Source organism: Amblyraja radiata, chromosome 6, assembly GCF_010909765.2.
Source record: "Amblyraja radiata isolate CabotCenter1 chromosome 6, sAmbRad1.1.pri, whole genome shotgun sequence".
Lineage (NCBI taxonomy): Eukaryota > Metazoa > Chordata > Chondrichthyes > Rajiformes > Rajidae > Amblyraja > Amblyraja radiata.
Genome location: NC_045961.1, coordinates 29395231 through 29644228, shown reverse-complemented (window position 1 = coordinate 29644228; position 248998 = coordinate 29395231). Strand labels below are relative to the sequence as shown.

Genomic DNA, 248998 nt, shown 5'->3' with positions numbered 1-248998 from the left:
GAGCTGTATGCAGAAGAATAAACACATCTAGAGCACACACTTGTGTCCGACTAAGCTTATGCTTGTTTTGGGGGCTAGTCCCCTTCAGTTTTCTCTTCAGCATATAAAAGGCATGCTCAATTGGGTTCAGATCGGGTGATTGACTTGGCCACTCAAGAATTGACCATTTTTTAGCTTTAAAAAACTCCTTTGTAGCTTTAGCCATATGTTTGAGAACATTGTCTTGCTGTAGAACCAATGAGTTTTGAGGCATTTGTTTGAACTTAAGTAGATAGGATGTGTCTATGCACTTCAGAATTCATTATGCTACTACCATCAACAGTTGTATCATCAATGAAGATAAGTGAGCCAGTACCTTCAGCAGCCAAACATGCCCAGGCCATAACACCCCCACCACCGTTTCATAGATGAGGTGGTATGCTTTGGATCTTGGGCAGTTCCTTCTCTCCTCCATACTTTGCTCTTGCCATAATTCTGATATGTTAATCTTTGTCTCATCTGTTCACACAACCTTTTTTCCAGAACTGTGGTTGCTCTTTTAAATACTTCTTGGCAAACTGTAACCTGGCCATTCTATTTTTGTGGCTAACTAGTGGTTTGTATCTTGCAGTGTAGCCTTTATATTTCTGTTCATGAAGTATTCTGCGGACAGTGGTCATTGACAAATCCACACCTGACTCCTGAAGAGTGTTTCTGATCTGTTGGACAGGTGTTTGGGGATTTTTCTTTATTATAGAAAGAATTCTTCTGTCTACAGCTGTGGAGGTCTTCCTTGGCCTGCCAGTCCCTTTGCGATTAGTAAGCTCATCAGTGCTCTCCTTTTTACTGATGTTCCAAACAGTTGATTTTGGTCAGCCTAAGGTTTGGCTGATGTCTCTAACAGTTTTATTATTGTTTCTCTGTCTCATAATGGCTTATTTGACTTTCATTGGCACAACTTTGGTCCTCATGTTGATAAACAGCAATAAAAGTATCCAAAGTTGATGGAAAGACTGGAGGAAAGACTAGGTGCTGAGAGCTCTCTTATACCTGCATTAAGGAGGCAATGAAACACACCTGAGCAATTACAAACACCTGTGAAGCCATGTATTCCAAACATTACGTTGTACTGAAACGGGGGGACTATGTATAAACACATCTGTAATTTCTACATGGTGAAACCAAAATGTATAAAAATGGCCTTTAATAAAATCTGATAATGTGCACTTTAACCACATGAGATTTTTTCTATTACAAATCTCAAATTGTGGAGTATGTCGTGGTTTAGAGACTTAAAGTTGGATAAGATGACACAGACACGGAGAATTCTTCAAGAAGACGAAAGCCTTTATTTGCAAACATCAGCTGGAACATTCAGAGATGACAGATCACCTGTCTGTTCTCTAATTGCTCTCCGATTCACAGAAACAAGTAGCTTTTATTTCACTCTTTCAGCCTTATCTCTGCTACACCATCTTTCATGCTGTACTCCTTTGCATCAATCTGTCTTTGATTCTAATTTCACTGTCTCGCCACTATTACGTCCGACCTTGGTTCAGTCTTATTAAACTTTACATTTCCCGTCCATATCCCGTCCCTCACTCGCCACCCTTAAATTAACTTCTAATGTCCCAGCTTGTCCTGCCACCATTACGTTTCAGTTAAAGCCAAGGCTACCCACACCATTTTACATTGTTACATATTGGTTTATATGTTTACACACAAAGATACAAATGTATTTATTAAGAATACAGATACACTACACAAAAGTAAAAATAAGTAAAACTTGTTTAGTACCTTGATTACTAGATAAATGTTAAGTGCTGCAAAACTAACAATCACGTGAGTCTGAGTACAATAAGCTGATTACGTAAAATAGCTGACATCTGCTGTGTATGATAGATGTCTTAATTAAGTCTTCTATAACTTCCATAAGTACAGAGGCAAATAAATAAACGATGGGTCTTTGTCCCAAACGTTGTGGAGGGCACTACATAAAAAGGTGTTTATAACAACATTGATGTATGATTTTATTTCACTGAGTTTTATTTCACCAGTCTTACTCTGCTTTTCTGCTTGACTATTTATCTTTATTGAGCCACTAATTTTAAATTAAGCTTCATGTAGATTGTAAAATATGTTATTTTTGTGTTTCTATTTAATAATTCAGCTGTATTAGAGTAAATGGCTTTACCCATCTCATTATGCAGCACGATATAATATGTATTGAAGGTCAAGTTACTGGAATTAAGCTGAGCTACTGCATTGCATAAAATGAAGTTTCCACTCCAAAAAAGTACCAAGATTTTGCTTGTGTACAAATTTGCAGGAGATGCACAGGTAAACCTTGGGAAATGGTAAGCAAAAAACAGTGCTAGGGGAACTCAGCGGGTCAGGCAGCATCCGTGAAGGGAATAGACAGATAAGATTTCGGGTCAGGATCCTTCAGACTTTTTGCACAAAGATTCCAACATCTGCAGGTTCTGTGTGTCTCCATCTGGAAAATTGTGAAGTTGCTTCAATCCCCAATCGTTGAATTCTTCAAGCCAACCTTTCAATGTTCTCTTCAATCTTTGCTATTTAGAGCATATTGCAACAAGGGTACCAAAGGTAAATCTTCCAAGTAGTGGTTTCAGTTACTGGTCTAACAGCTGAAGGTTTGTACCATTGATCGAGAGTATAAGAGTTTGAATTCCATCTTGGCAGCTGGGTAATTTAAGTTCATAATTAAGTTAAATAGTTATGGAGAGCAGGTAAGTGAGAAATGGCGGGGCAGGGGAAAATAAAATGAACAAATGGTATGTTATCTAAAATTAGATTTCAGTGTCCATATTGCAAAGTGGAAAGGGATGGAGACCTGAAGGTGTGATTCATGATGGTATCGTGTTGCATATACTTAGTCTTGCTGTTGTAAAGGAGGCTTATGCTTGGTTTCACCTGTCATCCAGATATGCTGCATGACTTACTGAGTTACTCCAGCCCTTTGTGTTCCACACAAATTTCCAGCATCTGCAGTTCATTGTCTCCAGTTTGACAATCATAATTAGAGATATAAAAGAAAAAATCTGAGGTAAATGGCAGAACAACAAGAAGAAAAAAAAATCTGCTTTTTGCAGACACTGGTTTTGAAGGCATTCATCTCACATGCCAGCCCATTGTCGAGGTGTGCAGTTTACACAACATTTCTAATGCTTTTGATGTATGATGTAACGCAACATTGTAGTTCTTAAAACAAGGGCATTGAGGGTAAGTATGACTGGTTCATGACAAGTAGAGAAAGTGATAATAGGATATAAGTTGTCATGCATGCTGGTAATATTTCTGTCTTGGATAAAAGGGCATATATTATGTGCATAAGCCACACAAGTGCCTGAGAGTAATGCATTTGGTGAAGCTTTAGATACTAAATTAAATCAAGACTTCGTCAGCCTTTTTGGATTATAGCAAAGATAACATGTCACTACTTGCGGAAAAATAAACCTGTGTCTTGGCCGATATTTATCCTCATTTAACATATCAAACCAGAGTATCCGATCATTTATGTCATTGTTGTTTGTGAGACTTTGCTGCTACATTTTGGAAATTGTGTATTTCGAGCTGTTATGATCTTATAAAGATGAAAAAAAGTTTTTGCCTCTGACCAGTGACAAGCTAAATTCAATACAAACAATTTATGTGGTGTGGAGAACATAGTGATAATACATTTAATGCAATTCTATTTTTGCACGCATATTGTAATATTGCATGTGGGTAATCTTCATGGATACATATTTCTATTCAGCAATTGGTTGAATTTAGTTTTCTAGTGTCTGTTGAAGGCAGGCAATGCTTCTATTGGAGCACTACTGGAATGCTGACTGTTCTGACTTCTTTGGCACAAGGAAGGCAAGCTGATGCAGGGATGATTAACGAGGGGTCAAAAATTATGGAAGGGTAAATTATGTGGGAAACTTAGATGATAAAAGGGCTCCTTTGCGGTAATTAAGATATTAAACATCATAGAGAAGGTGAAAACATTTAATAATTTTTCAGATTTCCTAGTAAATCAGTCAAGGCTACACATCCCTAATCCTACCTTGACAATGGAACACGACTGAATACTTTTTGAACCACAGATAGACACAAAAAGCTGGAGTAACTCAGCGGGTCAGAAACATTTCTGGAGAAAATTAATAGGTGATGTTTTGGGTCGAGACCCTTCTTTGGGTCTCAACCAGAAACGTTATCTATTCATTTTCTCCTGAGATGCTGTCTGACCCGCTGAGTTACTCCAGCTTTTTGTGTCTATCTTTGGTTTAAACCAGCATCTGCAGTTCATTCCTGCACCCTTCTTGCACCACCATGGACTTCGATTTTCTTTCTAATTGTTTTTTAAACTAATGAGGTTTTTTTTCACAGTCCTGTTTTTTCGTTTTAACGACTTGAAGAATTTAATGTACAATTTGTTTTCATGTTGGCTTGAGTCTTTAATCCTGTGATACTGCTGCAAGCATGATTTTCATCAGGGGTGGTACAGTGGTGCAATGGTAGAGTTGCTGCCTTTCAGAGCCTGAGACCTGGGTTTGATTCTGTCTATGGGTGCTGTCTGCATGGTTTCTACGTTCTCGCTGTGACTGCATGGGTTTTCTCTGGGTGCTCTGATTTCCTCCCACACTCCAAAGACCTGCAGGTTTGTAGGTTAATTCGCTTCTGAAAATTGTCCCTTGTGTGTCGGATAGAACTAGTGTACGGATGATCGCTGGTTGGTACGGTTTCGGAGGGCCAAAGTTGCCACATTGTATCTCTAAAAGTAAAACTAAATCATACTTGTGCATTAGACAATAAACATGACGTGAAGGTGATTAATAATTGAAACGGAATACCCGAAAGGTATCTGTTTCCTTGGTTCTACAAATTGGTATTAAGAGTTGAAGAAATCAGTAGCAATCTTGAAATGTGGTCTTATTTAATTAGCTTCTTGAGTATCTTCTCGGCGAGCATGTGTTCGTTAGAATTATGAATGGTCGTGGCCATTGCAGTAGATGAATAACTTGATTAATGAACAATAAGTTTTCATCTGCTTATTTTAACAGGAAAGGAAGTTGTATCTTATTTAATAGAAACGTATAATTCAGCACAGATTAGGTATCGAACTCTACTACAGGGAACATTGCAATCTTGTTGATTACGGCTATCCATTGATAATAGGCTTTAGGAGAGCTCCCCCTCCCCTCCCCCCACTTACCATCGACAACACCACAGTCACATCTGTGGAGTCTTTTAAGTTCTTTGGAACCATCATCTCCAAGGACCTGAAATGGGGGGCTACCATCGACTCCACAGTCAAAAAGGCACAACAGAGGATGTTCTTCCTACGGCAACTGAGGAAGCACAATCTGCCACAGGCAATGATGGTCCAATTCTACACTGCCATCGTAGAGTCTGTCCTCACCTTCTCCGTCATGGTCTGGTTTGGCTCAGCCACCAAGCACGACATCTGGAGGCTGCAACGAATCGTCCGATCAGCTGAGAAGGTTGTTGGCTGCAACCTTCGCTCCCATTGACGAACTGTACACTGCAAGGGCCAGGAAGCGAGCAGGTAAGATCATCTCTGACCCCTCACACCCTGGCTACAAACTCTTTGAAGCACTTCCCTCTGGAAGCCACCACAGCCAGATATAAAAACAGCTTTTTTTCCACGTGTAGTAGCTCTGCTCAATAACCAAATATCTGTAGCCTCATTTTGCTCTGGTATTTTATTTAATTCACATGTTTAAACTATAATGTTTTATTACTAATGTTTAATGTTTTTATGTGTCATTCTTAAGTGTTACTGTATGATGTGTTTTTACTTGCGAACAGAGCACCAAGGCATATCCCTTGTATGTGTACGGCGTGGCGGCGGAAGTGGCGGCGCTGGGAACGGCTGCGGCTCGCCTGCAGTCCGTTTGTCTTTACTTTTTTGTGTTGTTTTTTTTCGTTTTGTCTAGTTACGTTTTTGGTTTTTAGGTTGTGTTTATGTGGGTGGGGGGTTGAAACGGGGCTTGCTGTCTCTCCCTTCGGGGGAATGCGACTTTTTTGTCGTATCCCCCTTCTCTGCCTCCATCTGCGCTGAGGCCTAATGGCGGAGCTGGCGACCTCGAGACTCCGGAAGCAGCCTGACAGGACTCGCCCTAGGCTCGCTTCCGTGAGGGCGGCCCAGCTCGGGGCTGGAACTGCGCTCCCGTGAGGCCGGCCTAGCGAGGGGCTGAGACTCTCCCGTGAGGGACTGTGGCACTCCCGTCGGAGCGGCCCAGCCCGAGGTGGAACGGCACTCCCGTCGGAGCGGCCCAGCTCGAGGGTGGAACGGCACTCCCGTCGGAGTGGCCCAGCTCGAGGTGGAACGGCACTCCCGTCAGAGTGGCCCAGCCCGAGGTGGAACGGCACTCCCGTCGGAGTGGCCCAGTTCGAGGTGGAATGGCACTCCCGTCGGAGTAGCCCAGCTCGAGGTGGAACGGCACTCCCGTCGGAGTGGCCCAGCCCGAGGGAGGAACGGCACTCACGTGAGGGCGATCCGGCTCGGGGCTGGACCGGTGCTCCAGGGGCTGGGACAGCGTTCTGGCGGCAGTGACCTGAGTCCTGGGTTCAGCCGCGGGCCAGCGGCTGCGTGTGCTGGACTGGAGGGCGGCAGCTTCGACCACCCCGGGCCGCGGTGTTTGAACCGGCCCGTTTGTGGGGTTCGGTGAGCGGCGGGACTGTTGTGCCATCGCCCGGTGGGGAATCGCCTCAGCGCAGAGGGAGAAGAGGAGGGAAGAGACAGTAACCCTAAGATTTTTGCCTCCACCACAGTGAGGAGGTGTTTGGAGGATACACTGTGGTGGATGTTAATTTGTGTTTATTGTTGTTTATTCTTGTATGATTGTATGTATGACTGCAGGCACGAAATTTCGTTCAGACCGTAAAGTCTGAATGACAATAAAGGTATTCAATTCAATTCAATTCAATTCAATTCAATAAACTTATTCATTCATTCATTGAAATTGAGTTCACTGACATTGTTGTTCACTTTTATTACTCCAGGTGATTTGAGTCATAGCAAATTGACAGTAATATGCTTAATTCTAAAATTGAAGCTACTTTTTAATTCAAAGTACAAATTTATATATTTTACAGATTCATTACATTATCATGCATATCAAATATCTAATTTGTAGGTTTTACTTCCCTCTCAGCCAATAGTTTTGACACTATTGTGGCTCGGGACGACAGATGGCACAATGGGCTAAGTGTTCGGCTGGCAACCGGAAGGTAGCCGGTTCGAATCCCGCTTGGAGTGCATACTGTCGTTGTGTCCTTGGGCAAGACACTTCACCCACCTTTGCCTGTGTGTGAATGTGTGTGAGTGATTGGTGGTGGTCGGAGGGGCCGTAGCCGCAGATTGGCAGCCACGCTTCCGTCAGTCTGCCCCAGCTACAGAAGTAGCTTACCACCACCGAGTGTGACTGAGGAGTGAATGAATAATGCGATGTAAAGCGCCTTGAGTATCAGAAAGGCGCTATATAAATCCCATCCATTATTATTATTACTGGGAGGCATGCAAAGTTTGTAGTTTTTCTTAAATTTATTTTGTTTATCTAATCATTAAAAGATTGGCATTTTAAAGAATCCTGTGATCTACTTTTACACAGTTGACAACAAATATTCAATAGAATCTACTTATTTGAAGTTGAATTAATTTGTGCTCAAAGCATGTGTTTGATATTCTACTTGTGAACACAATGAAAACAGTGAGTAACAAATGCCGTATTCACAGTACACTTATATAAAAACTATTGTTAATACAAATATCACAATAGCTGAAACCATTTACATTATTATTATTATTATTAACTTATTATTGTATGGTGATCAGCTCAATTTTGTATGAAAGTGCACAGTAAATATGTAATATGTATATCTTAAGATGTTTCTTAGTGAGAGAATTTTTCTTTAGTTTGAACTTATTTCTGTTTTAATCCAACATATAAATTGGAATTAATTTTATAATGATGTTTCTTCCATTTCTGTAGAACCTTCCCAAAGGAGAAAAAAACAAAGAAAATATCAGGAAAAAATCATGCTCTTGTCAACAGCGGGAAATTGATAGTTTAGAATAAACATCGAGGTAGAAAATCTAAATGCCAGTTTTTTTATCCCACATGAATATGAATCATGATTGCATATTAATTATTCCAGTGGGTTTCTATATATAGCATGTAGTATTGATTTTAAGTGAGACATACGAATCCTCACTTTTAAGCATTATTCGTCATCTTTTACTGAGAGATAACATGTTAAACTAAAGTAGTACATAATCTGAAATATTGTAAATGTGTATGCTTACAAGTTTGTATTAGTCAGTATTCATGTCCATTACTTGACCCACAACGTTGATTAAGGCAATCAGATAACGTATAGTTTACAATTAACCATTTCTCCTCTTTCACCCCCTCCACCCCACCTAAATTTAAAACCATTTGACTAGCTGTATGTGTTTTCAGTGTTATTCAACAAAACATTGTTATTAAGAGGGAGATGCTGAAATCTGCAGCAAAATAAGAAGTGCTGGAGGAACTTAGCGAGTCAGGCAGCATCTGTGGAGGTAATGGGAAACATTTTGGGTCAGGACCCTTCTTCAGATAGATTGTATGTGGGAGAAAACGGGAATAGGGGAAGGACAAAACCGGGCAAGTGACAGGTGACGGGGCGGGGTTGGTGGTGATTGGCAGATGGGCAGAGTAAGTAGGTTTAAAGGAGTGTCTTAAAGGAAGTGAAAGGATAGAGGCAGATATTTGTGGGAATTCGCCAGGGATAAACAGTTGAAATTCGAGCTGCTCGGTGGTTGTTAAAATAAGGTACGTGCAAGAGGCCAGAAAAATGCAGAGACCATGAAGGGCTTGGAGGCATTGGAAAGCATGAATGACAATTTTAAAATTGATACTTTCCAGAGAGTTGCTCCCAGATAGCTAGTACACGATAAATGGGTGCAACTGTGAATTAGAATGTGTACAGAAGGATTTTGGATGAGTTTAAATTAGAATTTCGGCGGCTGTCAAAAGATCAATGGATTAGGCATGAATAAGGATCTTGGCAGCAGATGGAGCATGTGGAGAAATAAGATAAGGAGAGGAAACAGTAGGTTTTATAGCATTAATATGCATCACACAAAAGACTAATCTCCATGCTTTACCACAAGGGATTCTTCTATCAAATTACACTTAGATTACCATTTGCATTCCGTGCTCTCCTCTTTATTTTGCAGACTTTCACACTTTGATTGCAGATCCACAGGAAGAACATTAGAACAGTAGATAACGTTACAAGTACAGCAACAAAGAGAGCCACAAAAAGCAAATCCTCATGAACTGGTTCTGCAGAAAAACAAATGTTAAAAGGCTATGGAATCTATGCCTGGAATTTTGACCAGTTTGATTTCTTATTAGTGCAATGCTTATTTTCCAAATAGTTCCCTCTGAAATACAGAATAAAAGCTGACCTGGGAGAAAGTCACTCAATGTAGCTCTTGTGAGTTATTCCGGAGGAATAAGAGGTTTGTCAGGAGACTTTAATTTCTTTCACTTTGGGAGTGGTAACCCATTATGCAACTTCTCAGAAGCAATGTTATTATTCCTCCACAAAGGATGAAGTTTAGGCAGTAATCTAACTATACAGCAACCTTGACGAGCAGGATAGGAAAGGATGGACTGGCCCAATGCTGATTGTTTCCAAGCTCCAGGCTTTTACTGGCACTCAAAGTGCTGTCATTGGCCTCAGAAACCACAGTTGCTGGCCTAAGGCGCTAGGTGATATAATGCTTTGGGAGACTTTTCCAAGGAAAGTTTGCAGAAATCAATGAATTATTGCAACACTGGTAGCATTACATTCAGTGCACACAAGGATCAATACCATGTTAGGAAAGGGTTGTCAAAGAAGCTGATGTTGAAAATAGGCTCTTGCTTTATATTTAATTATTGAAACACTGAGTAGGTCCGGCGGAATAAATTATGCTTGTTCCTTATCCTCAGTATTTATTTTAGAAATTTAACGTTTCATTTGTTTTTTACATCTCAACTGAGTCTATGTGTGTTGCCACATTTATGGAACTATGGAACCCCTTGGACTCTGTTCTGCAATACTCCCTAAGGCCCTACCATTTACTGTGCAAGTTTTGTCCTGGTTTCACTTGCCAAAATGCAATATCTCATACTTGTCTCTGCTAAATTCCATCAGTTTTCTGTACCGCCCACTCCCCTGACATCAGTCTGAAAAAGGGTTTCGACCCGAAACGTCACCCATTCCTTCTCTCCAGAGATGTCGCCTGTCCTGCTGAGTTACTCCAGCATTTTGTATCTTCGATTTAAACCAGCATCTGCAGTTCTTTCCTACACCTCTATTACCAGCCTTTGATTCCTACCTACAAGCTAATTTTGTATCTAATGATGGACACCTCACTCTGGACCTTGTGAACTACTGTTCTGGACCAGCATACTATGTGGGACCTTGTCAAAGGCCTTGCTAAAGTCCATATTGACAACGTCTACTGCCCTGCCTCTCAATCTTGGTCACTTTTGTTTAGAGATACAGCGCAGAAACAGGCCCTTCGGTCCATCGAGCCCACATCGCCCAGTGATCCCCGCACATTAACATTATCCTCCACTGGGGACAATTTTTGTTACATTTATACCAAGCCGATTAACCTACAAGCCTGTACGTCTTTGGAGTGTGGGAGAAAACAGAAGATCTCGGATAAAATCCATGCAGGTCATGGGGAGAATGTACATACTCCGTACAGACAGCACCCATAGCCATGATCGAACCCGGGTCTCTGGCGCTGTAAGGCAGCAACTCTACCGCTGTGCCACTGTGCCGCACTTCTTCAAAAAAAAAGCTCTAATCAAATGTGAGCTATAATTTCCCACATACAGTACAAAGCCATACTAACTAACCCTAATCAGTTATTGTTTTTCCAAATGCTGGTCGATCCTGTCTCTCAGAATCCCCTCCAGTAACTTTCACACCACTGACATCAGGTTAACCAGCCTCTAGCTCCCTGGCTTATTCTTGTAGCAAAATGTTAGCCAGCTTCCCACAAGTCTGAGGATAAACTTAGTCAGGCCCCAAGGGTTTATCCACCTTTATATACGATAAGAACTCCAGTACCACCTCCTCTGTAATGTGTATGTGTTGAAAACATCACTTTTTCCTTCCTTAGATTCCATAGCTTTTGTACCATTCTCCATGCTAAATCAGGTTGAGAAATATTCATTTAACACCTCACTGTCACCTGTGCTCCAGGTATCCAAGGTGACCTTGTTGATCTTGGTCTCTCTCAAGTTACCCATTCACTTTAAATATACTTATGGAATCTCTCTGGATTCTCCTTTCCATTATCTGCCAAAAGTTATTGCTTGCCCTCTTTTTGTTTGGGTGCACAAGTGTACTTCTTGATAGTACCTTGCTTGGTGTGCCAGCTGCATTCCCAGGAAAGATGCTCTTATAGAGTCAGCAGTAAATGAAGGGGGAGATGCATTACTGACAGCAGTGTTGTGCCAGGAACTTAGCACTTAACTTCTCTTTTATTCTATTCCACAAACATAGATTTAAATTTATTAGAACTGAAATTTAGGAGGCAACAGGGTGGTAGCTCTGTGGCCCCCTTCATTGAACCTGTGGCCCCCAAAATCCCAACATTTTTCTGTGGCCCCCCTGAAATTTGCCATGTATGGCCCTAGGTTGGGAATCACTGCTGTAGAGGAATCTCTAGTCTGGGAGGCTCCGGGCTATTTGTCAACACACGGATCAGTGGCTGCCAGTCCCTGCAATCACGATGCAACCTACTTCTCAGCTCCTGACCGCCCCGGCCCACTCATTACCAGCCCTTACAGACGGCCTCTCCTCACTGAGCTGTGTGGCCATTCATTGTGTGGAGAACCAGGTTCCCAGCCGAGCTGCTGTCAACCTAAGCAGATGTATCTTTTAAAGTACGGGTCTATTTGTAGGAAGGAACTGCAGGTGTTGGTTTAAACAAAAGATAGACACAAAAGGCTGGAGTAACTCAGCGAGTCAGACAGCGTTTCTGGAGAAAAGGAATAGGTGACGTTTTGGGTCGAGACTGCACGTCTATTTGTACTTGTGAGTGTTCAGACTGTAGGACCAAGAGTGAGATAGTGAATCGGTGATCTGAGGAGTAATGCCTGCAGAGTACAAGTATAACTAAAGATGAGACCATGTTTTCTGCCTTCAGGCAAAATCAAAGCATGCTCACTGTACCTTACCATTTATATTCAATATAATAACACCATCCTTGCTGCATCCTTCAGCATCTGCTACAGTCACAGCATAACAACCAGCATCATAGAATTGAACAGTTGAAAGCTGGATGGATCCATTCCTGAACACCAGAATCCGGTTTTCATAACCCTTTGAAATGTTTTGATAAGTGCCTGGTTTCCAGACGATGATGTCCTTCATTCCCCATGGTGATAGGTGCTTCCATTTGATAGAAAGTGTTCCATTGCATTGATAGTCCATTGAAAGAGTGGCATTCTCATTCGCTGTGGCATTGATAATAGAGTGAGGTATTGATATTCCAATTCCATTAACTGAAAAATGACAGAAACAGATGAATTTGTTATCTTTACAAATATGCTTCTACAATTTGCGCTCCTTCAAACCTTATGAGCATCATAAGTACCTAACGTGGCAGGAAATTTAAGAACAGTTGTGAAATTGCTCATCGATACCCCACATAAAACACAAAAGAGTCTAACTCACAATGGCGGTCAGGCACCAAGCAGAGATGGGGCAGTTTCTTCAGATATTGGGCTGGCCTGTCTACCTAGGATGTCAACCTACTGTGATTATAAAACATTTCTGAGATAGTTGCCGCTTCAGCCATGGTTTAGTGACTTTTTGTAAATGGCACGTTGTGATCTGTGCAAAAAGACCTGTGCAAAAATCCGTGCATGTGTGATCTGTGCAAAAAGAATTTCACTGTGCAGTGCACACATGACAATAAAGCACCACTGACCATTAGTTTATAGTTCAGTGGTTCAGCTGCAATTTGGAACTGAGAATGTGGCTCATGTGCTAGCATCAAGTTGTGTTGACCTATTTTACGCTGACCTAGTTTAGAGTACAAAGATAGACATAAAATGCTGGAGTAACTCAGTGGGACCTGCAGCATTTCTGGAGAGAAGGAATAGGTGACGTTTCAGGTCGAGACCCTTCTTCAGACTGATGTCAGGGGAGTGGATAAGGAAGTGTACAGTTTAGTATATATATATACTAGCATACTAGAGAACAGTTGGGTAAAATGTTCCTGAATCTGTTATTGTCCAATATTAATTATCAATATTATCAATATTGTCAAGATTAATTAGAGTCAATGCACACAAATTGTTACCAATGCTCTACCATACTGTTATATCTACAGCTCCAAAAATAGCCTGTGACTATGGACCACTGATGATCTTGATGGCGAAAGTCAGTGCTGCCTGGTTGTTCTGGTTTGAGTGAAATAATGGCCATGGCAAGAACTGGATGCCAATATAATATTTTCTGCCTGGAATTGGGTGTGACATGATAAAGGGGCCATTTTGCAAAATAGGGGCTCTTCTTGTGAAAATAAATTCTATTTGCTTGTCTCAAGATAAAGAAGTGTATTTAAGGTACATTTGTCCAATAATGTTTTATTCAGAAAATAAATATTTGTGGGCGATATTGGTGCAACGATCCATGGTGTATACTTTATTCTAGATAGGCAATGTAAATAGGTTCTATTATTTAAGCACAGAATGACCAAGTACAGTAAATAAAAAGGTAAGACAATAGATTTGGCTAAGATCTTGTATTAAATATTGAGGAAATGTGAAAGAAATTGTTGTTGAGCAATGTGTAAGGATAAATAAATCAGCAAAACTTGATTAACATGCAAGTCAACACTTTTTACTAATATTTACATAAATAATTCACCAAATACAGCTGTTGAATGAATGTTGAAATTAAAATTATTGCATTACCTACAGTATATTAAGTGTAAGAAGGAACTGCAAATGCTGGTTTAAACCGAAGATAGACACAAAAAGCTGGAGTAACTCAGTGGGACAAGCAGCATCCCTGGAGCGAAGGAATGGATGACGTTCTTCAGAAGTATCTTGATTAACATGTTTTTAAAAATCATGCTTTCCTCTTATTACACCTGTACCAAGCAGTTTAATTTTTACAATGAAAAGTCAGATTAGGATGAATAATAATTATTTTTCCACATTTATGTCATCTGATGGTAATGGTCGTCTCTGACAAGTAAAGATGGAGATCAGTGTAATCCATCTTGATGGCATTAAATGGCTGTGTAATGTGAGTAGAATTGATCACACAAGTCTTGAAATGATCAGTTCTGCTTAATTCACAGTTTTTGCAAAACCAGAGCATTCAAAGAATTTGATTCTAACCAGTGAAAGTTATTTATTTACCATTTTCACATGACTGAGCTCCAGTCGTATATCTAGATGTAATTTTAGAATGTGTGGCTGAACGAAGTAGGGGAAAATATAATTTTGTTTTGGCTTTTATAGTTAACATTTGAGCAAGAAATGTTGTTAATAACCATCTATAAACAATATCCACATGTGGATATTTAAGGGTATTAGCACAAGTGCACAGACCAGATTCAATGTTTGGGACTATGCACTGTTTTTAGAAATCTAGATCATTTGTCACATGAATGTCAGTTCTGATATCATTGTAAACTATTTATTGAAAAATCAAGATTGGATATTTATTCACCCTAATCCGTCCAGTGTATTTACATTTTTAAAGATGTATCAGATTTGACAAATGTGATTTCCTAAGTAATAAAAAGGAACTGCAAATGCTGGCTTATACCAAAGAGAGGCACAAAATGCTGGAGTAACTCAGTGGGTCAGGCAGCTTCTCTAGAGCAAATGAATAGGTGACGTGAAGAAGGTTCTCCGCCCGAAACATCACCTATCCATTTTCTCCAGAGATACTGCCTGACCAGCTGAGTTACTCCAGCATTTTGTGTCTATCTGTGATTTCCAAGATGTCTCATTGTCCTGTCCCTATTTATGGATTGCATTTTCCTTAGTATTAATTTGTGACAACTGACATTTAGTTCCCTTTATTCAATCTAACTATTTTCGTACTGTATTTGCCACCTTCCAGTCTCCTATCATTGGGCTTGTTGTGGTTTTTTTTTTAAATATCTGGTTAGTTACTTGTCCATGGAGGATGTTTGTTCAATTGCATGTTTTTTTGGTGAGAATTCAAAATATGAAGTAGAGACTTCCAAAATAAATATTGTATTTGTAAGACAATAATTAAATTCAGATGTCCCAAATCTACCGCCTGTTCACCCCTCAAGCCTACCTAAAGGACTTTAAATTTGACAATCTAATTTGTGACTGAATTGTATCCCTTGAAGTTAGTGTTATATTCTCTCGCATTGCGATCACGTTTTCATTAACGATCCTTTCAATCGTTCGCCTAATTAACTATGCCTCACTATTCCAAGGACGGTACATAATCTGTTTTACTCCTTTATAACAGTAGGAATTAAATTGGGAGTTAAACGCTTAATACCGGGTTTAATCAGTAGTGGTGGCGAGGCAGCCGCTGCAGGAAAGGGTCGTTTAACTGGATGGATGACATTAAGTTGCACAAGATATTGTACCAGACCTCCTCATCTACCCTACCCCCATTCCACTCATTTACAGGAAGAAAAAAAACATGTGAAACTTATGGATTTCTTTATCATCCACGGAAACAGCTTCTGTTCACACGCAGACTCGGGACTGTAGATTTTGAGCAATCTAGAGCAAAAAAACAAACTGCCGGGGGAACTCAGCGGGTCAGACAGCATGTGTGAAGTTAGATGGTGTTCTGCTGCAGCGACTCGACCCGAAATGTCTATCATCCTCCTGCCCCCACAGACGTTGCCTGACCCGCTGAGTTTCTCCAGCACTCTGCTGCTACTTGCGCTAACTTTCTTTTTTCCGCCAAACTAACTATCTCCCATCGTCCACATCCCAATTCAACGGCTACTGATCAGCTTCGTTTCTTACCTCCCTTGTTGGCTGACGTTTCACAGTCAACATGAAAGTTTGGAGGGGAGTCTGCCCTTATTTCAAAGAAGAAGCAACATTTCTTTATAACCAAAAATATGAAAATGATTACTTACTGTGTAACCCCAAACCGAATAAACATACGATTAAGAGAAGACTGTTGTGATTCCAGCTGTTTGCCTTCATTAGAAACACTTAACCATCCATTAGGGAGAGGATCGTTAGTGCAGCACAAGCATTACCTACTGTGTCTGCCTCTGCCAAATGCTTTTAATTGTACTTCGGACGAAATGTTTAGTGGACAAACCGGTTTCTCTTTCATCTGTACATCAGCTGGCACACCATCTGTCACAAGGAAGGTGTGGACACGAGAGACTACGGGTTTGAGCAAAGATAGTCACAAAATGCTGGAGTAACTCAGCAGGACAGACAGCATCTCTGGAGACAATGAATGAGCGGCGTTTCGGGTCCCGACTCCAAACATCACCCATCCTTTTTCTCCAGAGATGCTGCCTGTCCCGCGGAGTTTCTCCAGCATTCCGTGTCTATCTTTGGTATAAACCAGCATCTGCAGTTCCTTCATACACAGATGTTTGAGCAGGTCTGGCTAGGCTCTGTCCCAGTGAATGCATGATGAGAAATGCAATGCCTGGTTCCCAGTTTATCCACACTAGTTGTATGGTTCTGCAGCTTAAAACTGCCACCATGTTTCATTTCCTCCTTGACCCTTAAACACAGAAGCACCCATTATTTAAAGACGCTTTAGATATGGAATTGAGTCTGGTGACTCATGAAAGCACGATGGGTGCTATGAACAAAGACGTTACTGTGACTGAATACAATATTGCAACACATCTTATTGATTTGACGTTGTACAATTTAAATACTGTTAAAGGAAACAGATATCAGATATTTTAGACAGACACAAAGTGCTGGAGAAACTCAACAGGGCAGGCAGCATCTCAGGCGATAAAGGATGGGTGACGTTTCAGGTCCCAACCCAAAAATATCACCCATCCTTTTTCTCCAGAGATGCTTCCTGGCCCACTGAATTACTCCAGCACTGTGTGCCTATCTTTGGTATAAACCAGTATCAGCAGTTCTTTCTTTCTACATCAGATATTTAAAGAGTCAACAGTGTTTTATTGTCATATGTTCCAGGTAGAACAATGCAATTCTTACGTTTAGGCTATTTACATCCCTGGATTTGTGTTTTAACAGCAGAATGAGTTGTCTTGGTATTTTCCTTTATTTTCCAATTTATTAGTCAATTATTAGACAATTCATTTATTTTTCTTCTGTACTCTCAGCTGTGCTAAGATTAATTATTTTTTTAAAACACCTTTGCTTAATCAACAAGCTTCATGAAGCCATGTTTACACATTCCCTCACCCTAAACTAACAGGTGTGTTAACAGTTGCCACAAAGGTGTGCTGTATTTAGTCGGCTTATCTTTCTCAGGTATCACTACTGTCTTTACATTACGAAACATACATGCATTATTCGACAACCATCTCACTCACTCACTTGAATTTAGATATGATCAACAGCAGGTAAAAATGACTGCTTGTCCCATATACTTCCTGTTGCCTTTGCCTGCAATCCAACATCCTGATGGCCAGAGCGCCAGCCTTCAACAAATGGTTAGCTCATGAAAGTAAGGGTGAGGTACCATATTCTGCTCTCACCACCTGCAATTATCAGCTACTGCTGTATATTACTCACCAACTAACAGCAATATAAGAGGCGAGCATTCTGATTAGAAAGGCATTTCTTTCCACTGCTATGCAGATGATACACAGCTCTATCTCCCCCTGAAACCCAACAACCAGTCTAACTTAAACAGCCTCATGCACTGCCTTGATGATTTAAAATGCTGGATGGCTCAGAACTTCCTCCAACTTAACGAGAGCAAGTCTAAGGTCATTCTACTCGGCCCCTCCGACCCCATTAAAACGATAACAAGCAGCTTGGAAGCCGAACCTCCTTAGTCAAACCGCACGTCAAAAACCTTGCCGTAATATTTGACTCCGCATTAAAGTTTGACAAGCAAGTCAACTCTGTGGTAAAAGCTGGTTTCTTCCAGCTTCATATAATAGCTAAAATCAAATAATTCCTCAAATTTGATCTTGAAAAAATCATCCACGCATTCATCTTTTCCCGCCTTGACTACTGCAACTCTCTATACACTGGCATCAGCCAATCGTCCCTGTCCCGTCTGCAATTGGTCCAAAACACTGCAGCAAGACTTCTGACGGGTACCCGTAAAAGGGACCACATCACCCTGATCCTGGCCTCTCTCCACTGGCTCCCAGTATGGTATAGAATCAACTTCAAGCTCCTCTTATTCGTTTACATAGCCCTTAACGGGTATAAGGATTTGTTACACTTCCTGTCGTTGCAGGGGAAAGTATCAGGGAGACGGGGGTGGCGGGAGGTATGAGTGGCCCATGGATTCACACAGAGTCATCCCTGCAGATGGTGGAGATGGGATTCAGTTGCAGCTGGCAGAAATGTCGGAGGATGATGTGTTGAACGTGGAGACGAAAGGGGTGACAGGACTTGAGGAACTCTATCTCTGATCTGTCTGATGGGAGGTGGGGTGAGAGCAGCAGTTTGAGGAAATGAAAGAGAGAGCTCCAATAACAACAGTAGAAGGGAAGCTGTGTTTCCCGAAGGAGGACATTTCAGATGTCCTGGAAGCCTCAACTTGTGAGCAAATATGGTGGAGACAGTGTAACTGGGAGAAAGGGATGACATCCTTGCAAGAGAAGGGGTGGGAAGAACTGTGGTAAGTTGGAAGATTGGGACTAAATTGGCTTATGGGAGGATGATTCAGTATCCGAGAACAGCAGGGAAGAAGCTGTTCCTGAGTGGTGGTATGTGCTTTCAAACTTTTGTATCTTCTGCCCATTGGAAGAGAAGAGGGAGTGACTGGGGTGAAAATGGTCCTTGATAATGTTAGTTGTTTCCCCAAGGCAGAGGAGAGTGTCGATGGAGTTGATGGTGAGGAGGCTGGCCTGTGTGATGGACTGGGCTACATCTACAACTCTCTGCAATTTCTTGCGGCCTTGGGCTGTGCTGTTGCCTAACGAAGCGGTGATGCATCCCGACAGGATTGGACAGGAAGAAGGCTCACCAGCGTCTCTTCTTCCTGAGGAGACTGAAGAAGGTCCATCTGTCTCCTCAGATCCTGGTGAACTTCTACCGCTGCACCATCGAGAGCATCCTTACCAACTGCATCACAGTATGGTATGGCAACTGCTCTGTCTCCGACCGGAAGGCATTGCAGAGGGTGGTGAAAATTGCCCAACGCATCACCGGTTCCTCGCTCCCCTCCATTGAGTCTGTCCAAAGCAAGCGTTATCTGCGGAGGGCGCTCAGCATCGCCAAGGACTGCTCTCACCCCAACCATGGACTGTTTACCCTCCTACCATCCGGGAGGCGCTACAGGTCTCTCCGTTGCCGAACCAGCAGGTCCAGGAACAGCTTCTTCCCGGCGGCTGTCACTCTACTCAACAACGTACCTCGGTGACTGCCAATCACCCCCCCACCCCCCTGACACTTATTATCACTTATTATTATTTATTTAAATCATTTGCTATGTCGCTCTTCCAGGGAGATGCTAAATGCATTTCGTTGTCTCTGTACTGTACACTGACAATGACAATTAAAATTGAATCTGAATCTGAATCTGACAGGATGCTTTCTATAGTGCATTTGTAGATAGTTGTTGGAAACATACCAAATTTTCTTGGCCTTCTGAAGAAGTAAAGGCATTTGTGGGCTTTCTTGTCTGTAGCTTCAGTGCGGTTGTTTCTGGACAGACTGTTGGTGTTGGAACTTGAAGCTCCCAATCATCTCCACTTCAGCACCATTGATGCTGATCGGGACATGTAACACCATCTCACTTCTTAAAGTCAATAACTAGCTTCTTCATCTCGTTGACTGTGACTGTGTTATTTCCTCTCAGCTCTCTAATGCCTAATATTTCAAAATGTATCTACTTCTTTGAATACTCCCGATAATCTAGCAAACCCCCACCACCACCACTCCCCCCCCCCCCTCCCCCAATCATCTGGGGTAAAGAATTTTAGAGATTAGTCACCCTTTGCAAGAAATGCTTCTTAATCATTTCAGTATTATATGGTCTTCCTCCATTCTTGTAACCTTGTTAAGATTCTCCAGTAGTGGAAATATCCCAATATTTTGGTAAATAACTGAGGAAGAAGAACTAATCCTTGGAACTCTCCAATTGTTACATCCTTCCAGCCTAAAAATGACTTACAAGAAAGCAAACAGCAAGAGGTTCTGGTATGACAAGGAAGAGAGTTTCTAAGATAAATGTGGAATCCTTGCAGAGTGAGAATGGAGAATAAGGGTAAACAAGGAAATGGCAGAGAATGCTGTAGTTTTTGATTTAACATTTGCCTTGGCTTCTTCTGTTGGTTCACCTATCTCATTTGAATCCTTCTAGGTGATTGTGACAAATTTCTGCTGAGAATTATGAAATAGCGCACAGTAGAGTTGCAGCCTTACAGCGCCAGAGACCTGGGTTCAGTCCTGACTAGCCGCGGGCGTGGCATGGACTTACCATCCGGACGGAGCCTGGGATCCTTCCACTTCCTTACCGGAGACCGCGGCTTCAGGATGTTATAGGCCACAGGCCGACGATCCCCGGCAAGGAAGTGGCCGATTTGGGAACTCCAAGCCGAGGGTGTGTTCGATCTGTCCCGACGTTGGAGTTTCGATCATCCCGACGAGAGGGCTTGTACACTGGGCCGTCCGGTGCAACGACTACGGAGGGTCAAGGCCCCCAACCACGGGTGAACAAAGGAGGAAGACTGACTGAACTGTATTGCCTTCCATCACAGTGAAGAATGCTGAGGTGGATATTTATGTTAAATTCTATCGTGTATTGTGTTCTTTTTAATTGTATGGCTGCATGGTAATTAATTGGTGCATGTGACAAAGAAATTTGAACCTTGAACCTTGACTATGGGTGCTGTCTCTACGGAGTTTGTACGTTCTCCCCGTGACCTGCGTAGGTTTTCTCCGGGTGCATTGGTTTCCCCCACACTCCAACGACATGCAATTGGTGACGGGTTAATTGGCCTGGTATAATTGTAATTTGTCCCTCGTGTGTGTAGGGTAGTGTTAATATGCGTGGATCACTGGTTGGTTGCGGGCTGAAGGGCCTGTTTCCGTGCTGGAAACTAAACTAACCTAAACCAAGCAGGTTAATTATCAGCTACTGCTCATCTACTGACACTTCCGATTCGCTACTCTCCCAGTACACTCTCAGCAACTCTTCCTTTTACACCTTTACGACTGTTCTTATATAAGTTAAATACATTTATTTTGCCATAGGTGTTTGCCCTTGAACTGATGTTGGTGATATACCATGTTGTGATCACTATTCCCTAAAGGATTTTTAACCACAAGATGTTTTATTACTCCTAGCTTTTACACGTGACCACATATAGAATTATTTATCCTCAGTAGATTCTGTAATGCATTGCTATAATAAAAATTCCTCAAGCATTCACAAATTTTCTGATATGATAATCTTGCAGTTTGATTAGACCAATCAAAATACAGATTAATATTGTTTATCATAATAATATTCCCTTTCTTGCCCACGGTTGATTTTTGCCCATTCTCATTGGTCAACTATAAAGCAACTCTTTGTAACCTTCAGACCATTCCCACCTGTCTCTATCTCTGGCAACGGCCCCCAAGTGCCTGAAGACAGCCACCATAATGCCGGTGCCGAAAAAGTCAAAAGTCACCAACCTGAATGACTACCGTCCGGTTGCCCTAACTCCAAAACCCATGAAGTGCTTTGAAAAGCTGGTCCTCTCTCACATGATGTTGAATAGACAACTCAAGGCAACGATTAATGAAAAAAATCCCTTTTTTAACTTAAAATTTCCTATGAATTACATGCGCAACTGGAGGCCCAGATTGTATAAGATTTCACAAATTGAAACAGATGAAGATTACCAGTAAACACCTGACAATGCCGTGATACACTCTAATCCCCGGCAATTGCATAAAACTGCTTTTCTATCTGAAAGAACAAATCATGCCCGACAGTCCAATTAATGCCTTTCATTGACTCTGCCAAGTGTTCTGGCAGAGATGGATTGTCAAAGTTTAAAAAAAAGTGCTGCTGCAACAATAAAAGAAGCCTGAAGAAATTCAGATACTTCAGTAGCATCCATGGACAAAAAAGTGTAAATTGATGTTTCAGGGTGAAACCCTGCATGAGGAATGAGAAGGAAAGGGAAAGCTAGCCAGCACGTAGTAATATTGAAGAAGCTGATGGGTGGAACATTATCCACTCCCCTCTGACTCTACGTGTCACCTTCCAGCCTCTCATGGTCCTTCATCACTGTTTGGTTGCATCATGGCCTGGCATAGCAATTCCAATGTACAGGAATGAAAGAGGCTGTAAAGAGTGGTGGACTCAGCCCAGTATATCGTGGGCACAGCTCTTCACACCTTCGAAGGTATCTACATGAAGTGCTGCCTCATGAATGTAGCATCCAGAACCAGGGGCCACAGTTTAAGAATAAGGAGTAAGCCATTTAGAACGGAGACGAGGAAACAATTTTTCACACAGAGAGTGGTGAGTCTGTGGAATTCTCTGCCTCAGAGGGCAGTGGAGGCGGGTTCTCTGGATGCTTTCAAGAGAGAGCTAGATAGGGCTCTTAAAAATAGCAGTCAGGGGATATGGGGAGAAGGCAGGAACGGGGTACTGATTAGGGATGATCAGCCATGATCACATTGAATGGCGGTGCTGGCTCGAAGGGCCGAATGACCTACTCCTGCACCTATTGTCTATTGTCTATTGTCATATATTATTACAATCCCCAACATTTGCTACAAGTTCTCTTCTAGATAGACACAAAATGCTGGAGTAACTCAGCGGGACAGGCAGCATCTCTGGATAGAAGGAACGGGTGATGTTTTGGGTGGAGAGCCTTCTTCAAACTCAAGCCCTCTTCTCACTGCTACCATTGGCAAAAAGGTACAGAGGTCTGAAGTCACACAACATCAGGTTCAGGAACAACTACTTTCCGACAACCATCAGGATTTTGAACCGACCTCTACGACCCTAATCATCCCTTCGTAATGGAACGCTATGAACCACCTCCTGCACCATCAAGAATTAAAAACTATATATATTTTGCACTAATGCCTTTTTAATTTTACTATCTTGCAGAATTTATCTAATTTGTGTAAAATGTATGTGTAATTGATGTTATAATTTAATGTTTGTGTGTTGTCTGAGTCCATGTGCCTGAGGTACTGCTGCAAGCAAGATTTTCATTGTACCTGTACTTCACCGTACATGTGGAATGAACAGGTGACAAACACAACTTGACTTGATTCCAGCAACTGCAGTCTCTTTTGGCTACATATTGATGTAAATGCTTTAATTCACTTTTTAAATGTAAACAATTCACTTTTTGCTGCTTCTGTAAGTACATTTTTAAGCAATCTATCCCTTAAATCTCAAACAGGTCAAAGCAAAAAGTTGGAATGGAATGGCTGATAATTTTGTGATTCCCAGTGCACGGATTTGATGTGGTATTCAATCTTCCTTTCTATACATGCAGCTTATGGGACATGCTATCTTGAGCCTACCTCTAATGTGCAGTTCCATTGTATCTTATCCCAATTGAATCCTGTGGCGTTCAGGCAGACCATTGTGTTCTGAACTTGGGTGTGTTTGCTCAGAACTAAGAACAGCCATGTTTTCCCATCCACCTAGGCCACATATTTAGGGCAATGTTGTAGTCTGCTAAGTGTTCTCCCTGGTGCACTGCCATGTTCTCTACATACAGCAAGGATTCAGGGCAATGAATGCAGGTTGGATGGTGTAAGGTGGTGACATATCTCGCCCATTGAAGTTATTCTGTACTCATCACTGTCTCTTGTATGACATCGGACCCAATATACATATATTATTTTTCTCATGGATAGAAACAAAATGCTGGTCAGGCAGCATTTCTGGAGAAAGGAAATAGGTGACGTTTCGGGTCTGAACCCTTCTCCACCGAGTCTACACCGACCAGCGATTGCCGCATTCTAACACTATCCTAAGAACAATTTATATTTATACCAAACCTGTACGTCTTTGTAGTGTGGGAGGAAACCGAAGACCTCGGTGACCCACACAGGTCATGGGGAGAACATACAAACTCCGTACAGACAATAGACAATAGGTGCAAAAGTAGGCCATTCAGCCCTTCATGCCAGCACCGCCATTCAATGTGATCATGGATGATCATCCCCAATCAGTACCCTGTTCCTGCCTTCTCCCCATATCCCCTGACTCCACTATCTTTAAGAGCCCTATCTAACTCTCTCTTGAAAGTATCCAGGAACCGCCCTCCACCGCCCTCTGAGGTAGAGAATTCCACTGACTAATAACTCTCTGTGTGAAAATGTGTTTCCTCATCTCCATTCTAAATGGCTTACCCCTTAATCTTAAACTGTGGCCCCTGGTTCTGGACTCACCCAACATTGGGAATATGTTTCCTGCCTCTAGCGTGTCCAAACCCTTAATAATCTTATGTGTTTCAATGAGATTCCCTCTCATCCTTCTAAACTCCAGAGTATACAAGCCAAGCCGATCCATTCTCTCAGCATATCATAGTCCAGCCATCCTGGGAATTAACCTTGTGAACCTTGCTGCACTCCCTCAATAGCAAGAATGTCCTTCCTCAAATTAGGGGACCAAAACTGCACACAATACTCCAGGTGTGGTCTCACTAGGGCCCTATACAACTGCAGAAGGACCTCTTTGCTCCTATACTCAAGTCTACTTGTTATGAAGCACCCAGGGTCAGGGTCAGGATCAACCCTGGGTCTCTGACGCTGTAAGGCAGTAACTCTACCGCTGCACCACTGTGCAACCCATGGAAACCTTTAGCTCTAAATTACTCATTTCATGTGGCACCTAGACATTTTTCTGGCCTCCATTGTAAATATTTATCTTCATGAGGTAAATCAAGGTGGTCAACAGTGGCGGTCGCAGTGTTAAACACAGTCTCGCTATCATTTATTGTCCCTCGCTTCTTCGCTCCGCATCTTTAATGAAAGGTTTAATACCTGTACCATTATCAAACACTTATCGCCCTCTACTGCCCCCTCATGTTATAGCATCTAGCTCTCGTTCCTGCCTATTCCCAAAATCCTCTAACTACCACATAATTACCACATAATTCCCTGGTAAAGCTGTGCCATTTCAGGTTTACATCAGCCCAGCAATCACACCTGTTAAATTCACTATTACTAGAATTCCTTTCTTGTCCCCACCCACACAGGGATAACTGTTTGTCCCTTTAGTCCTGGGGTCATTTTGGAGCAGCCAACTGCAGTTTCTTGTTACCTTTCAAAGATTTTATTTACCAATGTAGATTTTACAGGGAAAGGCTTAGGACAAACATTCAATTGTTTGGCAAAATGCAAAGTGTTGGAGGAACCCAGTGGGTCAGGCAGCATCTGTGGTAAGGTAATGTAATGAACAGGTAACGTGTCAGGTCAGGACTCTTCTTGTGGGAGAGCAGGACTGCCGTAGCAGACCCGTTATTATTGCTTCCTCCTACCCCACCGAACCCATCTCTAAATACCTATATTCGACCTTGTTTCCCCGCTTGTTCAAGCACTTCCTACATACATCTGAGACACCACAATGGTCTTCACCACTTCAACAACTTCCAATTACGCAGCCCCCATTGATGTATCTTTAACACGGATGTCCAGTCCCTTTACATCCCCATTCCCCATCTGAAAGGCCTCAGAACCCTCTGGTTCTTCCTTGAAAAGAAACCCAATCGATTTCCCTCAACTAACAATCTCCTCTGCCTGGCAAAAACTGTCCTCACCCTCAACAAACTTTCTTTTGGCACTTCTCCTCCGTCAATCTGAAGAAGGGCCCAGACCCGTGACATAATCAAACCATTCCCTCCACAGATGCGACCTGATTCATTGAGTTCCTGCAGCACTTTAATTTTGATGTTGATAGTCCAATTGGAGGAGGGTCTACACTGGACCTTGTACTGGGAAACAAGGCTGCCAGCTGAAAGACGTTATAGTGGGAGAACAGTTTAGGGACCAGTGATCGCAACTTCTTAAGTATTAAGGTAGTTATGCATAAGAATAAGCCTGAACCTTGGGGTAAGAACTAAATTGGAGGAGGGCAAATTACACCATTATTGGGCAGGAGCTAAGGAGTATAAATTGGGAGCAGATGTTATTTGGTCAGTCTACATCTAGACGATCGTGGTGGAGGTGATGGCTGCAACAGGCCTTTATGGCCAGCTGCGGCTGGGACTTTTACATGGTGCCACAACCTGGAGACACTTACATTTGTACTCAGAGGGGCGTTGCTGCGCATTCTGTACCTAATTGGGGATTGTTCTTATAATGGCAATAATCTTACTGAACTGCATGCAGAGAAAGGATTTCACTGCACCTTGGTACATGTGATTATAAAGAACCATTGAACCATTGTCATGTATGAGTCCTTTAAAGCCCAGCTGATCAGTGCTCAGGACTCGCATGTTCTAGTAAGGAGGAGGGAAGAGGATGACAAGTTAAGAGAATTTCGATGAGGAGAGAAGTTGTCAATTTGATTAAAAAGGAGACTGAAGCTTTTGTAAGGTTCAAGAAAATGAAAGCAGACCGGGGCTTTGGGAAATTTAAAGAAAATTAAAGATCTCAAGCAGTGAAATAGGAGGTCCAGAAGGTGCCATGAAATGTCAATGGCAAATCAGATTAAAGAGTATCCTGAGAGTTTTAATGCATTTAATAAAAGCTGGGATAATGGAGGACAGGATCACTCAAGTCTAAAGGAGGGAATTGATATTTAGGGTCAGAGGATGCAACTACTAAATTATTATTTTACAACTGTATTCACCAAGGATATTGATAGTGAGATAATTGTTGGGAATACTAATGTGCCAGGGCATTTTGAGATGAAGAACGAGATGGTGTTGGGTATCTTGAAGAACATTAAGGTGGATATGTCCCCAGCATCTAATGGTATCTATCCCAGGTTCTTGAAATGAATGAATGAATGAATGAATGAATGAATGAATAAGATATTGGCCAAGTATTCACATACAAGGAATTTGCCTTGGTGCTCCGCCCGCAAGTGACAACAACATACAGTGACAGTTAGGAATTACACATAAAACATTAAAGATTAATAATAAAACATTATTGATTAAACATGTGAATTAAATAAAATACCAGAGCAAAAGGATTCAGGACTTTTGGATTCAAACCTGGCACACTCATAGAAGACAGAGGGGAGCGGCAGAAAGGTGTTATTCTGGCTGGAGGTGTATTTCCTGTGATGTTCTGCAGGCATCAGTGCTGCTCCGCTATAATTTGTGATATATATAAATGACCAGTATAAAATATGGAAGGTAGACAAAAATGCAGGAGAAACACAGTGGGTGAGGCAGCATCTTGGAGCGAAGGAGTAGGCGCGTAGACCCTTCTTCTCGACCCGAAACGTCGCCTATTCCTTCGCTCCATTGATGCTGCCTCGCCCGCTGAGTTTCTCCAGCATTTTTGATTTTTCCACCATCTGCAGTTCTTTCTTAAACAAAGTATAAAATATGGATGTAATTTTGTAAATGACGCAAAAATTGGTGGAGATGTGGATAGTGAGGAATGGGACACAAAGTGGTGGAGTAACTCAGCTGGTCAGACATCATCTCTGGTGTTCTGGAAAACATGGATAGGTGACGTTTCAGGCTGAGGCCCTTCTTCAGTCTCAAGACTTCAGGCAGGGTAGAATACTGTCAAATAAAACAACATGACATTTATAGATATGGGTGGAGAAATGGCAGGTGGAGTTTATCCTGGGCAATGGTGAAGTGCTGTACATTTGGAAGTTTGAATGTAGGGGGAATATACATTGAATGGTGGAACCCTTAACAGTATTGATGTGCAGAAGGATTTTGTGGTCCAAGTCCAAATCCACATCCATTTCTCCCTGAATGTAGCTGTGTAAAGAGTGGTATGGAAGGGGTATGTAACCTGTAGCCCCACCCACCACCCAGGTCTCCACCCACCATGGGCCCCACCCACCCTGGGCCCCACTCACCACCCAGGGCCCCACCCACCCTGGCCCCACCCACCACCCTGGGCTCCACCCACCTGGGCCCCACCCACCACCCTGGGCCACACCCACCACCATGGGCTCCACCCACCCTGATCCCCACTCACCACACAGGGCTCCACCCACCCTGGGCCCCACCCACCACCCTGGGCTCCACCCACCCTGGGCCCCACCCATTACGCTAGGCTCCACCCACCCTGATCCCCACTCACCACCCTGGGCTCCACCCACCCTGGGCCCCACCCATTACGCTAGGCTCCACCCACCCTGATCCCCACTCACCACACAGGGCTCCACCCACCCTGGGCCCCACCCACCACCCTGGGCTCCACCCACCCTGGGCCCCACCCATTACGCTAGGCTCCACCCACCCTGGGCCCCACCCACCACCCTGGGCTCCACCCACCCTGGGCCCCACCCACCCTGGGTCCCATCCACCTGAGCCCCACCCACCACCCAGTTCTCCACCCAGCAGGGCCCCAACACCATGGCACCACCCACCCGGGGCCACAACCAGTCAGGATCATCCACCTGGGGCCCCAAACAACACCCAGGACTTCACCCACTAAGCTGCACCCACCCAGGGATCATCTAACTGGGGCTCCACTGACAGGAGCCATACACACCCATCAGTACTCCACCCAGTCCACCTGTGACCCCACACACCTTTTCCTATTCTTTCATCTTTGGGATATATGTTACTGTAAGTCTTTCACTGTGGAAGTTCATTCCAAGTTGTTTTGGTTCATTGTGAAGACTCTGGAAGAAGGATAATGCAAGCTCAGATTTTATTTTTCATATCTGACTTTTAAGCATGTTTTTTTTCCTTTTGTAATTGATACAGTAGAGAGAGAAAGTGTCAGATTCCACACTGGTTTCGAGGCGTCCTAGATGTCAATGCGTCAGGTATGTACGTGTCTATTTCTGGATTCAAGATTCATGTAATATAGTAAGATATTGGCATTTTGAGAAATTGTTGATTGGCGAATTTTTAAACTGGGATTTGAAATTGGTGTTTAGGGAGATAGTTTGAAAAAACTGGGGATAATCTTCATTATTACTTGTTTTCAACGTGAATGTTTTTTAAAAAGGTTGCTCTTGACTTCTTGAGGTTTTTACTTGATTTTTTGGGGTTATAGCATTCTGTGGAAAGATTGTTTATGGCATATTCACAGAGCTGTCTGTTGAAAAGCAAACGAACAGCTACATTGCAGGAAATATTCACAGTGTTTTGTTTCATAAAAAAACAAATGAACAGCTACATTGCAGGAACTATGTAAGTAGGCTGAGATTTATTTCCACAAAGCCGAGGAGGCTGCAAGGTAACATGAAAGATATGCTAAATTATGAGTGGCATAGACAGAGTAGATAGCCAGGGTCTATAATATCCACAAGAACTATTGCAACCAACATTAGAAGTAGCAAAATGTCACGATCATGCCAAGCTGTTAATAACAAAATCCAGGCCTACAAATTTACTTCTTTTCAACAAAAGTGATATTCTACTCTTATCTAACATTCAATTACAAGGCAAAAAGTAAAGTTAAATACCTCTGTTCACACTCAGTAACAGCATTATTAATTCCAGCTTTTTAATTATTCACCCTATTTTGCTTGTTTAGTTGCATTGATGAAAGAATATTAATCATCCATTCTAGTGAATGCTTTAATACAGGTGCTTATATATGATACATGCTTTTAACCATGCAAAATATGACACTTTTTAAATTTGTGCACTAGTAAAATGATTTGAATTTACAATACTTAAACAGCTGTACAAAAGGCTATTTTAAAAGCAAAAATACTAATTTCTAAAATACATTGAGCAAGGTAAATGATATGTGTTTCCATTTTACTGATCCTAAAGCTACTGTTTAGTTTGGATGTTTTCATTGCGAAATTGATGTTCAATATGAATATCAGTGATGTAAATAGATTAAATTGCTCCGATTACAAAGGAGTCTGTAACTCATTGGATTGTTACAGCTGTAAAACCATAGGGGTTTATTTAAATGTCAGTCATTAAAGAAAAAAAAAAATTTTTTAGTTTGGAATGGGACTCTCGCAGCAGAATCCTTTCAGGAACATCATTTGTACAGGTATATAAAGTAAAATCAATAAGAGCTGACACCACACTATACCTCCGGCGATACATTTTGACTGATTACATCTTGTATTTTACCTACAAAATGGAAATGTTTACTATTTTCTCTTAGATTTTGCTTCCAGCTTTCTTCCCTCTCTTGAAAACATTCCTCAAGATGGCGTGGTGCTCCAATATTGACTTTCCTTTGAAATGCACCTTAATTTTTTTAATCAATCTATATATTATCCATATAATCAGAATGTTACTAACCAGCACTTTCTTGGCTGGGATTTTTGTTAATTATCCATAGATGAAAGATTGCACATGGATTTTCTAAAGTAATCTGGGATGAAGAGAGATTTAGCTCGGAGTCACAGGACTCTGATGACTCTCCATTTCCTGTAGCCCAATGATTATGTTCCATTCAACACATAACGAACATATACTGATATGCAATAGCATTTAAAGAACAATTCGCTATTGAAAGTGACAAACATGTTCATCTGAACATTGACCTTTGGGGTATAATATTCAGGAGTCAAGAGTGTTTAATGTCATATGTACCGAAACGGAACAATGACATTTGTACATGCAGTAGCATAACACATCATAACACATCGGTGAATACAATACTCAATAGATAACATGATAAAAAGAAACAAGAAAAAGAAGATCAATATAAAACAAAACAAAATTAGCACAAAACAAAAGCCCAAAGTCACTAATGCAACCACGACAGTTCGTAGTTTGGAGTTTGGTTGGTATTTGCGCTCAATAGCCTGATGGTTGTTGGGAAGCAGCTGTTCTTGAACCTGGAGATCATGGTTTTCAGCGTGCAGTACCTTCTTCATGATTGCAAGAGTTAGATGAGAGTTTGGCCAGGATGGTGTGGGTCCTCAATGATGCTGGATGGCTTTTAGAGGCAGCGTATCCTATAGATCCCTTCGATGGTGGGGCGGTCAGTGCACATGTTCGCCCGGGCAGTGTTCACCATTTCTCATAATCTCCTTCATTCCTGGGCATATGAATTGCTGAACCATGAAGCTCTCTACCATACACCTGTAGAAGTTCAACACAGTATCCGTTGACATACCAAATGTTCTTAATCTTCTGAACATGTAGAGATGTTGATGGGCTTTCTTTACGATTGCATCAATGTGCTGGATATGCAGGATAGAGAATTTGAAGTTGCTGACTATCTCCCTCATTGAACCATCCATGAAGACAGGTTCTTGGATTCCTGGCCTTTCTCATTTAAAGTCAACTATCAGCTCCTTGGTCTTACTGATGTTGAGTGCAAGGTTGTTGTTCTGGCACCAGCCAACCAGATGATCTATCTCCCTTCTATACCATATACTCATCATTACCCATAATTCGTCCAACAACTGAGATGTTGTCAGCAAATTTCATGATGGAGTTAGAACGGTGTCCAGCTACACAGTCCGTGAGGAGAGTAGGGGGGGGGCGGGGGGGAGGTGGGTGAACACACAACCTTGAGGTGTCCCCATGCTAATTGTTATCGAGGTGGAAATGTTGTGGACAATTTGTACCAACTGTTGATGAGGAAGAAGAGGATCCCATTGCTAAGGAATGTGCCCTGTTCCCTGAGCTTTGTAACGTATGGAGGAAATAATGGTGTTGAACGCCGAGCTACACTCGATGAACAACAGCCTGACGTATGTGTTTTTATTGTCCAAGTGGTCCAGTGCAGAGTGGAGAGCCAGTGAGGTTGCATCCTCTGTTGATCTATAGTGGCGGTAGGCAAATTGTGGTGGGTCCATGTCACCTTACTTTTCTGTAGAAGGGTCTTGATCCGAAACATCATCTATTCCTTTTCTCCAGAGATACTGCCTGAACCGCTGAGTTGCTCCAGCTTTTAGTGTCTATCTTCAGTATTACTGAAACCCTCGTAAAGCAATTGTCCACAAAAACTCCAGCCAGTTAGTCCGTGCGGGTTTTGAGAACGCAACTAGGTACACCATCACGTCTGGTCACTTTCCAAGGGTTCAGCCATAGGGTCTTCCAGTGGGGCACTGCGGCCACGGCACCTCCGGAAGGCCTCTGCCATGTGGCACCTCGGGCTGCCCTCTGGCACTGGTCCTTGTTCCTGATGAGGAAGAAGTTCCTATTAAAGCAATAGCTGAAAATACATGACACAACCTGCATATTTAAAGGTATTCAAATATACCACCTGCAATTTTAAATTATAATATAATTCCTATTCCCATTTTACCACTCTGCAGCTAGATGGAGAAAGTTTAAATGGCCCTCTTCGGTTATTGTTTTGGCAACGCAATCTTAATATCCATAATTTCTTCCTGTCATTATGGATAAATGAATTAATTTGAATGCTCTGCGTATGTTGCTGGCGTTACTGTGTGAAGCATGGAAATGATTCCTATCTGTTCGACTGCACTTTGCAATTTCTAACAATTATTAATATAACTGTTTAAAGTTATCAGATAAAATAAAATATCTCAGTTCATCAACTAACGTTGTACATTGTATTCATGATTGTTTTCATAAGTTGCAAATACATTCCCTTTCATTATACATGCTGGAGTAGTGTACTAATTAGTGCTGGATTAGCACTAATTAGCACCAGTAGACTGCACCTTTTGGGTAGATAACATTAGGTACAATGGTAATAAATGTTGGTGGGCAGATCTTTATCTAAGTTTACAGCTGTTGCTGACATACTCATTGTAAACATTGGACACATACCACCAGCATTGCCGCAATTTGGTCACAGACAGTAATCGATGAGATATTCCTGACCACTGGAACAATTAATGGTTGTCTATGAATAACTGCGGAGCTAGATAATCTTCAGAGTTTATGGGAAAGTTAACCATAATATAGCTTCCGTCTGTCAAAGACACTCCTGGAACTCCGTTCTGAAGAAAGGTCTCGACCCGAAACATCACTGATTCCTTCTCTCCAGTGATGCTGCCTGTCCCGCTGAGTTACTCCTGCATTTTGTGTCTTTCACCATTCTCAAAGGCAGGTGAAGAGGAATGTTGAGAATGATTCATAAATTAATAAGTTACAGGAGCAGAATGAGACCAAGCTGATGTTCCTCTAGTACTGTCCTTATCTCTCTTCACGGGGTTAAGTGAAGCAAAACTTGTTTTAAGAGAAATTCTAGTCGGATAAGAAATTTGTGAAATCCGTGCAATTATTCAAAATGTTGTTGTGTAACATTGCGAGCAAAGCAATTAACAACTCAAATCTCTCATTCCTCCAATGTTGGTCAGCTTATCTACTCAGATGGTGAAATTAAACTCGAATGATTATCAAAGATTTTTTATAGAGTTAATCATTATTGTAGAAAAATTATATTTCATTTCATTCCATAATTAACTTTTGTTAATGTTTCTTCGTTTAACCTATAAGAGGCCAAATTGCAATTGGATTGCTCTATTTATTGCTGACATACTTGAGTTTTAAGCCAATCTCTTTTTTTAATTTACCATCTGTAGTTCTTCGCAAGATCATTTGTGTATGCTGGTGCCAACTCATGAGTATCAAGACTTTGTGGTTGTGGTGACTTGATAACAGTTTAGAAGTTTTAAAGAGTGATTTGGACAATATAGATAGGTGGACAAAACAATGCAGTCTTTGATATATATCTGTTGGAAAGTGTACACCGCTAATCACGGCAAGTAGCCAATGTGCAGATCCAATAAACATGCTGAAATAGCCGAGGTTAAGGTTGAAAGGAATTCCTCAGAAATTAAACATTAAATATGCCCAGACTAGAAATTTAGGTTGTTAACATGTGAGTAATCTGGAGAACAACTATCCAAAAAAAGGGCAGATGCTGGAAATCTGAAATAAAGACAGAAAATGCTGGATGGGATGGCAGAGGAGAGAGTCAACAGCTTCAGGTCCCAGGGCATACACATCTGATAGATCAGATTTCTATTAGGGTATAGTGGAGAGCATACTACCGGTTGCATCTTGGCCTGGTTCAGTAATTTGGAACAAAAGAGGTTGCAGAAAGTGGTGGACATTGCACCATCCATTACGGGTATTAACCTCGTGCCGTCAAAGGGATCTACAGGAAACGTTACTTCAAAAAAGCAGCTAATATCATCAAAGACCCACTCCGCCCTGACCATGTCCGCAACTCGCTGTTACCATCGGATAGAAGGTTCAGGTGAAGGAGAAACGTGACCTCTAGGTTCAAGAATAGCTTCTTCTCAGCGACTATCAGGATCTTGAATCACATTGTACATTCTTAACTGCAACACTACCTCAGCAACAATCTACCATAGACTCTGTTTTGGTTGTACAATGTACTTCGATTTCGCACTAAGGTTACCTCGAATTTACTGATTGTTAATTTACTGTATTAATGAACGTTGTGTATTTATTTGTTGTTATGCATTAATAGCCCAGTAAAGTTGCAGCAGGTATGAACAGCAGTTCCATTCTCAGAGCTAATGACAATTAAACACTTTTAACTCTCTTGACTTGACATTTACATTAATACTTCCCTTTCTAGCAATGTGAGCCTGAAACTGATAAACCACACTGAATGGGTTAAAATTTGACCTCAAGATGCTAAACTTTATTTGCCGCATCAACATGCTGTCCAATTTAGTCACATTCTTTGACTCTATGCCCAAAACAAGAAAATATAATTGCACAAATGAAACCTGATACATTAAAGTGCTTAAGGTTGAATTAAACCCCTTAATAGACAATAGACAATAGACAATAGGTGCAGGAGTAGGCCATGTGGCCCTTCGAGCCAGCACCGCCATTCAATGTGATCATGGCGGATCATCCCCAATCAGTACCCCGTTCCTGCCTTCTCACCATATCCCCTGACTCCGCTATTTTTAAGAGCCCTATCTAGCTCTCTCTTGAAAGCATCCAGAGAACCTGCCTCCACAGAGAATTCCACAGACTCACCACTCTCTGTGAGAAAAAGTGTTTCCTCATCTCCGTTCTAAATGACTTACTCCTTATTCTTAGACTGTGGCCCCTGGTTCAGGACTCCCCCAACATCGGGAACATGTTTCCTGCCTCTAGCATGTCCAAGCCCTTAACAATATTATATGTTTCAATTAGATATCCTCTCATCCTTCTAAACTCCAGAGTGTACAGCCTAATGATTCACATTCAGAATTGCTTACTGACTAGTAAATATTCAAGCAGTTCAAAAGATCTGATCAAAAAATCTCAGTGAGTTAGCTGAATACAAATATCAATTACATTTAGCCTCTGGAAACTTAGAAAAGAAAACTTTAGGTGGAGTCGTGTATAACACAACAGCCTATCATTGCTGTATACAGATTTCAACAAGTGTGTAGAAATTTATTTCTCAGGTGTGTGACCAGGTGTGTGAACATTTATATTAATATTAGTTGCTCCTCCTGTATAAACCTTTGTTTCACAGGTTGTGGGCAATGAGTATAACCAGTGCGGGATCCCTCAGCACACATTTAGTACTGGCACCCAAAGATGAATTTCTGCCCCGTACTAGGTGATAAGGTACAAATTAATATAGGTTGAGACATTCTATTGCCTCGGGGACAGAAATAAAATTATAGATTTAAGGGCAGCTCAGGAATCGAGAAAAGGGAGAGGGGAAAAAAACCCACCAAAAACACAGAAAGGTTTGTTTTTATGTAAATGACAAAAGAGATAAGGGTTCATGATAACAAGGGATAAAATTAGAAGCAGAGGAGTATAAATTGGAACACCAAATTCACTAGCAACAGTTCTGTGCACGACAATGGCAATGTCTATGATATGAAATAATTGAACTCAGTGGGTTGAAAGACTGGTGTGCAAAGTTCATGTGATAGGAGCAGAATTAGGCCATTCAGGATTAGGCTACTCCGCTATTCTATCATGGCTGATATATCTTTCCCTCTTAACCCTATTCTCCTGCCTTCTCCCCATAGCCCCTTCTTCTTCTTGCATATGGCGTGCACAGCCTAAAGTTGATCTTATTTGATTGTGCACACCAGATTGATTGCATTCGTCGAAACAGGGCGGACCATGTGAAGGTTGCAATCTCCCACCCCGCCTCCATAGCCCCTGACAGCTGTACTAATCAAGAATCTATCTATCTTGCCTTAAAAAATATCCATTGACTTCTTTGGCAAAGAATTCCACAAATTCACCACCCTCTGACTAAAGAAATTCCTCCTCATCTCCTTCCTAAAGGAACGTTCTTTTATTCTGAGGCGATTACCTCTGGTCCTAGACTCTCCCACTAATGGAAACATCCTCTCCACATCCACTCTATTCAGTCAAAAAAACGTAGGTGCTAGATGCAAGGAGCTGCAGGTGCTGGTTTATTTAAAAAAAGACTCAAAGTGTTGGAGTAACTCATCGAGTTAGAGGAGTGGAGTAACTCGAGAAGGGAGATGATAAGTGTGAAATCTGCTGAGGTTGTGTAGAAAGAAGCTTGACACCCATGTGTTTTTGCTGTATTTGAGTTCCACTTTCCCTGTATTCATTACATTTGTTCTGACAATGGTATCAACCACATCAGTGTTCCTGATATACACACTCTTTTCCTTGCTTGAGTAATCCGATCCACTGCAGTCGACAGCAATTGACATCATCGGTATTTAACGTTTGTACCATTCTTTTGTTGAAACTTTGCAAATTTCCCAGCATGGGTTCACTTGAACTATGCAAAATTGGCAGTGGTTGAACAAGTCCTGTAAATATCTTTGCGCTCTTGGTTCAAATGAGGCTGGGAATGCCATCCTGATGTCATTTGTCCAAGTGCTAACAAATTTGGTTAAACAAATTTCAGCCTAGACTACTCTTCAATTTGTTACAAACATCGTCCATAAAGGCACAGAGGTAATTACAATAGTCACTAGAGATATCTTAAGTAACAATGAAATAGGTGCATGTTGGAACTGCATAGACGTTACATAGGACACGAAACCATCAGGCAATGGATAACAAAAACATATTCAAATTTCATGTTTCTGCAAACCACAATTTTGTCAGAGAAAATTAATTCAATCCATTTAAAACTAAAATTAATGTTTGCCTGTTTCATTCTATGTATACATTAGAGTATACCTAAAAAGGTTTCAGATTGAACTCCAAGTTTTTAATCTTTTATTGTGGTGTCCTTCTGTATCCTTAGATTGTTTTTTGTTGCAAGCATTAAAATATTGTTCACCGAGAGGTTTTGCCAATGTTGTCTAATTACAACATTGCAAGTTATTTCCCGTTATTGTCATAGTGATGGCTGACAATGCTCCGGTAATTACTGGACTTTGAACACCACTCAGCCGTAGGCTTTGAAAGAGTGCCATTTATTACTAAACTTAATCCATACATCCTGCTGGTATGAACATTTCATCTTTCTTTGAAAATGAAATAATGAAAAATGGAATTACATTAATCACCCAAAACTTAGAATCCCAATGTTCTCATTAATGCTATGTATGTAGATTTAGACATGACTGGCATTAACATTCTTTGATTCTTAACGCAACAACTCGAGATACACCACTCCTTTTCAGAATTAACTCTTTAACTACCATGAGTTTCTCATTCCCTACAAACCCATAACTATTAAAATGCAAATGGATCCAGCACAAAATACTGGAGTCATTTGTCACAATTTATACTAATAATCCTCGAAAATAGTTTAGTTTAGTTTAGAGATACAGCGCGGAAGCAGGCCCTTCGACCCACCAGGTCCGCGCCGACCAAAGATCCCCGCATATTAACACTCTCCTACACACAACTAGGGACAATTTTTACATTTACCAAGCTAATTTACCTACATACCTGTACGTCTTTGGAGGAAACCGAAGATCTCCGAGAAAACCAACGCAGGTCATGGGGGGAATGCACAAACTCCGTAGTCGGGATCGAATCTGGGTCTCAGGTGCTGCAAGCGCTGCAAGGCAGCAACTCTACTGCTGCGCCACCGTGCCGCCCATTGTAATAGAAGTCACTATTTAATAGTTATAGCAGATCCTTGTTCATAGATCACAGCCGATTAATAACTCACCTCATACAATCACACAAAACCATGATCCAACCCACAGTCAGTAAAGTCTCAATTGGTCCAACAAAGTTGAGACCCAAATGCAGTGAGAACTGTGAATTTAACAAATCCTGCTACTACAGAGCCAAACTGAATTGCTTGCAGCCCTCACTGTGTATGTGAGGCCTGGATTCCTTTAGAATACAGCTTGTCCAAGGACCTGCACTAAACTGGTGCTGGTTCCAACTGCACAGCTGACTCAACGTGTGCCCCTGTGCCACAAAGAATCTTTGGTCAATGTGTAAAAGTAACACAGAAAAGATTAGGATAACAATATGCTTACAAATAATCATTAGATTGGAAATCAGCTTTCTCTTTGTCTTCCTTTGATATGCAGGTAGGAGGTAGAATGTTGATGACATTTGAGATATCTCATGCTGCCTTCTATCCAAGCTTAATAGTGGAGGGATATAGGCTGGTGGGTGGTCCATTAAGCTGCCTCCAAACCCAGTTTAATCATCTAAAGGTCATAGGTTAAACTATCTTACAGGCTCACTCCAGGTTAGACATTGTGATTCCGGCAGGTCAAGTTTGCTCGCACGTGTGTCAGACGACGCATAGCTCGCTGTTGGCTTCCAGCGTCGTCCAACATGTTGACAGAATTGATCGCCCGATGCGTCACTGAGTGCATTGTGTCGTCGTTTCTGGGGATCGCCACAAGGAGGCTTCTGTCATGATCCCCAGCAGGTCAAGTGAGGAGAGTTTACGCCCTGCCACTGCCTTTAGTATTGTTTGTGACCCAGGATGTGCAGAGTGGCTTCCTCCTTTCCCATATCAAAACCATGCTTTTGGTTCAGATTCCTCATCCTTTCGTTCTCTCATGCACAGATTTTGTGAATGATATCATTATCCATTTAATAGAGATAGAACACATCTTCAATGCAGCCACTGGCATCTGTGTCCTTCTTTCCCTTGGCTGTGATAAGCCCAAGATGACTTCCCAGTGGAGTGGATGCCAAGTTTGACACGCAGACAAAAGAAAAGCCACAAAGTACTGGAGTAAATCAGTCAGACAGCAACTCTGGACAACATAGATAGGCGATATTTAAGGCCAGGACTGATTCAAGCACGAACGGTCTGAACGTCCCGACCCAAAACATTCCCTCTCCATGTTCTCCAGGGATGCTGCCAGACCTTCTGTTTTACTCCAACACTTTGTCTGTATTACTAAAAGTCTGTTCTTGACCGGTTTTGGCCATCTGTCCTGCGATTTCCGAGAGAACGCCGCCACCTACGGCCGTCATTTTTAGCCACCTCGCTCAGAGCCCCCCTCCGCCGCATGTGTGCTGAGGATTTTTCCCGTCGATTAAAAATGACAGAGATATTAATGTTTTTACAAAATTCCCCATTCTCTCTGCTGGCGGCAGGGGGGAGGAACTATAAAACCAGGAAGTGGTGTGCCACACAGTCTCTTCAAGATGGAGGAAGGCAGAGGGTCACGTTTCTCTGAGCTGTGAATAACACTGAACACATATCTACTCAAATGTAAGTGCCCTTAGTGGTTCTAAAATGCTTGCAGAATGTGTCTATTGGTTCTAAAGCTTGCAAAAAGTGTCTTTATTGGTTCTAAAGCTTGCAAAAAATTTCTATTGGTTCTAAAGCTTGCAAAAAAATGTCTATTGGTTCTAAAGCTTGCAAAAAAATGTCTATTGGTTCTAAAGCTTGCAAAAAATGTCTATTGGTTCTAAAGCTTGCAAAAAAAAGTCTATTGGTTCTAAAGCTTGTAAAACATGTCTATTGGTTCTAAAGCTTGCAAAATGTGTCTATTGGTTCCAAAGCTTGCAAAAAATGTCTATTGGTTCTAAAGCTTGCAAAAAAAAGTCTATTGGTTCTGAGGCTAGCAAAAAGAGTCTCTATTGGTTCTAAAGCTTGCAAAAAGTGTCTCTATTGGTTCTAAAGCTTCAAAAAGTGTCTATTGGTTCTAAATCTTGCAAAAAAAATCTATTGGTTCTAAAGCTTGCAAAAAAAATATCTATTGGTTCTAAAGCTTGCAAAAAAAATGTCTATTGGTTCTCAAGCTTGCAAAAAAATGGCTATTGGTTCTAAAGCTTGCAAAAAATGTCTATTGGTTCTAAAGCTTGCAAAAGGTGTCTCTATTGGTTCTAAAGCTTGCAAAAAAGATGTCTATTGATTCTAAAATGGTTCATACTAGTGCTCCAGAAAGCGCCCCCCCCCCTCCCCTCCCCTCCCCTCCCCTGGTTGGCTTGGCTTGGCTTGGGTGTGTCTTGAAATTGAAAGGCACTACTTACTGCAAATGGTGGCATGAAGTTGAAAGGCACTACTTACTGCAAATGGTGGCTTGGGAGCTTTGGCTTGAAGTTGAAAGGCACTATTACTGCAAATGGTGGCTTGGTTGCTTTGGCTTGAAGTTGAAAGGCACTACTTACTGCAAATGGTGGCTTGGTTGCTTTGGCTTGAAGTTGAAAGGCACTACTTACTGCAAATGGTGGCTTGGGAGCTTTGACTTGAAGTTCTTCTTCTTCTGCTTCTTCTTCTTTGGAGTTTTACGGCAGCCGGCATCTGCAATGTTGCATTGCTGCCACCTTCTGGCTTCATTCCACAGTACTCATGTCTTTACATTATATCCTTTTTATAAGGCCAGAGGCCCTCAAGAAATCAAACAACAACTTTATTCCTTTTCCTTTCCCTCCACACTCTAGAATGTTCTTTACTGATATTTCTGTCAATCCAATTTTCCTCATTTCAATGATCATAAATCCTCTTTCTGTCTCATATCTCCTACATGCAATTAGGGCATGCTGAACTGTTTCTGGCTGATGGCATTCCTCACACAGCCCAGTAGGGTGTTTTCCCAATATTTTTAATGTGCTGTTCAGGTGAGTGTGTCCTATCCTCAATCTTGTTAATACTTCCTGTTCCCCCCTCTTCTTGCTGTAATGCCCACTCTGTTTTGTAGCGAATAGAGGTGTCTCCCCTTTGTCTCCTGTTTCCAGTATTGTAATGACTTGAAGCTGAAAGGCACTACTTACTGCAAATGATGGCTTGGGTGTGGCTTGAAGTTGAAAGGCACTACTTACTGCAAATGGTGGCTCGGGTGCTTTGGCTTGAAGTTGAAAGGCACTACTTCCTGCAAATGATGGCTTGGGTGTGGCTTGAAGTTGAAAGGCACTACTTACTGCAAATTGTGGCTTGAAGTTGAAAGGCACTACTTACTGCAAATGGTGGCTTGGGAGCTTTGAAGTTGAAAGGCACTACTTCCTGCAAATGATGGCTTGGGTGTGGCTTGAAGTTGAAAGACACCACTTACTGCAAATGGTGGCATGGAGTTGAAAGGCACTACTTACCGCAAATGGAGGCTTGGGAGCTTTGGCTTGAAGATGAAAGGCACTATTACTGCAAATGGAGGCTTGGGTGCTTTGGCTTGAAGTTGAAAGGCACTATTACTGCGAATGGTGGCTTGGGAGCTTTGACTTGAAGTTGAAAGGCACCTCTTGCTGCTAATTGTGGCTTGGGTGTGGTTTGAAGTTGAAAGGCACTACTTACTGCAAATGGTGGCTTGGATGCAATGGCTTCAAGTTAAAAGGCACTACTTACTGCAAATGGTGGCTTGGGTGCATTGGCTTAAAGTTGAAAGGCACCACTTACTGCAAATGGTGGCATGAAGTTGAAAGGCACTACTTACTGCAAATGGTGGCTTGGGTGCTTTGGCTTGAAGTTAAAAGGCACTACTGTAAATGCACTTACTTCCTGTTTGCACTGTATATTGATTTTAGATAAAACGCTACCACTTACGACTGTGATTTTTGGCCATCTTACTCAGTCCCCCTCCGCTGAGCAGGTGCAGAGAATTCTTCCCATCAATGAAAAATAAAAGTGTTATTAGTTTTTTTTTAAATGTTGAGAATCTCTCTCCTGTCAATCACTCCATGAATGCCACACCTTTTCCGGAAGGGGGTGTGGGGGGGGAGGGGTTATAAACCCCGGAAATGTGGGTGTGGCTCAGTCTCTGCAAGATGGAGGAGGGAGAGGTCACGACTCGCTGTCTTTAGTGGCCTTGCACCCTATTTCAAGTGGCAAGAAACTGCACTTGAATTTGGTGGCCTTATATCCTGCTTGAAATAGAATTTCAAGGATTAGCCGTGAGTCAACTACCAGCCCACCAGCCGTGAGTGAGTGAGTTGCCAGCACAACAGGCTTGATTGACTGAGACGCCAGCCAAAGAATCCATTTGGCGCACAATTTGCATACTAGCCCTCTGGAAACCAGTCCCTTCAGCCCACAACACCCATACTAGCGCTGCAGAAAGCCCCTCCCCCCCCCGCCCCCCCAACTGGCCACCAATATTAGAATTGGTGGAGAGGTGGAATATTGCGTTGGATGACCAGTGTGATGGGTCATCCTGTGTGATGCTGGGACCCAACGGGTCCCACTTAGTCTAGTATTTCATTGTAAACCAGTATCTGCAGTACCTTGTTTTTACATTGTCACGCAGACGGACTGTACGGTGTGTAAAGAAATATTCTAGGAATGGAGGTAATGCTCGGCACTTCTTAGGCTCCATACTGAGACTGCTTCTCCATATCCCATAACAAACCCATCTGACATGACTGGCTTTGATGCCTAAAGTGTACAATCAAAGTATTTGATCAAAGTGGTTTATGTTGGCATTTGTATTCTGCAGTTGCTTCCTTTCAATCAATATCTAACTATCAATCTATTGATCTATCCTTTCCCCTCTTGTTTCCTCTGTAGCCTTGCGATTTATGTTCCACATACTTATGGCTCTATTGGTACAGAGGTTTCTCCAAGCCTTTTTATTCATATCTATCTTTTCTTTATGACCTCTAATTTAGAATGTTATAAATCTTCTCTTTATTTACCCTCTATAATCCTCTCATAATCTTTAAAGATTTCTATTAAATTACCTTCAGCCTTGCCCTATCCACAGAAAATAATCCTTATCCTGTTCTCTTCCCTCATTAACATATCCTCTCAGTTTTGTGGTGTCATTTTCACGCCTTCTCAATTCTTCCCTATCCTTATATATGGATGTCAGATTCATGTTTGTACGTTCATTCTAACCAAGTTTCTAACAAAATGTGAGACCTGTAGAAATGAATCCCAATGCCTTCCAAGCAATGGTACTTTTACGAAATATAAGGGATGAGAAAGTTAGCTTCCTAAGCAAATGTTAACTAAAGCCCCTGTCCCACTGTACGAGGTAATTCAAGAGTTCTCCCGAGTTTTCCCCTGATCCGAACTCGGAGAATGTCCGTAGCGGGTCCGTAGGAGTTTGTGGATGTCTCGTAGCGGCTCGTAATGCTAACAGTAGGTACTCGGGACATCCGGTAAACTCGTGACGTTTTTTCATCCCTGCAAAAAATGTCCACGAGTAAAAAAATACTTGTGATGAAAAAAATGGTTACTTTTTACTCGTCCGAGCCGCTACGAGACATCCACAAACTCCTACGGGCCCGCTATGGACAGTCTCCAAGTTCAAATCAGGGGAAAACTCGGGAGAACTGTTGAATTACCTCATACAATGGGACAGGGGTTGGGTTATAAAAAGTTGATAGACAGCAAATGATGTGATAGCAGCAAGAGGCAGGAAACATGTTCCCAATGTTGATAAAATTAATTCAGAGGAACAGTTCGGTGGGCTTCTCATTTCCTTCCTTTTCTTTTCCTGATCCTTTTTGCATCAACAGTTTAGATGTGGGCTTCTCTTTAGGTATAGAAATGTTGCTATAAACTGCTGCATTCTGCAGATTCATGTTTGTACATTCATTCTAACCAAGTTTCTAACAAAATGTGAGATCTGTAGAAATGAATCCCAATGCCTTCCAAGCAATATTAAGTGCAGGGCAAGGAAGCTTTACCCAAGCATTGCTGGTCTCATTCATTTGCAGGAGAGATACAACTGAATGTCTTTTTGCAAGATGCAATCCTCGTATTACTTTATGCATTACTTTAGCAAAATTCTCTTAGCGTTGGAAATCTGAAATATTACTGAAGATGCTAGAAATAGCAGCTCAGGAGAGAGAAAGTTAATATTTCAGGTCAATGACATTACATTAAACTGGGTTGAGCTGAACCATAAACCTTCCTTTGTGCATGGGAGATTATATCTTATGAACCTGATTACTTTTGAGGGGGTGACAAAGATAATTGATGAGGGTAGGGTAATGGATGGTTGCCACATGGACTTTAGTATAGAATTCAACAAGGTCTATCACGGTAGGCACATGAAATCCATGGTAACTTGGTAGATTGGATTCCAAATTGGTGTGGGCATGGAAGACAGAGGGCAGACAATAGACAATAGGTGCAGGAGTAGGCCATTCGGCCCTTTGAGCCAGCACCACCATTTACTGTGATCATGGCTGATCATCCACAATCAGTACCCCGTTCCTGCCTTCTCCCCATATCCGCTATCTTTAAGAGTTCTATCTAACTCTTGAAAGCATCCAGAGAATTGGCCTCCACTGCCTTCTGAGGCAGTAAATTCCACAGATTCACAACTCTTTGGGTGAAAAAGTGTTTCCTAATCTCCATTCTAAATGGCCTACCCCATATTCTTAAACTGTGGCCCCTGGTTCTGGACTCCCCCAACATCGGGAACATGTTTTCTGCCTCCAGCGTGTCCAATTCCTTAATAATCTTATATGTTTCAATAAGATACCCTCTCATCCTTCCAAATTCCAGAGCATACAAGTCCAGCGGCTCCATTCTATCAACATATGACAGTCCCGCCATCCCAGGAATTAACATTGTGAACCTACGCTGCACTCCCTCAATAGCAAGAATGTCCTTCCTCAAATTTGGAGCACAAAACTGCACACAATACTCCAGGTATGGTCTCACTAGGGCCCTGTACAACTGCAGAAAGACCTCTTTGCTCCTATACTCAACTCCTCTTGTTATGAAGGCCAACATGCCATTAGCTTTCTTCACTACCTGCTGTACCTGCATGCTTCTTTCAGTGACTGATGAACAAGGACCCCCCAGATCTCTTTGTACTTCCCCTTTTCCCAAGTTGACACAATTTAGATAATAATCTGCCCCTGTTTTTGCCATCAATGTGGATAACCTCACATTTATCCACATTAAACAGCATCTGCCTTGCATCTGCCCATTCACCCAACATGTCCAAGTCACCCTGCATCCTCATAGCATCCTCCTCACAGTTCACACTGCCACCCAGCTTTGTGTCATTTGCAAGTTTGCTAATGTTACTTTGAATCCCTTCATTCAAATCATTGATGTATATTGTAAATAGCTGTAAATCCCAGCACCGAGCCTTGCGGTACCCCACTAGTCACGGCCTGCCATTCTGAAAGGGACCCTTAATCCCTACTCTTTGTTTCCTGTCTGCCAACCAATTTTCTATCCATGTCAGTATTCTACCCCCAATACGTGCTCTAATTTTTCCCACTAATCTCCTATGTGGGACCTTAACTAATGCTTTATGAAAGTCCAGATACACTACATCCACTGGCTCTTCCTTGTCCATTTTCCTAGTTACATCCTCAAAAAATTCCAGAAGATTAGTCAAGCATGATTTCCCTTCGTAAATCCATGCTGACTCAGACCAATCCTGTTACTGCTATCCAAATGTGCCGCTATTTCCTTTTATAATTGACTCCAGCAACTTCCCCACCACTGATATCAGGCTAACTAGTCTATAATTCCCTGCTTTTTCTCTCCCGCCTTTCTTAAAAAGTGGGATAACATTAGCTACCCTCCAATCCACAGGAACTGCTCCTGTATCTATAGAACATTGGAAAATGATCACTAATGCGTCCACAATTCTAGAGCCGCGTTCTTTAGTTTCTCTGGGTGAAATTGTGAGAGTTATAGATAGGGTAGATAGTCATTTTCCCAGGGTGGAAGTCTGCCAGATGCCAGAGAACATAACTTAAAGATGAGAGGGGATAAGTCTAAAGGAGATGGAAGAGTGATATGTGCCTGAAATGCACTGGCAGGGGAGGCTGTAGAGCAGGGGTATTGTTGAAGAGGTATTTAGACAGGCTCTTGAACAGAGAGTAAATGGAAGGATTTAGTCCATACACAGGTAGATGGGAGTTTAATTTAGCTTCATGGTTGGTATATACAAGGTGGCAGAAGGGCCTGTTCACATGCTGTACTGTTCTATGTTCTGCGCACTATGTTTTATGCTTTCCTTTCTTAATACGAACACTGTATTAAGTATTTCCACCATTTTCTCTGATATTTTTGCAGTACTTTAGACCATAATTATACCACCTGCATTTCTTCTCTGTCTCCTAAGGATGCACAGGATATGGGTGTCAGGGTTCATGGGGAGAAGGCAGGACAATGGGGTTAGGAGGGAGAGATAGATCAGCCATGATTGAATGGCGGAATAGACTAGATGGGCCAAATGGCCTAATTCTGCTCCTATCGCATGACCTTATGACATTGTCCCTTAAATACTGTATCTTGTTCTCAGTTGAGAAGACAGTTCCTTTGCACACAGGCATTTATTTGAGCTTTTTAACAACTGCTCCTGTTCTTGGCATTTCCATAATTCTATCTTTAAATTTCACACCAATTCTCCACAGCTGTTCACAAAATGTCTCCAAGTTGTTTAACTTCTTGTTTCAACCCACAGCTACTGAATCAATTTCTCAATTTTGTGAACAACTTCAAACAAAACTACAAACAAGACCACGATTACCTGACTATTCATCTGTTTGCAGTTCCAGCCTCTAAACACGGAATCCACACACCTGAAAAAAGACCTGTGTGCTTTTCTCTACCCTCAAATTGATCCCTTTGGAAGCTTAAACAATGGTCTCCAACTAACCCCAAAACTCCTGCAACAACCCAGTGTCGACAGCCAACTATACACTGTCTGTACTTTACAATTCAGCTCCTCAAACTTTAGTTGAACACCTAATGCACATATGCACCTCTGGAGACCTTTAAGCACCCGTCCCACTTGGGCGCCATTTACGCGTCACGCAGATGGCGCGCGAATATTTTGTACATCCCAAAATCCTGGGGCACCGTGCGCGACCGCGCGTCACTGCCTACGTCACCACGCACCATGCGCGCGTCGTGCTTCGTGACACGTAAATGATGACACGTAAATGATGCGCAAATGGCGCCCAAGTGGGACAGGCCCTTTAAATACTAATCCCCTCAATTTAATTAGCAAATAAGACTGTAGTAGATTAATTGAGCTGCAAGGCCTGTTTTCTTTCCACTGATCACTAGCAATTATGAAGACCATTAAAACTTTTGCAGCAACTAATCGGACATCCATTGGTACATGTTAGTTCTTGGTTGATTTTATAATTTAAGTATGAAACGACTGAATTCAACCTGAAGTTTTCATGCATCAGGACTTCCAGCTGTTGATGGAAGTCAACAGTTGGAAGTGATGGACCTGAACTTTCCAAGAAATATCTTGGTGATGCTCTTTTGGGTCAATGAAGTCTAGAGAATGGCAACACTGGTTAGTCCATTGTTCAGGATGGTGAACAGACTACTAGTTCAAAAGATGTCACTTCAGAAAGACACAATGGATTCTGTGCAAACGCAACACCATAATACTTTTAGAAATCCCAGGGAAAAGATGTTGAGAAACAAGTATAATCTAACTCATCATTAATGGAAAATGCTGGTTGATGGCAAAGAGTTCCTACAATGTGCAAATAGGCTAGGATTTGACCATGATGATGATGATGATGGAGATGATGATTATGATGCCTTGTTGTCACATAGCTAGGTACAATGAAATTCTTTCTTTTTGCATACAAAGTATATAAAAGAATCATGACAAAGTTACAAAAAGTACTCATCATTTTTTCTTGCCCCCAACAACCCCCCCCCCCGCACATCCCTGCCAGGTCCCCCTTAGATGCTGAAATGGTCTCCTGCCACATGCTGATGTTGCCAGAGATGCTGCCTGACCCGCTGAGTTAAGGGCCTGTCCCAATTGGGCAACATTTGGGTGAATGCGGAGCGTCAGTGACTGACGCCCGTAAAACTGTCAAGTTGCACGACACACACGCTGACGTATGCTGTCATGCGGGTGGCGCCCGGTTAGGGTTGAGGCTGTAAAATATTCTTCCTTCAATGCATGGATTTTAAACATTAATATGTTAAATTTAATACCATTGTGCAAATGAAAAGATGTCTGAGTCAGTCGTTCCGTTTTATTTATAGATGTATTGGTCCGTTTCCAGATCCGATCACCAGGGATGGATTCAGTGAGTGTAGACTGAACTCCCCTCTCCCCTCTTTCCCCCTCCCGCCCCCATCCCTCCTTTTCCACTCCCCCTACCCTTCTCTCCTCCCCCCCCCTTCTTCCCTTCCCCCCCTCTTCCTCCCTTCTCCCCGCTCCACTCTTCTCCCCCTTATCCACTACCCCCTCCCTTCACATCTCCTCCTCTCCCTATCTTCTCCCTTTCTCCACCCCCCCCCCTCACTTTCCCCGACGCCCCCCCATTTGTGGACCCAGCCTACGACCAGCGATCCCCCGCACACTATCCCACTATAGCGACAATTTATACAAACCTGTGCGTCTTTGGAGTGCGGGAGGAAACCCAAACCCTAACCCTAACCCTAGCCCTAACCCTAACTCTAACCTTAACCGTAACCCTAACTCTAGGTTGATAGGCTTGTTATAAGTATAAATTGTCCCTAGCGTGTGTGGGATAATATGCGGGGGATCGCTGGTCAGTGCGGACTTGGTGGGCCGAAGGGCACTGTATCTCTGAACTAAATGTGACACAGGGGCCCCAGGGGTTGAACTCGAACCTGCAATGTCCTGCCTGCTCCTCATGGAAACTGTTGTCCCAGAGGCAGATCTCTCTTCCAATGGTCTCTCCAAACCTCCAGAGGCAGCGGGCTTTTCAACTGGGTACAGGCAATGTTGTCAATGTACCAGTGCCACCCACCTGCTCCGGCCACTGTCTAAATACCCACCACCCATTATGAAGCAGGGTGAGGGGGCAAAGGGTGGGGGGTGTTGTTCCCAAAGTCTGCATTTAACCCATAGTCAATGTTACTAAAACAGATGATGCGGCCTTTGTGCAGTACTATTAGTGGGATCTAGCTGTCACAGGCTGGGTTCACAAATGGGGGGCGTCGGGGAAAGTTGGGGGGGGGGGGGGGTGTTGGAGGGAGGGAGAGGGGGAGAAGGGGATGTGAGGGGAGGGGGTAATGGATAAAGGGGAGAATAGTGGAGCGGGGAGAAGGGAGGAGAGGGGGACGCCCCCCATTTGTGGACCCAGCCTGTGACAGCTAGATCCCACTAACAACTCATGGCCAACAGTTTAGTTCCCATGAGGAGCAGGCAGAAGCTAGGGTTAGGGCTAGGGTTACGGTTTGGGTTTCCTCCCGCACGCCAAAGGCGCACAGGTTTGTATAAATTGTCCGTAGCGGGTGTGGGATAGTGTGCGGGAGATCGCTGGTCGCAGGCTGGGTCCACATGTGGTGGGGCGTCGGGGAAAGTGAGGGGGGGGGGGGGGGGTGGAGAATGGGAGAAGGGAGGGAGAGGGGAGCAGGCGATGTGAGGGGAAGGGGGGCAGTGGATAAGGGGGAGAAGAGTGCAGTGGGTAAAAGGGAGGAAGAGGGGGGAAGGGAAGAAGGGGGGTAGAGGGGAGGGGAGAAGGTAGGGGGGAGTGGAGAAAGAGGTATAGGGGTGGGAGGGGGGTTAGGGGAGGGGGGAGTTCAGTCTACACTCACTGAATCCATCCCTGTGAAAAGAGATAGTGATCGGTTCTGGAAGCGGACCAATACATTTATAAATAAAACTGAACGACTCAGACATCTTTTCATTTCCACAATTGATTTTATTGTATTAATTTTAATATATAAATGTTTAAAATCCATGCATTGAAGGAAGAATATTTTACAGCCCATCTGTGGTCCCTAACCAGGCATCACCCACAGGACAGCTGTGACAGGGTGCACGACATGATGAGACACCCAAATGTCGCCCCAGGATTTTGAACATTCCAAAACCCTGGGGCAACAGGGAAGCACCGCGCATTACCGCGCGTCACTGCATGCGTCACGTGCGCGTCACAACGCGGCAACCTAATTTTAGTCTGTCGCGTAAATGACGCGCAAATGGCGCTCAAGTGGGACAGGCCCTTTAGTCCAGCTCTTTGGTTATAGTGTGAAATGGGTGTGAAATGGGTGACTATGAGTCACCCTCCCAACTTTGATTTCCAGTGGAATCAGAATCTCTCCCACGCAGACCCTCCAACTCCTCTGGCAATGTGTTTTCACGGTGATAGATTTCACTCAGCCTTACTGCAAGACAATGCATTGGAGAATGTGCAGGTAATCTCCTCTCAGTATATTTTAGAATACATTTCCTGACTGTTTACTCTGATGCTGGAAATGTCTGTGGTGCACGATGTGTATGAACGGGGGTAGCTCCACCCACATTTCTGATATGAAAATAGAGTGTCCAGCATTTTGACGGCAGTTGATGGTTTATGGTGAAAGAGCTTGTCAGTCACTCTGTAATCAGGGTAAGAAGCATCAGATCTTGATCAATTTTGCTCGCTGTTATTATATATGTGTAAAAAGTAAATGGGCTGAATTTCCTGAGGCTTCTTGTGCTTTTATAGTGTGGAAGAGCATTTGTATTTTGACAGGCATTAGGGATTCCCATCACACAATTGATGCTCTTAAGGTTGTACTACTGGAATGAAATGAAACACAACACCACCACCCTGTTGCAAGCTATTAAAGACCAGAGCAGTAATTGTTATTATATTTTATTCTTGCCGGGCTCAAGTTTATGATTTCTCCATTCGTTTAAAATAATTTGCTCCTCTGCTGCCCCAGGCAACTCTTTTGCATTTTCAATGATTTTGAAAACGTCAAATCTTACCGGCAGGAGCTTTCGCGTAAATACAAATGATGCCAAATGCGAGAACATCACTGTGGAAAGTAAGGACACCAGCATTGTGAAGGTTTTAAACGGAAAAAGTTGTTGAAAGGCACCGTTGTCAAAGGAAATGCCCGGATATCGAATTATTGGTGGGATTTGAAGGAAAGGTTCACCAGCTAATATTCTCAAGGTTAATCCAATGAAATAGCCTGCAGCCGATCCATAGGTGTTGATATTTGGGATGAAGAGGACACAGACAAGCTGTGGAAACAGGATGGCGTACACTAATTCTGAACTCAGGAACCACAGGCCATAAATTGAGTTTGTTAGAATTGCCAGTGTGCTGGCTAAAGCTCCAAACAGAACCACTGCGATCCTCATAACCCATATCACTTCCTTCTCGGCAGCCTGCAGATAAAATAAACGTAACTGATTAATAAAGCAGACCAATATTTGCTATTCTTAAGCTTAAAATAATGAGTTATGTAACTTATTCCACACCTCATGGTTCAAATTACCATCTGGCAAATTCACACCCATCAACCACTGGAACAAGATGGCCAAGCTCCGAAATGTTTCCTTGTTGGGAACTTATCCCGCAGAGGCCAGCATTTTCTACAGTCATTCAGGTAGCTCAACTGCTGCCTTACAGAGCCTACACCTCCATAGATCCAGGTTCGATCCCGATTATGTGTGCTATCTGTACGGAGTTTGGTGATCGCGCGGGTTTTCTCCGAGATCTTCGGTTTCCTCTCACACTCCAAAGACGTACAGATTTGTAGGTTATTTGGCATGGTGAAAATGTAAAATTGTCCCTAGTGTGTGTAGGCTGGTATGAATGTGTGGGGATCGCTGGTCGGCGCAGACTCGGTGGGCTGGAGCGTCTGTTTCCGCACTGTATCTCTAAACTAAAGAGCATCGCAGTGGTAGAAATCCTCTTGGGAAATGGAGATGGGGGAGAAAATTATAGTTTGGTTGTTGGTCAGGCGAGGGGTGGAGTGTCAGTGAGTCAGGCATAGGCCGTTGGTAGTAGGCAACCCTGCATATTGTGCATTGGGTAAGTATCATTGACAGCTATTGCCCTCACACATATTTAACACTAGTGAACGACACAGTGTACACATTGTACACATATATTGAGGCAGGATAATATAATGATGAATATGATATAACTCTTCATCAATATTTTTTTCGTTTTTCATGAAGGTAGAGATATGCTTAAAGAAAATCCTTTACATAATCTGTTCTGGTTTAAATAGTTATCAAATGTTATAGACACAAGGCACTTACACCCGTGGTGAATCTGTGGAATTATTGACATAGACCGCTGTGGAGGCCAGGTCTTTGTGTATTTTTAAAGCAGAGATTGGCAGGTACTTGATTAATAAGGATGTCAAAGGTTACGGAGAGAAGGCAGGAGAATAGGACTGAGAAGAAAAGATATATCAACCATGATTGAATGGTGTAGGAGACTATGAGTCTCCTCCACCATTCAATCATAGATTCATAGAGTCATACAGCGTGGAAACAGGTCCTTTGGCTCAACTTGTCCACACTGACTAATATGTCCCATCTACACTAGTTCCACCTGCCTGTGTTTGTCCCATAATCCCTCGATAGGCTGAACAGCCTAATTCTGCTCCTATGACTTATGAATTTATGAACTCATGAACATCCTACAAAAAAAATATCTGAAACTACGAAGGCAGCAAACAACATGGCGATAAACAAATGAAGCGGACAAAGCTAACCTTTTGTTTTGCACTGTGTGATATTCTACTTCTTAATAAAACGCCATGCTTCATTGTAAAGCATAATTCACAATGGAGTTGGCATGTTTAATGTGGAGCTGCACTTACAGGGAAATTGTGGCTCTGTAGAAACTGACATTCTGATCATTATGTTGCTGAACTATTTCACAGATAAACTGATACCAATACCAAAACAAACACTGTGATGATTGATGTGCCCTGAGGGGGTGACGCCACAATAAGATATGTTATTGTCTATTCATTTCTTTGAACAATTCAAACAGATGCTCACCTTTTTCCTGATAATGGTCTTGTAGATATTGCGCGCAAACATTGAACTTGCCGATAAAAGTGATGAATCTGCAGATGACATAACTGCAGCTGAAATCGCACCAATTCCCAGCATAGCAACATAAACAGGACAAAGGTACTGGAGGACAATGGGCAATATCATGCTAGATTCATTTCTCTCATTTGGAGTGGGCAAACCGTAGCTTGTTTTATTCCAATCTGGAAGAAATACAATATTTTACATTTTAGAATTGTTTTGATTAATATCCTTTCATTAGGAGGTCATAATTCCCGAAAGTATGAAAATACTTTAAGTTGTAAAGAGTAGAAAATATATTCTCAGAAGAATTTCCCACGGTGAACTTCTTAATATTTGAACGCTGCTATTCATGAGCAAGGCTTGAACAACTCCCCTCAGCAACAGGGTATGTCTATTTAGTCTGAAGATAGATCCCGAACTAAAATGCCACGTCCATTCACTCCGCAGATGCTGCCTGACTGACTGACTGAGTTCCTCCAGCACTTCGTGTTTAGATCAAGTTTCTATCACCTCCATTTTTCTGGGTCTCAACAGGGTATGTCCTGCACCTCTGTTGCATACTGATAGAATTACAAATAACCTAACTCCCTTATATTTTGGACTGAATAATAAATTATTGATCATATAGCTAGTCTTGTGAGTGAAGTTTTGAGAATGATGCTTATAACACATTCACATTTTTAAAGCTCTGGCGGCAATGATGAGCACATTTTGTACCAGGTTTTGGCTCCGATTTAGAGCACAGAAACAAGCCATCCGGCCCAACTCGCCCACGCCAACCAAGATGTCCCAACTATTAGACCAGTGATTTCCACACTCAATGCTTTGTGAACAATATTATATGTGTTGTCCATTCTATAATACCGATGGAGTGTATGCCAGGGAAGAGTTAAAAGCATTTTTCTTTTTTTTTAGGTTTGGCCCATAATTCAAATTTTACTTCCGTTTATTATTGTTCAATCCAATTTTCCATCACTCATTTTCAACAATAGCATCTCTCTTACAAAGAAATGTATTCACAGGCTGCAGGTGCACAAAACACAGCCCCCTTCTCCTGCCTTCTGCTGTCTTCAGTTCATCATTAGAGACATGCTGGAGCTTACCACATGAAATCTGACAGTGTTAACTCATTATCAGTGCTCCATTGAGGTTGGAGCAGCTGTATTATAACTGCAATGTCAGCAACATGTATTTTTGATGGGGGTCCCTGGGTGGCAAGTTTGATTAAGATCATAAGGTCATAAGGAATAGGAATAGAATTAGAGCATTTGGCCCGTCAAGTCTACTCCGCCATTCAATCATGGTTGATCTATCTCTCTCTCTTAACCCAATTCTCCTGCCTTCTCCCCATAACATCTGACACCTGTACTAATCAAGAATTATCTCTCAGCCTTAAAAATATCTGGCCTCCACAGCCTTTTGAGGCAAATAATTCCACAGATTCATCACCCTCTGACTAAAGACATTTCTCCTCATCTCCTTCCTAGAAGAACGTCCTTTAATTGTGAAGCTATGACCTCTAGTCCTAGACTCTCCCACTAGTGGAAACATTCCAGCCCGGAATTTGGTAAGTTGGGAAGTGTTGGCAAATTGCAGAAAACTATAAATCCTGGGCTTTGAATTATCTACTAACAATACAATTGGAGCAACATTAGCTATTAACAACTTAAGAATGCCCAAATGACCCTATTCCGCCCACTTTATTAAACAAGATTAAATAAGAACATGAGGGGCAACTTTTTCACAGAAGAGTGTGATGGGTGTATGGAACAAGCTGCCAGAAGAGGTAGTTGAGGCCGGCATGATAATTACATTTAAAAGATATTTGGACAGGTACATGGACAGGAAAGGTTTAGAGGGATAGGGGCCAAAACAAGCGAACGATGTTACAAGCATAGATGGGGCAGCTTGGTCGTCATGGACAAGTTGGGCCAAAGGGCCTGTTTCCGTGCTGTATGACTCCATGACTATTATTAGGCTTCTGAACGGGCCTTCTATAAACTAATATACTGTCCAATTCATCTCTACTCCACAGCAGATATTGGATATAGTCTGTGAAACTGGTATGGTACAATGCTGAGAACTATATTCTGCACTCTATATCTTCCCCTTTGCTCTAGCTATTCTACTTGAGTTTCACTTGATTGTAGTTATGTATAGTATTATCTGACCTGATTAAATACAATGCAAAATGAAGCTTTTCGCTCTACCTCGGCACACATGACAATGATAAACTTATATCCTCTTCATACAATGAGGTAACATTTGATTGCGGAAACGTTGACATCAACCTTGCAATATCACTGTGCATTCATTCTCAAATCATTGGCACACTTGCTGCATTTTTAAAACATAACAATATTTTTAACAGACATAATTCAGTGTGATGCAATCAATTTTGAACACCTTACATTTGAGCAACTATAAATAATATCAAGAAAATTACTTACCATAAATTGGATGCCGACTTTCTTATAACCAACAAATGGCAGCTACCACTTTGGCCACAGTTTTATCTGTGAGGGTTTCCACAGAACAACAGACACAATTGAATATCCATTTACCACCATCAACCAGGTTTGCAAAACTTTGTCATTCCTCCTTTTCTATTGACTGGCCTCGCTCTTCCAGCCTACCACCTACTGCTTCTTGAATTAATGTCTGGCAGAATAATTTCATGGCAAGACCTTCTTCCCATTCGAAATCTTTATAGGTGCCATATAATGGCTCACTTCAAGAACGTTAATGGATATTTAAGATCAGTACAGTATAAGAAATTGAGCTGCTCAATGAAGTCTTAAAAACACTTAATCTCCTCTTGATTCAACTGAATACTTTGACAGCAGTTGCAAATGGCCATCATTTCACTTGAATAAGACATACTGGTAATGGTCTCATGGTCTCAATGCAGCCCATTTGATATGCCAGACTGTTTAACATTGTAGTTTTATAACCGCATTCCAATCGTAGTTCATCCTCAAAGACACAACACTGGAGCAGTGCAGCAATGTGTTTCAAACTGATGTATCTATTTGCTTCTTCAAACAAGAATCATTTTTCAATTATAGCCAGTTACCTAACAGAAAGACATGAGAATAGCATGACCTTCTGTTTCTTGACATCGGTCAATGTAATTGTTCGTTTGAAAAAGTCTTCATCTATTCAAAAAGCTTTCAACTCACTGGCCCTTGACCCTGCTATGACATTCCCCTCATCACAGCATCATCGCTCTGTACTGTTATAAGATTTCTAACATCTATTGCACTTCTCTATTGTAAGTCTTTGAATCATCCATTATTAGAGCTAACATAACAACATCATGCTGTAAGGGAAACTGCTGAAATCCCAGATCTGCTTTCAAGAAGGATGATCCCACGCTGTACAGGAGAGCCAAGTATGATCTCCATGAGGCTCAGAGATGCCAAGACAGGATTCCAAAACAAGCTGGGGCTTAATTCAAAGAAGAGTGTGAATATGATCACAGGCTACAAGCCAGAATCAGGTGCGAGCTCTGGCAATGACATCTCTACTCGATTAATTTAATGTCTTTTATGACTTTAATGACATCTGTACTCGATTAATTTAATGTCTTTTTTAAACAGGCAAACACATTTCCACCCAGGCATGTACCTCCCATCTCCTGTTGGCTCTGTCCCATGCATCTCAGAAGCAAAAATCAGATCTGCTTTCACAAAGGTAAACTCTCGCAAAGTGGTGAGCTGGATGGAGTCCCTGGAAGGTTTCAGAAATTGTACCCCAATCAACTAGCCGCAGTCTTTGCCGACATCTTCAACCTCTCACTTCAACAGTCTCAAAGAAACCTCCATCATTCCAGTCCGCAAGAAAAGTAATGCAACCTGTCTCAATGTGTTGCCCAGTAGCTATAACATCGGCCATAATGAAGTGCTTTGAAGGATTGGTGATGGACCACATCTCCATCAGTCTCCCAGACAATCTAGATCCCTTGCAATTTAAATACAGACAAATTAGGTCCATGGAGAGTGCCATCTCCTTTGCACTACATTCAGCTCTAGATCACTTTGATAATGAGAACACTTTTGTCAGCAGGCTACTCACTGACCACAGCTCTGCCTTCAATACCATAATACCAAATAAGTTTATGTGGGAGTAACTCAGTGGGTCAGGCAGCAACTTTGGAGAAAAGGAATAGGTGACATTTCGTGTCTGAAGAAGGGTCTTGACCTGAAACGTCACCCAATGCTTTTCTCCAGAGATGCTGCCAGACCCGTTGATTTACTCCCACATTTTGTGTCTATTCTCAGGTAAGCAGGCTTTTCCATTTTTCTTTGAAAGTCATATTCACCACTGAAAATTGGAAAGAGACTCATTCATTAACCAATTTTCTTTATTTAGGCATTATGAGGATTTGAAAGAAACATTCTGCAAAGAATGTAATTATCCTTGCTGCCAAAAACATCTTGCGTTGTTGATGAAAATGCTTCCAGCTCACTAGTATTAGTGATCCTGTGTATTCTGATGCATTCAGTTCATAGGGGTCCAGAGGCCTTGCTGCATTAAAACATCAGCCATGATCATATTGAAAGGCGGTGCAGGCTCGAAGGGCCGAATGGCCTACTCATGCACCTATTTTCTATGTTTCTATGTTTCTATCCTCTGAGTGGCATATAATCTTAAGTGTTTAGCCTTTGCATTATTTAAAACTGTTCCAATTACTGTTTAGTATCTACAAGGCCACACATAGAAAAGATACAATATCAAACAAGTGGTTGCTAGTTTGTGTCAAGGACCATGTTTAAGTATTATTATAAATGCCTCTTGTACATAATCTTAACAGTATATTGTATCGGTCAGTGTATCACTACTTAACCTGTAGATACAGCAACTGCTCCAATAATGATGGAAGGGAAGGACAATGTGAAGCAGAGCACCCCAGCTACATAAGATGTCTTCCTTGCTTGGGAAATTGAAGCTGCTGCAAGGACGCGCTGAAAATACACTTGCCAAGGAATCCCTCCCAAACTCTGCAAGGAGTAAATGGGAAGCCAACAATTAAGATCAAAAACTAATTTATACAGTCAATTATTTAACAATGATAATTTTAATCATGAAATAATTCTAATTGAATGGTTTCATCACAATATTGCTGTTCAAGCCAGACTCTAGGTATATTGAATTCCTTTGGACCTTCTGTGCTGGCACCTACGATTCAGACAGCTCCACGTTCGATGGCACATTTGGGCTGCTGAATGGAGGGTGCACTCTGGTCATACTGGAGCACAGAAAGGGCAGGGTCACCAGTCAAATTTGGGACTGAAAGACAGTTTACATTAGGTTAGAGCAGGGAAATAGACCCTTCCGCCCCCCGAGTCTGTGCCAACCAATGATCACCCGTATCCTATACACGAGGGACAATTTACAGAAGCTAACTAACCTACAAACCTCTAGGTCTTTGGAATGTGGGAGGAAACCGGCGCACCCGGACAAAGCACATGCGGTCACAGGGAGAACGTTCAAATTCTGTACAGACAGCATTCGTAGTCAGGATCGAACCTGAGTCTCTGACACTGTAAAGCAACAGTGGTATCTGGAATGCTCTGCCTGAGGGAGTGGTGACAGCATTTAAGAAGTGCATTGCCCATCACCTGAATTGACTAGGGGCCAAGTGCTGGAGGATGGGATTAATATGGATGGGTGCTCACTGTTGATGGTGGATGTGCTGTGCTGATTCACCTGTTTCCATGACTATGAACCTATGAGGAGCAAATTGAATAGTAATTCGAAATTGAGAAAGTGGGGAAGAAGTAGTGTTGAGAATCATTTTCTGACTGCTCATTAACCAAGTGTTTAATTTTGTAAGAAACACTAAAAGTTGGCCATTTGATACCTGGGCCTGTTGCAATCTTCAATACATGGTTTCCTCATCTTTTACCTCAGTGTCACTTTCCAGCACTAAGATCATATCTTTAATTTCTTCAAAATCTAGAAATTAATTGACTCAGTGTTAAATTGACTCAGTGACCGATTCAGAATCTCAAATATTCACTAGCCTCTGGGGGAGGTAATAGTGGCCAATTCCACATGCTATCGTTGCACTTTCAGTGCTTGCAATACTGATGGTCAAAGACTGCTGGTTTTACAGTAGAGGAGATGGCAGACAGTGGAACAGGGTGACCTTGAACAGCTCTGAATGTGGACAGGCTGCCTTCAGACTGCACCATCCTGCCTTGAATTTCAGTAGTAATTTCAAAGCAGTGCAGAGGTCCTCCTGAGAGAGGACAGTCAAATCATGCTCAATTAAGTTACCGTCACTTCAAGGCAGGTGTGGTGTCTCAGCAATCATTATAAGCATTGAAAAAGTTGCTGTAATTATCTTCCGTACTCCAGAATCCCCTGAGCCATGATGGTACAAGTCTGTGGTGGCCGGGCAGATGTCTGAGATTCCCCTGCAGTAACTAGACACCAGTGGCTTTTGCTTATTCTGCCATGAAAGCTGACATATCCATGAGCAGGTTAGTCATAAGTGATAGGAGTAGTATTAGGCCATTCGGCTCATCAAGTCTACTCTGCTGTTCAATCATGGCTGATCTATCTCTCCCTCCTAATCCCATTCTCCTGCCTTCTCCCCATAACCTCTGACACCCATACTAATCAATAATCTATCTATCTCTGCCTTAAAATTATCCACTGACTTGGCCTCCACAGCCTTCTGTGGCAAAGAATTCCACAGATTCACCACCCTCTGACTAAAGAAATGTATCCTCATCTTCCTAAAGGAACGTCCTTTAATTTCGAGCCTATGACCTCTTGTCCTAGACTTTCCCACTAGTGAAAACATCCTCTCCACATCCACTCTATCCAAGCTTGTCACTATTCTGTGTGTTTCAATGAGGACCCCCTTCATTCTTCTAAGCTCCGGCTCAGTGCTGACAAATGCTCATCCTAGGTTAACCTACTCATTCCTGGGATCATTCTTGTAAAAGGTTCTGCCTGATAATTATCCTCTACCTCCACTATGAATGCAAATGATGGAGCAAGTTGGAGCTGGACTCCCTTTGCCACCACTATGAATGCAAATGACGGGTGGCGAGTTGGAGCTGGACTCCCTTTGCTTCCTGTGCGTTTGCCCATGCACTAACCAGCATCTGCAGTTCCTTGATCTCCAGTGATGCTGCCTGAACCGCCAAGTCACTCCAGCACTTTGTGTCTTTTTTTGTTGTAAATCAGCATCTGCAGTTCCTTGTTTCTACAAGTATTTTATTGTGCAACCATATTGTGCAGTCTGCCCCGTCAATATTCTCAATTGAATAATTGGCAGCAGAACTGGGTGGCACAGCGGTGCAGTTGCTGACTTTTTAGCACGAGAGTCCTGGATTCGATCCTGACTATGGGTGCTGACTGTACAGAGTTTATATGTTATCCCTGTGAACACATGGGTTTCCTCCGGGTGCTCCAGTTTCCTCCTGCACTCCAAAGAAGTACAAAGTGTAGGCGATGCCGCCATTCGGTTAGGTGGCATTTCGACAGAGCGGCCATTCGGTAAGTTTGCTTTTAGGCGATGCAGCTTTTCGGTTCCTTGGGATTTAGGCATCCCACCCTTTCGGTTAGTTTGCATTTAGGCGTCCCATCCTTTCGGTTAGTAGGCGTTTCGTCTTCGGACTCTTTCCGTTTATTGGCGTTTCGGCCTAGTTTCCATTCCGTTCTTTGGCTTTGACTTCTTTGCTTCGACCTTTCGTCCGACGGCGCCACGTCCGGGTACCGTTAAAACAGGGTGAGCTATTTAGGTCGATGATGTGCAAAGTATTTTGACGATTTTCAGACAATCAATTTTTACAATAAATCTTGGCAAAAATATTTAGGAAGTTCAATTATGCAATAAGATAAATAATTTTAATACCAATAGTTGATATATGTGAGGAGTTCTAACCATATAAAGAAGATCATCAATCCATCGGAAGATCTGCTTCGTCTCGATTTTACCGATCCATGGGGTCTGATAAAGTTCATTTACCATGGTGTATCTGATGTCTGAAACGGCTGGGTTCATAATGGCAAAGGGCACACAGAGCCACTAATTAGGAAAAAAAACAGTGAGGTCATATAATCCTTTCCTGTTTCCATTGTCTACATTTTCAAAGAGTCATATTGAACATAGAACAGTTCAGCACAGGCACAGGCACAGGCACAGGCACAGGCACAGGCCCTTCAGCCCTCAATATCTATGCCAAACATGTAGGCTGTGGGCCGAGGAGCTTTCTCGTTCAGGTTCGTGACCCAACTCATGGAACTACCTGAATCTTTAACATATTGTGTACAAATATTATACAAATAATACCTGAAACTCGTCAAGAACAAAACCTGCGCATTTTGTTTAAATGTGACAAAAACTTCCAATTTTCCGAGTAGTAATTGTCCAATCAATGCACATTTGACATTGAGGTCGGACGCAAATTGACCAATCCCGCGTTTTGTTTTATGGTCGCTAGGCAGTGAGGTCTCTGGGATCATGGCTGCCTCCTCATGACATCAATAGCAATAACAAGGTTTCCAAGGATAAAGGTAATGCTAACCTTGCTGATCATTTTGTTTTCCAATTGATTTATCTTTATAAAGTTATCAGTATCAGTATCAGTATATCTTTATTGTCATTTTCCTGAGTACTCACATACCCAGAGGAAACAAAAAAACGTTGCTCAACCAGTGTCCATTCAGTGTGCAGTACAAATAACAACAAATAACTAGAAATAAAAAACATATATCATGAACAAATTAAATTAAACACTCTACTCTCTACTAAACATCAACAGGCGTTCCGATCGACAGCTGCTGCAGTGTGTCCAGGTTGATGGTTGGTGCGCGATACTTTGGCAGGGGGCTAAGTCCGTTTATCAGTCTTATAGCCTGCGGGAAGAAGCTGAGGAGCATCCTGCTGGTTTTGCAGCTAATGCTCCTGTACCTCTTCCCAGATGGCAGGATGGAGAATATGTGATGCGATGGGTGGTAGGGGTCTTTGATGATGGAGATGGCTCTGTTGATACATCTCTTCCTGTATATGTCCAGCAAGAAAGGAAGTGGAGCACCAATAATCCTGCTGGCGGTCTTCACAATCCTGTCAAGTTGGTGCCGTTCGTACGCCTTGCAGCTCCCGAACCAGGAAGTGATGCCGTTGGTTAATGTGCTCTCGATTGTCCCCCTATAAAAAGTTTGTAGATGTGTAGTGGGGAGACCTGCTTTACGTAGTCTTCGGAGAGGGTGTAGTCGCTGCTGGGCTCTCTTGACCAGTGCTGTGGTGTTGGTTGTGGACATCAGGTCATCTGACAGGTGGAGTCCTAGGAACTTCACGCTGCTGACCCTTTCCACATCAGCTCCATCGATGTGCAGAGGTGTATGGTGTTGTTTTCCCGCCCTCCTGAAGTCAACCACCATCTCCTTAGTTTTTCCCACGTTGAGAATGAGGTTGTGGGATTTGCACCATCCTGTGAGCAGCTCCACCTCCATCCTGTACGCCGACTCATCATTGTCACTGATGAGACCCACCACTGTTGTGTCATCAGCGAACTTGTTGATGAAGTTGTTATTGAGTCTAGCAGTACAGTCGTGTGTAAGCAGACTAAACAGCAGGGGGCTTAGGACACAGCCTTGGGGCGAGCCAGTGCTCACGGCTATGGTTTTTGATGTCCTACTGCCCACCCTGACTGTCTGCTGCCGTTGTGATAGAAAGTTCAGGACCCAGTTACATGTGCCAGCATCAACCCCCAATAGCTCCAACTTCTCCACCAGCTGCTGCGGAATAATTGTGTTAAACGCAGAGCTGAAGTCTATGAAGAGGATCCTGGCATAAGTATTTTTCCGATCAAGGTGTGACAGTACGAGGTTCAGTGTTGTTGAGACTGCGTCCTCTGTGGATCGGTTGGCTCTGTAGGCGAACTGCAGTGGGTCTAGGTCGGCAGGTAGACTCTTTTTGATGTGCTGCATAACCAGTCGCTCAAAACACTTCATTGCTATGGCTGTTAGAGCCACTGGTCGAAAGTCATTATGGCAGGCTGGGTTTGGTTTCTTCGGGACAGGGACGATGGTGGCACTCTTAAGACAGTTGGGCACTACTGCCTGGCTGAGTGAGATGTTAAAGATGTCTGTGAAGACATCTTTCAGTTGCTCGGCGCAGTCTCTTAAAACGCATCCAGGAATGTTGTCCGGCCCTGCAGCTTTGCGTGGATTGATGCTGGCAAAGGCCTTTTTAACTCCGGCTGTGGACAGCCTGAGCGACTGGTCACTGGGAGATGGCAGTAGTGCACGTGTCTGGGTGCTGTTTTTAACCTCAAACCGTGCGTAGAACTCGTTCAGTTCATCTGGTAGAGAGGGGTCGTTTTGGCATATCCGCAGCGGGGGGGGGGCTTGTAGTCAGTGATGGTATGAAATCCCTGCCACAAGCGACGTGTGTCTTTGTCATTTTCGAAGTGGCTATTAAGTTTTTACCCATACAGCCTCTTCGCCTCCCTGATCCCCCGGGATAGGTTACTCCTTGCCAGTTTGTATGCTGCGTTGTCCCCAGATTTGAATGCAGGATTCCGGATTCTCAGTAGGGAACACACTTCCCCAGTTAGCCAAGGTTTCTGATTGGCACGCCTCCTGACGGTTTTGACCACCGTTACATCATCAATGCATTTATTGATGTATCCGATGACGGATTCTGTATATTCTTGGAGGTTGATGCCACTGTCATCTGTTGCTGCCTCTCTGAAAATGGCCCACTGTGTGGTTTCGAAACAGTCTTGTAGTGTTGCTGTAGCTCCCTGTGGCCATGTTCTGACTTCTTTGACCGTTGGCCTGTCCTGTTTCACCCTGGGTCTGTATGCAGGTGTGAGCATAACCGCTAGGTGGTCAGAGTTGCCGATATGGGGGAGGGGGGCTGCTTTATATGCATCTTTAATGTTGATGTGAACTGTTAAATAAAAATGATAAATAACAAATGTACAGCTAAGGTTAGGATTAGGGTTAGGGTCAGTCGGTCGGTCGGGCATGTCGGTAGGCCGATGGATGTGTGGAGGATCGGTTGGGCTGTCGGTCCGCCAGTGGATGGTGAGACTGGTTGGAAGGCCGGTGAGTGATGCGAGGGATCAGTTGAGCTGTCGGAAGGCCAGTGGATGCTGCGAAGGGTCGGTTGGGCAGTTGGTAGGCTGGTGGATATTGTGAAGGGGTTGGTCGGGCTGTCGGTAGGCCGGTGAGTGCTGCGAGGGGTCGGTCGGGCAGTTGGTAGGCCTGTGAGTGCTGGTCTGGCAGTTGGTAGGCCGGTGAGTGCTGGTCGGGCAGTTGGTAGGCCTGTGAGTGCTGGTCGGGCAGTTGGTAGACCGGTGAGTGCTGGTCGGGCAGTTGGTAGACCGGTGAGTGCTGCGAAGGGTCGGTCGGGCAGTTGGTAGGCCTGTGAGTGCTGGTCGGGCAGTTGGTAGACCGGTGAGTGCTGCGAGGGGTCGGTCGGGCAGTTGGCAGACCGGTGAGTGCTGCGAAGGGTCGGTCGGGCAGTTGGTAGGCCTGTGAGTGCTGGTCGGGCAGTTGGTAGGCCGGTGAGTGCTGCGAAGGGTCGGTCGGGCTGTTGGCCCGCCAGTGTTGCAGCGAGCGAGCGGGCGGACTGACGGAGCCAGCACTATGGGGGTGCTGAAGGTGGCCCAGGTGGCGTGCAGGGCAGTGCTGCTCCCCACCATCATCACCATCCAGAAGGGCATGCTGGCCGAGGTGGACTCGCTGAGCGGCCACACGTATGGAGCCCACAGCCGGTCCCAAAGCGGCTCCAGCTCCAGCTGTGGGCATCTCTGGAAGGGGGCGAGTTAGGGTTGGTATAGGGTTAGGCATTTTCCTCTCAGTGGAAGATGCCTTAGCCTTCCCCCAGCCTGGCACTGCCCCAGTCCCACTATGGCCGTGACTCCCACTCTGCACACTGGCAGTCAGTGGGGTTCAGTAAACGGGGGAACCCAGAAGAACTGCCCTCACCCATTAATTAGGCTGGTTCAGGAGCCGGACCTCTGCGGCAGTCTCATTCAAAATACCCACTCACAATTATATTAATTATATTATTTTATATAATATAATTATATGTAATTACAGTCATATTCATTAAGATAACGATTCACACTGACTCGCAGGGGGGTTTATTTTAAGAGATTCTAGAGAATAAAGGGGGGAAATGAACTCAATGGTCTTGATGGGATTGCTCTGAGAGACGATATAGACTTGATGGGCCAAATGGCCTCTTTCTTTGTCATATGGGAATATGAGAAATAAGAAAATATTCAAAATAAGAAAAAATCACCAGCGCTTTAGTTCGCTTTGAGTGACAGCTAATAGACATTCTGAATCAGATAAGTGAAAGAAAATACTTACCAGACTGATAATAATAAAGACCATTTGCATCACATCTGTATATGCCACTGAATAGAGGCCACCAAGTAGTGTGTATATTGTCACCACACAAGCTGACAGGATAATGGACAAATAGGTTTCAATATTCAAAATGACAGTCATTGTAGCACCTGAAACAGATGCCATTGTCGTTAGCACATCAAAGTTACACCAATTTGTCGACATGTATTACAATTTGTTTCAATACCTGGCAACTTCTATAAACTTACCCAATGCTGCAAGAATGGCTGCTGACCAAAATATATCTCCCAGAACCGCTGGGATGAAGAGGAGGCCACCCATCACTTTCCCGAATTTTATCTGGAATGGATCCATCATCGTGACATACTGCTTGGATCGCATTGGCTCAGCAAAGAAAAGGCCACCTGGGTTAAAAATAAAAACAGAACATAGGCAGAAAGCCTGCGGTTGTAATTCTGATTATTGAGCTGGGATTTGTGCTGCTGAACGCCTCCAGTGCTAGTCTTGAAGAAGGGTCTCGACCCAAATCATCACCCATTCCTTTTCTCCAGAGATGATGCCTGACCTGCTGGTTACTCCAGCATTTTGTGTATATCCTCGGCGAGAACCAGCATCTGCAGTTCTTCCTACACCTTTTAAAACCTGATAATTTATAACTTGTTGTGGTTTCAGTAACATGCCACATTATTTTGATTGCCATATCCTTATATCCTTTTATTTTCATTCAATACCTGTTATTGATTTCAAATGATTCACCTATTTTTTGGTGCATGTTAGAAACTGCCAGGTGCTCAACCAGCAGATAGATACAAAAAGCTGGAGTAACTCAACGGGATATGCAGCATATCTCTGGAGAGAAGGAATTGGTGACATCTCGGGTCGAGACCCTTCTTCAACCAGCAAAGTTCTGCTAACAGTGATGTTTATGGGATGGTATTTATGAACTATCGAATGTGGCTCACTCTGCAATGTTTTTTCCATCTCTGTAAGATCTATATGATCTTCTCCGACTTGCTCATAACTATATAGTAGTAGTCAAAAATTTAGCAAAGCTTCATGAATGAAAACCCAGGTCATATTGGACAATAGACAATAGGTGCAGGAGTAGGCCATTCGGCCCTTCGAACCAGCACCGCCATTCAATGTGATCATGGCTGATCATCCCCAATCAGTACCCCGTTCCTGCCTTCTCCCCATATCCCCCGACTCCTCTATCTATAAGATCCCTATCTAGCTCCCTCTTGAAAGTATCCAGAGAACCGGCCTCCACCGCCCTGAGGCAGAGAATTCCGCAGATTCACAACTCTCTGTGTGAAAAAGTGTTTCCTCATCGCCGTTCTAAATGGCTTACCCCTTATTCTTAAACTGTGGCCCCGGTTCTAGACTCCCCCAACATCAGGAACATGTTTCCTGCCTCTAGCTTGTCCAAATCCTTAATAATCATATATGTTTCAATAAGATCTCCTCTCATCCTTCTAAATTCCAGAGTATACAAGACAAGTCACTCCATTCTCTCAGCATATGACTTCCGTCATCCCGGGAATTAACCTTATGAACCTACGCTGCACTCCCTCAATAGCAAGAATGTCCTTCCTCAAATTTGGAGACTAAAACTGCCACAATACTCCAGGTGTGGTCTCACCAGGGCCCTGTACAACTGCAGAAGGACTTCTTTGCTCCTATACTCAACTCCTCTTGTTATGAAGGCCAACATGCCATTCGCTTTCTTCACTGCCTGCTGTACCAGCATGCTTACTTTCATTACTGCATGTTTACTTTCATTGACTGATCCCCAGATCCTGTTCTACTTCCCCTTTTCCCACTTGACACCATTTAGATAATAATCTGCCTTCCTGTTTTTGCCACCAAAGTGGATAACCTCACATTTATCCACATTAAACTGCATCTGCCATGCATCTGCCCACTCACCCAACCTGTCCAAGTCACCCTGCATTCTCATATCATCCTCCTCACAGTTCGCACTGCCACCCAGCTTTGTGTCATCTGCAAATTTGATAATGTTATTTGAATCCCTTCATCTAAATCATTGATGTATGATGTATATTGTATATTGATCTGTGATCAAGTTAAGTTCATGTGTGTTGTATCTCTGTGCCAGTTTTTCTGAACTAACTTAAAACTTAACAATAATTTCATTCACTTCATTGTTGTTATTTGGCAGAGAATTAGCCATGTTCATGGATATATGCTTCTAGAAACATATAAAATTCTTAAGGCTAGATGCAGGAAAAATGTCGTTGGGAAGTCCAGGACCAGGTGTCAAAGTATAAGAATAAGGGGTAGGGCATTTGGGACTGAGATGACGAAAAACCTTTTCACCCAGAGAGTTGTGAGTCTGTGGAATTCTCTGCTGCAGAAGGCAGGGGCGGCCAATTCACTGGATGTTTTCAAGAGAGAGTTAGATATAGTTCTTAGGGGCTAACGGAATCAAGGGATATGGGGAGAAAGCAGGAATGGGGTACTGATTTTAGATGATCAGCCATGAACATATTGAATGGCGGTGCTGGCTCGAAGGGTGAAAAGTCCTACTCCTGCACCTATTTTCTATGTTCTATGTTCATTGATTGTGAGCAATCAAGCTGCACTAATCTTGTGTTCAAAAGGGAACTGCAGATGCTGGAATATCGAAGGTACACAAAATTGCTGGGGAAACTCAGCGGGTGCAGCAGCATCTATAGGTTTGTGTACCTGCACTAATCTTGTAATGCTTTTGTTTATTGGCACTTACCAAGGATAAGGCTGAGAGAATAAGTGAGGGGTGCATGAGCCCAACTTACTCCACGATGCGGTTGATAAGTTACCTCAGCAATCCCATTGATGAAGCCTCCTCCGACCCACGTGGCTGCAAAAGTATGACACTCAAAAGTAAGATGAATTATATTAGCCCTCAATTGTTATGTTGCAACCACACCCACATTTACTTGTTTCCCAAATTACTGCATAAAAACAGGCGGGTTAACATTGTATTCCCAACAATATAATAACATTGTATTTGGATGTTGTGTATCTAATATATTTATGTACTATTCCCATGTTCAATGAAGCTGTTAATCTATTTCAATTAATTGTAAAATTACTGGTCTAAGTCTCACCGACTGATAGCCAGGAGCTCTGAAGGGAAAAGTGGTTATCTACAGTCTGCATCCCCACACGTCTCATGCTTCTGTGCATGCATGATAATGGCTGGAAGTCTGAAATATCTGGGCAGTCAGACACTGCTGCATCTCACTGTCAGATCGATTCTTGTGATGCTTTTGTTTATTGGCACTTACCAAGAATAAGATTGAACTGATGCAAAAATTGAACTGCTTTACTAGTTTTACTTTTTACTTCATTTTACTGATTTTAATTATTTCTTAGTGCTTTGTTTTGTTTTAAATTAATTCTTACTCTTATTAGCTATTTTACTGTTTTAATTTTTTAAAATGTTTAAATTATTTGAGCAGTTTTATGAATATTCCCTACCACCTGTGACATGAAACTTAAAATACTCCTCACCACCAGCCAGCTGCTTAAGGCCATGGTTAGCAACCGAGTGATCAAGCAGGCTTTGGTGGACAGAGTGCAAATGCTCAGTGAATATGGTCCCCTTGTCTATGATTGTAAAGGTGGCCACATGGGGAGCACCAAAGGAAGGAGATGAGGTTTAGAGGTTCACATACACCTCTTCAAACCTCATCTACTTGGGGTCAAGGAAAGAGCGTTCACGTCGCGGCCATGTTTCCACCAATCTTTCCACCACCACGCACAGGAAACACAAGAAACGACAAGACAGACACCATTGTATGCAGATGCCGAGAGGTGTGTTCAGCGCTGGCTGGACAACTTCTAATCTTGTGTGTGGACTCGATAGGAAGAAGACCTCATCTACTTCATCTGGAAGGGATGTGGGGGGTTTTCTTCACTGATTTCTCCAATATTTGAAGGGGGGGGCATTACACATTTGCACGGTTTGATTGTGTAGAACTTGGCTATCTCTTGTTTTTCTCAGTGATTTTCAGATGCTCCAATCTCTGCTGCTCACATCAAGCCCAATTTGTTCCTCATCCCTGACTTTGCTGAACTGTTTTGGAATCTGGTCAATATATGTGCCAAACATAAAATGTAAGATTCTTGCTTAATCTTAAATGGGAGACAATACAGATAACAAGACAGATTGAAGTTGAACTTCCTTTCTCTTGCTGATTGAACCTGAAAAGTTAGTACTTCTGAAGATTGATGCGCGAGGAATGATTTTCTGAGGATAATTATCATAGATTTGATCTAATCCCATCATAGATTAATCATTTTGATGAATCACTCTACAAGTGTTTGGAGTTTATAATTCTCCATCCTTGACATTCTGGAGACAGAAGTTAATTTGGCAATTAAAGTCACATTTACCAACTTTATTTTTGCAGAGATCTTCATCTACCTGTCATAGTAAAAATCCCAACCAAGGTTCCAATGTTCCTGCCGCCGATCATGGCCACCTCACTTTTTGTTCCAGAACATTTTTTCTCCTCTTTCTTTGATTTTCGAGAAGCCCAAATGCCGGTTGCCAGAATCAGCAGGTAAAAAACAATAACAGCCACAAGTCCAGGGACATTAACAGCCATTTTACCGAAGAAATGTCTACAGTGGAAGACAATTTTGTTATCAGCCTTGTACACAAAACAACATCTCATCTGAGGACTGAAGAAGTCAGTCTGAAGAAGGGTCTCAAACTGTAACGTCACCCATTCCTTCTATCCCAAGATGCTGCCCATCCCGTTGAGTTTCTCCAGCATTTTGTGTCTAACATCTCATTAATTTTACATTTGCATTTTTGTGAGAAATTTACCTTGCTCTTTTTGAACACGGCTCAGATCAGATCAGATTGTGTTCCAGAATGCTACTTTTAAAAATTCTCACAAGTATAACTGGCTCTTTTGTAATGATATTTCCCTGAGATGTGTCCTAAAAAAAAATTATCTTGTTTTTATTGATGTATTAGACTTTTGACTTTAGAGATACAACGTGGAAACAGGCCCTTTGGCCCACCAAGTCCACACCAACCAGCAATTACCCCATACACTAGCATTATCCTACATACTAGGGACAATTTACAATTTGCAGAAGCCAATTAACCAACAAACCTGCCCGTCTTTGGAGTGTGGGTGGAAACCGGAGAATGCCCACGCAGTCACAGGGGGAACGTATAAACTCCGTACAGACAGCACCTGTAGTCATGATCAAACCCAGGTCTCTGGTGCCGTAAGACAGAAACTCTAATTTCCTGTAATTTATCTTGGTGGGATAATCCAATTGACATTTCCAGAAGTTCAAATCCCAATTAGTTTCAAACTTAGCTATTTCACAAAATCCCTGCATTAATGGACAACAATAATGTTTCCTGAAAAAACACAAGTGTTGGAATCACTCAGTGGGTCAGGCAGCATCTCCGAAGAACATAAATAGGTGACATTTCAGGTCTCATAGAAACATAGAAACATAGCAAATAGGTGCAGGAGTAGGATATTCGGCCCTTCGGGCCTGCACCGCCATTCAATATGATCATGGCTGATCATCCAACTCAGTATCCTGTACCTGCCTTCTCTCCATACCCCCTGATCCCCCTAGCCACAAGGGCCACATCTAACTCCCTCTTAAATATACCCAATGAACTGGCCTTAACTACCTTCTGTGGCAGAGAGTTTCAGAGATTCACCACTCTGTGCGTGAAAAATGTTTTTCTCATCTCGGTTCTAAAGGATTTCCCCTCTATCCTTAAGCTGTGACCCCTTGTCCTGGACTTCCCCAACATCGGGAACAATCTTCCTGCATCTAGCCTGCCCAATCCCTTAAGAATTTTGTAAGTTTCTATAAGATCCCCCCTCAATCTCCTAAATTCTAGCGAGTACAATCTGAGTCTATCCAGTCTTTCTTCATAAGAAAGTCCTGACATCCCAGGAATCAGTCTGGTGAACCTTCTCTGCACTCCCTCTATGGCAATAATGTCCTTCCTCAGACTTGGAGACCAAAACTGTACGCAATACTCCAGGTGTGGTCTCACCAAGACCCTGTACAACTGCAGCAGAACCTCCCTGCTCCTATACTCAAATCCATTTGCTATGAATGCCAACATACCATTCGCTTTCTTTACTGCCTGCTGCACCTGCATGCCTACTTTCAATGACTGGTGTACCATGACACCCAGGTCTCGTTGCATCTCCCCTTTTCCTAATCGGCCACCATTTAGATAATAGTCAGTTTTCCTGTTTTTGCCACCAAAGTGGATAACCTCACATTTATCCACATTATACTCCATCTGCCATGCATTTGCCCACTCACCCAGCCTATCCAAGTCACCTTGCAGCCTCCTAGCATCCTCCTCACAGCTAACACTGCCCCCCAGCTTCGTGTCATCCGCAAACTTGGAGATGTTGCATTCAATTCCCTCGTCCAAATCATTAATATATATTGTAAATAGCTGGGGTCCCAGCACTGAGCCTTGCGGTACCCCACTAGTCACTGCCTGCCATTCTGAAAAGGACCCGTTTACTCCTACTCTTTGCTTCCTGTTTGCCAGCCAGTTCTCTATCCATATCAATACTGAACCCCCAATACCGTGTGCTTTAAGTTTGTATACTAATCTCTTATGTGGGACCTTGTCGAAAGCCTTCTGAAAGTCCAGATATAACACATCCACTGGTTCTCCCCTATCTACTCTACTAGTTACATCCTCGAAACATTCTATAAGATTCGTCAGACATGATTTACCTTTCGTAAATCCATGCTGACTTTGTCCAATGATTTCACCACTTTCCAAATGTGCTGCTATCCCATCTTTAATAACTGACTCTAGCAATTTCCCCACTACCGGTGTTAGACTAACTGGTCTGTAATTCCCCGTTTTCTCTCTCCCTCCCTTTTTAAAAAGTGGAGTTACATTAGCTACCCTCCAATCCTCAGGAACTACTCCAGAATCTAAAGAGTTTTGAAAAATTATAACTAATGCATCCACTATTTCTGGAGCTACTTCCTTAAGTACTCTGGGATGCAGCCTATCTGGCCCTGGGGATTTATCGGCCTTTAATCCATTCAATTTACCTAACACCACTTCCCGGCTAACCTGGATTTCACTCAATTCCTCCATCTCATTTGACCCGCGGTCCCCTGCCATTTCCGGCAGATTATTTATATCTTCCTTGGTGAAGACGGAACTAAAGTAGTTATTCAATTGGTCCACCATGTCCTTGTTCCCCATGATCACTTCACCTGTTTCTGACTGCAAGGGACCTACATTTGTTTTTACTAATCTCTTTCTCTTCACATATCTATAAAAACTTTTGCAATCAGTTTTTATGTTCCCTGCCAGTTTTCTTTCATAATCTATTTTACCTTTCCTAATTAAGCCCTTTGTCCTCCTCTGCTGGTCTCTGAATTTCTCCCAGTCCTCTGGTAGGCTGCTTTTTCTGGCTAATTTGTACGCTTCATCTTTTGCTTTGATACTTGCCCTGATTTCCCTTGTTATCCACGGATGCACTACCTTCCCTGATTTATTCTTTTGCCAAACTGGGATGAACAATTGTTGTAGTTCATCCATGCTGTCTTTAATTGCCTTCCATTGCATATCCACCGTCAACCCTTTAAGAATTAATTGCCAGTCAATCTTGGCAATTCACGTCTCATACCCTCAAAGTTACCTTTCTTTAAGTTCAGAACCATTGTTTCTGAATTAACAATGTCACTCTCCATCCTAATGAAGAACTCAACCATATTATGGTCACTCTTGCCCAAGGGGCCACGCACAACAAGACTGCTAACTAACCTTTCCTCATTACTCAGTACCCAGTCTAGAATAGCCTGTTCTCTCATTGGTTCCTCTACATGTTGGTTTAGAAAACTATCCCGCATACATTCCAAGAAATCCTCTTCCTCAGCCTCCTAGCTAATGTCCTTCCCTGCCAATTTGATTCACCCAATCTATATGTAGATTGAGTCACCCATTATAACTGTTTTACCTTTGTTGCACGCATTTCTAATTTCCTGTTTGATGCCATCCCCAACTTCACTACTACTGTTAGGTGGGCTGTACACAACACCCAATAGCATTTTCTGCCCCTTATTGTTTCGCAGCTCTACCCATATCGATTCCACATCCTCCTAGCTAATGTCCTTCCTTTCCATTGCGTTAATCTCCTCTCTAACCAGCAATGCTACCCCACCTCCTTTTCCTTTCTGTCTATCCTTCCTGAATATTGAATATCCCTGGATGTTCAGCTCCCAGCCTTGGTCACCCTGGAGCCATGTCTCCGTGATCCCAACTATATCATAATCATTAATAGCTATCTGCACGTTCAACTCATCCACCTTATTACGAATGCTCCTTGCATTGAGACACAAAGCCTTCAGACTTGTTTTTACAACGCTCTTACCCCTTACACAATTATGTTGAAAAGAGGCCCTTTTTGATTTTTGCCCTGGATTTGTCTGCCTGCCACTTTTACTTTTCACCTTGCTACCTATTGCTTCTACCCTCATTATACACCCCTCTGCCTCTCTGCTCACACATTTAAGAACCCCACCACCTCTTATTCTCTGTTTATTATTGTTTTCTTCTTTCCCCCCTACATGTTGGGTCTGAGTGCTTCCATTCTCTGCCTCCTGCCTCACACACTGTCCACTAGTTTTCTCTATTTGAGTCCCTACCCCCAACCGTTCTAGTTTAAAGTCCCCGCAGTAGCCTTTGCAAATCTCCCCGCCAGGATATTGGTCCCCCTCGGGTTCAAGTGCAACCCATCCTTCTTGTACAGGTCGCACCTTCCACAAAAGAGGTCCCAATGATCCAGAAACTTGAATCCCTGTCCTCTGCACCAGTCCTTCAGCCACGCATTCCTACTCCCACTGTTGCGTGGCACAGGCAGTAATCCCGAGATTGTTACCCTTGCGGTCCTTCTCTTTGACTCTCCTCCTAACTCCCTAAATTCTCCTTTCAGGACCTCTTCTCTTTTTCTACCTATGTCATTGGTACCTATATGTACCACGACCTCGGGCTCCTCTCCCTCCCATTTCAGGATATCTTGGACACGTTCAGACACATCCCAGACCCTGGCACCAGGGAGGCAAACTACCATCCGGGTCTCCCGACTGCGTCCACAGAATCGCCTGTCTGACCCCCTAACTATAGAGTCCCCTATTACTAATGCCCTCCTCTTCTTTTCCTTACCCTTCTGAGCAACAGAACCGGTCTCTGTACCGGAGGCCCGGCCGCTGTTGCTACCCCCAGGTAGGCTGTCCCCCCCAACAGTACTCAAACAGGAGTACTTATTGTCAAGTTGTACAGCCACCGGGGTACTCTAGTCCTTGCCTGTGTCCCTTGCCCCTCCTAACCGTGACCCACTTGCCTGCCTCCTGTGGTCTTGGAGTGACCACCTCTCTGTAACTCCTCTCAATGACTTCCTCGCTCTCCTTGACCAGACGGAGTTCATCGAGCTGCTGCTCCAGGTTCCTAATACGGTCCCTTAGGAGCCCCATCTCGACGCACCTGGCGCAGATGTGGACGTCTAGAAGGCTATCAGATTCCTTGACCTCCCACATCTGACATCCAGAACAGTAAACTGCCCTGGCCGTCATTCTCCCCCTTACCTAGGATACAATACAAAGTACAATACAACACAATACAAAGTACAATACAATACAATACAATACAATACAATACAAACTGCTGGAAGAAATCAGCAGGGATTTGTCTCCCAATCAGCTGCTCCCCCTTGTCCGCTTCCACCAAGCAGCAGCTTCCTCAAGCCCACTTGTTTTGAAATGCAAACGGGACGTTGGAACGTTGCAGATTTTGGCTCCTCCCTCTGCGACCGCTCCAACGGCTCTCGGACCTCTGCAAAAAACAAGCGCCGCGCTCGAGTTTTAACTGCTACCTCTCGGGTGCAGCTCCTCCCTCTGCGACCGCTCCAACGGCTCTCGGGCCCCTGCAGGTCGGGTCTCAAGGGTCCCGACCTGAAACATTATGTACCATGCTCTCTAGAGAAGCTGCCTGATCTGCTGTGTTACTCAGGCAGTTTGAGTCTTTAAGTGTAAACTTGCATCTACAATTCCTTTTGTCTCCAGTAATGTTTTCTGAACTGTAACAACTCTCTTTGTTGGTTTGATGAAAGACTGGTGTGTGTTTATACTAATTGAGAATAGATAAACAATTGAAGAGAAGTCCAATGAATGATACATTGTGTTGAAGGTTGTTTAGCTAATTGTACTTACTGCATCTGTGTAAAATGTCACAAATTAGACTCCTTCCACTGCTATTTGTTAAAGAAAATCCTTTCACGGCTGAAAAATATCATCTCACATCAGCTTTCTTTGCCAATTATCCTAAATCATTTTTTGTTACTTAACAAACCTTCTTCACTGTACACTGCTTATCCTTAATTCCTCTACTTCAGTAATTCATAATTTTGAACAGTTCTTTAAATCTCTTTGCTTTTCCTTTGCTAGATGGAATGTCCCAGGTTACCCATAAATAAATTCTCAACTATGATATTCACTTTTCATTTGTTCTAAAAAACAGAAGTTCATTCAGGCCCTCGAGACAGAAACACGTGAGAAAAATTCTGTTGAAATCTCATTCTTTCACCTTCAAAGATCTCCAAATCTGAGCTCCTAAATTTTTGATGTGACAATTACGTTTCCAGCCATCTCCATCACTCCTGTATTCAAGAAGGTTTAAAAGTTTGATTATGATTTAAAGTTAACTTCCCAATCTCCACGATAGATGCAACTTTACCCCATTCTCACAGAAATGGCCTTGGCCCATTTCTCCCAGAAAAGGCAGCTGGCTGGAGGTTTAATTAACATACAAATGGCCGTCTCCCACAGTTCAAAGAAAGACACAAAATGCTGGAGTAACTCAATGGGAACTGGAGAGATGGAATGGGTAATGTTTCTTCCATTCCATCTCCCCAGAGATGCTGCCTGTCCCACTGAGTTACTCCAGCATTTTGTAACTATCTTCGGTTTAAACCAGCATCTGCAATTCCTTCCTCCCACAGTTAAATATAGTTAAATGGGAACACAACCTGCAGACTTGCCAAACTAGACAAACTTAATGCATTCAATCAGCTACTTGAGCATCATCCTCACTCCTGTGTGAAACATAAAACAGCAGAAAGCTGGAATTTGTCAAATGCATTAAAGCAAATCATGTAATTTACTGAGATTCCGATCTACCAGTTGTACATCTCTAACTAATACAATTTCCAATGAATTGGGCAATCATCTTCTTAATGAACTGTAGCACGACATAATCATAATGTGAATTACCCAGTCTCTCTGGTGGAAGACATTCATTTTCAAAAAAGGTTATCTCAAAAATTCATACCTGAATTTTATATAACCTCTCAAGGATAAGCCATTTTCATTCTGAAACACAAGCAACGTTGGTTTCACGTTAATGTTATAAAACCAGAGCACAGTTTGCCTTTATATCCTATGATGACACCTTATCTACTCAGTTAGGCATTTGCAATTCAGGAAACAAGATGAATCTCTTTTTATATGTAAGGATTTATGACCAGATGATAAAAGTTTGGTGATACAGAAGCATAAAGGGAGTAATATAAAGTATCTGTCAAAAATGTGTTAATAATTCACTTTCTGAATGGGTGACTTGCTTCTGCAGCCTGCAATGTTCAAAGACTTGATCCTGCTACTATGAAACAGTTTGAATGAATAGGCATCTACTGTAGACTAATGTATTACTGCAAGTTTAATGTTGTGGAATATAATGGAAACAGAGAATGCTTTAATACTTAGTATTCAGGCAGCAATTTTGTGAAGTAAGTAAGTTATCGGAATTTATTTAATGTTATATAACAGAGATCTATGAATCATCATTAGTCATGGGTGAGATGCTGGAAGACTGGAGTGTGGCTAAAGTCTATTTAAGAGGAGCTGCAAAGAAAAAACAGGAAAGTATAGATCAGTAAGTCTAATTATTGGAGTGTATTTTGAGGGATAAGATATGCATATACATTTAGAAAGGCAACGGTTGATTAGGGATAGTCAGCACATGGTTTTGTGTGTAGGACTTTCTTACCTACCTGAGTAACCTTTTGCTCTGTTGCTTACTTAGAACCTATCCACCTCATCTGCAAAAATATTTAAAGATGTTACTTGTCGGGAAAAGGGAAAAAGGCTTGCAATTGTCAGAGAGCAGAAAATAAGCATCATCTCTGTTTTAAATGGATGATCTCGTTTTTAAACAGTCGTGCCAAGTTCTAAGATTCTCCCAGAAGAAGAAATAGCTTCTACACATCCATCCTGCCAAGATCCCCAGGATGGATCTTATTAGTTTCAATTGTCCCTTCTCACTCTTCTACTCTCCAGCAAATATAAATCTAGCCAATTCTAGCACTTCCTACAAATAGAAACCACCTATTCAATCTGCCACTCTAAGATCAATTCTTTGTAATGACTGCACTGATCCCACTCATTAATTAAAGCATGATACCACGCCGTTTCCTTTCCTTCTTGCCTGTCTTTCCTAAATATCAAATCTACTATTTGAACATTCAGCTCACGGCCTTGATTATCCTGCAGCCAGGTTTCCATATTTAAATGCCTCTGTTCTCACTGTGAATTATTTTATGTCAGATTCAGATTAGTTGATTGTCATTGACATCGAGGTGTAATGTAACGCCTTATTCACATGAAGCTCACAGTGTAAACAGTGCGTACGTTAATGATAAATACAACAATAAGTATAAAGACAAATGTAAAACAGCAGAAAGGTGCAAAGATTGAAGTGCAATCTGCAAGGTAAGAAAAGTACTCAAGTTCAATGAGAGAATAACCAACTGGAACTAAATGTAAGAGTACATGCCAGCACCTCAGGTAAGGAGTGTCAAAGAAGTTATTGGCTCAGGAGTCAGATTACTGTGTGGAACAAGCTGTTCTTATGTGTAGGAAGAACTGCAGATGCTGGTTTACACCAAAGACAGACACAAAATGCTGGAGTAACTCAGCGGGTCGGGCAACATCTCTGGAGAAAAAGAGTAGGTGCCATTTCGGGTTGAGAGCCTTCTTCTTACAGTATGTGTGGACATCTGGGATTTCAAGCTCCTGTAACTTTTCCCCATAGGCAAAAATTAAAAAAAAGGAATGGCCTTGACGATACTTCCAGCCTTCCTGATGTAACGCACCGTGATGATGGGCTGGATGGAGGGATGTGACAAGCCTGTGACAGACTAGGCTGTGACGGAAATCACTATTAAAATATGGAGGGGACAGGGGGGACACAATTTCTTGGTGGCTCACACACACACGCGAGGCTTCGGAGACTTCTGTGGGTCCTGTGAATGGTAATTACAGCTCAATCCAGCCCTAAATGCAGCTCAACTCTGTCTGTCTCGCCAGGTTAACCTACAGCCCTGCCTGGACTGACGGAATACCAGTCCGGAGCCGTGGAGCTAGCGCTGCTTCTCTGTGCTGGCTGTGGGCCTGAAGGCACTGTGCCCGTCTGACTCCAGACATCTCTGGCCACCCCCGGGCATGGGGGGGGGGGCACTCAGGTGGGGACAGGGATGGTTCAGTGGAGGTTCGGCAGCGATTGCAGCACCGGAGAGCCGGCCGGGATCGATCCTGGCTGCAGATGGGGCGCAGGTCTGTGTCCAGGGCTGCCGTTGTGACCCTATGACCTGGGCACGTCTCCCTCCTCCAATCACCTCACTCTATTCTCAGTCCGACCTCCCTACTTTCGCCTCTGACCGACACCTCCCTCCTCTAATCTTCGCACTCAATCATCATGTCCCGCCCCCATTGACTGCTGACCGACGTCTCTCGTCTCTCTCATCCAATCAGCGCCCTCGATCAGTAGTCCCACCCCCAGTCTTGCAGGAAGCGGAGATTTCACCGGGTTTTAAAATTCGGATTACAAAATATTGGGGGGGGGGGGGGGGGGGGACGTGTCTCTCAAAACAGAGGGGGGACGTGTCCCCCCTGGCCCCTCCGGGATTTCCGCCACTGGCTGTGTTCATCACACTCTGCAGGTTCAAGTGGTCGAGAGCAGTTGCATTGCCAGACTGTATGCATCCCATCAGAATACTATCTAGAGCACATCATTATCAGTTCAAGACAATCCTCGTGGACATGCTGAATCATCTCAGTTGTCCAAGAAAGTAAATACACTGTGTGCCTTGAGCACCGCATCAATGTGAAGGGACCAGATTAGGTTGCTGGTGAGATGGATGTTGCAGAACCTAAAACTGTCGACCATCTTTACACAGATGAGGACAGTGTTGTGTTCATCATCTGCTTGCTTGGGTCAACTCTTTCATTTAGCTGACACTAAGGGTTAGATTGTTTTTCTGCTACCATGGTGCAGGGATCCTTATCTCTTTCCTATACTCCATCACACCATTGTTATTGATCCGGCCAACACTCATGGCACTGGACTTGGCCACCCAGTCATGGGTGTACAAGAAGTAGACGAGGGGACTGAGCACACAACCCTGAGGAGCACCAATATTGAGGATCAGGAAATGCTATGACCAATTCTAACCGACGGAGCTCTGCCAGTCAGGAAGTTAGAAACCAGTTGTGGGTGGAGGCCTAAAGGCTAATCCCCACTTTACAGATGAGTATATTCAGTATTATGGTGTTGAAGTTTGAACTGTACTCAATGAATTGCATCCTCACATAGGTTGGCACAAGGAACTTTGAATGCTGGAACCTTGTGTGGAACACAAAATGCCAGAACAACTCAACGGGTCAGGCAGCATCTCTGCCGGACAGGGATAAGTGACGTTTCAGGTCAGGACCCTTCTTGCAGACTCCTTATCTCTGTCTCCCCTGTAAATATACAAACCAACCTAGGTTAGAACCTGCAAATAACCCAATAGCATTTGAATGATTTGTGGCTCAGAGTCTTGTTGAAAAATTGCAACGTCGTCATTGACTCCTGGGATTTCCTGGCTGAACACTGCTCAAAGGGCGGCCCGGTGGTGCAGCGGTAGAGTTGCTGCCTTACAGCACCAGAGACCCCAGTTCCATCCTGACTACGGGTGCTTGTCTGTATGGAGTTTGTACGTTCTCCCCGAAAGAGTGTGGGTTTTCTCCGAGATCTTCGGTTACCTCCCACTCTCCAAAGACGTACAGTTTTGTAGGTTAATAGGCTTGGTATAAATGTAAATTGGACCTAGTGTGCGTAGGATAGTATTAATGTGCAGGGATCATTGGTCAGTGCGGACTCGGTGGACCAAAGGACCTGTTTCCGCGCTGTATCTCTAAAACTAAAAGTGGAGATTGACCATTCAGTAATGTGAACCTTGTGTCCAAGGAGAACATGCAGATTTCTGCATAGAGATGGAAGGTATGTATCATATCACAAACCCATCCAACCGCCCTATTAGGGACTTCTGGCCTCATCTGTGGAAGAATTCACAATTTTCACACGCTCTCATTAGCCACCTCAGAATTCACTAAAACAGAATGGAACAAATTCTTGACATCCGGGTCTGCTGAAGAATATTTGTAGCAAAGAGGTAGAATGATGCCACCTGGTGTCCAAGAACTCCAGTTGTATGCAGACTCAACGCTGTCACTGAGAGTCCCAGTGTAAGGTTCACTTTAGTTATTTATTACCTATCGATTCTCTCTGAAATCATGATGGATTCTTGTAATTTTTGTAACTATGCATGTTTTAATTTTATCAGTGACTCGGTGAACGTGGGATGCAGGATGTACAGTATGAGCAGGATTTCAGAGTATTGAATTTCATGGGATTTTCTCAGAATCCCAATATAATGTCAGGAAGAGCTTTAGAGTCTGGCTAATGTGCCCCTCAAGGTTCAATCGGTGGGGGAGAACTGGAAGCAAGGCTTTGAGTATTACTGGTTGGTGAGAGTCTGGTGACCCATGTAGCTGTGAGGTGGCTGGAGTGCTTTATCTTATAGTAAGGAGAATGAAGCTGGTGCTTTGCACTTAGGAAAGAATGAGGCAGGTGGTAGGTGAGAACAAGGAACTGCTGATATGTTGACAAATGTCGGAGAGGAGGAGAAGGTTTCACCGCATACAAGGATCTAGAAGCAATAAGTCACAATAGCAAGTGGTTGCACTTACGATCAACTGCTCCTATTTCTTCTGTGGGAAAAGGGTTCAAGCTCACCTGATCAATTACCAAAATCTCTCCATTCACATCAATTTTACTTAGAGTCATACAGCATGGAAATAGGCCTTTCAGCCCAACTTGCCCAATGCTGATCAAGATGCCCTATCTACAATAATCCCACCTACCTGCATTTGGCCCATATTCTTTTAAACCATTCCTATCCTTGTACCTGTCTAGGTATCTTTGTCCATGTACCAAAGTTCAAGACTTGTGCTAAATAGATAGCAAACCAAAGTCCAAATAAGTACATGGATGATGGTGAGATTTGGGAACATGATATTGATATTCTAGAGCATTTTAATATTAAGAGGAGGAGGTATTGGGTGTCTTGAAAAACATTGACATGGACAAGTCCTCTTTTAAAGGATTTAAGTGACCCTTCCCGTACATTGTGCTTTCACCGTTTTAATTACAGCGTTAACCTTCCTGTTCATCGTGGTGTTTGTCTGTATCACATTGGCTTTGCACCGTGTGAATTTCACCCCCCTCGCTTGCTCTGTCCCCCGCCTGCATAACTGGCTGGTGAAGGAAGCGATGTGTGTATGTGTGTGTGTGATCCACTCTGACAGTCGCCGTTCCAGTCGTTGGTTTCTCAGGTTTGACAATCGCCGGCAGTCGTCTGAAAAACTGCCTAAGTGGGATAGGCCCATTAGAAATAGAAAAACTAGATGTTTGAATTTCAGGAGATTCTTCCACTAGGTCTCCCCCATGTGTTTGCTGAATAAAGATATTTTACATCTATAGTCACTGAGTTGAGTAAGTTTAGTTTATTGTCACGTGTACCAAGGTATAGTGATAAACTTTTGTTGCATGCTAACCAGTCAGTAGAAAGACAATAAGTGATTACAATCGATCCATCCACAGTGTACAGATACATGATAAAGGGAATAAGGTGAATAATGTTTAGTGCAACATAAAGCCAGCAAAGTCCGATCAAAGATAGTCCGAGGGTCTCCAAGTTATTCAGTTATTCCGTGCCACAACAGTAGTAATGTCCGAATCTTGATCAGGGATGCTGCAAAGACAAACCAAGCCCCTCATTTACTGGTTAATAGAATGTAAAAATGCAATTTTAAGGCATGATGGAAACCTAGCAAAGTAAGTTAATGGTTAAAGAACTGCATAGCTAATATGTAAACTATATATGTTCTGATGTTAATCATTACAAATATCTTTGATTTTGTAATTGCCAGTGATGTTGCAGAGTCTGTTCTTTAGAACATTTTCAAACAAAGAAGAGCCAGACCAAACTTGTGTTGTTATTAGATTAATAGAAGCAAGGGGATTTGAACCATTGTTCTTCTAGATTGGAAGGTTTCAGGTAGAATGTGTTAGGAAGGGATGTGAATGATTTGTGTGAGGGAGGGAGATAACGGTAAACATTGACAGAACGATTGTGAATCAATGGCCCTGGTGGAGTCTTCAATGGCTATGGGAATTTTAACATAAAGAGCCAATAGAATCAAGTTGACACACTATTAAAGGGCTTATATGGACATTGATCTTTGTCTGAGAATCAAGAGATAAAGATAACCACGGTTGAAAGTTCACAAAACTAAAGGATTGACATGAAAAATCAGGAAAGAGGAGACCAGTGTGAATGTGGGTGGGGGGTGTGTGGGGGGGCTTGTCGGGGGGGGGGTTGTTGTGGGGTGTCCATTTGGCGACATTGGCGACATTTCCGACTCGAGGCTCGGCTGGGTCTCCGACGCTGGGCTGGGAATCCCACGCTGGCTGGGTCTCTGACGTTGGGTCTCCGACGCTGGGCTGCTTGTGTCTGGGCTGCTTGTGGCTGGGCTGCTTTGGGCTGAGCTGCTTCGGGTCCCTCCGAAAATTGTGTCCAGTTGGAAACATCCGCCGGCCATCCTCAGCTCCAGTAAAGATGCGATGGCGCAGGAAGGGGTGGAACACGGGGAAAGAGACTAATCCGCGCGGCGCTGAATGGCAGGAGAAGAGATCGGTCTGAGCACGCGCGGTTTTTAAGATTTTTTTAAACCTCGCTAACTTTTATGACATTCAACCAATCGGAACGAAACTTGGTGCAATCATGGCATCGGAGAACGGTGAGTGAACTGGCGAAGAATCGGGGTGCTATCGCAAACCGTTTTTGCGCAAATAGAAAGACTGCACAAACTGGAAGATAAAAAAATCAGTTTTAGTTATGTATAGATAGATATATGTAGATAGATATAAATATAGATATATAGATAGAAAGAATGGAAAGAATGGTATAGTGACAGATTATTATATTGTTCATGGAATCTTTCCTCTCGCCACTATGATTGAAGTCAGGGGTTAGGAGATTATCGAAACGCATTCACGAGCTCTCCATGAGACATACAATGCAGTCCAAAGTTAAATCTTCAAAACACAGCCTCTTAAGTAATAGTTTCTTTATTGATGTAGTAAAAACAGTAAGATATTTATTCAAACTTCTTCTTGTTTAAGTACAATTTGATCTTACTTGTAGTTAAACTCGTGCATGGTGGAACTCGTGCATGGTTGAAAGCTGTGACCTCTCCCCCATGCTTCTTCAAACTAAACTAGAAACTACAAGGGCGTCTGCACGAGAATCTCAGCTGCAAACACGCCTCCGACTACGTAATAAATCCCACCCACATAATTACAGGCAGATAAAATTTAAAGGTAACTGGTTATAGTTATAACATACTGAGTTAAGCTAAATGGCTACTACAAAGAAAATAGAATAGATAGATAGATAGGTAGGTAGGTGGATAGGTAGGTAGGTAGGTAGCTAGGTAGGTAAATAGATAGATATAGATGTCCCAGATAGGACAATGAAATTCTTACATGCTGCAGCACAACAGAATATGGAAACATAGTACACTGTATATAATATGATAAACGAGAGAGAATAAAAAGTTCAGTGTGTATATATGCACACGTACTCACATATGATTATATATAAATACTAGACTAAGTGAGACCCGTTGGGTCCCAGCATCACACAGGAGGGCTGGTCATCCAACGCAATATTCCACCTCTCCACCAATTCTAATATTGGTGGCCAGTTGGGGGGGGGGGGGGGCTTTCTGGAGCGCTAGTATGGGTGTTGTGGGCTGAAGGGACTGGTTTCCAGAGGGCTAGTATGCAAATTGTGCGCCAAATGGATTCTTGGGCTGGCGTCTCAGTCAATCAAGCCTGTTGTGCTGGCAACTCACTCACTCACGGCTGGTGGGCTGGTAGTTGACTCACGGCTAATCCTTGAAATTCTATTTCAAGCAGGGTATAAGGCCACCAAATTCAAGTGCAGTTTCTTACCACTTCTAGCAGGGTGCAAGGCCACCAAATTCAAGTGCAGTTTCATACCATTTGAAGTAGGGTGCAAAGCCACTAAAGACAGCGAGTCGTGACCTCTCCCTCCTCCATCTTGCAGAGACTGAGCCACACCCACATTTCCGGGTTTTATAACCCCTCCCCCTCCCCCCCACCGGAAAAGGTGTGGCTTTCATGGAGTGATTGACAGGAGAGAGATTCTCAACATTTTTTTAAAAACTAATAACACTTTTATTTTTCATTGATGGGAAGAATTCTCTGCATCTGCTCAGCGGAGGGGGACTGAGTAAGATGGCCAAAAATCACAGCCGTAAGTGGTAGCGTTTTATCTAAAATCAATATACAGTGCAAACAGGAAGTAAGTGCATTTACAGTAGTGCCTTTTAACTTCAAGCCAAAGCACCCAAGCCACCATTTGCAGTAAGTAGTGCCTTTCAACTTAATGCCACCATTTGCAGTAAGTGGTGTCTTTCAACGTCAAGCCACACCCAAGCTACCATTTGCAGTAAGTAGTGCCTTTCAACTTCAAGTCAAAGCTCCCAAGCCACCATTTGCAGTAAGTAGTGCCTTTCAACTTCATGCCATCATTTGCAGTAAGTGGTGTCTTTCAACTTCAAGCCACACCCAAGCCATCATTTGCAGTAAGTGGTGTCTTTCAACTTCATGCCACCATTTGCAGTAAGTAGTGCCTTTCAACATCAAGCCACAATTTGCAGTAAGTAGTGCCTTTCAACTTCAAGCCAAAGCTCCCAAGCCACCATTTGCAGTAATAGTGCCTTTCAACTTCAAGCCAAAGCTCCCAAGCCACCATTTTCAGTAAGTAGTGCCTTTCAACTTCATGCCACCATTTGCAATAAGTAGTGCCTTTCAACTTCAAGCCACACCCAAGCCATCATTTGCAGTAAGTAGTGCCTTTCAACTTCAAGCCACAATTTGCAGTAAGTAGTGCCTTTCAACTTCAGGCCAATGCACCTTCGCCCCCTATTTGCAGTAAGTAGTGCCTTTCAACTTCAAGCCACACCCAAGCCACCATTTGCAGTAAGTAGTGCCTTTCAACTTCAAGCCAAAGCAACCAAGCCACCATTTGCAGTAATAGTGCCTTTCAACTTCAAGCCAAAGCTCCCAAGCCACCATTTTCAGTAAGTAGTGCCTTTCAACTTCATGCCACCATTTGCAATAAGTAGTGCCTTTCAATTTCAAGACACACCCAAGCCAAGCCAACCGGGGGGGCTTTCTGGAGCGCTGGTATGAATCATTTTAGAACCAATAGTCTTTTTTTTGCAAGCTTTAGAACCAATAGTCATTTTTTGCAAGCTTTTTAGAACCAATAGACATTTTTTTGCAAGCATTTTAGAACCAATATACATTTTTTTGCAAGCATTTTTGAACCAATGGTCATTTTTTTTGCAAGCTTTAGAACCAATGGTCATTTTTTTTGCAAGCTTTAGAACCAATAGAGACACTTTTTGCAAGCTTTAGAACCAATAGAGACACCTTTTGCAAGCTTTAGAACCAATAGAGACACTTTTTTGCAAGCTTTAGAACCAATAGACATTTTTTGCAAGCTGTAGAACCAATAGACAATTTTTTTGCAAGCTTTAGAACCAATAGACTTTTTTTTGCAAGCTTTAGAACCAATAGACATTTTTTGCCTGCTTTAAAACCTATAGACATATTTTTGCCAGCTTTAGAACCTATAGACATATTTTTGCAAGTTTAGAACCAATAGAGACATATTTTTGCCAGCTTTAGAACCAATAGAGATATTTTTGCCAGCTTTAGAACCAATAGACATATTTTTGCAACTTAGAAACAATAGAGACATTTTTTTGCAAGCTTTAGAACCAATAGATATTTTTTGCAAGCTTTAGAACCAATAGAGACACTTTTTGCAAGCTTTAGAACCAATAGACACTTTTTGCTAGCTTTAGAACCAATAGACATTTTTTTGCAAGCGTTAGAACCAATAGACATTTTTTTGCAAGCTTTAGAACCAATAGACACTTTTTTGCAAGCTTTAGAACCAATAGAGACACATACTCGACACATACACACATACTCGAAAAAACAAACAATAACAGTGCAATAAAAATAATAATAAAAATAGGCTGAACTCTGCTATAATCTTTCTGAGCCAACAAGTGGTTAGGTACAGCACGCAGCTAAAAAAAGATGCTGCCTCACTGCTCCAGCGTTTTGGGTTTAATCCAGTACTGGCCATGTGGGGTTTTCACGTTCACCCTGTGACTGCGTGGGCTTTTTCTGGATGCTTCAAGTTTCCTTACAAATTGTAAAGTTGTGCAAGTCTGAAGGTTAATTGATGTCTGTAAATTGCTCCTAGTGTCTAGGTGAGCAGTAAATCTGAGGGACAGGGAAGTGTGTGTGTGTGTATATATTTGTCTGGGGGGAGGGTGGTGACAGTGCAGTTGATAGCAAGCAATACAATGTACTAGTGTATGATTAGTGTAAATGAATGCTTGATGATTGTCATGGGTTTAGTTTAAAGAGCTGAAAAACATGATGTATAACTCCATGACTCTTTGACTGTTTGCATCTTCTGCATTATGTTTAATTTCTTATACTTTACATTACAAATTGCACCTGCACCTATCTCCATAACAATGACTATCTCCACCTCTGTTTGGTTGTTCCTCTACTGAGAACATTACTTCCAGACTTCGCTAATCCATTCCTGGATGAAGTTGGTGAGCTTGGATAAAGTTACCCGAGACGTGGAAATGTGAAGCCAAGGAGTAATTTGAACACAACGATACAACATTTAAATATAGGGCATTGATGCCCAGGTGTCAATATAGGTCTGCAAGTATCAGGTTGATGGACAAATTAAATCCAGATTAGAATAACAGAGCATTTGTTTCACATAATCTAAAACTCTGAACTGGAATGCTTTGCCATTATAATCCGTTCATCAACATGATACCTGCAGACCTACATTGGAACCTGGATCTCAATGCCTCTTGTTTATATGTTGTATCGTTGTGTTCAAATTCTGACGTGGTCTCACTTTTCACATTTTGGGTAACTTCATCCAGCATTGCATCATCGCAAAAACGTTTGTTCCACTAATGCAGGAGGGTATGTCCTTTGTTCCACCTGTATCAGACATATGTACAAATGAATAATTCATCTCAGAGCTTCCTTCCACTCTCCATCTCTTTACTTACTTTAAGATCTTTAAAACACCTATTAAACTTAAGTAAACTTAAAACTAGCCATTTTCTCCTGTAACTCCGTTTTTGCTTCATCTTCTTACCACAAAGTGCTTGAGGTCATAAGGTCATAAGTGATAGTAGAATTAAGCAATTCAGCTCATCAAGTCTACTCCGCCATTCAATCATGGCTGATCTATCTCTCACTCCTAACCCCATTCTCCTGCCTTCTCCCCATAACCCCTGACCCCCGTACTAATCAAGAATCTATCTATCTCTAAAAATATCCACTGACGGCCTCCGCAGCATTCTGTGGCAACAAATTCCACAGATTTACCACCCTCTGACAAAAAAAAATTATCCTTATCTCCTTCCTAAAAGAACGTCCTTTAATTCTGAGGCTATGACCTCTAGTCCTGGACCCACTAGCGGAAACATCCTCTCCACAACCACTCTATCCAAGCCTTTTACTATTCTGTATGTTCTTTGAAATTTCGTCCTGTTTCAAAGGTGCAATGTAAATGTAGTTGTAGTTCCAGTGAACATTGCACCATCTCTAAACAATATTAATTACCTTTTGCTTGTTTCCTTTCATATCAGGAAGAAAAACTCTTTTTTTTGTGTTTTTTTTGTTTTGTTTTTTTTTTGTTTATTTTATTAGAAGTTAATACAGTACAAAACAATACAGTGGCACCTAATTTTAGGTGCCAACTATGTCATACCGTAATCCATTCTATGTACAACCTCTAGTTTTATGTTATGAGAAGGAAGTAAGCAAGACAAGAAAAAGAAAACAATAGAAAGGGGAAAAAGTAGAAAAATAGAAGGTAGAGAGTAGAAAAACGTGAAGTGTGTATATAAAAAAATAATAATTAAAAAAAAAAGAAGAAAAAAAAAGTGGAAAGTAGAAATAGAAGAGAAGGCCCCTTAAAAGAGAATTTTTCAAATCTATATTCGGAGATGTAAATCTAGCCACGTCATGAACTGAAATCAGCAATCCTTATGGTACCGCTGCATCACATGATTCCAAAAAACTCTTGCTAATCATCCATTCTCTTCAACTCGGGCACATTATATTATTTACCCAATAATTAGCTGTATTTGGCCACCTCTAATGACATCAGGGGCTTGATTAACTACTATCACTGGATGAATCTAACCATTTTTTGATAAGAGACTATTCAACAGTAATCGATTTACTTTTGTAAAATTGATTGTAATCAATCTGGTAATCATAAGAACTACTGTGGCGTTGTGCAGCCAGTTATCTAGAATTAAACTGAAAAAAATAAGACTCTTCTGGATGCATGCTCAATTTTACTTCGGAGTCACGTGAGTGACTACGTGAAGAACCCCGCCAGGACGCATGCATGTCATATCGCTACACGCATTGCAACGAGTCACAGCAGGGGGAACGACGTTCCCTTAGCGGCAGAATTTGAAAGCCGGGAACAGCAGGTAAGGAGACTCTGCGTTCCTTCCACTTACCTTACAGGTGGAGACATGGACCAGATCCACGAAGGCTGCGGAAAAGCTGGCGGGGGAGAACCGCGGAGTTGCGGGCAGCCGGCAACAGCAGCCAACGGCACGCCAATCTCCCGAAATGGGAACAGCTGTGCCCGACTTCGCTCCCGCACCGGCCACGGCCGGGCGGTAGTGCGAAGCAAAAAACTAACAGAGTCGTTGACTCCGATGAGTCCGACTCTGAATAGACGCGAGCGGCCAGTGCCCGTGAGCATTGGGGCCGGTTGGAGCGGCTTCAGGAGCAGCCGTGAGCGGCCAGCGCCCGTGCGCATTGGAGCTGGTTGGAGCGGCTGGGAGCGGGGAACAAGAGCAGCCGCGACGGCCAGTGCCCGTGAGCATTGGAGCCGGTTGGAGCGGCTGCAGGATCAGGAACAGCCGCGAGCGGCCAGTGCCCGTGAGCATTGGGGCCGGTTGGAGCGGCTGGGGGAACAGGAGCAGCCGCGAGCGGCCAGTGCCCGTGAGCATTGGAGCCGGTTGGAGCGGCTGCAGGATCAGCAGCAGCCGCGAGTGGCCTATGCCCGAGAGCATAAGAGCCAGTTGGAGCGGCTGCTGGAGGAAATACTCCAAAGTGGCAGGCTCCGGGAGATGGAGGCTAGCCACAGTGGGCAGTTAGTAAGTTTCTCCCACAGTGTTTCTCCGTCATCAGAGGGGAGCACGGAGGGTCAATTCTGGGCTGACCCTGAAGAGGGGAGTGATCAACATACCCCTAGTATGCATGGGGTGAAAGAAAACATGTTGGATATGGTGTCCCAGTTTATCCAACCCGACCAAACTGGCCTAAACCTGGAGCCGAAAATAGCGGCAAGCATTGACTACATGTCTTTTAACCAACTACAGGGACAGGCATTATCGGACACCACAGCACGACACTTACCACCAGGGAACTGCAAGTCGCTAAATGTTCCCAGTGTCAACCAGTGCATCTGGAAACATGTTCGGTGGGCGGCGCGGCTCTCGTCAGCAGCGGCCTCTGCAGTCGGTCTGCGTTTTTATTATTTTATGTCTATGTTTTTATGTAGTTTTTGTTATTTTTTGTTGGGGTATGTGTGTGGGGGGGTAACTTTTAAATCTCTCCCTGCACGGGAGACCCGACCTTTTCTTTGTCGGGTCTCCATTGTCGTTGGGGCTGCAACGAGGAGCGGCCTCCAACAGGAAGACCGGGGGCTCTGGTGCCGACTACTCACCTCACCGTCACGGAGCTGGCCGAGTCCAGAACGGGTGGAGCGGTGGTGGAGCGCTGCTGCGGCCCGACCTCCGGAGATTCGGAGGCTGCAACTGCGGGTCTGGCGGATGGCGGCACCGGGAGCCCGCGGGTCCCTGGGGGGAGACCGCTTTTCAGGGCTCCCGCAACGGCGACTTCTCCCGCCCGAGTTGCGGGGTTGAAGAGCTCCTGGAGCGGGGCCTTACATCATCGCCCCGCGTGGCTTGGAATGGCGGCGGGACTCTGCGAGCGCACGCCGGGGGCTCTAACATCAAGAACCCGGTGTGCGACCTTGCATCACCCGGCGTGGCTTTAATGGCCGCGGGACAATTCGCCATCGCCCGCCGGGGGCTTTGACTTTGACTCTGACATCGGGGGGGAGAGTGCAGTGGAGAGATAAGTTTTTTTGGCCTTCCATCACAGCAATGTGATGGATGTTTATGTAAATTATGTTGTGTCTTGGGTCTATTTGTTTGTAATGTATGACTGCAGAAACGTCATTTCGTTTGGACCTCAAGGGGTCCAAATGACAAATAAATTGTATCGTATCGTATCGTATCGTATGTCGGGGCATCAATTAGACCAAGGGACTTAAAAATACAGAAAGTCCTAAAAGTCCTAACAGCAGGAATTACGGCTTTTGCCCGCACATTGAATGAGCAAAACATGACCCAAGACCACCAAGATGCACTGGGTTTACTCTGCAACTCACAATACGAGTTAAACAATATTAGGAAAAGTGCTATCCAACCAGCTTTAGAACCCAAATTTGCACTACTACGGCCAAAAACATCACCCCTACGCACCCACCAGTCGGCCAAGACAAACTGGAGAAAGCGCAAAAACCAGGAACACCCAACATCGGTCTTTTTTAGGCCATGGCCCAGACCGACCTTCCTGGAAATGCGCAAGCCCTCAACACCAACCCAACTACAGACCCAGACAACGGCGCCTCAATGTCCACGGAGGATGCCGAAGAAGTAACACACCTACCACTGGTAACCATGGAGGTAGGTGGGTCTGGTTCCTTAAGAATTAAAGGGAGCATGGAAGTTGGTGGGAGATTACGATATTATTTGGATGCATGGAATAAGTTAACTATCGACACTTATATTCTAAGCATTATCCAGGGTTATACCATAGAATTTATACAAAAACATAACCCTCCAGTTCAGCATGTACCGAACCGAATGTTCGTGCTCACAGGCATAGAAAAATCTAAAGCACATGCTGAATTACAGCGGCTATATAAAAAAGGAGTAATTGAGAAAACCCAACACGAATCACAGGAATTCGTGTCCAACATCTTTATAAAAAACAAGAAAGATGGTGGTTGCCGCATCATCATCGATTTGACTACTTTGAATACCTTTGTACAATATATTCATTTCAAGATGAAAACCTTTGTTACTGCTAAGCAATTGATTTCCGAAGGCTACTACATGGCAAGCATCGATTTAAATGATGCTTACTATACAGTCCCCACAAGAGGTGACCACAGATGTTATTTAAAATTCAACTGGATGGGTCAGCATTGGCAATACAGGGCACTACCTGATGGTCTAACATCAGCCCCCAGGCTGTTCACAAAAATTTTGAAACCAGCCCTAGCATTACTGCGGAAACAAAAACACTTGGTAATGGCATATCTAGATGACATACTTATTGTTGGCAAAACTTTGGAATTGGCTAAACAAGCGGTAACAGCTACAAAACAATTGTTTGAAAAACTGGGGTTTATCATCCATCCAGTTAAGTCTAAATTAACGCCTTCAACAAAAATGGATTATGTGGGGTTCACCATTAACTCAGTTCTCATGTCAGTGACTTTGCCGAAAGAAAAGGTTACAGCCTTAATAGAGGCTTGTAGCGAAATCATTGACATCACCAAACCATCCATTAGACTGGTAGCTAGAATAATTGGGATGAGCAAAACATGACCCAAGACCACCAAGATGCACTGGGTTTACTCTGCAACTCACAATACGAGTTAAACAATATTAGGAAAAGTGCTATCCAACCAGCTTTAGAACCCAAATTTGCACTACTACGGCCAAAAATATCACCCCTACGCACCCACCAGTCGGCCAATTGTGTGGCATTTCCAGCCACACAATTCGGACCTTTACACTATCGAAATTTACAGAGAGCAAAAATAAGAGCACTCAAAATTAATGGTGGCCATTTTGACAGACCAATGAAGCAACCAACAGAGGCCATAATGGAACTAAAATGGTGGGAACATAACATCAGGTATTGTTCCAATCCAATAATTATCAGCAACCCGTCTATGGTACTACAAACTGATGCCAGTGCACTTGGTTGGGGTGCTACTAATTCCATCTCCAGCTGTGGAGGGAGATGGAATGCACAGGAGGCATCATTATTACAAACACTGGGCATAAACTACCTGGAAATGTTAAGTGCATTCCATGGCCTTAAGTCATATTGTTCTGGGTTAAATCACCAGCATGTTAGACTACAAATTGACAACACCACCGTGGTAGCATATATCAACCATATGGGTGGAAACAAATCGACATCATGTGACAATCTGGCCAACACAATTTGGCAATGGTGTATACAGAGAGATATTTGGATATCAGCTACCTACTTACCAGGTAACCTAAATTTAGTGGCAGACACCAGGTCATGCAAATTCAATGAAAACACTGAATGGATGTTGGATAAAAATGTATTTGCTGAAATTACAGCATGGTATGGAACACCAGATATCGATCTTTTCGCATCCAGGCTCAATCACCAGTTATCAAATTATGTTTCATGGGAACCAGACCTCGGGCAGCGGCAACAGATGCATTTTCGCTGCATTGGGGGAAATTGTTTATTTATGCATTCCCTCCTTTCTGCCTCATCAGTCGGGTATTAAGGAAAATACAGCAAGACTCTGCGTCTGGTATTTTGATAGTACCCGATTGGCCTACTCAACCATGGTTCCCGGTGATACTAGACATGGTATTAGGACCATGCATCACCATCCATCATAGACCTAATTTACTGGTCCATCTGGTAACAAAGGAAAGATCACCCACAGATCTATGAACATTCCGTCTGTTCTGGAATTCCTGGCAAGCCTCCATTACGATGATAGGCTCAGTCATAGTGCCATCAACTGCGCCAGAAGTGCTCTGTCAACATGCCTGTGGCAAGGAATAGAGCGGCATTCTGTTGGGACACACCCTGGTAACCAAACTCATGAGGGGCATTTTAATGTTAATCCCCCAAGAACCAGGTACTCCCAAATATGGGATGTGAGCATTGTACTGACCATGTTAAGAAACTGGTCTTCAGCTACAGCTCTGTCCCTGAAGAAACTGACTATGAAACAGTCATGCTGATGGCCTTGGTCACGGCACAAAGCGTCCAGTCACTACAGAACCTAAGGCTGGACAACATGACTATTTCATCTGGAAATTTCACTTTTCACATCAATGAATTAGTCAAACAGAACAGACAGGGGTCAGCAGGCCTAAAAACAGAATTCAGGGCATACCTGACAGATGATCGTCTCTGTATTGTAACACACTTACTATTATATATGGAGTATACTAAGATCATCAGAGGGAAAGAAATGTCACTTTTAATCAGCTACAAACAGCCACTCAAAACAGTGACAGTCCAGACCATCTCTAGATGGCTAAAACAGGTCCTAATAAGGCTGGAGTAGACACTAGCATTTTAAATCCACTCCACCAGGGCTGCCGCTACATCGGCAGCTATGAAGTTGGATGTTCCTATAAACCAAATCCTCAAGACAGCAGGATGGTCAACGGAGAAAACTTTCCAATGATTTTATAACAAACCAGTCGTTAAACCTGGAACATTTGCAGAAACAATTTTAAGTTCTGTAATATAATTTACCCCATAAATAGGGGCTATAATTTGGTGTTAATATATTTATCGTTGGGTTTTCAATATCGTATTGATGTCTAATGATGTTAACACTATTCTCCCCATAATCAAGGCAGATGTGATGCATGGACTCGTTTCCACGGCATGAAATCACAGAGCTTTAAAATCTTCACGTAGTCACTCACGTGACTCCGAAGTAAAATAGTAAGATTAAACGAGAACTTACCAGTTTGAAGTTTGATCGTTATTTTATGAGGAGTAATGTTGAGGGATTACGTGCCCTCCGCTCCCACCCTTGATCATATACTCAACTGGTATCTCTTCTCTAATCTTACTATGTTTAGTCATTACCGTTATCTGTGATTTCACACCGCTGCTTTGAAGAATGACACGCATGCGTCCTGGCGGGGTTCTTCACGTAATCCCTCAACGTTACTCCTCATAAAATAACGATCAAACTTCAAACTGGTAAGTTCTCGTTTAATCTTATTATTTCATCTACAGTGGCGGCAGCTTGTTATTTTTATAGCCGGGACATTTGATGCTTAGCATCCATTTTAAAGGGACACCTGTTTAGTGCCAAACTCTTTGCAACATCTGATGTATTTCACTTTTCGACTTCATGGAGTGTCTGGTCAGGTAAAACCATCGATTATTCTACAATCCTCCTTATACCCAATGATAGGTCTGCGCTTCTTTACTTCTTTGTTCAAACTCCTGCTCGACTAGTCATCCCACCATTCACCTGAAACATGCTATACAAATAGCTGATTCTTTATTAAAAGAATGGCACATTTTCAGGATATGTTCAACTTCTTGGGCTGAACACCAGAGATTGTTTTGTTTTATTATTATGGCAAAGGTCTGTTACTTATTAAAACAATAAGCATTGATTGACTTTTACTGGGGGTCTGTCATGTGATTGAAGACTATTTAATCTTTTACACTTATCTTCTCTCCTCATAATGCCGGAATGGTGGAACATCATCCTCTTCAGAAAAGGGTATGAATTCATCATAGCAGGGAGGGTTGTCAACCCACTAAGATTATTTAACACACCCAGAGAAACTAGAGCAATTTCGTTCAGACTTCGGTCTGAATGACAATAAAGGCTATCTAATCTAATCTAATCTAATCTAATCTAGAGCAACACTCCCAAAGATTGCTGAGAGCAACCTGGAAGATCTGCTGATTCAGACCATGAAATGGCCCAAAGATGCAATGCAGACATTGGTGGACACCTTGTCTATACAAGAGGTTCCAGTGTTGTGCTATTGTTGCATCTGTGGGGTGATAATATCCCCTTCTACCCATGAAAGGGAGAGCGAGGCAGTTGGATGATGGAAATTGATAGGTTAGCAAACACTAACCATGTCAAACAAACAACCATGTCTGAGTAGAATAATGTTTCAGTCATGTTCCATGGCACAAACTAATTTACAAAGGCACCCTACACACATATATAGAGTATACTGGAATCCCTTTAAAAAATCCATACAATCAACAAAACTATTTACACATTTAATACAGTATGTTATCAGTTTTAATGTGCATTTGTAAATTCAACCAATTCTGAATTCACTTGATCTCTTGGACTCCCCTTGAGATACATGTCTTCTCTACCATCTGCAGAGAGATCTCCGGTATTCATTTCAGGCACTAATAATTCCAGTGGACTTCCTCCCCAAGCAGGCCTCAAACTCATCTGGCTTCACATCCTATTTTACTTCGGAGTCACGTGAGTGACTACGTGAAGAACCCGCCAGGACGCATGCGTGTCATATCGCTTCACGCATTGCGAAACGACAGGCGGGGTGGAGCGTTCCCCCGCAGCGGTAATTTTGAAACCGACAGGTAAGTGAATTACTCTGCGGTCGTTTTTTGTTTCCCGTGCTGTTTTTTACAGGGGGAAACTATGGACAAAAATAGAGTCCACAAGGGCTGCGTCTAAGCTGACTGGGCAGGACCGCGGAGTTGCGGGCAGCCAGCAGCAGCTGAAGGCACCAGCATCACCGTGAGTGGGATCAGCTGTGCCCGACTTGGCACCCGCGCCGGCCAGATCAACACCACGGCTGGGCGGGAAGCCTATACAGAACAGAGCCGTTGACTCTGACAAGTCGAAACGGCAGGCGGAGGGAACGTTCCCCCGCAACAGCAAGTTTAAAATCGAGACCGACAGGTAAGGGAATTACTCTGCGGTCGTTTTTTGTTTCCCGTGCTGTTTTTCACAGGGGAAACTATGGACAAGAGTCCACAAGGGCTGCACTGGCTGGAAAGAACCGTGGAGTTGCGGGCAGCTAGCAGCGGCTGATGGCACCAGATCACCGTGAGTGGGATCAGCTGTGTCCGACTTGGCACCCGCGCCGGCCAGATCAACACCACGGCCGGGCGGGAAGGCTATACGGAACAGAGCCGTTGACTCTGACAAGTCGGACTGCAAGAAATGCCGCGGGGACCAGCGTTGCTGGGGCCAAATGGAGTGGCTTATGGAGCAGATGCTCCAACGTGACAGACTCCGGGAGATGGAGTCTAGTCACCATGGGTTATACAAAACACCCACAGCAGCACCTTACGTAGGGCTGCATGGTGCATCTCCCTCAACAGAGGGGAGTACTGGGGGTCAATTCTGGGCTGACCCTGAAGAGGGGTTTGCTGAACAAACAACAAGTGTGCAGGGGGTGCAGGAAGGAGAAAGAAGGAGCTCGATGAGGAGGCAAAAACCCTGGGGCTCATAAAGGCGACAACAGGAAGGACCTCCTACACTCAAAGACAGCACCCTTACGCACCCACCAGCGGAGCAAGACAATCAGAAGCTGGTGAAAGCTCAAAGGCCGGACATACAGGACAGCGGTCTTTTTTAGGCCATGGCCCAGACCGGCCTTCGTGGAAAATGCGCAAACCCCAAACCCAAACACCGGCGCCTCAACCTCCTCGAAGACTACACAGGAAGAAGTAAACTTTCCACTGGTAACCATGGAGGTAGGTGGGTCTGGTCCCTTACAAATTATAGGAAGTGTGGATAATACACATATCGGTGGGAGATTACACTTCTTTTGGGAGGCATGGAGTGGGACGACAGATGGCACAATGGGCTAAGTGTTCGGCTGGCAACCGGAAGGTAGCTGGTTCGAATCCCGCTTGGAGTGCATACTGTCGTTGTGTCCTTGGGCAAGACACTTCACCCACCTTTGCCTGTGTGTGTCCTTGGGCAAGACACTTCACCCACCTTTGCCTGTGTGTGTGGATGTAATTATGTGAAGCACTTTGGGGTCAATGCAAGTTGACTAAAAATGTGCTATATAAATAAAGAAATTTAATTTAATTTAATTAACAACAGACACTTATATCCTAAACAGTATCCAGGGATATACCATTGAATTTGTGCACAGAAATAGCCCCAGTTCAGCATGTACCGAACCGAACGTTCGTACTTTCACAAAAAGAAAAATTGGAAGCACATGCTGAACTGGTGAGACTCCACGCTAAGGGGGTTATTGAAAAAACCCAACATGATTCTCTGGAATTTGTGTCTAATATCTTTACCAAAAACAAAAAAGATGGTGGTTGTCGCATCATCATAGATTTCACCAAATTGAATACATTTGTGCAGTATATTCATTTCAAAATGGAAACCTTTGTTACTGCCAAACAATTGATTTCCACAGGCTACTTCATGGCTAGCATCGACCTAAAAGATGCTTACTATTCAGTGCCTTTACGGACTGATCACAGACGTTATTTAAAATTCAACTGGATGGGGCAGCACTGACAGTATAGACCTCTACCAAATGGATTAACATCAGCCCCCAGGCTGTTTACAAAAAAATTGAAACCAGCCCTAGCGTTTCTTCGGAAACAAAAACATATGATCATGGCCTATCTAGATGATATATTGATTGTGGGCTAAATTTTGGAATTAGCCAAACTAGCTGTATCAGCCACCAAACTGGGGTTTATCATTCATCCAGTTAAATCTAAACTAACGCCTTCCACCATAATGGATTATTTGGGGTTCACTATTGACTCAGTTCACATGTCGGTGACTTTACCAAAGGACAAGGCTACAGTCTTAACTGTGGCCTGCAACAACCTCATTGACATCAGTGAACCATCTATCAGATTTGGTAGCAAGGGTGATTGGCAAAAAAGTGGCTGCTTTTCCAGCCACACAATTTGGACCTTTGTATTATCAAAATTTACAAAGGGCAAAAATACATGCACTCAAAATTAATGCTGGTCATTTCGACAGACCAATGAAGCTACCAATCAAAGCAAATATGGAATTAAAATGGTGGAGGGATAACATTCAGCATTGTTCCAGCCTTATCATTATCAGCAACCCCTCAGTGGTGCTACAAACTGATGCCAGTGCACTTGGTTGGGGTGCTACCAATTCCATCTCCAGCTGTGGAGGTAGATGGAATGCACAGGAGGCATCATTACTACAGACACTTGGCATAAACCACCTGGAAATGTTGGGTGCGTTCTATGGCCTAAAGTCATACTGTTCTGGAATATATCACCAGCATGTTAGACTACAGATTGACAATACCACCGTGGTGGCATATATTAACCATATGGGTGGAATCAAATCGACATCATGTGACAATCCGGCTAATACAATTTGGCAATGGTGTATCCAGAGAAATATTTGGATATCAGCTACTTACCTACCAGGTAACCTAAATTCAGTGGCAGACACTAGGTCACGCAAATTCAATGAAAACATCGAATGGATGTTGGATATAAAAGTATTTGCTGATATTGTAGCACGGTATGGAACACCAGATATCGATCTATTTGCATCTAGACTCAATCACCAGTTACCAAACTATGTTTCTTGGGAACCAGACCCTAGGGCATCAGCGATAGATGCTTTTTCGCTGCATTGGGGGAAATTGTTTTTCTATGCATTCCCTCCTTTCTGCCTCATCAGTCGGGTATTACGCAAAATACAACAAGACTCGGCGTCTGGTATTTTGGTAGTGCCCGATTGGCCTACTCAACCATGGTTCCCTGTGATACTCGACATGGTCTTAGAACCATGTATCACCATCCTGAAACGACCAGAATTGTTGGTTCATCCCGTAACTGGGGATAGCCATCCATGTCATAATACGACAAACTTATTAATTTGTAGAGTCTAAAGAAACCTCTACTGGAACTGGGACTGACGGACCGAACATTGAACATTATCTCAGCGGCTCACAGGCAGTCCACCAAAAAACAATATCTGGTATACATCAGGAAATGGGAGATATATTGTCACAGAAACAACATCACTTACAGCTCGATTAACATAACGTCTGTTCTGGAATTCCTGGCAGGCCTCCATTATGATGAGGGGCTCAGTTACAGTGCCATAAACTGCGCCAGAAGTTCCCTTTCAGCATATCTATGGCGAGGATCAGAGCGTCATTCTGTTGGGACTCACCCCCTGGTAACCAAACTTATGAGGGGAATTTTTAATATCAATCCCCCAAGAACCAGGTACTCTCAAATATGGGATGTGAGTATTGTCCTAACATTGCTAAGGAACTAGTCTCGTAATAACGCATAAAACAGTCATGCTGATGGCTTTGGTCACAGCACAAAGGGTACAGTCTTTACATAAGTTAAGGCTGGACAATATGACTTCTTCAACAAGAAATATAACTTTTCATATTCACGAATTAGTCAAACAGAACAGACCGGGACCATCAGGCCTCAAAATAGAATTTAGGGCTTACCCTATAGATGATCGTCTCTGTATAATAAGACATTTATTGTTATATATGGAGAACACCAAAAACATCAGAGGCTATGAGATGGCACTACTAATCAGCCACAAGCAACCCCACAAAAAAGTGTCGGTTCAAACTATTTCCAGATGGCTGAAACAGGCTTTAACAACAGCTGGGGTGGATACTAACATATTCAAATCTCATTCCACCAGGGCTGCAGCTACATCAGCAGCTATGGAGTTGGACGTACCGATGGACCAAATCCTGGAGACAGCAGGATGGTCAAGGGAAAAGACGTTCCAACAATTCTACCATAAACCAGTGGTTAAACCTGGAACTTTTGCAGATTCAATTTTAAGTTCTGTAATATGATTTCACCCCATGAAATAGGGGCTATAATTTGTTGTTAATTAATTTATCATGGATTTCAATGTCGGATTCATGTTTAAACATGTTAACACAATTCCTCCCTTAGTCCATTAAGGCAGATGTGATGCATGGACTCGTTTCCACGGCATGAAATCACAGAGCTTTGAAAACTTCACGTAGTCACTCACGTGACTCCGAAGTACAATAGTAAGATTAAACGAGAACTTACCAGTTCGAAGTTTGATCGTTATTTTATGAGGAGTAACGTTGAGGGATTACGTGCCCTCCGCTCCCACCCTTGATCATAAAGTTCAACTGGTATCCTCTTCTCTAATCTTACTATGTTCAGTCATTACTGTTATCTGTGATTTCACACCACTGCTTTGAAGAATGACACGCATGCGTCCTGGCGGGTTCTTCACGTAATCCCTCAACGTTACTCCTCATAAAATAACGATCAAACTACGAACTGGTAAGTACTCGTTTAATCTTACTATTCTGCATCTGTGCTCTCCATAAAATTGTTTTCATGATTTTGGACATATCAAATTGCATGATCTTGATGCCACCTGCATGGATTGAACTGGCCAAATAAAGCTTAACACAGCGTCTAATAATATTTCCCAATGATGAGATCATTTACAATCCTTGTATTTAGTACATTACTGGAAACTGTGAGCACATTGCAACAATGTATCCTTTGGCTACTTCTTTAAATTCTTCATCTCTATGACCTGCATCCTGAACTCATGTTCCGAATCATTGCAGGCACCAGACATTTCCTCTTTTCATACTACCATCTTATGAATCCCAGTCATCTCCTCTAATTTTTCCATTAGGAATGGTCACCAAGGCTTTCAACTCAAACCTGGCTGTGCTGTATTGAATTGGTATTACTAAGTACATGCCTGCTGCTACATCCCTCAGAGGGTCTTCAGAGCTTTGCAACTGTCTCAACACTGTGACCAGTCTTCTTTCAAAGGATCCATCTCAATATGCACCTATTTCAGGCCATTCAGCAAATTCTGTAAGCATCACAAGACTTGCAGCTTTACACCATAACTCACCCAAAGTCTTTGCTAAATTATTGTCTTTGCTAAACCATATCATCCATATAATTTCACTGCTGCACCTGTTTCTTTTCAATCTGTCCATGGATTCTTGCAATAATACAGCTGTCCTGAAGGACCTGTCCCACTGTACGAGGTAATTCAAGAGCTCTCCCGAATTAAAAAAAAAAATCAAACTCGTGGTAAGCACGTATAATGTACGTTGCGGATACGTCGGAGCTCGGGACGTCTCTTAGTGAAAAACTTCTATAACAATCAAACAGGTTTGCTAGGTAAACAGACAACTCACAAACATTTGGTAGACCAGTTTAAAACTTTACTTATTATCGGCCGATGGAAGTGGTAAGGAACTCCAGTCAAGTGAGCAATACAGACACTTCACTGTCTTCATTTCACCTCCCCGAACAACAGAATTACATCGTATTATATAGTGTTTTTTTGTTGTCACCTTAGCACATTCCACAAACATTAGTCATGGTCAGAGGTACAGGAAATAAAGGTTTCTACAGAATGCGTCACATCAAAGGCATCTTGTCATATGGTACAAGTTATCTTACATATTAAAGACATCGGCCATTTGTCAATACCCCTTAGATCAATCTAGCTTCCTCTCTCGTCACTTCACCCCTCACAGGTATTGGACATTTGGTGCAAGGTATTTTACATATTAAAGGCATCAGCCATTTGTCAAGGTACACAAAAATGCTGGTGAAACTCAGCGGGTGCAGCCATTTGTCAATACCTCTTAGTGAGATCAATCTAGCTTCCTCTCTGGTCAAATGGTAGACAAATGTTATAGTTATTCATTATCTCAATACACAGCAACCTGAGGTAAGCCTAAACTTGCCTTTCTGTATTAATCTACTGGAGAAAAGCCTAATTTAAGACTAAATATAAGCTGTAAGCTAGCCCAGGAACCAATTTAATATCTTCTTATATTTTTTTATTTAATTCAGCCTTATCATTAGCAACTCGTAACGCTAACCGCAGGTACTCGGGAAACGCGGTAATCTCGTGAAGACTCGTGAAGATTTTTCAACATGTTGAAAAATGTCCACGAGAGCCCTGAGTACCTACAAGCAGCTATTACCGTAATTCTCCGAGTTCGAATCAGGGGAAACTCAGGAGAACTCTTGAATTGGCTCGTACAGTGGGACAGCCCCATAAGACTTGCATGGATTGACTTTCCTTGAAATGCCTGCTTTGATGGTTGGGGAATGGTTCATTTTGAAATTGCCATGTCGTGCTTCTGAAGTAATGCGTTTGACTTAGTGAATGGTCTTCCATTGACCAAGAACATGAAAAACCCTTTCAACAATAATGTCCAACCTCATCCAATCCTCTGACCAACTTAATACTTTGTTTACTGATCAGTTTCTTAGCTTTATCAGAATCAGAATCACACTTTATTCGCCAAGTATGTTTTGCAACAAACGAGGAATTTCAATGGCCAGGTCAGTCATACAATTAAAAGTAACAGATCACTTCAAAAACACATTTTAACATGAACATCCTCCACAGTGACTCCTACACATTCCTCACTGTGATGGAAGGCAAAATAAAGTTCAAGTCCCTTCGGTTGTGGGCCTCGAGCCCCCATTGACGGGATGATCTTAACTCCCGTAGCCGGAGGCGTTCAGGCTCTCTGCATCAAGGCGATCAAGCTCCCGCATCGGGGGGATGGCAGCTCCCCCACGCTGGACGATCGAACCTCGCGTCGGGGCTGGTCGAACCTTCCGCGACGTTGGAGCTCCCGACCCGGCCTCACCCGAGACTGCGAGCCTTGATGGTAAGTCCGCTGTGGGAGCGATCCCAGGCAAGGGATCAGCTCCGATGTTAAGTCCACACCCCGCGGTGCGGTTCACGATAGTCCGAGGAGGCTTCCAGCTCCATCGAAGGTGGGCCGCAGAGCCCGGAGAATGTGATCTGCAAATTAATCACATCTCCGGGAAGGTAAGAACCTGAAAAAAAGTTTCCCCCACATAAAACAAACCGAAGAACATCAAAACAAAACTTTTAACAAACTAAAAAAAAAAAAAAAATAGTGAAAAAAGAACAGACTGCCGGCAGGGCAGCCATCGCCCCAGCGCACCTGGTGGTATGTTGTCACCCTTTTGGGGTAATCATTGCCTTTCAGACTAGTGCAAAAAATAAGCAGCTGAGGGGACTCAGCGGGTGAGGCAATAAAGATGGAGGGAAAAGGACAGTCAAAGTCAGGTCACCTCGACTCCATCATTTGTCCTTTTTCCTCGACCTTTTGCTACCAGACCTGCTGTTCCTCCAACTATTCGCTTTTAGCTTCAGATTCCAGCATTTGTAGACTCTTGTGCCTTCATTTTATTAGGCCACTACAAAACCTCTTCATGGTATGCACACTTTGAAGAAACTCTCCTTTGGTCCATATGAAGGATTCTGCCCCAAAAGACTACCTCACCACCATCCACAGATGTTTTCTGACTCCTAATAGTGAATACTCTAATCTCCTGGGAACATCCTGATAACCTCTTCCGTGCTCTCTGGAAAGCCTCCACATCCTTCCTGTAATGGGGTGCCCTTCCTGCTTTCTCCAGAGCTCTGTCTCTTTGCGAGCTGGTATATGCAGCGCAGTAGCCTTGGAGACACAGTGCTGTGACAAGGTAAAGAAATAATTACTGAACTTCCAAACTATTGCTCAGTGTTGCATTTGAATTTTATACCGGTGTCATTAGTCTCAGGAACAACAGGTAAGAAGAAGGGTCCCTGGTCCTGGCCATTTATCCATGTTCTCCAGAGATGCTACCTGACCTGCTGAGTTATGCCCCGTCCCACTTAGGAAACCTGAACGGAAACCTCTGGAGACTTTGCGCCTACCCAAGGTTTCCGTGCGGTTCCCGGAGGTTGCAGGTGGTTGCCGGAGGTTGCAGGTAGTGGAAGCAGGTAGGGAGACTGACAAAAAACCTCCTGGAATCTCCTGGAACCGCAAGGAAACCTTGGGTGGGGCGCAAAGTCTCCAGAGGTTTCCGTTCAGGTTTCCTAAGTGGGACAGGGGCATAACTCCTGCACTTTGTGTCCTTTTTAAAATATTAAACCAGCTCCTCGTACCTTCAAGGGGTATTGGGTGTCTGTTCTCCAGATTTGAATTCCTGCCCTTACATGTTGGAATGATGGACATAACTATTTTATCGTTTGCATAATTTTTGAAGATTATACATTTTGAAAGGAAACACACTTGAAAATGTTTTTCATGAGATAATGACTAAAATCACATCCAATCCCACACGTGAACAACAAGCTTCAGGTCTTATTACACGCAACAACAAAAAACATCACATCATCATTTTCAGTAAATTGAAGCTGTTCCAGAATTGTCACGCAGGAAGCTGCCACCACACAGTCGCAAGCCTGTAAACACAAGGATTGGCTGACCCGTCCAAGCGCCAGGCGAGGGACTATCCACATGACTCGCTGACGCGGGGAGAGAGGGGGACACACGAACTACAGAGCTCCCAGCCAGTTATTTGCACGTCGCCTCTGGCGTCAGAGAAGCACAGAGTGTCTCTGGGGTGAAGTGCGATGGGTTCCGTCCGCATCCTTCTGTTCGTCAGCCTTTTCGAGCTGGCAAGTTCTCTCACCCGAACCTACTATCTCGCTGTCCAAGAAAAAGTTTGGGACTACGCGCCCAGCGGCACAAACGTGTTAACAGACCAGGACTTGGAACAGGATGAGTATGTAGAAGAGGGAATCTATGAAGACGCTGTTAAATGCCGCAGTTCACTTTTGTGTCTATCTTCGGTTTAAACCAGCATCCGCAGTTCCTTCCTACACAGTTCACTTTTCTAAATCTTTTGCATTTTATGTTATTAACGGGGGTATTCGAATTACGAAACTTGTTAAGTTTTTACAGATGGCTGGTCGAGGGCAGGTAATCAGTCTGCTACCCTCGCTGCTCCGGTCACTTTCCAGTTCCCAGTTTGTTTAAAATTTAGTTTTGTGACTTTCCTTTTTGGTTCAATGTAGCGCGTCTGATCTTTGGGAAGTTAAATCATCTGTTGTGTTTACTTAATGATGCGCTCTTTGAAAAGGAGCACTGTTATAAATGTTGCAATGGGTGAACACATGCTTGACTATTGATGTGCTGCGGCTGATCGTGTTGCTGCTGCCTCACAGCACCAGAGATCCTGGTTCGATCCCGATCGCGGGTACTGTGTGTGTGGAGTTTTCACGTCCTCCTTGTGACATCGTGGGCTTGCACCGGTTTCCTCCCACATCCCAAAGACGGGTCAGTTTGTGGGTTAATTGGACTCTACAAATTGCCCCGTGAGTGCAGCGGCATGAGAAATCGGGATAACCTAGAACTAGTGCGAAGGAGATAGGCGACGTTTCGGGTCGAACCCCTTCTTCAGACTGATATCCTTCGCTCCATAGATGCTGCCTCACCCGCTGAGTCTCTCCAGCATTTTTGTCTACCTTTGATTTTTCAGCATCTGCAGTTCCTTCTTAAACACTAGTGCGAAGGACCTGTTTCCATGCTTTATCTTCAGTTAACATCTGTCCATTTCTCCCGGACACATGCTTCGTATCTCAGCTGCTTTACATCGGTGAAACCAAGCGTAGACTTAGCGATCGCTTCGCTCAGTTCGCAATAACCAACCTGATCTCCCTGTGGCTCAACACTTCAACTCCCCCTCCCATTCCGAATCTGACCTTTCTGTCCTGGGCCTCCTCCATGGCCAGAGTGAGTCCCACCGTAAATTGGAGGAGCAGCAGCTCATATTTTGTTTGGGTTGTTTACACCCCAGCGGTATGAACATTGACTTCTCCAATTTCAGGTAGTCCTTGCTTTCTCCCTCTTTCCCCTTCCCTTCCCAGCTCTCCCACAGCCCACTGTCTCCACCTCTTCCCTTCTTCTTCCCACCCCCACATCAGTCTGAAGAAGGGTCTCCACCCGAAACGTCACCTATTCCTTCGCTCCATATGTGCTGCCTCAACTGCTGAGTTTCTCCAGCATTTTTATCTACCTTCTGCTTCGTATCTCAGATGCCAATGTCGGGACGTCTGAAGGGTCCCAACCTGAAACGCCGCCTGTCCGATTCCTCCACAGATGCTGCTTGACAGGCTGAGTTCCTCCAACACTTTGTGTGTTACCACAATTTAGGAACTCTGTTTTGTTAATAATGGCATCTGTTATTTTAAACGTTAATTAACACACAATTCCATAACAATTGTATAATAACCCAGCATTTCATTGCCAGATATAGAGACATAGAGTTTATACCTTAATGAAAATGGACCTTTTGTGCAACTCACTGATGCTGATCCAGACGTCTATCTCAGCTAGTTCCATTTGCCTGTGTTTGGCCCCAAAAACCCCCGACTTTTCATATCCACGTATCTGTTCAAATGCCCTTTAAACAATGTAATCATGTCTGTCTCTACAGCTTCCTCTGGCAACTTGTTCCATATGTCCACCACCCTGTTTAGAAAAGTTGACCCTCTGTTCCCTTTTAAATATTTCCCCTTCACCTTAAATCTGTGTCCTCTAGTTTTAGACTCTCTTACCCTGGGAAAAAAGATTGCGAACATTCAACAGATCTGTGCCCCTTATAAATGTATGTACATGTGCAAGTCTTGCTTTGATTTAAGTGTATTATTATCACGTTAACCGAGGTACAGTGAAAAGTTTTGTTTTGCATGCTATCCAAATAGATCATGAATATAATCAATTCAAACTCAAGTACAATAGATAGAGCAAAGGCAAAGAAACAGAATGCAGAATCTAGTTCTCAGCACTGTAGTCCATCATTTTCATAAACAAAGTTCACTGCCCATAATCAGGTGGAGGTAAATTGGACAGGAGCCAAGCTTTTGGCAGGACTATTCAGAAGCCTGATAACAGAGGGGAAGAAGCTGTTCCTCAGTTTAGTGGTATGTGATCGCAAGTTTTTTTACCTTCTATCAGATGGGAGCAGATTGAAGAAGGAATGACTGGCTGAGGACGTCAATGATTATGTTGGCTGCTTCTCCTAGGCAGCATGGTGTGGGTGGAGTCAATGGTGGGAGGTATGGTCTTTGTGATTGACTGGGATACATCTACAACTCTGCAATCTCCAGCAATCTTGGGCAGAGCTGCTCCCAAACCAAGCCTCGATGCAACCCAACAGTATGCTTTAGACGGTGCATCTGGAGAAATTTGACATAAAATGCAACTGCATTATTCAAATTAATTTCCATCTACTGTTCCTTGGTCCACTTCCCCAGATCATCTAGATCCTAGATCCTGTTGTAATCTTAGATAACCTTCTTCATTCCTCACCACATTGGTGTCTCCCGCAAACTTACTCACCATGTTAATGACACTGACATCTAAATGATCAATATAGATGACAAACAACAATGGACCCAGCACTTAACCTGTGCACAGCACGAATCACTGGCCTCCAATCCGAATAAGTCCCCCTCACCAACCACCCTCTGTCTCCTGTACAGGTGTCAGAGGTTATGGGAAGGCAGGAGAATGGGGTTAGGAGGGAGAGATAGATCAGCCATGATTGAATAGCAGAGTAGGCTTGATGGGCCGATTGGCCAAATTGTACTCCTTGACCTTATGACCTACCACCAAGCCAATTGGACTAGTCTGAAGAAGGGTCTTGATCTGAAACGTCACCCATTCCTTCTCTCCAGAGATGCTGCCTGTCCCGCTGAGTTACTCCAACATTTTGTGTCTACGATTTAAACTAGCATCTGCAGTTTCTTCCTACTCAATTTCTCGGTGGTTATCTCATCCTGTATCACATACAATCTAAACCTCCTGACAGCTTACGTGCCAAATCTTATCAAAGGCCTTGCTAAAGTCCATGTGGAGGGAATACGCCCTGTCTGCGTGCACCCTGAGGGAGTTCCGGGACCGCTGGGCTCCGCAGGGTGTTGAATGTTGAATGTATCCTCAATAAGGATTGTATCATAGTTGTATAGTAGTTTATTATGGATACATGTTTGTATTGTATTATGGTGGTGGGTTCTGGCTTGTTTTATTGTAGTGCAATTATTGTCCACTACCCTGCTCTCATCAATCGTCATTGTCATGTCTTCAAAAATACTCAAATCAAATTAGTGAGGATGGATTTCCTCCAATCAAAGCTGTTAACTACCCCTAATCAGTCCTTGCCTTTTCAAATATTAGTTAATCCTGTCCCTCAGAATAGCTTTTCTTCCATTGATGTTGGGCACATTGGCCTGTAGTTCCTTTACTTGTCTTTCAGCCCATCTTAAAAGCACATGAGACATCCTCCTGTTTTAGAGTCATAGAGAGTCATAGAGTAATACAGTGTGGAAACAGGCCCTTTGGCCCAACTTGCCCACACCTGCCAACATGTCCCAGCTACTCTAGTCCCACCTGCCAGGGTTTGGTCCATATCCCTCCAAACCTATCCTGTCCTATCCATGCACCTGTCTAACTGTTTATTAAACGTTGGGATAGGTCCAGCCTCAAATACCTCCTCTGGCAGCTTGTCCATACACCCACCACCCTTTGTGTGAAAAAGTTACCCCTCAGATTCCTATAAAAAAAATTCCCCTTCACATTGAACCAATGTTCTCTGGTCCTTGATTCCCCTACTATGGGCAAGAGATTCTGTGCATCTATCCGATCTATTCCTCTTATGGATTTTGTACACCTGTCTACCTCACCTGTGGCTAACAATGGTGCAAGTATCTCTACCAAGACCTCTTTATTTATTTATTTTCCTTAGCTTCCTGCAATTGCAAAGAGTGCACTTGATCAGGTCTCGGGGATTTATCCACCTGAATAAGTGTCAAGACTGATAGCTCTTCCTCTGTCTGTGAATATGTTCCAATACATCACTCTTCATTTCCCTTAATTCCTTCCTTACAGTACCTTCTCCATAGTAGACACAGATGAGAAATATCCATTCAACATCATCACTCATCTTCTGTGGCTTTGCACATAGAAGCCAACATTGATCCTTAAGAGGTTCTATTCTCTCTTTTGCTCTTAACATATATGTAGAATCATTTGAAGAATCTCCTCTACCTTCGCTACCTTTCCTCCTTGTACTCCTATGTCTCTTATAGTGCTTGTGAAATTTGCTTGATCCCAGATGAATTCCTGGTGTTGTTAGGATTTGTATAAGGCTGTTGCTTTGAACATAATGATGTCTGGAATGCCCTAACAAAGGATAATGCTGATCAGAAATTCACAATTGTCACCATTGCACCATGGATCCTAATATGTACACACCCCTTGGCACCTGGATCTCACAGCTCAGGGGGTTCTGATTCCACCATCCCTTTCTTCTCCAAACCTTCATAGCACAGGGCTTCAATGTTACATCACTACTCTTTGGCCACATCACACCTCCACTGTCAGTGTGAGGCCCAATGCACAGCACCTCATATTTCCCTTAGGCAGCTTACAACCCAGTGGCATGAATCTTGATTTCTCTAACTTCAAGTAACTTGCTTTCCCTCTCTCTCCATCCCCCCAGCATCACAGTTCACCAACTAGTGCTACTATCCGAAGATAGACACAAAATGTTGGAGTAACTCAGCGGGGCAGGCAGCATCTCTGGAGAGAAGGAATGAGTGACGTTTCAGGTCGAGACCCTTCTTCAGACTAGTTAGGGATGAGGGAAACGAGAGATATAGACGGTGATGTGGAGAGATAAAGAACAATGAATAAAAGACATGCAAAAAATTAACGATGATAAAAGAAAAGGCCATTGTAAGCTGTTTGTAGGGTGAAAATGAGAAGCGTGTGACTTGGGTGTGGGAGGGATAGAGAGCGAGATGGAATGCTGGGGCTACCTGAAGTGAGAGAAATCAATATACATACAGTGTCTGTAAGCTGCCCAAGTGAAATATGAGATGCCGTTCCTTAAATTTGCATTTAGCTTCACTCTGACAATGGAGGAGACCGAGGACAGAAAGGTTTAGTTTAGTTTGGAGATACAGCACGGAACAAGGCCCTTCGGCCCACCGGGTCCGCACCGACCTGCAATCCCCGCACATTAACACTATCCTACACCCACTAGAGACAATTTTTACATTTACCAAGCCAATTAACCTACAAACCTATACGTCTTTGTAATGTGGGAGGAACCGAAGATCTCGGAGAAAACTCACGCAGGTCACGGGGAGAACGTACAAACTCTGTACAGACAGCACCCATAATCGGGATTGAACCCAGGTCTCTGGCACTGCATTTGCTGTAAGGCAGCAGCTCTACCGCTGTGCCGGAATAGTGAGGAGAATTAAAATGTTCAGCAACCAGGAGATCAGGTTGGTTCACGCGGGCTGAGCAAAAATGTTCTGCGAAACGATCGCTCAGTCTGCGTTTAGTCTTGTCGATGTATAAAAGTCCACATCTTGAACAACGGATGCAGTCGATGAGGTTGGAGGAGGTTCTACTGTCCTCCTCATTGAATATTACTCATTGTACGCCTCATTGTCAACTTCCCCTCAACTACAATGAACCATTCAACATTTTCTTACTGTCATCTTTTTCACACCTTACCCTTCCATATCTCTAAAATCCCCTCTCCCCGACTCTCAGTCTGAAGAAGGCTCTCGACCTGAATAGTTACCCATTCCTTCTCTCCAGAGATGTTGCCTGTCCTGCTAAATTATTCCAGCATTTTGTGTCAAACTTCGGTGTAAACAAGCATCTACAGTTCCTTCCTACACATATCCCATTTGGAACTACATCAGTTAGTTACCCTGTCCCTTGAGACTGGTTTGGAATGGGCTACTCTTCCATGCAGCATGTTTTCCAGTTGCAGATAATCTGAAGTCTGCAGTTGGAGCCAACAACAGAAACATCATTGGTGCATTGCTGTACTAACAATTCAACCCACTTTTTGGTGCACAACAGTTTCTAGGTCAGCCCACTTAATGTTTAATGGTTACATTTATTTTGGAATAAAGTGCTTGTGTATGGAAACTATCTCCCTGTAAAAAAAAAAAATGTGACATTGAGTTTTGTTTCTGAAACTGGTTTGCAGTTTGGAATTTTTGAGATTACTCAATAGCTAAATGCAATAGGTTGTTCAAGTATTTCCTTGCAAAATACTCTGCCATATTTGCACAGTCTGCTGAATCTCATTCATTTAAAAAATTGATAGCTTTGCTTGTGTGTATATATACTTTAAAAAAAAAAAAATTCTAGTTATTTTTGTTGATAAATCACACTTCAATAATCAGTTCAATAATTAGATATGTAAGGACAAGGAAAACGTTATGAATTGGAGGCATATTGTTTTACAGCTGACAGAAAAGGTTGTGTAGTATGAAGTTGTTCACTAGCCATGATATTGCTGAGTAGGTAAGAAGAAACTGCAGATGCTGGTTTACACCGAATGTAGACACAGACTGCTGGAGTAACTCACTGGGTCAGGCAGCATCTCTGGAGAAATGAAATAGTTCGTGTTTCGGGTTGACATTTTTCTTCAGACGTCTGAAGAAAACTGAACTCCAGCATTCTGTGCCTACTATATTGCGGAGTGGAATGTTTTTTTTGGCAATAGACAGATCCCTTAATTAAAATATGGCCGGTGTTAATATAATGTTAAAGTTGGCTGTGTTTTTTTTAGTTTTTTGTTTAGAGATACAGCGCAGAAACAGGCCCTTCGGCCTACTGGGTCCGCGCCGACCAGCGATTCCCTGCAAATTAACACTGTCCTACACACACTAAGGACAATGTTCACATTTACCAAGCCAATTTGCCTTCATACCTGTACGTATTTGGATTGTGGGAGGAAACAGAAGATCTCAGAGAAAACCCACGCGGTCTTAGGGAGAACATACAAACTCTGTACAGACAGCACCTGTAGTCGGGATCAAACCCGAGTCTCCGGTGCTGCAAGCGTTGTAAGGCAGCAATTCTACCGCTGCGCCACCATGCCGCTCTTTAATTAACCTTTGTTTTTAGTGTGAGTGATTGTTTTCTTCTTGCAACCCTTTGCACATCAATCATAAACTGGTTTGGGCAGGTGCTCTGTGCTCAATATAATAAAAAATATATAATTGTACTTGAGACAATATATATAATCTGTTTGAGACAATGAGGGAGTTAGCCATTGAACAATGAGTGCCACAAGTTTACAATTGTTCTCTGAGAAACCCATAAATTGTCACCAGCAATTCATCAATTGCCAGTGAAATTCTATACTTGACTTTTACAGGACACTTCACCACAGTTAATCTTGATCAACCACCAGAGCCTTGGCGAGACAATACCTGGATTATTGTGTGCAGTTTTAGTCTCCTTCCCCAAGAAACAACACATTTGCCATTGAGGAAGTGCAACGAAGGGTGGTGAGATTGTTGTATGAGGAGAAATTGGGTTGATTAGACCGGCACGCACTAAAGTTATGATGAAGGAAATCTAATTGCAATTAAAATAATTTTGTCTAGCACAACAAACTGGATGCAGAGAAGATGTTTCCTTTGTTTGGGGGTTTAGAACTAAGAGTAACTCTCAGGATATGGGTAAAACAATTCGGACTGAGATGAGGGAATGATTCTTCACCCCGAATGTTAAACCTGCGGTGAAGATTGTGGGGGCCAAGTCACAAAATATATCTATGAAGGACAGATTTCTGGAGACAAAGGGCATCAAGGAATATGGGGAGAGTGCGGAAATATGTTATTGATATGAATGATCTGGTTTCATCAAAATGAATCTCAGGCAGTTCCGAAGGGCTGAAAGTGGGTTGTTATGATCTGGAATGCACTGGCTGATCTAGTATTGGAAACAGATACAGTTATAATTTTAAAAGATATTTGTCATGAAATTATAAAATAAAGATTTGGAGGGTAATGAGGAGAAGAGACAACTAGAATGGTATTTTCAAAGAGGCAACATGGGTACAATGGGTTGAATGGTCATATTTCAATAATACTGCAGTTTTTATTCTGATGTATGTATTTTAATTTGATATGAATATTGCTGTCGAGGTCTACAGTTGTTGTTCATCCCTAATTGCCCTGAATCAAGTGGCTTTGTAGATCATTTCAGAAGACGGTTAGGAATCAACTATAAAGATGTGTGTAGAATCACCTAAGATCAGAGATGAAGGACATTATTGAAGCAGGTGCTTTTATGACGATCCTATGGTTTCATAGTTTTTACTGGATGGTAGTTGAGAGAAATAGATGTGTACAGACAATCTCTGGTTTACAACAGGGTACCATTCCTGAGAACTGTTTGTAACCTGAACCTTTTGTAAGTTGGAAATGAATAAAACCAGCAAGCAGAAGAGGATCATTGAACAGCTATGCAGGAGAGTGAGCAGGCATGGGAAGAGCCAGCCTCAATGACTGTGACTGAGCGAGTGAGTCTGCTCAGCGCTCCCAACTCTGCTCCGTTCCACGCTGCCCCCAACTGTTGCAGCTCATTCATATGTCTGTGTTTCCATAAATCGGGTGTTTGTAACTCGGGGAGAGCCAGCACAGACTTAAACACATCTTGTTCCTAAAGTAAAGGTCATAAACATATTAATGCTTACATTTGCAAAAAATGCGAAAGTGCTAATTAATTCCACCTCGTGCCTTCAGTATTTTCAGTGGCGATTGACTGTTGTGCGAGTGGGAGGTCTTCAAAGCAGGATGTATTAATTTCTTGTACATTCCTTTGGGACCGTGTAACATCAATCTTCTTCTTGCATATGGCATGCACAGCCTAAAGTTGTAGGTCAACTTATTATTATACGTTATACAATTATACAATTGTCATTTGAACCTCAAATTAAGTTCAAAAGAAATTCGGTTTCTGCAGTCATACAAGAAAAGAACCAAGACACACACAAACATCCATCACAGTGAATCTCCTCCTCATTGTGATGGAAGGGAAAGTCTTATCTCTCCCCTGTGTTCCATTCTTCTCCAGATGTTAAAGCCTCCGGCGGGCGATGGCAAGTCCCACGGCCGTTAAGGCCGCGCCGGGCGATCTAAGGCCCCGCTGCGGGTCTTAATGCTGGAGCCCCCGGCGGGCGATGGCAAGTCTTGCGGCCATTAAGGCCGCGCCGGGCAATGTAGGGCCTTGTTTGTGCACGTCGGGTTGATTGCATTAGTCGAAACAGGGTGGACCACGTGAAAGTTGCAATCTTCCATCCCGTAACATCAATGATAAACCGACAATTCAAAGAATAAAAATTGTGAGGTTTGCTTCACTTCCAGGACGCAGTTTTTCAGAACAGGTGCTTGCGAATCAACTCTACAGGGATGCTTGTAATAATTGTTTTATCAGATTATCTGTCTTGGCTGTAAAAACTCATCCCATACACAGTTTATTTTGTGTCAAATCACAGTCGTGTTTGACTACACAAGCCTCCATAAATACTGAATCACCAGCTATAAAACGGTGTCCATAATGGATACCGCTAGTTCCATTGTCAACTCGAGATCTCTTGAAGGTTAAATATTTTGGATTTGAAGATGGTAAATAGAGTGTTTTGATTGCAATGAAGTCTGATGTGTTTTGTTTAATGCTTTACTAAGATTATTCTTTTTTGACCATGGGCTGTTCCATGGTTGTGACTTCAAATGGCTGCGTTGCAAATGAATTGCTGGCTTTCCTGGTGATTATCACTTTTCACAAGAATTGCATCTGCTAGCTGCAGTGGCGTAGATCTGACTTTCATGTTTCCCTGCATTTGCAGCTGCTTTTCTTGGCTTTGATTCACTTGCACGGCCGTTGCTAACCCCGCATGTGGGTTATTTCCTGAAGACATGTTTGCATGAGTGGTGCAACAATGAGTGCAGCATAATACTGCATTCCTAACAATCATAATACTGCATACGTAATACTCCGTTATTTTCATCATTTGGACTTTGATATTAACACGCATGACTTTCTTTAACATTTGCATAAATCACTGTACTTCATCATTGGTGCTTGCCCAGCTAAATGTGGTTTTGCAATGTGTGAGACGTAAATAGTTGGCACATTTCCTGAAGTCGTCATTGTTAAATTGGTAGGAAAGAACTGCAGATGCTGGTTTAAATTGAAGGTAGACACAAAATACTGGAGTAACTCAGCGGGACAGGCAGCATCTCTGGAGAGAAGGAATGGGTGACGTTTTGAGTCAAGACCCTTCTTCAGACTGATCTTCGGGTTGAGACCCTCAGACTGAAGAAGGGTCTCAACCTGAAATGTCACCCATTCCTTCTCTTCAGGGATGCTGCCTGTCCCATTGAGTTAAGAGCCTGTCCCACTTCGGCGTCATTTGCACGTCACGCAGGTGGCGCGTGAAGATTTTGTGAATCTCAAAATCGTGGGGTGCCACGCGTGACCCTGCCTACGTCACCACACACCATGCGCAAGTAATGCATGCCATGCGCGCGTAATGCATGCCATGCACGCGTTGTGCGTCGTGACGCGTAAATGATGTCGCATAAATGACTCGCAAATTACGCCCCAGTGGGACAGGCCTATAATTCCAGCATATTGTTAAATAGTTTTTTGCAGATATGTCATTTATTTAGCTGACACGTTTAAAAATTTGTTGATTGCATCCAACCAAACAATTACTTAAAAACATACCTTCTCCTTTAACAATGATTTTGTTTTGTAATGATTCCTCATCAACCTTTGAGAATATTTTCCATAACATGGTGACAGTGGAATGATAAAGTGATTATCACAGGCCACAAGATCTGCTGTAAGTGCGACCACGAGTTCACGGCGAACATTGTGCAAATCTTGTAACATATATGCAATATTCTCCGAGGGTGTTGGTTCCACTTCTGCAACTGAAGTGTCATTGTGATCAGATACAGAACAAATTGAGGCGGCAACAAAGCAAGATATTGCATTTGTGCACATCTGCTAATGCTGTGTAGAATATAATTAAATATTCAGCCCCTGTTGCAAACATGTTGCTTACCTCCAAAGTAATTGAACACTCGCAATCAACTTGTAATCACAATTATCAAGTTGCCATTATACAGATACAAAATAAGAATGTCCAAAATAACAGACTCTGAATGATATTGTTCCACAGGCATTAGCAATCTACTTTATGTAATAGCTGTACTGCTACTCTCTGTGTTCTACTTGAACACATCCAGGTGGGGAAAGTCAGTTAATGATCACAGAGTACCACATCTCAGCACTCTTTTTGAAGAATATAATAAAACCCAGCCAAGGTCAGTTTTTGATGCACATTGAGGTGCAATCTTGCTGATATCAGAGTGCAGTACTAGTAATTTATTAATTAATTTTAACCTCATCTAATGTATCATTGTTCCTGATGTGGCTTGCAATACATCGGCGAGACCAAGCATATATTATTTGTATATATTATATACAAATATCTATATTACTAAAAGTCTGATCTTGACCACTTCCTGTTGTTCTGTATATTGATTTTAGAAAAAACGCTGCCATTTACGGCTGTGATTTTTGGCCATCTTACTCACAGTCCCCCTCCGCTGCGCAGGATGAGGATTTTTCCCATCGATTAAAAATAAAAGAGTTATTAGTGTTTAAAAAATGTTGAGATTCTCTCTCCTGAAGGCCACACCCTTTCTGGAGGGACTATAAAACCCGGAAGTGGTGAGTGCCTCAGTCAGTCTCTGCAAGATGGGGGAAGCGAGAGGGTCATGTCTCTTAGTCTGAGCTGCGAATACATGTCTACTAAACTGTGAGTGCCCTTAATGTGGTTTGAAAATGCTTGCTAAAAGTGTGTTTTGGTTTGAGAATGCTAAAGTTGCCTTGCCTAATTGAAAAGTTGATTTGAGAATGCATTGCTTAATTGAAAAGTTGGTTTGAGAATGCTAAACTTGCCTTGCCCAATTAAAGTTGCCTTGCTCAATTAAAGTTGCCTTGCCCAATTAAAGTTGCCTTTCCCAATTAAAGTTGCCTTGCCCAATTAAAGTTGGCTTGGCCAATTACAGTTGCCTTGCCTTCTACATTATTAAAAGTCTAATCTTGACCACTTCCTCTTTGCGCTTTATATTGATTTTAGAAAAAACGCTACCACACGGCAGTGATTTTAGGCCACCTTACTCAGCCCCCCCCCCCCCCCCCCGCCCGCTCCTCAGGTGCTGACGATTTTTCCCATAGATGAAAAATAAGAGTTATTAGTGTTTAAAAAATGTTGAGATTCTCTCTCCTGTCAATCACGCCATGAAGGCCATGCCCCTTCTGTTGGGAGGGGGGCAGGGACTATAAAACCCAGAAGTGTGGGCATGGCTCAGTCTCTGCAAGTACTGAATCATTTTAACTCTTGTTCCCATTCCCACACTGACCCCTGTGTCTTGGGCCTCCTCTATTGCCAGAATGAAGCTTCGTGAAAACTGGAGGAACAGCACCTTATATTTCATTTTCGTAGCTTACAACCTAATGGTATGAACATTGAATTGTCCAATTCTAGGTAATGTCTTACACCACCTCTCCGTCCCCCACTCCTTTCTCCACCCCCGTGCCACACCTGAACATACACCTATTTCCTCCCTCGTGCTCTCCCTTCTCCACATTCCTTGCTCGTGTTTCACCATTTGCAATTCTTCAATCATGTCACACTTTCTTGTTTTTATCTCTGGCCTTTGTTCCAATGATCTAAAACATCAAAAACCCTTCTTGCCTGTGCCCACCTATCACCTTTGTCCTGCCTCTCCTCTCACCCAGCTTTCTTTCCCCCTCCCCCCCTACTATCAGTCTGACGAAGGGTCCCGACCCGAAACGTCACCTATCCAATTTCCCCAAATATGCTGCCTGACCCCCCTGAGTTGCTCCAGCACTTTATGTCCTTTTGTATAAACCATCATTTGCAGTTCCTTGTTTCTTTATTTATCAATTAATATTTGACTGGCTTTGTTGCACTTTGTAAGAAAGACAGTAAGATCAACAGGCTAATGTGTGTAAAAAGCTGTTTGGCTTTCTGTTGGCCTCAGTAAACATTTGTGCATTTAGCAGTTAAACACAAAGCAAGCTGAATATTTGTGAATTTAAACAACTTATTGTATTCATTCTTTGGTTAGATGGTGCAGGGAAGCCGGCAAAGTAGCAAAATCAGGTATATCCTGGATGCAGCAAGTGATGAGCACCAGCTGTGAACGTCCTGCACATCTGTAGAATTACAGCATTGGCAATAGCTTAATTTTCTTCGGAGCTATCAAGATATCATCACCAATTTGATACTCTGATGCAAAGCAGATATGCTTAAAGTGACATTTGGAGCTCACCTTCCGTGTGGCCATGTACCTGCTGTTATCAGTCAAATGCTTGGAGAAAAAAATGTAAGAAGAGCTGAAATGTTTCACCTGCTGAACTCATCTCCAAGTTGAACAAAGACCAATATGGGTAGAGCATACTGTTCAGTAGCTGGATTATTTGCTAGCTCAGTCTGATTATGCAACATTAGGACCCAGCTCAGCTTATTGTTTGGAAGTGTTGGCTTTTGCAATAATGTTGGTGTTACAAGGTAGTCATCTTTGGTCACTTGATTGGACATGTGCATCTCCAGATACAAATTGATTTTTAGGCACCTTGTTGACATTTGTAAGTGTCAGTTTGTGTAGAATTGGCTCATTTCCAACTAATTTGATGATGTCTAAAGCAAGCGGACTGTTAAGTTCTTTAGTGTGAATGTGAAAAAGAATCCTGCAATTGTCTAACTGTGGCTGTGCACTGACCACACTAAAATCACCTTGCATACTTCAGCTTTCAATTGCCAAAAAGCAACCTATGGGTCAGGTAGCGAGGCCATTGAATGTTGGACTGTAGATGTTATCTCCACATGGAATGAGCTAATAGTCAATTGGGTTTCATCATTACCTAAGCATCCATGGATTTTTTTCCAAGATACTCTTGATTGCCATTTGAAATGAAACTGTTCTGGTATCTGACATGGTTGTAATATTATTCCATGGAAGTATCTTGGTTATTCTTTACTGAGTTAGCGTAGCACATCAATGAAGACAGCTGAACATTTGTTCACTCAACATACTGACAGATGCACCAATGTGAAGATCTGGATTGCTTTGTGTTATATATATATATTCGCTTTTATTTGTGGCTGTGAACTTCTTATTTGTGTTATGAGTGGTAAATAATTTGCATGTCCAGGATCATCCAAAGTGGTTTTGATCTCCATCAGTTTCAGCACGTGCTGACATTTTGAGTACTGGTAGGCTGGCTTTACAGATCTAGAAACATTAACAAAATGTCCATTACAACAATAATACTGTTTTGAGATATGAGGGTATCAGCTATAAGGAGAGGTTGGACAATTTTGGATGGTTTCCGCTCAGGCGATAGAGGTTGAGGAGAGACCTGATAGATGTGTATAAAATTATGAGGCAATTCATCCCATCAGGTCCATGTCAGCATTGAGTAGGACAATCTCATCGGTTCCACTTCCATCACCGATCTCTCATGCTTTATTTCCATCATCCGGCAAAGTATTCCCTCCTCCCTCTTTGTTCCTTTGGACATACACCAAAGGGAGAATGCGTATTCTCCCCCCCCCCCCCCCCCCCCCCCCCCCCCCTTCGCTGGCATCCACTTTTTACCACGCATTGTCCTGCTTTTTCCCTCTTCTAGCTTTTCTCTCGCTCTCACACACACACACACACACACACACACACACACACACACACACACACACACACACACACACACACACACACACACACACACACACACACACACACACACACACACGTTCTCATAGCTATCCATGTTCTCCAGAGATGCTGCCAGACCTGCTGAGTTACTCCAGCGCTTTGTGTCCTTGCGAATAAACTTTCCACGGGCAGCCGCCAAGGACAAGATCAAACACACTGTAGAACTGTGAGGCAGTGTCACTAACTGTTGTGCCATTGTGTCACTCTTGGACTTATATCAAGGTCTCCTAATTGAGTTCCTTCATGCTTTTGGTGACACACCTACATTAGTGCACACGTTGGATGGATTGCACGTACTGTTGTCATGGGAGAGCAGTTTACTGCGGCCAAACCATTCCCGCCAGAGGAGTGTTCAGGTAGCACTGAGGCCTGTGAGTCATCCTCTCAGCCTGATCCTACCAAATCAGAGAAGAGAGTCAATTCCTATGTTATCTTTGGCCAGGAAGCTCGCTTTGCATCCTTGGTTTACGGCATAAATTATCATAACTACTGGGATTCATTTTGATATGATTATTAGAGGGCCCATCGGATTGCATCAGGAAAGGAGGCTGCCTGTGGAATTTCCATAGTCTTTTGGAAGCTAAGAGGACACAGTGATGGACAGCAACCTTGTAGAAGCATTGGTTTTCAACACATCCATGTGACAATTGATTTGTGCACCCTGTGTCATGGACCTTGCCTCTTACGATCAGCTTTCATCACTGCTGCCCATCCATCCTCTTAGCAACCCATGAGGCCTAACTCATTCAACTAGTTAAGATTCCTGGCATTTGTACCATCCCTCATCCTATTCTTCCATCAGAACAAAATAAATAACTGCAGTGCCTCGAGCAAGAGGAGCTAACTGAATGTATAGCTGTAAAGCAAGAAATAAGAGTATTGCAAATACCCTGAGTGAAGAGACCCGGACGGAAGTCATTACCTGCAGTGAGTAATATTATGAATATGTTTTCAATGTTTCTGACAGAGCAGTTCATCATGGTTCATGTGGACCTTGGAAACTGTACGACTTCTGCTATTTCATTGCAAAGTTGCCTCAGTCCTAAATGCATCGGCACCTCCTGCATGCATGTGCCGCTGAGGAATTTGTCAGTCACCCCTGCTAACTCTGGAACAGCATGATTAGAATGGTCGATGCGAGAATACTCAGGCAGGAATTGTATACCACAGCAATTTTACATGGTCAACCCTCCAACCTCCACCTCATTCTAGTTCCACCTCCGCCCCCAGGCCGGAGCCAGCCTTCCTGCTGAGTTTGTTAATCCTGTTGGCATCCGCGACCTTTGCCCTGCTGCCCCGGCACACGTCAGCGAAGAAGATGGCACTGGCTACCACCGATTGGTAGAACATCTGCAGCATCTTACTGCAGACGTTGAAGGAGCGTTCTAGTTGGTGACAGGATCCAGACAACAACCAGGCCTTGGGTAATGTAGTGCCCAGGTCTGTTTCTGAAATAACCTCTTTGTTTTTCTGAGACAGAAACTGGGGAGTTGAGTCTTCTCTGCTGTCAAGGCTATCACGAATTAAAAACTTTTATAACTCTCTGACATTCAAAAAGAATTAAAAAATATTAAAGTTGAAGTAAATAATTTTTAAAAGGTTGCATTGAAAACAAAGTTAATTAAAAACAAATAGTAGCACTTAGAAATAACGTTAAAAAATCTGAAGCATGATGATTGAAAACATAATAACGTTCCTCCCCTTTGGCTCCTGACCTACAAGCCCCATCCTAATAGCTGCTTAATGAACATTCTTGCTAATTCATCCCTACTTCCAGAATAGTTGTTAAGATCTACTCTTTGGTTGCTTCCCATTCTACTTGGGTCTGCTCCCGGAATGGGAAGTACCTCAAGACCTATTGCTTTTTATAAATGTGCTATTTAAATGAAATTAAGAAAATGCTTTACTTTGATTAAGTTTAATCTAAATCACTTGCCGTCGGTATTCTGCAGAGTCCTTTCAATGTTTGAAACATTTTGAAGAATGGTCCTGACCCGAAATGTCACCCAACCGTTTCTCCAGAGATTTGAAATATTTAATACTGACATTATGAATATTAACAATATAACATTATAATTATATAATTGTTATATAAATATAACATTATACATTTGTTGCAAAAACTAAGGAGATGGTGTTAAAGAAGTTCAACTATTTAAGAGGACAAAAAAATTCCAACCAGTTTCTCCACAAACTGCAATTTTGCATGAATCTCTGAGGATGTCCATTGTGTCCAATGTAAAATGCAGATTAATCTCTAATTGCATCGATCTTAAGTAATAGTTTTTACCTGAGTCTTGAATGGACCATAAATTGTGGTTTCTTAGCCTGACCATAGCCACCAGGGCCGGTGATGACAGAATGCAAGTTTCTACATCTTTTTAAGGCTTTGTAGTTCATAAGTACTGTCTGAGTTCCCATAGCATTCTGCGTAGTAAATATTGCACAGCTAGTGTCCAGTGCATGTTGCACAACACTGCATTAATAAGGTGTTGGGGGGAACAGCAGCAATATCAGGGATTCTCAGATGAGGGAAGGAGATTAATTTCGAGTACCTTTCAGCTAGAAAAGCCAGTGTGCTGGAGTAACTCATCAGGCCAGGCAGCATCTCTGGAGAACGTGGATAGGTGACATTTCACAAGTTCACAAGTTGTGGGAGTAGAATTGGGCCATTCGGCCCATTGAGTCTGCCATTAAAATCATAGCTGATCTCTGCCTCCTAATCCCATTTTCCTGCCTTCTCCCCATAACCCTTGACACCTGCTGTAATCAAGAATTTGGCTCTCTCTGCCTTAAAAATGTCCACTGACTTGACCTCTGTGGCAATGAATTCCACAGATTAACTACCCTCTGACTAAAGAAGTTCCTCCTCACCTCCTTTGTAGAAAAGCACTCTTTAATTTTGAGGCTATGACCTCTGGACCTAGACTCTCCGACCAGTGGAAACATCCTTTCCACATCCACTCTACGCTTTTCATTATTCTGCAGGTTTCAATTGAAGTCCACCCTCAATCTTCTAAACTCAATTCCGGGTTGGGACCCTTCTTCAGATCTTTCAGCTAGAGTTGTCAGAGATTTTCTTGTACTCTGTGCTTCTCCTGATCATCTCACAGTCCTGTCCTTGGGCCTGATGCAAAGACCTTTGCCATGGCATCCTTCCTTGTTCAAACAGGATCAAGCACTGCTCCAATACTACACTGACCTTCATTGTGTCAGTGTGATAAAGGCAATTAATTTATTTCAAAACATAAAATTGTCTGTCCATTCAGGTTTTCTTTTTTTACTTGACTATTCCCAGAAGTGATCTCAAAGTGTCCTTAGTAGAGCTGGACAATGGGCTCTGGCTGCTTGAGTCACTGCAGGCCTGGCTACTGAATGCAGTAATTAGCCTGGTGCAGCCTAACCGCCTGAGAGAGGACAGTATGTTCCTCTACCATGCGCCTTGACCATTCTTTTGATCCTGGGCTTATTTCATGCAATGTAGTCATAGAGTGTGAAAACAGGCCCTTCGGCCCGACTTGTCCATGCCGACCAATATGCCCCATCTAAAGTAGTCACACCTGCCTGCTTTTGGCCCATATTCCTCTGAACCCACCCTATCCAGATACTTGTCTCAATGTTTTTCAAACATTGTAATAGAACCAGCAATATGGGGGCATATAATATCACTGAATTCTTTTACACCCATTGTTTAGAACATGCAACAGTACAGCACAGACACAGGCCCTTCAGCCTACAGTGGCCTTCAGCATATTGTGCTGAACATGACACCAAATCAAACTAATCATTTCTGCCTGCATGTGATCTATGCCCCTCCATTCCTTACATGTGCCTGCTGAGCTGTTTTCTCTAATGTTGGGCTGCAATCTGTCGCCCAGCTAAGTGCAGTGCATTATAATTCTGTCGAGGATACGTTACTGCAGTCTAGAGTGGAGGATGGCATTGCTATTTCTGGTTGAGACAGAGAGCCCCCATTTGTTTCTATGGCATAGTTGTCTGGAAGCACAGCACAGATAGATGAAGTATTGTGGAAGAAAGAAGGGATGGTAGATAAAGTGAAATCTATGATCTGGTGTGACTCGGTGTTGGTTGAAATTGTGTATGTTGCAGTGGTGTGAGACTGGTGTGAGGTGCATAGCTGGATCAAGATTTCGTGGTGTGTTTAATTTGATAGTGAAGGAAGTGACTGTGGGAATAACAAGAGTGGTGTGAGTGTGGTATACTGTCATAGTGTTGAGAGGGAGATATAGTCTTACTGTCCACATGTGGTAATAACATCTTGTCATTGAACTTGAGCATTGCCCTGAGGGTGAATTGCTTCCCACCCTCTAGTAGGGCCTCTGACTGTACTTATGAAGGCAGGCAATGCCATCAATAGAATTATAAAATGTGCTGACATTTGGGCAGGCTCCCGCTTCTATAGGCAAGCCCATTCCTGAAATATTTATGAAGCCAGGGAACTAAAATAACCCAGCCCTGAGCTGTCCAAAAGCAGAGTCAATATGCCGCCTTCTGCTCGATCGCCAAGCGAGACACAGCCTGCCCCGCCCCACCCCACCTGTACACAAGTATCACTTGCCAGGCTTTGTCTCAGCCCCATGTCACTTTTGTCAGGCTATTGTCTCCGCAGATACTGCCTGACCTGCTCAGTTCCTCTTGCACCTTCTGTTTTGTTCAGGATTCCAGCATCTGCAGTTCCTCGTGTCTCGATAGGTCCCTGTCGATCCTTTTGCCAGAGTGTCTACCGCCGGTGCAGTGGACTTGCATTTTGAATCCAGTACAGTTCAAAAAAGGCCTCCTCTCCAAATATAACTGAGGTCATAATTGAAGACAATTTTGAAGTTTTCTTATTTGAAACACTTCTTGTCAACTTGATTCCTTTGTCCTTTTATGCTAAGTGAATGAATTTTGTGCAGAGAATTTAAGCAACCAATATGAGTATGAATGTTTTGACTGTGCATTTTATTAACATCATTTTTGTTTGTAAATTTTGCACTCATTCTGTGTTTCTACACAGACATGCATCAGTGTTTTTAAAAAACGGCGAACACAGGATTGGACAATTGTACAAGAAAGCAGTGTATAAGCAGTTTACGGATGAAACCTATTTGACTGAGATCCGTAAATCGAATTGGCTGGGATTTCTAGGCCCAGTGCTCAAGGCTGAAGTGGAAGATGTGATTATTATTCATTTCAAAAACTTTGCATTTCGTCCCTACTCTGTGCATCCACATGGAGTCTTCTATGATAAAGATTCTGAAGGTAACATTGCTTGATTACAAAAACTGACTTATTGAATGTATCACATGATCATGGCAAACTTTGCAGGAGAAAAATCCTTGTTATCTTGCAAATTACATCTCTGCAAATTTGTTCATAATAATTTGCACGAGCAATCAGATTTCCTCTGTTAACCAGGTTATTTAAATAGCAGTTTTAAAGCTAATCGGAGTGTGGTTCATAGCAGGGGCCTGACAAAAATAAATCTTTAATATTCCTGTTGATTCCACTTCTTTCCTGTACAAGAAGGATGTTGTAAATTTGGTTCTTGTTCATTTTACCACAAAATCAGGAAGCCTTCCTGTTAATAGCTTTTATTTCACAAACCAATGACATTGTACTTAAGTTTATCTGTTATGCCAAGAGCATTACCATTCTCACAGTATATTTTCACAAGATTGGTACATGGAAAATAAAACTGTACCTTGATGGAATGTACAAGTACTGTAGCAAAGGTCCAGTATGTTTATGGCATTCTTTGCACTATTCTGTACTTGCATAGCTCTTGTTGTATGTCACACCAAAACTAGGTTTAGAATACATTTTCCATCCACTTAATTCAGATGGTTATGGAAAAGTATAACTTCTTTAACCTTTCAGAGTATCTTGTGGTTTGAATATTTGTAAGAGAAAGATATTGTTTTAAGATTGTAAAATCAATAATTATTATCAGATCAGCATTATTTTTCATCCATCACCTGATTAAAATTTGTCGTTAGTATCTCTGGGTGAGGTTAAATCCCTACCCAAAGATTACTGTCAGTTCATGTCAGAGGATAGAAATACCTGTAAATTGATTATGGATTGATTGGACAATTTAAATTTCTAAAGGCTGCCTTTTTTTTGCTTCTTTGGATTAAAGAGAAAATTGCAGGATTACAGGAAAAAAAATGGTGTCAAATTTCCTCACGAAGTACAATGTTGCTTTTGTTATCAGCTGTCTGTGTCACAGTCTGCCCTCTCCACATTCTCATCCACTTCACCTCCCAGTACTTTTCCACCGGTCCCTCCTTCTCCTCACCTGCCTGCCTGCCACTCCCCTCTCATCAGCCCAACTCTCCTCACCTGTTGCACTCAGTTGCCTCTGATCACCTATTAACCCGGTATATAGACTCTCCTCACCGTTCACACAGTGCCAGATTGTTCTCAGCATTCATGCAAGACTCTCCAGCGATTTCCCAACTACCTACACGGATTCGAACCTTCCTGCCCCTGACCATTCCGTCCTGTCGTCTTCCCGGATATCACCTCAGCCTTCTGTCCCCGACCACGGCCTTCGTCCCGTACCTCCTGGTTTCTGTCTGCCTCTCTCCTGGGCTGTTTGGTGTATCCCTGCAACGGCTCCCCGACTTCCTGCCTGGCTTCGACTCTCCTTTCATCTGTCCCTCACTGGTTTGTTTGCATCGTGTGTTGGATCTCCTGGTTACCAGACCTTCCGCTACCCCGACTACGTCTCTTGCCTGCCCCTCTTCGGAACCCTCGCTCAATCCTGAGCCTCTGTGTGAGTACGGTGTACCCATTCCTGTGTTACTACTCTGTGTTACAGTATCGTAATAAAGTTCATTACCAACTATACCTGCCTGATTCTGTGCTGCTATTGGGTCCAAGCTATACCCGTTACAGTCTGATCCATAAACACATCTTTTATTTAAACCTTCCCACATTCACCCCCTTTCCTACTTGGCAAAGCTTTTGCTTTGTTCAGGGATTGAACTTTGTTGCCTCCTATAAATATCCCAATTTTCTTGTAGTTTCTGAGAGATTCTTTCTTGCAGGTGCCCTTTATCCCGATCGTACATCAGGCGAGCACAAGATGGATGATGCCGTTCCACCAGGTGGGAACCACACATACAGATGGGTAGTCAAGAAGGAGCACGCACCAACTGATGCTGATGCAAATTGCTTAACCTGGATTTACCATTCCCATATCGATGCTCCAAAGGACATTTCATCAGGTTTAATTGGAGTACTGTTAACATGCAAAAAAGGTACAGTCAAACTTTGCTTAAAAACTAACTTGCCGGCCTCTGATAAATACTCTAACTTGCATTAGCTAATTTTTCTAGTGTGGATCGGAAGAAAAGAATCTCTGGATGGAAAACATCTATACATAACTAAAGCTCTGATCTTGTTATCGACCGGTTTGCGTAGTCATTCTATTTGTGCAAAACGGTACGCGATAGCACAACGATTTTTCGCCAACTTACTTACCGTTCTCCTGTGCTGCGATTGCACCAAGTTTCGTTCCGATCGGTGATCTAATGTAAAAGGTACTGAGGTTTAAAAATCTTAATACCCGCGTGTACGCAGATCGAACTCCTCTCCTGCCATTCAGCGCCGTATGGATTGGTCTTTTCTCCTGTCACTGCGTAACGGTCTGCCCCTTCCTGCGCCATAGCATCTTTACTGGAGCTGATGGAGGCTCTGGATGGCCAGCGAAGGTTTCCATCGCATCTTCACTAGAGCTGAGGATGGCTGGCGGAGGTTTCCCCACACACGCCCCCTCCCCACACACCCTCCCCTCCCCCACACACACCCTCCCCTCCCCCACACACGCCCTCCCCTCCCCCACACACGCCCTCCCCTCCCCCACACACGCCCTCCCCTCCCCCACCCACGCCCTTCCCTCCCGCGCACACACCCCCTCCTCCGCACACGCACCCCCCCCTCCCCCACGCACCCCCCCCTCCCGCACGCACACACCCCCTCCCCCACGCACACACCCCCTCTCCCCCACGCACACACCCCCCCTCCCCCACGCACACCCACCCTCCTCCCCCCACTCGCCTCCCGTCCACACACCCCTCCCCTCCACCACCCCCCCACACACTCCCCCCGCCACCGACCCCCGGCAACCACCGCCTGAAGCCCCCCCCTCCCCCCCCCCCCCGCAGAATGCAACAAGAGATGCAACAAGAAAGAATGGACTGAATACATCTCATCTTTAACGTTTAAATTGTTGTTATTTTTTAAGAGTTATTCACATTTTAAGCTTTAATAAAACCCTTTTCCACTTGCCGTGCCTGTCAACAGCGCCTGCGCAGTAATACCTGTGTGTTCTACGTCTGAAGACTGAAGATTGCCACGACCAGGTTGAGGAATAGCTACTTCCCCACAGGCTATTAAACTTGGCTCGGACAAAACTCTGAACATTAATAGTCCATTATCTGTTATTTGCACTTTATCAGATTATTTATTCATGTGTGTATATATTTAATTAACGGTATATGGACACACTAATCTGCTGATCTGTTCTGTAGTCATGCCTACTATGTTCTGTTGTGCTGAAGCAAAGTAAGAATTTAATTGTCCTATCAGGGACACATGACAATAAACTCTCTTGAATCTTGAATCTTGAACAATGGGACCCAATGGGTGGGAATGGCTGTGCTGCCGGAGAGCCGGTAAGAGTGGTTGGGGGGGAATGGAGTGAGTGGGGGGGAAGGGCAAGGGCAGAGTGGGGGTGGTGAGGGGAGGAAGGGGGATCAGGGGAGTCACAACGGGAACCCGTCAGCTGCGCCTGCGCAGTTAGGGGCTATGGGTGAGTGGTGGAATATTGCATTGAGGGAACGGGTTGCGTTGGGGGAACGGGTGAGTGGTGGAATATTGCGTTGATGAATGTGTTGAGTTGGGGGACCAGGCTTCCCATGTGACTAGGACCCAACGAGTCCCACTTAGTCTAGTCTACACTAATTTCCTGCACTGCCAGCTCCCCAATCATATTGCTACATAAAGCCTTTCACACACAAATATGAACAATGCCCTCTACTCTGGCAGCTGAGCAGTGGGAGGGTTGGACATGGAGATGGGGTGCAGTGAATGAATGAATGAATGCTTTATTGTCACCTGTGACAAGTCACAGTGAAATTCTTTGGGTGCATACCTTGGGTAAGCAAATAGTCACCACATAAAGAGCACTTATAAAGTTACAAAGTATCCCATGCCTGGTCTACCTTTGTGCTCCCCCCCCCCCCCCCTCACGGCTGACCCCCCATGCTGGAAGGGAGTGGGACTGCGAACTCACCAAGGCATCAGAGGGATGAATAATATTTGTCACTCCATGGGAAGAAGTATGACCTGGGGCACTGGATGGGCATTCAGGGGGCAGGGTGGGTGTGCTGGGGGCCTGATGCAACCAGGTGGCACAAGGTTAATTCTTAAGATTCACAAGGCAAACCGTGCTTAAGGTGGGCAAAATAACTTGCAATTAACGTACAAGAAGGTGCTGTGAAGACCTGCTGCACCACTATTCCATTTGCAGCGCTAGGCATGTGCAAATCAATCAGTTGTAAGTGACTTAAAACTGTTTGATGGCCCCATGTGTTCACTTGGTGTTCACTTAGACCCTGGTTTGAGAAAGGCAATCATCTCAATTTCTCACTCTGATAAATGTAGCCGAATTTTAGCTTGGATTTGATTGTATAAAGCACAAAAATATGTTGCTGCATGATAACATTTCTAAGTGGACCTCCTTTTATTACACCACAGCACCATCAGCAGGAGGGAGCAGAACTGCAGAGCATTTTCATGTTTCTGTGAAATTGTGTGTGTTAAACTAATTATATTAGCATTTCCCCTGAACCAGGATCCTTCAACATTGTCCTGCCCCATTTAGGCTATATTTTAGGCGACTAGGCTGTCGCCACATGGCTGCCGGCGTGTCGCCTGTATGGTCGTGAGTAGTCTCCTCAGTCGCCCAAAGAGTCATAGCGTCTTTTTTGGACGTTGCTGGATTTTCAAACATGTTCAAACATTTTCGGCGACAGTGGGTTGACGTCAATGAGCGTAGCTTGACTTCTCCTGACGTAGGTGCTGTCGTAGCTTGTCGCCAGGTGACGTAGGTTGTTGCCGGTGCTGCAAATGGGCTGTGGTAGTGAGGCATTTGGGCATCCCAAGCGGCTGCCATTATGAAGGACCCCTGATCTACTCACTCAGTTCCCTTCCAGTAAGTTCCACTGCTTTTCTCACTGTACTTACTTCCTCTGGGTTCCATTCTTAGAAAGCATGGCATCTCTTTTCATTGTTATGCTGATGATAGCCAACTATATATGCCGCTGAGGAAGGAAGATGCTTTCTCTGTCAAATCACTTCTGTCATGTCTTGATGACATTAAATCCTGGATGGCCCTAAACTTTCTAGGTTTTAATGAAAAGAAGACAGAGGTGATAGTGTTTGGTCCCAATGGCTGCCGTGAACCTCCCCCTGTTAACTTGGGTCCCCTGGCACGGTATGTGAAGCCAACAGTTTTGAACTTGGGTTTTAAAATAGACAGTGATTTTAAATTAGATCATCAAATAGGCGCGGTGGTTAAGTCCAGCTTCTTTCATTTAAGGCAGCTGGCAAAGGTGAAGCCCATTCTTGAGCGGCAGCATTTTGAAACAGTAATCCATGCCTTCATTACATCTAGGCTGGATTACTGTAACGCACTCTATTTTGGAGTTACTCGATCTTCCCTGGCTCGTCTCCAGTTGGTTCAGAATGCTGCTGCTCGTCTCTTAACTGGAACTCGAAAGAGGGAGCACATAACGCCAATTCTGGCCTCTCTCCACTGGCTGCCGGTGTACTTTCGAGTTCATTTTAAGATTCTTCTATTCGTTTTTAAATCTTTAAATGGCCTCGCCCCGCCTTACCTCTCTGAGCTGCTTCATCCCTACGCTCCTGCCCGGTGCCTCAGGTCAGCTGATCAGCTGCTCCTGGAGGTACCGAGGTCTAAGCGGAAGCTCAGTGGGGATAGAGCCTTCTCTGTTGCTGCTCCGGCGTTATGGAACACTCTGCCGTTGCACATCAGACAGGCCCCCTCACTGTCCATCTTCAAAACCAGTCTGAAAACCCTTTTCTATTCCTTGGCTTTTGACCCTGCATGAGACTTTGCTCCTGTTTTAGTGTTTTTAATGTTTTTTATTGTTTTTACTCTCTCTTTTAATGTTTTTATTGTCTTGTAATAATTTTTTGTTCATGATTAGTCATGTACAGCACTTTGTTGCAACAGTGGTTGTTTTTAAAGTATAAATAAAGTTATTATTATATTATTATTAATGATTAAACAGGTTTACAAACCTTGTGAAGGCCTGTTTCCATGAAGGTTGCTGTGGTTTACAAGCATGTGCTGATGGCTCTTTCATTTATTTGCACATCACATGTTGGTAGAATCCAAAAGACCGTGGAACTCAACTTTTTTTTTCCTTTACCATTACTTTGAAGCATAATTGCACAGAACTCGTTAATATTGTGGTCCATATGTTTCAAGGCCAAGACATTTTGCACAGAAATATGGAGCCAAGTCATGTTAAATAATAGATTTCCAAATTCAAGCTTTGTGTAAAGCTTTATGGCATACACTTTATTTGTTTAGAAAAATTTCATCCCAGTACTTTAAAATAACTACACTTTCTTCCAATGCTTAGCATACGTTTTGCACTAAGGCTCCTGCCAATTGTCAGCTGTAGATATTTGGAGCTTTATATTGAATTGTTGTATTTTTTTGCAAGGAATTTGTCTGAACCTAAGCTAAAACGTGAATTTGTTATCTGTCCCAATTTTGTTGTTATATATCCTCCCCAGTCAGTTATTTTTGGAAAAATGCAAAATTAGTTTAGTTCGGAGATACAGCATGGAAACAAGCCCTTCAGCCCACCGAATCCACGGCAACCAACGATCCCCATGCACTAGCACACATCATACGCACTAGGGTCAATTTACAATCTTTATTGAAGCCAATTAACTTACAAACTTGCACGTCTTAGGAGTGTGGGAGGAAATTGGGAGCACCCGAGGAAAACCGGAGCAGTAACAGGGAGAACAGACAGAAACCATCGTCTGTAAGGCAGCAACTCTACCTCTGCACCACTGTGTTACCCATCTTTAAACATGAACCTAAGACAGTAAACAAGCAGGGGTGATTGTGAGTGTGTAAGGAATTTATGAATTTGCATCCATGTAAGGCAAGAAATCCCAAAAGGAAAATGGTCCAGCTGTGGAAAGCAAGAGAAGTTAAGGATAATATTTGATCTAAGGGAGTGGGTTATAGTGTTGTCAAAAACGCAGCAATTGGCCTGAGATTGGGAACATTTCAGAATCTGGCAAAGGAAGATTAATAAGGAAAGGGAAAGCAGAATATATGACTAGAATGTAGCTGCAACAGATATGTTAAAAGAAAAAGATTATCAGAAGTTAATTTGAATCTCTTACTAATTTCTTTATGGAAGAAGACACAGAGCCTTCCTGGAAATAATGAAAATTAGCAGGTGGGTGACACAGTGGCACAGCAGTAGAGTTGCTGCCTTACAACACCAAAGACCCAGGTTCTAACCTGACTACAGGTGCTGTCTGAACAGAGTTTGTACATTCCCCCTATGACTGTGTGGGTTTCCTCTGGGTGCCCCAGTTTCCTTCCACGTTCCAAAGACGTGCCGGTTTGTTGGTTAATTGGATTCTCTAAATTGTCCCTAGTGTGTAGTATAGAGCTAGTGTCTGTCTAGTCTAGACTAGGGTCTAAGACTAAGGTCCATGACTCTGGTCATTGCTGGTCTGCATGGACTTGGTGGTCCAAAGCCCCCCGTTTTCACGCTGCATCACTAAACTAAACTAAAGGTCTGCGATGAATGATGAGCTGAAAGAAATTAGCATTAATAAAAAAAGTAATAGTGGAGAAATTAACGGTAGAAAACACTGATAAACCTGATGAGCTGCATCCCACATTTTTGATAGAGGTGCTGTGGAGATCATGCATGCACGGTAGTCTGTTCTCTTTGACTTTTCGTACAAAATATATCCTGCAATGTTTGAGGTCCTCAGCACAAAGCACAAAGCTGATGGTATCCAGTTCAAAGTGATATTTTCAGAGTTTTGAGGTTTGATAAAAGGTTAAAATGTCTGCGCTTCAAGATACTGAAGTGTAATTCATGTTAAACTGAAGAAGGATCTGATACATGGTTGAACATCTTTGATGTATAATCTGTGTTACACTGAGATGAATACAAATATTCTGCAAGCAGAATGTGCCTTTGTCAGAATCTATAATCCTAAACATGAACATATACGGATAAATGTCTTCAAGTAACTCTGACATAATTGTCTGTTTATATATTTACAGGAACCTTGGATGAAGGGACTCTGAAACGTAAAGATGTTGACCAGGACTTTGTCTTAATGTTCAGTATTGTGGATGAAAATCTGAGTTGGTATCTAGATGATAACATTAATAATTATTGCACTATGCCATCTACGGTTGATAAAGATGATGAAGACTTCCAAGAAAGCAACAAAATGCATTGTGCGTATTTTTTATTTGGCTTTCTACCTACTATGTAGTTTGAGCATTGCTAGAATGCTATCTTACAACTGATGTTCACTGGAGCACACCAAGACCGTGTTTGTGGATGTTTATGGTAACTGGATTTAATGCTGACTAACTGCACCTTTGACATGATCTTGCAGTAGTTTTCCTTGAACATAATTTTTATTTATTTTGGTTACAAATACATTGATTTGAGTGTAAATAAGGTATATTGAACACACTAGGGGATCTTCCCAGCTAACCACTCAATCTACAAGACAGCTCGAAGAGGTAAGAGGGGCTGTTCTCCGCTCATTATTACCTCTTCCCCATAGCCTTTAATTATATTTAGTCCAACTTTGAATATACCTAATGTCAGGTTTCGTAAAACTCAAAGATTCAGAATGCTGTGAGGGAGGTAATTCTTAAATGCTTCGGCTCTTTATTCTCAGCCTTAATCTTCTGGTTCTAGACCTCCACAGCAGTCACTTTGTCAAGCCCCCTCAGATACGTAGCAGTCAATGAGATTTTGCATTCTTCTAGTCTTCGCAGTATTGATACATTCTGCCAATCTTTCCTCATAAGATAACCTTCCATGTTCTCACTGCTCCCCCTCTCTCAAATTTCCTATAGGCCTACAACTGTCTTCAATTTGTAACACTCCAAATCCTGGCCTTGTGTCTACTTGTTTGAGTCTTTAATTGGTGGATGTGTATTCTCCTTTATAGGCTCTGCAATTCTTTCTCCAAATTACTACTCTTCTCTCCTCAGGGCCTCCCTCCTTGAGTCAATTTTTGTCTGATTGCGCTCTTGTGAATTGTTAGGTATATTTCACTGTCCTAAAGAAAATAGGTAAATATACGTCATTGTTCATCCTCCTCTCTATCAATGTCTTGTGTTTGAAACTCCATTTGAATGGACTACAGCTACCTCAGTGCCTCTCTTGGCAATTACTACAGGCCCATTAAGTTAACCACTGTTAACCTTTCAGCCATCAGCCCAACTCTCCCTTGCATCTAATTCGCTAACCTATTTTTTTGCTAAATTGTCACAGGTTATTTTGGACACTGTACTAGAAGTATATATTATGCAATTTCTATATGATTATTAATGGAAAGGAAAAACCTTGAGATTGAAATTTGGCCTCGGTCACTTGTGTGAAGTCCAAAATTCATTGGCGACTGTGAGGTGCATGCCGCTTATAAAAATTGTAAGCAATAGATCACGTGCAGCTGCTCTATACTGTATGTTTACCACAAGCCACCAAGTATGAAATTCTCCTCTCGTGCAGTGTAAGGTTCTTTGTAGAATACTTCTGAAAAGATCCCCAATGCAACAAATCAACTACAAGTATTCTGTTGCTGCAGATAAATCTCAGTTCCTGTTGCCTTTTCCAGTCTAAGCAATTTGTGTTCTAATCTTTGGCTCTTCTGGTATAACTAATTGCACAATATCCTTCAGTCGTGGTACAATGACATTGGTTTATTATAGTCACATGTACCGACATACTGTGAAAACCCTTTTTGTTTTGCATGCTATCCAGTCACATTGTACCATATATGAATGCAATCAAGCCTTTCACAAGTACAACAGGTCGGGCAAAGAGGACAATAACCAGAGTACAGGGATTTAGTTTGAATCAATGAACAAGTTGCAGGAAAGAACATTTGCATGTTTAATATTTTTACTAATAATTAAATGTCTCCTTTTACATTTATGTTGGCTCCACAGCTATCAATGGTTATCTGTTTGGCAATTTACCTGGCCTAAATATGTGTGCCGGTCAGTCTATTTCCTGGCACTTGTTTTCAATTGGAAATGAAGTTGATGTACACTCTGCATATTTCCATGGCCAGACCTTCATCGACAGAGGTCATAAAGTGGATGTTGTCAGTCTTTTCCCGGCTACCTTTGTCACAGTAGAAATGGTTCCCAGAAATGTTGGAAAATGGTTACTAAGCTGTCAAGTCAATGACCATATTAAAGGTGAGAAACTGACTTTCTGAATTGCTTCAACTATCATTCACTTGGTTACTGAATAGAATGTAATTGTTGACTTGTTAAATTGTATTAATTCTGGATTATTGATTTTATTAGCACTCTGGCCAATCGAGAATTTTGTTGTGTGTAATGCTGAATCTTGCAGGCTTCTGTGGACGTGGTGCTTCAGAGATAAGGGTACCAAGCTTAGATGTATAAACAGCAGGAGAGATATCAGATGTTTATCTTTTCACTTGTCAAAAGGTGGAATAAAACCAGTTTCAAATAACTGCGAATAGATGCTAGGAGGCTGCAAGGTGACCTGGATAGGCTGGGTGAGTGGGCAAATGCATGGCAGATGCAGTATAATGTGGATAAATGTGAGGTTATCCACTTTGGTGGCAAAAACAGGAAAGTAGACTATTATCTGAATGGTGGCCGATTAGGAAAAGGAGAGATGCAACGCGACCTGGGTGTCATGGTACACCAGTCATTGAAAGTAGGCATGCAGGTGCAGCAGGCAGTGAAGAAAGCGAATGGTATGTTAGCATTCATAGCAAAAGGATTTGAGTATAGTAGGTATGTTGCAAAGCCTACCTGAAGCGTCGTTGAAAATCTGTCGCCGCAAGTGTGCGCGATTTTGGCGCCGTTTAGAGGGGGCGGGTTTAAAACGCGATTTTCTCTAAGCTGTTCCAATCGAAAATGTTCAGCCTAGTTAATTATTAACGAAAAATCGCTGGAAGACCCCGTCGCAAAAGCTATTATTAGGTTTAAAGGCCTTGAATAATAGTTATAGTAGTTTAAAAATCAATCTCTAAACCCGCGACCGCCAGCAACCGCAGGGTCTCATAAAGCAAATAGCAGAAGTTAGGTTGTATATTTTTACATTAAAAAGGGCTTCTAAAGATCCCTTTATACAAAGTTTAATATTGCGAGTAGCTCAATTTGGGCCCATTATATCCCGCAGTATTTTTCTCGGCATTTGGGGCACAAATCTACCGCAATGTGAACGTTCTAAACCAGCGCGTTCCACAGGGACCCACTGGAAAGCTGATTTAAATGGACATTTATTTACAACAATTAAACACTAAATTCCTTCCATTTGGCCTATAAATTAATGTAAATGAGATTTAAAAATCATGTTTTATTGTGAATTATTTGTGAATATTATTTGGACATTTAGGCTATTTAAAAATGTTAATCATTTATTAAGAAATGGATAGATGTTTAGATCTAGTAATTGAAGTCTGAAATTAGCTACAATTAGGTAACTAACTAATTATATGCTTTAATTTCAGGTCATCCAAGTAAGATTATTTTATATTTGTTTCAGAATGCTTCAATCTATGATAACTGAAAATTTCATTCAGTTCTCTTAATTTTTAAGAAAGTTATGGGCTTTTGACTGTTCACGATCACAGCTTTTTTGTTATGTCCATAGAAAATCAATAGGGAACAAGATGCTCATTTCCCAGTATGAAAATGGCCATAACTTTTTAAATACTTGCGATATGAAAGTGAATTAGGTGTCAAATTAAACTTATTTTTATGCTTTATCTGATGGGATAAATTACAGACTTGATTTTTAAAATCTCAAAATTTTGTAACATTGCTAAGTATAGGAGCAGGGAGGTTCTACTGCAGTTGTACAGGGTCTTGGTGAGACCACACCTGGAGTATTGCGTACAGTTTTGGTCTCCTAATCTGAGGAAAGACATTCTTGCCAGAGAGGAAGTACAGAGAAGGTTCACCAGACTGATTCCTGGGATGTCAGGACTTTCATATGAAGAAAGACTGGATAGACTTGGCTTGTACTCGCTAGAATTTAGAAGATTGAGGGGGGATCTTATAGAAACTTACAAAATTCTTAAGGGGTTGGACAGGCTAGATGCAGGAAGATTGTTCCCGATGTTGGGGAAGTCCAGAACAAGGGGTCACAGTTTAAGGATGAGGGGGAAATCTTTTAGGACCAAGATGAGAAAAATATTTTTCACACAGAGAGTGGTGAATCTCTGGAATTCTCTGCCACAGAAGGTAGTTGAGGCCAGTTCATTTGCTATATTTAAGAGGGAGTTAGATGTGGCCCTTGTGGCTAAAGTGATCAGGGGGTATGGAGAGAAAGCAGGTACAGGATACTGAGTTAGATGATCAGCCATGATCATATTGAATGGCGGTGCAGGCTCAAAGGGCCGAATGGCCTACTACTGCACCTATTTTCTATGTTTCTATCATGACTTGCAGTGCAATGTAATGATGATTGATAGTTGACTGCTCATTTTCCCATTTTTTGTCTAATGACGTTAATGTAACGTGCAGGAGGAATATAAAACAAGTTAACTTGCTATCATCCTCTTTACACATTCTCACAAAAGCAGAATCTGCGCCATTGACTTATTTTGAATGGTCTATAATTTCTATAATAAATAACCAATGATTTAAAAAAGTGCATAGATCATACAAAGAATATTTAAAATAATTTACAACTGGTTTTAGTCTCAAATGTAGGATTTCATGAAAATTATGAAACTATTACATTGGGCAAAAATATTCTTTTCAAGTTGCATTACAAAAGAATTATATATTTAATGCTATAGAGGGTATTAATCACTCCTATGTTGGGAGTATTATCAAAATATGCAGGTGCCACCCTATTTTGACTGGATTTTAAGAGGAGTTGCAAGTGACTCTTCACGCTGCTCCGAGAGACCTCTGTAAAATTATACTTTTACTTTTCAAGCTAGTGACCACGAACTTGCAGTCGTGTGCAATAGTCAGCAAGTCCTGGAGGGTTCCTTCTCCTGTATGAAAGATTCAGTCAGGGTGAAAGAGTGAGTCAATCCAATTAGTTCTGTGGAGGACATAGCACTGCTTTGTATGTACATGTTGGCTTGAGTGGAGATGGATTGCACTTACTGAGTCTAACTGTATGATTCCGAACATAAACAACCTAGGATTGAATTCTCTGGGGAGATTTATTTGTGGAGTTGGGGTCTTTTTAAGTTGGCTCTAGGTTTGAAGGCATCACTGTGGCACCTCACATCATTGAATTGTTTCTGAGACAATGGAAAACAACAGTATGGATGCAGGAGCCGTACATTAGTAAGAAGCAACTTATTTAGTTGGTACACATTTTTGTGTACCTTCGATTTTCCAGCATCTGCAGTTCCTTCTTGACCATTATTTAGTAGAATGGGACAAAACTGGACAAAATATACCTGGTTTAATTTCTTTTTTGAATTAGTGTCCTTTTAAAATTTGAGGTTCTTCTCCCCAGCTTTATTTTGTTTATTTTCCAGCTGGAATGCAAGCATTGTTCAATGTGAATGATTGTGGATTCCATCATTCAGAGATTACACTAACTGGTAAAGAGAGAAAATACTTCATTGCAGCTGAATTGGAGCAATGGAATTATGGTCCCACAAATAAGAACGTATTTAATGATCAACCACTAGATGCGGAAGGAAGGTAATCTTAAAATGATTTATGATCAATAATACCTGTTAATCATCTATCTTCTCATTCGTCAGAATTCACCATCTTGTATTCTTTACAGATTACCTTTAACTAATACAGATCTTGTCAGTAACTTTTGAAGTTGAATGTTTGTTGCATCTTTATTGTCAGAATAATTAGTATGCTTTTTTCTAAAGTGCTTAAGCAGCATAACAGAAAAAATATTTGTCTTGTAGTTTTCTGTTGTTGTCCAACTGAGTTCTCCCATATCATTGAGCTCAGCTGAATCAGGGGTGCTCCACTTCTTCCAACATCTGGACCTGGACTTGGACATTATAAATGGTGGCAAAATATGGCAACTGCATTTGTGGGTTGCGCAAAAGAATTTCACTGTGCTGTGCATACGTGACATTAAGAACCATTGAACCAAAGGCAAAGTATCTTATCTTGCTGACATTTCTATATTTAAAAGATACAAATGAATAAATCTAAATGGTGTTGGCTATTGGTGTATACAGCCCTCTGTTATCTACTTAATTTCTTGATAGAAGTTCTGTAAATTCTCTTTCTTCTTTCCTAATGAGTTTAGTTTAGAGATAAAGCATGGAAATAGGCCCTTTGGTCCATCAAGTCCATGCTGACCAGCGATCACCTGTACACTAATCTACACACTAGGGACAATTTACAGAAGCCAATTAACCCTCAGCCCTGTACGTCTTTGGAATGTGAGAGGAAACTGGAGCACCTGGAGAAAACCCATGCGATCACGAGAAGAATGTCCAAACACTTGTACAGGTGTACAGGCAGCACCCACGGTCAGGATCAAACCTGCTTTTCTGGCACTAAGACACTGTGCCAAATTGATCAAAATGTTAGTGTGTCTGTACAATATTACACACATAATAATTATCCTTTTTGGATTATTTTCTTGAGTATGATACGGTTCTTGGTTATCTGCTCAATGTTGAAAGAATAATAGGATTGGCCAGAGTCAGCATGGGTTTATGAAGAGAAAATGTTTGATTTCATAATCTATTGGCATCCTTTGAGAATGTGACTGTAGAGTAGATGGCAGGGAACCAATTGATATGTGGAAGGTTTCTGGTGAGATCCCACAAAGAAAGTCAGTTAAGCTGAGAGCACATGGAAATGGAGGCGTTACATTGACAAGGTTTGAAAATTAATTATAGGACCGAAATCAAAGTGAAAATTAACAGACCCTTCTCAAGTTGGCAGATTGTAACAAATGAGGCCCCGCAGGGATTAGTGCTTGGTCTCCAACTGTTCATAATCTATGTTAACTATTTGTCCGAGGGGACCACATTTCTTGTTTCCAGGTTTGCTGCTGATAATAAACTGTGGGATTGTGAGCATAAAGGAGAATGTACAACACTGCAAGGAGATGTGGACAAGCTAAGTGAATGGCGAGAACAGGTCAACCACTTTGATCAATAAAGTAAAAGAGCAAATAACCTTTAAAGTTGTGATAGATTGAATAGCGCTGATATTCAAGTCCTGTCCACATGTCACTGAAGACAACATGCAGGCCCCGCAGGTAATCTAGAGAGCAATATGTTGGAGGAAGGAAGTCTTACTGCAATTCTATCCGATCTTAGTGAGACGGCACATGCAATTTTCAATGCAATAACGAACAGATATTTCAACAAAGCCAAGGAAAATTGAGGTAGGGATTGCAGTCTTCAAATAATACCCCATAGGAATTTTCAATGAGATGAGGAGAAATTACTTTAACTAGAGGATCGTGGCCTTGTGGAATTCTTAAACTCGGAGGGTTGCAAGTTCTGGCATTTTCATTCAACTTAGCGATCAATTTATTTGTGGATATTAAAGGAATAGTAGGATTTGGGGATGGTGGAGAAAAATGGTGTTGAGGTAAAAGATCACCCATGATCGTGATGAATAGCAAGGTGGGATTGATGTCCACTTGGTCCTGCTTTCTCAGATAATTCTATTGATACTCTGGCTGTCAAACCATTATGATTGGAAGAGGTTTATTTCAAGGGCAAAGGTTGATTGGAAACAGTCCTGTAGCTTTGTACCTGTGCTTAAATCCTTTGTATGGAGAACTTTTGCAAACATTAATTTACTGTCATGAAATTTGCAAATTAATTTCCAGTCTGTGATTAGACTAAAATCATATTAATCTTGTCCAAACAAACAAAATGATCTTAACCTAATCCAACTGGTTGCTATTGGCCCTCGACATCTCTTTTTTTTTAAATCAAAATCTTTTTTATTTAGTTTTCAGGACATAACAAAGTGCAAAGTTGTCTATTTGTTACAGACAGAGTGTACGAAAAGAATAAATAAAAAACAACTTATGCTAACATATAACAAGACAACAACAATAAAAGAAAAATGAGATACCAAAAATAATTCCTCCCCAGTCACTGCCAGTGAGCATATGCAAATATCAGCCTGTCACAACAATAATCCACGATAAATGAATGGGTAGACTGTTAAGCTGTTAAACTGTGCTTGATGATCAAGCATTTATAAAGTCTGGAATGCATTTAAAAAAGGTCCCCATGCTTTCTGAAACCTTCCATTTGAATGTTGAAGTGAGTACCTGATTTTCTCGAGCTTTAGGCAGGACATAATATCTGTCGGCATCTCTTTTCATAAAATCTCTTTTCAATTGTTTTGTCCATTGGTTATCCTTGATGGGTCACTTCTGCTGCATCTGCCAGTACAGGAAAGACATTGGACATCAATCTGTATGCTAGGGATATTAATTATTTCCAATCCAGCCATCTCCTTCCAGTCCTGTGGGTATAGATATTGAGGGCAAAATTAACATCAATCAAAATCTCAACATTTTTACAACTTAATTGTTCTTTGAGCTCTTGGGTATAAAATGCATTATTCAAAAATGAACAGATTTTTGGCAACAGATCACAAAGTGCTGGAGAACTTTGGTCAAGCAGGTCAAGCAGCATTTCTTGAGAACATTGCGGGTCGAGACCTTTCTTCCGACCCTCTTTACTGTTTTTTAAATTCCTTTCAGTGATTCTGAAGTTTTCTTCAAGAATAGTATGGACAGAATTGGAGGAGAATACTGGAAAGCTCGATATGTTGAATATACTAACGAATCCTTCCACACAAAAAAAAATCGATTACCAGCAGAAAAGCATCTTGGAATACTTGGTACGACGTGTGATTCAATTTTGGAACATCTACTTTTGTTACTTTACAACTATCAAGGTGACAATATGTTTATTACTTGCCTATTAGGCCCAGTGATCAAAGCTGAAGTTGGAGACACCATTATTGTCACTTTCATGAACCAAGCCGATCGTGCCTACAGCATTCAGCCTCATGGGGTGTATTTTACCAAGGAGTTTGATGCAACAAACTACGTTGATGGTAAATTAATGCATGGTTATCTGTTTGAGAGTTCCTGTCTTTATACATGTGCTTTAATTTTGCACTACTACAGATTAGGATAAAGTTTACAGAATTAATAATTAGCATAATTCCCCTTCCCCTTGTAATTTTGGGTTGAAATTGAATCTTCTGAAATTTTAGTTTTTAGTTTGGCACAGGCAAGGTGGACATCTCCAGAGTGCATTAGTGAAATCAAGCATTAATCAATTCCACCAGACGCTATTAGTTTTAGACATCACTACATTCCTGTGTGATTAGTTCATTTCCCCAACTAAATTTGTGCACTTATGGATAGAATTTGGAATAAAAAATGTAACATACAATGTGTAGCAAGGGAGATACAAAAAGCTAGATTAACTCAACGGGTCAGACGGCATGGCATGGCTGGAGAAAAGGAATAGGTGACGTTTGGGTCGAGAGCCTTCTTCAGACTTTCTTCAAAATGTCACTTATTCATTTTCTCCAGAGTTACTTCAGGTTTTTGTGTCCATCTTTGGTTAAAAACAGCATCTGCAATTTCTTCCTTCACATGTAGCAAGGGACATTTTGTTGCACCTAACAGGTGGATATGACAGTGTACTGATGAAATGCATTCTGGCATTGATTACAGGTAAAACTGTTCAGACTGGCGCCGTTGCATTTATGCATGGCACATTTGAAGTGGGCTGTGTGTATGTGATGGACATAGGAGTATGGTTTGAGGGATCCAGCCAAATACATTATTCTGCCCTCTTTCCCCCCACTCCAATCTCCTCCCAGCTATCAGATCTCCTTTCTTCAATTGCTATTGATCTCTTCATATATTAAACTTCATCAGCATATTAAAAGAAGTTTAATGGCCTCTGAACGGGAAAACGCAGTCAATGCTCATAGTGGGGATGGAGTGGTGGTCCTCCTAGCTGCTTAACTATATCTTTGCTTGGTGCATACAGGTAGTTGAACAAGATTAGAGCATTGAGTTCCATGATGGTGAAGATTGAGTCAATGTTGTTTTGCCTTCACTTGGCAATTCACCAACCCTTTCACAAATACATCGCCTGATGTAACATTTGATGCAACATTTTAATATCCTTGATGTACATTATTTCCTCCTCAAATCATACCCATAACACCCAAAGGAAGGCAATATTGAGTTGAATTCCCTGCTGTGAGATTTTTGCTAAAGAAATTATCTTGAATGAACATGCTTCTTCTGGAAATAAGCTGTCACCATTATAACAAAAAACTAAATGGAGCGGTTTTGGACCCCATATCTGAGGAAGGGTGTGTTGGCATTGGAGAACCTCCTCAGGTTTATGAGAATTATCCCAGGAATGATTGGGTTAACACATGATGAGCGTTTGGCCGTATTGGGTCTGTACTTGCTGGAGTTTAGAATGATGAGAGGTAGGGGGGGACCCTCATTGAAACTTACCTCGATAATGGTGTGGAAGGCCTGGATAGAGCATGTTTCCACTAGTGGGAGAGTCTAGCATCGGAAGCCATTGCCTCAGAATAAAAGAATGTAGAAAAGGAGATGAGGTGGAATTTATTTTGTCAGAAGGTGGTGAATCTGTCGAATTCATTGTTACAAAAGTCTTGGGGGTCAACTCAATAGATATTTTTAAGGCGGAGATTAACCGATTCTTGATTAGTATGGGTGTCAAGGGTTATGGGGCAGAAGGCAGGAGAATGGGATTGAAAGGGAGAGATAAATCAGCCATGATTGGATGGCGGAGTAGACTTGATGGGCCGAATGGCCTAATTCTGCTCCTACAAATTATGAAAACCTGCTAATTTAACCTACTAATACAAATTTAAATGTAGTTGTGGAAAAAGGCTATTTTAAAAAAAAATTCTGTTTGGCTGAAATGTTAAGGTTTTGAAAGAAAAGCTTCACATGTTGAGCCTGGAACATCCTTCACCTATACATGGACAGTGCCACAGCATGTGGGACCTACAGTGAATGATCCACCCTGCCTGACCTGGATGTACTACTCAGCCACCAATATTGTGGAGGACACTAATTCTGGCCTTGTCGGTCCATTGGTTATCTGCAGGCAGAACACATTGAATCAAGATGGTTCACAGGTATTAAATATGCAAACTCTTGAATACTTTTTAGTATGTTTATCATTTAATCAAATTACTTGGTATAACTCTTCTGTAAGATTTAGCTGTTTTCAACTCATCGTTTCTATTTTTCTTTGACACATGTTAAACAAATTGTTTCAAATGAGTTAATGGCAACATCAATTTATTTAGATAACAGGATCCTGGGCTAACAGAATCATGCTCAAGAGAACATGTAAGAGCAAGATACATTGAACAAGCATAAGGGAATCTAAAATAGTTGTATAGTGTGCTTTAGGTGAGTCGAGAACCAGAGGACATAGGTTTAAGGTGAATGGGAAAAGATTTAATAGGAATCTGACGGGTAACTTTTTCACACAAAGGATGGTGGGTGTATGGAACAAGCTTCCAGAGGAGGTACTTGAGGCAGGGATGATCCCAATATTTAAGAAGTTGTTCGACAGGTACATGGATTGGACAGGTTTGGAGGGATATTGACCAAGCATGGGAAGTGGGACTGGTGTAGGTGGGACATATTGGCCTGTGTGGGTAAGTTGGGCCGAAGGGCCTGTTTCCACGCCGTGTCACTCTTTGACTCTATATATGTCGCTCTTCATGTTTTTACTTTAAACAATGTTGTGGAAGACTCTGCTCTCATTTGTGAAAGTCAACAGCAGGAGCAGGAACTTAAAGGGATCAACAGAACAGTGCAGGGATTCCCTTTCTAATATAGAAACGTAGAAAATAGGTGCAGGAGTAGGCCATTCGGCCCTTCGAGCCTGCGCCGCCATTCAATATGATCATGGCTGATCATCCAACTCAGTATCCCGTACCTGCCTTCTCTCCATACCCCCTGATCCCTCTAGCCACAAGGGCCACATCTACCTCCCTCTTAAATATAGCCAATGAACTGGCCTCAACTACCTTCTGTAGCAGAGAGTTCCAGAGATTCACCACTCTCTGCGTGAAAAATGTTCTAATGGTGTACTGACACTGAGATAATTGGTTCTCGTGCAATGATTGCTGCTGATGGGTTGCAGATTCTCTCAGTTGGTAGAATGCAACAAAACGGGTGTAATCTTTGCAGCCAGCTCCAAAAGGCAACACACCACCTGAATATGGAACATTGCTTCTGAATAGATGGATGAATGGTGCAGGATGGGGAGTGGAGGAGTGTGTGTTAAACAGAGTTAAAGAGTCCTTGATAGACTGCTGCCGAAGGAAAGTGTCCATAAGACGGCGTGCTCTTTGTGCAAAGCAGCAGACATGACCCTCGGCTGAGTGACCATGTGTTCTTGGCAGCCAGCAGGAACATGAGAAGTTTTATGCCAGAATAATTGTGCTTGAGAAAATAAATATCTCTTAAAAATTTCCAGTTGGACATTAAGATAGCCACAAATGTGTGTCCTCTATTCTACCCCAGGTTAACTCGATTTGTCATTTGCAGTTTTTTTTGTTTGAAGTTGCATGACTGAATATTTGGCCCTATGCATTCACATTGTCTTTAAAATAAAGCCCTTGCACAATTATTCTTTCAAATATCTATCTGACTTTCTTCTAAACTTTTTGTCAACTTCTGCCAGTCTATGCATTTGGTTCTCTTCTGCAGTTGTATAGGGCTCTGGTGAGACCACATCTGGAGTATTGTGTACAGTTCTGGTCTCCTAATTTGAGGAAGGACATCCTTGTGATTGAGGCAGTGCAGCGTAGGTTCATGAGATTGATCCCTGTGATGGTGGGACTGTCATATGAGGAAAGATTGAAAAGACTAAGCTTGTAATCACTGGAGTTTGGAAGGATGAGGGGGGATCTTATAGAAACATATAAAATTATAAAAGGACTGGATAAGCTAGATGCAGGAAAAATGTTTCCAATGTTGGGTGGGTCCAGAACCAGGGGCCACAGCCTTAGAATAAAGGGGAGGTCATTTAAGACTGAGGTGAAAAAACTTTTTCACCCAGAGAGTTGTGAATTATGGAATTCCCTGTCACAGAGGGCAGTGGAGGCCAAGTCACTGGATGGATTTAAGAGAGAGTTAGACAGAGCTCTAGGGGCTAGTGGAGTCAAGGGATATGGGGAGAAGGCAGGCATGGGTTATTGATAGGGGACGATCAGCCATGATCACAATGAATGGCGGTGCTGGCTTGAAGGGCCGAATGGCCTACTCCTGCACCTATTTTCTATGTTTTTATGTTCACACCAACAAAGTGCTCCCTGGATGGAACGTGAAGCCACACTCCTCTGACAATAGTGAGAGTGAAGATATTTGGGCCCTGCTGGCAGGTTTTCTCACCAGAGTGATGTATACACTGTATATTTCAGGCTATTTCTGGATTTTTCACTAACACACAGCAGATGATTATTCACTGTAGGGAAAAGAATGAGGGTTTTGTAAGTTTTGGATGGGAAGACGTACACTTCTCAAATATCCTGCAGAGGTTAACCATAAATACTTTAAAAATGTTTTCAGCATATTTAGTAGTTAGTACACTGACGCATCATTCAGGAAACATCGCCAAGTATTAGTTATGATGTATGAGCAAGAAAATCCAAAATAACAAAATTAACTCTGTAGATTTTCTGCCTGGGTCTACACCCCTTCTGTACCAAATTGTCACGCAGTTGGACTAAGTGATTTAACTAGGGACAAACTGTTCTTTAAATCTCTGTACATTTAGTCATTTATCAAGTGTGTGACAATCAGATTTGGCAATTCCATGATATAACATATTCATCAAAATATTGGAATTGAATGAAGTGACTCAGAACTGCTGTAGCTTTGGGAGCAACAACAGCAGCAGGAGGAGATTAGCAAGAGATATAACTGATTGGCTCTAGCCCAAGTGGGAGGAGAGAAGTGAGTCAGTGCTGGGAAAATAATTGAAAACTGAGGAATTTGGTTTGTAAATTGGTAAATCAGGCAATTTATCAGTCAATTTAAGTAAGACTGTTCTTAGGGAGCGGCAGTGAGTGAGCGGCCTTGTGAGGGAAGTGTGAGTCTTTGGCTCGAGAGTCTTCGGAGGGGAGGCTGAGGAGAGGAGACTACGTAAAACACTGCAGAGGGAGAGACGAAAAAAGGAGATGTCAGGCAAGCTGATTCAGTGTGATGCTTGCAGTATGTGGGAGGTCAAGGACACCGCTGGTGCCTCTGGCTGCTACAAATGCGAAAAGTGCATCCAGGTAGAGCTCCTGAAGGGCCGTGTTGGGGAACTGGAGAAGCAAGTGGATGACCTCCGGTTCGTCCGAGAAACGGAGTCGTTCCTCGACAAGTCCTACAGTACGATTGTTTACACCTAAGGTACTGGAAGAGAGAAGGTGGGAGAGTGAGAACGGGAGGGAAGCATGGAATGCCAACTTCCCCGGGTGTTGTACCTCTTGTGAACAGGTTCACCCACTTAGAAGCTGTCGGGACAGAAGAGGTGTTTACACTGGGCGGCGGACTGGCTTGTGATGCGAATAGGGCTGTTGAGCCAAAACCAAAAAGGCCTAAGGCAGGCAACGCCATTGTAGTAGGAGACTCCATTGTGAGAGGTACGGACAGGGGTTTCTGCGGCAACAGACGGGATGCGAGGATGGTGTGCTGCCTTCCTGGTGCCAGGATCCAGGATGTCACGGACAGAGTGCAGAAAATCCTCAAGGGCGAAGGTGAACATCCGGAAGTGGTAGTGCATGTTGGCACAAACGATGTCGGAAAGAAGGGGATGAATATTCTGCAGCGTGACTTTAGAGAGCTCGGAAAAATGCTGAAAAGCAGGACCTCCAGGGTTGTTATCTCCGGTTTGCTTCCAGTTCCTCGTGCTGGCGAGAGCAGGAACAGGGAGATACGGGACCTGAACGTGTGGCTGAGGAACTGGTGCACGGGGCAGGGATTTAGATTCTTAGATCACTGGGATCTGTTTTGGGGTAAGGGGGAACTGTACAAAAGGGACGGATTGCATCTTAACAGGTGTGGGACCAGCATTCTGGCAGGCAGGTTTGCCACTGCTACACGGGTGGTTTTAAACTGAATAAGGGGGGTGGGGTGTCGAATGGGCTAGGGGAGGATGGAGTTAAAGGGAAAGGGTTTCTTAAATGTGTGGGCGTAGAGACAGAGGGGTGTAAAATGAGGGTAGAAGCAATAGGTAGCAAGGTGAAAAGTAAAAGTGGCAGGCCGGAAAATCCAGGGCAAAAATCAAAAAGGGCCACTTTTCAACAAAATTGTATAAGGGGTAAGAGTGTTGTAAAAACAAGCCTGAAGGCTTTGTGTCTCAATGCAAGGAGCATTCGTAATAAGGTGGATGAGTTGAATGTGCAGATAGCTATTAATGACTATGATATAGTTGGGATCACGGAGACATGGCTCCAGGGTGACCAAGGCTGGGAGCTGAACATCCAGGGATATTCAATATTCAGGAGGGATAGAGAGAAAGGAAAAGGAGGTGGGGTAGCGTTGCTGATTAGAGAGGAGATTAACGCAATGGAAAGGAAGGACATTAGTTTGCAGGATGTGGAATCGGAATGGGTAGAGCTGCGAAACACTAAGGGGCAGAAAACGCTGGTGGGTGTTGTGTACAGGCCACCTAACAGTAGTAGTGAAGTTGGAGATGGTATCAAACAGGAAATTAGAAATGCGTGCGACAAAGGCAAAACCGTTATAATGGGTGACTTCAATCTACATATAGATTGGGTGAATCAAATTGGCAGGGGTGCTGAGGAAGAGGATTTTTTGGAATGTATGCGGGATAGTTATCTAAATCAACATGTAGAGGAACCAACGAGAGAGCAGGCTATTTTAGACTGGGTATTGAGTAATGAGGAAGGTGTGGCGGCTCCCAAGGGTCGTGCCACCTTAGTGTCGAACCCCTCGGCACAGGAGTGGTTCAGTCCGGAGGCGGCCCTTAGCCGGAGGCTTTAAAGGCTGGGGTTTGGGTGCCATCTTTCTCTCGTTTGGTCTTCCCTACAACCAGGAGGATCAGAATAAAAAGTGTCTCTCTCTAAACACGACTCCGTGCTTTATTCCAAGACACACGCTACATTGGTGACCCCGACGCTCCATTGGCGTCATGATGGAGAACAGAGAAAGCCCTACCTCCTCACAGGCCGGCCTGGCCCTGTCTCTGGACGCGGTCTCCGTTAAACTGCCCAAGTTCTGGACCACCCGGCCGCTCATCTGGTTCCAGCAGGCGGAGGCCCAGTTCAACCTGCGGGGCATCACGGTCGATGCCACCCGTTTCTACTACCTGGTGGGAGCCCTCGACCAGGATGCGGCTGAAGAGGTCACGGACTTCCTCGCAGACCCCCCGGACAATAATAAATACCTCGGCCTGAAAGAGCTCCTGCTCCAGATTTACGGACTGAGTAGGATGGAGCGGGCAGGTAGGCTCCTGCATATGGGGGGCCTGGGCGACCGGCGGCCATCTTCCCTCCTAAAGGAGATGGTGGCTCTACTAGACGGGCACACGCCGTGCCTGATGTTTGAGTATACATACCTGCATCTGCTGCCGGCCTACATTCGTCTGCAGCTCACCGACGTCTCGTTTGCCGACCTTCGGGCCCTCGGGAGGCGCGCCGACGCCCTGTGGACGGCGCGCCCTGATGACGTCAGCGCGCTGGCCGTCAGCAGAGACGGGGTCGCGCTGAGGCCGACGCGCCCTGATGACGTCAACGCGCTCGCCGTCAGCAGGTACGCCGATGATGTCACCCCAGCAGCTCCCGAATTCCCCCGGTGGGGCGGGGGAGATGTGGAAGGAGTGACAGCTCCAGCCCGACGGCCCGTACGATCGCCCCCAGCGGCAGTGAGGGGTACTGCACCTGCAGCCCAGCGCCAGCAAGCGGCAGGCACCACCAGCAGGAGCAGGCAAGCTCCAAGTGACTCCAACAGGAGACGTTGGTGCTACTACCATCAACGCTGGGGTGCTGCAGCACAACAATGCCGCCAGCCATGCACATTCCCGGGAAACGCCTGGGCCGGCTGCCAATAGTCCCCGCGGCGGCCGGCCAAATTCATCGCCTTTTTGCCTGGGATCGGCGCTCCGGGACCCGCTTCCTCGTGGATACAGGAGCGGAGCTCAGCGTCCTGCCCCCTTCGCTGGCCGACATTCGTTCCGGTAAGCGGGGGCCCGTCCTCACCGCAGCGAACGGCAGCCCCATCCGCACATATGGACTGCGGATGGTTCCCATCGTGCTCGGCTCCTGCCATTTCTCATGGAGCTTCACCATTGCCGATGTCTCCCAACCATTGCTCGGGGCCGATTTCCTCCGGGCGCATTCCCTCATGGTGGACGTCGGACGTCAGCGTTTGATCAACGCCACTACGATGGAGCCGATCACGTTGCGTGTGGATCAACCGGTGGGACGGCCACTGGCGTCCGTGGACTCCCGATTTGCACGTATCTTGGCTGCGTTCCCTGACATTCTCACTCCGCAGTTTCAATCAGCAACCCCCAGCCACGGAGTGTTGCATTATATCCCGACTACCGGCCCACCACTCCATGCACGAGCACGGCGACTGCCACCAGATAAACTGCGTCTGGCACGGCGGGAATTCCGCACGATGGAGGCCTTGGGGATCGTCCGCCCTTCAAGCAGCCCTTGGGCGTCCCCACTCCACATGGTCCCCAAGTCAAGCGGGGGCTGGCGACCATGTGGGGATTACCGACGGTTGAACGCGGCAACAACAGCGGATCGATACCCCGTACCCCACATCCAGGACTTCACGGCCCATTTGGCTGGGGCCACGATTTTTTCCAAAGTGGATTTGGTACGGGGTTATAATCAGATCCCAGTTCACCCGGATGACGTGCCGAAGACGGCGATCATCACGCCATTCGGGCTTTACGAGTTTACTCGGATGCCGTTCGGCCTCAAAAACGCAGCACAGGCCTTTCAGCGCCTCATGGACGGGGTTTGTCGCGGCCTCGATTTCGTGTTCGTGTACCTGGACGACATCCTGGTGGCCAGCCGCTCGCAACAGGAACACTGTACTCACCTTCGGCAGCTCTGTCAGCGGCTCAGCGAGCATGGTTTGGCCATCAACCTGGACAAGTGCCGTTTTGGGGTGAATGAAATTGACTTCCTCGGCCACCGCGTGACTGCGCAAGGCGCGGTTCCCCTGCCTGACAGGGTCGACGCCATCCGCCGGTTTCCCCGCCCACGCACGGTGCGTGGCCTGCAGGAATTTGTCGGCATGGTGGCGTTTTATCATCGTTTCGTGCCATCCGCGGCCCACATCATGCGGCCCCTGTATCAACTTCTGGCGGGTGGGCAGCACAAGAGCGTTGAGTGGACCCACGAGGCGGAGGCAGCTTTTGACGGCGCGAAGGAGGCCCTTGCTCGGGCCGTACTGCTGGTACACCCGCGGGGAGATGCCCTGACTGCTCTCACGGTGGACGCCTCGGAGTCGGCGGTTGGTGCTGTGCTGGAGCAGCTGACGGGCGGAGGTTGGCGGCCCCTGGCCTTCTTCAGTCGGCACCTCAACCGTGCGCAGACCAAGTACAGCGCGTTCGATCGTGAGCTCCTGGCTCTGTACCTGGCTGTGCGCCATTTTCGTTACTTCCTGGAGGGCCGCCCGTTCACCGCCTACACCGACCATAAGCCGCTCACTTTCGCCCTGCAGAAAGTTTCCGATCCCTGGTCCGCACGACAGCAGCGGCAATTGGCCTATATATCGGAGTACACGACATCTATCTGCTACATCAAGGGGAAAGACAACCGGGTGGCCGACGCATTGTCCCGGCCCGCTATCAACGCCGTGTTCGAGGTGGCGCCCGGAATGGACTATTCTGCCCTGGCGGCGGCACAGCTCACGGACGATGAGGTGCCCGCCTACCGGACTGCCATCTCCGGCCTCCGCCTTGAGGATGTCCCTCTCGGTCCTGGGGGAGTGACAATCCTGTGCGATGTGTCGTCCGGTCAGCCGCGCCCCATCGTCCCTGCCACCTGGCGCCGGAGGGTGTTCGAGGTGATCCACGGACTGGCTCACCCATCAATCCGGGCGACAACGGCACTAGTGGCCGCTCGTTTCATGTGGCACGGTCTGCGCAAGCAGGTTGGCCATTGGGCTCGCACCTGCATTCCGTGCCAGATGGCAAAAATCCAGCGCCACGTCCGTGCGCCGCTCCAGGAGTTTGGTCTACCTCACCGGCGGTTCGACCATCTCCACATAGACATTGTAGGGCCTCTCCCGCCGTCCCGGGGCATCACCCACCTGCTTACAATGGTGGACCGCTTCACGCGGTGGCCGGAGGCCATTCCGCTGGCCGATACTTCAACGGCTACGTGTGCTCGTGCGTTGTCCGCGCACTGGATTGCTCGCTTCGGGGTGCCGGCGCACATCTCCTCAGACCGGGGGCCACAGTTCACCTCCGAGCTGTGGTCAGCCATGGCTCACTTGCTGGGGGTGTGGCTACACCACACCACGGCTTACCACCCGCAAGCTAACGGTCTGGTGGAGAGATTCCACCGGCAGCTGAAGGCAGCACTGAAGGCACGACTCTCCGGCCCGGACTGGATGGACGAGTTGCCGTGGGTCATGCTGGGCATCCGGACTGCTCCCAAAGAGGGCTTGGGCTCATCATCGGCGGAGCTCGTTTACGGGTCGCCACTCACGGTGCCCGGGGAGTTCGTGCCGTCGGCGCCGGGGCAGCAGGGAACTCCCTCATCCACCCTACAGCACCTTCGCGAGCAAGTTGGCAGGCTCGCACCCGTCCCGACGTCCCGCCATGGGACATTTCGCCCACACGTGCCATCAGCCCTCAGGGACTGCCCGTACGTCTTCCTGCGCCGTGATGCCCACCGGACTCCACTCCAGAGGCCGTACGAGGGCCCGTTCCGAGTGCTGGAACACGGGCAGTCGACTTTTGTCCTGGACATGGGGGGCCGGCCGGAGGCAGTGTCGATCGACCGGTTGAAGCCGGCATACCTGGACATTGACCAGCTGGTTGCCCAACCTCGGCCCCGAGGGCGCCCCCCTTCACGGCTCCCTCCGCCTGTCACTCCACCTGTCCTCCCGCCGGTCCCTCGTCCTGTCCCTCCACCTATGCCTCCGCAAGCCCCACGAGCGGCTAACTTCCGCACACGGGCCGGCCGGGTCGTTCGCCCGCCGGTGCGTTTCGTGCCTCTGGTTCTGGGGGGGGGTCCTGTGGCGGCTCCCAAGGGTCGTGCCACCTTAGTGTCGAACCCCTCGGCACAGGAGTGGTTCAGTCCAGAGGCGGCCCTTAGCCGGAGGCTTTAAAGGCTGGGGTTTGGGTGCCATCTTTCTCTCGTTTGGTCTTCCCTACAACCGGGAGGATCAGAATAAAAAGTGTCTCTCTCTAAACACGACTCCGTGCTTTATTCCAAGACACACGCTACAAAGGGTTAGTTAGCAGTCTTGTTGTACGTGCCCCCTTGGGCAAGAGTGACCATAATATGGTTGAGTTCTTCATTAGGATGGAGAGTGACATTGTTAATTCAGAAACAATGGTTCTGAACTTAAAGAAAGGTAACTTTGAGGGTATGAGACGTGAATTGGCCAAGATTGACTGGCAATTAATTCTAAAAGGGTTGACGGTGGATATGTAATGGAAGACATTTAAAGACTGCATGGATGAACTACAAAAATTGTTCATCCCAGTTTGGCAAAAGAATAAATCAGGGAAGGTAGTGCATCCGTGGATAACAAGGGAAATCAGGGATAGTATCAAAGCGAAGGATGATGCGTACAAATTAGCCAGAAAAAGCAGCATACCGGATGACTGGGAGAAATTCAGAGACCAGCAGAGGAGGACAAAGGGCTTAATTAGGAAAGGAAAAATAGATTATGAAAGAAAACTGGCAGGGAACATAAAAACTGACTGCAAAAGTTTTTATAGATATGTGAAAAGAAAGAGATTAGTTAAAACAAATGTAGGTCCCTTGCAGTCAGAAATGGGTGAGTTGATCATGGGGAACAAGGATATGGCGGATCAATTGAATAACTACTTTGGTTCCGTCTTCACTAAGGAAGACATAAATAATCTGCCGGAAATAGCAGGGGACCGCGGGTCAAAGGAGTTGGAGGAATTGAGTGAAATCCAGGTTAGCCGGGAAGTGGTGTTGGGTAAATTAAATGGATTAAAGGCCGATAAATCCCCAGGGCCAGATAGGCTGCATCCCAGAGTACTTAAGGAAGTAGCTCCAGAAATAGTGGATGCATTAGTAATAATCTTTCAAAACTCTTTAGATTCTGTAGTAGTTCCTGAGGATTGGCGGGTAGCAAACGTAACCCCACTTTTTAAGAAGGGAGGGAGAGAGAAAACGGGGAATTACAGACCAGTTAGTCTAACATCGGTAGTGGGGAAACTGCTAGAGTCAGTTACTAAAGATGGGATAGCAGCACATTTGGAAAGTGGTGAAATCATTGGACAAAGTCAGCATGGATTTACAAAAGGTAAATCATGTCTGGCGAATCTTATAGAATTTTTCGAGGATGTAACTAGTAGCGTGGATAGGGGAGAACCAGTGGATGTGGTGTATCTGGACTTCCAGAAGGCTTTCGACAAGGTCCCACATAAGAGATTAGTTTACAAACTTAAAGCACATGGCATTGGGGGTTCAGTATTGATGTGGATAGAGAACTGGCTGGCAAACAGGAAGCAAAGAGTAGGAGTAAACGGGTCCTTTTCACAATGGCAGGCAGTGACTAGTGGGGTACCGCAAGGCTCAGTGCTGGGACCCCAGCTATTTACAATATATATTAATGATCTGGATGAGGGAATTGAAGGCAATATCTCCAAGTTTGCGGATGACACTAAGCTGGGGGGCAGTGTTAGCTGTGAGGAGGATGCTAGGAGACTGCAAGGTGACTTGGATAGGCTGGGTGAGTGGGCAAATGTTTGGCAGATGCAGTATAATGTGGATAAATGTGAGGTTATCCATTTTGGTGGCAAAAACAGGAAAGCAGACTATTATCTAAATGGTGGCCGACTAGGAAAAGGGGAGATGCAGCGAGACCTGGGTGTCATGGTACACCAGTCATTGAAAGTGGGCATGCAGGTGCAGCAGGCAGTGAAGAAAGCGAATGGTATGTTAGCTTTCATAGCAAAAGGATTTGAGTATAGGAGCAGGGAGGTTCTACTGCAGTTGTACAGGGTCTTGGTGAGACCACACCTGGAGTATTGCGTACAGTTTTGGTCTCCAAATCTGAGGAAGGACATTATTGCCATAGAGGGAGTGCAGAGAAGGTTCACCAGACTGATTCCTGGGATGTCAGGACTGTCTTATGAAGAAAGACTGGATAGACTTGGTTTATACTCTCTAGAATTTAGGAGATTGAGAGGGGATCTTATAGAAACTTACAAAATTCTTAAGGGGTTGGACAGGCTAGATGCAGGAAGATTGCTCCCGATGTTGGGGAAGTCCAGGACAAGGGGTCACAGCTTAAGGATAAGGGGGAAATCCTTTAAAACCGAGATGAGAAGAACTTTTTTCACACAGAGAGTGGTGAATCTCTGGAACTCCCTGCCACAGAGGGTAGTCGAGGCCAGTTCATTGGCTATATTTAAGAGGGAGTTAGATGTGGCCCTTGTGGCTAAGGGGATCAGAGGGTATGGCGAGAAGGCAGGTACGGGATACTGAGTTGGATGATCAGCCATGATCATATTGAATGGCGGTGCAGGCGCGAAGGGCCGAATGGCCTACTCCTGCACCTAATTTCTATGTTTCTATGTTTCTATGTTTCAGAGAAGGAGTATAACCTGCCTTCTCCAAAGAGTAGGCATATAACATTGCAATGATCAGTCATAAGTGATAGGAGCAGAATTAGGCCATTCGGCCATAAAGTATGCCATTTAATCATGGCTGATCTATCTCTCCCTCCTAACCCCATTCTTCTGCCTTCTCCTCATAACCCCTGACACCAGTACTAATCAAGAATCTATCTCTGCATTAAATATCCAATGACTTGGATAATTGTGCATTAGCATTCCCAAGTCCCTTTGCATCTATGTTTTCTGGATTCTCCGCATTTATAAAAGTCTCCTCCTTCAATCATTACAAAAATGCATGATTCCACACTTCGCTACACTATATTCCATCTGCCACTTCTCTGCCCACTCTCCCAACCTGTTCAAGTCCTTCTGCAGAGTCCCTGCTTTCTCTATACTACCTGCCCTTCCACCTATTTTCGTATCATTAGCAAACGTCCACAAAGCCATCAATCCCCTCGTCCAAATCATTAATGTATAACTTGAAGAGTAGCAGCCCCAGGACCGACCTCTGCGGAACTCCACTAGGAGTTCCACTAGGAGCTGGGAAGCTTTTAAAAGAAAACAGGTAACTAAAAAGGCAATGCGGTGAGAAAGGATGAATATTTATCTGAAGAAACTTTTATTTACTATCCTCTTTGAAATTATTAAGCTAGCCAATAATTTAAAAGAGGATAGTAAATAAAAGTTTCTTCAGATAAATAAAGAGTAAGAGTTATGAGTGGACATTGGACCACTGAAAAATTATGCTGGGGAAGTGATAATGGGGAATAAAGAAATGGCAGATTAATTGGGTATATGTTTTGCTTTAGTCTTCCCAGTGGAAGACACCAACAACAAGCCGGAAATTCAGGAGAGTCGGGGTGGAAGTTAGTAGAGTGGTTATTACTAAGGAGAAGGTGCTTGTGAAGCCAAGAGGTCTGAAGATCTAAGTCATCTGGACCGGATGGACTGCACCCCAGGGTTCTGCTTTAGAGATTGTGGAGCATTAGTTGTGATCTTTCGCAAATCACTAGAGTCAGGGGTGGTTCTGGACTATTGGAAAATTGCAAATAATACTCCACTGTTCAAGAAGGGAATGAAGCAGAAGAGTGGAAACTATAGGCTGGTTAGCCTGACTTCAGTAAGATTTTAGGGTCCATTATAAAGGGTAAGGTTTTCGAGTACTTAGAAGCACACAAAATTGCAACAGAAAAGTTCAAGTATCTGGGTATTCAAATTACGAGAAGACACAAATCATTATTTAGCGCCAATTTTATCCCACTATTAAATGAACTGAATGATATGATTAAATTTTGGAAAACGCTCCAGCTCTCATTGATAGGTAGAATTAACGCTATAAAAATGACTTTCTTACCACAATTAATATATTTGTTTCAAGCGATCCCAATATATATTCCAAAATATTTTTTTTTTAAACTAGATTCTACTATCACTAATTTTATATGGGATTACAGAGCACACAGAATTCAACGAAAGCATTTGTGTAAACCTAAAGAAGTTGGGGGCTTATCATTACCTAACTTTACGTATTACTACTGGGCAGTGCATATTAAGAACATAATGTACTGGTTGGATAGTTCCACTCACCAGTCGGAGTGGATAAGAATGGACAAAGAGAAGTGTTTCCCGTATGATATAGGAACGATCTTGTTCTCACCGATAAAATTGAATAGTATAATATATAAGAAGAACCCAATTATTCACAATACAATAAGAATTTGGAAACAAATAAAATTATCCTTGAGATTAAATAATCTATCAGTACTAACCCCACTATTGAACAACCCTGCATTCAAACCATCTCTTATCGATAAAACATATAAACAATGGGATAGACTGGGGATTAGGAAAGTAGGAGATATGCATGAATTGGGCAAATTGTTATCATTTCAACAATTAAAATTAAAATTTAAACTGAAGGATAATCAATATTTCAAATATATACAGATATGTGACTTTATGAAGAAATATACACATAGATTTCAAATTATATTTTTAGACCCTTTAGAAGAAACAATGAATATTAAGGCTGATTCACAAAAACTAATATACTTTTATAATAATATATTAAATAGAGAATCACCCTCAACAGAGGCACTAAGAGAAGATTGGGAACATGAACTAATGAGAAAGATCCCGAAGGATAGATGGGAAAAGTATCTGATGAATACACATAATTGTTCCATTAATGAAAGACATAATTTAATTAAATTTAAATTATTACATAGACTATATTATTCAAAAACGAGGTTGAATAAATTTTACCCAAACGTCTCTCCCAGATGTGATAAATGTTTGTTTCAAAATGCTGATATAACACATTCATTTGTAGGATGTATAAAGTTGAATAAATTTTGGAGCGATATATTTGATATATTTACAAAGCTTTTCAAGTCAAGAATAGAACCTAATATGGAATGGATTATATTTGGAATAATAGTAGAAGATATCAATTTAAATAAGGACCAAAAAGTTTTTTTTAATTATGGATTAATAATTGGAAAGAAATTGATACTTAAATTTTGGAAAAATACAACCATACCAACTGTTAAAATGTGGATTAGGAATATGATGGACATAGCACGCCTTGAGGAAATGAGACTCCGACTAATAGATAAATATGACCAATTCCTAAGGAGTTGGTCCCCTTTCATCGACTTTTTGGAATCATGTGATGCAGCGCTACCATAAGGATTGCTGATTTCAGGTCAGGTCGTGGATAAATTTACATCTCCGAATACAGATTTGAAAATTTCTCTTTAAGGGTCTTTTTCTCCTATTTCTACTTTCCACTTTTTCTTTTCTTATACACCACACTTCACGTTTTTCTATTTTCTACTATCTATTTTTCCTCTTTTTCTCTTCTCCAATTTTTTATTTATTTTTTTCCCTTGTCTTTCTTATTTCATTTTCAAAAACATAAAACTAGAGGTTGTACATAGAATGTATAATTATGTTATGACATAGTCGCCACCTAAAATTAGGTCCCACTGTATTGTTTTGTATTGTACTAGCTTCTAATAAAATAAACCCAAAAAAAAAAAAAAAAAAAAAAAGAAGCACACGATAAAATCAGCATGACTTTGTGAAAGGGAGATCTTGCCTGACGAATGTTAAAATTCTTTGAGGAAGTAAATAGCAGGACAGATAAAGGAGTCAGTGGGTGTTGTTTGCCTGGATTATCAGAGGCTTTTGATGAAGTGCCACACGTGAGGCTGTTAAAGAAGATGAGACCACGTTATCAGAGGGAAGATACTAGCATGGAGAGCAGGTTGGCAGAATGGCAGAAGACAGTGGCAATGAGGGGGGCATTATCTGGTTTGCTGCCAGTGATTAACTGTGTTCTGCAAGGGTTGGTGCTGAGGATGCTACTCTTCACAATGTATATCAATGATTTGGACGAGGGACTCTGCAGAAGGACTTGGACAGGTTTGGAGAATGAGCTGAGAAGTGGCAGATGGCATACAGCGTAGCAAAGTGTGGAGTCATGCAATTTGGTAGTAAGAATAAAGGTGTAGACTATTTTCTAAATGGGCTTAGACTATGGCCCCTGGTTCTGGACCCCCAACATTGGGAACATTTTTCCTGCATCTAGCTTGTCCAGTCCTTTTATAATTTTATATGTTTCTATAAGATCCCCTAGGATTTCCCCTTCACAAATCCATGCTGATTTGGGACAGAACCTTTACTGCTATCCAAATGCGCTGTTATTGCTTCTTTAATAATTGACTCCAACAACTTCCCCACCACCGATGTCAGGCTAACTGGTCTATAATTCCGAGTTATCTCTCTCGCTCCTTTCTTGAAAAGTGGGATAACATTAGCTACCCTCCAATCCACAGGAACTGATCCTGAATCTATAGAACATTGGAAATTGATCACCAATGCGTCCATGATTTCTATAGCCACCTCATTGTGTACCCTGGGATGCAGACTATCTCAGGCCCTAGGGATTTATCAGCCTTCACTCCCATCAGTCTACCTACTGTAATACTATTTCTCACCTAATGCAAATTTCTTTCAGTAATTTCCAAGTAAAATTGGTAGTAAGGAAGGTGAATGCAATGCTAGCATTTAATTTGAGAGGGCTAGAATACAAAAACAGTAATTTAGATTAGATTAGATTAGATAGCCTTTATTGTCATTCAGACCGAAGTCTGAACGAAATTGAAGCAGTCATACATACAATACAATACAATAAAAAACAAAAATAAACACATTAACATCCACCACAGTGAGTCCACCCAGCATCTCCTCACTGTGATGGAGGCAAAAGTCTTAGGGCTGCAGTCTCTTCCCTCCTCTTCTCCCTCTGCGCTGAGGCGATACCCCACCGGGCGATGTTAAAAACTGTCCCGCGGCTCAATCACCGCGCCCCGGGGTGGTCGAAGCTGCCGCCCACCAGTCTTGCTGACGCAGCCGCTGGCCCGCGGCCGAACCCTGGACTCAGGCCACCACCGCCAGAACACCGTGCCAGCCACCGGAGCACCATTCCAGCCCCGAGCCGGATCGCCCCCACGTGAGTACCGTTACCGTCTCAGCCCCGCGCCAGGCCGCCCCGACATGGGCGCCGTACCTCCCACGGGCTGGGCCGCCCTGACATGGGCGCCGCTCCTCCCTCGGGCTGGGCCGCCCCGACATGGGCGCCGCACCTCCCTCGGGCTGGGCCGCCCCGACATGGGCGCCGTACCTCCCTCGGGCTGGGCCGCCCCGACATGGGAGCGTCACAGCCCCTCACAGAAGCACTGTTCCAGCTCCGAGCCGGGCCGCCCTCACGGGAGCGAGCTCAGGGCGAGTCCTGGCGGGCTCTGCCTCCTGAGCCTCGAGGTCGCCAGCTCCGCCATTAGGCCTCAGCGCAGACGGAGGCAGAGAAGGGGAATACGACAAAAAAGTTTCATTCCCCCGCAGGGAGAGACAGCAAGCCCCGTTTCAACCCCCCCCCACCAAACACAAACTAAAAACCAAAACTAGACTAACCAAAACGAAATAAACAACACAAAAAAAATAGGACTGCCGGTGAGCCGCTGCAGCCAGATCCGCGCCGCCACTCCGCCATGTCATGATGCGGCTTGAAAAGGCACTGGTCAGACTGCATTCAGAGTATCGTGAGCAGTTTTGGGGCCCCATATCGGCGAAAGGATGGTAGATTAGAAGATATGAGCAATAAACTAACTGGTGATTATTGAGCACTGTCGTTTATTATAGAAGTTTATTGTTGTAGTTTATTGAGATGTTACAAAATATGTGATAAATTCCAGTGTAAAACCAGTTTCTCTTGGAAAGGATACGGAGTTTGCTTAATTCTTTGGTATGGAAGATTGTAATTTCTGATATATTTTATAGGACCAAGTCATCTCCTTGTTCTTTTACAGTGCAATGTGTTAGATTGCACGTGATATTGCATTTCAGCAATAACCGTTATTTTTTAACGATGTTTAATGGATTCTTAAATGTAGATTGTGCATTACTTTTCACAGTCCCTGCATTCTTTCAGGAGGAGAGAATCTTGTAAAATATGATTCTTAATGTTTCAGGGTTTTGATTGTTCTTTGATTATGGCATTTCGGTTGTTAACTCTGAAGCTTTTATGATCCTATTTTATGTATATTGAAGGAATCAGTCGACTGTTAGTATTTCACATTTTCTCTCCAGTGTTATGTGTTAATATTTAAATTTCTGCATTATTACAATGATTTTTTTTCATCTTTAGATCTGGAGAATCTTCTGCTCTGAATATAACTAAGTGTAATTAAAAGTTGCACTACCCTTGACAATCAGCCCACTATGTCCAGTATCTTTGAATATTTTTGGAGAATTGTAATCTTGACGACTCACTAATTTCCAGAACTTCAGTGCTCTTCCAAAATGTAGATATCTACTCTTTCTTTTGTAGAAAAATATTGACCAGGAATTTTACTTGCTGTATACAGTCTTTGATGAGAATATGAGCTGGTATCTCTCAAATAATTTGAAGACATATATTCAAAATGCTTCTAATGTTGACTTGGAGGACGAAGAATTTAAAGAATCAAACAAAATGCATGGTGCGTGATTATCACAGGATTGTATTGTTATATTTGATATCATGTTGAATTTTGCCATGCCCCATGCACTAACCTAAACTTTGTGTGTGGTTCCATTTTAAGAACATGTTCATTTGATCTCCCGGTGACTCAGCACTTCAACTCCCCCTACCATTCCAAATCTGACCTTCCTGTCCTGGGCCTCCTCCATGGCCAGAGTGAATCCCACCGCAAATTGGAGGAGCAACACCTCATATTTTGCTTGGGTAGTTTACACCCCAGCGGTATGAACATTGACTTTTCCAATTTCAGGTAGTCCTTGCTTTCTCCCCCCTTCACCTCCCTTCTCAGCTCTCCTACAGCCTACTGTCTCCGCCTCTTCCTGTCTTTTTCCCGCCTCTCCCTCCACATTAGTCTGAAGAAGGGTCTCAACCCGAAACGTCGCCTATTTCTTCGCTCCATAGATGCTGCTTCACCCGCTGAGTTTCTTCAGCATTTTTGTCTACCTTTGTTCATTGAGTATGATTAATATTTCTGGTACCAGTGGATTTAAGCTTCCTGTATCATTACCAATAATTGACTGTTGGTGATACAAGAGGAAACAATCATGTTTTAAAGTATGGTTTCATCTCAAACCCTCAATAGATGAATGTTCCATGTAGTGTGCTACAAAGCCCTGTAGGCACCAAGGTTTATGGTTTACACAAAATGCTGGTGTAACTCAGCGGGGCAGGCAGCATCTCCTCTATCCAAAACTACGTTACTCCAGCATCTTGTGTCTATCTTTGGTGCAAACCAGCATCTGCAGTTCCTTCCTACACAAGGTTTATTCCTTTGTAGTTTTGAGATGGTGGCTGTTGAAATGCTTCAGAATCGTGAGTCTTTGGCTTAGAGTGAGAGGAATAAGTCGATGTGACGGTGAAACAGTGACCTCTGGTGGACAATACAGATATAACAATTTGGTGTTTCCTGAACACACGCATTGCAAAATGATCTATCAGTACACACTTTAATTTGTATCGGAGTAAATGACACAATACTGGAGGGCTAGTATTAGCTAGTCAGTCAAAATCTGGAATTGAGGAGAGAAAAAGGGGATGTTCTTGTTGCCATTATTACGGACTGATGTGTGATGTATGTCTCCTGCTTAAACAGTCATATCAATTTCTCTAAATTGCTAGATAAATAAACATCAAGCCAAACAAACATTGATTCATTAAAACCTTAATTTATTATTTTGGTAACAAAAAATATTTCACAATTGGCGACAACGTTTTCTGTCGTTTGGTTCAGTATGATGGTCAGCAGGGAAACGACTGAGAGGAGGGAGAACTGGCGAACAATAAAATAGGTTATAAATGAGCCACTGATGTGGAAGGTGATTCAGATCAGCTAAAAATAAGGTAAACCAAAGGTACTACATGGGGCATCCATTTATTTCTGTGATGTTGCTTAGGTATGCAAAGTTATTTTACAGTCTCAGATGTGTGTAAAATGTGCTTGGTTCTTATTCACAAGTTCGCAGGTTACAGGAGTAGAATTAGGCCATTCGGCCCATCAAGTCCACCGCCATTCAATCATGGTTGATCTTGGCCTCCTAATCCCATTTTCCTGCCTTCTCCCCATAACCCCTTGACACCCGTTTTAATCAAGAACTTGTTCATCTTATCTGTGAACTCTTATCTAACTCCAGTGACTTAACGGTGCTTTATAGACAATAGGTGCAGGAGTAGGCCATTCGGCCCTTCGAGCCAGCACCGCCATTCAATGTGATCTTGGCTGATCATCCACAATCAGTACTCCGTTCCTGCCTTCTCCCCATATCCCCTGACTCCACTACCTTTAAGAGCCCTATCTAGCTCTCTCTTGAAAGTATCCAGAGAACTGGCCTCCACTGCCCTCTGAGGCAGAGAATTCCACAGACTTACAACTCTCTGGATGAAAAAGTGTGTCCTCATCTCCGTTCTAAATGGCTTACCCCTTCTACTTAAACTGTGGCCCCTGGTTCTGGACTCCCCCAACATCGGGAACATGTTTCTTGCCTCTAGCGTGTCCAAACCCTTAATAATCTTTTATGTTTCATTAAGATCACCTCTCATCCTTCTAAACTGCAGAGTGTACAAACCCAGCCGCTCCATTCTATCAATATATGACAGTCCCGCCATCCCGGGAATTGACCTTGTAAACTTACGCTGCACTCCCTCAATAGCAAGAATGTCCTTCCTCAAATTAGGGGACTAAATCTGCACATAATACTCCAGGTATGGTCACACTAGGGCCCTGTACAATGGCAGAAGGACCTCTTTGCTCCTATACTCAACCCCTCTTGTTATGAAGGCAAACATGCCATTCACTTTCTTCACTGCCTGCTGTACCTGCATGCTTACTTTCATCGTCTAATGAACAAGGACCCCCGATTTTCCCAACTTGACACAATTTAGATAATAATCTGCCTTCCTGTTTTTGCCACCAAAGTGGATAACCTCACATTTATCCACATTAAACTGAATCTGCCATGCATCTGCCCACTCACCCAACCTGTCCAAGTCACCCTGCATTCTCATAGCATCCTCCTCATAGTTCATACTGCCACCCAGCTTTGTGTCATCTGCAAATTTGCTGATGTTACTCTGAATCCCTTCATCTATATCATTGATGTATATTGTAAATAGCTGCGGTCCTAGCACCGAGCCTTGCGGTACTCCACTAGTCACTGCCTGCCATTCTGAAAGGGAGCCATTAATCCCGACTCTTTGTTTCTTGTCTGCCAACCAATTTTCTATCCTTGCCAGCACCCTACCCCTCAATACCATGTGCCCTAATTTTGCCCACTAATCTCCTATGTGGGACCTTATCAAATGCTTTCTGAAAGTCCAGGTACACTACATCCACTGGCTCTCCCTTGTCCATTTTCCTAGTTACATCCTCAAAAAATTCCAGAAGATTAGTCGAGCATGATTTCCCCTTCGTAAATCCATGCTGACTCGGACCAATCCTGTTACTGCTATCCTTACTAAGCCGATGTCCCATTGCTGCCCAGAGGGCAAGCTCTATTATTGGATGAGATTTTAGACTAAGCCTCCCCATACTCCCATAAAAATGCTGGTTCAGATATAGGGGTTTGACATTTAGGACTGGGGATTAAATATTTATTCACTCAAAAGATTCTGAATATTTAGAATTTTCCACTCAAATCAACTGGTTTCTTGGTTGACGAATGTATTAAAAACTGAGATCAAGACAATTTTGTGATGGGAATCGAAGAGGTTGGTTGTAGCAATTTAACCAGAAATCAGGAAGGCTAATCAAATGCCCAAGTGTCTTTTAAATGTTGTAATACCTGCCAGAGGAGGTAATTGAGCCAGCTACTATAACAATATTTAAAAGACAGCTTAGAACCAGGTACATGGATAGGAAATGTTTACTGAGAAATGGGCCAAATGCATGCACGTGGGCATAGTGCAGGGGCATCTTGGTTGGCATGGGCAAGTTGGACCGAAGGGTCTGTTTACATGCTGTATGACTCTGACTCAATGAATGTTGGCCTTTATTGTAACATGCATGGAGAAGTAAAATAGGCAAGCTTTGATGCAAGTTAACAGGACGTTGGTGAAACAGTGCCTGGAGCATTGTGTACATTTGTGGTCTCCATCATTTATATTTGCATTAGATGTAGTATAGAAAGGGTTTGCTGGATTGATTCCTGAGATGAAAATTTGATGAGAAAATGAGAAATCTCATGAAGAGAGATTGATAAATTTGGGCTTTTACTCATTGGAGTTTAGAAAGTGATCTTATTGACTTTATTATAGAGATACAGCGTGAAAACAGGCCCTTCAGCCCCCTAGTCCGCACTGATCATTTACAATTAACAATTAAAGTAGTACTGAGATTAAAACCGTTCAGCCACAATCTTGTTGAATGGTGAAGCAAACTTGAGTCGGCAAATGGCTTATGTTTCTAATGTTTATGAAGTTTGGCAATGGTCTTTTGAATTGAAAGCAGGCTTAAAGAGGCAGATGGGCTGCTTTCATTAAAGTCATGCATCACACAATGCAGTGATTTCCTGCCAAACCTCAAACACCCGTTTAAGCTAAAATCCTACACTGATCCCATTTTATTCTCTGCATTTACCTATCAACTCCTCACCTACACATGAGGAGGTTTATAGTGGTCAATTAATCTACTTACCCACACATCTCTGGACTATGAGAGGAAACTGGAGCAACTGCAGGAAACTCGTACAGTACAAGGAGAACATGCAGACTCCACACAGACGATGTCCAAGGTCAGGATCGAACCTAGTTTGCTGGAGCTGTGAAGCAGCAGCTCTGAGTTGTGCCACTATGCCACCTTTGTCCTCGTGAGATGGAGTGCACTTCATAGGTGACTTTTGAGTCAATTTCAAATCTTTGTGGGATTTAGTTCTCCCTCCTTTCATGAGCGGTTGCAGGTATCCATTTTGTGTACGAACCTTCTAATGGCCTGATGCATGATACTAACCCCCCCCCCCCCCCCCACCCCCCAATAATTATAGTATTTACATTGCTTCTGATGGCAAACACTTAAAGTCATAGAGTGACACAGTATGGAAACGGGCCCTTCGGCCCAACTCGCCCACACCGGCCAACAAAGTTGTAAATATTATGGAACTTTGTATTGTTTGATTCTGTTTAATATCCATAATGTACTTTTATAACATTCTCTTTTTTTTTTTTTTTTTTTGAAAATATTTTTTATTGGAGATAGGTACATAACCAAAATACATCATTACATGTCAATAATTATTACATTGTCTCCAATACTTTTTACCTTTTTTTTTTTTTAGACTAGATAGAACTAAAGAGATAGTTGAAGTAAAGAAAGAAAAGAAAGAGAAGAAAAACAAAAAACAAAAACAACAAACAAAAAAAAACAAAAAAAAAAAAAGGTAGTTAAAGAAGAATGGAAAAATTTGTTAAAATAAAAAAGACTTCATTCGAGATATATTCGTACATTTCAGAGTATAATATTTCATCCATTCTTTAGCCCGCGTGCTAGTCAGGTTCCTGTGCTGAACCATTCTGACCCTTTAAGTAATCAATAAAAGGAGACCATGTTCCAACGAATGATTCCTGTTTATCCAACAGGGAAAATCTGATTCTTTCCACGTTTAAGGTCTCCGTCATTTCTATAATCCACATTTTGATTGTGGGGGCCGTAGGGCCTTTCCAAAATTTTAGAATTAATTTTTTTCCTGTTATTAAACTATAATCAATAAAGTTTCTTTGTGTTGTTCTAAGTGTTTGATTTAATTCTAATATTCCGAGTATTATTAATTTTGGATCTGGGTCCAATTGTATGCTGGTTACTTTAGATATTATACTAAAAATATTTACCCAGAATTTTTTTATTTTTATACAGTTTGCAAACATATGAGATAATGTAGCTTCTAAATGTTGACATTTATCACATATAGGTGAGATATGTTGAAAAATTTTATGTAGTTTTGTTTTTGAATAATGTAACCTATGTATTACTTTAAATTGTATTAGAGAATGTCTGGCGTTTAATGAACACTGATGTATGTGTTGCAAACTTTCTTCCCAAGTATCTTTCGTTATTACTTGATTTAATTCTTTTTCCCATGTTTGTCTGTGTAAGTCCGTCGAGGGAATGTCACTGTCTAATAAAATATTGTATATATAAGATATTAATTTTTCTGTATTAGGATGTTTGTTCCAACATTCATCAAGAATTTCTGAATTTCTAATTCGAAAATTTTGGGAGTTCGATTTTACATAATCTCTAAGTTGAAGATATCTGAAATAATCATTTCCTCGAAGTCCATAAGTCTGTTGCAATTCCTGAAATGTCAGAAAAGTACCTTCCTTGTAAAGTTGTCCCATATTTTTAATTCCATAATTCTTCCATTGTGTAAAACCCCCGTCCAACCATGAAGGCTTAAACAAAGGATTATTCACAATTGGAAGAAAAAGTGATAAATTATCTAATTTTAATGTCTTTTTTAATTGTTTCCAGATTCGTATAGCACTAAATATTATAGGGTTTTCCCTATAAATTTTTTTGTTTAATTTAGACGTAGCAAATAATATCGAACCGATATCAAAAGGTAAACAATCTTCCTTTTCCATTTTTAACCAGTCTGGTTGATGATCTATTTCTTCCAACCAGAAATTCATATTTTTAATGTTAACTGCCCAGAAATAAAACAAAAAATTGGGTAAAACCAAGCCTCCATTTATTTTTGATTTACACAAGTGTCTTTTGTTTATCCTATGATTCTTATAATCCCAGATAAAATCATTAACAATAGAGTCCAATTTTTTAAAAAAGTTTTTTGCCAGATATATCGGAATTGTCTGAAAAAGATATAGTATTTGCGGTAAAAAAATCATTTTTATGGCATTGATTTTGCCTACCATTGAGATAGGAAGTGTTTTCCAGTATTGAATATTCTTATGTAGTTTGTTCAGTAATGGGGGGAAATTTGCTTTAAATAATGATGTATATATCTTAGTTACATAAATACCTAGATATTTAAATTTTTCATTTACTATTTTAAATGGAAATTGTTGTATTATCTGTTTGTTATGTTCCCTTATTGGCATAATTTCACTTTTATTCCAATTTATTCTGTATCCTGAAAGTGAACCAAATTGGGTTATTAGCTTTAATAAGTTTGGAATACTAATTTCTGGTTTTGTAATGTAAATTAATACATCATCTGCGTATAGAGAAATTTTATTCACTGTGTCCTTTGTGTTATACCCATGTATTTCCGGATGCCCCCTAACTCTTTCTGCCAGTGGCTCAATAGCAAGCGCAAATAATAATGGAGATAATGGGCATCCTTGTCTACAACCTCTAGATAGGCTAAATTTAGGTGACAACCTTTGGTTTGTAAATATTCTAGCCGTGGGATTTGTATATAACAGTTTTATCCATGTACAGAATTTCTCCCCTAGCTGCATATTTTCCATCACCGAAAATAAATAAGGCCATTCGACCTGATCAAATGCTTTTTCAGCGTCAAGTGAAATTATTGCTAGATCTTCATTAATAATTCTCTTAGAATATATAATATTAAATAATCTTCTTAGATTATAATATGAGTATCGTTTCTGAATAAAGCCTGTTTGGTCAGGGTGTATTAATTTATTCATCACTGTACCTAATCTATGCGCTAGTATTTTAGTTAAAATTTTCTGATCTGTATTTAAAAGTGCAATTGCTCTGTATGATCCCGGGTCTTCCAGATCTTTATCAGCTTTAGGAATAAGTGTTATTATTGATTCATTTAACGTGTCTGGAAGTTTCTGTTGAGTATAGATATCCTCATACAGTCTTTGTAAACGTGGGCTAAGCAAATCATAAAATTTTTTATAAAATTCGGAACCTAAACCATCTGGTCCTACTGCTTTACCATTTTTTAAAGAGCCAATAGACTCCTCAATATCCTTTATCGTAATCTCCCTTTCTAATAATTCTCTATCGTTTGAATCTAAACCTTTTAAATTACATTTTATTAAAAAATCTGCTATTCCTTCTGATTGTGCTACGGTTTTAGTTGAATAAAGGTTATGATAGTATTGGAGAAATCTATCATTTATATCCTTGGGCATTTTTAATAATTCTCCTGTCTCTGTTCTAATTTTATGAATTGTTTTTTCCCCTTCCATTTTTCGTAACTGACGTGCTAATAATTTTTGTGGTTTGTCTCCAAATTCAAAATGTAGTTGTTTGGTTTTTTGATAAAGTTTTATTACTTGTTCTGAATACATTTTATTTAATTTATATTTCAATACAGCAATTTTATTATGTTTTAAAGTAGATGGCATTCTCGCATTTTCTATATCTAGTTGCTTGATTTCAATTTCTAATGTTTGTTGCTTAATCCTGTTCTCTTTATTATAAAATGCTTGAGCAGAAATTAATGTACCTCGAACATACGCTTTAAACGTTTCCCACATAAGAGAAGTAGGTGTTTCAGGGTTGTCATTTACCTCAAAAAATATTTGAATCTGTTTAATAATATATTCCTGGCATGATCTTTCGTTCAAAATTTGTGGGTTAAATCTCCAATATGCTTGTTTCTCGGACATTCCATTTAATTTAATCATGAATGTTACAGGTGCGTGATCTGAGATTATAATGTTATGGTATTTTGAATTATAAATAAATGGGATAAACGTAGAGTCAACTAAAAAATAATCTATTCTTGAGTATGTTTTGTGTACTGGTGAGTAAAATGAATATTCCCGTCCCGTTGGGTTTTCTATTCTCCAGATATCCTTAATATTAGTGGTATTAATAAATGAATTTAGAAATACACTTGATTGAGATTTTACTTTTTTTTGCCTTGATGATCTGTCTAAGTATGGATCTAGTGTACAATTGAAGTCTCCTCCAATTATTAATTTATATTGTGTAAATTCAGGAATTTTATTAAATGTTTTATTAAAAAACTTGGGGTTATCAAAATTAGGCCCATAAACATTAAGAAGAATCACTTTTTCTCCATTTAACTCTCCAACTAATATAATATATCTACCATCAATATCCACTATTGTTGAAGAGTTCTTAAAAGGTATTCCTTTACGAATTAGTATTGCAACTCCTCTGGACTTATGGGAAAAGGAGGAATGATATGATTCAGCGATCCACTTAGCTTTAAGTCTATGTTGGGATTCCTTTTTAAGGTGTGTTTCTTGTAGAAATATTATATCTGTTTTGATTAAATTTAGATGCGCCAAAACTTTACCTCTCTTAATTGGTTCATTAATTCCCTTGACATTCCAACTACAAAATGTTATTCCCTGACCCCCTCTTATCATATTAACATCTTGCATATTGTTTCTAAGGTGGTCTATAACCGAGCAGAAGGTACAACACATAGAACCTGACCCTGCTCCCGAACCTCAAATAGATGAATTTGAAATCATATACATCGCTCTTCCGAACACATCTCCTTGTATTAGTCTTATTTTTCCATTCTAACATTAAATTATAAAAATATTTAAAGTGAAAAAAGTGATAGAGTTGGTTAGTATAGGGTGAAAGAGAAAGAACTACATCTACAATTAGTGTAGTTAGTGATAGCCACACTAACGTGGCTAGAATTCTAAAGACTTCCGTAGCCTTTGTAAAAAAAAAATTTCCAGCTCCGTGCCCGAAGAAAAAAAAGATTATTTCTAACATTCAAATAACTTCTTTGGGAGTTACAAACTTATTTACATATCCATACGTACACACACACAATATGCACACATATATATATATATACATATACATATATATACATATATACCCATATGCATACATACACAAACACGTGACCCTGCAGAAAAGTTCAAAAATAGCAAAAATTCCCAACGTTATTATTCTCACATATCATATTAATTTTTTCGCTAAATCTATAATTTTAATTTTAAATCGAAAAATAAAGAGAAAAACCGTTAAACTTTTTTAATGACGTAATCTAATTTACCTCTTGCATATCTTCCTATATAATATAAGTATGTAATTCATTTCTACGTTAATCAAAGACTATTAATTATTAATCATTGTTATCAATCATATACAGTATTAAATTTTTATGAGAAATGTTAATGTTAATAATTTTAGTGGTAATATAGATATTTAATAAGTATTAGTTGTTACATATATAGTTAGGCATGAATATACAGATAATAATATTGATTAATAAACAAAAATACAAAGATCACGGTTTTATCCAATGTCCTCCGTCCATTTCGGTTTCCGAATGTCCTTAAAGCTCTTAAAAGAACTTTAAAGGTCCTTTTAGATCTGGCTTGACTCCTAAGGGGTAATGTAAATTCTTCCGTCTGTGGTCGTGTTATTGACTTTTTTGGCATATTCCAGTGCTTTTTCATGGTCTGTAAAAAAGTGCTCCTTGGACTTGTAGAAGACTCTTAGTCTTGCGGGGTAAAACAAACTGTATTTCAGATCAGGTACCTCCTTCAGTATTCTCTTTGTCTCAGTGAACAGCGCTCTTTTCTTGAAGACTTCTGCCGGATAATCTCGATAAATACTGAATCTCGCACCTTCAAAAAGGAGCTGTCCACCTCGAACAATTTTCTTCATTAAATCATCAAATTCATGATCCAATTGTACCTTTACGATAATTTGTCTTGGACGGCCATCATCTTGTATACGACGTCCCTGCGCTCTATGAGCTCGACCGAGTGAAGGTTTGTGATCCAATTTTAAGGCTTTTTGTAGTAGGTCTGCCACAAAATCCCGCGTACCCATTTCCTTCTCACTTCCTTCTTTCACCCCTACAATTCTTAGATTCTTACGTCTTTGACGCCCCTCCAAATCAATACACTTATCATTTAATTTGATCACCATATCGGAGAGGCGTTGATTTTCAATAAGGAGTCGACTTACTGTTTCCACACTTGTCGTCACCGAATTCTCAAGTTCGGTTATCACTGTTCTATGCTGATCAAGTATGTGATAAATGGGGTCCACCTTCGTTTCCACCGAAACAAGCCTGGTTTCCAGCACTTCCATCTGATCCTTGATCTCTTCCTCCCTCGTCTTCTTCCAGATTTCCAGCATTTGTTTAACGGTAGAAAGCATTTCTGCTTTAAAATCTACCTTAAAAGAGTCAAGTTCCTCTTTAAACTTCTCTCCAAACTTCTCTCCAAAAGTTTTCATTTCTGCAGAGAGAAAAATTTTAAGCTCCTCCATTTCAGACTTTTTCGGTTTCGCTTTCTTCGAAGGGTCTTCCTGGGCCGTTGTTGTAACTGAGGTCGAGGCCTCTGTAAGGCCTTCCTCTTCCTTCTGCGGTCTCCCTTTACCGGCTTTTTTTGTCCCACGGGGGGGGGTATGTTGTACCGACGACATATCTTAAAGTCGCGCGCCTGATGACGTCACGCAGGCAGCCGTTCAGATCGCGATCGCTGCAGGTAAGACCCGATTTTCTCCCGTTTTAAATTTCTTCGGCACGGAGCTAGTTGGCGCTGGACTCAAGCCTCCATAGCGCCACCGGAAGTCACTCATAACATTCTCTTTTTTAGCCATTAATGGTTACATGTACGGTAACTTGCCCGGGCTGGTGATGTGCAAGGGTGACAATGTTTCATGGCATTTGATTGGGCTGGGCACTGAAATCGACATTCATGGGATTTACTTTCAAGGCAACACCTTCCAAGTGAGGGGGACCACCCGTGACGTGTACAATGTATTTCCTCACACTTCTGCAACAGTCTTCATGCAGCCTGATGATGTTGGTAAGAGTTCACTCCTTCCCATCCTCTCCACTCCATTGAAGCAGAAGTTTAAACATGCTATCAATATTTTAAATTAATTATAGTCTTTGAAACTAAGTAATTGCCCAATTTGATGGTGAAGGGAAGAAGACATAGATGACCTCTGGATTTTCCCAGCAAAAATCTAGCAGAAATTCTTTTGTGCTGTAAACCATCCTCTGCAGATGTGATACAGATATAAAACATTGGGGCAAATTGAGCTTGTTGACTGTATAACCCATCCACACATCTCACCTGGGAAACAGGTGAGCCAGCTCTGCAACCCCGAGAGCTATATGTGGAGATGTAGCAAGGTTTCAACGATGATTGGGCTTCAGTTGTGAGGCTCATCCTGAGACAACCTAATTGCCTTCAACAAGAGTCAAGGTTAGGGGAGAGGTGGAGCCCCCTGAATACTCATCTTTTATCAATACTTGAGACATTTATAGGAGTTTTTAAACTTTATTCACATTTAAAGATTTAAAAATGATTGAAATCCCTCAAATAATTAAACGATTAATTAAAGTTAAAAATATGAGTTAAGGTGTCATTTCTTTTCACCCCTCATTGGGAAGTTGATTCTACTTTGGATTTTGATGGCATTGCAATGTACAGGTGAATTAATTTGAGTCATAGAGCTGTACAGCACAGAAACCAGACCATTGACCCAACCCATCCCTGCTAACCTTCATTAGTGCAATGCAGAGGATCCCCAGAACAAATGGATAATTCATCGGGTCAGGCAGCATCTCTGGATGAAATGGATAGGTGACTTTTCGGGTCAGGCCCCACCTGAAGAAGGGGACCTGAAACATCACTTATCCATGTTCCCCAGAGATGCTCTCTGACCCAAAATGCTGGAGTACCTCAACGGGACAGGCAACATCTCTGGATAGGAGCGGGTGATGTTTCAGTCGAGACCCTTCTCAGACGGAGAGAGAGGGAAAGCAAGGGTTACTTGAAGTTACAGAAGTCAATATTCATACCGCTGGGGTGTAAGCTGCCCAAGCAGCTCCATCCCTTCCTGGTTCTCCGACCAGTCTGATTGTCCCCGATTACATTTTATCTCTATTTGCTTTGTTGTCACCTTCTAGCTACCAATGATCTAGTCTACATTTTCCTTGAACTTGGTCCCCTTTGATGTTCTCACACCTTACACTTCCTTATCTCTGTGTCTTCCTCCGAAGAAGGGTCTTGACCCGAAATGTCAACCATTCCTTCTATCCAGAGATGCTGAGTTACTCAAGCAATTTGTGCCTGTCTTTGGTGTAACCAGCATCTGCAGTTCTTTCCTACACATGCTATCTCACCCGCTGAGTTACTCCAGCACTTTGTGTTTTACTCAAGATTCCAGCATCTGCAGTGCCGTGTGTCTCCAGAAGGTATGGGCTTCTCTCTCAGGTAATCCAGTAGAAACCAACGACTGAGCCATGTGATGGGTGTGCTGTCGTAAGTTGCCTAACTCTTCCTAGACTTGTTGTGCGTAAGCTTGGGATGTACGTATCTGAGAGTGGCTGAATGCCAGTGGTTTCTCTTGGGTTGGAACCACAGCAGAGTTTCTGTGAGAAGGATCGGCAACTACATCTATTTTGAATGCATGATGGAGAGTAGGGAAATGGGCCAGAATCAGACCTTCAATTTTCTATAACGTCTATATTCTATATCCTGTAGTTTCTAGCTTTTGAAGCATAATGAGATCACACTTTTCGAAACTACTTACTGTTAAACCTTTTCAATCTCTTGATCAATTATTTCAAATGTAGGCACCTTTAAGGTAATCTGCCGAACGGCTGATCATTACATGGGTGGAATGAAACACTTGTATCACGTTACAAACTGCAATAAAAGTGTCCCAGCCCAAACAGCTGGGGTGATCCGAACATATTACATTGCAGCTGTGGAGTTGGAATGGGACTATTCCCCTGACAGGAGCTGGGAGCTGGAATTATTCAACACGACTGCAGAAGAAAGGTGAATTCTTTCATTTTGTTCTTTCATAAAAGTCAGAAAACTCAAATGTTTGCTTTGAAATCTGACCCTCTTCTAGCACAACTGAATGTTACTTTTCATCATTGTTTTACTTGTACCAGAGTAGGTTTTGTAAAATTACTATCTATTCTCAGTCTATGCTCCAGTTGGTAAATCCATAAAGCAAATCCTCTCGGACTTGCTTAAACAATATTTTGTGTATGTTTTCAGATTACATATGTATGTTTTCTTGGTCAGGGCACCACAGCGAAGTGTGGCAAATGAAACCCAGGTCTTCATAAACAGAGACATGGAGTATAAAAGCCATGCTAAACCTATATTAGTAATATTTGTCCAGAGGGAGATTTGTGTTCAGTTCCAGGCCCCAGACTTAACGAAGCACTGATAACTTTGGAAAGATTCGGAATAGAGTTGCCGGAATGGTTCTGCAGGCAAGGGATTATTTTATGCATGGTCCGAAGAGGCAAGGATTGCTCTCCTTGGAACAGAATAGGCTTAGAAGATTTGAGGAACAAATTTAAAATATCATCAGTTATAGAGATAAATAATGTGTAATTTACACAGAACTTTATCACTGACTGATAATGCTGAATGCATATAATACAGATGGTGCCTTGTACTCCGTTTTACTGAAGTTTTTTCCGTGGCAGTCTGAGATGGGCAGAGAAAGCAGATCAGAAGATGAATCGGAATGCAATTCTCACTTAAAGTCCCAGAGTTACCTTGAAACTACATTATCTAACCAACTGAACGGGATGCTCAACAGCAAGAGAAACCCCTCACTAATGCTCTTCAAAGAGATCATTCAGGACTGAGGTTTATCGCCAGGTTATTTCTTCTGAACGCTGGTCAACCTTTAGACACTTTTAAATCTTTTAGACATTTTTTAATCTTTGTCATACATCATTACTCTGGTCTGTTCCCCTGTTCAATTAAGACCTTAATTACCATAGTGATGGTACCAAGAGCAGACTTTTTATCTCCAGTTACCAGATTTCTCCAGAGACTTTCTGCTATCTCTTGTCTCGTGCGTTAGGAGCTATCGGTATTGCCTACGTTACTTGAAGCTACAAGTCTCTATCTCTGCCTACTTTGAAGAAGTTCTCCTCTCTGTAAACAAGTAGAGACAACCCCCCCAAAAAACATGACCCTTGTGGTTTGAGCAACTGAACTAACAAGCGCAGAAACGAGCAGCTCACAGGGATGACCCATGTAGGGGACCCATATAGGAAGTGCCCTTAGACAAAAATGGTTGTGCCCTTTTCTGAAGATTCTGTCTAAACTCGGGGTGAAGATACTTTGGAGACAAACTTAGAGATTGCTATAAAGCTATTTTCCACATCGTCACCGAGATAGCTCACAGATATGACCCATGTAGTGGGACCCATATAGGAAATGCCCTTAGACAAATGCCCTTTGGGCAGCACGATGGCGCAGCGGTAGATTTGCTGCCTGACAGCGCCAGAGACTGGGTTCGATCCTGACTATGGGTGCTGTTTGTACGGAGTTTAAACGTTCTCCTCGTGAATTGGGTGGGTTTTCTCCGGATGCTCCAATTTCCCCTCACACTCCAAAGACGTATCGATTTGTAGGTTAATTGGCTTCGGTAAATTTTTAACTTGTCTCTAGTAGGTGTGGGATAGTGTTAGCATGTAGAGATCGTTGGTCGGTATGGACTTGATAGGCCAATGGGCCTATTTCCACGCTGTGTATCTCAGCTAAACGAACGAAACCAAAAGTAGTTGTGTTCCCTTTTAGAGGATTTTGTCTTAACTCGACCATGGATACCTTGGAGACGAGCTTAGAGATTGCTATAAAGCTATTCCCCCATCATCACAGATATAGCTCTATTTTCTCTCAGTACACAAAGACTGCTATGTTCTAGTTTAAATGGGTCATCTCTGCTGCTTGTTTATCAGCTTGTTGGTTCAGTTCCTCAAATCACATCTGTTGTTTTTTTAGGGGTTGAAATTTACTAAGTAAATTTGTGTTTTATTTGCACTTAATGGAGACAACCTAGAGTAAGCAAGAGGCTCTGCATGGTTTTCGCATTTCCTTATCTCCCCACCCATCACCCGGTGGGATCCTCAGCTAAACTCTGCAGCCTATATCAGTAGAAACTGACTTCTCTTCCTCAGTATTCATATAAACGACCATTATTGTGATTTTCATTATGAATTAACCATATTCCAATTATTACGCTCAAAGGCCTTATGATTAGGGCTATAGACAAGTAATGTGTCACAGAAACATTACTTCAATAAACAGTAATTCCAATAAACTGATCGTATTCCCTTTTCTTGTATCTTTACACTGTAAGTGTATCTATTGTAATCGTGTATTGTCTTTCTGCTAACTGGTTGGCACCTAACAAAAGTTTTTCACTGTACCTCGGTACACGTGACAATAAACTGAACTGAGTAATTGGAGACATAAAATACAATTTGTATCATTGATTCAAGATCTGTGGATCAGAGATCCACATCTGTAGAGAGAGAGAGAAAGAGAGAGAGAAAGGAAGATGTGATTTACTTGAAATTGTAGAATTCGCTGTTAAGTTCTGAGGGTTGCAATGTGCAATGTCCCCAGATGGAACTTTTGCTGCTATTCCTCAGGTGCTTTGAAGGAGCAATGTTGGAGGTTGAGGGCAGTGAGGCCAGAGTGAGAATGGGACAGAAAATTAAAGGGACGGGTGACTGGATGCTTCACCATCCATATGGACTGAATGGCAGTGTCTGCAAGGTGATTGCCCAGTCTAGGTTTGGTTTCTCCAGTGTAAAGGGGAGCACATTCATGAGTATCATGATTAAAATGATGCTCTTGCAGTTTTTTTGTGTGGAAATATTCTAACTAGGCAGGCTGTCCCAAGTTCCAATTTTAAAGAAAGAAAATGTATTAAATGCAATTCCAAAAAAAGTTTTTATATGGAACTTAATGTCCATTTTTAGCTTTCATGAAATAATATTGCTTTGCAACTGAAATTTTGAAAATTACTAAAAAGAGATTTGATAATTATTAATTTATGTTTCTTTCAGTCCTGGCAATGTCTTTGTTGGTGCAGGGGATGGCAAAATTGGGTCAAAGTACAGAAAGGCTGTTTACCAGGAATATACAGATGGAACATTTACCACACAGAAACCAAGATTGGCAGAAGAGCAACATTTGGAAATATTAGGTATTGAATACCACCTATTTAATTTGTGCCCAGATGTGATGTTGTGCAGTCGTTTCAATGACGATCAGGTTTCCGATAATCACTCATTTGGAGATAGACACAAAATGCTGCCGTAATTCAGCGGGACAGGCTGCACCTCTGGAGAGAAGGAATGGGTGATGTTTCGGGTCGAGATCGTCTGAAGAAGGGTCTCTGCCCGAAACGCTACCCATTCCTTCTCTCCAGAAATGCTGCCTGTCCCGCTGAGTTACGCCAGCATTTTGTGTTTATCTTCAGTTTAAACCAACATCTGCAGTACCTTCGGACGCATCACAAATCTAGATATTGCAGAGAAATTCTCATCTCAACTTTAAAATGAAAATATCTCACTATTCACTACTTTATAATTGGAGGATTTTCAAATAGAGTTAAAGTAACATTGAATAGTCTTTTTCAGGTTCTTTCTGATAATCATTAATCTGAATACAACACTAACATCTTGGATTTTAAAAGATTGTTTATATTTGGAGGTTAAATTCTCCCTACTTTGTGGTTGGGGGATCTTTTAAGTAAAATAGAATGCTGTTACACCTAAAACCTTTGTAACGAATGATCCTAATAATAATATATCTTTTATTGTCATTGCACGTCAGTGCAACGAGAATTGTCCGATGATTTCCCTCTTTCCCCAGAGGAGGTTTGATGCCATAAATGTGGCTGACATTCGGTTTTGCATTTTCTTCCTTGCCCCCTTCACTGCTGAAGTGGCGTTGTGGTTCCAGTCAGGGATCTAAAAGGGCACATCATGCCTCCCCATTGACAATAAACTTGCTCATCGTGTGCCTGTGTCAGTGAATCAGAAAGTGGGTGATAGCCACTGGCATTATCAACCATACCCACAAGTTCACAAGTTATAGTAGAATTAGGCCATTTGGCCCATCGAGTCGACTCTGCCATTCAATCATGGCTGACCTCTGCCTCCCAATCCCGTTTCCCTGCCTTCTCCCCATAAACCTTGGCGCCTGTTCTAATCATGAATGTGTCTACCTCTGCCTTAAAAATATCCACTGACTTGGCCTCCACAGCCCTCTGTGGCAATGAATGCCACAGATTAACTACCCTTTCTCTAAGTACGCCCTTTAATTCTCAGGGCAATGATCTCTAGTCCGAGACTCTCCCACCAGTCGAAACATCCTTTCCACATTCACTCTATCTACGCCTTTCATTATTCTGTAAATTTCAATAAGGTTCCCCCTCAACCTTCTAAACTCCAGCGAGCAGAGGCCCGGTGCTGTCAAACGCTCATCATATACTAACCCACTCATTCCTGGTAATGATCAATGGAAGAAAGTTGCCTATTCTGACCATTAGGGTAGCGATGAGGCCCTCAACACCAAGTCATACCTTTCTCTGTATCTGTACCTTTTAACCACTACTTCTGTAGAGCATGTTATCCTTTACTACCAGGTTTTCCGCCAATTTAATGAGCCTCCCATACAGTATAAAAATGTTCTCGCTGAGATATCGGGATTACTTTAACTCCATTTTCTACAATGAGTGGCTTTGCACCCTCAGATTTTGTGACCTCCGTCTTAATTCTGATTTGCACTTTATCTTTATTAATCAGCAGCAATCACCTCTCCCTTCAAATAAGCAAAACAGTAGCTTGTATACTAACCAATGTTGAGACAGTGATCTTAAACAATAATATACTTGCTGCATCCACATCCATGGATAGGTATTTTTCACTGACTCTGTTTAGGATAATTTGGATCAAGGTGCCCTTATGGTGGAGCATTAAAGTCAAGGCCAAAGGAAGCTTTGATTGCTGTGACCACCAAGTGAAAGTCCAATGCAGGAATATAGAAGAGTACATCAGATAGATCAGCCATGATAGAATGGTGGAGTAGACAATGGGCCAAATGGCCTAATTCTACGACTATCTCTTATGATCTTAAAAGAAAGCTTCCTTCAGCAATCGGTGCGCCGTTTTAGTTAAGTGAAGCTCTCTCATGGAAGTTGTTCTTGCTATGTGATAATGTAAAACAAATCTTTATTGTGTAATCTGATGCATTTAGGTCCTATCATCCGGGCAGAGGTTGGTGATGTTATCCTGGTAATATTTAAGAACTTAGCATCCAGGCCTTACTGTATTCACCCACATGGTGCTGAAGAAGTGAACGGTGGTAAATATCTCAAAGTACCAGTGACTATGCCGGGTGAGTGATAGTGCATACTTCTCCATATTCATTTATTATAATTTAACTTTTTTTCTTCAAATTTGCTTATTTGGAATTAACCGTTCACACATTATATTCAAATCTAGAGTTACAACTATCTTTTTTCTCTTTTTTTGAAATATGATTTCCAAACTCCCAATTGGTAATTTTATGGGTCAAAGAATCTGTCAACTTGTAACGTGCATTTTCCAGAGAACAGTTGAAATGTAGAATAACAGCTACATTCTCATTGTTATTATCAGTGTTCCCTCTCAGGGCGTGATATTTCTCTGCACTGCTCTTCCTAACAAATTAAAGTAAAAATTATATTGTTGGAATTGGGGCATGGAAAACACGATATTATTCTTCCTTGTGTCATCCATCATTATTAGAGGATATTTGTTTGATGTTTTTTCTGCTTAATTCTGCTTGAATTGTCAGGTAAATATTGATATTAATATGTTAATTTCAACAATTCTGAATTAATTTGCATTTACAGTAATCTGTCATTGTGTATGATTTCAAGTTAGCGAAGCTAAAATGTTCAAATTTATCATCACATTGTGCAGATAGCTTGATAATCAATTGACCCAAGTAGTCTGCTTGTTCTGTTTTGGGACTAAACAAGAAGTGACATAGGCTAATGATCTGGAGAAATTAATTTGGATACTTATTGCTGCTGGAAATTAAAATAAAAATAATTAAATATGGAATAAAAACCTCATTACCACTAATCCTGGCCAAGCAACCATTGGATTGTTATAAGAACCCATAAGGTTCACTAATGTTTGTTCTGGAATAATATTTACTATACTGAATAGAATAGAATAGTTTCTTTATTGTCATTGTAACATGAACCATGTACAACGAAATTGTAAAATGTCAGCCAGTCAGTGCACCATTCAAACATTTCTAAAAGCTAACGATACATACAAGGTAAAATATTTAAAAAAAGATAAACAACTAAAATAAATATCATGAAAATAGCACGCATAAACACCCAGCCCTACATCCTTCTGTCGATTTCACAGTCTCTTAGTATGTATCGCCCCTGCGTTCCTTGGCGGCTACATTTAGTGCCTTTATAGCAGTGGGGTAAAAACTGTTTTTAAGTCTGTTTGTCCTTGTCCTTGTAGATCTGTACCGTCTGCCTGACGGTAACAGTTCAAACAGGGAGTGTCCGGGGTGGGAAATGTCCTTTATAATACTCTGGGATTTTTTGATGCAGCGGGAACTGTGTAAGTCCTCCAAGGTAAGGAGAGGGCAGCCGACAATCCTCTGGGCGTTGTCAATGGCCCTCTGGAGCGCTTTCCTCTGAGCCGCTGTGCAGCTGGTGTACCATACGCATACACAGTATGTTAGGATGCTCTCAATGGAGCACCGATAAAAGGACAGCAGCAGTCTCTGAGTGATGTTATTCTTCCTGAGCACCCTCAGGAAGTGCAGTCTCTGCTGGACCTTTTTCAGCAGCGCAGAGGTGTTCACGCTCCACGTCAGGTCCTCCTCAATATGGATTCCCAGGAAGCGGAAATCCGCCACCCTCTCCACACAGTCCCCTCTGATAATTAATGGTACCATGTCCGTTTTATTCTTTCTGAAGTCTATTATTATTTCCTTTGTCTTTAAGGTGTTGAGGAGCAGGTTATTTTCTCCACACCACACTGTCAGCTGCTCCGCCTCATCCCGGTAGGCGTACTCGTCCCCCCCGGAGATGAGTCCCACCACCGTAGTGTCATCCGCAAATTTGACAATGGTGTTGCTGTGGTGGGCGGGGGTGCAGTCATGTGTGTAGATGGTGTAGAGCAGGGGGCTCAGCACGCAGCCCTGTGGAGAGCCGGTACTGAGGCTGAGGGCCGTGGATGTGTGATGGCCCATTCTGACTCTCTGGCTGCGAGCTGACAGGAAGCTATTTATCCACATGCAGGTGGAGTGTGGAAGTCCCAAGTCCCCCAGTTTGTCCACCAGTTTGTGGGGAAGGATGGTATTAAAGGCAGAGCTGTAGTCCACAAAGAGCATCCGCACGTAGCTCCCCGGCTGCTCCAGGTGGGACAGTGCAGCATGGAGGGCTGTGGCTACAGCGTCCTCTGTGGATCTATTCGCTCTGTACGCAAACTGGTGGGGGTCAAAGCTTCGGGGCAGGAGTGATGTGATATGACCCCGGACCAGTTTTTCAAAACACTTCATCACCACTGGTGTGAGTGCGACTGGCCGGTAGCCGTTGAGGCTGGAAATGTGGGTTTTTTTGGGCAAGGGGACTATGGTTGCGGACTTCAGACAGGGTGGAACAGTGGACTGGGCCAGAGACTGGTTGAAAATCCTCGTACAGACTCCAGCCAGCTGGTCAGCGCAGTCCTTCAGCACGCGTCCAGAGACGCCGTCGGGTCCAGTAGCCTTCCTCGGATTGATGGCCCGCAGCGTGCGCCTCACCTCATGCTCCTCTATCTTGAGGGTTAAGCTGCTGTGGACCATGTGGTGTGATGTGGCTGTCTCGGGTGGCTCCACTTCAAAGCGAGCAAAGAAGAGGTTCAGCTCCTCTGCCAACGAGGCGTCACCTTCAGCAGCTCCAAGGTTGGTCTTGTAGTTGGTGAGATACTGGATCCCCTGCCACACCTGCCTGCTGTTGTTACTGTCCAGGTGGTCCTCTATCTTCCTCCTGTAGTCTGATTTGGCCTCTCTGATGCCTCTCTTCAGGTTAGCTCGGGCCGTGCTGTATAAAGCCCTATCGCCAGACCTAAAAGCGGTGTTCCTCTCTTTTAACAGCCGCTGGACCTCCCGGGTCATCCAGGGCTTCTGGTTGGGGTAGACCCGGATGCGTTTGTCCACTGTGACAGTGTCCATGCAGTTTTTAATGTAACACAGTACACTGTCTGTGAACACCTCCAGGTCCCGGTGTTCAAACACATCCCAGTTGGTCCTGTCGAAGCAGTCCTGCAGCTGCTGAGATGCACCATCAGGCCAGGTTGTGATGGTCTTTGTGATGGTAGGAGCGGTTTTCCTGAGGGGGGCATATGCAGGAATTAAAAACAGGGACATATGGTCCGACTGACCCAGGTGTGGTAGTGGTCTAGCCCTGTAGCCCAGCTTGATGTTGGAGTAGACCTTGTCCAGTGTGTTAGCTCCTCTTGTAGCACATTTAACATGCTGGTAGAATTTGGGGAGCATTTTCTTCAAGTCCGTCCTTGCTTAGCTAGGCCTGTACATGACACCAGACCCACAGTAATGTATGGGCTGTTTCTTGCCTATTAGAAACTGCCCAGAAAGCAGCTCGGCTGTCAAACGGGCAACTGAAAGGCAATGTGATGTGTAGTAAATATGGGCCTTATCAGTAATGGCCATGTCACTTGCACAAAAGGGAAGCAATATATGGGACCATTCCTTTTGTATTCTGTATTTCTGTCAACTAAGATTATATACTGTAAAGTTTATTTTGACTGGTGGCAGACCAATTTCCATCTGGGATAAATAAAGTGGTATTGTATTGTATCCTGAGCACACTTACTCAAGAGTACATAGCTTTTTGCTTCATGATTCTCTTGCGGGTACCTATGGAAGGGTATAACGACTGAAAAAAATTTATTTAAGCACTATGTATTCAATGCTGAGTGTCATTTAAGATTATAAACCATTTTAAAAGTTGATTGGCAAAGTTATAACAATCTTATTATATTACTAAAAGTCTGTTCTTGACCGGTTTTGGCCATCTGTGCTGCGATTTCTGAGAGAACGCCGCCACCTACGGCCGTCATTTTTGGCCACCTTGTTCAGAGCCCCCCTCCGCCGCATGTGTGCCGAGGATTTTTCCCGTCGATTAAAAATGACAGAGATATTAATGTTCTTACAAAATTCCCCATTATCTCTGCTGCCCCCGCTGGCGGCAGGGGGGAGGGACTATAAAACCAGGAAGTGGTGTGCCACACAGTCTCTTCAAGATGGAGGAAGGCAGAGGGTCATGTTTCTCTGAGCTGTGAATAAAATTGAACACATGTCTACTCAAATGTAACTGCCCTTAGTGGTTCTAAAATGCTTGCAGAATGTGTCTCTTGGTTCTAAAGCTTGCAAAAAAATGTCTATTGGTTCTAAAGCTTGCAAAAAAATGTCTATTGGTTCTAAAGCTTGCAAAACATGTCTCTTGGTTCTAAAGCTTGCAAAAAATGTCTATTGGTTCTAAAGCTTGCAAAAAAATGTCTATTGGTTCTAAAGCTTGCAAAAAATGTCTCTTGGTTCTAAAGCTTGCAAACAAATGTCTATTGGTTCTAAAGCTTGCAAAAAATGTCTATTGGTTCTAAAGCTTGCAAAAAATGTCTATTGGTTCTAAAGCTTGCAAAAAAATGTCTATTGGTTCTAAAGCTTGCAAAAAAAATGTCTATTGGTTCTAAAGCTTGCAAAAAAATGTCTATTGGTTTTAAAGCTTGCAAAAAAATGTTTATTGGTTCTAAAATGGTTCATATTAGCGCTCCAGAAAGCCCTCCCCCTCCCCCTCTCCCTCCCCCTCCCCTGGTTGGCTTGGCTTGGGTGTGTCTTGAAATTGAAAGGCACTACTTACTGCAAATGGTGGCATGAAGTTGAAAGGCACTACTTACTGCAAATGGTGGCTTGGGAGCTTTGGCTTGAAATTGAAAGGCATTATTACTGCAAATGGTGGCTTGGTTGCTTTGACTTGAAGTTGAAAGGCACTACTTACTGCAAATGGTGGCTTGGTTGCTTTGGCTTGAAGTTGAAAGGCACTACTTCATGCAAATGGTGGCTTGGGTGTGGCTTGAAGTTGAAAGACACCACTTACTGCAAATGGTGGCATGAAGTTGAAAGGCACTACTTACTGCAAATGGTGGCTTGGGAGCTTTGACTTGAAGTTGGAAGGCACTACTTCCTGCAAATGATGGCTTGGGTGGGCTTGAAGTTGAAAGACACTACTTACTGCAAATGGGGGGCGTGGGTGCGTTGGCTTGAAGTTGAAAGGCATTACTTACTGCAAATGGTGGCATGAAGTTGAAAGGCACTACTTACTGCAAATGGTGGCTTGGGTGCTTTGGCTTGAAGTTGAAAGCACTACTTACTGCAAATGGTGGCTTGGTTGCTTTGGCTTGAAGTTGAAAGACACCACTTACTGCAAATGATGGCTTGGGAGCTTTAAAGTTGAAAGGCACTACTTACTGCTAATTATGGCTTGGGTGTGGCTTGAAGTTGAAAGACACCACTTACTGCAAATGATGGCTTGGGTGTGGCTTGAAGTTGAAAGACACCACTTACTGCAAATGGTGGCATGAAGTTGAAAGGCACTACTTACTGCAAATGGTGGCTTGGGAGCTTTGACGAAGTTGAAAGGCACTACTTACTGCAAATGGAGGCTTGGGATCTTTGGCTTGAAGTTGAAAGGCACTACTTACTGCAAATGGTGGCATGGGAGCTTTGGCTTGAAGTAGAAAAGGCACTACTTACTGCAAAAGGTGGCTTGGGTGCTTTGGCTTGAAGTTGAAAGGCACTATTTACTGCTAATGGTAGCATGAAGTTGAAAGGCACTATTACTGCAAATGGTGACGGTTGCTTTGGCTTGAAGTTGAAAGGCACTATTTACTGCAAATGGTGGCTTGGGAGCTTTGAAGTTGAAAGGCACCTCTGCTAATGGTGGCTTGGGTGTGGCTTGGGTGTGGTTTGAAGTTGAAAGGCACTACTTACTGCAAATGGTGGCTTGGATGCAATGGCTTGAAGTTAAAAGGCATTACTTACTGCAAATGGTGGCTTGGGTGCATTGGCTTGAAGTTGAAAGGCACCACTTACTGCAAATGGTGGCATGAAGTTGAAATGCACTACTTACTGCAAATGGTGGCTTGGGTGCTTTGGCTTGAAGTTAAAAGGCACTACTGTAAATGCACTTACTTCCTGTTTGCACTGTATATTGATTTTAGATAAAACGCTACCACTTACGGCTGTGATTTTTGGCCATCTTACACAATCCCCCCCCCCCTCCGCTGCGCAGGTGCAGAGAATTCTTCCCATCAATGAAAAATAAAAGTGTTATTAGTTTTTTTTTAAATGTTGAGAATCTCTCGCCTGTCAATCACTCCATGAAAGCCACACCTTTTCCGGTGGGGGGGGGGGAGGGGTTATAAAACCCGGAAATGTGGGTGTGGCTCAGTCTCTGCAACATGGAGGATGGAGAGGTCACGACTCGCTTTCTTTAGTGGCTTTGCACCCTACTTCAAATGGTATGAAACTGCACTTGAATTTGGTGGCCTTATACCCTGCTTGAAATAGAATTTCAAGGATTAGCCGTGAGTCAACTACCAGCCCACCAGCCGTGAGTGAGTGAGTTGCCAGCACAACAGGCTTGATTGACTGAGACGCCAGCCCAAGAATCCATTTGGCGCACAATTTGCATACTAGCCCTCTGGAAACCAGTCCCTTCAGCCCACAACACCCATACTAGCGCTCCAGAAAGCCCCCCCCCCCCCAAACTGGCCACCAATATTAGAATTGGTGGAGAGGTGGAATATTGCGTTGGATGACCAGCCCTCCTGTGTGATGCTGGGACCCAACGGGTCCCACTTAGTCTAGTATGTATTAGAGATTTATGAGGTGATTTAGGGAAGTGATGCTTTCAAAATATAATTGCTGTTTAAATTTTATCCATTAGCAAAATGAGATCTTTTAGAAATAGGAAAAGATCATCAAGGCAAAGGTAACTTTGTACGATAAACAGTACCATAAATATCTATCTTAACTTCCCCTAAATGGATTGAATTGTCTTTTGTATTATTGTTTAATTGATGTTACTTGCTGCTTTGTGCTACAGGTCTATTACATTTTGGTGAAGTTTTCAGTTTTTTTGTTCATGTTAACATGAATTTTACTTGTAAATCATAGCACAGTAAACCCTTGTCATAACAGACCATTAGGGGAATGGTGTCCGTTATTACCGATTGTCCACGATAACTGAGTAAGGTAATATCACTGTATGTAGTTGTAACAAACAACTGCAGATGATAGTTGATACATAAAAGGACACAAAGTGCTGGAGTAACTCAGTGGGTCAGGCAGCATTGTGGAGAACATGGATAGGTGATGTCGGGAACCTACTTCAGAACAATTCAGTCTGCTGAGTTACTACAGCACTTTGTGTTGTTTCACCTTAATACTAGGCTCTGACGCCACTGGTCTGCACCAGTGAGCCCTTCTTCACCAGCTATGCATGGTCCGGTTGATGTGGCTGTTGCGGCTCGAGTTGTAGCCCGTGACCGCCAGCTCTTTCTTCAGGTCGCTGCCAATGACAAGGCACGCTCAGTCACAGTGGGGCTTCCTCCCCTCTCACCAGCTACCGCTTCCTCCTGTCTGCTGTTGCTTCGCCACTCCACTGCCACTTCCATCTCCTTCTCCCGCGCATCGCCCACATCTTCCAAGGTGGAACATGTCGCCGACTCTGGGGGAGAAGAAGGTGCCGGTAGAATGGGGGGAATGAGAGGCTGAATGGACAGAGCGACAGGAGGAGGAGAAGTCGTCACATTTATTTATATAGCACATTTAAAAAACAACCCTCGTTGGCCAAAGTGCTTTACATTTGTTAAACAGACTACATACATATATACATGTAGCCCTCACTCAGAGGACGTCAGGAAAGGCTTGGGAGTATAGATAAGTCTTTAGTCTTGACTTAAAAGAGTCGATGGAGGGGGCAGTTCTGATGGGAAAGGAGATGCTGTTCCACAGCCTAGAAGCTGCAACCGCAAAGGCACGGTCGCCCCTGAGCGTATGCCTAGACCATGGGATATTCAGGAACCCCAAGTCGGCCGATGTGAGGGGCCTGGAGGTGGAGTGGTGGGTGAGAAGACTTTTTATGCAGGTGGGGGCAAGCCCATTGAGGGCTTTGTAGACATGGAGGCAGCGGTGGAGCCTGGAGCCGACAAAGTGATGGCCAACTGGAAGAAGTGGCAGCTGGTGAGAGGGGAGGGAGCCCCACAGTGACCAAGTGCATCCGATCGGTGGCGGCGGCCTGAATAAAGTGCTTTCCCTTGAGTCTACAACACGAGCCGCAACAACAGCTGTGTAATCCGGACCATACAGTGGGTGAGGAAGGACTCGCTGGTGCATCTTGCGAGCCTGAAGTGGCGGCGGAAGCCGGGGCTTTGAGCGACCAGGGAGGCGGTACCAGCCAAGTGCAGTGCCAGCAGGTCCATCAGTTTAAGAATAAGGGGTAAGCCATTTAGAACGGAGATGAGGAGACACTCTTTCACACAGAGTTGTGAGTCTGTGGAAGTCTCTGCATCAGAGGGCGGTGGAAGCCGGTTCTCTGGATACTTTCAAGCGAGAGCTAGATAGGCCTCTTAAAGATAGTGGAGTCAGGGGATATGGAGAGAAGGCCGGAACGGGGTACTGATTGTGGATGATCAGCCATCATCACATAAATGGAGGTGCTGGCTCGAAGGGCTGAATGGCCTACTCCTGCACCTATTGTCTATTGTCTATAATCATTATAAAGGGGGCCATTAAAATTGAGGGGTTACGTTATTTGCACTTTGTATAACAGGCTTGTTCTTTATTGCCATAGCATAGTCATAAACTGTGCTTAATAACCTCTAAACAACATAGTATATTTAATCTCTATTGTCTTACTTCCTTTTTTACCGTGATGTACTTAATCTTTTAATGAAATATTTGATATTATTTTAGGTCAGATCAAGACCTACAGATGGAATGTTCCAGAAAGATCAGGTCCTAATAAAGGGGACTCAAATTGCAACACGTGGATTTATTATTCTGCAGTAAAATTTGTGAAGGTAACATTCAATTAAAACGGTAAAGCATTATGGAACTGGATTCTCTGAAGTTTAAGAGCATGTTTGAGTACTGAGGTTTTGTGGTAGTAACAATCTTTTCAATTTGCATTCCCAGGCACTGTAACTTTCCCCAGAGGTTAAATTGTGTATTTTTGAATGTTTCTTGTTTATTTTTCTTATTGAATGTAATAAATAATACACCTGCACTGTACCCTGAGATCTTGGATATGAATGCTTGATAGTTTTCGGAATAAACATTTATTTCTGATTTACTTTTGAGGTGATATTAAGTCATTAATCCTGAACTGTTCAACAAATCCAAAGAGATTGGAGAACATAAATGTCACCACCTCATATCCCAAATACCTTTTTTCTGCTTTTCCTTTGGATAAAAGGGTTATGCCGTTTTGAAAGTGCTATTTTTTTCCCACTGCTTTCTGTCTGTGCATTTCCACAGCTAACAACACAACAGCTTTGACACTAACACTGCAGTAACACTGCAGGAGTTCTGACACTCCCTTTATTAAACAGCAATGTAACGGAGCTATTATAACTGGTTCTGAGTGCTGAGTTATAATCCCAGTGCTTTCTGGTTACACAAAGCAGAGCTTTACTTTAGCAAATTCCCAGAGCTATGCTCACCAGCATTTAAAGTTAAATGATGATGAACAGCTGACAAGATATTCAGCACATTACTCAAAAACAAATGTATAGAAACATAATTTGGGAACACACTGGTGTACAGTCACTGCAGAGATGAGGCAGAAAGAGGCTATCCACTTGAGATCTGATTAATCAAAGTGGATTTTAAACCCAATCTATGCTGAATCCAGAGTAAATACACAACTTGTGTTGCATTGATGGAGTGTAAGTGTAGTCAGCCCAATTTTCAACTAATTTTATCTTCCAAAATTATCTCATTAGTATTTTACTGCATAACTTATTGTAAATCAGCGTGTAGTGAAAAAAAAGTACTAACTATTTAGTATTTTTGTTTCAGGACCTGTACAGTGGGTTGGTTGGTCCTCTGATTACTTGCCGTAAAGGAATACTTGATGAGAACGGCAGAAGGAAAGATGTTGATCGGGAATTTGCCTTATTGTTCCTGGTATATGATGAAAATGAATCCTGGTACCTGAATAACAACATCAGAAATTACCTTCATGTGGATCCAACAGAGTTTAAGAAAACAGATGAATTTGAAGAAAGCAATAAAATCCATGGTAAGTCTGCATAATAATTATGCTGGCACATGACTTGCCAATTGCAAATTATATGAGTAAAAAGGAACTTCAGATGCTGGTTTACACCGAAGATAAACACAAAAAGCTGGAGTAACTCAACAGGACAGGCAGCATCTCTGGAGAGAAGGAATCCGTGACGTTTCACATCGAGACCCTTCTTCAGACTGGTTAGGGATAAGGGAAACGAGAGTTATAGACGGTGATGTGGTGAGATAAAGAACAATGAATGAAAGATTTGCAAAAAAGTAACAATGATAAAGGAAACCGGCCTTTGTAAGCAGTTTGTAGGGTGAAAATGAGAAGCTAGTGCGACTTGGGTGGGGGAAGGACATGGGGAATGCCGGGGCTACCTGAAATAAGAGAAATCAATATTCATACCACTGGGCTGTAAGCTGCCCAAGCGAAATATGAGATGCTATTCCTCCAATTTGCATTTAGCCTCACTGACAATGGAGGAGACCGAGGTCAGAAAGGTCTGTATAAAAATGGGAAGGAGAATTAGTGTCCAGCAACCAGGAGATCAGGTTGGTTCACGCGGACTGAGCGAAGGTGTTCCGCGTAACGATCGCACAGTCTGCGGTTGGTCTTGCTGATGTATAAGAGTCCACATCTTGAACAACTGATACAGTAGATGAGGTTGGAGGAGGTGCAAGAGAACCTCTGCCTAACCCAAAAGGACTGTCGGGGTCCCTGGACAGAGTCGAGGGAGGAGGTATAGGGACAGGTGTTGCATCTTCTGCCTGGAGGTACCTGGAGAGGGGGTGGTTTGGGTGGGAAGGGATGAGTTAACCAGGGAGTTGCGGAGGGAATGGTCTTTGTGGAAGCGGAAAGGAGTGGAGATGGGGAAATGTGGCTAGTGGTGGAATCCTGTAGGAGGTGGCGGAAATGTTGGATTATGTATGCGATGGCTGATGGGGTGGAAGGTAAGGTCTAGGGGGACTCTGTGGGAGGGGGAGCAAGGGCGAGCTGTGGGGTACCAAGGAGACATGAGTGATAGGAGAGGGGAGCCCCCATTCCCTAAAGAATGAGGACATCTCGGATGTTCTAATATGGAACAACTCATATTGGTTGAACTGTGCAATACTTTACAAATGTGCATGATAGATTTTACAAATGTTTATTTCAGCAATTAATGGGAAGGTATATGGAAATCTTCATGGGCTGACCATGGTTAAAGGAGACAAAGTTGACTGGTATTTGTTGGGAATGGGAAATGAAGTGGACATACACACAGTTCATTTTCATGCCCAGAGCTTTCTCTATAAGGTAAGCAACTTCTAATTGATGCATTAATTGGATTTTTGTTTCAATGCAATTGTCTCTGCATCAAACAGTTCTTGTTGCAATGATGTAGGATATTGTCATTTTTAACTGTATGAATGTAAATATTAACTGGAAAGTCAAAATTATTTGTAAGGATATAATTTGGGTGCCAGAGCAGAAAATTGCAGTCAAACTATTTATATAGACACACTTGTTTGGTATTGGAGAATATGTCAACTATTTCAGGCAATTATCAAGACTGTACTGTGACACTGAATGCTCCATAGAATCCAGCATGGAAATCAAAAATTGCACAGACATCCACATTTATAATAGGCCCCCGCTTAGCATATTTATGGAGTCAAATATTTGTTTTAACTAGCTACTTGCAATGTCAAAAATACGTCTCATGGGATCAAAGTATGCATCTATTAGGTGCTAACCACCTGATCCTGTTTCTATCTTTTGTTTTGTGCCTATTTTAAATATATAATTCTGGAAATACTCATGCTAATTTCTACCTTGGAAAATTAAAACCAGAAGGCTTGGAGCGGTATATATTTGTTTAAAAGTAAAAGCTACTAGGCTAAGTGGGACCCTTTGGGTCCACAGACGCGCAAAAAGACGCGTGCGAGTGCACTGGCTTGTGCTCACACTCGCTCACACTCGCTTACACTCACTCACACTCGCTCTCACACTCTCACACACTCACACCATACATATGGCAGTAAACTTTCTTGAATCTACTCACACGGCTGAGCGCGACCTTTCCACTGTGGGGGCTTCTGCAGTCAGCAGCATTTCCGCAATCAGCGCGACCTGTCCACCTCTGCACTCATCGGAAATTACGCAATCAGCACGACCTGTCCACTAAGTGGAAGTCACGAAATGAGCGGGACTTTAGAACTAAACACAGTCTGACTTAATAAAGCATTTATTCCTTCCAAACACAGTCGGACATAATAAAGCATTTATTCCTTCCAAACACAGTTGGACCTAATAAAGTATTTATTCCTTCCAAGCACAGTCTGACCTAATAAAGCATTTATTCCTTCCAAACACAGTCAGACCTAATAAAGCATTGCAGTTTCAAGCACAGGCAGGGCAGCAGGCCAAACAACTCATGGCATTGTCATTAAGGGCTAACAAATCATTTATTGCAAGTACATTGCAGACTCACAGTTCAGTTGATTCACAGCTTAGAATGACAGTAGTTGCCTCTGCTTTGCAATTTTTCAGAGTGACTCTCACGTCCAGGCATCTGGTGTTTTATAGTCCTGCCCCCCCCCCCCCCCCCCCCGGAAGGGGCGTTACCTTCATCGCAGTGATTGACAGGCGAGAGGACCGATCAGCTGATCTCAAGGTTTTTTAAACACTCATAACTTTTTTATTTTTCATCGATGGGACAAATCCTCGGGGCTGGCTCAGCAGAGGAGGACTGTGACCAAAAATCATAGTGATATCGGGTAGTGTTTTTTAAAAAATCAATACACAGCGCAGACAGGAAATGGTCAAGATGAGACTTTTAATTATATAGATAATTAGTAAAATATAAGGTTCAGGAAAGAGTGACTGTTGAAGGTCATCTAGTGATTTGCTGATGCCCTGGCAGTAAGGAAATGAATTAATTACAGTTGTTAAAGATTGAATGAAGGGGGAGAAGGTTATGAATTGAAGATTAATGTGAATTGCCAAAGTTGTGATGACTTGTGGAAATGCATGTGACGGACAGAGCGTTACATCGTGAATTGAAACACAGTCTTGCGCTGATCACAGATGATAATGAGGATGAGTTTCTCATGTGAAGCGGCCATTGCAGAGCAACCGTTTAAGACAAGTAGCAGATAGTAATTTCTGAACGATAAGAGTTCAAAGTGTGTACGTTAACAACAGGTTTGTGCTATAAAACTTCATCCATCAGGGGAATTTTTTCTCACAACAGGTGGTGGGTGTATGGAACAAGCTGCCAGAGATGTAGTTGAGGCAGGGACTATCCCAATGTTTAAGAAACAGTTGAACAGGTACATTGATAGGCTTGGAGGGATATGGACCAAACGCAAGCAGATGGGACTAGTGTAGCTGGGACAGTTGGTCCGAAGGGCCTGTTTCCACGTTGCATCACTCTGTGACAATGAAAATTGGGTAATTCCTTGGACTTTAGTTCTTTTGTGTTTCCTTTCAGATGGGTAATGATCACAGAGCAGATGTGTATGATCTCTTCCCTGGAACGTTCCAGACAATTGAAATGGTTGCCTCAAACCCGGGAACATGGCTGGTACATTGCCACGTAACTGATCACATTCATGCTGGCATGGAAACTGTTTATACTATCTTGAACCGGACAGGTAAAAGTCAAGACATGAAAACACTTGTTCCATTAAATTGTAAACAGCACATTTTATGCTTGTGTGTCGGGAGCTCTGCTGTTTGTGATATATATAAATGACCTAGATGTAAATGTAGATGGGTTGATGACTAAGTTTGCTGACAACACCAAAATTGGAGGAGCTGCAGACAGTGAGGAATGCTGTCAGAAGATACAACGGGACATAAATCAGTTGCAGGAATGGGCAGTGAAATGGCAGATGGAGTTTAACCCGAACAAGTGTGAGCTGTTGCACATTGAGAGGTTGAATGTAAGGAGAGAATGTGCAGTTAATGGCAAGACCCTTAACAGCATTGATGTGCACAGGGATCTTCGAGTCCAAGTTCATAGCTCACTTAAGGTGCCAGCACATGTATGCAGGGTGGTAATGAAGGCATAATGCAGGCTTACCTTCATTGTGAGGGGCATCAAATATAGCTGTAAGGATGTCATGATGCAACTCTATAAGCCTTTGGTTAGGCTGCATTTGGGGCATTGCATGCAGTTCTCGTTGCTCCATTACAGTAAAGATGTTGAGGGTTTGGAGAGGGTGCAGAGGAAATTTACCAGAATGCTGCCTGGATTAGAAAGTTTGAGGGGAGACATGCTAGTAATATATAAAATTATGAGAGGCAGATAAATTATATCTATATATTATAAAATTATAAGGGTAGACAGTCGGAACCAGTTTCCCGGGGTGGAAATGTCCAGCACTAGGGGGCATAGCTATAGGGTGAGAGGGGGAAAGTTTAATGGCCAATAATTCTAATGTTTTTCATGTGGTTTATTTTTTAAATGTGTTACCTAATTACTTTCAGATTTTTAACAGTAACATAACAGCATTTATTAATTGATATTTTCATTCTTAATAGATGGTGCAAGGACTACTGTGAAAGATCAGTATCTGGGTTCCACAACCAATGGTGTGTGATTGTAAATGAATGGAGAGAAGTAATTTTTACATTTTTATAAACCTTGAAAAGTGTATGTCCTTCTGAAAGCATTCTGGCTACTCAGCTAGATGAGACCCCTAGATGGCCATGGTGAAATTGGTGAAGATCTAGGAGGGGGTAGTTATAATTGTACAGTCTATGTATGTTCTATGTTAGTAATCCACACCTGGACTAGTAGGTAGTCCCATGCCTTGTTGCAAGTGGACTGATGAGTGGAGATCAGAATCAGACTCCCAATTACTGGGGCAGAATTGCGTAACAATATTTCTGCAGATGACTGCTTTGCTTTTAGGTGGATGGGATGCCTTGACCTCACTTGCAGCTTATCCGAAGCATGAAACTCGAAAGTTATAAACTGTGAAGCAGGAATTGTAAAAATATAAGTTTTTTTGCTGTGGGATGTAATTGCAGAATCTCCTGTGAGATTTGTGTTGGAAGTTGCCTGTAAACACAGTTACATACCCATTTATCTGCAACCTGTAAAATGGCACTGCTAGTTATTATTCTGATCATTTTATAAGCTTTTGAGTTTATTCACTTTTATCATTAGCGGAATGCATATAAGGCTTAGAGAAAGTTGAAATCCACCATTTTTCTGACAATCATCTTCTTCTTCTTGCATATGGCGTGCACAGCCTAAAGTTGTAGGTCAACTTGTTCTATTTGATCTATTTGTTTGTGCACATCCGGTTGATTAGATTAGTCGAAACAGAGTGGACCACGTGAAGGTTGCAATCTCTCACCCCTCTGACAATCTAGTGACTGGAATCTGGTGCTCCTGACTGGAACACTGCGAGGAAAAAAGCATCCTAGCCAGGGTTGTTCCTCATTTGGTCAAAAATGTTTCTGAATCAGCTGGGTATGAGGTTAACCTTTCTCTGATGATGATTAGAGTGGAATTATCTGATACCCACAAAAAAATACCTAGGTCATGAAACGTAGAAGGGTCCTGAACTGGAACACAATATTTGAAGTTGTGTCCTCAAGGAAAATAGGAAGTAAATGTACTCTTAAGTTCTATTTGTGCTCTCAAGTTGTATTTAGGCCTCTATACTAATCAAGAGCAGCAGAGCACCTAGCTGAGCCACTGTCTCTCAGCACCAGAGATCTGGGTTACATTCTGACCTTGGATTCTGTCCATGTGGAACTTGCATATTCTCCCTGTGACCATTTGGGTTTCCACTGGATGCTCCTGTTTCCTCCAACACTCCAAGATGTGTGGGTTTGTAGGTTAATTGGCCATTGTAAATAGACAATAAGTGCAGGAGTAGGCCCTTCGAGCCAGCACCGCCATTCAATGTGATCATGGCTGATCATCCACAATTAGTACCCCGTTCCTGCCTTCTCCCCATATCCCCTGACTCTGCTATCTTTAAGAGCCCTATCTAGCTCTCTCTTGAAAGTATCCAGAGAACCGGCCTCCACCACCCTCTGAGGCAGAGAATTCCACACTCACAACTCTCAGTGAAAAAATCATCTTTGGTGTGTAAATGAGTGGTAGATTCTGGGGTGACTTGATGAGAGTGTTGACAGAATAGAAAAGGGATTAATATAGGATTAGTGTAAATGGGTGTTTTATGGTTTGCAACAATCATGTGGACTGATGTGTCTGTTTCCATGCCTTATCTCTGTATGATTCTATGGCTTTGGATTTAAGTAAAGTTGAACAAGTTAAAGTTATCTCACTAAAAATGTGAAGTTAGTTGCGTCATAAAATATAATATACATTTGATATAATATACCAAATGTTGAGGAAGAATCAAGAAGATGGAGTATTGTAGATTAGTTGGATGCACAATAGAGGACCAGAGGTAAATAGAGGGCCAGAGGACATTGGTTTAAGGTGAAGGGGAAAAGATTTTAATAGGAATCTGAGGGGTAACATTTTCACACAAAGGGTGGTGGATGAATGGAACAAGCTGCCAAGGGAAGTAGTTGAGGCTGGGACTATCCCAACTTTTAAGAAACAGTTAGGCAGGTACATGGATAGAACAGGTTTGGAGGGATATGGACCAAATGCGGGCAGGAGGGACTAGAGTAGCTGGGACATGTTGGCTCGTGTGGACAAGTTGGGCCAAAGGGCCTGTTTCCACACTGTATCACTCTAATAATTTTGGGTAGGATTTAGCAAAGATTTCTGCTGGCTGATAAAGAATGGAAAACTTTATCTTTAAATATTTTTCGTACATTAGGACATAACTCATTGAATTATCTCCCTTACTGTTTTGTGGTTAATATGTATAAAAAACAGACTCGAACAACAAATTTCCTTTTTTACTTTTACAGGTGGCTCTGCATTAACGATAGACTTCTTTGGAAACAAGCTTGATAAAAAAGAAATCAAACTAATGCTGGCCTTGCTTCTCATTATTGGGGCCCTACTATTGGTAATAGTTTTGGCATTTCTCAGTATTATTATTTACCAGCGCAGAAGGAAGTGCTATGGACAAGTTACCCAGTCCTCATTTCCCATGAATAGAATTTGATTTGTTGCACTTGTTACTGCTGTTTATTGATTGTATTCAAGAATTTATTTTTAAAATTGGACACAAATGAATGTACACTTATGTAATATGATAATGTTTTCTATGATAAAAGTTTATTTGGACTAAATCCAATCATTCCAATCAGAATTTGGAATAAAATGTTGAAATAGAGACAATATATTCATCCTAAATGAAATTCCAGGGTAAAATTCTGTAAATGAGCAACACTTGAGATGTCATTTTTTTCCTCCAAAATAAGCTCTCTATCAGTAGTAATCTTCTAACCGCTTCATTCTCTTCCCAATCTAAATCACTTTACAAGCCTGAAATATTACTGTTTTGATCTTTTACGTAACCCCTGCCAACACCAAGCATAACGTTCAATGGTACAGTGAAATTATTTTTATGTACACGTTTCTGTAAAATTATTGCTCTACATATGTACAATACCAGATTAAATACAGAATGTATAGAAACAGTCCACTGAGACCAGATGCAAGCGTTGCCAGGATTTGGCACCATTTTCAAAGTCCCAGCTGCAGCTGGCCATAAAGGCCTCCATCGGGATCGTCCAGTGATCTGTCATCACTCTCCTTGTCCGGCCACCTTCAGCTTTTGTGCTCCGGGGGATGCCTCCTGTAGCCGTCCTTGAGGGTGCAGAAGACAAGACCCCCATGGCACTTACCGGCCCTGTGTTCTAGCTTTGGTCGACTTCTTCAGCTGGGTTCTTCGGGATGAGCGGGGGCCGGGCTTGCTGAGTTCCAGGTTCCGCGGCAGGCGAGCCAACGGGTAGCCACAGCGCTGGTCCAAAGGGTCCTTCTACCGCACCACCCTGACAACCCACTCCAACAGTGGGCCTGGCTCTTCCTCTGCCCACAGACCAGTTAACCTTGATGCCATTCCCGATGTGAGACAGGTGTGGAATGTTACAGTGAGGCCGAGGTGTGAGAATTGCAGGACCACCTCTCTTCTCAATTTTGCCAAGCACTTCAGGCTTCTTGTGCACCAATCTCAATCCTAGAAAAATCGATCTTACTGATTCAGTTCAAAGACCTGTTACAGTAGTTTCACTTTCTCCTTGCAACACATGTAATCCCCCATTAATCACACCATCTTTTAATTAATTTTAATTTTAAGTGTATTTGGGGAGGCCAGGATGAGTGGTGAGTGGAAGTTCTCCAAAGAAAGCTTCATGCGATGCTTGGAGTATTTTAAATCTGATCAGATCTGCTTCCCACCCCAGGGCAGCAGGAGAAGGCAGGAACCAAAGAAATGGTCTCTGCCAAGGTCAATCTGCTGATTGCAACTGGAGAAATGGTGGGTTGGGAGGGTAGTTGTGTTATGGTGGGAAGGAAACACTCCTTGGGGTTAATTAATTACCTGAAAAAATCCTACCTTTTGCCGTTAATATTTTTGGCAGATTTAAAAATAATGGGAGCGGGGAATGAGTGGCACAGATTGCCAGCACTACCCCTAACAATTACCTCTGTGTCCATCCGTTTCTGTAGCTGATCTGTATCCGGCTGTGTACATTGACATCCTTCCTCACCGCCTGCAACGCCATCAATTTTAATTAAGCAAGTTTACTAACCAACCCAGCTGTGTCACGGATTGCAACCTTGCCATATGACCACGGTGACAACTTGTGCTATGTTCTACTGACGGCATCTATGCTACCACTCTGTTCACCTGTACAGAAACTAAGACATCCCAGCTGAGCACCTCTGGTCTTCCAAACATAGTGTTATGCCCCTGTCCCACTTAGGAAACCTGAACGGAAACCTCTAGTGACTTTGCGCCCCACCCAAGGTTTCCGTGCGGTTCCCGGAGGTTTTTGTCAGTCTCCCTACCTGCTTCCACTACCTGCAACCTCCGGCAACCACCTGCAGCCTCCGGGAACCGCACGGAAACCTTGGGTGGGGCACAAAGTCTCCAGAGGTTTCTGTTCAGGTTTCCTAAGTGGGACAGGGGCATAACTCTCTCTGCTCCAACTGGGGTGGGCGCGAGTAGATTTATCCTGACGCTGCGCAGTAGGTACCGGAAATAGAGAGAAGCACGACCGAGGCAAGCACGCTGTTGGGACTGGGGTGGAGTTCCTACTCCGTTGGCAGAAGATAATGCAAATTCACCAGGGGGTGGATCAGAATGTGATCCCACCAGATAACACATCTCCCCGGCCCCTCCCTTTTCTGCATGCCAAATGATCCATTACCTCCACAAATTGCTAGTTTGTTGTTTCACTCCACCAATCCCACTTGTCCTTCAAAGCACATTTCCCTGTAGATGCAGGAGATGCAACAACTGCCTTTCTGTGCACAACATGCAGGGACTTGCACTCCTTCTGCATATTTACGTCTCTGTCCTTTACCGTCATTCTTTTGACGACTCCTCCAGTTAAATCAGCTGTGATGAACCATTCTCTCAGTTGTGGCACCACCACTTGTGTCACGCAATCCCTTTTCATCTCTACCCTGTTACAGGCATCCCCTTGTTCGCTCCAACCTCCTCCTTCGCTGCAAGTTGTTTCATGTTTTGATTTTTTAATTTTCCTAAGTTCATATGTTCATAGGCCATATCCCCAAATAGAATTAGGCCAATCGGCCCATCAAGTCTACTTCGCCATTCAATCATGGCGGATCTATCTTTCCCTCTCAAGTCCATTCTCTTATTTTCTCTCCAGAACCTCTGACATCCTTGCTAATCAAGAATCTGTAAATCTCCGCCTTAACAATATCCATTGACTTGGCCTCCACAGCCTTCTGTGGCAATGAATCCCACGATTCACCACCCTCCAATTAAAAAAATTCTTTGTCGTCTCCTTTTGACAGGTACATTCTTTTATTTCCTTATTTGGATGAGAGATCATTATTGTATCCACAAAGGGTGCCTGACCTGATAAATACTTTGGGCATTTTGTTCTTTCTTTTATTTTGAAGTAATTGACCCTAAAAATGTGCCTGGTAATAGATTGACACTGCTGCTCTATTGTTAACATGAGCTGTTGCTCAGCCACTTGACTGGAACTGACAGTGTGTTGAAATTTATCTTGTGTTTTCAGCAGAGGCAGTTTTAACTACAGTTGCACAGTGAACGAGCAGTCAAGCCATCCCGTTTGTATATGCAGCTGCCTTGTATATCCCGCGTCTGTGTTGAGCCGTTTGCAGCCATGCCTGTACAGGTTTGAGAAAGGAACAGCAGGAGGTGGCGCTGGAGAGCTGGCAACTGGCATAGGGAGAATTACCTGACTATTAAGATGGCAACTGAAGATTTACTCCATTTAATGAAGTCAAAAGAAAAATAATCATTAAAATCAGAAAGCAAATGAATTTACCAGGGTATTTTAACTTGATTAGCGCTAGAAAGCATTAAAGCATTTGTATCTGTACTCTCCTCTCTTCTGGTAAAAGGGATGCATTTAGCGCACAGCTGGTGTCACTTTCTGCCCTTTGATCTCTGCTCCACGCACTTTCTCTGTACTATTGTTATTCTGGAGAGCAAAGGTAACACATGATAATCTTCCTTTTCTTTATCATTTGGGGCACCTTTACAGCTGCTTCTGCTTTTGAATTGGTATCTTTTCATGAGCCCAAGATGTATTTGGAGACAGGTCTGAGGGATTCATAATCTGAAATGGACAATTACCAATCCAGCTGACATGGATGGGGTCAAGAAAAATGGATGATCCGGCGTAAGGAAGGGTGGGTGATGAACGTTTGGAGGAAGGGAAAGAGGTAGTGGGTCACATGGTTGGCGGACCGGTTAAGAAAAATGTGCAACGCGGTGGGGGAGCTGAGCAAGTGAAACTGGGAGGGTGTTTATCTGAAATTGGAGAATTCAATGTTCGTGCTGCGAGGTTGTGGACTACCCAAGCAGAATACTAGGTGTTGTGGCAGTGGTGGAGGTTGGAATGGAATGAGCTTGAAGTGGCTAGCAACCGAGAGTTCACAAGTGATAGGAGCAGAATTTGGCCATTCAGCCTGTCAAGTCTACTCCGCCATTCAATCATGGCTGATCTATCTCCCACTCAACCCATTCTCCTGCCTTCTCCCCAAAACCCCTGACATCCATACTAATCAATAGTTCCAGCTAACCTTAGAGGGCAGAGCGTAGGTGTTTGGCAAAACAGTTGCTGAGGAAGTCTGATGTGCTGAGTTCATCCAGCAGTCTGTTTACTGCTCAAGATCCCACTCTGCAGGCTCTGTGTCTCCATTTTACCCTAGCCGTGGATATTCTGCGCCGAACCTTTAAATGTCTAAGCCAGGGGTTCCCAACCTTTTTCGTCCCGTATACCCCTGGCAACTTTAATAGCGCGTAACAATGTCATTTCACTTATTTATGAACAACTAATGATGAACAGAACCAGAATCAAACACAGTCAATCAATGAGAAAAAAAATGTACAGATCCAGAATCAACAAATTTACCCCAAATTTACCCCAGGTTGGGAACCCTTGGTCTAAGCAGTAAGAGAGCATAATTGGCACTGGGGGATTTTTGTGTCATCAATCCTAACAAATCAGCGCCTTTTTTCCCCCTCTAATGTGCCCTCTAGTTCATGTGACAAACTTGAGATAGTGGAGGAAAATGGTATAAATCTGGTCAATCTCAAAACTCTCTGTTTACAATCAAAAACTAGTACCATTATAAATAGAAGCACATAAAATGCAGGATCAGTGACTGAATCTGCACTGTAACCAATGAGTTCACTGATAACTTCGAGCACATAAGTTTTTGTTTTTAAGTTTGATAACCTTTCACAGTAATCAAGTAAATAGATGATATCCAGAGCAATTAATTGACAATAATGTGAATGTATTGTTAACTTGCCCTCAGATTGGAGCATGAAATAAATATATCAAAACAACAGACTTGGGCGTGAATAAGTCGTCGGTTGTAGGACAGGTTAATTTAATCTCAAATTACTGGGATCAATATAATCTTGTTATCAGATGCTCTCCAGGCTATCGATGTAACTATAATCATCTTCCATCAAACGCAAGGAACTGAAAGGTGCTGGCTTACGAAAAAAAAAGCAGAGCTGGAATAACTCAACAGGTCAGGCAGCATTTCTGGAAGAAAAGGGTAGGTGACGTTTCGGGTGTGGACCCTTCTTCAGACATCCTAGTATATCTCCTCTTGGTCTGTCTACTCCAAAGGCTTCATAAACTTCCTGAAGTGTGGTGCCTGGAATTGGATGCAATTCTCCCCCAAGAGCCATACTAGTGCTTCATGAAAGTTTATATTCATGGGAAGAAACTTGTCAATAGACAATAGGTGCAGGAGTAGGCCATTCGGCCCTTGAAGCCAGTACCGCCATTCAATGTGATCATGGCTGATCATCCCCAATCAGTATCCCGTTGCTGCCTTCTCCCCATATCCCCTGAATCCACGATCTTTAAGAGCCCTATCTAGCTCTCTCTTGAAAGTATCCAGAGAACTGGCCTCCATCGCCTTCTGAGGCAGGGAATTCCACAGACTCACAACTCTCTGGATGAAAAAGTGTTTCCTCATCTCCGTTCTAAATGGCTTACCCCTTATTCTTAAACTGTGGCCCCTGGTTCTGGACTCCTCCAACATCAGGAACATGTTTCCTGCCTCTAGCGTGTCCAAACCCTTAATAATCTTATATGTTTTAATAAGATTGTCAGGAGAACTAATTGCAGAATGTAGTAGCACTGGTGCATTCTGCTTTCAAAATCCTGAAACCAAGTTGCGTGCATTGATCACAGGAACTCCGTCAGCTGCTTTGTTAGCCTGTCTTAGCAACATTTAATTATTGTGCAGACATCTCCAGACATCTTTGCTCATATACGCTCTTGAAAATGATGCTCTTCAGCACATTGCCTCTCATCATTCTTCTCGCCAAATTATGGTGCCTCACATGCTGTTGCAATGAACTTTGCTGCTTATTTGTCTGTTCCTATCCACTTGTAGTTTGTCGGTATTTTCCTCCTTGTTTACTACTACTATGATTTTAAATTTGTGCCATTTACCCTCAGTACACAAGTGATTAATGTATATTAAAGAACAGCATTATTTATGGTACTGAACCTTGGGGAAGACCACTCAACATCTCCCAGTACAAAAAGTGACTGTTCACCACAATCCTCCATGTCATAGTATGTAGCTAATTTTCTAGTCCTATTGCTGCTGTCTGTTTGATTCCATGGATTTTAGAATTATAAACAAACCAATTAGTGGTATTTTAAGAGATGTTTTGTATTTTGTTGAATTCATGTAATTTGGACTATATGTTTGGACAGACCATTATTGCATTGTTATATTGTCTTTATACTTGGTTATGGCATTTTAAAATAGCACGCATATCCTTAAGTTCTGAACTAAATTCTTGTGCCAAAATTTTGTTTTTCATTTCATATTTGCATTTTTCTTGATTGCCACCATATATTGAGCAGCATTCCAAAGCTGATCAGTAATTAACATTTTCTTTAGGGATTTGTTTTGTATTACCCTGTGGATTGTGTACATACTCAGTGAGGCATCCATTTTGTGCTTTGAACTCAATGGCCGAAGGCAAGCTGGGAATAATAGTCTAGTGGTGGGTATAGTCTGCCCTTCCCCTGGTATTGTCCATCTGAAGTGGTGAGAACACCAGTTTCTGGGTTTTTTTTAATTTACCAGAAGGATGTACACCATGGAACTATGAAAAATTGTGTTTTTAACAGAGTAATTCTGGTCTCTCTCACCAGTTTCCTGCAATTGCAACATGCATTATATTATGACATTAAAATTGTAAAAATGTCTTCAGGTACTGAATGGAAGGATTATTATACAAAAATTGGTACTTAATCATATATGGGCACATCTAAATGGATGAGTTTGGTGGTGTGCCTTTAAGAGGAGGTGAAGTTGTCTAATGAGCTGTTGATATTTCAGAAGTCTGTAGTAGTACAGGAAATTGCAGGGAGCTCATGGAAAATCATAGCAATAAATACGAGAACTTTAAAACAAAAGCATTTTTTATTTGGTTCCTTGTATAGGTCACCGACCACAGAGAGAAATATAATTTAGTGTGCATTATAGGTATTTCTACATGTAACAAAAACACACTGGATAGCTTTCATGGAAAATGAGTAGAGACAGGGTAGTGTTAGGGGTTACTACAAAGAAGATAGATGGACTTACTGGTGGAGTGTGTTGTGGCACTTGAGGTAAAATCATGTCTAACTACCTACATTAAAGTGCATTGAGACAGTTGTACAGTGAGGATTCTCTTTTGCCCCGTACATAGAAATTGACCAAATGTTACATCTCAGCATGCTTCAAGACCAACAAGCATGACGATGCACATGTAAAGAATGAGCTATGGACAGAAGAAAGTGCCAGGATGAGTTGTTATGTATTTACTGAAGTTTAACATCTCCCCTGTTCTGAACCTCACTTACCGACTTCAAGACTGAAATTCATAGAAAGTAATAATCTCAATAGGTCTGTATTCACTCCAAAATTCCTCACGAAGGTTAATGTCCAGATCACTGTTGGGGTGAAACAACTCTTCAAAATCCAACCAAACGCTCATGTTTTCATGATGATGATTGATCATTTTTAACAAAATGACATTCCTTGGTGACAACTAACTGGTTAGTTCAGGTAATAACAATATAAAAACAGTATGAAATGGTGGAATGAAAGGTGGGGGATGGGGTTGGTGGGTGGCGCTAGTAGTGAATTCAGTTGTATATAGACAGACATGCACAATCACCTGATGTATTTCTGCAACTGAAATATAACATAATTGTAAATCAATAAACTCTTGAAGGATTGAGAGGTTTTTTTTTTTTATAAAGCAAAATGTCAAAATGAGGAGGGGAAACAGTAATAGGAGAGACAACTTTAATAATGCAGTAGATTTTGTAGCAAGCAATAAGTAATGCAGCCTGCTGCTAACCCTGGTGAAACGTGACCCAACCTCACTTGATCCTCCCTTTAAGAACATTTGCAGAAGCCACGGTGAAGCCACGAAAGGAGGGTGATTTATATCAGCTGATGAGTCCGGAGGGGAGGCGATGGAGACGAATGGAAGCAGAAAAAAGAAGTTATGCTGGAATTGTGAGTTGCAAAACAAGGCAGTTGCTGGTAATCTGAAATAAAAAGAATAGTGGAAATACACGCCAGGTCAGTCAGCATGAGTGTTGAGGGGGAAACGAAACGAACCACTGCTCTTCTGAGGTAGACAAAAATGCTGGAGAAACTCAGCGGGTGTCAATAGACAATAGGTGCAGGAGTAGGCCATTCAGCCCTTCGAGCCAGTACTGCCATTCAATGTGATCATGGCTGATCATCCACAATCAGCACCCCGTTCCTGCCTTCTCCCCATATCCACTGACTCTGCTAGCTTTAAGAGCCCTATCTAGCTCTCTTGAAAGTATCTAGAGAACTGGCCTCCACCGCGCTCTGAGGCAGAGAATTCCACAGATTCACAACTGTGTGAAAAAGTGTTTCCTCATCTCTGTTCTAAATGGTTTACCCCTTATTCTTAAACTGTGGACCCTGGTTCTGGACTCCCCAACATTGGGAACATGTTTCCTGCCTCTAGCGTGTCCAAACCCTTAATAATCTTATATAAGCTTAATATGTTTCAATAAGATGTCCTCTCATCCTTCTAAATTCCTGAGTCTACAAGCCCAGCCGCTCCATTCTCTCAGCATATGACAGTCCCGCCATCCTGGGAATTAACCTTGTGAACTAACGCTGCAGCCCCTGAATAGCAAGAATGTCCTTCCTTAAATTTGGAGACTAAAACTGCAAACAATACTCCAGGTGTGGTCTCACTAGGGCCCTGTACAACTTCAGAAGGACCTCTTTGCCCCTATACTCAACTCCTCTTGTTATGAAGGCCAACATGCCATTCGCTTTCTTCACTGCCTGCTGTACCTGCATGGTTACTTTCATTGACTGATGAACAAGGATCCCCATATCCTGTTGTACTTCCCCTTTTCCCAACTTGACACCATTTAGATAATAATCTGCCTTCCCATTTTTGCTGTAAAAATGGATAACTTCACATTTATCCACATTAAACTGCATCTGCCATGCGTCTGCCATGCATCTTCCCATTCACCCAACCTGTCCAAGTCACCCTGCATTCTCATAGCATCCTCCTCACAGTTTACATTGCCACCCAGCTTTGTGCAATTTGCAAATTTGCTAATGTTACATAATTACTTAATCTAAATCATTAATACTTATTGTAAATAACTGCGGTCCCAGCACTGAGCCTTGCAGTACCCCTCTAGTCACTGCATGCCATTCTGAAAGGGACCCGTTAATCCCTACTCTATTTTTTCTGTCTGCCGGCCAATATTCTATCCATGTCAGCACTCTACCCTCAATACCAAGTGCCCTAATTTTACCCACTAATCTCCTATGTGGGCTTATCAAATGCTTTCTGAAAGTCCAGGTACACTACATCCATTGGCCCTCCCTTGTCCATTTTCCTAGTTACATTCTCAAAAAATTCCAGAAGATTAGTCAAGCATGATTTCACCTTCGTAAATCCTTGCTGACTCGGACTGATCCTGTTACTGCTATCCAAATGTGCCGCTATTTCATCTTTTATGATTGACTCCAGCATCTTCCCCACCACCGATGTCAGGCTAACTGGTTCATAATTCCCTGTTTTCTCTCTCCCGCCTTTCTAAAAAAGTGGGATAACATTAGCTGCCCTCCAATCCTCAGGAACGGATCCTGAATCTATAGAACATTAGAAAATGATCACCAATGTGTCCACAATTTCTAGATCCACTTCCTTAAGTACCCTGGGATGCAGACCATCAGGCCCTGGGGATTTATCAGCCTTCAGTCCCATCAGGCTACCCAACACCATTTCTTGCCTAATGTGGATTTCTTTCAGTTCCTCTGTCACCCCAGATTCTCAGGCCACTTGTACATCAGGAAGATTGTTTGTGTCTTCCTTAGTGAAGATGGATCCAAACTACCTGTTCAACTCATCTGCCATTTCCTTGTTCCCCATAATAAAATCACCCTTTTCAGTGGCAGCATCTGTGGAGAGAAGGAATATGTGATGTTTCGGGTCGAGACCCTTCTTCAGACGTAGTCATATATTGGAGGTAGACAAAAATGCTGAAGAAACTTAGCGGATGAGGCAGCATCTATGGAGCGAAGGAATAGATGAAGTTTCGGGTCGAGACCCTTCTTCAGCCTGATGTGGTGGGGGGGGGGGGGGCAGGAAGACAAAAGGAGGTGGAGACAGGAGGCTGTGGGAGAGCTGGGAAGGGGAGGGGAAGGAGGGAGAAAGCAAGGACTATCTGAAATTGGAGGTCAATGTTCATACTGCTTGGGTGCAAACTGCCCATGTGAGGTGCTACTCCTCCAATTTGCATTGGGACTCACTCTGGCCATGGAGGAGACCCAGGACAGAAAGGTCGGATTTGGAATGGGAGGGGGAGTTGAAGTGCTGGGCCATCGGGTGATCAGGTTGGTTAGTGCGAACTGAGCGGAGGTGTTGGGCGAAGTGATCGCCAGGTCTACGCTTGGTCTCACTGATGTAGAGCAGCTGACACCTAGAGCTGCAGATGCAATAGATGAGGTTAGAGGAGGTGCAGGTGAACCTCTGCCTCGCCTGGAAAGACTGCTTAGGACCTTGGATGGAGTTAAGGGGGGAGGTAAAGCGACAAGTGTAGCATTTCCTGCCGTTGCAAGGGAAAGTACCAAGGGAGGGGATGTTTGGGTGGGAAGGGACAAATTGACCAGGGAGTTACGGAGGGAGCGGTCTCTGCGGAAAGCCAAATGAGGAGGCGATGGGAAGATGTGGCAGGTGGTGGGATCCCGTTGGAGGTAGCGAAAATGTCGGTGGATTATCTGCTGTATGTGACGGCTGATGGGGTGGAAGGTGAGGACAAGGGGGACTGCCCTTGTTACTACATAATACTACATACTGTCCTTGTCATATATTGGAAATTGGATTATCTGAAACGATCTTCCAGTTTATCTGACAGGCGATCTCTTTGTTCTCTATTCCACCTCCAGGCGATCTCTTTCAAGGTCTCTGCCCTTTGCCGATCTCCGCAGCTTAAAACATGACTCATTCATAGTTGGTTTTTTTTATTAACAAAATCTTTTCTCTTGACAGGTGATGCGAAACTTCACTTTCTATTTGCCACCAATCTCAGAGGAGAACCTCAAGCAATGAATGTGGCGTTGCACTGACAGCGAGGAGCCCCCGGTTGAATGGGCTGGTTGCTGCTGTGGGAGGGAGCACGCCTGGTGCAACACTGTACCACTCTGCCTTTGTCACTGAGATCTGGACCTCGTCCTGACAGGCGGGACACCAGTTGACAAGAGCCGGGGAGATCCGGAAGTGCAGTTCATGGAAACAAAGTTCGAGCCGGGTACACGTGAAAGGGAAAGGCCGGGGTGGCAGCGACAAGGAGCGGCGCCAGAGCCGGAGCCGGACCATGGACCGGAGCAGCGCTGTCCACACGCCCTGCGCCGCCCGGCTCATGGCAGCGACTCCCCTTCTTTAGCTCTTGTCTGCTCGGTGAAGGGAGGCGATGGCCATCACCCACGCCGCGGCGGAGTACGTATTCAACGACTTTCTCCTGAAGGAGCCGGCCGACTCCAAGCTCAAGGCAGTGAGGCTGGAGCTGGCCGTGGACAAGCTGGTGACACTGATGTCGGCTGGCTTGCCGCTCCTGCTCATCTCGCTAGCCTTCGCGCAAGAAATCTCCATAGGTGAGGCTGCATCCCACCTCATCCTCTCCCTCCTCCTCTCCCCTTCCCTCTTCCCTTCCCTCTTCCCTTCCCTCTTCCCCTCCCTCTTCCCCTCCCTCTTCCCCTCCCTCTCCCCCTTCCCTCTCCCCCTCCCCTCTCCCCCTCCCTCCAACCCCTCTCCCCTACCTCCCTCCCTCTCCACCCCTCTCCCTCCATCGCCCGCTCCGGACCTGCGAGCCGGGGCAATGGGCATTGCGGGCGAGACTCGGTCCTTTTCTTGCCCGCTGATGCTTGAGTCGCAGAGGGAGTGCAGGGGGCAAGGGTGTGGGGGGCAGGTGGAGGAGAGGGCGGCAGAGCAGCGGCCGGGATGCGAGCTCCACCCGTCCCGATGGATCTTCAGTGGACGGAGCGCAATCCCACTCACTCCCCGCGGACACCCGCCAGGCCCGGCTCATTTCTCACAGCAGAAATTGCGAGGAAGGGGGCAATTAATCAACGTGAATCACTCCCCTTTGTTGTTAACCATATTAACCTCGAAGTTGCCAAGTGTGTGTTTCGTTCTGCCTTTGCTAAGTGAGCGCGATCGCGGGCAGTGGGAGTTGAGGCCTCTCCAACACCAGTGGCCATTAGAGTTAGGGGAATATCTGCTGCCGTGGGCTCGATTTATTCACTGCAGGCGCTGGTCTTAAAAATAAACCGGCTGTGATTGTCCTTCCCGACAGAGGACGGTTCAAGCGACCTGCGTTTAGTGGATGCGATCTCGCACCCTCGTGTAGAAAGGGAGAACGTTATCAGTTTTAAACACACATCTGACTCCAGTGAGAGTGCTCAACAATCTACATGTGCCAGACAGGCATGGTGGCTGTTTAGATAATACAGCGATGCAGTGGCTTCATAATTGTAAGCACACTGACTATCGTTTTCCCTGGTGTTATATATTGAGTTTGAGATATTAATATATTCATGTCATTTATGTCATTATTATTTAAACCTCGATATGTTGTGGAATTGCGGTTCGTATTCACAATGTTTTCGTTGTATCAATTCTGGATGCAACACCTCGGGAAATCCTCTTGAGTATAATTGAACACGGGTTTTGATATTGAATTTGTACGTGTTTTCATGTTTCCCTCTACTGAACTGGGTGGGGTGGGAGTTAACCCAAACTCGTCTAGGGTTGGTACCTCTCATTATTATATAACCAGCAATAAATTCTACAGCAAAGAGAAGAGAATACATTAATAAAGTGGATAGCACCCAGGATTGTATAAGGTTGAAATCAGTTGTAGGACAGTGGAATGTGACACAAGATCATAAGAACATTGGAGCCACCAGGACCTGCCATTCAATATGACCCTGGATGATCTACCCCAGGCCTCATCTCCTCCTCTGTATCAAGTCCACATGTCCATCAGTTTGATGATCTTTCAGAAATATATCTGTCCTTTAAGTACCTCCAGTAATCTAACTTTCAGACCTCATTACTCATTGGGGTAGAGAATTCTAGAGACTCGCCACCATCTGTGAGAAGACATTCCCACACCTCAGTTTTAAACAATTGTCCCCCTTATCTAGTAATTATATCTCAAGACCCACTACATAAAGACTAATTTATTACTTGCTACTTCCCCCCATGCATGATATCTTTGTGTGTTTCATGATCAAGAACACCTATATATCTATCTATTTCACTCATTTGCTGCCTCTTGCCATTGGGACAAGTCTGCCTTTGGGTTCCTGAAACGTCACAAGACTCAGTTTCACATGTTAAGTTCCATTTGCCTAGTTTTTTGCCACTAATTCAAAAGCGGGTGTTTGATATATTGCCTCTGTCAGGTGTTTGATATGTTACCTGTCAGATTCTTGAAAGAAAGATCCAATTTCCACTCCCCTTGGCATATTTTTACATTTTATAAACGGGGTGGACACCTCGTTAATCCGTTGAACTGCAATTTAAGCATTGTGCCTTGATTTCACAGGATATTTGGAAAGTCTGTGTTATCTTTTCCAAGAGCACTTGAACTTTAATAGGTAGTGCAAGTGAAACGTGTCAAAGCTCTCTTAACTTAGTGTTTCATACATGAGCAGGTTTTCAATGTACTGATCCAGTTGATTAAATAATTAAAGCAAACCATGTTTTAATTTATTGTTTGGGATCAGGTAAGATCAGCATTTGTGGTAGTGGTGAGGACTGATAAACTACAGTTAGTCTTAAACTTTGTGGGGTAGGTACAGTTGAATTACTTTCTAGGTCAATTAAGAATTAAAAAGGTGGGTCAACAGTTGCTTGGTGTTTTAAGGATGGAAGATTTCCTTCACTGAAGGATATCAGTAAAACAACATTTATTTTTTCTGACAATCTGATAGAAAGACTAATCGTTCCAAATTCCAGGTAAAAAACCACATTGAAATTTCATGATTGTCATGGTAGGATTCGAATTCTGGTCTCTGGTTTGTTAGTCCAATAATTGAATTGCTGTGCCACCACAATGCCAATGCAGTCAGGTGTATTCTGGTGTTCCCCACATCTGCAGCTCAACTGGCAAATTGAGTATCAAATGTTTGTTTCCAAATAAATCAGTCATGGTGTTGACATGTGTATTGGTTAGAGGTTGACCTGCAGTGGTTACTGTGGTTGTACTAGCACATGACTTGGCAATTGCAAATTATATGAGTAGGAAGGAACTGCAGATGCTGGTTTACACCGAAGATAGACACAAAATGCTGGAGTAGCTCAGTGGGACACTCAGCATCTCTGGAGAGAAGGAATGGGTGACGTTTTGGGTCAAAACCCTTATAACCATATAACCATATAACAATTACAGCACGGAAACAGGCCATCTCGACCCCTCTAGTCCGTGCCGAACTCATAATCTCCCCTAGTCCCATATACCTGCGCTCAGACCATAACCCTCCATTCCTTTCCCATCCATATAACTATCCAATTTATTTTTAAATGATAAAAACGAACCTGCCTCCACCACCTTCACTGGAAGCTCATTCCACACAGCTACCACTCTCTGAGTAAAGAAGTTCCCCCTCATGTTACCCCTAAACTTCAGTCCCTTAATTCTCAAGTCATGTCCCCTTGTTTGAATCTTCCCTACTCTCAGTGGGAAAAGCTTTTCCACGTCAACTCTGTCTATCCCTCTCATCATTTTAAAAACCTCTATCAAGTCCCCCCTTAACCTTCTGCGCTCCAAAGAATAAAGCCCTAACTTGTTCAACCTTTCTCTGTAACTTAGTTGCTGAAACCCAGGCAACATTCTAGTAAATCTCCTCTGTACTCTCTCTATTTTGTTGACATCCTTCCTATAATTAGGCGACCAAAATTGTACACCATACTCCAGAATTGGCCTCACCAATGCCTTGTACAATTTTAACATTACATCCCAACTTTTATACTCAATGCTCTGATTTATAAAGGCCAGCACACCAAAAGCTTTCTTTACCACCCTATCTACATGAGATTCCACTTTCATGGAACTGTGCACAGTTATTCCCAGATCCCTCTGTTCACCTACATTCTTCAATTCCATCTTTTATGAATTTTCTGCCACATCATGCCAGATGCAATAAAATGAGCATTGCTATCAATATATCAGCTTATGTATTGAATGCCTGTGATCGTTAGTTTGTGATCGTTAGTGCCTGGAACCTTTTATGCTTAAATGTGACATTCTCTAATTCTACAGATGACTTGCAGGAAAGTGGTTACATTGTGCCTTTCATGATCTTATGCCATCCCAAAGCACTTCTCAGATCAGTATTTCTGATATGTAACCACAGTTGCAGTACTGGCTTCTTTAGTTTTATTTCCTGTTTTCCTTCAGGTTTTGAGCTTGTGCATTATTTGATGCATTGTTTATGGGAGTTTCATTTCCTTTTTTATATTGTGTAGGAAAGAATTGCAGATGCTGGTTTAAATCGAAGGTAGACATAGAAAGCTGGAGTAACTCAGTGGGACAGGCAGCATCTCTGGAGAGAAGGAATGGGTGACGTTTCTGGTCGAGACCCTTTTAATATTGTCAGCTGCCATGTATCATATTGGCGAGATTTTTTCCAGTTTGAATTATTAAGTATCTATTAACAACTATGTTAAGCTCATTGAGTGTAAAGCAGGGTTGGGCATATGACTGTGCTCATGGTAAACAGTCTATTATTACACAACAAACAACAGTTAACCTACTCAGAAAATAGTATCTGAAAAAGCAGTGGAAAGAGAATTTATCAGAAATCATTGTAACTCCTTTCAATAAAGTAATATGATGAGTGGAGAATAGTTAACTAGAAAATGAAGTGCATAAATCCAATCTCAGTCATTAACAGCTAAGTTATCATCACCTTACCTTCCCATAAATGGGCTCATGTGGATGACCATGATCCAGTATTGTTCATTCTTTATATGGAGTAGTGTACGCTGCAGTTACATTTTCCACAGTTACAGTTGTAATTCAGGCTGGATCAGATCACACTGTTGGCCAGCTCTCTGGTCCTTAAAGAACAGCCAGCTAGCTATGTTGCACACACCATCTTGTTCAACTTTCCTGCCTCTACACTGCAGCATTAATGTAGGGATGTGGGTGCATTTGATCTCCTGCTCTGTTCTTCAATGGACAACTAAGCCCGGAAGGTGTTATGGAATGACCTGAGCTGCAGAACCACACTTTGAATCTGGTCCCTCAATTGTACGACTGGCACACTTAACTTGGCCCCACTTATTGGAATGAATTCACTGACCTTTATTGATAAAGGAAAATGTTTTTCTCCGTTTTGATGAGAATTTGATTTCATGTCTGAAGGTTAATATTTTCCTTAAATATTAAAATGAAAATGCTTTTTAAACTGTTTCTGTATGTTTCTGAAACAGTGAAGAGGCTGTCAATATAGTTCATGAGTGGGGATTTGTTTTGCCGGAAGCCAATTCACGAGACTGCAAAAGATCAATGGGGCCAATGGACTAGCATGACAGGCTATGGCTATGGTTGGATTCAGCATGTTCTGTCCCATTTTTGAGTGGTATCTTGTACGTTTTCAGCTTTCGAAGTATAATTATTGAGTGCATAGTTATGCTTCATAAATAGCACTAATGATTCAAACGATGGGCAGTTTGCACCTCAGCAGTACGAACATTGACTTCTCTAATTTCAGGTAGTCCCTGCTTTCTCCTCCCCTTCTCAGCTCTCCCTCAGCCCACTGTCTCCGCCTCTTCCTTTCTTCTTCCCATGCTCCACACCCTCACACCAGGTCTGAAGAAGGGTCTCGACCCGAAACGTTGCATATTTCCTTCGCTCCATAGATGCTGCCTCACCCGCTGAGTTTCTCCAGCATTTTTGTCTACCTACAAACTACGTTTAATGTCATCTTGTGCATTTTTAGCAGGTAGTGGAGATCGGATGAGTGTGGGTGGGGGTAATTAAGCCAAGACCATTTCACTTAACTACATGGGCATTGAATCTCAGGGTTCGTGTACGCCTTTGTCCTTCAACGTTTACCCTTCTCTGTACGTTGAGATGTATTTTTGACATTAGAATCAATGAGAAAGAACATCTACTCAACTGTGGGGTTTATGTTTCTTGCAACTCCCTTGCGATGCAGGTTCCATGCAAGACTCAAAGGGAAAGCAGTAACAAAACTTGTCATTTACTATCCGTTATGTAGATCTGCTTTTGCCTTTCCTGCAGCTTCAAAATAAATTGCATTTTAACATCATGTCAATAGTTTCAATTTCAAAATGATTGTTTTACCACAGATACCTTGCATACAGTTCCTTTGTGCAAATCATTCATTGTAGATTTACATTATCCTTTGTGTTTTTCACTTCACTTATATGTCTGAAGATTTCTTTAGAAATATCATTGCAGTGGTACACTGCCAGAGCAATAGGCCATTAGTCCAGTCCATTTTCTAGTTAACTATTCTCCACTCATCATATTACTTTATTGAAAGGAGTTACAATGATTTCCGATAAATTCTCTTTCCACTGCTTTTTCAGATACTATTTTCTGAGTAGGTTAACTGTTGTTTGCTGTGTAATAATAGACTGCTTACCACGAGCACAGTCATATGCCCAACCCTGCTTTACACTCAATGAGCTAACGTAGTTGTAAATAGATACTCAATAATTCAAACTGGAAAAAATCTCGGCAATATGATACATGGCAGCTGACAATATTAAAAGAAAGGTCTCTACCCGTAACATCACCCATTCGTTCTCTCCAGAGATGCTGCCTGTCCCACCGAGTTACTCCAGCTTTTTGTGTCCACCTTCGATTTGAACCCGCATCTGCAGTTCTTTCCTACATAATATAAACAAAGAAATTGAACTCCAATAAACAATGCATCAAATAATGCACAAGCTCAAAACCTGAAGGAAAACAGGAAATAAAACTAAAGAAGCCAGTACTGCAACAGTGGCTACATATCAGAAATACTCATCTGAGAAGTGCTTTGGGATGGCATAAGATCATGAAAGGCACAATGTAACTCCTTCACTTACCTGCAGAAGGTAATCTGTAGCATCTGTAGAATTAGAGAATGTCACATTTAAGCATAAAAGGTTCCAGGCACTAACGATCACAACCTAATGATCACAGGCATTCAATACATAAGCTGATATATTGATGGCAATGCTAATTTTATTGCATCTGGCATGATGTGGCAGAAAATTCATCAAAGATGGGAAATTACAGCAACTAATTCACTTTTTAAAAATTAATTGAAAATGCTGAATCTGTGAACTAAAACACACACTAAATATATAGATGAGTGGGTAAGTTAAGAGAGCACTCACTCTTTTGAGACCATCTGAGTCATAGAGTCTGAAGAAGGGTCTCAACCCAAAACGTCACCCATTCCTTCTTTCCAGAGATGCTGCCTGTCCCACTGAGTTACTCCAGCATTTTGTGACCATCTTGGGTGTAAACCAGCATCTGCAGTTCCTTCCTACACAGGAACTTTTGTTTCTTTTGTTTTAAAATTCTGCATTTATATTGGGCCCTCTAAGATAAAATCTATTTGAGCTTTAACTTATGAAAATTATTCCACAGTATACAACAATATTGGCATTAATTTATGTTTCATCCAAACTATTTCCTGATGATGATGTATCTTTGGAGAATAATTCCTCCCAGGTGCTATGTTTGCAGTGCCTCCTAAAGTGTGCAAGTAATAACCTGTAATAGGATGACATGAACTGTTTATGCCTTATAAGCTATATTTAAAAAATGTGAAGGGAACAACCCGTGTTAAACAAAAACTAAGGAATTCTTCAGATTGGCAGGTCACAGAATGGCATAGAGGATAATTAGGGACCAATGTAATAAAAGTTGAGAGTGCTAGAAATACTCAGTTAGTCAAGCAGCATCTGTGGAGAGAAAAATAGAGACACTATATCAGGTTAATAACCTTTCAGATGACGGGTTCTAATGGAAGTTCATTGACCTGTATAACATTATTTGAGAAGTTGCAGCATTTTCTAGTTTTTTTCCTGGTTTTGCAACATATGGTAAGTCTTTGCTTTCAATTCAATCACAACCTGATGGTGGAGAAAAGGCAAAAAAAGTGTTTGAGGGATAATGCTTTTTAGCCTGCAGATATATTTTTAATTGAAAATGCAATTGGTGAATATGGGTCTTTTGATAAATTAGCCGTTTAAACATAACATATTGAATCGAGTGTTCAATCGCACTCAAGTGCGTAGGACCGTCCTGGACGGATAACACTACCACAAATCTGAAATAAACCAATAATGACCCAAGCTGGAATCCAACAGTGGAGCCTGAAAGTGCTGAGATTCCTCAGCATTAGCAGGGAAATGTCTGCCTTTTAACTAGCTTTAATCGCTGCCTAGAATTTACACAGCTATTTAATAGAAAGATTAAACGAGAACTTACCGTTTGAAGTTTGATCTTGATTTTATGAGAAGTTGGAGTGAGAGACTACGTGAAGAACCCACCAGCCCGCATGCGCATCACTCTTCAGAGCCACTGTATGAAACCACAGTTCACTTAAACCAGAATCAATCTATAGAAAGATTAATAACCCTTGACTTACCGAATGAAATTTATGAGATTCAGGGTTGGGAGCGGAGGGCACGTAGTCTCTCACTCCAACTTCCATAAATTCAAGATCAAACTTCAAACGGTAAGTTCTCATTTAATCTTTCTATTTTATTTCGAAGTCTCATGATGAGACTATGTGAAGTCTTTGAAGCTCTGTGGTTTCATGCAATAAACCAATCTGTATGTGAACACACTACACAGATAAACCATAAATGGTAGAAAAGACATGGGCCATTAACAACGTGATGCTAACTTTACATACATGTACATCGCCCTTAATTTGACCACAGTCCCAATTGCCTTTGAGTTAGACAACAGCTCATGTAGCACTGTCCAGAATTCTATCTGCAATCGTCCAGACATGTTCAATGATATTTTATAACTTCCGAAAGCGCGTTCATCTGAGCCTCCTGCTGTTCCAAGAATGCGATCAAGAGGAACATCCATTCTATTGGCTGCTGACATGCCAGCAGCCCTGGTAGAGTGTGACTTGAAATAATTTTTTATTCACACCCGCTTTCAGCTGCTTACACTTTATCCATCTTGAAATAGTCTGCACCAACAATCTCTTGTGAGTATTTTATATCTATGAAGAAACTTTTCCTTCATCTCATAGGTTCTTCGTAACCTCAATGTACCTTTTCACATAATAAACACCCACAATCTCCGATCTGGTGGGTATGCTGCCAGCTCCAACTAGTACCCAAACGTGCCTGCTCTGTTTATGAGTTCATTCACATAAAATGCTACCCTCTTGTCAGATATGACCGAGTATCCAGACGGAGATTGTGTAAAGACTGAGCTCTTCGTGCTGAAATAAGTGTCATAAGCATGACTAACTTAAGAGTAACTGCTCCAACGTTAGGGATACAGCTGATGTCAATTTGCATAAAAAAATTAATACTGATTCCACACTACTTTGTATCTAGGCTTTAGAGAGTTCATATAAAAGACACCTTCCATAACCTTTGTCACCAGTGGATAAGAGCCAATCATTTATTGTCCCACTTCTAGTACTAGATACGATGACAAAGCACTACGAGCAGTGTTAATTGCGCTGTAACTTAGTCTCTTCTCATAAAACCAAACTGAAAGAAATCCACAAACCTCTGCTACTTCTATTTAAAAGTAGGTCACATGTGTCTCTTCACAAAACTTTTCCATACAACCATGCAGTGATAGGTGCACGAGTGATAGGTTGAACTAACCACTGCTCGTGTCTGTGAGCAAATATAGGAGCTTCTTTCAGCAGACCTATTTACAATGGAAACCATGGTTGAGTAGGCCAATTTGGCACTACTATAATTCATGTTGCCTCGTCTTAAATTATCTTTGGAGGCATCTGCCGATATTTATACCCTGTGCATGCCTCTACAATATTCTGTTTCTTATCTGTGGGTAGAGTCACAGACATATCTGCAGAGTTTATGACAAAACCTAGATATGTTATAGATTTTGTCGGCTCCAGTATGGACTTTCCTGGATGAATAGCAAACCCTAGATATTCTAGGAGTGTCTTTGTTGCTGAAACAGCTAACTCTGTGACAAATGATCTCTTCCCTACAATATGCGTCTCATCTATAAACCCCATGACAATATGCCCTTTAGATCTGAGTAGGGCAACATAGACTTTAGAATATTTGTAAATAGCCTAGGGCTGAACTCAACCCCTTAGGTAGAGCCTAAAATTGCCACAACTGGCCTTGCCAGATAAACTTCAGATATATCCTGTGACTCTCGTGTATTGGTACTGAATAGTATGCATCTTCAAGATCGATTGAGGCCATAAAGCAATCCTTTGTAATCAGCTATTTTGCTGAATGAAAAATATCCATCTTAATACCAAATAAACTCATCCCTAAACTTCTTGACCATGGTCTTTGGGCCTCCATCTGCATCTAGCTTCTGGAGTTCTTGGCCACCAGACGGCAGGTGGTCATAACATTTCCTCAACATTGCTGACCCTTATGGGTGTGTGCTCAGTCCTTTGCTCTATTCCTTGTAGACCCATTAATGTGAGGCCAAGTACAATGCCAACAATCTTGATGATCCCCCTGCCGTCCAGAGAAATCATTATAATCACAATCATACTTTATTAGCCAAGTATGTTTTGCAACATACGGGGAATTTGACTTGCCAAAAAGCATTAAAAAGCAACAAAACACACATTTTAACATAAAAATCCATCATAGTGACTATTCCATATTCCTCACTGTGATGGAAGGCGAAAAAAAAGTTAAATTTGTTGTCTGGGGCCTCGAGCCTTCCATTGACGAGATGATCTTGGCTCTCGTAGCTGGCGGCGATCGGGCCCTCTGCTTCGGGGCGATCAAGCTCCTGCATCGGGGGGAATCTCAGCTCCCCCACGTCGGACAATCTGACCCCGGGTTGGGGCTGATCGAACCATCGTCGTTTTGAGCTTCCCGACATCGGTCTCTACCCGAGATGGTGATATCTGCAGGCCGCAGTTGGAGTGTCGATCCCAGGCATGGGATCGCAGGCTCCGATGGTAAGCCCACGCCCCCATGGTGGGGTTCAAAGTCAGCCCCGAGCAAGGCCTCCAGCTCCATGATGTTAGGCCGCAGAGCGACCGGAGATACGATGCGGAAAACAATCTCGGGCAAGGTAAGATATTAAAAAAAAAAGTTTCTACCACCCACCCCCCACATAAAACAAACCAGAGAACATTAACACAAACTTTTATAACACAAAAAAAAAAAAAAAAAAAAAAGACAAATAGGCAGACTTGGCAAGGCTGCCATCGTGCGGTGCCCCCTGGTGGTAAAAAACAACGATTGGATGAAGTAGAGGAAATAGATTAATAGCCTTGTGTCAGTACAACAACTTGGCCCAGAACAACATCAAGATGAAAGTGTTCAAGAAGGAACTGAAGATGCTGGAAGATCGAAGGTACACAAAAATGCTGGAGAAACTCAGCGGCACCTGCTGAGTTTCTCCAGCATTTTTGTGTACCTTCAAGATGAAAGTGTTGGTTATTGGGATTACATTATGATAATTAGTCTGAATGATGCTGATTAAACTTGGATAGTTGGATGTATCATTTTGTGACCATGAAATGTTGTTCCTAATTTGTTCAATGGTCTGCCATAGCATAATCTTAGAAATGAAAATAACCAGTTCAATAAAGTTAGTCAGATGTGGATCAACGTTCTTTATCTCTCTTAATCATTTGGTATTTGGGGGGAAAAAAACATGTCAACAATTTGAATCAGCAACGTTCAAAATTAGTGCTGATCAGAGAAGCAACTGGATGGATCATCCACCTATAGTTTAATTATTTTCTACATCACACCACTTGTCTTATTTATATTTGCATACATTTATTATTTTACGACAGGTACCCAAATTAGTTGTTTCTCCCCAAGTTCGTTCTCCTGGCGACAAGCAGCTTACGTGGATGCATACTGCTGGGCATCACTGAATCGGCCTTCCCCAAAGACTGATTTGGAGCAATTACCTCTGTGGCTTCACAAGGTAAAATGTGTTTTCCAATGATTTCTCATTTTATATTACTTGTGGATTCTTTTTTCGAGATCATAAGATCATAAGAGATAGGAGTAGAATTAGGCCATTTGGCCCATCAAGTCTACCCCACCATTCAATCATGGCTGATCTATCTCTCCCACCTAACACCATTCTCCTGCCTTCCCCCCCATAGCCTCTGACACCCATACTAATCAAGAATCTATCTATCTCTGCCTTAAATATATCCACTGACTTTGCCTCCGCAGCCTCCTGTGGCAAAGAATTCCACTTATTCACCACCTTCTGACTAAAGAGCTATAACTAAGAGGACTGGCTGCTACGAACAGATTGTGTACAATAACATCTTAATAAGAAGTCCTAATATGACTAGCCAATGCTACTGCTCCTCCTTGGCTGGTATCTGCTATTAGGTTAATTCCATTCATTTGATGCAGATTACCTTGATTTCCATCCACCTACACTGCATCTCTCACTATCACCATTATATGTTTGATTAATGCACAGTAGAATTTTATTTTCTGTGTGCTGTAACTGAGGAATAATGAGAGCACACCCATGGGGTCAGGTAGTCAAAATGGATCGATTCCACTATAGAAATGTGTTGTCGTATTTAGGATTACATTATTATAAGTCTGAATTATGCTGATTAAACTTGGATAATTGGATGTATCATTTTGTTTTTGTTAGACATGTCAAATGGACTTGCCATTTCCATGATGATTTTTAATTTGCTTGATTTTTAAATGCAGCAGGGGATATTCAGACTTTTGCTACCTGTTTAATGACAACAAAATAGCCACTAGATTTACACGCTGCAACACTTTAACTTTCAAGTCGAAGTATAAGCAATAGAATGTAACATTAGGCCAAAAAATGAAGTGGATCAATGAGGCTGAAATTCAATTTTACCTCAATTATCTTCCAATATAAGATTGCAGTAAATTCTGAGTAAACTTGAAAATAATCTCTTCATTGAGGAGAGAAAATGCTCATTATATATTTTAGTTTGTGGACGTTATTCATACAGGATTCAGGAATTCGTTGTTCAGTTACTCCAGTGTCCCAAATCATTTTTATTTTACTTAATTGAAGCAAATCGTAGATTAATGTATGTGGCAAAAAAAATAGTCGTAATTACTTGGTAACCAGTTAGGCTCTACCACACAGAATACCAAACTCTAGTTTGAAGGATTGTTAGACACATCTGAGCAACTTTGCCACCAACAATGCAACAGTTTATGATGCCTGATTTCTAAAGTGATGAAAGTCTCTTAATCTGCTCAAATCCTTCAGCCATTGTGCTGTGCTTAGATGTTTTCAACTCTTTTGAGCAGCGGGGCACAATCCTTGAAGGAAGCGAGTAAAAGTTCTACCTTAAGTAAACTGATCGGTGCCAGATGATATAGGGGCTGTCCCACTGCGGTGACCTAATTGGCGAGTTTAAAAGACTTTAGGAGAGTTTGAAAAAATGACTATGTTGAAGACCTCCTTCGACTATGTTGAAGACTATCTATGACTACCTTCGACTACCCTCGATTACCTACGAATAACATGCCGACCTACTTCGACTAAACCTACGAGTAAAAAAAGTATCGATTTTTTCCACGGCGACCTTTTTTTACTCGCGGGCATTTTTCAACACGTTGAAAAATACGCCACGACCCAGCTGAGGCCTCGAGTACGTGGAGACTATTCTCGAGCATGAAGGAGAGTTACAAAGACCTCCTAGGACCTCGTGTCGACCATGCTGCGAGTATGAGTCAAAAGCAAACTCGCCAGAACTCGCGGATCAGGTCGCCACAACCCCTTCAATCAGGAGATCTGTGATTGTTTCTGGCTGACCAGTCCTGTTGGAAACTGTCTCATGATCAGAGGAGACCCAGGCAGATGATACTTGTATTCATTTGTTAGGTTTCCTGAATTGCTAATTGGATTGAGAAGGGTTAGGGCAGGGCTGTGAGAAAGCATGCGGTAGTGAGGCTGATTCGTTGGGATTGGGCAGGCCTCTTGGTTCTCCCCATTTGGGGCTTTGAACATAGTACTCCATAGTGCCCTCCTTTAAACTTGTGGAACTAAAGGTTATTAATGTCTGTTTACACCATTCCACCATGTTAAATGTTTCCCCTCCTGCCTTAAACCTATGTCCTATAGTTCTTGATACCCTACCATAAGAAAAAGCTTCTGTGCATTCACCCTATCTATTCTGAAGTGTCAAAGCTCGTGCTTTTATAAACCTGGATAAGGTCACCCCTCGGCCTCCTGTGCTCCAAGGAATAAAGTCTTAGTCTGCCCAATCTCTCTAGCTCATGTCCTCAAGTGCTGGTAACAACCTTGTAAATCTTCACTATACTCTTTCCAACTTAATGACAATAAAATGTAAGCTTTTAAAACTTTTCTTGGTTTTCAGTATTACCACACAATAATTTTAAACAATGTTCCTCATTTTCATAAATGTGGATAGTTCATTTGCATTCTACAGTCCTGCCTATTCTTCCCTGATTAAGTAATTAAAAAAAAAAAATGGATGTATTGATGCTGGTAATGCCAGCATTTGTTGTCCATCCATAACTGCCTTAGTAAATGTAGATAGACACAAAATGCTGGAGTATCTCAGTGGGTCAGGCAGCATCACTAGAGAGAAGGAATAGGTGACGTTTTGGGTCAAGACCCTTCTTTAGGCTGAGGGTTAGGGGAGAGGGAGAAATGGAGACATGGAAGGGCAAGATGTGAAAACACAGATCAATGATAAGGATGATGATGATCCATACCTTTACTCCAGCCCCCCACAGGCCTCCACCACCGACTCCCTAATGTGGAGTCAGTTACATTCTCCATTCTCACTGCTACAAATTTTCTTGGGAAGGTATCCCAACAATGCTGCTGAGCAGGGATTGTCAGGATTTAGATTCCACAATGATGAAATAATTTCCTAATCAGGGTTGTGTGAGAGTTTTGGGTGGGTGATCTCTGGTGGCTTTATTCCCATTTGTCTGCTGCTCTTGGTGGTCGAGATAAGGATTTGATAGAAAGTCTAGGAATAGAACAGCAAACAATCTGCGTTGGCTTTTGTAACTGGCTCACATTGTGTCCGTGGTACACTGGTGGTGGAGGCAATGACTATTTAGGGTAGGGGATAAAGTACAAATCAAATGGCTGCATTGTTTTGAGCAAGTGTGGTGCAGCGCTGTCGGCTGATTGTTGTTCTCACAATTACAATGACTCGGATTCAAACCTGACCTTGGGTGCTCTCTGTGTGGAGTTTGCATGAATTTCCTGTCAGACTCACTGGCAGCAGGCATATTGGTTACAAAGAATTGCCACCTACCCTGAGTTTAGTTTAGAGAGACAGCGTGGAAACAGGCCCATCGGCCCACCGAGTCCGTGCCGACCAACGATCCACGCACATTAACACTATAATACACTAGGGACAATTTGGACTTATACCAAGTATACAAACCCAAGCCAATTAACGTACAAACCTGAACATCTCTGGAGTGTGGGAGGAAACCAAATATCTCAGAGAAAACCCATGCGGTCATGGGGAGAATGTACAAACTCCGTACAGACCGCACCCATAGTCAGGATCGAACCTGCGCTGCAAGCACTGTAAGGCAGCAACTCTACTGCTGCGTACCTGTGCATGGGTGTTGAGAGAATCCCGGGGAATTGATGGGCATGTGAGTGGGAATAGATTATAGCGAAATAAGTGAAAATATTGGATTAATGTGAATGTTTTGATCAGTTTCATAGAGTCTCCTATCTTTTAAAGAAATATGATAATCCCATCACAATTCTGGCATGTGCCTTTGTAGGTGTTGGAAAGGATTTGAAGAAGTTAGTGTCTTACCACAGGTCATGCAACCTCTGATTTCCTCTTGCAGCCATGGTGTTTATGTGGCTGCTCCACTGTTAATCCAGGATGTTGATGGTGTGTGACTTGTGACAGTAATGTGATGAAATACCATGGGTGTGTGGTTAGACGGTCTCTTATTGGAGCTTGGCAAATATGTGGTTTGTGTGGTGTCAATATTTGCCAGTTATCAGCCCAAGCCTGAGTGCTTCGCATGCATGCGCGTCGCAAATGGAAATGAATGTTGTGCAATCTTGAGTGTGCATTCTCGCTTCTGGTCTTCTGTTTAAGAAAGATGATCGATACGGCAGCAGAAAATGCTCGGGCACAGGATACAATCCTGCAGTGATGTCCTTGAGCTGGAATGACACACTTCCAGTCCACAAACCATTTTTTAAATTATGCATAAATCCAATCAATGGAGTGTGCTCTTCATGATGTCCACACACACCAGTTTTTCCAGGGCTCCTTAATGCTAATATTTTGCCTCACCTCAGGAATTAACCTCTTTGTAACTTTGGAGCAATGAGATCTGGAGCTCTATGCTTCATGCAGCTTTGGTCAGCAGGTTATTGGTGACTAAGCATGTTAACAACACCCTCCTTTTTATTGGGAATTGTGAATGGTCTGATTTAGGTGCTAATTAATTAGGGTGGATTTGTGCAGCACATTCCTGTGCATTTGTAGGTCGCTGATGATATTGCATCTTTACTGGAGCGGTTTGTTGAAAGATGTGGGTACTATTGGAATTCAAATGTTATAACCAGGATGTTGTCTGGTCTGTTGGATTTTGTGGCATCCAGCTGTTTTTGCTATCACTTAGACTGCATGGAGATGGTTGAAGACTAGCTTCTGTGAAAGAGACCTTGGGAAGAAGTTGGGATGAATCAGCAAATGGCACCCAGTTGAATGTTGTCTTCAGCATCATGCTTGGTCTTGTTATTGTCAAAGATGAAGATGTTCCTGGAGTCTTCTGTTTCTGGTAGCTTTTTAATTGATCACAATTCATGATCAGATATTAGAGAACTGGTGATGGGACCCATTTAGTTCTATCTTTTGCATCTTTTTTTTAGCCAGGGCACCAGTTGTTCTGTGCTGCAGCTTAACCAGGTTGGCAGCTTACCTTTAGATAAATGCAGTGCTGCATTCAGCATGTCCTTCTGCACTCTTCTTGAACCAGGTCTGATCCACTGTCTTGATAGTCATGTTAGCTGAGGGATATCTTTAGGTTACGATTGCCACAGTGTACTTTGACTAAATTTGCATTCTGAATGTTGGTTCTGGGTGGACCCGTTCAGTTTTATTCTATATTGGCCTGGGAATTTTATACGATAATTATATTCTGAATCAGAAAAAGCTTCTCATTTGCATTCTGAGTTGTTTATCTGGTGTAATCATATATATTATGTTTTTCTCAGATGTTTTATCAGATACAATGTGATCTGACGTGAGTATTTCCAGCAATGTCTGCTTTCATTTAAGATTTCCAATGTCCGATTTTCACTTGGATTAAGAGGAGCTGTTCTGATGGGTAGAAGGGTCGAGAGCCAGAGGACGGAGTCTGAAGATGGTGGTCAGAAGAACAAAGTAATATGAGAGATTAGTTTTTGCATAGTAAGTGGCTAGGGTTTGATAAGCATTGTTGGGGTAATGGTAAGGTTAGTGTTGATTGTGTTGTTGAGAAGAGAGCTGGATTAATATCTGAAAGGTGGACAGGATGGATTGCTCTTGTTGAGATGGGCTTGATCCTCCAAATCGCCGACTATGATGGTGTAATTCTGTGATCTATTCAAAAATTTGGAGTAAAAAAAATTTGACGTACTTAAGGCCAGTTGAATTTGAAGCGGATGTTCAGCTAGTCCAGATGTAAGGTGGAATATAGTCTTCCAAATATCTGCTGACACACAGGAGCACGTGATAGTACTGAGCGCTGAAGAACTCCAAAAGATACACTGTTGTTTTTTAAAAAAGGGTATAAATTTAATCCCAATAATTTTAGGCCTGGCAGTTTAACCTTGGCAGAAGGGTAACAATTTAGAAATAATAATCAGGGAATTTGCATTCACTTGTCCATATGCCGATTGATTAAGGAAAATGAGCATGGATTTGTCAAAGACAAAATGACCTACATGTCCTCCCCAACTTAAGAATCGCCAGCTTGCATACAGTCCTTCCATACAAACTAGGGTTTGGGAGACTGGCAGAGTGGATTTGCCGGCTGCTGTGGGGCTGAGAGCATCTTCTGCTCATAGCCGCATTTCCGACTTGCAAACTATTGGAGTTATGAGCAGTTCACCGGAACAAAACCCTACGGAAACCGTGGGGCGACCTGTACACAGAACTAGATGAGGTAAAAAGAGAGGATTAATGAACACAAAGTGCCTGTTGTGATGTATGCTGACTTTCAGAAGGCTTTTTGACAATGTGCTAAGCAAATAAATGTTGTTTAGGTTGAAGCCAATGGAATAAGGCCAATAGCATCACAGAAAATAAAAAATTAGTTATGTAACAGGATGCAAAGTAAGGGTGAACAATTATTTTCAGACTGAAGGAAATGTAGAAATGTTGGCAAAAATGTCCAACTTGCTGACCAACAAAGAACTGCTGGACATGCGCTTTATTTTCTCTCAGAAGGTGATTCGATCATGGATCGCTGACCCAACTATCCACCACCTTGTCGGTTCTTGGAGCTGCCATCTCTTTGCCTCTATATGGGTGGCCAGTAGTCCAGATTCCAGTGAGATGTTTTGGTACCTCTGGCTTGTTGAGTCGTATCACGGTTACTGTTCCCAGCATTCATTTTATAAATGTAAATTTGGTGAATTATAGGTCATGATGCAGAATATTATAAAGTTTTAAAGTTATTTTCTTTTTCCCTCACTTTCACTGGTTTGTTCTTATGAAGCATCCTCTGGAGAATCTATGATGACCATGAACCAGCTCAGAAATGTAGATTGGGTTACATCTGATCAAGAGCGGAACTCGCTATCAAAACATGGAGGGGACGGGGACACAATTTTCTGGCGGCCACGCGCACATGAGCACACACACACACGCGCGCGAGTCTTCGGAGGCTCAATCCAGCGCTAAATGCAGCTCAACTCTCCCTGTCTCACCAGGTTAACTACAGCCCTGTCTGGACTGACGGGACACCAGCGCTGCTTTTCCGCGCTGGCCATATTTCCCGCAAGCCCAGGAAGGGTTGTAAGCTCACCTGCCGGGACAGGCAGAGTTAGCTGGGTTTAGCGCTGTTTCTCTGCGCTGGCCCGTCTGACTGCCGACCAATGACCCTATAGCGGAGGATCTTTGCTGCCGACCTCTCTGGCCACCCGCGGGGGGGGGAGGGGGTACTCGGGATGGGACAGGACAGCACCGGAGAGCCGGCCGGGATCGATCCTGGCTGCGGATAAGGCGCAGGTCTGCCACGTCTCCCTCCTCCAATCACCACGCTCTATCCTCAGTCCCACCCCCCCTACTCCCTCCTCCAATCATCGCTCTGAAACATGTCCCGCCCCCATTGCCAGCTGACCGAAGTCTCTCTCCTCCAATCGGCGCCCTCGATCATCAGTCCCACACCCACTGTCTCGCGAAAAGCAGAGATTTCACCGTATTTTTAAATCCGGATTACAAAAACTTGGGGGGGATGTCCCCCACCTCTCAAAACATGGAGGGGACGTGTCCCCTCTGCCCCCCCCCCCACCCCCCCCCCCAGGTTTTCTGCCCCTGCATCTGATGAATCATCAATGACTTGAAGTTTTAACTCTGCTTCTTGCCCCATATATGCTGCCTGACCTAATGAATAAGTCCATCATTTTCTTTTCGTATTTCCATCATGTGTAGTTATTTGTTTTTGAATTTTCATTATTTCATTTTCATAGTTTGTTTCTCTCCTTGCAGGTTTTTCCATATGTCCTCCTGCTAGTGGCCATCCTTATGTATGTTCCAACCTTGTTCTGGCGCTTTACTGCAGCACCTCAACTATATGGCGACCTGACCTTCATCATAGAGGAACTTGATAAGGCTTATAACCGTGGAATCAGATTAGCACAGCACATTGTCAACTCCAGTGGATGTGATGCTAACAGCTGCTTTGAATCTTTTGGAGAACAAAGTGGGTATGTAGATGAACAACTCTGTGACATGTATATGGTTGTGAATGTTACAATTAGCCCACGGCCGTGAATGTACACCAGAGGTTTTTCCAGAGTCTTGCAGAAGCGGAAGCAAATATTTTCTAAATAATTAGTTATCCTTCATTTCCCATTAATTATGTGCAAGAGGAAGAATAGCTCCCAAAATGTATTTATTTTTCCCCAAAGAGGCTCTGCCACTTAAATAGATGCTCACATCACGTTGCAGAATTGTTGAAGTCTTGAAATAGCAAGGTGAGGAAGGTAACCAATTTTCAGTAGATGCTTCTAAGAAGACATTTCACGAGATTAAACCAGGAGCAAAGGTAAATAATTCTCTTGAAGAGCACTGTATTTTTCTAAAGTCTAAACCAGTATAGATTGGATTCTTGCCTCTCAGTCAGAACCTCTTCCCCCAGGCTGGAAATGTGAAAGACTAGAGGGCATAGCTTTAAGGTGAGAGGGACAAAGTTTAAGGGAGATGTATTGTGCACACATTCACTGACATTGTGGGCCGAAGGGCCTGTTCCTTTGCTGCACATTTCTATGTTCCCAGATGGTATCATCAGTGATAGGAGTAGAATTAGGCCATTCGGCCCAGCAATTCAATCACGGCTGATCTATCTCTCCCTCCTGCCTTCTGCCCATAACCTCTGCCTTAAATATAATCCACTGACTTGGCCTCCTCAGCTTTCTGTGGCAAAGAATTCCACAGATTCACCACCCTCTGACTAAATAAATTCCTCCTCATCTCCTTACTTAAAGAACGTCCTTTAATTCTGAGGCTATGACCTCTAGTCCTAGACTCTCCAACTAGTGGAAGAGTCCCTCACCACATCCACTCTAATCAAGCCTTTCACTATATTGTGCTTTTCAATTAGGTCCCTCCTCATTGAAATGAGGTATAGTGTCCTCCATTTACTCCTGGGTCAAGCTTGTTTCGAATGCACTGTGTCCTCTGTTCCCAGCATTGTTCACTGTGTTCTCTGTTTCTGGACCTTCCCACCACCAAATAAGTAAATAACATATAGGCTGCAATGGGATTATCTGAAAGGATATAGAACTTTGAAAAACTGATTTGGCTAAATTTTCAGGGACAAATTCTGGTGAGTGAGGCGGTTGTGGAATTCACCACCTGGTTTTCCTTTGCCCCCCCAACCACAACAATTAATTTAATACCTTCTATTCCCAGTAGTATTGAAAGATATTGTAAAAGTTCAGATTCTGTCTTGGCTGAGAGCTATGACTTGCACACAGAAAATATAATCTAAATTTAGGATTATACTATTTCAAATAATCTAATTTACAAACCTGAATTTTATTATTGGAAATTAGATGCTTTTGCCACGTCCATTTTGTAGAAATTTAATCATTGAAAGCTTAATAGAAACTAATTCAAATTGTTAAATATGTACCTTGGCAATAGTAGTTCTGAAGTTATTGAACTATGAATTATAAATCTACAGTGGTGATAGTGTGCTGGGTGATCATTAGTCCATTATAAAGCGTGCCCAGTATTCCATTGATTTCTATCTATTGCATTTTAATGATTTCTATAACAACCTGAGGTTCAGTTCTTCCATCAGATTACTCTGAGATGCTCACAATTACTAACAGGATTACTAACAAAATACTATATTAGCATAAATATCACTGCTACAGTTTTCTGTGGTGAGTGATCTAAAACCTTTCCACTAAGATACAATCAAGTGTGTTACGGAATACTCTATACTGGGTAGTCAACAAGGCCAAGATGATGGACTGCTGCATTCCCTCTCTCTCCATCCCTCCCCATCCAAGTCACACTAGCTTATTGTTCTCACCTAACAAACAACCACCAATACCCTGTTTCCTTTATCATTGTTACTTTTTTACATATCTTTCATTCATTTGCTCTATATCTACATCATCGTCTATATTTCTCATTTTCCTTTCCCATGACTTTCTGTCTGAAGAAAGCCTGAAAAGGCACTCATCACCTTCACTCCAGAGATCCTGCCTGAGTTGCCCCAAGATTTTGTGTCTATCTAAGGCCAAGATGATAATTTGGTGCCCTGTATCTATATCATTCTACCTCACATTTATAGGGAAGCTATAATCATTTTTGTTGAGCGAGGGAAATTATATGATTATATTCTATGCAATAATATATTTGATAGCATCACATCTGGATGACATATTTTCCTGCACATACAATACAATCAATACAATCAGTTTTATTCGTCACATTGCACATAAAGTGCAAGTGAAATGAATTTGTCAGCAGCGGTACAATGAGAAAGAACACACAATACACAATAAAATGTTAACACAAACATCCACCACAGCATTCATCACTGTGGTGGAAGGCACAAAATTTGGCCAGTCCTCCTCCATTTTCCCCCGTGGTCGGGACCTCAACCCTCCGCAGTCGCCGCTGCGGGCGTCCAGATGATAATAGTCAAGGTAAGTCCTGAATCGGTGCCTTCCCCACCGGAGACCGTGGCTTCAGGTTGGTGTAGGCCGCAGGCCAGCGGTCGGTGATTTAGAGTTCACGCCGCAGCCAGAAACACCGCAGACTGCAGGGCCGGCAGTCGAAGTCGAAGCTCCCCTCCAGGGATCCACAGCGAGGAACCCCGCTCCCGATGGTAAGTCCATGCCGCGCCCGCGGTAAAAGTAGGCCGCGGGCCGGCAGTCGGAGTGGAAGCTTCTTCCTCTCCCAGGTCCCCAACGTGAGATCCCGGGCTGTAGACGCCACGCCAGCTGGAGCTTCAGGCTGCCGTGGTCCAGCGAAACGGAGCGCTCCCCTCCGGCGAACCCCAGCGAGGGCTCGCCCGCTCCACGCCGAGAGTCCGCACTGCGCCCGCCGCTGAAGCCCCGGGCGCGTCTCCAGGAAAGGCCGCCCGATCCTCGTTGTTAGGCCACGGGGGAGGCGACCTGGAAAAAGGCTCTTCTCCGTGGAGGAGGCGACCGAAGCGGTTTCCCCCTCACCCCCCACACCACCCCCAAAACAAAACACACAAAGAAACATTAAAAACATACATTTAAACATACTAAAATTTTTTTAAAAAGGTGAAAAAAACTGACACGCTGCTGGCAGGGCGCCGGCTTGCAGCGCCCCCACCTACCTACGGTGTATTGCTTGCCAAAGGAAATGGGTATAAGTCTGTAATAGTGCCCAGGAAATGTAAAAAGCATTGCAACCTATTTTAAGTGGTCCTTACTTTATTTTTTTTTCCACTTAGTTCCAAGGAGAAGAAAGAGAATTTCTTTCAGTTTCCAATCGTGGAGCGTTACTTGAAATCAAAAGAAGACTCCTGCAGCTTGTTGACAATGTATCTTATCCGCAAAGGCCTCGCTCTCACTTTTCTTGTCTTTGCCTGCATCTATTTGGGATATTACATCTCCCTCACCTTCCTTACCGATGAATTCAAATGCTCAGTCAAAACGGGCATTTTGGGAAATGAAACAAGCATACCAGATTTTTTTCAGTGTAAACTTATTTCTGTTGGTATTTTTCAACTTCTGAGTATTGTCAACATTGTTGTGTATATCCTCCTAATCCCAGTCACCCTCTACAGTATGTTTTTTCCTTTAAGAAACAACCTCACTTTTCTGAAGGTCTATGAACTTCTGCCACAGTTTGAGGTGATAATGTTTACTGAGGGCTGTTGGAATGACTTGAGCCTTTGCCTTCTATTTTTGGAAGAAAACATCAGTGAAGTAAAATCACATAAATGTCTTAAAGTATTGGCACACATAAAAGGGAAAGAGTTGCTGGAACCTCCATCAGTGATGGATGTAATGTTGCCTTTAATAGCCCTGGGACAAATCAAATCTGATATGATAGATGGTTTGACCAAAACCAAGAAAGCGGAGCAGAAATCAGAGTCTGACACCGACCTAAATGCCACACAACTTAAAGGTAAGGTTTTTGATAATTATGTTTTCCTGTACTTTTCTTTTTTATTAGATCTTGTGGATTAAATGCTGGGTTAAAATAGTAGAATAAAATTAATACCAGCACAAGAATCTCCTTGTTGAGAATCATCCCAATTTATTCAGATTATTCATTTGTGGGAGGTGTTATCTCTTGCAGTGGTGGGCCTTACAGTCCATCCCTAGTTGGGGTCAAAAGAAGCTATCCATGAGTCGCAACTTGGACCCCTTGCAACCTGTGTGATGAAGGAACTCCTACAATACCAGTAGATAGTTGGGGAGATCCTGCATTTTGATCTAGTGATGGTGTAGCAAAGGCAATATATATCTAACTTGGGAAAATATATTCCTTTATGCCAGCTGCTCTTGTAACCCTGAAGTTGTGAAGGTAATAAGAGTGATGACTACTGTGACCACAACATGATAATATTTTTACATCGAGCTTAAGAGCAAATTAGAGAAAAGTATGTTGTTCGATCCAAAAGTAGGCCCTTATAACTAAAATAAAGGGATCCATGCATCAAATAGAGGCAAGTAGAGTGTGTTTCATTGAGGACCTACATTAAAGGGTGTGACAGTGAACTAGCAATAACTGGTGTTTAAAGAAGTGATAATGCATTTGTTAAAAACATATACATTTCTCTAAGGGAGAATAAACTGATGAGAAAAGCAGGAAAGCCGGGGGTAGCGGATAGACTCCAGATTGGCAGACCTTTTCCCATCGGATGTGCCACAGGGTTTTCTGGATGGGACGAGACTCAGCTGATGTTTGGAGTGGGAGTGGGAGTGGGGAGGGGGCAGAGCTCAGCGGTTGCCTGAGGGATTAACAGGCCAATCTAAGACATGTTAATGAGGTAGGAGGGATGATCCTGGCTCCTCACCTCATTTCCTTGTTCATCTACAGGATAGAGGTCCCTGAATTAGAAGGCACTATGGCTTCTGGTAGACTTGCAATGACTGACAGCGCAGGTAGGGCTGGAGTGTAAAGTCACCTGAGCATCTACACTCTTCAGCTCTTGTTGTGATTTGGATCTACAGATGGTACAGTGAAGAAGATGTAATTGTGAGATAGGAATAAAGCAGCCAACCATGCGTGCACTGCTCCATTCTAATGCCAGGAAAAGAGTGTAGGTGGGCCATCCTATCAGCAGGAGATGTTCCTTCTGCCTACCCCAAATAACTTGGTCATTGTGCATTACAACTAAATTGTGATAAGTAATACATGAGGGAAGTTATTGCTGGATAAAACAAATAGTTCAGAATTTTTGCATTAAAGGAAGTAAAACCTTTTGTAACAGAACAATGTTGAGGGATTCTGATTCATATGTTTCAAAATTAAATTTTAAAATGTGTTAATGTCTGTGCAAGATGATAACATCATTGTATGAATATCTATGTATATATTTGCAGTAACATGTATCCTATAGGTGGCATTTTGAAGGACTATTGCATTGAGAACAATAGTTTTATTTAACTACAGTTTTTATGATTGGAGGCATCCAGTCCTGCAGCTTTGCCAGCATGTTTTGTCAATTTGATTAATTGAATATTGCCAGGATCTCCACAGGATGGTCTAACAAACCTAAAGCTGGTGCTCAGAAGTATTTACTTGGTGATATTCTCTCCAGAGCATCAAAATAGAAATTCCAATTCGCAGATGTGGATTTGTAACTGAGTAATTCCTTGGCAAAATACTAGTTGGTCCAGATATCGTGTCTAGTGAAGATGATCTGGAGCAAAGGGACTGAAAGTTGCAGCCAAGAGTTAGGCGAGTGCCAGAAGCTAATGGCATGTTGGCCTTCATAACAAGAGGAGTTGAGTATAGGAGGAAAGAGGCCCTTCTGCAGTTGTACAGGGTCTTAGTGAGACCACACCTGGAGTATTGTGTGCAGTTTAGGTCTCCAGATTTGAGGAAGGACAGTCTTGCTATTGAGGGAGTGCAGTGTAGACCCACAAGGTTAATTCCTGGGATGGCGGGACTGTCATATGTGGATAGAATGGAGCGACTGGGCTTGCATACACTGGAATTTAGAAGGATGAGGAGGGGATCTTATTGAAACATATAAGATTATTAAGGGATTGGACATGCTGGAGGCGGGAAACATGTTCCCGATGTTGGGGAAGTCCAGAACCAGGGGCCACAGTTTAAGAATAAGGGGTAGACCATTTAGAACGGAGATGAGGAAAAACTTTTCCACCCAGAGAGTTGTGAATCTTTGGAATTCTCTGCCTCAGAAAGCAGTGGAAGCCAATTCTCTGGATGTTTCCAAGAAAGAGTTAGATAGAGCTCTTAACAATAGCGGAGTCATGGGATATGGGGAGATGCCAGGAATGGGGTACTGATTGTGGATGATCTGTCATGATCACAGTGAATGGCGGTGCTAGCTCGAAGGGCCGTATGGCCTATATGTACCTATTGTCTATTGTCGATAAGCCAAAAAATCTATAAAGTGAAAACTATAAATGAATCCCCCATAACTGCAACATGCCTAATTTTGAGGTTGTTTTTTTTGGTGTTGTTGAGAAGTAATCTGGACTTTTTTTTTCCCATTGTTTCCAGTTAAAATTAAACCAGATTCTGTAGACGATGGCACCAGATCTGCAGATGAAGAACGAGATGACTGCTCGGCTGTAAGGCAAAGACTACTGGAATCTCAGATCTACAGTTCAAATTGTTAGGATGTATGTCATTTGGCTCTGTGCATTCTATTCCAAAAGACACACATTCATCATTCGTTTGTGACGGTATTAGCAAAAAGACTATTTATTGGAGATTTAACTTTATTCCTGTATTTCTTAATATATTTGTTCAGTCACCAGGAGAGTGATCATTCTCAAAATGGATATTTCATTATTTTTGTATTTCTCACATTTTTATAAGTTTATAATATCAATGTTTTAATAAGAATAATGAAGCTCAAATAGAATGCAGTTCGGCATATCTGGTCAAAGTTAATCAGGAAATAGAGAACTTAATTCAACAAAGACAGTAATATATTGAAAAAAGTGTTGAATTTTTACTGGAGTGAATTAAATTATGTAATTTCTAATTCAGGATACTAGATCCTTTACCTTAGTGGTAGAATTCCTATTACTAAGTAAATTAAAATGAACAGTTGAATCACCATTCCCTGAAGATTCTGAGAATAAACGACATGGAATTTGAACATTTTCCTCGTAAATGGCTCACACATAGAGTTATACAGCACAGAAACTGGCCCAACGCGTCCATGCCAACCACTTTGTCTAACTGAGCTCGCCCCATTGCCGGTACCCAGCCAATATCCTTACTAAGCTTTCCTATCCATGTGCATGTCCAAGTGTCTTTTAAATGTCAAAATTGTACCTGCCCCTACCACTTCCTTTGGCAGCTCGTTCCATATACGCACCACCCTCTGTGAGGAAAAGGTTGCCCCTCAGGTCCTTTTTAAATCTTAACCCTATGCCTCCTAGTTTGAGACTCCCACACCCCGTGGAAAAGACTGGCTATTCACCTTATCTAAGCCCCCGTGAATGTTATAAACCTCAATAAGGTCAACCTTTGCCCTACTACACTCCAGGGGGAAAAAAACCCTAATCTTCTCCTTATTAATCAACCTTTCAGATGTTGCGACATCCTTGTAAATCTTTTTAGCACCCCTTCCAATTCAATGACATCCTTCCAAAATTGGGCAACCAGAACTCTACACTATACTCCAAATGTGGACTTACCAACGTCTTGTACAACTGTAACATGCTGTACTAACTACTGTACACAATACCCTGACCATGAAAGCAAACATGCATGATGCCTTCTTCATGACCCTGTCTTCCTGTCTTGCCACTTTCTTGGAACCATGTCTGCATATTGTATAATATTCCCCAGACCTGCATCACTTACAGTACAAGACCTGTCCTCATTTATCTTGCCAAAACGCAACACTTCATATTTATCATGGTAACTCAGATTTCACTGTACCATAATTGGTGCATATGACAATAAAGGCGTACTTGAACTTGAATAAACCTACTTCTGACATTCTTTGGCCCCATCGCCCAGTTGACCAAGATCCTGTTGTAATCTCCCAAATGAGACTTGAATTAGAGTTTTCATTGGGAAAGCTACCACAGATGGACTACATTGTTAATGATGTAGAACAACAAATAGTTTTTGTTTATATTGGTCAAATCTCTGCCTCAGAGGGGGGTCTTGTCCTCTGGATACTTTCAAGAGAGAGCTAGATATGGCTTTTAAAGATAGTGGAGTCGGGCATTATGGGGAGAAGGCAGGAACGTGGTACTGATTGTGGATGATCATCCATGATAACATTGAATGGCAGTACTAGCTCGAAGGGCCGAATGGTCTACTGCTGCACCTATTATCTATTGTCTAATGCTCTGTAATATAACTATTGGGAGGATTTTGACAAAATCCCTCCCAATTACAGATGTATGAAATTTCTCATGTCCACTCATGAGGTAAAACTTCACTAACACTTCTAATGTTGCTGCATGTCTTGCTGAGTTACTCCAGCATTTTGTGTCTACTAACATTTCTAAGATCTTTACAAAGTATTTCAGTCACAGTCATCATTTTCCCTGTGCAAATTGTTGTTAACTTTGAGACTTCAGATCATACCCTGGCCAGAATATTTTCTACTCTAACGCTTGCATGAACACAGTTCATTTATTGATTACTGTGAATCGCAGGAAAGTAACAGGTGGTTACTACAAAACAAAATACCAATATTGTCAGTAAGTTTTAGTTGGAATGGAATTTACACTTGGAATTTTTTTCCATTAAATGTTATTCCATGAAGTGTCAACTTTTTCTTGTGTGGTCAGGTTTTATAATCGGTAATTGGAACCAATAGTTTACATAGTAGCTGGCTAAATACAAGTGTTCCCACTGATCATTTGCACAGATGGGATGAAAGAAAAACTGGAAAAATAGGAAGTCGGCCCTCAAATAGAAGATGGTTCTGAATTTTAAGGTGCTTTGTACATCACATATCTCTGTTTCACCAGTGTTCCTATTTTTTTATTGAATTCAAATTTGCAGGGTTTTTTCTTTATATTTTGAAGATTAGTAATTATTATTGTAGAATTTTCAAGAATGTTTACTGCAGAATTTAGGAAAAATGTGCCAGCAGTTTTCTATTAAGAAATTTACCATTCTGGCAGCATTTTTTACCAGTTTTGTATTTATTCTTTGTTGTGAGATTGTAGTCTTCAGTTGTAGCAATACTTAACACAACAAAAACATGCACAGCTACTCTTAATTTATTAAGTATTCTAAGATAACATATATGTATTGACTGCTAGAGGCAGAGATATGCAAATGTCAGATTTTTTAAGCGATTTTTAAAAAGCACTAGGTTATCTTTCAAAAAATGGGCCCGAATTCTTATTATAGATGAGGACGTGTTCTATTCAGCACGTTGTTCCTGTTATTTCATTTAACTAAATCATGACTATATTTATCATTGGCTATATTTAAGAGGGAGTTAGATGTGGCCCTTGTGGCTAAAGGGATCAGGGGGTATGGAGAGAAGGCAGGTACAGGATACTGTGTTGGATGATCAGCCATGATCATATTGAATGGCGGTGCAGGCTCGAAGGGCTGACTGGCCTACTCCTGCATCTATTTTCTATGTTTCTATGACTTGGCTGTACCCCATTCCATTACCCTGCTGTTATTCCATATCATTTGATGCCTGCACATGGCCCTTGTGTTTTTGGTACTAAATAGAATGTAGGAGTGTGAAGAAGCAACCACATAATAAAGATAATTTAGGCATCTAACTTGACCATTGGCAATAAAAGAGGCTGCAATTCAGTGAGTTTTTATTGAGGGGTTGTCACATACTAGGTATGTTGCAAAGCCTACCTGAAGCGTCGGTGAAAATCTGCCGTTGCGGGTGTGCGCGATTTTGGCGCCGTTTAGAGGGGGCGGGTTTAAAACGCGATTTTCTCTAAGCTTGTTCCCAATCGACAATGTTCAGCCTAGTTAATTATTAACGAAAAATCGCGGGAATGACCCCGTCGCAAAAAGCTATTATTAGGTTTACAGGCCTTGAATAATAGTTATAGTAGTTTAAAAATCAATCTCTAAGCCCCGCGGCCCGACAGCAACCGCAGGGTCTCCATTAAAGCAAACCACAGAAGGTTGGCTGTATATTTTTCCATTAAAAAGGGCTTCTAAAGATCCTTTTTATACAAGTTAATATTGCGAGTAGCTCATTTTGGGTGCCCCGCTTAAGTTCAGGTCTCCAAGTAAGATTATTTTATATTTGTTTCAGAATGCTTCAATCTATGATAACTGAAAATTTCATTCAGTTCTCTAAATTTTTAAGAAAGTTATGGGCTTTTGACTGTTCACGATCACAGCTTTTTTGTTATGTCCATAGAAAATCAATAGGGAACAAGATGCTCATTTCCCAGTATGAAAATGGCCATAACTTTTTAAATACTTGAGATATGAAAGTGAATTAGGTGTCAAATTAAACTTATTTTTATGCTTTATCTGATGGGATAAATTACAGACTTGATTTTTAAAATCTCAAAATTTTGTAACATTGCTACACATACCCTTCAATCAATAGGTGGATCACTGATGCTGGAGCACAGTGCAAGCTGTGGAGGTCCATGTTTGGTGTAAGTGTGGATTTCCTGAGAGCGAATGGGAAGAAAACATCTTGTTCATTTCAGAGGTAGACACAAAATGCTGGAGCAACTCAGTGGATGAGGCAGCATCTATGGAGAGAAGGAATTGGCAACGTTTCGGGTCGAGACCCTTGTTCAGACTGCTGCCTCACCCGCTAAGTTACTCCAGCATTTTGTGTCTACCTTTGATTTTACCAGCATCTGCAGTTCTTTCTTAAACATCTTGTTCATTTTATCTGCCTTGCCAAGGCACGTTTGCTGCTACTGAGCATGTGCCACCATGTCATGTGCCCACTAAATGTATTCTTTGTGGAGGGCCAAGGTGCAGTCATAATGGTGCTTGTCTGAGGGATTTGTCTGAGGGACCTCTTCCCTGATTCTTACAAATCTTGACTGCATCATTTCTTGCATTAGAATGGAAATGCATTTTAACCCTTCTCTTCCTAATCCTCATCCTGCCCATCCCTGGAAATCTTGACATCTGACTTTATTGTGCAAAAATCATAACCATTTTTATATTATATTATATTTTAATATTTATAAATAGTGAATGTAACTTGTGTAGCGCTGTATTGCTGTGATAGGTTAACACTGATTAATATACTTCTAATGATGGTTCTTTATAGATTTTAATAACTCCACATAATTTAATATTTTGGAAGACTCTTTCCAGCTGTTTAAAATGTTGCTCATACTGAAGCTGGGATCATTTTGTTTTCTCGGCCTATTTGTTTGCATTTCACTCTGGCCACTGGTCTGCTGGCAACATTAAAATGTAGTCTACATGGCAGCATCTCACATTTTCTTGTAAAATCTATTCTAATAACCAGCACAAATTTAGTGGAGATCTTCTGAAAAATATCGATGAGGATGAATTTTACATAACCATAAAACCTCACCCATCCCTTCTCTCCAGAGATGCTGCCTGACCCGCTGAATTACTCCAGCATTTTGTGTCTATCTTTGGTGTAAACCAGCATCTGCAGTTCCTTTGTACACATTTACATAAACTTGTCTTTTATTTAATGTTCAGAGCAAATGTCCTACAAGGAGTAGATAGGAAACAACAATCATTTCACATTCGCAAATGACAATGAGCTGTGGATGCTTTTACATGTACTGTAGTTGTTGGTTGAATCTTGATGCAACTTGCTCAGAAAAATGGATGATAGTAGATGGACACAAAAAGCTGGAGTTACTCGGTGAGACAGGCAGCATCTCTGCCTGACCCGCTGAGTTACTCCAGCTTTTTATGTCTGTCTTCGATTTAAACCAGCATCTGCAGTTCTTTCCTACACAATGGATGACAGTGTTGGGTAATTTAGGACATCTGACAGTGAATTTATTGTACATTGTATTACAGCATCTTGTGTTTCCTTTTGTCTAGAAATACTCTTGCTGGTATGGATTTGAAGGACAAATTCAATATCGGCACAATTTCTCCTGCATCTAGCCTGTCCAATCCCTTAAGTATTTTATATGTTTCTGTAAGATGCCCTCTCATCCTTCTAAATTCCAGTGACTACAAGCCCAATCGACCCATTCTTTCATCATATGTCAGTCCCACCATCTTGGGAATTAACCTGGTGAACCTACCCTGCACATTCTCAATAGCAATAATGTCCTTCCTCAAATTAAGAGACCAAAATTGCACACAATAGTCTGGGTGCGGTCTCACCTGTACAACTGCAGGAGGACCTCCTTGCTCCTAAAACTCAAATCCTCTTGCAATGAAGGCCAACATGCCATTGGCTTTATTCACTGCCTGCCTACCTGCATGCTTACTTTCAGTGACTGATGTACTCGCACACCCAGGTCTCATTGCACCTCCCCTTCTCCTAATCTGACACCATTCAGGTAATAACCTGCCTTCCTGCTCTTGCCACCAAAGTGGATAACCTCACATTTATCCACATTATACTGCATCTGCCAATTATCTGCCTACTCATCCAACCTATCCAAGTCACCCTGCAGCCTCACAGCATCCTCAATGCAGCCTAATCTGCCATCCAGCTTTGTGTCATCCGCAAACTTGGAGATGTCATATTTAATTCCTTCGTCTAAATTGTTAATAGACATTGTAAGCAACTGGGGTCCCAGCACCGAGCCTTGCGGCACCCCACTAGTCACTGCCTGCCATTCTGAAAAGGACCCGTTAATTCCTACTCTTTGTTTCCTATCTGCCAACCAATTCTCTATCCATGTAATAACCCCACCCCCAAAACCATGTGCTCTAATTTTGCACACTAATCTCTTGTGTGGGACTTTGTCAAAGGCTTTTTGAAAGTCCAGATACACCACATCCACTGGTTCTCCCTTATCCATTCTACTTGTTACATCCTCAAAATATTCCAGAAGATTAATCAAGCATGATTTCCCCTTCATAAATCCATGCTGACTGACCGATCCTGTCTCTGCTTTCCAAATGCGCTGCTATAACATCTTTATAGACCAAGGTGGGAAGGTTCTTGGGTCGAACCAAGCACCATCCCCGTTTTCTCTCTCCCTCCTTTCTTAAAAAGAGGGGTTACATCAGCTACCCTCCAGTCCACAGGAACTGATCCAGAGTTGAGAGAACATTGGAAAATGATCACCCATGCATTTCCTGACTAAGGACTTCATTTCCGCGCTCTTGTTAATTCCGGTTCTTCCTCGAGTCTGGGTCAGTAAAACACTGAGTCGTGCACTGGAATCCGAACCCTTCTACTCAACACCGGTGGGTCAACCTCTGCTCCATTCACTCAAGCCCGTGACAGTCTCACGTAGACAGAACAGAAAGAAAGGCAACACCCCAACTGAAAGATCACCCTTTTATAGCCCGATAACTAACGGCGCGAAATTACAGGGGGAGGGCAACCCCTACAAACCCAATCACCGATACCGGAGAGAAGATACATGGAGTGACAACTCCTTCGCCCAATCATATAACTGTACCTGCAAACATCTTCATACATAGCAACAAAGTAGAAACATTTTAGTACATAGAGAAACATACCATTGAAGGCAACTAATCACGGGTGACGGTGGGGACACAGAAACAAAGTAGAAACATTTTTAGGGCAATAAGAAACTTCTAGGTGCAGGCCACCCTTCTGGACCAATCACAAGCATGCATTAAGCGTCAGTGTTCTGGAGCTCCTGCAAAAGCCCAGACTTTGTGGCAACCAGTGGGTCACAGGTGCAGAAGCTTCCTGAAAATTCTGCAAAGTTCCAGACTTAGTGGAGCCAGGTCCAGCAGCTTGCAAAGTGATGTCATCAGCCCATTCTCACGGACCCACTTGCCATTTCCCAAGCACCCAAACCCCTGCATATTAACACTCCCACTAGATCCTCAGTCCCCTGGTATTTCTGGGAGATTGTTTGTGTCTTGCTCAGCGAAGACAGAACCAAAGTACTTGTTTAACTGTTCTGCCATTATAAATTCACCTGTCTCTGATTGTAAGGGACCTACATTAGTCATCACAATTTGTTTCCTTTTTACATATCTAAAGAGCTTTTAGAGTCAGTTATTATATTCCCCACAAGCCTTCTTTCATGCTCTCCCCGCCCCCCCCCCTTTAATAAACACCTTTATCCTCCTCTGTTGAGTTCTAAATTTCTCTCAGTTCTCAGGTTTGCTGCTCCCTCTGGCCAGTTTATATGGCTTTTTCTTGCAGTTAACACTATCCTTGATTTCCGTCATTAGCCACGGTTGAGCCTCCTTCCCCGTTTTATTTTTTCGCCAGACAGGGATGAGCAGTTTTTGGAGTTCTTTAAATCTTTCCCATTGCATCTCCACTGTCAACCCTTTTAAGTATAATTTGCCAGTCTATCCTAGCCAATTCCCGTCTCATACCTTCAAAGTCTCTTTTCTTTACGTTCACGACACTAGTCTCTGAATTAACCGTGTCACTTTCCATCCTAATGTAGAATTCCACAATATTATAGTCACTGTTGCCCAAGGGGCTTTGCACAACAAGATCGCTAACTAATCCTTCCTCATTACACAATACGCAGTCTAGGATGTCCTCTCCTCTAGTTGGTTAATCTATATATTGGTTTAAAAAACATCCAGTATATATTCCAGGAAATCCTCCTCCTCAGTGCTGCTACCAATTTGGTTGGCCCAATCTGTATGTAGATTAAAGTCACCCATGAAAACTGCAAAATAAATGGTAGACCATTTAGGACTGAGATGATAACAAACTTGTTCACCCAGAGAGTTGTGAATTCGTGGATTTCTCTGCCACAGAAGGCAGTAGAGGCCAATTCACTAGATGTTTTCAAGAGATAGTTAGATTTAGCTCTTAGGGCTAAAGGAAACAAGGGTTATGGCGAAAAAGCAGAAACAGGGTACTGATTTTAGGTGACCAGCCATGATCATATTGACTGGTGGTGAGGGGCCGAATGGTTTACTCGTGCATCTAATTTTTTATGTTTCTAGAATGTGCAGATTTTAAATCTTGTTATTTCCAGAAAACAGTTTAGCCTTTTGTGAAACATTTTATATGTTCATCTACACCCCGCGCTGTTAGGATAAAGTCTTGCCCATGTACATACTAAAGTAAACAGTGCAATGATTGAGTCACAGTAAATCTGTTCTTTGGAACTGCTGACGTGACAAAGAATCTTGAAAACTAGATTTTATGAAAGTGCTAAATATTAAAAATGCCATTAACTTTGTGATTTTTCTCTTTGTGGTTGGTGAGATTTTCAAATTCATCATTGTCGCTTTTGTCTTTTTCATTAAAGCGATCAGCCATGTTACATGTTTTTGATACGCTTCCTGCTTTTAAAAAGAAGACACTTTAAAACTGGTTTTCCTCATAACAAGAACATTTTGAAGTAATGGAAATGGTTTGCCTGTCCTTCCTAAACGCATACAATCTCACATTACTGTAAACCCCCGTTTTAACAGACCACTTTATAATGGGTTTTGGTGATAGGGGACGGACCTACTGACAGCGGGCCACGCCACCCCGGCTCGCACTGCCTCCCGCTGCCACCGGCACCACCAACCCTTAAGGGCCTGTCCCACTAACGCGACTTTTCAGCGACTGTCTTCGACCTTCAAGCTCGAGGGCACTCGCCTGAAAAACCTCGAGCTGGGTCAACCCTCAGTGATGAAACCGCGAGCTGGATCGACCGTCAACACGCGCACACACACACACACACAAACACATCGTAAAGGCGGGGGCCAGGGAAAGCGGGGGAGCGCTGTCTGAAATTCACACCCGCGGTGAACAGGAAGGTAAAAGACGGCTGGCACAGTGTACGGTAAGTCCTTTAGAGAGCGGGGTGGGGGGGGGAGGAGAGAGGGGGAGCGAAGGGGAGAGTGGGGGGGGGGGAGAAAGAGTGGAGACACTTAAGAAGCCAGACAACTTATAATAAAGTTTAGCGGGCATTTAACATTACCGGCCGGTTTTCCTTGGTTCTGAAAACTCCAATGAGCCAATTAAAATGCTTGGTCTGCAAAGAAGATTGCCTACGGCTGCCCTCGACTGCCTAGAGATCCCCACTCCACTGCACTACGAGTTCAAAAGAACCTTGTCGACCAAACTGAGGCCGTGAGTTTGCGGGAATTTCCCTCGAGCATGAAGGAGCGTTCCAGTGACCTCCTAGGACCACGTGTCGACCATGCTGCGTGTTTGATTCGACTCTTCTAAACTGGCAAGTTAGGTCACTGAAGTCAAGCTCTTTATCTGCACTCTGTGGCCCACGACCACTGACTCCGCCGATCCTCACTTCACTCCCGGCCGCCTTCAGGCCTGGGCTGTCAACTCACCTGGATTCCAGGCCTAGTACTAGCAATGTTACAAAATTTTGAGATTTAAAAAATCAAGTCTGTAATTTATCCCATCAGATAAAGCATAAAATGAAGTTTAATTTGACACCTGATTCACTTTCATATCTCATGTATTTAAAAAGTTATGGCCATTTTCATACTCGGAAATTAGCATCTTGTTCCCTATTGATTTTCTATGGACGTAACAAAAAAGCTGTGATCGTGGACAGTCAAAAGCCCATAACTTTCTTAAAAATTAAGAGAACTGAATGAAATTTTCAGTTATCATAGATTGAACCATTCTGAAACAAATATAAAATAATCTTACTTGGATGACCTGAAATTAAAGCATATAATTAGTTAGTTACCCAAGTGTAGCTAATTTCAAACTTCAATTACTAGATCTAAAAATCTATCCATTTCTTAATAAATGATTAACATTTTTAAATAGCCTAAGTGTGCAAATAATATTCATAAATAATTCACAATAAAACATGATTTTTAAATCTCATTTACATTAATTTATAGGCCAAATGGAAGGAATTTAGTGTTCAATTGCTGTAAATTAAAGTCCATTTTAAATCAGCTTTCTAGGGGGATCCTGTGAACGCGCTGGTTTAGAACGTTCACATTGCGGTAGATTTGTGCCCTCAAATGCCCAGAAAAATACTGCGGGATATAATTGGGCCAAAATGAGCTACTCGCAATATTAAACTTTGTATAAAGGGATCTTAAGAAGCCCTTTTTAATATAAAAATAAGCTACATACCTTCTGTGGTTTGCTCTATGAGACCCTGACGGCTGTCGGTGGTCGCGGGTTTAGAGATTGATTTTTAAACTACTATAACTATTATCCAAGGCCTTTAAAACTAATAATAGCTTTTGCGACGGGGTCTTCCAGCGATTTTTCGTTAATAATTAACAAGGCTGAACATCTTCGATTTGAACAGCCTAGAGAAAATCGCGTTTTAAACCCGCCCCCCTCTAAACGGCGCCAAAATCGCGCACACCCGCAGCGACAGATTTTCAGCGACGCTTCAGGTAGGCTTTGCAACATACCTACTAGTACTGAAGACAGATCTCAATACATCACCTCTCCATGTTCTCCAGAGATGCTGCTTGACCTGTTGAGTTACTTGTGTGTCCTTTTGTGTATTAACCAGCAACTGTTTCCACTACTTAACAATAATTGTACCTCACTCAGTTATAGCGAACAATAAGCACCAATGGATACTACTCCCCCCCCCCCCCCCCCCCCCCCCCAGGCATAGGCATAGGCATAGCAGGATCGTGCAATGGAACATACAGTTGACAGATGGCACAGTAGATCTAGAGTTCTGGGGAAGATGGAATGTGTACAGGACATTTGGATTGCATCTCAATAGGACTGGAAAAGGTGTTCTTGCATTTAAATTCACCAGTGGTTTTGTGGAGGAGGTTAAACCAACTTGGCAGAGGACAGGGAAACTGAGTTGCAAAAGCAGAATGGAAAATGGAAAGTGAAAAAATAATGAGCATACCGTACATGAGCATTTAAAAGGCAGAGGAACTTGTGGTTTAATAAAAAAAGTCAAAATAGGTGCTTGCTGAGCTCATGGTAAATCCCTAAACACAAGTTCTTTAAGTTCAATGTATTTATTTGTTACATGTGAAATGTAATTTACCATGCAGCGTTACAATCAAAAAAGAACACAATACACAACATAATTCAACACACACATCTACCACAGCATTCTTCACTGTGGAGGAAGGCAATACAGTTCAGACAGTCCTCCTCCTCCTCCTCCTCCTCCTCCTCCTCCTCCTCCTCCTCCCTTGTTCACCCATGGTCGAGACCTTGACCCTCCATAGTTGCCGCCACAGACGGCCATCTGGTCGGATGGTGGGAACGGAAACGTCGGGACAGGTTGAGTACACCCCGCGGCCTGGAGCGCCCAAACCGGCCACCTCCTCACTGGAGACCACGGCTTCCAGATGTTGTAGGCCGCAGGCTGGTGGTCGGAGCTATTCTCCACGATGAAAGGTCCGCTGCATTCCTGCCGCCAGAAGCTCCACAGACCGAGGCTCCTAGATGTTGTAGGCTAGCGGTCGGAGCGCTTCTCCAGCCACCCCTGGCAAGGGGATCCTCGCTGCACCGCCGCTGAAGCTCTGGACCCGACTCCGGGAAAGGCTGCACCAAACCAGCTGTAAGGCCGCAAGGAGGGGGGCGAAGAAGCGACAAGGAAGAAAGCCGCATCTCCGTCGAGGTAGGTGCCTGAAAACAATTTCCTCCTATTCCCCCCCCACCCCCCCCACGCACACAAGACATACAGAGAAACACTAAAGCATACTTTTTGACAAACTAAAAAAAACAAAAAAAGTCAAAGCAACGAACCTGCTGCAGGCGAGGCAGCCGGCTCACAATGTCACCGGAACTGGAAAGGAGTACAGTAAATAAGGCAAATGATTTGTAGGCACTTCTAGACATGGAGCTGTATATCACACACGTTTCTATTTCTTTTCTATTCTTTCTCTGTCTCCTTTAAAAAAATAAATAAAAAAATAGACATGGAGCTGTGATTATAGGTACTAATGCAAATTAGTGGAAAGGACTGACATGATAACATTCCTAGTTAGAGGGGTTTCAAATGAGTTAGAGAGGTATATAAAAACGTGGTGGAAATATTAATTATTGTGATGATACAATAGATGGATCATCATAAAAAGCTGCTAAAGCTGATCCAAGGAACAAATCAACAGTGTTTAAAATGCCTGAGGGAGGAGGAGGTGCAGGCTCCATGAACTACTTACTGACGACAAGTGCAAACGTTCCAGGGCATTAATAATTGAGAAAATTCAGTTACGGTCTGTGTAAAAAATATAGGAGGCACAGAATTTCTGAATTATATTCAGGAGCA

The 248998-nt window shown here is 42.7% G+C and overlaps 4 protein-coding genes across 6 annotated transcripts; 2 read left to right on the top strand and 2 right to left on the bottom strand.

Annotated features, from left to right (window-relative positions):
* Positions 1 to 7527: 7527 nt before the first annotated feature.
* vstm5 (V-set and transmembrane domain containing 5) lies at positions 7528 to 16311 on the bottom strand. Its single transcript, XM_033022416.1, has 4 exons — positions 16178 to 16311; positions 12252 to 12578; positions 9204 to 9347; positions 7528 to 8009 (listed from the first exon to the last, which is right to left on the bottom strand). The coding sequence occupies exons 1-4, from the start codon at positions 16245 to 16247 to the stop codon at positions 7978 to 7980; spliced, it is 573 nt and encodes a 190-aa protein (XP_032878307.1). The 5' UTR covers positions 16248 to 16311; the 3' UTR covers positions 7528 to 7977.
* Positions 16312 to 50214: 33903 nt separating this feature from the next.
* LOC116974197 (high affinity choline transporter 1-like) lies at positions 50215 to 70253 on the bottom strand. The gene is made up of 8 exons (XM_033022415.1): positions 70058 to 70253; positions 68372 to 68485; positions 65871 to 66026; positions 65623 to 65771; positions 61175 to 61318; positions 58118 to 58271; positions 53230 to 53447; positions 50215 to 51594 (listed from the first exon to the last, which is right to left on the bottom strand). Exons 1-8 carry the CDS (start codon positions 70239 to 70241, stop codon positions 51064 to 51066), a joined length of 1650 nt encoding a protein of 549 aa, XP_032878306.1. The 5' UTR covers positions 70242 to 70253; the 3' UTR covers positions 50215 to 51063.
* A 35192-nt stretch (positions 70254 to 105445) lies between these two features.
* Positions 105446 to 201854, top strand: hephl1 (hephaestin like 1). Of its 2 annotated transcripts, XM_033022412.1 has the most exons (21): positions 105446 to 105712; positions 125653 to 125897; positions 127691 to 127903; positions 134008 to 134187; positions 135922 to 136176; positions 139467 to 139635; positions 142652 to 142791; positions 142879 to 143010; positions 144890 to 145101; positions 162682 to 162832; positions 173860 to 174072; positions 175854 to 176061; positions 179115 to 179254; positions 181312 to 181452; positions 190114 to 190220; positions 191221 to 191443; positions 192591 to 192730; positions 194910 to 195072; positions 195965 to 196015; positions 198332 to 198432; positions 201590 to 201854. In XM_033022412.1, the coding sequence occupies exons 1-21, from the start codon at positions 105561 to 105563 to the stop codon at positions 201602 to 201604; spliced, it is 3351 nt and encodes a 1116-aa protein (XP_032878303.1). In that variant the 5' UTR covers positions 105446 to 105560; the 3' UTR covers positions 201605 to 201854. The 2 variants fall into 2 exon arrangements, with proteins under 2 accessions (XP_032878303.1, XP_032878302.1); XM_033022411.1 differs by lacking the exon at positions 201590 to 201854 and having other exon boundaries at positions 198332 to 198750.
* Positions 201855 to 206517: 4663 nt separating this feature from the next.
* On the top strand, positions 206518 to 238863 carry panx1 (pannexin 1). Of its 2 annotated transcripts, none has more exons than XM_033022414.1 (5): positions 206518 to 206600; positions 221646 to 221782; positions 229542 to 229759; positions 232999 to 233678; positions 236253 to 238863. In XM_033022414.1, the coding sequence occupies exons 1-5, from the start codon at positions 206558 to 206560 to the stop codon at positions 236369 to 236371; spliced, it is 1197 nt and encodes a 398-aa protein (XP_032878305.1). In that variant the 5' UTR covers positions 206518 to 206557; the 3' UTR covers positions 236372 to 238863. The 2 variants fall into 2 exon arrangements, with proteins under 2 accessions (XP_032878305.1, XP_032878304.1); XM_033022413.1 differs by lacking the exon at positions 206518 to 206600 and adding an exon at positions 209274 to 210245.
* The last annotated feature ends 10135 nt before the right edge of the window (positions 238864 to 248998 follow it).

Bases quoted from the DNA above. Each gene is read 5' to 3' on its own strand.
- LOC116974197 (XM_033022415.1), bottom strand. From the start codon at position 70,241: ATGGCTGTTAATGTCCCTGGACTTGTGGCTGTTATTGTTTTTTACCTG. The intron at 65,772-65,870 runs GTAAGTTTATAG...CATCTGTTTCAG, and splicing joins AGCCATTCTTGCAGCATTGG to GTGCTACAATGACTGTCATT. The intron at 51,595-53,229 runs GTGAGCATCTGT...TTTTATCTGCAG, and splicing joins AGACCATTATCAGGAAAAAG to GCTGCCGAGAAGGAAGTGAT.
- panx1 (XM_033022413.1), top strand. From the start codon at position 210,065: ATGGCCATCACCCACGCCGCGGCGGAGTACGTATTCAACGACTTTCTC. The intron at 210,246-221,645 runs GTGAGGCTGCAT...ATTTTACGACAG, and splicing joins CGCGCAAGAAATCTCCATAG to GTACCCAAATTAGTTGTTTC. The intron at 229,760-232,998 runs GTATGTAGATGA...TTTTCCACTTAG, and splicing joins TCTTTTGGAGAACAAAGTGG to TTCCAAGGAGAAGAAAGAGA.
- hephl1 (XM_033022411.1), top strand. From the start codon at position 105,561: ATGGGTTCCGTCCGCATCCTTCTGTTCGTCAGCCTTTTCGAGCTGGCA. The intron at 134,188-135,921 runs GTGCGTATTTTT...TTGGCTCCACAG, and splicing joins AGAAAGCAACAAAATGCATT to CTATCAATGGTTATCTGTTT. The intron at 145,102-162,681 runs GTATTAAATATG...TTTCTTTTGTAG, and splicing joins TGAATCAAGATGGTTCACAG to AAAAATATTGACCAGGAATT.
- vstm5 (XM_033022416.1), bottom strand. From the start codon at position 16,247: ATGAAGGCAAACAGCTGGAATCACAACAGTCTTCTCTTAATCGTATGT. The intron at 12,579-16,177 runs GTAAGTAATCAT...GTCATTTTTCAG, and splicing joins ATTCGGTTTGGGGTTACACA to TTAATGGAATTGGAATATCA. The intron at 9,348-12,251 runs GTAAGGTACAGT...GTTTTTCTGCAG, and splicing joins TATTATATTGAATATAAATG to AACCAGTTCATGAGGATTTG.